The sequence below is a fragment of the Hemicordylus capensis genome, chromosome 2 (assembly GCF_027244095.1).
Source record: "Hemicordylus capensis ecotype Gifberg chromosome 2, rHemCap1.1.pri, whole genome shotgun sequence".
Lineage (NCBI taxonomy): Eukaryota > Metazoa > Chordata > Lepidosauria > Squamata > Cordylidae > Hemicordylus > Hemicordylus capensis.
In genome coordinates this window covers 132,202,335-132,434,835 of record NC_069658.1, presented here as the reverse complement: position 1 = coordinate 132,434,835, position 232,501 = coordinate 132,202,335, and the positions used below count along the sequence as shown (strand labels likewise).

The 232,501-nt window shown below is 44.0% G+C and overlaps 3 protein-coding genes and 2 long non-coding RNA genes across 18 annotated transcripts; 1 reads left to right on the top strand and 4 right to left on the bottom strand.

Moving 5' to 3' along the window:
- Window positions 1-65,516: 65,516 nt before the first annotated feature.
- LOC128347034 (uncharacterized) lies at window positions 65,517-91,017 on the bottom strand. The gene is made up of 3 exons (XR_008317347.1): window positions 90,968-91,017; window positions 73,900-74,004; window positions 65,517-65,821 (listed from the first exon to the last, which is right to left on the bottom strand). It is a non-coding gene; the product is annotated as an uncharacterized LOC128347034 (long non-coding RNA).
- LOC128347035 (uncharacterized) lies at window positions 79,895-80,466 on the bottom strand. The gene is made up of 2 exons (XR_008317348.1): window positions 80,391-80,466; window positions 79,895-80,148 (listed from the first exon to the last, which is right to left on the bottom strand). It is a non-coding gene; the product is annotated as an uncharacterized LOC128347035 (long non-coding RNA).
- SHOC1 (shortage in chiasmata 1) lies at window positions 91,015-182,867 on the top strand. Of its 13 annotated transcripts, none has more exons than XM_053301035.1 (29): window positions 91,116-91,218; window positions 91,335-91,405; window positions 95,861-95,946; window positions 98,474-98,603; window positions 103,583-103,670; window positions 108,356-108,549; window positions 109,774-109,939; window positions 113,328-113,421; window positions 119,834-119,987; window positions 120,176-120,280; window positions 121,013-121,142; window positions 124,472-124,566; window positions 126,221-126,463; window positions 127,527-127,976; window positions 139,821-139,946; window positions 142,236-142,412; window positions 145,545-145,652; window positions 150,347-150,531; window positions 151,707-151,779; window positions 154,634-154,706; window positions 154,835-155,019; window positions 157,334-157,451; window positions 159,064-159,175; window positions 160,534-160,655; window positions 160,997-161,090; window positions 171,356-171,487; window positions 175,444-175,593; window positions 179,562-180,516; window positions 182,535-182,867. In XM_053301035.1, exons 3-29 carry the CDS (start codon window positions 95,902-95,904, stop codon window positions 182,636-182,638), a joined length of 4,608 nt encoding a protein of 1,535 aa, XP_053157010.1. In that variant the 5' UTR covers window positions 91,116-91,218; window positions 91,335-91,405; window positions 95,861-95,901; the 3' UTR covers window positions 182,639-182,867. The 13 variants fall into 13 exon arrangements, with proteins under 13 accessions (XP_053157011.1, XP_053157010.1, XP_053157009.1 ...); XM_053301034.1 differs by having other exon boundaries at window positions 91,335-91,434; XM_053301036.1 differs by lacking the exon at window positions 91,335-91,405 and having other exon boundaries at window positions 91,015-91,143.
- Window positions 182,868-186,957: 4,090 nt separating this feature from the next.
- On the bottom strand, window positions 186,958-203,773 carry GNG10 (G protein subunit gamma 10). The gene is made up of 3 exons (XM_053301050.1): window positions 203,546-203,773; window positions 189,417-189,548; window positions 186,958-188,124 (listed from the first exon to the last, which is right to left on the bottom strand). Exons 1-2 carry the CDS (start codon window positions 203,624-203,626, stop codon window positions 189,423-189,425), a joined length of 207 nt encoding a protein of 68 aa, XP_053157025.1. The 5' UTR covers window positions 203,627-203,773; the 3' UTR covers window positions 186,958-188,124; window positions 189,417-189,422.
- Window positions 203,774-211,229: 7,456 nt separating this feature from the next.
- DNAJC25 (DnaJ heat shock protein family (Hsp40) member C25) lies at window positions 211,230-226,701 on the bottom strand. Of its 2 annotated transcripts, XR_008317346.1 has the most exons (5): window positions 225,969-226,701; window positions 221,289-221,441; window positions 220,389-220,859; window positions 212,907-213,123; window positions 212,213-212,344 (listed from the first exon to the last, which is right to left on the bottom strand). XR_008317346.1 is itself a non-coding variant. In XM_053301049.1 (4 exons), the coding sequence occupies exons 1-4, from the start codon at window positions 226,287-226,289 to the stop codon at window positions 212,222-212,224; spliced, it is 1,068 nt and encodes a 355-aa protein (XP_053157024.1). In that variant the 5' UTR covers window positions 226,290-226,549; the 3' UTR covers window positions 211,230-212,221. The 2 variants fall into 2 exon arrangements, 1 of the variants encoding a protein (XP_053157024.1); XM_053301049.1 differs by lacking the exon at window positions 212,907-213,123 and having other exon boundaries at window positions 211,230-212,344; window positions 225,969-226,549.
- Between the last annotated feature and the right edge of the window lie 5,800 nt (window positions 226,702-232,501).

The following is a 232,501-nucleotide window of genomic DNA, read 5'->3' as shown; positions in this document are numbered from 1 at the left end:
TGCAACCTTTTATTTTAGTAAACCTGTTCTTGTTTTTATACTATTTTTATACTGGTGTCTCTGGCTGTTATTTTAGCCCAACCTCATGCCTACCTGCTCATTTTATTTACCACACTACTGAGTTGTGATATTATTCTTGAAAGACAGAAAGTTCAGTGACTAGGAGTGGAACCAGTCATGCAAGTTAAAGATCTTATTTTGGTGACAGCAGATGGTTAGACTGAGGGCCAACTGCAGCCAAACCCTCAAAGCAAAAAAATAACTCCTCTGTGGTGCCAGTTTCATGACATAATATGTCAAACTAGATATCTAAATCTGCTACCAGTAACACTGACTCAGAACTAAAACAGCTCTTTATGTCGTCCTCAGCTTGATTTTGTTTTGCATTACTAGCTTATTATGAGGAAGCGATTTCACCTAATATATTTTTAATGTTCTGCTTGTGTTTGAGTAACAAATGTATCTCTGTGGCTATATTTGCCTTTCAAACTTCTAGGTTTCCAGACAAGCACATGGCTGTTGAACAAACACAGTACAATGCCTGCTATTTGTGCAGATCACAGATCAAGAACCTGTTCAGCTGCACTGCTTGCTACTGAGATGAAAACATACTTCCTGTTTCTCCTATATTTATATCAACTTGTGTTGCTTTTATTCACATAGTCTTAAATGTGTTCACCCCATGTGCAGAGTGGTGCATTTTCTCTTGATCACTTTGCTGAAATGCATGTGAACCTTGTGTCTTACTGAATGGAACACGTAATGGCATATAGACACTTAAGCACTACAACTTTTAAAACAAATGGGATTCTTTTCACCAATGAAGCAACAACTATTGAAAATAGATTGTTTTCTCTCTCAGTCATTTTCTCACTCCTGATTATTTGTTAGCTATCTGACAGTAACTTTTGACCCATAGACTTTGAAGGATAGGCAAAGTGTTATTCACACAACTATATGTGACACAACCCATTTGGCCACAGTCAACTTACCCAGCTAAAGTTGTCCTTCCCACCTCTATCTAGGCTCTGTTCCTTCGGTGTCTTGCTGGGGTGGGGGTGGGGAGACAGCCAACATTCCATTAGGACTGTTGGAATGGGGTGGGGAGAGAAACCAAGCTCAGCCTGACTTCTACACAGAAGCCAGAAAATCAGTGTAGCAAATTATATCAAACTAGTCGACCCTGCACAGAGCATCTGTGTGCTCTTTGGGGCCGGCGGTTACCTCTCCCCACACACCTTCTGCCGCAGTTTCTGGCCAGCCCGTGCCAGGCCCAGGCTGCCAGGCCGAGTGCCACCCCCTTGCCTCCATGGCTGGGCCAGCTGCCACCCCCTCGCCTCCACGGCCGGGCCCGCTCCCGCTCCCTTACCTCCACGGCCGGGCTCGCCACTGCCTCCTCGCCACTGCGGCCAGGCCCACCGCCCCTGCCTTGCCTCCGCGGCTGGGCCCACCACCCCCGCCTCACCTCCGCGGCTGGGCCCACCACCCCCGCCTCACCTCCGCGGCTGGGCCCACCACCCCCGCCTCGCCTCCGTGGCTGGGCCCACCACCCCCGCCTCGCCTCCGCGGCTGGGCCCACCACCCCCGCCTTGCCTCCGTGGCTGGACCCGCCGCCCCCGCCTCGCCTCCGCGGCTGGGCCCACCACCCCCGCTTCGCCTCCATGGCTGGACCTGCTGCCTTGCCTCCGCGGCTGGGCCCTCCCCCTTGGCACCGCGGCTGGGCCCGCCTCCGACCAACCCTCCTGGGTGCGCCCCAGACAATCAGCTAGATGCCGGGACACACATTCTAAGGCGCACCCAGGAGAATTAAATATATAGAATCTAAGAGAAGTTTGCTCCACAGAAACTAGGAAAGCAGATTTCCCTGAGGTTTCTCTTAGAATCAGAAGATCACAGCAAGCACAGTCCCTCCCAGTTTTCAGATCAGGAACTAAGCAAAGCCCAGGAAAGCAAAATAAAAAGCTGGAGGGAAATGCCAACTTCTATTGAATTTCCCACTTTTAAATACTGGAGCTTCCCTTCTGGGGTAAATTGCCGCTGCTCAGAGAGGGCAGAATCTGAACTAGAACTATAGTGGTGGCAAGAGGCTGATGCCATGCCATGGTCCCAATCTAGATTATCTGTATATTTATTTCTCTAAGATGTACCCATGGCTAATCCCATGCATGGCAGCTCTCGTAAGAGTTTGCGAGCAGCTGCCAGATAGCCATGGATAGGGGTAGGAACTGCCGCCAGGCAGAGAAAGCAGCGGGCAGGTAAGAAAACTATGGTGGCGGGCGGCGGAGAGGGTGTGCAGCCTCTCTCTCCGGTCCACCTGCTAGCCAAAAGGAAAGATGATGGGAAAAGGCCAGCCAGCAGGTGGGTGAAACTGTTGGGCAGCGGAAAGAGCAGCACACTCCCTCTCTGGCCCACCTGCCAGCCAAAAGGAAAGATGGGCCTGGCTGCCAGGAGGAGTGGCGGCGAGGAGAAGCGGTGGCCAATGTTGAACGAAATGGGGCTGGGACGGGAGGACGAGGGGCACAAATGCTCTGTACCAGGTCAGCTAGTATATTATATTCCACCCAGAGACACAAGTTTTGGGCAGAACAGAAATGTAATAAATAAATAAAGATATACATGTGATAATAGTTGTATATGGGCTGCTGTTTGGATTGGAAAGGGCCGATCATGTGCTTGTTGTAACATGTAGTTTGGCCTGGAGCCAGTGAAGAAGCTATGTACAGAGTGAAGTTATTATCGGCTGTGTTTAGATCAGCTGTCATCTCTCACCGATTCTAGTGTTTCAGGGAACAGGGCTCCCTGAAGTCCTTCCAAAGACTGCCTTGAATTCTGAGGTACCTGAGGGTAGGTAATTTCCTTTCCCTCCACCCCATATTTCAGAGGGTGTTGTTTGCATTGTGGTATCTATCTATTTATCTATCTATCACATTTTTATACCGCCCAAAACGCGAGTTCTCTGGGCAGTTTACAAAACAATAAAAATCAATAAAAAGATTAACACATTAAAATTTAAAATGTTAAAACTATTAAAACACAATTAAAACAATGTCTAGTTAAAAGCTTGGGTGAACAGATGCATCTTGACTGCCTTTTTAAAAGTTGTAAGAGATGGGGAGGCTCTTATTTCAGCAGGAAGTGTGTTCCAAAACCTCAGGGCAGCAATGGAGAAGGCCCGGTGGCAATCTCTACCCGATGAAGAACGCCCGATCAGCCGGTGGCAACTGAAGATTAATCTCTCCAGATTATCAATGGACGGTGTGGTTCATAGCAAAGAAGGCATTCTCTTAAATACCCAGGGCCCAAGCTGTTTAGGGCTTTATAGGTTATAACCAAAACCTTGTACTTTGCCCGGAAACTTATTGGCAGCCAGTGTAAATCTTTTAAGATGGGAGTGATATGGTCTCTCTGAGATGACCCAGAGACCAATCTGGCTGCCACATTCTGGACTGACTGCAGTTTCCGGACTACGTACAAAGGCAGCCCCACATAGAGCGCATTGCAGTAGTCAGGTCTGGAGGTGACCAGCAGATGTACTATTGTTCTGAGGTAATTTATCTCAAGAAATGGATGCAGCTGGTATATCAGCCGAAGCTGACAAAAGGCACTTCTAGCCACTGCCTCAACCTGGGACACCAGGGAGAGTTTTGTGTTCAGAAGCACCCCCAGACTGCGTACCTGTTCCTTCTGAGGAAGTGTGACCCTACCCAGAACAGGCAGATCTGTTGGCTAGCAACCAATCAGGGAAGTAAAGTATCAAATCATCTTAGTTAACATACATTAATATGTATGTATTACATATTACACATGTATATCTCTCTATATCAATTGCATGTAGTCCATTGACTAGTTGAGAGATCCTGAGCTCTTTGTTGCTCTTTAGCAACAAAATTGAGGTGTGTGTGTATGTGTGTGTGTAATATGCCTGGACCTCACTGACTGAAACTCCCAGTCAAAAACACAAAAAATATAAACATGTTATTTTCACAGATAGTTCCAGACCTTCCAAACGACAAAGAATTAAAATTAAAATTAATTTAAAAAAAAAAAGGAATGTAAACCACCAGAAAAATTCATTATGTTTCTGGAAAATGCAGGGAAACACTCTCACTGGAAAAGCATGGGTTAGTTTTAGGGTTAGAATCAGGTTTGGATTTAATGTTAGCACTGGGGATCCATGGTTGAGATTAGGGTTGGGTTTCAGATTGGAGTAAGGGTTCAAACAAATGTTGACAGTTTTCTCAGGTGCTTTTACACACAGAAATTTCAGACTTTGTAGTACAGGATGCATGCTTGCAAACTGCAAGCCATTTTACTAGTGTGTGTATGTGTGTGTATTAGGGCTGTGCACATTGGAAAATGGGGTTTCCAACGTTGGAAATCTTTGCCCCACCCCTAGGAGGCAGCAGATCGCAGGGCAAGTACCCCAGGTAGTGCTCTGGTGGTGATGACGGCCCTTTAGCTGCCCACCCAGCACTGGCACGGGGGGGGGGGGCTGGGTGGCACAGAGATTCTCAGGAGTTTTACGGGGGTGGGCAGGGAGTAACTCAGGGCAGTCTGGGAAGCCCTTGTGACTACTGGAAGGATACATGGGCTGCTGGGGATTGTAGTTCTGCTTAGAACTTCTCAAACAGGAGACTTTCTGAGCAAGACTACAATCCTCAAAAGCCCAAGTATCCTCCTAGCAGCCACATGGGGTTCTGAGGCTGCCCTGTGTCACTCCCTGCCTGCCCTTCCTCCAGGCACTGTGCCAGTGCTAGGTGGGCAGTTAAAGGGCCCTCACCACCAGAGCGCTACTCAGGGCACTGATGCCTCTGCGGGGGCGGGGCACGCGCATGGGATTACCGATGTCGGAAATCCCCCTTTTCCTACCTGCACAGCTGTAGTATGTATGTACGTGTATACACACACACACACACACACACACTCCCCGAATTACAAACATGCAAATTACAAACACCCATACTTATAAAGCTCCATAAAATATTACATTAAGGAAGTCCTCAACTTATAAATGCCAACCTCAACTTACAAATGCCAGTCATCACTCTTGGGAACTATATTTATTCCAAATTATGAACATCCAACTTACAAATCTTTTGAACACAACCCATTTGTAAGTTGGGGACTGTGTGTGTGCATGTGTTTGTGCAAGAAGGCAATCTTTCTGACCTTCTGTTTGTGTATAAAATAGGCCAGGATGACTGTTTTCTGTCCCTTTTTCAGCTGAACGTCATGCTCTCTGAGTCTTTCTATGACATCATGCCAGTATTAAGATTAATAAAGCACGAGTTTTGTTTTTAGAATGTGACCACAACTTTCACATTCACAGTATTGTGAAAGTAGCATAAAAGTTAAGGAGATCGTGAATGTTTTCAGACAGTGCAACCCATTATTTCACCATCTTCACTTAGATTTCTATGGCCAATATTGCTGGATGATGTGCAGCCCTTCTTAGAACATAGGAAAATAGGAAGCTGCCATATACTGAGTCAAACCATTGATCTATCTAGCTCAGTATTGTCTTCACAGACTGGCAGCAGGTTCTTCAAGAGTGCAGGCAGGAATCTCACTCTCAGCCCTATCTTGGAGAAGCCAGAGAGGGAACTTGAAACCCTCAGCGCTTCCCAGAACAGCTCCATCCGCTGAGGGGAATATCTTACAGTCCTCACATGTGGTCTCCCATTCAGATGCAACCAGGGTAGACCCTGCTTAGCTAAGGGGACAAGTCATGCTTGCTACCACAAGACCAGCTCTCCTCTGGATGTCTGTGTGTCCACAGTTAGCCATCCAACCATAAGAAAGCTGCACTTTTTCAAGACTAGATTTTGGCTAATAGGAGTTCATAGGGCAAATTATGCACAAGGAGGAAGAGTGTATGGACAGATTGCACAGAAGGTGTGCAAGTGTGGTTATGTGGATAGTGAATGATGCAGCTGCTCCATACACAGACATCCTCTCCCCTGACTCCTGCACTGGTACAATTTATTTTTATAGATGCACAGGCAGCAGGGTTTTTTGTTTTTACACATGAAACATTTAATACCCCCAACCCCCATGTAGGCTTCTTGTTTGTAATTTTTTTTCTTTGTTCCTCGGAGAGTTTGGGAGGTCAAGATAAGACTGGGAAATAGAAACGATCAAAAGTCAAGCCTCAAAACTTTAAAATGTTCTCTCAACAGGAGAATGGATGTTTACTTGGAAGTAAGTCCCACTAAGTTCAATTGAGCTTACTCCCAGGAAAGCATGAATAAGATTGCAACCAATTAATTAAAAGGGACAAGTTCCCTGAGAGGAAATGATGTTGCTTCTTAACAGCTACAGGGCCAAATGATACAGTCAGCAGCATATATTAAGAAGAAGGGCATGTGAGAGTGCGCCCATCGGGACATCCTCCATAGATTCCCTGATGCCCTCCTGGCATATTCCTTAATCGTGTGTAGGGGCTGTTCATCTAAATGGCCCCTATACACACATTCCAAGTACTTTAAGTTCATGTTCTGGGGCCTTTTGAATGAACAACCCCCACATACAATTAAGGAACATGATGGGAGGCATCAGGGACTCCATGGTGCTCAAAAATGAGTACACCTGCTGGGTTTAGACTTGGCACACCCCGTTTCTTTACATATATCCCGGCCCTCTCATTTGAATCAGTACACAGTGAATTGTGTTTACTCATTCAGATCTACACACGATCTTAGCCAAAAGGCTGAGAAGCGATTAATTCTGCAACTAGTTTAGTCATTTGATGGAAATCAATTCTTGTTCTTCTACCTTTCTGGAGTCAACACTAATGATCCCATGTCTGTCTGTGCAAAAGCAGTAGCACAATAGATGCTTGCTTAACTTGGAAAGAAGTCCCACTAACTGAGCAACTATGTATTGATTGGGTGGAGGAGGGTGGTGTCCTCTGGAACTCCAGTGCAGCAGAAGAAAGAATGAAAAAAAATTAGGGGGTTACATATAGGGCAGCATATACGAGTATATGTATGGGAAGAGTACTATTGTGCAATGTGGGGGGGACTGAAAGGTGACAGATAGTGATAGTGGTGGGTGAGGAAATGGGAGAGACCAAAACTCACAGAATTTCCCAATGGAGGGTTATGTGTAGATGGAAAACTGGCTGCCCCAGGCAGGGTTAGGCTGGTCATGAGAAGTGGTGGGATCCTCATGGATCCCTCCGCGCCCTGCCCACCCAACCCCCTTAATGAACCCGGCTTTTAGCCAAGGTAAAGGGTGCTCTTGCACTCTTAACCCGGCTACTGGGTATCATGTGACTCCTCAGACAGATTCCCCTCTCAGACAGGCGCATAGAGCGCCCGTCTGAGGGGGGAATACCCACTGCAACGCGTGTGCCATGCATTGCACTGAGAGATGCCTGGAGGCCAGAACAAGTTCCGGCCACAGATCTCTCCTCCCTGCTCCATTCTTCACGGAGCTGCATGGAGCACGTCTGCCCATGAGGGCACGCAGGAGGCACTTTGAAGAGGACCTGCTTGGTCGTCTGGGGGGAAGGTAAGGCGAAAGCAGCCTTTCCCCCCCACACCCTCCCCTCCCCTCCCCAATTTCATTTTAAAAAAATCTAAAGAGGGCTTCTGTGGGGATTTACATAAACCCACACAATGGGGAAGCTGCTGTGCAGGAAAATGATTAGGTGCCACCTCTCTCTGATGCTTCTCCAGTCCTGTTTCAAACTCAAATTAATGTGGCATGCATCTGTATATGTCTAGTTTGTGTAGCATTGGCACAGTGTGATATTGGCACTGTGGCATGCTCACAGAAGATAGGGCAAGGTAGTAGACAAAAGTGACAAAGATTACAGAGTCCTTCTCCCTTTGAAGCCAATGGCAAGACTCCCATTGATTGTGATGTGTTTGGATTATGCCTAAGGTTGTGTTCTATATAGTAGGGCCTTGCACACAATCATATGGGTATAGTTTTGTGAGGGTGTTCCTACAGATAAACAGACCCTCTGTTTGGGTCTGCAGTCTTCATTTCTGCAAATGGGAGCTGGTGCAGGGAGGTCATATGAGGATCAGCAAAACCTTGCCATCATGCTTTGTGCTGCCAAGAGACTGGCAGCCCTCATTGCATCATCAACCATCCCCTGATTGGCCACAAAGGGGCAGGAGACAGGACTAGCCCTACTGAAGGCATTGCTAGCAAAGGACCATAGAATGTGCGGTGTAGAGCCACACATTCACAGATGTGTGCCCCTGTAGCCACAGTGCTCTTTTACAAATATAGCTGCCTGCTCCTGGGGACTTTTAGAAATGGTGAATTCACCCACATGATCAACACACCGAGGTAGGATGGCTCCTATTTTCATCCTACCTTGGTAAAGAAACAAAATACAGGATCTGGTCTACTCACATTTGAGCAAGTGGGGTTGGAGGGATTTGTGTGGGTTCTCACAAGCCTACAAGCCTGGGCTGCATACCTCCTACTTTCATTGTGATAATCGTGTGAATAGCCCTCATGTCTGGTTTACATTCAAGACCAGTGTATTCTGCTCCGAACAAGTTAGATGGCAGAACATAGTTAATTACATTGTTATTAAGCCAGCTGTGAGCATGGCACTGTACAGATATCACAATCTGTCTTTCCACTGACCTACTATTGCTAATATTTTAGCAGCACACAATATTGTTCTTGCTTCTCTAGCCAAAATTCTTTAATCCAATACGTGAAGCTCCATTTCTAAACTGAACACTGGAGATCAACAAGATCTCTCCTTTTGCAATAGAGACATGGACTTTCAAAATGTATATACTTACAACGGAAACACTCAGTACTTTTTCATGATTTTATCCTATAGGCATGAATGTCTACTGAATGCCTACATGAGTCAATTTTGGTTGATATTTTTCTACCAGTCATTTTTAGTAGATTCTTTTCTTCTGCTGAGTTCACTTTCTGTACTTAAACCTGAAGCACTTCTCAATGGCTTGTCAACACAATGTGGTCCAATAAAAGAAGTAAGCTTGGTTCCTTTGTCTTTCTTGGTCTCCAGAGCCAACACTACAGCACTTGTTCAAACACATGTAAAAGGTCATTCAAGCTTGTTGCTTTTCTTTGCTCTTTTTCAGGAGCATACTGTAATGAATATCTTAATTAAAGTGTCTTGACTGATGACTCCTTAATTAAGTTACTATATTAAGATGTAACTGTATAAACCTACCATTAAAAAAGCCCTTTATGCATGCACTAGTTTTGATGCAACATTAGTGTTACATGGTGTTAAATATTAATTAACATAACAGCATGTTCTGTGCAGAATATTTCACTTTGAACAAACATCATGTAATTCATGCTATATAGTCTATATTTGTGTTCTGCATTTTATTGTACATTTTAAAATGTTGCAAGGTGCTTTGCATGTTTTGTTTTGATTTACAGAAAAATGGGGTACATAATAATGGGGAGTTTATTTTATTTATAGATAGATAGATAGATAGATAGATAGATAGATAGATAGATAGATAGATAGATAGTGGTTCTCAATAACTCAGCACACTGTAGCACAGGGCTGCACAACTTCAGCCCTCCAGCTGTTGGACTACAACTCCTATCTTCCCTAGCCACAGTGGCTGATAGGGATGATGGGAGTTATAGTCTAACAACAGCTGGAGGGCTGAACTTATGCAGCCCTGCTGTAGTGTGACTAAGAAACAGAATCTAGGATTTATTGATTAACATATTTCAGTCCTGCCTTTTGGTCTTGTGGGACTCCTGAGGTGCCTTACAACAATCTAATTTAAAACTGCATCAGAACGAATCACATTAAAAATCCAATATAAGCAAGCAAACAAACATCAACTGCAAAACATAAGACTGACACCTTGAAAATATCAGGTTGGAATAAAAATTAATCTAACCCAAAGGCCCAATTAATTAAAACAGTCTTCACAATTGGAACACTAACAAAGATGGGGCCAAATGGGTCTCTTGGGGTACAGAATTTCAAAATCTGGATTCTGCAACTGAAAAGGCTCTGTCTGGAACCCCACAAACAACACTTCCAGTACCAGTGGTACATGGGGCAGGGCTTCCAATGATTACCTACAGGTGAAACTTGGAAAATTAGAATATCGTGCAAAAGTCCATTAATTTCAGTAATGCAAATTAAAAGGTGAAACTGATATATGAGACAGATGCATTACATGCAAAGCGAGATAAGTCAAGCCTTAATTTGTTATAATTGTGATGATCATGGCGTATAGCTCATGAGAACCCCAAATCCACAATCTCAGAAAATTAGAATATTACATGGAACCAAGAAGACAAGGATTGAAGAATAGAACAATATCGGACCTCTGAAAAGTATAAACATGCATATGTATTCAGTACTTGGTTTGGGCCCCTTTTGCAGCAATTACTGCCTCAATGCGGCGTGGCATGGATGCTATCAGCCTGTGGCACTGATAAGCTATTATGGAAGACCAGGATGCTTCATTAGCGGCCTTCAGCTCTTCTGCATTGTTTGGTCTCATGTCTCTCATCCTTCTCTTGGCAATGCCCCATAGATTCTCTATGGGGTCAGGTCAGGCGAGTTTGCTGGCCAATCAAGCACAGTACACTGTATACTTTTCAGAGGTCCGATATTGTTCTATTCTTCAATCCTTGTCTTCTTGGTTCCATGTAATATTCTAATTTTCTGGGATTGTGGATTTGGGGTTTTCATGAGCTGTACGCCATGATCATCACAATTATAACAAATTAAGGCTTGACTTATCTCGCTTTGCATGTAATGCGTCTGTCTCATATATCAGTTTCACCTTTTAATTTGCATTACTGAAATTAATGGACTTTTGCACGATATTCTAATTTTCCGAGTTTCACCTGTACATAGGTGGGCAGCATTATGCAGGAGAAAGTCTTTTAAATATGGTCTTAAACCATTTATGATGAGGTGGTGCAATTAGGAACATGGATGGTTCTCAGTGGATGGTTTTTGGGGTTTTTTAAATCAACCATCCTGGAGTAGGGAGCATGTTTAGCCCCTACCCAGTGGTATCCCTGAGTGCACCACTCTAATTTCTCCAGTAAAATGAATGATTGCAATTCATTCTGTGTGGCCTATCTGCACTGATAAGGATTCTGCTGGGGCATGCTCAAGTGTCCTGACATAAATACTCAGCTACTTGATGCAAGCCCCTTCACTGTCCACATGCATGTGGCACAGCATAGCTTCTTGAGGATGTAGTCTAGATTAGCTAAACACATTGCTTTTCCGTGAGAATCACTTCCCACTGGAAATTAAATTGCATCTCCAGAGGACATTATCACATTAATATAAATTGGTGCCAGTGTGGTGTAGTGGTTAGAGTGCTGGATTAGGACCGGGGAGACCCGAGTACAAATCCCCATTCAGCCATCATACTAGCTGGGTGACTCTGGGCCAGTCACTTCTCTCTCAGCCTAGCCTACATCACAGGGTTGTTGTGAAAGAGAAACTCAAGTATGTAGTACACCACTCTGGGCTCCTTGGAGGAAGAGCAGGATATAAATGTAAATAAAATAAAATAAAATAAAATAAAATAATAATAATAATAATAATAATAATCACCAAATACAAAGATCTACAAATTGAAATTGAAAGGCTGTGGCAGAAAAAGACCCAAATAATCCCAGTGGTCATTGGCGCCCTGGGTGCAGTTCCAAAAAACCTTGAAGAGCACCTCAACACCATAGGGGCCACAGAAATCACCATCAGCCAATTACAAAAAGCAGCTTTACTGGGAACAGCCTATATTCTGCGACGATATCTATAACAACTGACAATAAAATTCAGCCATCCCAGGTCCTTGAGAAGGACTCAATGTCTGGATAAAACAAACCAGTCAATAACACCTGTCTGACTGTGTAAACAAGAAATAATAATATAAACTAGGGCTGGCATAAGGGGTGAATGAGGAGCAGTGAGTTGCAGAGCAGCAGCAGTGACTCTTCTTCCTCTTCTACAGAGGGTGGGAGAAGAAGGAGCTGCTGTCTTCCCCCTCCAATTCACAGAGGGGAAAGGGGAGATGTTGCCACCGAGTATCTTGATGGTGGCTGCTCTTCACACTTGGCAAATGGGTCTTCCTCCTCCCTAGAGTCTCGTGCACTATCTCTACCACATTTCATTCTCCCCTCTGCTCAGGAACAACTTCCTCCCAGAAGTAAGGTCTATTTGCTGACGGGGAGGGCGAGGAGCCACCCCCAAGAGACTCAGTGACAACTTCTCCCTCTTCCTCTGGGCAAGTCCCCCTCTCTCTCTCCCACCATCCAAGTGTGAGGAGGAGGGAAAGCTATCACAGCTGACCCATACCTCACTACCCTTCATTTGCCAAGTGGGGGAGGAAGCAGCTGCTTGCTGGCCTACTGGGCTGCTGGTCACTGCCACGTCCCCATTCCTGCCTCCTCATCCAGATAAACTGGAGCAGGAGGGAAGCACCAAGGAGGAAAGGACAGCGGGTAGAGCACCATGGAAAATCCACTACAGGGCTTTGTCTTAAGGATCCCAGCAATTTGGTGCAGCCCCTGAAATAAATACTTATTACACCCAAGAAATGAAATCTAATCATTTCTTAAGATTACTACGTCTATGGTCTATTGCAGGCATCCCCAAACTGCGGCCCTCCAGATGTTGCTGAACTACAATTCCCATCATCCCAGCCACAATACATTGTAGCTGGGGGTGATGGGAATTGTAGTTCAGCAACATCTGGAGGGCCACAGTTTGGGGATGCCTGGTCTATTGTATTACTGCTATAGTTTGATCTAGTCCAACCTAAAATTACTAGGCATAATCTGCTTGGAGCATTTCTTGCATAAAGTAAAGAGTGCCATCAAGTCAGTGTGGACTCCTTGCAACTACAGAGCCCTGTGGTTTTATTTGGTAGAATACAGGAGGGGTTTAGCAATGCCATTTCCTTTTAAGTTGCTCAAAAGCACATCTGTGCTCTTGAGCAACTCCCATTCATCTCAACAGGGTTTGTTGTGCAAGAGAGCTTGGGACCTTCATTCTTTACCATAGAAATGTATATTAAGTGGTGCAGCGGGGAAATGCTTGACTAACAAGCAGAAGGTTACCAGTTCAAACGCACGCTGGTATGTTTTCGAGACTATGGGAAACACCTATATTGGGCAGCAGCGATGTAGGATGTAGGAAGAGGCTGAAAGGCATCCTCTCATACTGCATGGGAGGAGGAAATGGTAAACCCCTCCTGTATTCTACCAAAAGAAAACCACAGGGCTCTGTGGGCGCCAGGAGTCGAAATCAACTTGATGGCACACTTTAGCCATTGGTACCAAGGAACTGGTAAGAGAGAATTGGTAAGGTGGTTGTTTCCCCCTTTCCTCTGTCTCTTCGCAAGTGCTTTTTGTATTTGGTAGGCAGAGAGGGGAGATTTTGTACTGCAATTCATTTTGCCACAGAAACGTTTCTCTGCAAAAGAATTCTCTCCCAAAGGCAAAGCTGGCCCCTGCTGAATGAAAGCCAGTATAAAAATATCTGCCCTGTTTTACTAAGCTTTATTTTCATTAAGGGCTAAACTACACATTATATTTCCATTATTAAAACCAGGAGTGTCTCTTTTTACACATAAAGAGCAGCAGAGGGCATGTAGATTGAAATGGTAGCACATGGAAGAAAGAGTAATCACCACTTTTCCCCTGTGCTAGTTTCCTTTGTTAAAAACAATCCCTGAAGCAGCTGTTTACCCCCAAAGTGACTATTTGATGCAAGTGAGCACTTTGGGTTGGGGATTTTCAGTGGGAGGGAAATGCAGGAGAAAAGTATCCCCCCCACACACACACACTATCTACCATAGTGATGCTCTGCACCAGCCCTCTGACCCCTTCCCACCACCACCAAAACTGCTTTTTGTGGGAAATGAAATACTTCTGCTTTTGAGCCCATCTCTTAGTGATTGGCTTAATGTAATATTTATTGTTGAATTTCTATACCGCCTAATACAGAAATCTCTAAGTGGTGTACAGATTAAAACATAATATAAAATATAAACAATTAAAATTCATAAAACACAGAAAAATCACAATAAATAAAAACACTCTAAAATTTAAAAACTAGACTTCAGTTAAAAGCCTGGGAAAACAGGTACATCTTCATGGTCGTCCTAAAAACAAACAGAGAAGGAGATGCTCATATTTCAGCAGGGAGCTCGTTCCAAAGCCCTGAGGCAGCCCCAGAGAAGGCCCAGTCCTGAGTTGCCACCAGATGAGTTGGCGGCAACCGTAACTGGACCTCTTCATATGATCTTAATAGGCGGCAGAGTTCATGACAGAGAAGGTGCTCTCTGAAGTACCCAAACCATTGATGGCTTTATAGGCAATAAACAGCACTTTGTATTTCACCCAGAAACATATTGGCAGCCAGTGCAGTTCTTTTACAATTGGTGTTATGTGGTCCCTTTGTATTGTCCCGGAGACCAATCTGGCTGCTGCATTCTGTACCAATTGTAGTTTCTGAACTACATACAAAGGCCGCCCCACGTAGAGTGCATTACAATAGTCAAGCCTAGAGGTTACCAGCATATGTACCACCATTTTAAGGTCATTTGTCTCCAGTAATGGACGTATCTGGCATATCAGTCGAAGCTCCTGGCCACAGCCTCAATCTGAGAAACCAGGGAGAGTTTGGGATCCAGAAGCACTCCCAGACTACGAACCTAATCTTGTATATGTAAGTTTAATATGTAACTTACACATTAAGCTTAAGGCTGGTCCTTGGAGCCGCTCATGTCCTTCATGATCATGGCAGGAGCACTCTGAGAACGGCTAGTTTAGGTGAGTTTAAACAGCTAGTTTACTGTGGTAGTTTGTGCCACTCATTTGGTGGCAACTCAGGTCGGTTTGTGCCACTTATTTGATGGCAACTCAGGACCAGGCCTTCTCTGTGGCTGCTCCAGGGCTTTGGAACGCGCTCCCTGCTGAAATAAGAGCATCTCCTTCTCTGTTTGTTTTTAGGAAGACCTTGAAGACCCCCAGCTATGATCAATTTTAACTGTCTCTTTCTCTCTCCCTGGGCAGTTTTAGGCTCAATTAATCCTTCCAGTAATGTGGGGGATGTCTTCGGCATGCACCATCATTCAAAAGCATCAGATCTCTTTGTCCCCTCGTGATAACGCCCCCCCCCACACACACACACGGGGGCCCACCCCAGCTCCTCTTGTTAATGGCACCCCTTCTGAGTCCCCAAGCTGCTGCCCTGTTTGTTTGTTTGACTAGGCGTTGTCACACAGACGTGCTGTTGAAAATGGATCTCCTTCATGTAGTGAGAGGTGAAAGAGATGCGTTTTCATCAGTGTCCCTACACAATGACGCCAGCTCAGCTGGAGGGGGCGGGAGGAGGAAAAGAACTGCCCCCTACAGGGGGAGGGACTCCACAGAGTGATCATGGCAGGGATGGGAGGAGCAGTAGCAGAGGAGGAGGAGAAAAGAATGGGAAATGAAAGGGATGCCCCTGGGTAGCGAGAAGAGGTGAAGACAGGAGCAAAGCAGAGACCAGAAGTGGCAGAGAGGCAAGTCTAACGCCTGGGTTGGTTTGCCAGCTGATGAAGGGGGAGACAGAGCCAGGCGATGCTTGCAGGGGAGGGGCAGTGGGAAGAACTTGGATGTTTAGGGGCCTTGAAGCTTGTGGGGCACTGGAAAGCCCAATGGTACAAGAGGAGGAGGGTGGAAAGGGGGTGGAGGATAGAGAATGGGATTGGAGTTGAGAGGCCCTATTGGCCAGACATGGGCAGGAAGGGGAAGCCTGCCAAGTGAACAAACCAAAGTATGCTATGCAAAACATCCTATTTGGGGCATTCTTAACATTTGGTGATCAAGCTCAAACCTCCAAATGTTAGAGGTGCTTTCCAGACTGCGCGGGGGGGGAAGTGGTGTAGAATCATACGGTTCACCCTAACATTTGGAAGCCAGTTAGAGTTAGCCTTGTCGGATTTACACCACTGAGGCTTTGAGGCAGGGGCGTAGCTAGCCCACCGGCGGCCCGTGTGTGGCCACGGCGGGCGCACCGATAGCCCCACCCCCTGCGTCTGACGTCAGACGCAGGGGATAGCCACACACCCCGCATCTGACATCAGACGTGGGGGGCGTGGTCTGGCTCCCGAATGGAGCCTTGAGGCTCCGTTCGGGAGAAGCAGCTTAACTGCTGAAAGGGCCGCACGGCCCCTTCGGCAGTTAGACAAAGGCTGGTGCTGCGTTCGCAGCGCAGCCCACAAGCGGCTCTTCCCTGCTTCCCTGGGCTGTGTTGCGAACGCAGCACCAGTCTTCGCCCCTGAAGGGGTCGCGTGGCCCCTTCAGGAGCTAGTTAGGCTGGCGCTGCATTCGCAGCGCCAGCCAGGAGCTACTCTTGCCTGCTTCTGCAGGGAAGAGCCGCTCCTGGCTGGCACTGCGAACGCAGCACCAGCCTTTGTTTAGCTCTCGAAGGGGCCGCGCGACCCCCACTCGGGAGCTAAACTACCGCCCCCGCATCTGACGTCAGACGCGGGGGGCGTGTCAGGGCCGCGAATGGCAGCTCCTGATTGGGCACAGCTCAGGTTCTTTGAACCTGTTCGCCCAATTATAGCTCTGCCCCTGCTTTGAGGGGAGAAAGCAGAAAGGAGGAGCAGAAGCAGCAACACCGCCCCCCCTCTGCACCCCTGGCACAGGGCACTGAGGTGGCGGGTGGAGGAGGCCAAGGAGGGAGACCAAGGCATTGCTGTGAGAGAGAAAGGAAATTTAAGAATGAAATTTGGGGCGGGGTTATTCCCAGCTGGAAAGTAAAGAGTTAATCTCACCTCTAGAGGTGAAGGGATGAGGGGGGATTCATATGTAAATGGATTCTCTGCATATCTGCTTTTGTGTCAGGCTGGCATAGAGGCAAACTTTTCATGACTGACATACAGTGTTGTAAGCCTGTAATGTCAAGACTACATGCTGTGTAATCTTGCTGTGTGAATAGTACCTTATGTAAGATGGTGTCCAAACCCAGATCATATGAACACACACCAAACCTATATGTGGTGAAACAATTTTAAGAAGCAGTCTGGAAGGGTTAACTGTAGGTTAATCAAACTGCAGTTTGGAAAGCACCCAGGTCTAAATGGCCCCTCCCAGAAACTGCTATTAACCTGCTGGGGAACAAATGTGCATCTTTATTTTTTCCCCAGAGGGGCTAACAGAACCTCGGGGAGATTTTGACCGGGAAAACAGTACAAGGAAAGGATTAAAAGGCTCCTCTACAAGCACTGCTGCTATGATCAAAATCAAAGCTCCTTGAAGTTTTAAAAAACAACATGAAGTCAAGGGATTCAGATTCACAGCATCTCCCATGTTGTGACTGCTTTGGTCCAAGTGTGGACCAGATGTGATGCTACTTTTGACTCTCTCATGTAGTTTAATTCTCTGTTCAGCACAAGCTACAACCCAGCAGGCCTGTTTCCGCTGTGGCTGTTGTGAAGGCAGGTGATTGGCAGCTTTTCAACAAAAGTTTCCAAAGTGGTTTACACAGAAAAATAATAAATAAATAAATAAGATGGCTCCCTGTCCCCAAAGGGCTCACAATCTAAAAAGAAACATAAGATAGACACCAGCAACAATCACTGGAGGTACTGTGCTGGGGGTAGATAGAGCCAATTACTCTCCTCCTGCTAAATAAAGAGAATCACCATGTTAAAAAGGTGCTTCTTTGCCAAGGTAGCAGGGGAGATGAAACAGATGAAACAGTAATGATGGCAACTCATTTGTTTATGATTGCTTAAGGGAGGAGGTTTGTGCAACATCCTTCCCATACTTTGTGTTCACACTCTGATGCATTAGAGCTGTTGCAAGTTTCTGAAGTCACTTTGTATGTCTAATGGTGAGCTGTTGGAACATGTACAAAATACCAAAGATGAGCGTATACTCTCAGGAGATGGGGACATGATTGTCCTGCCTGTCGCAACAACCAAGACATGGCAACAGCTATAAGGTGTTAACACAAAAGACATTGATTCAGGATAGGTCAATGAGGAGAGTCTAATGCAATGCAGTAATTTTCTCACACATCTCTACACAGTGCAATGCAGGGACGCCCCAGCTGCTGCTTCATTCTAAATGCTTCCCTCTCTGCTGAAGCAGTGTTGATTTTAAAACAAAAGCATGAAGGCTCAGTTCCATGCAGGTGGGTGTGTAAGGTGTACTGAGCCTTGGTATGTTAGCACAAGGGGAAGTAAGTTAGCAAGCAGGAAACCAATGTTGCTGGTCCTTGTTCAGTTTGAAACATGGCCTCTGTTAAAGGGAAACAAGAGCAAAGAGGCACCTTTAAAGGTGATAAATCCCTTATGTTTATCACGGGGAGAGCAACTGTCCTTATCCAGCTCCAGCACAGCATCCCTCCACTGGTTGTTGCTGATGCCTACCTTATGTTTCTTTTTAGATTGTGAGCCCTTTGGGGACAGGGAATCATCTTATTTGTTTTTCCATGTAAACTGCTTTGATCACTTTTGTTGAAAAGAGGTACTTAAATATTTTTAGTCGTGGTGGTAATCAATTTGCTCTGATTACGGGAAACACTGTGCTGTGAACAATTTAAACTGTAAGCTTAAAAACTCAGCTCAGCCTCAGGCTAATCACTGAAGACTGGTGTGCCTTTTCTAGGGACATTTCCTACATTCTTGGTTGCATATGACCAAGTCACTTACAAAGCAGAGTAAGCTGCTAGGTGGGTGTGGGCTGTGGGCGTTTACAAGTGCAAAATTCAATTACTTGAGGATTTCAGGAAAAACAGGTTTCTGGCCCCTCTGACTGGATAAAATCTCAAAAGCCAGGGAAGGGCTCCAACACCTAGCATATCTCCTCAGTCCTTCCCATGACAAGCAGAAACAGTAAATTATGCAAAATAAAGATGAATTTAGTAGTTTAGGAATCCAGCTTTTCTTGGTGCAGAGTTTAGGTTACCCTGGTACAAAATTTGGTTTGGATTTTTGTTTTGCTTTGTTTTTTGGTAGTGCAGGGTCCACAAAACCCTGCCTAAGGACAGTTTATAAAATAAGTTGTGGCTTGTGCTTCAGGAGATTGGGATTCCCCTCTGAGTTCTGGAACTCTAATTGTTAATATGTTTTATGGGCATACATGCCTGTAATGCCAGAGGATATAAGAACATAAGAGCATCCCTGCTGGATCAGGCACAAGGCCCATCTAGTCCAGCATCTTGTTTCACACAGTGGCCCACCAGATGCCTCTGGGGAGCTCACAGGCAAGAGGTATGTGCTTGCCCTCTCTCCTGCTGTTGCTCCCCTGCAACTGATCTCTTAGGCTAGAGTGGCCTGGAGCCCTCAGACTAGTACCCATTGATTGACTTGTCCTTTGTGAATTTATCTCAGCCCTTCTTAAAGCCATCCAGGCAATGTTTGGGATTCTTGCACTGGTTGGTGGTTATTGTCATTTCCCTTCCTGAGCGATCATGTACCGGAAAAGCAAATTTCCAAGGTTGTTAGTCTTTCTGCACCTGAGTTGCCCATCATCTTTCATCTAAATATGCAATATTTGTGACAAGACACATGGAAACATCTGGGCCTCTAATGAGTTAGTAGTTAGCAACTAGGGCAGTGCTCTTTACTGCAAGGCCGAGGAGCCAGTGGTGGCTACCATCAGTCCTAACTTTAGGACTAATTATTAGCCTGTGCAAAACTTCAGTTGAAGCCAAATACATAGTTCCTTGTGCATAGTTCCTTGGCACCACACAGAGGTCACCACTCCCAATGTTGATTACTAAGCTTTGCCCAGAGCAGGTGGAGCTCCTTTAAGGGAAATAGAGCCTTCTAGAGAAGGTGCATGTGGAGTGTTGGGAAGTGTAGTCCTGCCTAGTGCTTTCCCCATGGAGCTTCACGGGGAAGGCCTTGGGAAGGACTATACTTCCCAGCACTCTGTGTGCACCCTCCAAGATGGTGCTAGGGCTCTGCAGGGCTCAATTTCCCTTAAAGGACTCCCCAACACAGGGGAAAGTGCAGCACTAGGAATGTGCGAAATGTTTCGGGTACAAAACATTTTTTACTCAAAATGGGCCATTTCGGGTGTTTTGTAGACAAAACAAAACGCCCATTTCCCAAATCCAAAAGTTTTGTACACAAAACAAAACGTCCCTGTTTCAGCTACAAAATGTTTTGTTGTTTCTGACCTCCATTTTGTGGCGATCTGTGAGTCAGTCTCCATTTTGTGTTTAACATCTCTTTGAATTTCCCACCCTTGCAGCCTTCCAATCAGTGATCTAAAGCTTGGGCTGACCTGCTGATGATTCCCTCCTTGTTCCTCATTGGCTCTTTTGCCTCTTGCCACTCTTTACTGACCCCACATTGGCCAGGGGAAGGGTAGAAGAAGGGGCAAGGGTGGGGGTGGAGTTCAAGGATGGATTTTCAGTTCATTCAACAAGGTCGTTATTCATTCGCCATTCTGCCTTTCTGCCTCATTGAAGAGAGAGAGAGAGAACTAGTTTGCATTGCATGGCATGCCTCAAGTTGCCATGATGATGCCATGCCATTGCCTATGCCTGCCTGCCTTGTTGCAAGCCTAAGCCTAGTCTGCGAGCCTGCAATGGCTACTGCATGCCAGCCTGGGAATGGATTTATCTGCTGCATTGCCTTTTTGTTCCAGAAGAATTTTTTTCACCCCCTTGAGAGACGCCATGCCATTGCCTATGCCTGCCTTGTTGCCAGCCTGAGCCCAGCCTGTAGATTCTCTGGTAGCATATGAGATTTTCAATGACAAACCATAAATCCACTCTCATATGCCACCAGAGAATCTACACTCAAAACATCTCAGAAACAACAGAACCCAGTACCCCATGGGCTAGCAAACCATGGGGGTGGTTGGCACCCTATGTACTCTACACCACCACTCACTCTGGGCCACCCCAGTGTCCCCCAAGTGCAGTTATGGGGCTGCTGAAACCTACATCATCTCCTATGGGGAAGAACTTTAAAGACACTTTAAAGACTCCATTAAATCTTTAAAAATCAGCCCTCTGCTCAATTCCTTTGAAATAATTCTGGCAGCTTCCTTGCCCCCACTGGGCACGACTACCCACCCTAGTCTGCTCTGGTCCACCCCCTTTCCCCCCAACGTGAAGCTAGACTTGTGCTGAAACCTCCATTATTCGCTATGGGAAAAATCTTAAACTTCAAAAATTCACTAAATATCAGCCCTTTGCCCAATTCCTCTGAAATTTGGGTGGTAGCTTCCACCCATTGGGCACTACCACCCATACCAACTAGTTTTGCCCCGGGGCCATTTTTTACAATCCAAAATGTTTTGGATTCGGATTTTGCAATTTCAAGCAAAGAACAAAATTAGGGTGTTTCGGATTTGGGCCAAAAACAAAACAGAAAAAAACCAAAACCCTATGCAGCACTGCATGGAGGTCAGTGCAGTGAGAAATGGCTCTTATATTGAAGTTATTTTTGCCAAAGTGGCCTCCCAATTGAAAAGTAGTAAAAATTGCTGGCCTAGGTTCCTCCACTCAAAAATAAAATCCCTATCAGAGGGAAACTAGTATTAGCATTATTTTCATTTTTTGCTGATGAGATAGCTACTTTCTTCCAGCTGAACATAACTGCAGCGTATTCACTCTTGCTCACACATGTGTACACTACTCATGCATTGGCTTATACTCTTAGACTAACTTGGGGGGATTTAGCTCAAAACCGATTTTACAAGTGTGCAATGTGTTCCAGAGATGAGAATTTTGAAGTAAATAAAGAAATAAAAGCAGAGGCACAATGTAAACAGTGGTATATTTCTAAGTAAAGGGCAGGAGGTTGTGTAGGGAGGTAAAGAGGGATAGCAATCACATAGAGATAAAACAGGACTTGTAGAAATATTTAACTTATTAGCATTTGTCAGTATGATTGTGCTCTAAAATGTTGCTTGGTAGTGTCATGTATTCAAATACATCATAGGTTCATCTTTCCCTGTTCATGTGTTCTCTATATGCTTCATTTGCCCTACTACTACTACTACTACTACTACCATCACTACTACAAATATTTATATACAGCTTTTCAACAAAAGCTCTCAAACTGGTTTACATAGAAAAATAAATAATTATAAAATAAGATGGTTCCCAATACCAAAAGGGCTCACAATCTACAAATAATATACCATGTTGTATATGGCATATTGCATTTTGTTTTCTTCACGGCATTGTTTTATTTATTTATATTTATTTATTGTTAAATGTATATACCGCCTTTCATTAAAACAATCCCAAGATGGTTTACAGCAGAATTTAAAAATAAGATTGTAAAAATGACACAATTAAAATATTAAGCTAAAAATATAAAACAAATCTGATTAAAATATTTTAAACACAAACATAAAAACAATACAAAATACAAAGTACAAAGAGCAGCAGCAGAGACAATCATATAAAAGCCTGAGTAAAAAGCCAAGACTGAACATGCTTTCTAAAAGCTGTGATGGAGACTGAGGAGCGAATAACCACTGGGATAGAAGGCCCTGTCCCGCGTGCACGACAACTGAGCCTCCTTCATTGTCGGCACCTGGAGCAGAGCCCCCTCAGATGACCTCGTCAAGCGGGCAGCAACCCTTGGGAGCAGGCAGTCCCTCAGATACCCCGGGCCCAAACCGTTAACAGCTTTAAAGGTCAAAACCAGCACCGAATTGGACCTGGAAACAAACTGATAACCAGTGCAGCTCTTTCAAAATGGGTGTGATGTGCTCCCGTCGGGCAGCTCCAGATAAAACCCTAGCTGCCGCATTTTGCACTAGCTGCAGTTTCCGGATACTCTTCAAGGGCAGCCCCCACGTAGAGAGTGTTACAGTAATCTAGCCGGGACGTGACTATTGGCTTTGCAAGTTCATTCATTTATTGGAGAAATTTGCATTTGGTTTTCGATTACATTGCTATTGCTCCATCACTTATCTATTGTGTCTAGCGCTTCAACAGACCACTATTCATATCAGTTGAACTCATGCACTAGTGCTCCCTGTGCCTGTGTACATTCTTTTTTAAAATCAAACTTCTAATCATAGGCTTTTGACCACTGGAGCAATTGATGACCTGATTTTCATAGTTTGTTCCTATGATATAGTATGAAAATCAGAATCAAGAAGCAGAATCTGACAGTATACTTTCTGGGAAAGTGTGAACATTGTGTGAGATTTAAAGGCTCTCAGCCAGCTAGGTAATTTTGGACCCTGCAACTTATGAGTTTATCGGGGGGTGGGGGCTGCAAAATAAACCTCCTCTGTGTATATATACATTTCACCACAAATTCACAGGTGTGGCCCAGAGTGCATTTGGTCGGGGAGGGAGGACTACACCCCACCCCCATACAACTTAACCCATACATCTTAATCATGCACCACATACCCACAGTAAAATGGGCCAGAGTGCATATGCAAAAAAAGGGAGAAGGCTGTGCAGGCCCAAATGGATTCACAGAGCTTCTTGACCATTCAAAAACTAACTGGGACACAACACGCGTCCCTTGCTCAACAGTTCAAACACAAAACCAACTTGGACATATAGTGCATGAGGAAAATAAATTAAAACCACAATGCACGCCCCTTGCTTCACAGTTCTCATGCAGACCTTTTGGATCACAAACCAACTTGAGCATAGCGCATTTGGTTTTTTTAAAAAAAGTTGTTTGTTTCTTCAGGCATAACAGTTAGTTCCACTTTCACCAGATGTGAAGTATTCTTTGAATAGAGATAACTTTCTGGAAGCTTTACTGCAATGAGGGGAAATCATAAATAAATAAATAAATAAATAAATCATAGGATTGACTAATTTCCTTGAAATGAAAATACACAGATTCCTGCCATATTGGACTACACATGTGCCCAATTGCAGAACCCTAAGCCCAGCCATTCTGGAAATGTAAAGGGTTGGGCAACCGGGTGGGGTGGGGGTGGGGTGCTGCACTTTGTTATGAAGGCAAAGGGCAGAATCCTTCACAATGGGTGGAATGGTGGTCCAAGGGGTGCTTTAGTTCCAGAAGTTTTTTGTAATATTCTGCCATGACACAAGCCACTTATAGGATTTTGACTTTTTTTGAAGTTTTTTAAATTCAAAAAATCATTAAAAATCAATCGATGAACTGATTATTTTCAAAATAAATACAGAGTCCTGCTAACCTGTTCTACGACTGAGCCCCATATCAGTACTCTAGGCCAAGCCAGTTCATAAATATAAAAGGGACCCTCTTTTCTCTTGGGGAAAATCATGGCGCCCTCTTTGAGAGTGGGCCCGCGGACCTGGGCCCCCAGGTCTGTGCCTAACAGCACCCCTGCAGCCAGCCACTGCAACTGCCAAATAGGTAGGCTGCTGAATTTTGAATCCGCCAATGTTATCTCTCAGCTGAAGTGTGATGTTCAACTAAGCGAACTCCTGGATCATGATAGCCAAGAGTCAATCTGACAAGGTGGTTCAGTGCCTCCCAGCCACCTAAAGCCTGACTGTGATGGGAGTATCCCTCCAACTATTCTTATCTAAGAGTGAGTTAAAAACGTAAGAAATTGCCTTGCTAGATCCAGCAAGGACTAAGCATCTAGCAAGCATCCATCTTCACCTTTTCCTCCTTGCACAAGTTTTCTACCTTGCATGATCAAGTCAGAATAAATGTAGTAATGAAAAGACACTGCTGCTTCACAGACTGGCAGGCACATCATTCAGAAATGTTACAGGATGCGCGAAACATCATCTGGATCACCTGAAAGGAAAACAAGTGGCCATGTTGAAAGAGAAACCATTGTTGGAAAGATTCTAGCAGTGGCTTTCTACGGTTTCAGACAAGGATCTTCCCCAGCCCTCCTGGAAGGTACCAGGGACTGATCCTGGAACCTACCACAAATAAGCCACATCTTCTGCCACTGAACTGCAGCCCCTCTCAACTCTGCTTTCAGCTTTGGTCTACAACAATGGTAATCAAGATCAGCCATAACTGGTTTTAAAAGACGCCTGCAATCAGTTCTATACAAAAGTCAGTGGCAAAAGGAGTGCAGCTGGCATTTCAGTCAAAGCTGAATATATGTGCTTCTGGCCAAGTCCATCACCTGAGCATTTAAAAGCAAAGCCAGCACTTCCAAGTTTCAGGTCTGCTCTCTAAGGGGGGGTGGAGTGCATTCCCACTGAGACCTGGCATATCCTTCCACCAGACCTGTAGGTTCATTCACTATCAACAGCTTCACTTTGAATCAGCTGCAGTTTATTCTCTCTCCTATGATCCATTAATGATCTCAGAAGTGAGATCATTCATGATCTCCAAAGATAGACATTTATATACCGCTCTATAGCCGGAGCTCTCTAAGCGGTTTACAATGATTTAGCATATTGCCCCCAACATTCTGGGTACTCATTTTACCAACCTCGGAAGGATGGAAGGCTGAGTCAACCTTGAGCTGTAACTGATTATAACTTTTAAAGATATAACTGATGGTATCAAATACTGCTAAGAAATCCAGGAGAAATAACAGATCACTCTTTCTCATCTCTCCTAGTGAAAACCTCCAACCATAGTCCAACCAGGGTAACCAGGGTAGTCTCAGTCCTGAACCCTGATTGGAATCCTGATTGGGTTTGTTTAATCCAGAAGCACCTGGGGCTGCTTGGCCATGTGCCTCTCAACAACTTTGGCTAGAAAAGGAAGTTTTAGTATCAGCCATCAATTCTCAAAGTACTGATATGAGAATCCAGAAAGGTGTGTGTTTTTTTTTTTAATTCAATAACGGTCTTACTATAACTTTTTTTAAAGCCAGCTGGAACACAGTCCTCATTTAATAAAGTATTTAATATATTCAGCAGCATACTTACTGGCCTCCATTTTTCAACACCAGCCAAGATGGACAAGGGTCCAATGGATATGTTATGAAGCAACAAACAGAAAAGAACATGCCAGCAACAAGAAGGGGTGTGGTGTGGTGGGGTGGGGGAAAACCTAAAATTGCCCTTCAAATAAAGGGGGGAAAGGAATGAAAATTAGGAAGACAGAATTATATAAGCAGAATGCAATTTATTTATAAAGTTCCAATGATCAATGACAATTACTGAATATTCAAAAAAATCTCTGTATAAAATGCAAAATAAACATATTGCATAAAAATGTGGTATTGAAAAAATTAATAATCAAACATCAATGCAGTGCCAATATACTAGAAGTCTATACATTGAACATGTCCTCAAAATCAGTCCCCAATAGTCCTCAAAATCCTGATGGCAGACCAGTCTGTTGGTCCATTTTGGATTTCCCTTTAAATCACAGCAGAAATTAATTGGGGAAATAAATATCCATATGATGCAATCTACAGGAAATAATACAGGTAGACAATGTCCTCTGAAACTCTGCCAGGTAGTACTAGCAGCCACAAATTGGCAAAGTTCTGCAGCTGGCAAGCTAACATCGCAAACTTCTCTATACTCACTGAAACAATCCTTTCATAAAAAATGAAATATTCCTCTCAATGCAAGGGATTCATCTTATCCTTGCAAGTGGCTGATGCTGCATTTTTGCAGATGTGGCACAAACAGAACTAAATATCCTGGTCGCATCCTCAATTGTCAACAACTGAGATTCATCAAATAAAATATGACCAGAGAGGGTCTTGAACAATCTCTGCTACTAATCATGTTCCATTGATAGTATCACAAGCAGTTCTGTCCTTAAGGAACGCAGCAGAACTCAACATTATTGACTCAGTTTGGTTTGTTCTTTTTTTAAATTGCACTATCCATCCACAGTTGGAATGTTTAATAATGTTTGACTTGGCATCCTTCTATGAAGCCAGGATGGGAAGTTTATTCTTTCTCCTAAGAATCTTGACAAGGCAGGATGTGAAACATGAGTCAACTACACCTCTAGATTAATGGTGTGAAAAATCCCATAAAGAAGACATAGGATTTCCCAGGCATTGTGTAAAGAATATCCTGTTCTTGCAGGAAACACATCAAAAAGATATGCAAGAAAGATTGCTTAAATTTGGTATGGCAGGAACACTTCTCCACCCTAAGGATCATGCAAACTCAGAGAGGTTGCCATAAATATATTAGGGGAAAACCAAACTTTTCAAGTGGAAAAAGCTGAAGTTGACCCCAGAGGAATATATTCTGAAAGGGATATAACTGGAGACAATAAGATACTCCATGGAGCCATCAACAGTCCTCATTCATGACAACTCAGTTTTTAGAATGGACTCCTGATGGGCAACAGCTCATGGATTTTTTTCTTGACTGCCCTGGAGTTTTACTGATTTGTCAAGTTTATGATTGGCAATACAACACAAATCTCTTCAAAGCAGAATGTTACCAGTGGCAGCCCAATAGATTTGGACGCCTCAAGCAAGGCACAATGTACAGCCTCATTAGTCCTGCCTCCGCCTCGCCAGCCCCACCCCTGGGATGGTGAAGGGGTAATCTAAGCAACACTTTTGACATGCTGTTGATGTTCATTGGTGGGATGTGCAACACAGTCTTATGCACTCCCTGCTTCCCTGAGCTGTGAAAAGGTCTGGGGGTGGGAGGGAGAGTGGAACTTGGGTTACTTCCTCTGGAGGAGAGATCGTGGGTACTTTTGCAATTCTTGGTTTGTTACAAATATACAAGCTGAGCAGCAGTAGGAGACAAGCACCGAGTTGCATTCTCCTTCCTGCCCCCAGACCTTTTTAGCCTGGGTTAACGGCAGCAACAGGCTCTGGATTTGCGTGTCTCCTCCGGCTTCATTTAGCCCATGGAGACATAGAGATGGGTGCTTAGAACACCTGTCTCCTGAGAGAATCTTCCAATGCACCACATTCAGCGTGCGGTATATTGTGGAATACCCGGAGGCCAGGATGCATCGTCCCGGCCTCTGGAGCTCCACACTGCCTAACACAGCAGAGGATTATCTGGGAGCGTGGCTTGTGCCCCCAGCAATGATACACGGATTGTCTGTAGGGAAGGTAAGCTTCGTGCAGCCATCGCCCCGCCCACCCCATGCCCCCTGTCATGTGAATGGCCCCAAAGAATAGTATGGATGATATATGTATATACTTAAAGTACTTTGTGGTTCATTCCCCATAAACCACATGTAATTTTTTTAATTCTGTGTATTTCAAGTAACCATCTTGTGATTTTATTTTGTGAGTTTGTGTTTGTTCTTTTGAAATGTATCTGAAACACTGATCAAGGAGAAAAGACATAGCTCAGTGGCGAGTGCATGCTCTGCAGGCAGAAAGTCCCCCAGGTTCAATCCCTGGCATCTCTAGGTACAGCTGGGAAAGAACTTTGTCTGCGGGTCAAACTAGATGAGACGGTTTCTGTGAGCTTAGCAGCACTTGTATGTCTTGTCTCTCCTCCCCTGCCTCACCTAAATAATAGCCAAATCAGTACTGTGGTACAGGGCAGCACATTTACCCTTTTGCCCCAGTCTGATCCCAATCTGTATCCCTCACCCCATGACTACTATTTGCCTCAGAAAGGTTATGCAAATCTCTCACGCCAGCAGCGCTGAGTTCAAGGCTTATCAAAGCCTAAAGGATCATGGTTGGGAATTGGCCTCAGAGGATGTGTATCCTTAGGCATGAATTCCTCAGATCTCATTCTCACCCTCCTCCCCATCACTGGCCAGAGAATTAGATAAGCAGAATGCACATCTAAGTGTTCCAGGTCTATCCAAATGGCATGGCTTTCAATGGAGTCAGCACTTGGATTCACACCTAAGGGCACATTCCATTTAAAGCACTGTAAGGCCGATAGAATATCTGCAATCTGATGTGCAAGTGGGCATGCATTAGGGTGTGGGTACTATCTAGGGTTGTCAACCCTCCAGAATCAGCCCAGCATCTCAAGGAACCTTCATCAATCTCCAGGTGAAGCAACTGAAAGCAATCTTGGATATGATGATACTTTAGAAAATATTGGGGGTGGGTGGGTGGCTGGGAATCCCCAGGTATAGCTTCATTCAGAGTTGGCAACCTTACTTCTGTCTGTACTGCATGTACATTGGGATGCAGATCCAAATGGGCATGCCACTGGAAGTAAGGATGTTCCAACAGACACCTGCACCCAGATGTGCAGTTGAATGTTCACACCTACCTAACCCATGTAATTTTTTCACAGGTCCACACATCACAGCTATTTATTGATTTGATTTGACTTCCACTCTATTCTACAAACTCACAGTAGCATTAATATCAATACCCCTCCCCAAGGGGTGTTAAATCTTAAAAACAAGCTAGTGGTCTGGGGAATAAAGGTGGCCAAATGAAATCAATGACCCTTGTAAGCCTAACATCCATGAAGGAGGAGAGGGAGCAGCTCAATTCCAAGAGTGGTATGGTGTTTCTAAAGCTGTGCTCAGGAGAGAGGTAGATGTTAGCTCACTGATCCTGGAACATTCCTTCTTTTTAAGCGGCATCCCCAACTGCCCATGGCAACTACTGGAAAAGGTGCTGCAGAGTGGGTTAGAGTGGGCTGGAGGGGGGAGAATTCAGTCTCAGGTGTAATGGAGACTCTGTCTCTCTGAGAGAGAGAGAGAGATGTTCACTCATAGATCTTAGGATGCTCTTTCTCCTCCATCAGCAGTACAATCAGCTACTCTACAGTTATGAGGCAATGGCATCAGAAGCATCACATTGGTAGGGCTCAGCCAATCAACAGCTAAGCTGTTACATGGATATGGCTTTATGCCCATACTCAGGGGTCAAGAAATCTTGGCTCAGTTAGGAGCCAGACAAAATATTTTACTTGTCAGATGGTTCCCCAAACTATATTGGTACATTACTTGTCAGGATTTTTTCACTCACGAGGCATGATTTTTCATTCGTCACGGACTAGTGGATTTCCTGAGCCCTGCCCATACTATTTAAATTTTATGTGTGTGTTTCAGTTAATACATACCCTATTGTAGAACTCAGGACTCGAACATAAATCAACCTTGTACAACATGTGACCCTCTGGTTGTGTATGGAGACCCATCAATGGCTTGGTAAATCTGTTAGTTTTACTGGCTGCTTGCCTGCCTGGAACAGCAAAACCAGGAGTGTTGTGAACCATCTGGCAAACCACAAGACATGGCGGGCAACATTTGTTCAGTGGATCATAGGCTGTGGAAGTCTGGTGTAATTTTTTGTTGTTAGTATGATGTAGTGGTTAGCATATCAGTCTAGGACTGGAGAGGCCTGGGTTCGAATTCCCATTCAGCCATGAAGTTTACTGGGTGACCCAAGGACAATCACCATCTCTCAGCCTAACATGCTCCATGCAGTTCTTAGAATAAATGGGTGGTGTGGGTGGGGGAACTTGTATGCCTGTGCTCCTTGGAGGAAAGGTGATTTAGAATTTGTAATACAATAATCCAGTGTGTACATTTAAAATAAAACCACATGCAGATCCTTTGCTGCATTAGCGAAAGCTATCAAGGAAGGAGGCAGAGGTTGTCTTACAATGCCAAAATGTAAAATGTGCCAGTAGTCTTGTGCAAAAATAGTCATTTCCCACCAAGTCCATCTGGTCTAACATATTGTGTGGTGGTCTATTTGGCCACAAGGATTTAATGTCACTTCACCTGCACATGTTCACTGTTCTACAATGCATTTTAATTATCATAAACTGCTCACAAAAGTTTACCACACTAGCATAATCCTCTTCCATTAAGCCCCTGATACTGTTAAATTCTTATGCAACTTCAATTTGAACATCTACAAAAAGCTCCAAAAGTTCAGTCAAGATTTGCACTGCCATTTTAAAATGCGCTTCCATTTTAAATAAAATGTACTTAAACTGTTATAAAGCCTAAAATATAGAGTTTAAATATTTAAACCCTAAAGAATACTGTTTTAACAGTCTGGTATCTGAAGACTTTGTTTAAAATATTTTTACTGCAACGTTCAACGTACATTATATATGGAGGTGGAACAGACAGCCATTGATGGATATTATCATTCATGATTGAAGATTGCTATCATCAAATCAACCAAGAGGATTAAGTCAATAAATACACGCTCCCTTTCATTGCAAAAGCTTTCCTTTCTTTGCTGATAGAGCTTCCTTCAGATATGCAAATAGTTGCCACACCAAAGTGTCTCACACTGGGTAGGTTTTTCAGCTTTAGGCCAAACGCTATATTCAGGCCTCTGAGATTTCCCCTGGGAGTTTTTCCCTGGGAGTTTTCTAATCACAGGCTTTACCACAAGTTTACTGCAAGGCTTTACTATAAGTTCGAAGTTGCCCCCCAAAACCAATGCAAAAAGTGGGTTTTAAAACCCTGGATATAAATCAGGCTACACTCTTAACGTGCAATGAAAAACCAGATTGTGCATGAAGTGCTCTCAGATAGCTCACAGGGACTTCCAGGTAAATCTGGCTGATATGTGAATCTCTGGAGGAGATGAGAGATAAAAGCCCTGTGTGAAAAAACCCCTGGAAAAGGAACACTGAATCCCATAAGCTGAGCTAGCTCCAGAGAGTGATGAATGTTGGGCAGTTCCCAAGCCTGGAAAAGGACCCACTACCCCAAAAGTGCCACCATTCTCAACAAGGAACACCCAAGAAGGTAACAGGCACCGAGGCAGAATTCTCCATTTGCACATTCTACCTTCTCTAGGCAAAGAGGGCCCACTGAGGAGATGTTGCCTGAAGACCTCCACATCCTAGAGCCACTGAGAACAACACTACACACAGCTTTAAGCATGTTCTATGCAGCTGTATGTGCTTGATTTTCCTTTGTTGAATCACGTGTCCTTTATTTGTTCCTTTGTAAAGTCACATGTTAAATCCAGTCTGGACCCTTTCTTCTTGCCATGGTCCAATACGGATCGAGTCCCCTGTGACTGCTATTTGACCAGCAAGAAAAGCTCCCATTGGTTTTAGGTTATTTTCCATAAGTGAGTAGTTTCAACATGAACTTTGAGTTGCACCAACATTTGCTTGAATTAAAACCAAGCAAAACCATTTGCCTTTCATTAAACTTCAGGCCTTTTATGTCAAAGTGGAAGGAGTTTCCCCATCTGTAGCAACTCAGGAGCATCTCTACCAATTTCATGCAACTGAGGCAGTGGGCTTTTGCTCATAGAAGCTTATGCCACAATACATGTGTTAGTCTTTAAGATGCCACAAAGCTCTTTGTTCTTTTAGCAAAGGTAGCACTGTTTTACATTGGTTAGGTTGAAATACCAGCATTACCAAAACTTGACTGAAAAGAGAGGGCCTGTGCTTTTAATAGCTGAACATCAGCGAGAAGATCAGCAAGTATGGTTTTTAGAGCTGTGGCAGTTAGAAGCCAATCCACTGAATTATTTTCAGTGCTAGTCGAAAGGACCTAAAGGAGATAATAGTTTTGGGTGTGGTAGGTTTTTGGAGAGTTGAAGGTGCTATGAACAAAGGAAATTGCCTTATACTGAATCAGGCCATTGGTTCATTCAACTCACTGCTGCCTATTGCTTTCCAGGGGGATATCTCATAATATTCTTAGCACCATCTGCTGGCAATCTGTGTCAATCCATGAATAAATTGTGCTTTCTTTCCCATTAGAATAAGAGAACACACAGATTGCCATGTGTTACCAGCAGATGGCGCTCAGAATATTACACAATGTTCTTTTAGTTGTGTGGATTCCTCATTTTATTTATTGTTGGAATTTGCACTGAAATTGGAATATATAACCATTTGTAAGAGCCTTGTCTCCTGCTCAAATTTCAGTTCTGCTATTCCTATAGAGTAACTGGAAATGATATCTTCTGCAGGCAAAGCATACGTTATGGCCCCTCTTCAAAGATGGTAAAGATATCCTTGCCCATGTTATGTATATTCAGCCTAACCTACTTCACATAATTATTGTGACAATACAAAAGAACATAGGGAGCTGCCCAATACCAAGTTGCAGCACTGATCTTTAGCTCAGTATTATCTACATTGATTGGTAGTAGCTGTCCAGGATTTCAGACAGGGATTTTTCAGGCCTTTCCAGACTCTCACTGGATGTTTTTAATTATTTTATGTGTGCATGCTCTTTCTCTTTCTGATTTGTTAGTCTGTAATGATGGTTTTAATGAAATCTTTTTGAAATTTGAATCTTTTTGAAATTAGGGCAGAGGGAAATCTTTTAAATAAGTAAAATACAGTGGTCCCTCTACTTACGAAATTAATCCGTTCCGAATGCACATTTGTAAGTCGAAAAATTCGTAAGTTGAAAAGCGGTTTCCCATAGGAATGCATTGGGAACGGATTAATGCATTCGGAGCCTAGAAAAAAGACCCAGACCCCCAGTAAGGCTTGCAAACTGCACAGGAACATTTCTTTTCAAGAATAAACAGGCAGTAAACAGGCAGGCAAGTCAAGGAAACCGCATGTAAAATTTGTAAGTCGAGGAAACCCCATCTAAAAATGTGTAAGTCGAGGAAACCCCATCTAAAAATTTGTAAGTCGAAAAAACCGCATCTAAAAGCGGATCTAAAACTGCCGTTTGTAACTCGAAAAATACTTATGTCGAGTAGTTTGTAAGTCGAGGGACCACTGTAAATAAAACAAATTAGACAAGATTCATACTACATCACAAATTAGCTGCCCCCCATCACAAAACAGATGTCAATATTTATCCTTGTCCTGTGAATGACTGATAGTCATTCAAAATTGTCTTGTGAATCAACAAGCATTCCAAATGCAAACCAGCTCATGTCCTGAGGTCCTCAAAACTTTTGCAACCACAGGTTGATTCACTTGCAAAACCAGATACACCTGGATATCCATCATGAGGTTTTTAAAGGTTACTACATGGAAAATGGGCAGAGTTCTCTTGCTCAACACTTGCTATGTCACTGGCATTAGTCAATGGGTACCCATAACACTTGCACAACTGTGTATGCAGAGTACGTGGAATCACAACAAATGAATTACAGTATCTAGGAGAAAAGCATCTTCCTAGGACAAAATATTGCAGTCTTGAGTACCATTAAAATAAAAGAACTATCTAACAGGATGCCTCACTACAAATGAGAAATATTTTGCAGTTCCTGGAATGTCCCTGAGGATTGACTAAAGGCCTCTTTACACACTGCATTTTTAAAGTGCAAACCTAAGAAGTGTCATGTACATCAAAAAATGTAAAATGTGACTGTAAAAAACATGCGTATCAGACAGATATGCTTGCCAAAGATGGAGGCAGCTTCTTCTTTTGTGAATATTCCAGGGTTTGTTGCTATATAATGTGCAAAACAGTCCTTAGGGAATCCTGAAAGCAGTAATAAATGGGGATTAGAATAATAGTCAATGCTTATGATGTTGGGTTAAAAAAAAATAAAAATCCTAGGTTGTGTGCAAGGATAAGCAAAATTTGACCTAAGTGGTTGCTGGCCACACTCTTTACTTCCAACACATCAAACATTTTTGAGAAGGTTTCCCCCCACTATTTTATATACCTTCACTGCAGGGTACTAGATATACTTTACAGTCCCTTTAAATAATATAATGTCATTTAAAAATCTAAATACCCTACAGAGCATAACAAATATGCCTTCTTTCAAGGCACACTGACGGATATCCTGACTAATAAAGAACAAGTGCAATGGAAGCAAGCACTGGAGTAGCACCAGTGTTTCTGAAGAGTTCTAGATTAACACTGCATTGATGCTAGTGTGTGCGTGTTTGTGGGAGGGGGCGGGATTTCAACTACTTTCTCTTCCCTGTGCCACCCAAAATATATCCCTGAAGGCTGCAGAACCCTCCGCGACACCTTTCTGGGAGGCACAGAGCACTTACTGGGGATGGGGAGATCATCTACATTTGTGCCCACCCCTGAACCAGCAGTGTAGCTGAGTTAGTTGAACTTTTCAAAAGCATTGGTGCCTGTCCCATTGCACGAGTGTTTTGCTGGTCAGGATGTCAGCCATTGTATCTAGTCACTGTAGTTTCAATATTTTAACCTGAAAGCCTTCATCATCATCATCATCATCATCTATATATTTAATTCTCTTAAACATACCCGTCGCTAATCCCATGTGTGGCAGCTCTCGTGAGAGTTTGGAGAGCTGCCGGATAGCGACGGGTATGGACAGGGGGAAGAAAATGGTGGCAGCCAGCCGGTGGGCCCAGGAGTTAATGGCAGTGGCTGGCCGATGGCTGGAGAAACAACAACAGCACAGGTGGTCTGGCGGAGAAGGCAGGGGCTGGAAAGCAGAAAACCCAGCTGGCTGGAGGAAGAAGTGGGCTGGCCGGCCTGCCAGCCAGAAAGCGGCGGCAGGGGGGGGGGAATGCGGTGGAGAGAAGAAGTGGGCCGGCCAATTGGCTGGCCAGAAAGCCACAGGGGGCATGGAAGAAAAAGGCAGTGTCGGGTGGGTGGGCCGGCTGGAGGTGCAGATGCTCTGTGCCCGGCCCAGCTAGATATTATTTATTATTATTTTATTAATTAGATTTTTATACCACCTCAACCAGATGGCTCTAGACAGTTCACAAATATAAAAACATATTTAGAAACAAACAACTAATTAGAACAAAATTAAAACCAATTTTGCATCACTAAAGGTTTCTTTTGAGATCAGAATTGCCTCTAGACTGCACCCAGTGACTGTAGCAATAAACCAGAAATAAGCTGGAAAGTAGAGAGGTTCCAAGTATGGCAGGCGGTTGTGTGCTGCTGCTGATTGTGCTCCTCATGCTGATCCTGCTGGTCCATTAATCTTCAACCTTTTCAGCACTCTCAACCAGCAACATGAGACCCACTTGTCCTCTGTACAGTCATCTTCCTACGCCTTTCTCTCAGCTTCTCTTCATCTCTCCTCTTCTGTTCTTAAATTCAGAGGCAGGATGCCTCTGAATACCAGTTGCATGGAGCAACAGCAAAAGTGAAGGCATGCCTTCATCACCTGCTTGTGGACTTCCCAGAGGCATCTGGGCCTCTGTGAAAGATAGGATGCTGGACCAGATAGGCCTCGGGCCTGATCCAGCAAGGTTCTTCTTATGTTCTTTTGTATCCTCTTCCCCACCCTTTTCTCTCTATCTTTCTATTTTCTGCCTTACTTTTTTTTTTTTTTAAGCTACAAGAAACAGGTGGTGGTGCAGCAAATCTGATGCCCCTTATGTCAGGGTGTGATCCAGTTGTGCATCATGACCCACCAGCTGAAAAACCACATGCTGTTCCATTTAGTTTGTGGGTGTCAGGTGTACTGTTCCCTCTAACAGTACTTAGAGGGGACAGCTTGCACGGGTGCTCCGGGGTTGGGTGCAGGGAAGTGCTGCCATGCAGTGCCCCCCCCGGGAGGACCAGTAATGCACCTCAGGAGGCGCATTTCTGGGATCCCCCCTCCCCGAGTGTGTCCGCCGCGGCTGCAAGCATCTGTAGCAGACACACGACTATGAAGCCCAGTTTTAGGGTGCACTTGCGTCCAAAACCTAGGTTAAGTGGTAGGGTACTTAAGAGGGCCAGCCGCTGCACTGCTACTGGGATCTGCCCAGCTCCCAGCAGTTCATACGTGCGGCAGAAACTGGCCTGGGCTCTGATTCCTGCTACACGTGTAAATAGCTTCTAAGTCTAATTAAAAGCCTCGGTGAACAAAAGTGTCTTAACCGCCTTCTTAAAAGTTATCAGAGATGGGGAGACTCTTATTTCAGCAGGGAGCACATTCCAAAGCTTCAGAGCAGCAACAGAGAATGCCCATCCCTGAGTAGCCACCAGACAAGCTGGTGGTAACTGTAGACAAATCTCTCCAAAAGATCTCAACGGGGGGGTGGGACTCATGGTGAAGAAGATGTTCTTTTAAATACCCAGGGCCTAAGCTGCTTAGGTTATAACCAGAACCTTATATTTTGCCCGGAAACGTATCAGCAGCCAGTGTCACTCTTTCAGTTACAGAAGTAATACAGTCTCTCCAAGATGACCCAGAGACCAACCTGGCTGCCGCATTCTGTACCAAATACAGTTTCCGGACTACCTACAAAGGCAGTCCTACATAGAGTGCATTGCAGTAGGAGGAGGTGCAGTCTGGAGGTTACCAGCAGATATACCATTGTTCTGAGGTTGTTTATCTCAAGAAATGGATGCAGCTTGCGTATCAGCCAAAGCTGATAGAAAGCACCTCTGGCCATCACCTCCACCTGGGACACCAGAGAGAGTTGTGGATCCAAAAGCACTCCCAGACTGCATACCTGTTCCAGATAAGACAGAGGTATTGTGTGGAGCAAGAACTTGACAGATGATTTTGATCTGCCTGTTCTGGATGGCATCACACTTCCCCAAAAGGAACGGGTATGTAATGCACAAGCTGGACTGACTCTGCATCAGTGTGTTGTGTAGCCATCCCCCAGTTCTCCTTGAGAAGAGCATTTGTCTGCAGGGGCAAACACTGTACACAAGGAGAGTTTATCCCCATGACTTGGAATGGGCTACTATCAATCCAGATCACATTAAAAAAAACTCTCCCTGGATACAGTATTTGCTTCTGCAGACAAATGCTGTAATCAGGAAGAGCGCATGCCAATACAAGGGGTGAGGTTAGCCAGTGTACTTCTAGGTACAATAATGACCAAGCAGAACTCATTTCTTCATCCATTATCTGATCAAGGAAGAAATAACCAAATGAAACACAAACAACTCTATTTTGCTGGAGGGGCGGGGCGTGGATCAGAATAAAAAACATAGTGTAAACCAGGAAGGACATTTTTGAATGGGGAAAATTAGAAATTAAGTAGCTGATTTTCAGTGACATGATGGCTGTTGTTATACTCCTCTTGCAGGGTATATGGAATCTTATATTCAGAAGATATAATGTTTCTCTTTTCGGAGGACATCAAAGTACACAAAGGACATGGACTTCTCTAATGCTGTCAGACCAAAATTTCAAAACTAACGTGACCTGTTCTATGAAATGCTATGAAGCTGAGGCATTCCAGTGGGAAGGAGCTTTATTTTCTAGGTGTGCATTTTTTTTAGAGTCACAGACAATGTGACCAGGTGTCATGACTCCTACCAGAGCCGGGGGGGGGAGGGGCAGTTCCACTGGGGTTGAATCTTTGTCTGTAAGGGATTCACAGTAGGCTGCCACCATCCACTTTATTTTGATGTGGGGAAACCCACTCTCCATATAAGGTTCTAGGAGCTTTCCCAGACAGCAGGTATTACCGTGGATTTTCTGCGAGGCTTTACTGTGAGTTCAAAGTTACCCCAAAAAACCAACGCCAAAAGAAGATTTTTTTTTTACTCCAAGTATAAATCGGGCTAACACAGGATGAAAAACGCGAATTGTGTATGAAGTGCACAGGGACTTCGGGGTTAATTTGGCCAATATGTGATACACCTCCATTCTAGAGGAGATGCGAACTAAAAGCTTCTGAAAATGTCCCGGTGGGGTAAAGTGGCAAAACCCTCCCAAAAAGGGCTGAGCAGTCCTAGGCCTCCAAAGGTGTGTGACTAAGGCAGACCCATAATGAAGAGTAGCACACTTCAGCAACAAGGATTTATTTTCAGATTAAAAGAAAAAGGTATGGAATAAGAACAATGGTCTTTTCATAAAACAGTTTGTAAGAGAGAGTTTTGATTAACCTGGCAATGAAGATTCCAAGAATCAGTAAAGAAAAATAGTTTCCCTGATGCGTCTAACTAACTTGGCCCTAACTTATTACTTACAGGCTGTAGACTTCCCATATCCCCAGGAGTTCTCATCCTGCTGCTTCCTCAGGGCCCTGCTGGTACAGACTAACTAACAGACCAAAGCTTCTGCTGTTGGTTGAGCCAGAAATCCCCACCCAGTCCTCTGGATTGATCCCTTTGATTTGAACTTCCCGGGCTTTTTTCCTTTTTAGAAAAGGCCCACCCTCCTAGCAGTTGCTCTAAGGGCCCTAGTCCTCCCTCAAAGCCTTCCCATCACTACACCAAGAAACCTGTTTTTAAAGGGTCTCTGAAAATCTTCCCTGCCCTCAATTGGCATGTTAAAGTAAAGTTGTGCTGTCAAGTCAGTGTCGACTCCGGGCAACCACAGAGCCATGTGGTTTTCTTTGGGAGAATACAGGAAGGGTTTACCATTGTCTCCTCCTGCACAGTACGAGATGATGCCTTTCAGCATCTTCCTGTATTGCTGTTGCCCCATATAGGTGTTTCGCATAGTCTGGGAAACATACCAGTGGGGATTCAAACCAGCAATCTCTTGCTCACTAGGCTAGTTCCCCACTGCGCCATTAGGCATATAAGGCACAAATAAATTCCTAAGTGTACTGCAGCTCAGAGCGTCTTACAATAAAAACACAAAGGCCCTTGTGGCTGGGTATGATGAGAGTTGTAGTCCAACAACATCTGGTAAGCCAGGTTTGTGAAGCCCTGCCTTAAAGGCAAACACTGTTAAGTACCTTTATGGTATCTGTGAGTTTTCTCCCATGGGGTAAATAAAGGGAAGATTTTAAATGAACAAACAGCAGTAGAGGAAATTGGGGGAGAATTAATCCCCCTCCTCTGATTGCTGTAGTTCTGAACTGATCCCCCAATATAATTTTTGGTGGTGGTGGTTGGGGGTTTTTTAATCCCAACCTACAGGAAATTTTTCCAAATGATGGATCTCCTACAGTTGTGCCTGGAGTTTCCAGAAAATTAAGTACTGCAATGGAATGTGGTGTCCTTTGTCTTGGGAAGCTCTTCAAGACTGAAAGGTTTGAGAACAATTGCCTCATCTGAGGCTTTGCCCATAGAAATCAAGCTCTGCATACTGTGATCCAGTTTCTGTGGTAGAAGACTTTCTACCTCTCTGTCAAATATGTAGAGCAGAAGGTATAAATGATATAAGAGTCGTTAAGTGTGAAATAAGGAGAAGAGCACAAATATGTGTTGGGGATGAATGTGAGAGAGCAATTAGAAATGCTACAGCACCTACTGAAAGAAAGGACGAAACTGGTTGCTGTCTCTACAGATGAAGTTAATGTTTAGTTCACACACACCTGGTTACACATTGGATTCTTTATTAGCACACAGTTACAGAAGCCTAACCCATTTGGTTAAATATTGATAACAATTTCCTAACCCTGGGAAAACAGGAGGCGGTACTCAAGTTCATCCAGAAGATGATTCTGGTCTTGAAAATAAATCTTATCAGCTGCATTCACGAATACTAACCAAGCTAGCACTTACAAATATTTAGAAGAAGTGCAAAGTAATGTAAGGATTTGGTTTATTAATCCAAGACTAGCCAGTGCTAATTCCAGTCATGTACAAATATATGTATTAAGCAAATCCATTTCCATGATGTATTCACGCTATAGTCTTGCACTAAGAAAACCTTAATATGGGGCATCTTCCCATTGCTTTAGTGGCAAATCAGATATTGAAGCATTTCCTCCTCCCTCCAAAATTTAAAAAGCACAGCATTATACAGGATTGCCTCACACTGAAATCATGCTTGGCTTATGGAAACTACCACTTCCCTTTCAAGTTATAGTAGCCTTCTACTAGGCTTATGGGTAGGACACCCACCAGTGTAGGTGGGTAGGACACATTATGGGTAGGACACATTCCAGGCTCAGCCTGGAAATTTTTATTTATTTGAAATATTTCTATTCTGCCTTTCCAAGCATCAAGGCAGCTTACAAGAAATAAAAATCAAAACAAGGATAGAAGTTGAACAAGATAGAACTTGAGTCCAACAGAAATAAGACAACTTCCCTATGAAGAATCTAAAAAGACTACCTGGAAAGGCCAAGGAGCAGATGAATGTGCCTAATTCCGGCGCTGCCCCACCAGGTAGCCTGAGTTTTTTACTCTGACTTTTACTAAGGTAAAAGGGTGTGAATCCTCAGAAACCAAATCCTTCCCCATATTAATGTTTTGTTTTGTTTTTAAGTAAAAGCAAGAACAGTAGTTCACACTATCCATCCTCCCCAAAGCAATGCTCACACAATGTTGTGGACCATTTTTTAAAAACATCTTTCTAACAATTTAGTTTTTTGGAGTCTGTGCCCTCCAAAAAACCAGCAGTGGAGTGCGCATCTCTCGCAAATGCTATTTCTTAAAAACTGCAAGTAGATTGTCTCTTCACAGCAAGGCTGTCCTCTTTCCTTTGGTGCTTAGCAAGGGCTAGTGGAGGTATAGTAAAAAGGGGGAAGTCCAGTTTATCTTGGTATGTGAAAAGTCCCACAGTCTTTTGTCAACTGATTTCTATAGTTCTTTCAGAGGCAGAAGAGCGTTTAGTACACAAACTCAGTGGAGTTCCCCTTTTCACTTAAATATCACAAAGATGGGAATTAATGCATGGCCAATCCCCTTAGTATGCATATGATAAATGTCTTTCGAGTTTCAGCTGAAAGTAGTTATTCTCCTCTTTGCACGGGTAGCACTGAGTGCATTTCTGGCACCTAACAGGCAACTTCCCTCACCCTTCTACATTACTGCATAGGGAGCCTCCCTGCAATAGCACACATTGCTGCCTGGAACTGGGGCGGGGCACTGGTTGCAGAGGATCACTGAAGCTAATGTTTGATAAGGTGTCTGATCAGATTTTATTTTATTTTATTTTATTGCATCAGTGTGGAACACAATGTGCTAGCACTGAACCAGAGTTAAAAGGTGTCGCAGCCGCAGCAGAAGAAAACAAACCAAAACTATTTATTGCTGCTTGCTCCTTCCTCAGTCTTGGCAGAGGCTTACTGGGATGTTTCCTCCCTTTTCTTTGCAAAGTCAGGCTTGGAAAGTTTAGCAGAGGGAGATGAGGATTCTTCAACAAATAAATATTGATTATCAACAGAGAGGGCAGTATTACATGACAATATTTTCCAAGAGAAATACAAAGTGTATTTTCAAGGGAAATACAAATGCCTCCTCCTTGGGTACACTCTTCTGTCTTTAGCTGCAGAGAATCATGCCCTGACGCTCTGGGAAAAGGGGGAAAGGACATTTGCAACTATACCCAGATAGGGTATATTTTGGTCACGATACTACAGCAAAATCGACAATTCACAGCACCACAAGTTGCTGCACCTACCCTTTCCATTCCCTGCCTTGATCTGACAATGCTCTGAGCTTTGTGAGGTGGATTTTCTGGTTTGAAATGAAAAGAGAAGGAAAGAGATTCCATCAGCAAGCATCTGGTGACAGGGTAGCCTAGATGTAGTCACACCTGGGGTATTTTGGCTAGTTGCTCATGTGCTGGGGACACAGCACTAGCCTTGCTTAGAACATTTTCATGTCTCATGGGAGAAGAATGAAAAACTCCCTCTCTGCTGATGCCGCCGCTACCTTCTCCCACAGACTCATAGTTGAAAAGCCCTGGTGCCTTTCCTCCTGGGCAATGGGGAGATGGGGCAAAGTTGCAAAGTGATCGAAAACAGAGAATAAAATTGAAAGAATCACCCTCTGACCCCCCAGAAATGACCCCGACCCCTGGAAATGACCCCGAACCCCCCAAAATCACCCTGGACCCCCAGAAAAGACCCTCTGACCCCCCAAATTACCCCCCCAAAACACCCCCAAAATTTTAATCACCAAACCACGGATACTCAGCTTGCAGTTGGCGGGGGCAGTCACAATTTCCCAGTTGTGGATACTCAAATCCGTGATTGGAAAGTTGCGATATAACAGGAACAACTGCATAGCAGATCCCACCTCCCCTGCTTTTTTTGAGAGAGAACTGTACTCAACATTTTAGTAGAACTTTTGGGAGCATTCCGAAAGCCTAAATCAGGGATCTTAAATTCCAAAAAAAAAGTGGTTTCATCATGAATCCAGAATAAAAAAAATAAAGCCTCCCAGATAATATTTTCCAAACCTTGTTGGAAGAGAACTCAGGCCACAAAAGAACTGCCTTTAACATACTGCAGGACTCCAGCTTTTTGAAAAACCTGTCTGTCATTCTTCACTTTTGTAATAACATTTCTTGATACGGAATTAAAATAAGCATTCTACTGTCCAAAATCCATACTTTCTGCACATCTTGGGTTTTACACAATTAAAAAATGTATGATGATTGAGTTCATTTATATATAAAGATTTTTGTAGGGGATAAAAACCAATCTTAAAAACCAGAAAGGAAAACCAGTCAAACACCATGAAATCACAGATTTGAAGTAAACAAAATAATGTGTTCAGTGTTCATTAACCTCCTAGATAAATCCTGAGTCAATAGATAACTTTATTCAGTTTGATGAAACTGTTGTCTGACTTAAAGCTGGATTTAATGTTCCTGCAGTATCATGCCAGGATTAAATTTCACAGCTGTGGACCCCTGGGAAGGTGTTGAAAGTAAGCTTGCAGGGCAGATAGTGTGTATGTTTTGGGAGCTGTTGAGAGTGTGGGAGGTTGAGAGTGTGTTTCGGGGCTGGTATATGTGTATTTGGAGAGTGTTGGGAAGCAGATGAATACTTTGCTAGTAAGCCAAGCTGATATGTATGGACCTTTGTGTTTAACCCTTTCCTCCCAAACTTCCCCCCAATTTAATGCCCTCTCAAAGCTGTTATTAGCTCCACAAGGGAAACAGGCCGGTACATCAATGGAAGACCACCTTATTTGTCTCACTCTGCTGAATTCTATGTAGTGCATCTCCTATATCCAATTTATTTTTCAAAACAGTGCCAGCAAATGAACATTTCAAGGGGATATCTCAAAGTACCACACTTTCTTAACCATTATATTTGGTTAAGGAAGCTTAACCTTCACTTCATCATTTTTTTTATTTTATTGATTGATTGTTAAATTGATATACCGCCTTTCATTAAAATAATCACAAGGCGGTTCACATAGAAAAAGTTAAAACAAGACTATAATCATGTAATTCCTATAAAACAGTTTCATTATTTATTTTATTTTATTTTTATGTTTATATCCCACTCTTCCTCCAAGAAGCCCAGAGCAGAGTATGTGGTCATGTTTATCCTCACAAATAACTGCTGGCAGAACCACATGACCATCTTCTCCCACATCTCCCTCCCTTTGTTGTGTTCTAGGTTGACATATTTCACAATGTTCTCTCTGCCTTGTAATGGAATGTACATGCAGTTGCAAGAGAACACTTTTGAACAAATGTGGAACTTGTGCAAATGCACGATTGATGGTCATTGGAAATAATGTTGATCACACAACTGCATTCATACAGACTGCCACATCTGCACAAGAGTGCTCTTGTGCAACTGTGCATATGTTCCATTACAAGGCAGACAGAATGTTGTGCAGCTTGTTAGCCACTGTTATGAAGGAGGGAAATGCCCATACATTTAAACTGACAATACTCCCAGCCACAATGATATTATTTTCTCTAATGCATAATGCATGTTCAGGTAAGCACTGGTGGGCAGTTCAGCGAAGCTGCCCCTTCACAAGAGATTTAAATGTCACTTTAAGGCAGTATTTATACTGTGCACAGAGGGGCAATGTGGATAAAATCAGATGCACATGATTAGGTAATGGTAACCCCGGAGCAGGCAGGACATGTAGTTTCAATGTGCAAGGGAGCAGGGCCACTGGGACACCAAACTGGCCCATAGAAAAGGTGTGAATTCCACACTTCACCTTATGAAGACAAACCTCATAAAAATAAATTCACCAAAATTCCCCCCTCTGCCCAATCACTCTTAAATTTGGGATGGTTGGTAGCCTCCAGCCATTAGGCACTATCTAGCAGCCCACCCCACTCCTTTGGGGCAGATCCACTTTCTGCCCCCAATCTGCCCCAAAGACACCCAAACTTCAAAAATTCTCAAAAAATCAGCCCTCTGCCCAATCCCCCTGAAATTGGTGTGGTAGCCTCCACCCATTAGGCCCTACCACCCCACCCCACTATTTTGGGGCAGATCCACTTTCTGCCCCCAAACTGCCCCAAAGTCACTAAAACTTCAAAAATTCTCAAAAAATCAGCCCTTTGTCCAAACCCCCTGAAATTGGGGTGGTAGCCTCCACCCATTAGGCACTACCACCCCACCCCACTATTCTGCCCCAGGCCCCACTTTCTGCCCCAATATGCCCCAATCTGCCCCAATGACATGAAATTTTCAGAAATTTACCAAAAATCAGCCCTTTGCCCAATCCCCCTGAAATTGGGGTGGTAGCCTGCACCCATTAGGCACTACCACCCCACCCCACTACTTTTTCCCAGATCCCATGCTATGCCCCCGAACTGCCCCAAAGTCACTAAAACTTTAAAAATTCACCAAAAATCAGGATTTTGCCCAATCCCCCTGAAATTGGGGTGGTAGACTCTACCCATTGGTCACTACCACCCCACCCCAAAATTTTGCCCCTGGGCCCCTTTTTACCCCCCCGAATCGATTCGGATTCGGATTAAATCCAAATCCAAACCGAATCAAGGGTGATTCGGGTGACCCAGATTCGGGCACAAAACAGAACAGGGGTGATTCGGTTCGGGTCCGAGCCGAATCACCCAAAATCCCGAATTGCACACCCCTAGGCAGCAGTTTCCAGAGTCCAGGTATCCTTTCTCAGATGTCAGGGTCATTATGCAAGTGCTCTACTATAGTGCAATATGGTGCTTATGTAACCCCTGCTAAGCCTATATTTATTACTTGCAGACTTTCAAGAAGAGGGGACAACAACAGACTGTATCTCAACGCCACAGCCAAGAAGAACTCTCAAGCGAGCCCACACCACCACCAGAAAGAAAAACCTCCTTCTGGACACAGGACAAAGTCTCTGTAACCCCTTTTATTTTGCAAATTCTGTTGTTTGTGTTAAGAGAGAAACTTTAAAGTGCAGATTTAACATGTAATGGTTATGATTGTGTTCATTTATATGGAAAGAGAAGAAATCCCACAAGGCAGGATTACACTACCAATTGTAAAATAACCCATACATGCTGTAAATAAAGTGTTATACATACAGTAGTTATTTCCCAGATACCTGAGGGGCAAAACTATGGTCAATCTCTACATCAGACACAAATGAAGATAAAAGATAGCATACTTCCGAAGTCTGACTCCTGTCTGGGAGGCAATGCCAGGAAAGTGGTGGGTTCTGCCACTGGGCAGGGGCATAGCTAGGGGAGAGGGGGCCCATATTCACCCCTCTCCCCGGCAGCCCCTTGGAGTGAGGGAGATAATGAAGAAAATAGGGAGGGTTGGAGCTAGGAGGCCCTCAGGAGCTAGGGGGGCTGGGTTCTTTGAACCCATCTGCTCAATTGTAGCTACACCCCTGCCACTGGGCCACTGCCATTATTTTCCCAGGCCAATTGGCTTAGACCAAGATAGGCCTGGAAGTGAATCAGAGGGAGAACTTCTGGTCAGTGCCCAGTCTGTGCCTGGGTCCAGCACAGGCACTGGCTTAAGGGGCTTGGGGGACAATGGCCAGACGCTGTGGTTGGAGGAACAACCTAAGCTGTTGGTTGCCCTAGGCTGGCCTTCCTGCCCAGATACCTCCGCAGCAGACAGGCTGTCAGTGATATCAAGGGCCCTACTCATACTACACCAAAATAATTATGAAAGCTGTACTCAGTACAGTTGTACCCTGATTTAACCCTGTCACATGTCTATTCCTTTATTTCCTCTCCCACCCCGCTATGTTCCCACTGCAGGCACAAATCCAATTTTTGAAGTATACATTACATAAAATAGAAAAACAACAGCCATATAATTTTGCCTTTATTATTACATTCACTCAAAAAGCTTGCAAACATTAACTATCAACACAGCTGGGTTGAATTAATACCAGACAAAAAGCACACTTGACCGACCTACTATGCTGACGCCCTGATAGACTTTAGAAAAAAGGAGCACCAGCGGGGGAACAGCAGAGGGAGGGGGAAGTGCACCCTCCCCGATCTTAAAGCAGCACCCCCCTGCCATCCTGTCTGCTCAGGATGGCAGCCTGTCATTTGGGAGGCCGGCGGGGGGGTTGGAGGAGCTGCCGCCTCAGTCTTTTAAAAGGTAACAACTACCTTCTGGAAAGCCTTTTACTTAGAAATGGGAATCTTTGCCGGATTCCCCTTTAATTAATTTATTTTTTAACATTTTATAACCCGCTCTTCCTCCAAGGAGCCCAGAGCGGTGTACTACATACTTGAGTTTCTCCTCACAACAACCCTGTGAAGTAGGTTAGGCTGAGAGAGAAGTGACTGGCCAAGAGTCACCCAGCTAGTATCATGGCTGAATGGGGATTTGAACTCGGGTCTCCCTGGTCCTAGTCCAGCACTCTAGCCAATACACCATGCTGGCTCTTTACAAGTATACCCCTCAAGCAAGATTCCTCGAGCTGGATTCCTCTTTACAAGTAAACCCCTCAAGCTCGGCATGATTGAGCCCAAGACCAAGCTGCCCTGGGTGGCTGAAATTCAGTCTGATTCGGTTCCAGGCACACCCCTAACCCTTGCAAGCTTTGAAAGTGGCACTGGAGGCAGGAAGGAAAATTGCCAGTAGCCTCCTCTCCTCATGCTTCTTGCAAGCTTTGCAAGGAGTGTGAAGAGCGGTGCTCCTTGCAAGCGTCAGATCAGTCTGAAAGAGCTGCCCTGGTTGCACTAGCAGGGGCATCTTACTGCACTGCTGGTACCCTGATAATCTGCCCGAGGCAACTGCTTCACCTCATAAAAGGACTGCTCTGGAAGGGAGGGTGGGCAAAGGGATCATGGAAGGAATCATTTGGGAGGAGCTGAATGCCATTCAGAGTTGCAGAGCTGATACACACATTGAGTCTCACGGTCTCAGAGACCAGCCTGTGGAGAGTGAGCAGGGAGAGCGGGCACGGGCATGCTAGAGAGACCCTTGCAGCCCGGAGGCAGCTTTTTGCCTCCCCTCCGGAGGCCTACTCATGAGTAGCCATGCTGCGGAGCTGCAACTCACGATTGCTAAAACCGGGTTTGCGGAGCGCTCGCTTAAGCACCGGGCTACAGAAGCAGGTGACCCGCTTAGGAACCACCAGGCTCGGAGCCAAGCCCGGTGGTTCTCATGGTCTGCAAAAATCAGGCTAGGCTCCCTTAGCCCGATTTTTGCAGACCGTGTGAATAGCAGGAGGTTTCAGGATCTGTCAAAGGTGCTGGAGCCTCAGACCCTTGTGATAGCTTTGATGAGGAAGGGCTCCCGTAGGAATCCATAATGATGACCAGCAAACATTGTGCCAGGGGCTTTTACGCACAGCAGGTAAAGCTCCGGGGTAAATGTTGAGAGAAGCCACTTCGAATTACACTTGCGGCATGAGGGAAGCAGCCTCTCCCCTCTGCTCTCCCTGGGGAGCTCCCCGGCTGCTGCGGCCACCCACACAACTGCAGGCTCCGTGACTTAGAGGGCTTGGGAGTTCGGGGGCCACGCGGCCCCCAGTAGTTCGAGTGCGCAGAGCATGCTGGAGAGACCCTCAAGCTGGGAGGCTTCTTTTTAGCCTCCCGGTCAGGGGTCTACTTGTGAGTTGCTGTGGCGCGGAGCCGCACCGCGGCAACACATGATCCAAAAGCCGCGGTTAGCGGAGCACTCACTCCGCTAACCTCGGCTAAGGTGGGGGGGAATTAGTAGAGTTTGCTGCCGGGAGCTGCGCAGCTCCCATGACATGATTCACTCCCGTGACATGATTTCCGTGACATAGACTCCCTTAGCCCGCTTTTAGTGGATTGTGAGAATCTCCTCTGATATTGTTCAAAAAAGTCAACTTGAGCAAATACAGAAGTTTTACTTTTGTAACTAGAACTTAAAGAGTTTGCTTCCTGCAGCTAGGCAATCCTGCTTGATTTGCATTTCTAAAGAGCTATATCTGCATTCCTAAAGAGTGTTTCCCTCTTTTCATGTTAATGATTCAGTGCCTCTCCCTATCTGCTCTGGTCAGAAAAAGTCACTTAAAACCAGCATTTTTAAAAACCCAGAAATACATCAAGATAAGCTAGAATTCAGAAGATAAAGCCTGATTTGTGTGTGGAGTGCTTCCAAGGATCTTGAATGGACTTCGGGGTAAGTTTGACCGGTGTGTGAACACACACACTCTCTTCTGAAGGAGATTCGCGGTAATAGCCCTGTGTGGAAATGCTCTAGGCACAATTTAATTTCAGGTTAATCAGTCAATGTGTTGATATCTAATGATTTTTTAAAAATTAAACTGGAATCGCACTAACATCTGAGAATGGCAGCAAAAAATAAATTCATGTTTGGGAATAAATGAATTCTTAAATCAATTTTTCAGAAATCACTGAATTCTCCCGCCATTTTATCTTCCAATTTTCCAATAATTTTAACAATATTTCCAGATTATATCCAGTCTAGTATAGACTTCTGGGTACAGCACAGTACGTGAAAGCTGCTATGGATTTTGAATTTGTGCAGTGTCCCTGTCCATTGTTCTAGTACATTGCTGGCAGTGTGCGGCAGCACCAGAGAAATGTGTTTTAAAACAATATTGACTGGAAGTTGAGTGCAGGGCACAGGAAGTCTGTCCAGTTAGGAACTGAGAGGGGTAGCAGGTGGAGACGACACTACCCGAAGTCACTCTTAGGGAGGTAGCCACAACTCCACCTCTTACTTTATTCACGGGCTTTCTCCACACAGCGCAGCAAACATGCCAGAGTATCCCACACTGCCATTTTCAACGCTTTCCCAAAAGGACCAATTGTCATGAATCGTCATGAAAAAAGCCATTGGCTGTATGAACAACACTTTGCTGTTACCATATTGAAGTTGCTGTAAATCTCTCCTTTGTATGAACTCCCCCCACCTTATGCGTAGTGAAGCAGGAAATTTTGAAAACCTCCTGGGGAAAATTGGGCAGCCAGTGGACCGGATCTCACGATCAGTGAGACCCGGTTTCTTTGAGTGTGCGGAGAGAGCGAGCTAAGACCGCTCTCCCTGCACACGAGCAGGGAGGGAGCCCTGGGCAGCCGGATCAGCCGCCCACACGATTGCTGGCTCCATGACGGAGCTGGTGGGGGCTGGGGAGCTCGGGGGCCACGCAGGGAATACTGGGGAGACCCCTGGAGCCAGGAGGTGGCTTTTTGCCTCCCCTCCGGGGTCTACCCGTGAGTAGCTGCAGCGCAGAGTCGCACTGTGGCTACTCACAATCAGATAGCCCGAGTTTGCGGAGTGCTCACTCTGCAAACCTGGGCTAAGGGGAGGGGTACTTGAGGGGGTTACCCACTCGAGAACCACTGAGATCGCAGTTGAGCCCGGTGGTTCTCACGATCGGCAAAAATTGGGCAAGGCTTTCCTAGCCCGATTTTTGCCGATCGTGAGAATAGCCCCAGTATGTGGGTGCCTGCAGCACCAAAGACCCTCCATGTTTATTTCCAGCAGGGCAGGTCAGAGCATGGAGTTGTGAACCTTCTGAAAGTACTACTCTCCAATAAATGTGCAGAGCAGCTAAACCCTCAAGTGGAGTACTTTTTAACTTAGTAAGTCATTTTTTGCAAAACCTGTCTTGCCTCTATTAATAGCCAATAGCATTTTTTAACATCCTCCAACTGTTTCTATTTTATAGGTACAGCACAATACTACAGTAGCTGTTTAATAGGTACAGACAGAATCTAATTTCTTACCATGCATCTAATAATGAAAAATATCTTCCAAAATCATCTATCATTATATCTCTCTTAAGGAGACCAGTTTTCATGCTTTGCCACTAGAACTGCACAACCTAGATTGTATATTCTGCATCCTGAAATTATTTATATATTTTTTATTATTAGCAAGTGCATAGTGGCAATGGAGTGGGGGGGTAGACAAATGTCCCTGGGCCATAGGACCAAAGTGCCCCCTTGCGCCCCTTCAGGGTACACCCTGCTCTATTACCCCTACCCCCGCCACACTTCCTATCTCCTTGCTGCTGAGGTCAGGGGGCACCAGCCCACACCAGCCGTTCCACTTCCCCCTGCATCAGCATGCCGACACAGGGGGCATGTGTGGCAACCCCTTCCCTCTCCAGTTGGCAAAGTGCTTTCTTCACCAGCTAGAGTGCTTTCTTCACCAGCAAGGGGCCACCATGCATTCGTTCCTAGCGCTGGCTACGTTGTTGTTGTTGTTGTTGTTATTATTATTATTATTATTACTACTACTACTACTACTACTACATTTATATCCCGCTCTTCCTCCAAGGAGCCCAGAGCGGTGTACTACATACTTGAGTTTCTCTTTCACAACAACCCTGTGAAGTAGGTTAGGCTGAGAGAGAAGTGACTGGCCCAGAGTCACCCAGCTAGTTTCATGGCTGAATGGGAATTTGAACTCGGGTCTCCCCGGTCCTAATCCAGCACTCTAACTACTACACCACGCTGGCTCTCCTGCGTTGCATGCTGACACAGTGGAAACGGGCAGGGCCAAAGTGGGGTAGCATGCTTGGAAGCCTTGCTTGGTTGTCTCGGGGCCACCAACAACCTTACTACTGCTCTGATTATTAGGTTTTGATTATGCTGGGAAATGTAAGAATAGTGATATTTAAGTATAACATTATATGCTTTTATGGCTTATGGGGAAAGTACAGTTCAAGTTACGCTTTCTAAAATTATTTAAGGAGCAATGTGCCAACTGGGACTGTGCTTTGGAGCATCTAAAGCCAAATAATATCCCTTCAGACCTGTACCAATTAATATGTACCATCCTAGAGCTGGCTGCACTGGGAGCTGCCACAGAGATCCCAATGCAGCCCGCTCCATGCAACACAGTACTGCATGCTTCTAGTATAGGTGGAGGGTCCTTCAAGGGAGGCAGAGCCCTGTACTGCCTGTTGCCAGTATGCCATATTCAGGGATAGCACTGAGAGCACCCCTCTACTCAATGTTTCAGCAGCACTGGATCATGGGCTCATGATCTTAGCACCCACTTCGCCCTGCCTAGCCAAAAGACTTGGCTCCAAACAGGTTGATAAGCATAGGCTGCACAGGCACCATGCCTGCAGGTCTAGCAGATAACAAGACTGAAACAGGACGCTCCCACCCCCTTTGTTAGCAAGATATGCCTGACTACCTTACTTTGAAAAGGTAAGCCTTTCAGGGAAGAAACCCTCCCTTTTTGCAATGGCAACAGTTTGAAGCACTCTTCAGGAGTAGCATAGATAACGGCACATTTCCACATTGTTGGACTGGCAAGGACCTAATGGAGAGGAGCTCATAAAAACTATAGACGTAATATTTTTGCACCTGGAAGACATCCTGGTCATAAGAGAGTAAACCAAGCACAGCTCTATTCACCACATATAACATATTCACATAGCTTACTCTTGCCTTTGTTGGTAGCAATGAACTTCTTTTACATGGAATCTGCCACCCTCTGGGTAGGCAGAAGGGCTTGGAAATGGCCTCAGAGCACATTTCAAGGTATATCTACACCTGGCCAAAGCACTATATCCAACAGGCTCTCAGACATGCAAGTTGTAGCCCTTAGCTCCTCGCTCTCCCCCCGCCCCCACTTACCCACTTCTTAACTTTTTACTCGTAAAGAGGTCTCACTGTCCAACCAGTGTGCAACTGACACAGCCAACATCTTGGGGAGGAGAAGTATAACTAACATCTTGACCTTCTCGCCACTTTTCTCCCTTCTGTTTCTGCTTTCCTCCCCCACTCTCCAGGCACTTTGCAATACAAGTCTCTAAGCAGGCTCTAATAACTTGGAACTCTATCCAAATTACTACAAGCCTTACAAGGCTCTCCATTAGAATTTACTAAAGTTTACTAATGGATTTAGTAGATCCATTAGGATTTACTAAAGTTGCCTAACCAAACCTCTTCTTCCTTCTGTATCCCTGATTTTACCCTTAATAAAGCTTTTAAACTATTCCTGTTTCCTCATTCTTTTCAATATGCCAAAACTTGCTTAAACTGATGCTGGAACCGAAACTGCTCCCCAAGCCAATTTCCCCAATTCAAGCCAAAAGCATAGTTGAGGTATCCTGCCAGCACCTCGGGGTAGTTCTGGTAACATGCCACAATGATGGCTGAGGAGATATGTGGGGGCACTGGGAGGTGTAGTTCTTTCCCCATAGAGCTCTATGGGTTATCTTCCTAATACTGCCTTCAACTTTCTCTTCTTAGGGCAAACATGTATAGCAATAGCAGAGCCTCAACAGACTTTCCCCCTTCTTTTTATAGAAAATCAGCTTTGAGACAGAGCAACCGGGAGCAGAAAAGGAGTGTCAGAGGAAAGGAGTGATTAATTTTCTTTACCCACTGCTTCTCCCTCCAAATTGGCCTTCCCAAGCCGCACTTCTCTCTAAAGTTTCCAAATATTTGCAATAAATCACTACTACAAAAATAAATAAAATAAATAAATAACAACAACAATAATAATGTGAACTTGAACCTTGCAGTTTCATCCTGGCCCCAGAACCTTTTGTGATTTTTAAAACTATGGCAGGATTGTGAACCACCAAGCTGAACACCCAACCCACCAGCTGCTCTAGAAAGCTACTGTTTGTGCTGCTTGCCTAAAACTGAAGGGGGGGGGGAACATTGCCTCTGCAATGCTATTAATGCAATTGCAAAAGGTGGATATGATAACCCAGCCCTTAGCAGCACTTTCCCTCAGACATTGCTACTCCTGTTCTAAGTAGAAGTACTGTGCACGATGAGGTAAGACTGTATTTCATAGATTTCCAGGAGCGTTTTCAGACAGCAGGCTATACCGTGGGTTTTCTGTGAGGAGGTGTGTGTGTGTGTGTGTGTGTGTGTGTGTGTGTGTGTGAATTTTTATTAAGAAATAGACCAAAAAGGACAAAGACAAATCACCATAAAAACAATTTAAAACCAATAATTCTTCATGATGAAAAACCATTTTTCTAATTAATTACATCAGGAGAGAAAAAGTATCTAGAACAAGATAAAGTAAAAGAAATTCAGACTCTTAGAATTGTAAAATCTAATCTGATCAACTTCTTGTAAATTACATATCAAAAACACTATAAGTCAAATCCAGAAAATGGGAACAAAGTTTGACCATAACAGATATTGTAATTTATAAAAGGTTCCCAGACAGACATGAATGATTCAGTAGACATGCCATGTACATAAGCCGAGACTTTCGAAATTGAAGCATAATCCCACACTTTCAAAAACCAATCGTTTAAGGAAGGGATTTCCAAAATATGCCAATTAGATGCATATATAATCCTGGCCGCTGCAATCATATATAAACACAATTCGTTTGATTTAGCAGGAATATAAGGTTTTATCATACTTAAAAGAAAAATTTCTGGAAGAAAGGGAATCTTAACTTCTAAGATTTGTTCAATTTTCTTATGAATTTCTTTCCAAAACTGTTGAGCTTTATTGCAACTTCACCACATATGGTAGAATTGTGAATTACATTTCCAACATTTCTTGGAGAAAGAATCATCTATTTTGTTAATAGTCAAAGGAGTTATATACCATCTAAAGAACATCTTATACCAATTTTCCCTTAGATTGGTACACAAAGTAAATTTCACATTCTTTTTCCATTGGTATTCCCAATCCGAAAGATCGATCTATCTATTAAAGTTCTGCATCCATTTTATCATACATTCTTTTATCTGCTCAGTCTCAGTTTCATACTTCAGTAATAGCTTATAAATTCTGCCTAATAAATGATCAGTGTTTGGGGTGATTAATTCTTCAAATTCAGTCAAATCTCTAAGTTTCCCACCCTGTAACTGTAACTCTTTCCGAACTATTGAGCTTGTTGAAGCCAGGATGCTTGTTGAGTTGTTTGCCCGGAAGGAACTGACTTGTCCCGAGCCAAATATTGGGCCAAACTTTGTAAGGAATATAGACTGCCTCACCAAAAGTTATACTTAGAAGAAAATTCTTCTTCATGGAAATAAACATTCAGTATTGAGGCCAAAGGTGATAATCTAGGACTTATTCTTTTCTGGTATTTATCCCAGACATTAAAAAGACTATGTCAAATAGTATGTTGTTGTATCTCCAGATCTCTCCTCGAACCAAAAATCCAGAATTAGGTAATACATTCATTTTTACTGCAGAGATTCTCCCAAGCCAAGATAGGGTCAGCTTCTTCCATCTATCTAGATCAGCCATAATTGATTTCCAAATTGGAACATAGTTATTCTTAAACAGATCTTTATTGCTCCTCGTAAGATTAATCCCCAAATATTTTATTGGCTTCTTCATTACTTGTAATCTTAAAACTTTAGAAAAGTATTCTACCTCTTCTTCTGAAAGATTCCATGTCATAATCTGAGTTTTATCTCTGTTAATTTTATAGCCAGAAACTGAGCCATACTTATGTATCTGTGTCATTAATGTATCCAAAGAGTCTTTGACTTGCGTGACAGAAAGCAATACGTCATCAGCATATAGTTTTATTTTATGTTCACAGTCCCCCATTTTAATACCTTGAATCCGCTGTTCTTGTCTAATTTTCGCTGCCAGAGGTTCAAGAGCATGTATAAAGAGCAGACAACCTTGTCTAGTACCTTTATTGATGATGCATTTTGAAGACAAGGATTCATTAACAATAATTTTTGATGATTGCTGTTGATATATGCTACGAATCCAGGATAAAAAATGAGGGCCACAGTTCAGTTTCTCCAACACTGAAAACAGGAAAGGCCATTCCAAATTGTCAAAGGCTTTTTCGGCATCTAGGAAAATCATAGCTGCTTTTGTACAAGTCATGGTTACTTTATCAATTGCATTCAAAACATATATATTATCTTTCATAAGTCAGTATGGACTATTTCAGACAAGAAATTTCTTAATCTCGCTGCCAAGATTGAAGTAAAAATTTTGTAATCCACATTTAAAAGGGATATAGGTCTGTATGATTCTGGTCATGTTGGGTCTTTCCCTTCTTCATGAATTAATGAAATGAATGCTTCTTGCCAAGAAACCAGTAAAGTGTAATGAGATAATACTGCATTCATTACTTCTGTTAAAGGTCCAACTAATTTGTCCTGAAACGTTTTGTAGTACAATGAAAATAAACCATCCGAACCCGGCGAGTTATTTTTAAGATTTTTTATTGCCGCCCTGGTTTCATCCCTAAAAATAGGTTTATTTAAACAGCTCCTCTGTTCTTCTGAGAATGACTTCAAATGTATTTCCTCTAAAAATTGTTTAATTTTCTCAGGATCTTTCTCGTCTTCTTTATATAGTTTGGAATAATACTGTACAAATTGTTCAGACATTTCTTGATTTGACATAACAAATTCCTTGCCATTCCAGACCGATGTTATAATTCTCTTTTCCTGTTCTTTTCTTAACTGATATGCTAACAACTTATCTGGCTTATTACCTTTCTCAAAATATCTCTGTTTCACATAAGTCATCTTCCTAAATGTCTCTTTGGATTCTATAAGATGCATTTGCTTACGAAGTTCTCTAATATTTTGCCAAATATTTTGGGAATGATTGATCTTGTGAAGAGCTTCTAAATGGGACAATTCAGTAACTATCAGATCTTTTTGCATTTGTAATTCTTCCTTCCTTTTGGAAGATTCAGCGATAAAGATTCCTCTCATAAAAGCCTTGCTGGAGTCCCAAACGGAAAAAATAGAAACATCAAGTGTCTTATTTATTATTATTTATTATTATTAATTCAATTTCTATACCACCCTTCCAAGAATGGCTCAGGGCAGTTTACAAAGAGAGATAGCAAACAAATAAGATGGCTCCCTGTCCCCAAAGGGCTCACATTCTAAAAAGAAACATAACACACACACCAGCAACAGTCACTGGAAGTACTGTGCTGGGGGTGGATAGGGCCAGTTACTCTCCCCCTGCTAAATAAAGAGAATCACCATGGTAAAAGGTGCCTCTTTGCCCAGTTAGCATTTCTGAGCATTTCTTTGGAAGAAATGTAACAGTTCACCATTGCATTTCAAAAGAATTTTCTCTTGTTGTAAAAGAAAATTATTCAGTCTCCATCTCTTCTGTCCAGTGTCCAAGTATTGGAATTTTACTATCAGTGGGTTATGGTCAGCATATGTTGAAGGCGCGATTTCAACATCATATATTCTAGATAGCAATGACTCTGAGACCATACACATGTCCATTCTAGAGTGTATTTGATGAGGTTGAGGGGGGGAAAGTAAAATCTCTCTCCAAGGGGTGTTTAGTTCTCCATGCATCTTCAATCTATAAAATTCTCATATAGTCCAATACATTCTTAGGCAACTTTCCAGAATTCTTCTTATGTTGACACAATTTGTTCATTAATGGGGAAAGAACAGCATTCTAATCACCTGAAATTAACAGTTCTGTGAGGCTTTAATGCAAGTTCAAAGTTGCCCCCCAAAACGGATGCAAAAAGTGGGGTTTTTTTTACCCCGGACATAAATCAGGCTATGTTCTAAAGTGCAATGAAAAACCCAAATCGTGTGTGAAGTGCTGCCCAATAGCTCTCAGGGACTTCGGGGTAAATCTGGCCGATATGTGAACACACACCCTCCATTCCAGAGGAGATGCGAACTAAAAGCCCTGTATTTCACTACATTTCCTCTAATCACAATGCCTCTGAGCAAGAGCAGGGTGCAGCCAATTCACCTGAAATTAGGAAACTGGCTTTAATAGAAAACTCAAACACCACTAACATTTCACATGGTAAGCCTTATTGCCATCTCTGGACAGTTGGATGAAAAAAGGTTTGACATTGCAGGGTCAGGGAGACTGGATAAGGTACAGAGAAAGGGCAGAAGGTATGTGTAGCTCTGCTCCAGCATAAGAAAATCAGGTCACAGAAAGACCTACAGGTAAGAATGCTTTTAGCTCCTGTTTGTGGCAGCAAACAGAGGCCATTAAAAGCAAACACTTGTGAAACTAGTTACTTCTCTTACCAATGTTCTCTTTGAGACAATGCCAGGGAGTCGTTTCTTAATCCATGCCTATGGCATATATTACATTGCCCTGTAATAGTCTTCTTCTGAAGCAATATCTGGTTTTGCTTAGTATGACAAGAATGTTGGAATGCTATTTCGCAGAAAGCGAGACAACTCCCTCTAGGCAATAAGCTACTGGCAATTACATGATCTCACTGCTGAAGAAATTTAGGTGATCAAAGTTCTCAGATACTATGAGTCACCAGAGAGCATTCCCTCAGACCTATCCCAGTAACTGAAACTCTTGTTGTGGCCACATGTGAGCATTTGGCTCAGTCCTACGGTTGTTTAAGAACACATTAGCAGTGGAGTTTCCATGTGTGGCAGCACCTTTCCTCTGACAAAATGGGCTTTTCTTCCTTTAACGTCTTGTTGTTTCTTGTTACCAAGAGAGCCTGTTTGGGTGCTCCCCGGAGCACCCCACAGGCTTGTAGTTCCCACATTTGAAGATCTATATGCTCTGGTAATATCTGCAGCAAAGAAGCTATTCTTTTCTGCCCATATTGCATCTTTGAGTCCAGTGTAATTGTCAATGGTGATCAGGGAATTTATACAGGTCCGTTCTGTTCTGGCTTTGAAGCTGCTGTGAAGCTTTTAATGAATTTTCTGTGGACAAAATAGCTCATAGTCGAGCCGACCTGGATTCCACAATTGGTGCAGAGTCTTTAGCGGGAGTATCCAGTACCTCCTCTTGGGTGGTTAAATGGATCCGTTTCAGTTTGTGACTCCTGAGGATGAGAACAAGCTGCTTGGAACTGTGCGTCTCACCACTTGTTCTCTTGACCGTTGTCTAACATGGCTTATATTATCAAGCAGGGAGATTGTTGGAGAGGGCTTGGTTGAGATAATAAATGCTTCTCTGAGGGAAAGCAGGATGCCTCCTTGTTTAAAGGAGGCAATGATTAGACCTCTCTTGAAGAATCCTACACTTGATCCCTCAGAGTTAAGCAATTACAGGCCTGTTTCCAATCTCCCATGGTTGGCCAAGATGATTGAGAAGGTGGTGGCTTCTCGATGCAGATCTGGATGAAACAGATTCTCTATTTCAAACTGGTTTTCGGGCAGCTTACGAGGTGCAGACTGCCTTGGTTAGCCTGATGGATAATCTCCAAAGGGGAATTGACAGAGGGAGTGTGACTCTGTTAGTCCTTTTGGATCTCTCGGAGTCTTTCGATACCATTGACCATGGTATCCTTTTGAATCACCAATGCTTTTTAACATCTACATAAAACTGCTCGGAGAGATCATCAGGGGATTTGGTGCAGGTTGTTATTAGTACACTAATAACTATTTAGCAAATCTATTTCTCCATGTCAGCTTCATCAGGCGATGGCATAATTTCCCTAAATGCTTGCCTCGAGGCAGTAATGGGCTGGATGAGGGATAACAAACTGAGACTGAATCCAAACAAGATGGAGGTGCTCATTGTAGGAAGCCACCGATTGGGAAATAGGATAGATCTGCCAGTTATACTCCCACAGAAGGAACAGGTCCGCAGTTTGGGAGTACTTCTGGACCCAATCCTCTCTCTGATACCTCAGGTGAAGACGGTTGCCAGGAGTGCTTTCTATCAGATTCAGATGGTTCGCCAACTGCACCCGTTCACTGTCCTTAAGACAGTGGTGCACATGCTGGTAACCTCCAGGCTTGACTACTGCAATGTACTCTACATGGGGTTGCATTTGAATGTAGTCCGGAAACTACAATTGGTGCAGGATGCTGCTGTCAAATTGGTCTCTAGGTCATTCTGAAGAGACCATATTATTCTGGTTTTAAAAGAACTACACTGGTTACCAATTGGTTTCCGAGCAAAATACAAAGTGCTGTTTATTACCTATAAAGCCCTTAATGGCTTGGGCCCAGGGTATTAAAGAGAATGTCTTCTTTGTTATGAACCCCCTTCTTTATTATGAACCCCACCGTCTATTAAGATCTTTGGGGAGGTTCATCTGAGGGCACCACCAGCTCTTCTGGTGACGACTCAGAGGCGACCCTGTAGTTGAAAGCTCGCCTCTGAGTTGTCACCAGCTCTGTAGTTGCCCCAGAGCTGTGGAACCCACTTCCTACTGAAATTAGAGCTGCTCCATCCCTGTTGACATTTAGGAAACAACTGAAGACCCATCTCTTCAGCCAAGCTTTTGAACTATTAGTGGTTTTTAGCTATTTTAATTTGAACTTTTATGTTTTAAATTGTTTTAAAATTTCTTGGTTTGTTTTAATGTTGTAAACCACCTAGAGACTTCGGTAGTGGGTGGTATACAAATATGCTAAATAGATAAATAAATAATAAAAATTGTGGTTCAGATCCCACAGGACCATGAGACCTCTAATACAGTTGCATGAGCTAAATCATAGGGTATGACACTTGGCATGTAGCCTGGGAAATGGTGGCTCTCAGGTCAAGTTTAATTTCAGGACTGCAGGATGACCCCTTGATTGCTTTCAGGTGGGGAAGCCAGAGTAGATGTGAATTAATCATGCACTATTCTTTTTGAGCATTAGTCAAGTATTCTGCCATAGTGGCACATCAGATCAGGTAAAGTTATAATCTCCTCAGGAAGGAGCGATAAGAGGTAACAGGTCATCTCCTTTGCTAATGAACATGTTAATAGCTGGCTCAGGGCATGGGAAGCTAGCTTGTTAACATTCCTAGTCGCTCCCAAGGGATTCTAAAAAGACACAAGATAAGCCTTAATGTGCCCATTACATCTCATCCTGCACAGGTCTCAGCTTTATTCACCCTTTGTACTGAAAGGAAGTATACTCAGCAAATTGGAATAGGACAAAGATGTGTCCTGTACTTTCTCCCTTTTGCCCACCTTTTCAGAAAGGTGTTATCAGCATAATGCCCCTGGGCAAGATTTTGGCTATTAGTAGTCAAGACACAATCAAGCTGTGTTTGTCTCCCTCGGATTCACCAGGTGTCTCTTCCTCAGATTCACTGGCTGCCTGTCGTCATATCTTGGCATTGGCACCTCCATCTCACCTTGCCTTGTCTCTCGCTCCTGTCTTGCTTGTTGCCTCCAGACCAGCCCTTTCTCCTGGCTGCGAGATCCTGGTGTCCCGAGATCAGATCCCCTTTTGTATTTTTCCTGATTCCTGGACCCCTGCCTGGTCCCTGGGTTCCTGCTCCTTTTGCCTTCCTGCCTACCCCAGAGAAAGGTCCCTTGGTATTGAACAAGCTACAAGGGTCCAAATACTCCACTGGACAGATCTAGGTAGTAGCTAACCTCTGCTCTCAAAGTCTCTCACTCCCCTCCTTTCTTGCTTTTTCTAAAATTCAAAGTTGTTCTCTCCAAAGACCATTTCTCTCTAGTCAGCCTTGAGAGAACTTAACTGAGAAACTGAAGCCAAATGTATGTATGTATTTATTTATCGCTTGACAAATTTATTAACCGCCTGACTTCCTTAGACTTAAGGCAGTTTACATAAATTAAAACAACAATGAAGACAAGAGAAGGGGGGGAGGAAAGAAAAGGAAAGAAGAATAAGAAAAAGAAACCATCCCCACCTCCACATTAAAAACTAAAAGCCTGGCAAAATAGATAGATTTTCAGGAGTTTCTCAAAGGACATAAGGTAGGGAGCATTATGAATCCCAGGAGGCAGAGTGTTCCATAAGGAGGTGGATGCAACAGAGAAGGCCCTCTCATGAGCCCGGGCACCACATACTTCCCCTGGGCTGGGAACTCTGAGAAGGGCCACCTGAGATGACCTCACAGGGTGGGTTGAAGTTGGACGGGAGCGGTGGACCTGAAGGTACACAGTTGCCAAACCCTGAAGGGTTTTATAGGTGATAACCAGACCTTGAATTGGACTCAGAAGTGAACTGTCAGCCAATGCAGCAACCTCAGCAAAGGTGAAATATGATCTTTTTTTTTTTTTTTTGCTGCCCATAAGCAGCTGGGGACATAATTGTCTTCTTGTGAGCTGTAAGTTAGTCCTTTTAACTTATTAAACTTGCTAGTTTTGTTAGTTAAATATTGTTGCCTATTAATTGTTATTTCTCTTCCTGTACCCCAAACCCTGCAGTAACCCTGATTCTATTTTCGAACTTTAACCTCTCTGTTCAGTTCTTCCCATGACTGAAGCATTGAACAAATTTATTCTGAGGTGGTCTGCTCCATTCAAGCTCACTAGTTCCCCATACAAGCCTAAAAACATAGCCAGGGGTATTTGCCAATTCCCCTGAGAGCAGCACCATTAACAGTGTTGTGGTAATTCCAGACAAGGTGAAATTATTTTGAATTTCAGTCAAAACTGAGAGCACCATCTGCATCTGGCTACTCCTCTAAGAAAAGCATGGCCAACCAGCTTTCCACCATGGCTAGATCCAGATCCCCAATTTCAGTTCTTTTCTGTCTTGCTTTTCATTGCAAATATATCACTATCTTCCCCTATGAAAGAGGAAGGGGAGGGGAGGATAAAAACCCAACAGATAAAGAGTAATACAAATTAACATGCAATGTAAACTTCTGTGATTCTTTTACAGAATCTTGTATTACATTTACTGGGCCAGGTTCGCTCCCTAGGTGGTATTGTCACTGCAAAACTGTTCCCTTGTGGTTGGTAAGATAAGGTAACATTTGAATAACCTCCTCCTCACATTGGCTGGCATCCTGAGCAAGCCCTAAATAATGTTATTTTGGCCCAAATCTTTATTCCAATAGCATACTGAAAATCAGCTTCAGGAAGTGCACTCATATTATTCAAGACAGTTAACAGAGCCCTAATTAAAAGTCTGGGACAAACCTGTCTGACGCAGAGCGCAGTAGCCTGTCACACTGAAAGAGCCCTGCCCTGTGAAGTGGATATTGCTCCTCTTCAGGGTATATCGAAAGTTCACTCATTAGTGCATTGCTAAACATATCATGTCACAGCTATTGTAAAAGTTGCTGGAGTTCTGAATTGCAGATCCTAGCGAAGGCTACCAAGATGTTGTCATTTTGGAAGCAGCACTGCATATGATCAGGTTCACAGAAACCAAATATTTATGTGCCAAGAACATAGCACTTAAATTCTTTAAGACATTTCCTGCTACACTACCTGTTTGAATAAGAGCTTAAGAGCTGGCAATTCAAGACAGTAGTTCTTGATTTACAGTTCTACATAGGCCCCTTACAATCATCTCATGCATAGAAGCCACTGGCCCTCTTCATGCACACAGCAGCCTCTCACTGTGGTGCAATCCCACATCACTGGGGCTGCATGTAAATGACTGCCACATGGTGGGGGGCAAATGCAAATTGCAATTCCCATGCCACTCTGCCTTCTAGAAAGCTGCCAATCAAGTGCCGGGGGGGGGGGGGCGGGGGGAGGACATGCACCAGGAAGCAGCTGCAACAGTGCGAATGCTGATGGCACATGTCAAACTCAGGGCAGATTGGCTGTTTTCCATTCTGCTATGGAAGTATCTTTTTGAGCATTCCTTGAGAGCTACTTGACTTGGATGAGCCCTTTCAGACAATGGCTTTATTTCATAACGAGCACCAATTGTTATAGGAGATTTTACAAAGCATCCAGATGTCATTCTTCACATTCAGTGTGAGATTAGCCTTATTCCTGTGAAAAACCTGTTATTCTGACCTGATAACATTAGTGGGACAACTTGTGCAACGCGGAAAGGTGTAGACTGACCACAGTGCAACTTTTCTGTATCTAAAAGGAGGAGTGGGTTTTTGTGTAAGTGGTGATGTATCAGAGGGCTGGCACCCAACAGCACACAGCCCCTCTTCCACACCCAAACTCACTTTTGCCTTTGTGCCACTTCACTTCCAGGCATTGCCCTTTGCAGTTCTTTTTTTTAAAAAAACAGGCAATTATTATTGCTATTATGTTCTCCTACCCCCTATTTTTATTGTTTAAAAATAAAAAGCCCACTCCTATTCATGTTTACTCAGAGGTAATCTCCACAACTTAACAACTCTTTCTCTGCTATGGACTAACCTCAGGAACATAGCACTACACTAACTACACCATGACAGAGCTAATGCTTACACCGTCTCACACACACACCCCTTAATTATTGTATGTACTCAGCCTAAAGGAAAGCTCTTAAACGTTCTCATTAAAACTCAGGTGTGCTAATTGCCAATTAGCAAATTCATAGATGCCATTTTCAGCCATGCTCATCATGTTTATGTATGCATGTACGGAAAACTTTACAGTATTTCATACACAATGGGAGGGGTTTTTTTTAATATTGCCATGCCTGCCTGTTCCCCACCACACCCCAGTGCAACCCCAGATTGAATCTTGGCTACATCACTGTTTTCTAATAATGAAGAAGCCTCTGCCTGAGTGCATTTCTCCAATCAAGGAAATTGGTCATTCCTCAGGTCTTTAGTGCTATCTTAAGGGACTAAGAAATGCCACTCTGATAGCCACTGCCCTGCTGGGCATGCACATAAGGTGCCAGAACAGACCCAGCATCAAAATACTGATATCGGAATGTAATCTCTCTTTCTTAACAAGGCTACCAGCTACCTTGGCACTAACCACTGCCTTTACTGTGAATCTCTGCTCTTCAATAAAATCTAACCTTGCTTTCAAGAAACATGTCTCTATATGGTGCCCTTCTGAGTGCTCTAACACGGGTATATCCTATCCACGATCACCGTTCCTGGTACCTCTATGTATAATTTGGCTGTATGCAGGTTTGCACTAAACTGAGTTATATTCCCCACATTAAGTCAAAGCATAGACACAAAGGGTGAACTACCACACTTTAGAGCAAACCTAATAACAGATTAACTGGTGGAGAAGGTGCGTGCAGTCATAAAACTGGTAACAGTTATGGGTGGGCAGTCCTAAATTTGTTAACAATAAGCCCAATGAGGTAGGGATATGGGTCCAGTGGGAGGGACAAACATAGATAACCAACTTGCAATGTTCTACTCCCTAATGCAGACGGAAAATAGTTACACAAATACAAAAAAGAAGCCGGCAAGTAATGCTGCAAGAAACTCCGTTTCTCTTCTGCATGTGGTTCAGTGCAGAAACACACAGCAGTAAGTGTGTTTTGTTTTGTTTTTAAACTCCATCTGGAAAGGCCCAAGGAATAGGAATATGGGACTCTCAGGATCAAACTAGATGTTACTTTAGTGTATACTATTTGATATTATGCAGCTATATGCTTGGTGGGTATGTGTTTTGTTGTTGTTGTTGTTTTAAACTATAGCAAGCACAGCCCTGCCCCAATGTGGATCAGGTGGGCTTAAACCATTTGACCCTACTATGGTCCCAATTTGGCTGGAATTTGGCCAGGGAGGAAAGCTCCCATTGCTGCTGTACAGTATAAGTTTATTATTGAAATGCATGTGGCCTTTATGTCCCATGATGACACAATAAGTCTTGTTTCCCATTTGGCCTAGAAAAGCTCTCTCCTAAGCTTTCCAATGCTGCAGAAATAGAAATCTGGATGAAAACCAGTTGGCTTAAACTCTGCTCAGAGAAGATTCAGAGAAAGGTTGGCTGGAACAAGGACGCACTCCAAAGAACTGGCAAAGTATCTGACAGTCCAATCAACAGATGTGGCTGCCCTTTTTTCATTACTGCTGGCTGCTTTTTTGGTAACATACTGGCTACAGCCTGACTGCTAGTTAATATCCACAATAAGAAACAATTTTCACTACATTTAACTAGACAAAGAGACTTCCAGAAAAGGTTTCTGCCTCTCTTCCATGTTTGATAGAGCCCAAAACAGATGATGGTAAAATGTTTTAAAATAAAGGCATCTAGATAGCATATACCACCACGTAGGGTATTTTCATAAATATGCCCTGTGGGCTCTACAGATTTTTGCATGCTGAGAGGGGAGATGAGGGGAATAAAGTCAATGCAGGGTACAACATAATTTTAACACAAGAGCAGGTGGTTTTAAATCCCCATTTATGTACTTAAGTAATTATTACTTACTTAAGAATTATTACAAGGAGAACATTGTTAGGTTATAAACAGAAAAGTCCCTTTTTTGTTTAGCAAATTATAAATCAAAACAAAATGTAATTCCAAGTATGGTCAGTCCTTTAATCTTCTGCTGAAGAAGTTAAAATACTGCAGAGGCTTCCAAGTGTGAGTAATGCACAAGTGCGGGCAATAGTGTTACTTGTACCTCTAGCCAGCATTCTCTGCATGAGCATTAAAAGGTAGGGAGAAGCAGCTTGATCTTTGATGGACAAAAATCTATGAGAGACAAAAGAAAAAACAAGTGGCTTCTGCATCAAAGTTGACACCACCAAAAGATGTTGAGGAACAACAGCAGCAGTGCCTCCCACCCACTACCGCCTCAGACACTCCAAGGACACTATGGTCGATAGTATATCGAAAGCCGCCAAGAGATCCAAAAGGAACAACAGAGATCATCCATCAGGCTGAACAAGGCAGTCTCCATCCCATATCCCACCCGAAAGCCATTCTAAAATGGGTCTAGATAATCAGTTTCCTCCAAGACTGCCTGGAGCTGGGAGGCCACCATCCTCTCAATTACCTCAATTTACAGGTAACTAAGAGTGAGGGCCACTTAACACCGCTGCTATGTAACATCTATTCTCTTCACTAGGATGAGAATTCGCCACTAGGGATGTGCACAAACCATCTGTCGTATGGTTCAGTGGTGGGGGGGGTTACCTTTAAGGAGCAAGGAGGGTGCCCTTATCCCATCCCCACCACTGGCACGGGGCTGCTGCATACCTCCTTGCAGCCTTGCTCAGCGTTAAACCGGAAGTGCCCGACGCATGTGGTTTTGGCAGCAGCACCGGTGGGGGGTGGGGTAAGGGCACCCTCCCTGCTCCTTAAAGATAACCCCTCTGCCGTTGAGCTGGTCATAACGCCGGACCTCTGAACTAGTTTGGCAGTCCAGAAAAAGACCACCGAACCGGTTCATGCACATCCCTATCGGCCACCTGGAATGTGGCTCTGCTCTATACGTGACGAGAGCCAACTGAACTATTCCCTTTCTCTGATCTTGCTCAGGCTAATACCCCTTAAATACTGAACCTTCAGGGAACCTATATGCCTTGGCATTCCCATGAATATATCATTTGTATCTCCTCCTGAGCTGTCAGGAAAGTTGCATATTTGTAGGCATGGGAATTATGTGAAGGAGTAAAGAAGGATGTTTTGACAAATTGTTTTGGGTCTAGGGTAAGATGACAGTTATGAGGAAATGTCTCCAGTTCCACATGACCTATACATACTGGTTGGAATTGCCTGCATGTTGTTTGCAACAAATAGTTTTTCTCCACCATACTTATATGTTCGCAACACTTTACTGTTGTTATTGCAAGTATGGAATAACATACTTGCAATATGTATGTATGTACATTGTATGTACATTGATTTGCTAAGAAATATATTTACTATCTGAGGCTTACACACACAAACACATCATTACATTTCCATAATGAGGAATTCCTAACCCTGACTCTTGGTTTTAAAAAGGGTATATAGTAACAAGAGACTTTGGTCAGAACTATATGGCTGTTTCATGACTACTACATCCTTTTATTGTCAGCTGACATGGCTGCAGTGCAGTTCTTTCTAGTCAGGTGAAATATGTGATGTGTCATCATAAGATTGCAAACTCCCCTTCCCTCCCAGCCAAAGAAGGGGAAGGCAGAAACTCACAAGACAATAATGTCATGTCATAGGTTTTGCCTGACTAAATGTTGCAGGACAGAAAAAAGGAGGAGTTTTGTGGTGGCTGCTTTTGACAGCAGTCACATTGAGGTCATAATAGGCAGTTTCAGCCCTAAACCCTGCAGATTAGACTTTCTCCTCATTCCAGATATTGTTATCTTATTTACTCATTCATTTATTTAAAATATTTATACCCCGCCCCTCCAGTACACTACCGCTCAGGTTAGCTCACAACATTTATAAAATATTTACAATGTAAAAAATCAGACTAATAAAATTAAGATAAACAAGTTAAAAATGCAAGCTAAAACCACAATCAGATTTACAGAATTTAAAATTTAAAGTTATTTTGAAAAACTAAAAACTAAGAATTGCAAAAACTAAGGAACCTATCAGATGGGTGAATACAGTCGGACAGATACCCTGGCCCCAAGCCGTGTAGAGCTTTAAAGATCAAGACCAGCACCTTGAATCTAGCTTGGAAGCAGACCGGTAACCAATGAAGCTGCCACAAGATGGGTGTGACACTCGTGAAGCGACTTGTACCCACAAGCATCCTTGTAGCAGCATTCTGCACCAGCTGAAGCTTCTAAACAGTCTTCAAGGGCAGCCCCATATAGAGCGCACTGCATTAGTTCAATCTGGATGTTACCAAAGCATGAGTGACTGAGGTCAGGTCTGACTTCTCCAAGTAGAGTCACAGCTGGCATACCAGCTGTAGCTGGTGAAAGGCACTTCTGCACACTGCTGCCACTTGAGTCTCCAAGGACAGTGTCGGGTCCAGAAATACTCCCAAGCTGCAGACTTTGTCTTTTAGAGGGAATGTGACCTTGTCCAAGTCCAGATTTACCTTACTACTCAGATGATCAGTTTTACCAACCCAGTGCACTTACTGGGATTAAGTTTCAGCTTGTTTGCCCCCATCCAGTCCAGAACAGCCTCCAAACCCTGGTTCAGAGCATCCACAACCTCCCTGGTGTCTGCTGACTTAAAAGATAAGTAGAGCTGGGTATATCGATGGCACCGCAGCATACTGATGGCACCACAGCCCACACCTACAGATTACCTCTCCCAGAGGTTTCATGTAGATATTAAACAGCATAGGGGACAGAATTTATCCCTGTGGCACCCCATAGGCCAAAGACCAGAGGGTGGAGCAGGCACCCCCAGCACCACCTTCTAAGTACAAACCTCAAGGTAGGGATGGAGCCACTGTATAATCGTGCCCCCAAGACCCAATTCGGAGAGATGTTCCTGGAGGATACCATGGCCAACGGTATCGAAAGCTGCTGAGAGGTCCAGGAGAATCAACAGAGTCACACTCCCTCTATCTCCTGGCATAGGTCATCCACTAGGATGACCAAGTCAGTTTCCATCCCATATCCAAGTCGGAAGCCAGACTGGAAAGGATCTAAGTAATCAGATTCATCCAGGGCAGCCAGGAGCTGAGTCGCCACCACTCTCTCCAACACCTTGCCCAAGAAGGGGAGGTTAGAACCTAGACAAAAGTTATTCAGGTCATCTGGGTCCAATGATGGCTTTTTTAGGAGGGGCCTAATGACTGCCTCCTTCAGCTGAGGGGGCACCACCTTTGCCTTGGTGAGGCATTCACCACCCCTGCCTCACCACCCATGGACCGAGTCCCTCCCTAGAAGCCTTCACCAACCATGAAGGGCAAGGGTCAAACACGTACATGGTAGGCCTCAGCCCTCCAAACAGCCTGTCTACCTCCTCAGGCAACACAGTCTGAAAACCATCCAATATAACAAGACCAGATGGTGCATTGGCAACATCCAGTTCTGGTACCTCAGAAATTTTAGCATCCAAGTCAGAACGGATGCGAGCAATTTTATCTGCAAAATGTAATGCAAATTAGTCACAGTGGGCTGCCGAGGGTTCTGTTTGATGGTCTTTGGGATCTTCACATAGGAGGCCCTGAACCACTTGAAAAAGCTCCATTGGATGATATTGAGCAGACGCGATGGTGGCGGAAAAGTAAGATTTCGCCGCCGCCATCACCACCATAGAGTAGGCCCTAATATGGACTCTAGCTTGTGTTCGGTCACATTCATTCTGAGTTTTCCGTCAACGACGCTCAAGCCGTCTACCAGCCTGCTTCATGGTTACAAAGAAATCTTGCAGTTACCTAAAAAGTGTTAAACCAAGCTATTTTGTCATGCCAGTGCAGATGTGTCTCTTCTTTTGGCACTCCCCTCCCAACCAAAACAAACAAACACCACAAGCACTACAACTAAAAATGAAAAAAGCGATCGTTTGACAATGCACAGAAATCCTTGCTGCATCAAGTGTGCTATACTGTACACATTACAAATGTTCAACACACAGACCACTTTCATAAAACCTGTATAAAAAGAATAATTTATGACTCTCAAACAGATGTCTATTTCCTGGCACATTCATGTACTGTAGCTTTCCAGCGTATGGGCATATACCAAAAATAATTACAATATTTATAAATACAATAGTCATTGCATATCTAGACACAGTTTTCACACTTTTCCTAAATGTTTTCTTGCTAAAACATTCAAAGTGAACATGGGAGCACGGGACAAGTCACACTCACGGGTTTTCTGTCAACCACCACACATCCACTGTGCCATTTGTACAGAGCCTACACATAGACATGAAAAGATATAGGGTCTCAAATTTTTAACTAGTACCCTGGAAAAATGAAGAGCATGGATCACACTTATGGGAGTTTACATATGCTCAGGAATACATGTTTAAGGCTCTGTGCAAATTGGACTATTGAAGGTGTGGAAGTCAAGGATAGGGACAGTGGGCTTGAACCCAGTGGGCTTGAACCCTGGCTCCAAATACTCATTTCTACATGAATAAATGTCTGTCTGAACAAGGCTGTAGTGTGTCTGTGCAAACATTTCTGTGAAAAACTTTCAATGCCTTCCATGTAGAAAATGTGTAAAATTGAAAGCTTGAGAGCTCTATTGTCATGTGCTGGGACAGAATTTTTGGGCCCCTTCTAGTATGATCTTTAGCAGTCTGGGACCTGCTGCAATGTGGCTCTTTCTCATGTTGCTGAGGTCACACAGAAGAAGTCCACCCATGACAATGTGACAATCCTTATTTCCTGGGCAAGGTGACACTGGCATGGGAAGGAACCACAGCCATGGACCCCTCATGTGTAACCTCAGACTTTCAATGTTACTGAGCAACAGGGGAAGAAGCCATGCTGCACTAGCCTTACACACTTAAAGGTAGCTTTGAAGGGAATTTTGACATTTGGGATCATTTTATGAATGTCTTATGCTGAGATCTTTCAGAGTGGAAATCTCATGGGAGATCAGAAAGGAAATTCTGCGCTAAGTTAATATACAGGCAGACCTGGAAAAATGTAGGCAACATTTTGCACCCTTCTTACAGATGGTGACATGCACTACAGCAGTGTCCTTCATTGTAAGGCCAGGGAGCCAGTGGTGGATGACCTTTGCTGGTCTCCTTGACTAACTGTTTATGGTCTGTGTGAAGCTTTGGTTGAAGTCAAATACTCTGTACAGTCCCCCTGGCACCACAAGAAGATGACTGCTCCCACTGTGCAGTGCTGTGCTGTGCCCAACACCAGGAGGCTCATTTAAGGGAAACAGAGCCCTAGAGTACCTGCATCATCTTGGAAGGCATGAAGAGAGTGTTGAGAAGTGTAAGCCTTCCCAGTGCTCCAGACTTCTTAATTTCTGTCTTGCTTAATAAAGGGCCATCCCCGGACTGAGAAAAGCACAGTATATAGACTAGAGGTCAACACTGTGGGAAATGGCTCTCACATTCAAGGTTTTTTGCCAAAGTAGCTCCCACTTCAAAAATAATGAAGATCACTGCCTTACAGTGTGGGGTACATGCATTAGATTGCCTATGTAATGGCCAGATGAGGTCTGCCATTGTCAGTTTTTGTGATCTTTACTCCTTTACCCCGATCTTGTATTTTTAACTATTCAGAGTAGGACCCACTAATGAATGGGAGCCATTCATGATGCTGAACAGGCATTTCACCGCAGCAAAGAGCCTCAAACTTGGTTAGCTGATCAACAAAATCCTGAATGTTAAATTTCCCTAGAATCGATATTCAATTATGAATATTATTATCACAAAGATTTATATATAGCTTTTCAACAAAAAAAGTTCTCAGAGGGATTTACATAGAAAAAAGAATAAGATGATTCCCTGTCCCCAAAGGGCTCACAATATAAAAAGAAACATAACACGGACACCAGCAACAGCCACTGGAGGGATGCTGTGCTGGGACTGGGAAGGGACAGTTGCTCTCTCTCTGCTAAATATAAGAGAATCACCACTCTGAATGCTGCTTCTTTGCTCAGTTAGGAGGAAGCAACTGACCCTGCTATTACACTTATCTCAATTTGGAATCACACTAGGTGATTCACCCATTTTAGAATATAGGCTTCCCTGCACTATATGTGTATCCAGACAGTCAGCGTGCTGTAGTGGTTAGAGTGCTGGAGTAGGACTGGGGAGACCCGAGTTCAAATCCCCATTCAATCATGATACTTGCTGGGTGACTCTGGGCCAGTCACTTGTCTCTCAGCCTAACCTACTTCACAGGGTTGTTGTGAGGAGAAAAGTATGTAGTACACTGCTCTGGGCTACTTGGAGGAAGAGCGGGATATAAAATGTATAAATAAATAAATAAATAAATGACGCTTAGCAGTGGTAATCTGATGCAATTGTGACATACATCTCTTCTCAAAGGCAAGACACATCTGACCTATATCTTCCCATCTGTAGCAGACATTAGGCTTGTTCTGATGGTAATTAACTGAGTAGGACAGTTTCAGGGGCTGTGCATGCTCCTGATTTCCAGTTGTGTGCAAGTTAAAAAATGTTGGAGACAGAGTTCCAGTGCATTGATCTTTTGCACCAACTATCCTAATGGCCACTAGGGCATTGAGAGTAGAGTTACATTAGTTACTGAAGGTCTCCTTACCTGTCCCTGCTTGCCTCTACTCTATGACCCCTGCTTTGACTCCTCAAAACTGACTTCCTGTAGTGAGTCAGTCCTCTTCCTTTTCTCCTAGAGAGAATATGGAAACATCTCTCTCTCTCCCTACCTAATCATTATATAGCTGACAGATAGGCTAGGTCTCTCCTATCTGAAATGTACTTCACCAATAAATCAATTTAGACTCTTCAGTTATCCCCATGTGTGTTCCTTAAATAGCTGCAAAAACTAAATTCTGCACTCTGTAACTGGAGTGGTAGTTCCTTGGCACTTTGCTAAATAATTACAAACTCCAACAAAAAAACTAGGTCAGAGGAGAGGAAAGTGATTGTGTGGGAGGCGGGAGCAAACTTCAACAGCGTTTCCTCCTACCTTGGTAATATGCTGGATAAAAGAGCAGAGTAGGATGGTGCTGTCAGAGTCTGCGCCCACCTCCCACATGATCACTTTACCCTCCTACAACTTAGCTTTAAACTCACACATGACCAAAAATCAGGAGTGCACACAGCTCCTGAAACTGGGTAGGATACTTTGCCAACACAATTAATGATAGTGTTGGGAATTTTCTCTGGTAAGAGAAACTGTTTTTCATTATAGCAGAGTGCACAGAGGCACAACACAGCGGAATTTAGTTAGGCATGTGTGTATGCTGAGAGTAAAGTAACCTGGAGCCAGTTCATAGTTTCAAATCAATATAAATGGTATTTATTAGAGAACTCCATTCTAGATATGAAAGTGAGGAGTTAGGATCCCTAATCTGACTGGCTAGCTGGATGCAGATGGATTCTGCATCTCTGCACATATGGTGCAGAGAGAGGAGCTTGCATGTTGCAAGGTAGAAGGAAGGGAAGAGAAGGGAGAGAGGAAGTGACAAGGCAGGAAGGAAGGAAGGAAGTATCCCTGAGAGTAGCAATCTACATTCCAAAGGGATAGTGTGAGAGCAGTAGAGAAGGGATGACCAGTGTCTTGACCCCTCTAGCCCTCTGACTCACTAGTCTGTCCTCCACTGTCACTGAGACAAGAGACAGCACATAGTCCTTCACTTCCAACAGATAGAACAAGCCTATTGCATTGTACACATTTACTGAAATCAATGTAGTCAGAGCATTCTCGGGGTTGTCAATTGAAACTGGTTGAAGTAGTGCCACATTTCTCCACTTTCAGGCAGCTGCAGTGGTATTTTAGATAGGAATACCACAAACCAATTATTTATCCTTCTATATTTCCCTGTGTTAAAAGGCAAGATTTGCATGGTTTCCTCCCTGTAAACTATTGTAACCTATTTCCTCTCCCCCTGCTGCTCACTACTTGGTAGAGCTAGTAGTTACAAGGCTAAGAATAAGGTATAAGTAGATTCCTCCTGCTGAGATTTCAGGCTATCTCAGAGCCACTCCATCTGCTTTAAGAACAGCAACACATGCTAAGCTGTTTTCCACCACTGGAATAAGATACAGAAAAGTAGAAGGAATGCATAAAGGTCGGGGATGACTGGGATGGTGAGCAACCTCTTTGGTTTGAGACCACAAGACAAAGTCAAGTCAACCTTCATAGCAGCTGTAGGTATGGAAAAGCCCTTGCAGCAGCAGCAGCAACAAAATTAAAATGGCATATATTGCATTTGAGAGAGAGTTACCTGTTCTCCAAGGGCTCCCAGTCTAAAAAGAAACACTAGACACCAGTAACAGCCAGTGAAGGAATGCTGTGCAGGGGTTCAATAGGACCAGTTGCTCTCCCCATGCTAAACATAAGAGAATCATTATTTTTAATTAGAGCCACTAATTGAAAATATATAGGTTCATAAGGTGGGGAGATCAGATACTTTTTATATGGGTGTATACAAATGTATATTGAAACAGCAATAACTACAATTTCCCCCTCCTCCCTGCACTTTGTAAAAGACAGTTATACTTACCACTGATTCAGAGGAGGCTCTCCCATAAGGCCAGGTTAGGCAAGGGCCTCAGGTGGCAGGTATACCATGAGTGTGGTTACCCCACAACGAGTCAGCAAGTGTGGACACCCCACCCTGTCCCACTCACCAACCTGCTGCATCATCTCACCAACGCATCATCTCACCAACCTGCTGCTGCCACTCATCTCAACTCTGCCGTTTGCAGTCTTTTTAATTCCTTGGCACCCCATCCCTCTGGGGTGGCCCCAGCCCCACCTCCAGTCCAGGTGCTGCCCACCCCTCTTCCTCCTCACTGCCAGCCTCAGCTACTGGGTGAGCTCCTGCTGCCAGCTGTTTGCACAGCACAAGGCAGCATAGAACAAGTCTCTGGCAGTACTGACTGGCCTCTCTTCTGCGCCAAGACCAGCTCTCTCCCTTTCCCGTTGTCTCTTCTCTCCAGCACCAAACTTGCCCAGAGGCAAATCAGAAAAATTTGGTGCTAGAGGTAAGAGACAGTGGAGGGAGTGAATGGTGGCACTAGCTTAGCAATAAGGATATGCATGAATTTATTTTTTTATTCGATTTGTGCCCAAATCAAATCACCCCTGATTTGTTTTGTGTCCGAATCTGTCCCCCCGAATCACTCTAGATTCGATTTGGATTTGATTCGATTCAGTATCAGATTGATTTGGACTACTTATAAAGGACCAAGGGGCACCAAATTTGGGTGGTGGGTAGGTCCCCATGGGTGACACCTACCACCCATATTTCAAGGCAGTGGGGCACTTTGTTGATATTTAATGGCTTTTTCTAGTTTTTACTGATTTTGTATATTTCTGCCATAGGAAATAATGGAGATTCGAAGTTGCTCTATCCTAACCCTAACATGGACCACCAGCTTTCATTTTTAAAAAAAGCTAAGCTCTAGCCCTTGTAGAAGTGGAGTTATGAAGCAAAATGTGGTCACTATTTTTCAAGTGTTTGGATTCTTTGGTGTATAATAACCTTTCCTCATAATGAATCCCTGAGGAGTCATTGCACACCTTCATTTCTTCTGTTCATTTTGACTGTCATTGGACAGTGCAAGGCAGTGGGGTATTCCGTTTATTTTTTAGGAAGATTGAAGTGTTTAGATTATTTGGTGTCTTCATTACACACGTTCATTTCTTCTGTTCATTTTGACCCCACTACTTTGCAGGTGGGGTGAGGAATTAGTGGCATCCCATTGCCAACTACCCCCCAACCCGCAAGCCACTGGGCAGTCAATTTATATTTTAGGAATTTTTGAGGTGTTTAGACTCTTTGGTGTATAATGAATCTTCATAGGTATTCATTATGAAGAAAAGTTATTAGACACCAAAAACTCTAAACACTTGTGGGGGGGGGAATCCTAGAACATAAACTGAGTAATACCCCATTGCCTTGCAGGTGGGAAGGGGTTGTGGTTGGCACGTGGCAGTTGGCACTGTCCAAAGACAGTCAAAATGAATAGAAGAAATGAAGGTGTGTAATGGATCCTCATAGGGATTCATAGAGGAAAAGTTATTATACACCAAAGAATCCAAATATTCGAAAAATAGTGACCACACATTTTCTTCCATAACTCTACTTCTACAAGGGTTAGAGCTTAGCTTTTTAAAAAAATGAAAGCTGAGAATCTGGGGAAATTAATAGGAGGGCTCCAAATACTGAATTGATTCATATCGAATCAGGCATGATTCGATCTAGACCTGAATCTTGCCAATGGACCACAGGGGCTATTTGTTCTGTCTCCAAATCACCCTAATCAGCTAGATTTGGGTACAAATTGATTTGTACCCAAATCGAATTGCACATTTCTACTTAGCAATGCAACAGCAGAGAGGAGAAGCTAGTCTCTGTGCTTTCTCTCTCTCCACTGCCTCCCCCCTCGAAACATTAAAATTTGTCTACTTTGTCCCTGAAAAGATTTTGGTGCTGGAGGGAACAGACAGCCAGTGGGGGTGGCGGGTGAGCTGATGTTGGTACAGCAGCACAGATAAGTTTAATACTGGAGGGAAGTGAGAGAGCTGGTTTAGTGCAGCAGCACAGAGAAGAAGCTAGTGGGCACTGCCAGAGGCACACTTCGTGCTGAGCGCCAGCAGCAAGGGGGGAGAACAGTGCTTGGGCCAGTGAAGGAGGCAGGGGTGGACCTGGTGAGGGTCAGGGTCAGAGAAGGGGTGAGATTGCATAAGCACTGGCTTCCACATGGAGCACTGGCATTAGCACTGATCAGCATCAGCACTGGCTCCCAGCAAAGTAGGCCAGGGTGGCTCATTGCTGTTCACCTCGAGTGGAAAAGGGCAATGATCCAATGCTACACTGATTGCAGGGCTGAGTTAGTCCTGCACTGACAAAGGGTTTAAAACTGTGACAAGGAACACCCCCTGCAATTTAAAGGCATCTTTGAAGAGAATAAACTAGGCTCAGAGAACATGCACAGCAGAGTGCACAGTTTAATTATTCTTTGAGCTTTGTGAGGGCACATACCTGAGGGCACACATCCTCTGAACACAATTCTCCAAGCATACTTCTCCTTGCTTTCAGCCCCAGGATGAAGGAAAGCAAGTGGCAAGCTACTTGATTTCCTTAACTATGATAAGTGACAGCTCACAGATCCCCAGCTATGATGAGTGACAGCTCACAGCTGACCTCTGCTCTCAATATTCACTGGCAGATTCAGGGCGATACCCTTGATTTGTGTGTGTGGGGGGGGTTCTTTTTGAAGAGAAGAAGGCTTATGAGATCACTATGTCAATGTGTGTTTGTGCCCCTCAATAACTTTTGTGTTTATTGTCCAATACAGACCACATATAGTATACAGGAGAGAGTTCTAGAGGAGCCAGGCAGAGGTATTTTTTATTGTGATCTACCATCTTGAAACAAAGGAATGGTCTCTCAAAGTATAAGCAACACCACCCCATTAGAAACCATATAATTACAGTACCATACAAACCAAACTTATATTACCGGGGGTGGGGGGAGGCGCTAAGGGGATCCTAACAGTGATATAAAAATCCATCATATTGGTTATGGCCACTCAGATATAAGCAGCAACCATTTAGAACTCATGTGTTTACAGTTCAATACAAACAAAGCTTACAGGAGATGGGAGGGGATCCTGGGGGTCCTGACTGGGGCATTTTTATTGCAATTTGCCTTCTTGGAAACAGAAATAATAAGGGTCATAACACTTGAATGTTGAAGTAAGTAGAAAATAGGCTGTATTAGTTCTATTTAGAACTTCTTGCTTTAAAAACAGGATGTACCAGAATACCCAGGGGTCATTTTTGTCTGCAGGGACCTCTTCAGCTCTGTCCTTTCCTTTGGTGCCATGAACCTCCATGAGTGGGACAAACAATTTACAAACAGGGAGAGTTTTGAGGCAACAAGGATGCAACAGTAAAAGCTGACATAAACTATGCAGATGAAAAATAAATAGGAACTCCATTTATAGATATCAATATACTGCCATGTGATAGTGATTATATCAAGAAACTTCAACTAAAGGTGGAAGAAACCTGCCGAAAGGATCAGACCAGTAAGTCTTTCAATAAATAAGAATAAGACAAACCTCATAGGAATTCAGTTATCTACAGCGGGGAAATGACTTGATTAGCAAGCCAAAGGTTGCCGGTTCGAATCCCAGCTGGTATGTTTCCCAGGCTATGGGCAACACCTATATTGGGCAGCAGCGATCTAGGAAGATGTTGAAAGGCATCATCTCATACTGCATGGGAGATGACAATGGTAAACCCCTCCTGTATTCTACCAAAGATAACCACGGGGCTCCGTGGTCACCAGGAGGCGACAGCAACTCAACAGCACACTTTACCTTTACACAAGACATCTTATTACTGTGTGGAAGAAGGAAAAGATGCTAAGGCATCTCATCATGTCTGCTAATACTGATTTAATTTAAAAGGGGTTTTAATAGGCTTACTAAAGCACAAACAGCATTAAAGAAGCTGAGTATTATTCAGCAATTGAAGTGTATCAACAAAGCTTGGCATTTTTATCTTAGAACTCAAATGACATCTGAATGTTTACTTATAGCTTAAAAACCCTGCTTATATACTGTAGTTGTAATAGAATAAGTCATAATATAAGTGCAGGCTCTATGTATCATAAAAACATAACCTTCGAACTCCAATGTGTGAACACTATTAGGAACCAAAAGTTCAGCTGCTGGAGATAGTAGAAGGAACTTCTTGAAATTGGTAGCTTATCAGCAGTACCTCAAACATGTAGTGGTGTGCACCGGACCGCGGAGCTGTGGTTCGGAGCTGGGGTGGGGGGTTCCATTAAGGGCGGGGGGGGCTTTACTTACCCCTCCCGCCCTTTGCTGCTTTGGCGCCGTAAATATTGCAAGAAATCCGGGCGGCAGGATCCCTCGCCGCCCGCTTCTATTACTAATTATGGCTCTGCTCCTCCTCATTTTAAAAATCGGGGGGCGGCAGGGTGCTTCCCTGCCGCCCCCTCGAAGCCCCCTGCTGCCGCTGAAGCCCACTTAAATCTCGCCCGGACCGGAGGAGAAACCGCGCTCGGTCTGGCGGCAGCGAGACGTCCGCCCGCCCGCCCGCTCCCTGCCTTGCCGAGTGCGAAGTGCAGGGAGCCTTCTGCGCATTTTTTAGCCTATTTTCCAGTAAGCTTATGAGATCATTAAGCTGGGGGGGGGTGCGGACACACGGCATTCTGTGTGTGTGTGTCTGTGTGTGTCCCCCCCCCCCCCAATCAAGTTTGCAATGCCTGGGCCAATATGAACCAGATCGGGTACAATTGTAGGGACACATAGAGATACCTCAACGATGTAGTTTTTGTCTCTATGTGTCTCAATCCAGGATGGCGGACATATAAACTTTGGAGGCACAAGTGGGCTAACTTGTGAACCGCTTAACTGATTTGAACCAAATTTGCTACAGCTGTAGGGACACATAGGGACACCTCAATGGCGTAGATTGTGACAATGTCATCCAACCCAATTCAAGATGGCGGATATGTACATTTTGAGGCACAAGTGTCACGCCCTCGATCTCAGATAGTGAGGAGGAAGGGGAGGCTGACAGCCTTTCAGCCTGAGGGGCAGAACCCAGCTGTCAGTTCCCAAGAGACAGCTGAGGAAGGTCCGGCTGATGTTTCGGAGCAGGCACAGCAGTCTGGGGCAGCGGAGACAGTGACAGACAGACTGGAGGATGAGCTGTGCAGGCAACTCCCACTGACTCCACAGCAATGGCATGTCACAAGGCGGAGAGCACAGCTGGAAACTATCAGGAGGAGTAAATGCCTCTTGCAGAGGGCTGATAAGCCTTGAAACCCTGCCAGCTGAGAGTTATCAGCTTGGACTATAAAGCATGTCAACAGCTTTCTTAGCCGCTGGAAGACAACATTTGTTAACCCTCGTGTTGACAGCTTTCAGCCCGAGCCTGATATAAAGAACTATTCTGAGCTGTGTTACGTTTCTGCAGTTCAGTTTGTATTGTGGACTATCTTCCTGGACTTCCCTTCTGGGTGGCCAGATTGCTGACAGTAAGTGCACTAAATTGTGGACAGTTTAACTGATTTGAACCAAATTTGCTACAGCTGTATGGACACATAGAGATGTCCCAATGGTGTCGTTTGTGATGATGTTACTAAAACAGGAGTCACGCAATACTTACAAAGATAACCAAACAACCCACCGTGACTAGAACAATAAAAAAGGAGTACTCAGACCATCAACTTAACTCCCACAATTAATTTATCTGATAGACGTATCAGAGCCAAAGTGGCTTACACACTAGATATGACAAAGCGCATAAAAATATATAACAAGAAGTATTCCCCCAGATGTATAGTACAACTTCACATATTGGGATAAACAGTTCTTATCCTGTAGAGCTATTAGTCCACAGTAGATACAAATCCCGTGGAATCCAGTGGGGAGGGTGTTCCTCTTCATAATGCAGTAATGTGGTGATACATCTCCTTCTCCATCTATTCCAAGCGGAGACAATATGCATAATTTAATCATACACTTTCAAAGCCAAGTCCAGGTGCAATACACCAAATGGTATACAATATTACAGATTTTCCAGATATTAATCATAACTGATTGTTACTTCTTCAGATATACCTAGACGAGAAAACAACGCAACACATCATAGAACTTTCATCTCTATTCAGTCCCCTGCCAAATGCTATTTCTCCCAAATACAGATCCCATTCAAAACACTCACCATTCTAAGTATAAGCAATGTATGCTTTCATTCTGATACTGGCCTTATCTTACCACAGTGTTTAGACTAATACGCCTGTGGAGACATGCTTACACTCCCTACGTACTCCCTTCCTTTTTAAACTGATCCCCAATTAAGCACGCGAAGCTCTAATAACCCACAGCTGTGTCCTTTTACCAAATAAATCAAGTAGCTTCTTCTTTCTCTCCTGATTCTGTAAAACTCATGATAGCAGCATCCATAGATATTCCAAAATAACTGTATACATACATCTTATTCCTACTGTTTTCCCAAAAAACACAAAAGATCTTGATTAGTATTAAGACCTCCAACATGAGTCTTAAACAGGTGTATGAAGAACGCCTCTTTCCTTAATAATGTTGTATTCATATCTTCATAGCTGAATCTTCGTGGTGTGTATTTAAAAAGGACACACAAAAAAAGAATTCATCACATGTATGTCCCTTTTCGAAAAAATGGGCTACTATGGGTGACTCACAATGACCTGTCCTCACTCTGGATTTATGTTCCAAGACTCTAGATCTAACTTTGCGTACACTCTTACCTATGTAAAGTTTGGGGCATGCACATTTAAGTGCATATACTTGGTATCGCACGTAGCAAAAAAGTCAAGTCCCTTTTACTCCCTGTGTTAGGGTCTATCACACTAATCGTGCGTTCCGCTTGCGCACAAACTGAACATCTCCCACACACCACAAGATTCAGCTATGAAGATATGAATACAACAATATCAAGGAAAGAGGCGTTCTTCATACACCTGTTTAAGACTCATATGTGAGTCTTCACTCATATGTGAAGTTGTACTATACATCTGGGGGAAGACTTCTTGTTATGTATTTTTATGCGCTTTGTCATACCTAGTGTGTAAGCCACTTTGTCTCTGATACGTCTATCAGATAAATTAATTGTGGGAGTTAAGTTGATGGTCTGAGTACTCCTTTTTCGATTGTTCTAGTCACGGTGGGTTGTTTGGTTATCTTTGCAGTTTGTGATGATGTCATCCACCTTGATCCAAGATGGTGGACGTGTTAACTTTTGAGGTGCACTAACCTGAGGACTGTCTAACCCATTTGAACCAAACTTGATACAGTTGTAGTGAATCACACAAGGATACCTCAAAGGTATAGTTTGTAATAATGTCATCCACCCTGATCCGAAATGGTGGATGCATGAACATTTTAGGTGCAAGAGATCTAACTTGTGAACCTTGATTTGAACCAAATTTAGTCCAGTTGTAGAAACAGTGTAAGGAAAGTAGGCTGATTAGTTCTTACTAGAACAAATTGTTTAACCATCTGCTAGCCCTGGTGCTTGCAGCTGGGGCTCAGAGGCTATAGGACTCCTGGCTGGTGTCAGGGGGATCCCCATAATGCACTGTGCACTCTGGGAGTTCCAGGGGCTGGGACAAAGTGTCCCAGACCCAACCCTCCCCGCTGCCGGCACCTGCCAGCAATCATGTGGATGGGCAATCTGTATGTACAGGTAGCCAAGAGGGATTGTCTTCAGGGAGGTAAGTGCAAGCAGCCTTCCTCCCCACTCTTCTTTGAGCCCTTTCTCACCGATCGTGAGAAAGGGCTCAGTGTCTTCCATTCCAAGCAAATATTGCTATGCCAATTCATCAACATTAAATAACACTGACAGATTAAACCAAACACTGCAGTGCTTTAGCAGAAAAGAGCTGTGAATCATGGCTTCCTCATCTATCTATCTATCTATCGATCGATCTATCAGTCAATCAATCAATCATCTTTATTACGGTCCAAGACCAGTATAAGATAGAACACTAGAGCATGATTCAAAATAATAAAATAATAAAAACAAATTATGGAGCCATAAAACTATATTACTTTAAAATTACTACTCTAATGGTATAAAGCTATATTATAATACTATAAAGCTGCTTATCCTTAGAAAAGAGGGTAGCTATGAGATTATTAAACAGCTGTATTTTAAAAATTATGAAGATATAAAATGTAAAATATATAGGCTGCATAAATGTTGCAAAAAGTGGTGGCTAAAACAAGATATATAAAATAAGGCATCTAAATAGGAACACTAAAAAAGATAACATAGTCAGCGGTTTAAAACTATGCAGAGGTGATGCAAGGGAATGGCTTGAAGTCACTACCCGACGGATCTTGCTCGCTGACACACAGAACCTGGCAGTGAAGCCCAGGTCTTCATCTGAAAGCAGCAACAGGGTATAGACATGGTTTGGGCAGTACTTGCAAAGTAGCTGAAATATAAGCTTGGCACAAATGTCTCTTTAAAAGGGGCAAAAGAGAAGTACAGTACATGTTCTGGGGTTTCTTTCTACCTCCCCAGTGTCACAGGGACAAAGCCTCTCTGCAATTGCGATCCTACAGTATTTGCCTTCCAATACAGCGGAGGGAAGGGCATGACAACGGGCGAGGGTATAAGCCCTTCTGAAGCTTGGGATTTCTAGCGGTGACAGGTATGCGGCGGGGGAGGGAGAGTATCTGAGCCTTTCCGAGGACAGGAAGGATGGAACCCTGACTAGGTCAGCCTGGCACTCAGTGTCCATTATCCTCTGTTTGATGACTGTTTTCACCTGGTCACGGCCCATAGCAAGTAGGAGCGGGGTGGGGGAGTCCAGGAGTGACAATTTAGTCCACACAACCCTTTATTCATTCATTCATTCATTCGTTCGTTCATTCATTTGATTTATATACCACCCTTCCTAAACTGGCTCAGGGAGGTTTACATTAAAATAAAAAACACATAATAAAACAATTAATTTTTTAAAAAAAACCATTTAAACCAGATTAAAATTAAAACTAGATAGCATTAAAAGCCAGGTTAAAAAGATGGGTTTTTAAGGCTCTCTTAAAGGCCTACAAGGAAGATAATCCTCTCATGTAAATGGGGAGAACATTCCACAACTAAGGGCGACATCTCAGAAGGCAAGATTCCATGTCACCACAAGATGAACCGGTGGCACCCGAAGACGGACCACTCCTGATGATTTTAATAAGGAGTGGTGATCTTGTATTATTATTATTATTATTAATTCAATTTCTATACCACCCTTGTAGAGAAATACACTCTCTCAGATAACCCGGACATATGCTATTTCGCCCTCATCCACCATATTTACAGTCTGCCAGCACGGCAAGTTGAAAATAAACTGAACATTGACTGTACTAATTAATTTAATTTACACATATTATTTTATCAGTACAGGTGGCCCTCATTATCCACGGTCCCAGCAGCTGTGATTTCATGTATCTGGGGTTGGGCTATACAGATCCAACCTTGTGATCCACGATTCAAAGAATAGATAAAATCCACCTATCCTGGGTGGCTGGAAATGACTTCCACTGCCATTTCTGATGTCACTGGAGCAGGGAGCCATTTTGTGGCTCTTTTTTCACCAACCTCCACCACCCCCCCATGACTTCCCACAGAAAATCAGAGGAAATGTGGGTTTGGGGGTTACTGGACAGCTGGGGACCTGGAGAGCATGTCATGGTACTGCATTGCTCTTATTTTTGCTTCCTCCCTGCTTTTTAGCCCTTTTTTAACCTCAAGGAACCTGACCCCCCAATTCCCATTGACTCAAGGTCTCATTATCCGCGGTTGTAGGCCAGAGCTGAACCCCCACAGCTAATGAGGGCAATTTGTAAAATCAGTCTTGTTGTCGGGGGGGGGGGAACCATGTAGCCTTTTAAAGCATTGCATAAGGCTAAACAAAACTGAAATTATACCATAAATCTATACGTAGAGATTTTCTGTTTGTAAAGGATGACTAATCAGACCTAAAATAAGACAGTCTAGAAAGAGATAACATATGCATTTGGGTTTTTATCTCCATTTGCATGACTGTAATTCTCAGCACTAAATTGCAAGCCAGTTTTACTTTTTGAGCATAATAACCAAACATGACACTTTAGCAATTAGAACTGGAGTTGAAAAGTAGGGATAAAATCCATAGAGATCTTAGCACGTGCAGTGTTAAAAATTGCACCCAAACGTGCATTGTTATTTTTTGACAATTTAAATTAATAAACTTGAATTGCTGGTTTAGGGATAATAGTACAATCCTGTTTTTCAAAGGACTTGAAGCTATCCTGCAGAGAGGAGAGAAAGGGCTAAACTGGGAGAAAGTTACAGCTGCAACACTTCAAGACCTTTCTGCAAATATGTTTTTAAAAAACAGAGTGCCAAGGACCCAAGTGAAGAAAATTCACACTGAGAAATGAAAGTGAGGGATAAAAAGATCAAGCACTGTTGGATATAAGTAGTAAGTAATATTTGAAGTTCAAGCCTGGGGCGCCCAAACCTGTAAGGGTTTATGGGCCGGCTACTTCAATATATATATAGCAGAGTATTTCAGGAGCTAACTCACTCCCATTACAGCAGAAGTTAATAAGGTATCAGGGGTAAATGATAAGAATGGAGATCCATTCAAGGTTAAACTAATCTATTTTATTTAGAAGGACACAATGGTAGGAAAGACCTATACCCTAGCGATACCCTGACTACATGGTGGTCAGAGAGTGACCTATGGAAGCATTTTGGGAAGAAGAAGGAAGTCACTGTTCCAGGAGGTTCCTGAGTACATTCTATTCAATGAGGGGTCATAGGGGCAGAGATAAACAGGAAACAGAAGGAGACCCTAACTGACTATTTCTACTCCCAATGCCCCTAGTGGTCACTAGGGTTATTGGTGCAAAAGGTCCATGCAATCTGGAGCTGGATCTCCAACAAGCACTCCTTTTCACGCCTCAATACGCACTAATGAAGCTGGGTGAGGCAGCCACTTCAGGTGGCGGATTGCTTGCTGGCTGCCTCTACCCCATCTAGCCAACTTGGCCATTTTGCTGCTTCCCCCAAACTTAACCTGGTGGTGGCACAGCAGCCACAGCCACTATCCTTCCCCTCTGTTCCCACCTCTGGTTTCTCAAAAGCCAAAGAAAGGGTGCAGAAGAGGAAGGGTGGAGGAGGAGAGCAGAGTGCCACTGTAGCCCAACAGTCTACTCTCCTTCTCCACACTTCCTCTTCCACTCCCTTCCCTTGACTTCTGAAAAGCCAGAGGTGGTGGAGGAGGAGGGCAGTAGCGGATGAAGCAAAGGGAAGGGGCATGGCCAGAGTAGGGTGTCTGGGAGCCCGGCTGGAGTGGAAGAGAAAGATGAGACAGAACAGGGTGGGGTAAGGAAATGCTGGGAAGATGGAGGAAAGAGCCGAAGAAGGGTAGGCGAGGGTGGAGTGAGGAAAAGAATGTATTTATTTAAAACACTTATGATCTGTCCCTCCAGTACACCACTGCTCGGGGTGGGAAGAGCCAGAATGGGGTGGGGAGAAGACTGGGGGAGCAGAAGGCTGTGGGGGAGCAGCAAATCATGCTACCCCAGGCTCTGATGAGGGAAGGACAGTCTTTGGCTGTCATGTCTTCTGCTGTTATATATATATATATATATATATATATATATATATATATATATATATATATACACACACACACACACACACACACACACACACACACACAGTATACACAAAACAGAAATAAACAGATTAATAGAGTATATCTAAAATCATAAATCCCTGATTCAACTAATATTACTTTAAATCCATAGTTTTATAACATTGTGAGAAGGGACTGGATAAAGGGAAATCAGAAAGGAAACCAAGTGTCCATGAATTAGGCTATGTGTTGCTGCCACTAAAGGATGTTGTATAGATCCAATTTGTTCTACGTGCCTTATTTTTCTACATGGTTTGAGTCAGCTTTTCTGCAGCACTGCCCTAAAAGGCTAATCTTCTTTATATTCGATTTATTAAGTCTAGTTTGTGCATGTGCATGATGGATTACTCATAAAATATTTACATGGATTCATGCTTCAAGGGATATTCTTCTGATTAACTTGCAGTGAGACAACATAAAAATAAAGGGAGCAAATCAGGCATAACTCCACTGGATGCTGTCACCTCCAAGAAGAGCCTTATGCAAATATTCACAGTGTTCAGTTCAGTTCAGTTCATTCACAGTGTACTTTGTGGGACAAGATAAAGATCAAGAAAGCTTACCAATCCCCGTTGTGCACCCATACCACCCTCATCTGACATATACACTTCATGTTTGCATTCAGTCATACATATATTGAATGACCTCTGAGTACCAGGATGCCTTTGAGTACCAGTTGCAGGGGAGTAATGGCAGGAGAGAGGGCACGCCCTCAACTCCTGCCTATGGCTCCCGGCAGCATCTGGTGGGCCACTGTGCGAAACAGGATGCTGGACTAGATGGGCCTTGGGCCTGATCCAGCAGGGCTGTTCTTATGTTCTTATGACCCCAGTGTGCATAGGCCTGGTCACTGCAATCTATACACTACAAAATAAAAGTGTACAGATCACTTAAATGAGTCCTACGTGTGTTGGGTTCTAGGCATCCAAGTCCTCATACAAACATGACATCTAATGTGCAGTCAGGTGAGAGCAGAGGAAAGGCAAGATCCTGCTCCTCCGCTGTGCGCAGGCTCTCTGCATCAAATATATTTACACAGAGAAAAGAAAAATCTTGCATGGGTAGGGTAGCCTTGCTCTTCACTCCAAAATTAGTTGAGAAAAGATCATCCCTAAGTTACAAATAAAGGACATGATCCAGTCAAAGGTAAACCACCTGCGGGACTTAGGTAGCGATCCTATAAACACTTACTTGGAAGAAAGCTCTATTGCATTCCATGGACTTGAATAAAAATGCATAGGATGAGGCTGCAAGTGAGATTCTATACAAAAAAGAATAATTCCACACGTAGATGTGCACTGAAAGAATGGGGGGAATTGTGATCATTCTGTGAGTACAAAAAGGCCATTAAAACATATAAAGAGGTTATTAATATGAACAATGAGATCTTGAGGAAACAGCACTTCAGTTAGATTAGTCAGTAAAAAAAACTGTTCTGAGTGGTAGATGTTGGCTTTTTTCTACCCTCTCTTCCTGTTTCCATGGAAAGAAATAATTCACAAAACAATATGTATAATTACTTAATTTTAATTTTCTCTCTTAGATTTTTTCAGTACAGGTCATGTGACAGACATTTATAATAAGGTTCCCTGCCTGCTTTTAGACATATTCAATATCTATGCAAAAAACCAGAACATCTTAAGAATATGTCTATATATAATTCTCTAAGACGTACTCATGGAAAATACCTTACGTGGCAACTTTCACAAGAGTTCATGAGCGAGCTGCCAGCAGGGGGAAAGGGTGAACAGGTGGGCAGGCAGGGAGTGGGGTGGGGTGGGGGGAGAGGAAGCAGCAGTGGCAGTGGCTGGCCAGCTGGAGAGAGAAAATGGTGGGCAGGCAGTCCAACCACGGCCGTCCTCCTTGTGAGGAGACCGGTTGAGCAGGTGGCAGAGAGGGTGGTGCAGCCTTTTTCTCTGGGCAGCCTCCTTCTCCAGGCCTGCCTGCTGACCAAATGGCAGGTTGAATGGGCCCCAGTGTGACCCCAGACCTGCAGCTGCCAGGCAAGCGAGGCGGTGGAGGGGATGAACAGCCGAGCAGCAAGCGGGTGGAGGGGCTGAACAGCTGAGTGGCAAAGAGCAATGGGCAAGGGGGAAGGAACGGGTGAGCAGGGGCTGAGTGTACTAGCGCACAGATACTCTGTGCGGGATCAGCTAGTTTTATATGGTTGCACTGTGAAATTGTCAGAAATGTAGGTGCTCCTGAAGAATAATCATGTAGTCTGAATGCAGGAGTGCGTAACTGAATCCTAGCTTCCTTGAACTGAATGCAATATGAGGAGAATAATACTGTTAAGAAGTACAAGAAGATAACACAAGTGAAGTGCTTTGTACGCTGAAAGCATTGTATATAAATTATTAGTACTGAAGTTATGTATGTGCTTAAAACTTAAACCACAAGATTTGAGTTTTGAAAACACGTTGAGGTATCTTCTCATGTGCGACACAGAGAAACAATTTTTCAGATTAACAAGTAATTCTGAACCTATGTTCACAAAATATGCAGAAAGAGAACCAAATTTATGCAGTTTCACATTTAAGAGGTATCTTATCAGTTTTTAACTTCGATAATAGAACTCTCAAATTCTTCACTACTTTGCTCAAATATCATTCAGTTCTCATATATATATAAATGCCTCAAATGAGAAATATATAGCAAACAAACAGAAGTACAATGTTAGGTTAGTTTTCACACAAACACACACACAAAACGACTGTCAGTCACAGCAACTAGTTAAAATACTAGTTTTTTGAATACTTATTTGAATATTAGTTCAAATAAGCTTTTACAACCTGATCCTTTGACCACAGATGACCATCAGGATTATGTTGAGAAAAGGATGCTCACAAATTCCTCACGGATGAAACTCCAAGCAGTGACTCAATGAAACAGGATCCTCCCCACACCCCAGCAAAAAAAAAAAAAAAGCAAAAAAAAAAAAAAAAATAAAGCATAGAGCTATGGACCTATGCTGTGAAGGCTACTGCCGTTCTTTATCTTGCTGCAAAAAAATGAATAAGAACATGGTGCTCAGTTTTAGGGACAGGTTCAGTGCTGCGGAGAAGGGGAGGGTGAGTGGGATCTTTTTAAAAAAGAGAGCAGGTCCTTACCTGTTCTCTGCCACTGCATGCAGCTTCCTGCTGCGGTGGCGTTTGTCCCAAGTACCCCATGCAGCACCAGCACTCACATGGCGTTCACACATGCACGGGTTCCATTTGCATGGTCAGCAACACCATGCTGACCACACAAATGGCGCACAGCAATGCACAGACACCATGTGCGTGCTAGTGCCACGCAGGATTGCTTGGGACAAGCACCACCGCAGCAGGCAGCTGAACATGGCAGCGGAGAGCAGGTCTCCTTTTTCTTACAGATCCCGCTTGCCCTTTCCCTCTCCATAGTGCTGAACAGATTCGGACCTAGTCTGAACCAGTTTGGTGCCGAATCAGTCCATGAACCTTGGTTCGTGCACATCCCTACTCAGTTTGTGGGGATTATCAAGATTTTCCTTTCCTAAGAATTTTCCTTTCTGGAACAAGTTATGTTATCAGACTTATGTTATTAGAACAGGTTTTATAAACTGAAAAAGCAAAATAGGCACACACAAAATAACCAGTCCTGCATCTAAACACATTTGTTCGTCCTTAGCATGAACTACATTGGTCCCTATTTAGAACAGACAGTCCTTTCCAAACACCTGTCCCTAATAAATCTCTGCTCCGATTTCAACCCTATTTTGTCAGTACACATACATGTGCATTAGAGTCGGCATTCTTTCTTCAGGCCTTTAGAAGTTAATTATTTTAAGTGTAGTATAGATGCATCTTCACTCTAGTGCATGTGCCCACAAATGTGCACACATGAATGCTAAAGCACTATGCAATATACACAATGTGTCATTTTTATGCTACAGCAGGTGAGATCCATTTTGTACCCTGGACAGGATACATTTGACTCATTGTCCTGCAGGAAGTTTGAATATTTCACTTCAGGAATCTACAGTACTATTTCCATACATGAAGCACTGAAAATTACAATACTATGGCATATGAAGACATATATATCTTGTGTATTTTTCTTGGTAAAAGATCCGGCTGCTCATTTTATGGGTACATGCACATAAATATACACACATGAATACTAAGGCACCATGAAGAATACAACCTGCCATTTTACACATTGCAGCTGGTCAGGTTTGTTTGGCACACTCGATAGGGTATTTTAGAGCAATTGTGTTCTCTCTAAATAGCTTTCACAAAAAACACACAAACAAAAAACCCTCTTTCAGTGCAGAACAGACTAAAGACCTATGTTTTTAGCTTGGCTAATGGTTTTCAGTGGGTTTGAGTTTTATGTTAAAACTTTATTTTTTGTGAACCACCCTGAGTCATTTTTGGATGGGCGGTATAGAAATGGCATTAAATAAATAAACACCACAGAGCAAATGAATACAGGAGGTGCAAAAGGCCTTCAAAAAACTGGAACAGTGAAGAGAGGGAAGCTCTATCAGTGATCCCTGATGTGAGAGGAGGGTTGTTACAAACACACATAAGCACTCCTATTTTAGTTTGTAAATGTTGGAGGATGTGCAGGAAAAGTCTGAGGTAGACCGAGCAAAAGCAAATCTTGCATTGCGACTGGCGAGAAGCCTTCATTCAGACAGACCATCAAGCCCATGTTACTCATAATGTGGCTAGGTTTTGTGAAATAGCAATGAATATACGATGGCATCTAATGAGTAATCTACTATACTACTGTATATTTGTAAAGTTATTGTTGCTATATTATTATATGGACCTGATATCGTGCTCCCCACCACCCACCCCTTCTTGCTTCTGTACTGGTCAAAGATTGTAATAAGGTTCATCTATCTGGCTTTCATTCAGAAAACATTTTGGAGGCACCATAAAGGTACATAGCAGAAAGTATTGAGAAACAGGCAAACCTAGGTAGCACCTGCCTGCCTAATGTTTCCCGAGGACCTTCCTTCTTTTTAAATACAATTCCCTCTTCCCAAGTAGCAAAGGTTCCCAGTGGGGCTGTTCCTTCAGTATGTGAGAACACTCACCTACTCACACTGGAAGCTCTGGCTAATCTCCCTCTTTAACACAGTCAGCCATAAAATGGCTCCTGTGTCCAAGTCCCACCCACCAACAACACCCCATATTGCTCCTGCATCATGTGAGGGAAGTGGAGCAGCCCCCTGTTGGGCTTTCTCTGCCTTAACTTCAGTTCAGACAAAAAGTGAGGTCACCCTTTAATATTGGCCTTTCACTGATTTCCTTGGGAGGAAAAGGCACCCCTTTTATGGGCAGATATGTAATTAATCAATATTAATATCTGTATCTTAATATTAATATCTGTATCTATATCTGTATAATATCTAATAACTTAATCAATATTAATATCTGTTCCAATATTTCCCTCCAATTTAGGCTTTCCCCCCTAAAGCGTTCATTTTCCTTCCACCAAGTTTGCTGAGTAGCGAGACTTTTCTCTTCTTCTGGTAGGGAAAAGGGGCAATTTTGTGGGCAGGTCAGATATAATTTTTGTTTATTAATAATTATTGGTTATCTCAGAAATGATGATGATGATGATGATGATGTATGGATGAAACAAACCAGTCAATAACACCTGTCTGACTGTGTAAACAACAACAACAATAATATTCAAAAATAAAAGAGCACACAGAGTTGTTGTTGTTTTTAATTTTATTTTTATTCACATTTTATATCCCACTCTTCCCCCAAGGAGCCCAGAGCGGTGGGTGTACTACATACTTAGGTTTCTTCTCACAACAACCCTGTGAGGTAGGTTAGGCTGAGAGAGAAGTGACTGGCCCAGAGTCACCCAGCTAGTATCATGGCTGAATTGGGATTTGAACTCGGGTCTCCCTGGTCCTAATCCAGCACTCTAGCCATTACACCACGGTGGCTCTCTTAGTTTAGTTTAGTTCCTTCACTTCACCTTTAATCTTTTCCCACAATCCTCCCCCGCTCTAAAACAAGTAGAAGGGAAAGTGGGGAGGGATTTTGTGACCAGAAAAGGACGCTTAAAGTGCTGCTTCTGTAACTGGAGAAAGAGCTGCTGTTGATTCAGAGTCTCCACCCCAGCCAGTTCCAGTGGCCTGAAGGAATTCTCTGAAGGAGAAAATTGCTTGGGCCCTGTTCAGATTAACATACATGAACAGAGTAATGCCCAAATTCCTTCAGAACTTGTAACTGTGTGAGCTTTTGTGTGGATATTATTGAAGCAGGGCATACTTTGCCCCTGACTTCCCCCCAGTATGCCTCTGTCCACCACATTTAGTGGGACTGCTTGCAGTTGCGCTGCATGAAACAGCCCAAACCAGACTGGGATTTCTCTGTAGAAACTCAGTAATACTACAACAGGGAGGCGGCGACAGTGCTATACATTCCATATAACAGTACAGTTGTGAACCATGCTAAAGTAAGACCTGCCCTTCAGGACAATTCCTTCAGAAGTTGGTAAGAGCCAAACAAGACATGGGAAACCCATGACTGAATCTCGCATTTTCACGTAAAAACAGCTGTGGGGGCAGCACTGAATTTGATCAGAACAGCAGTGTCGGTGAGGGAGGGTTTAATGCTTTCCCCCTGTGCCGTTTACCCTGATCTTAGTTGCCATCCCCTGCTCTGGGCTAATCTCTTCAGAGAGTATGACTTTGATCAGGGACACAGTGTGGGTGGGGGGAGGGTGAAACTATCCCTCACCCCAGTGCTGCTACTCTGATCAGATTTCCTCACCCCACTGCTTTTAGGTAGAAATGAAAATGTTAGGGAGATCTGGCATTGGATCTCTTGTGTCTTATCTGATTTAGCTCTGCCTAACATTATTCTCTTACATGCGGGCCGTGCATTGGAAATCATTAGTATGTGTGATACTGTTTGAATGATGAAAGGAAAGGTGGCGGGGCGGGGGGAGTGCTGGAATGATGGGAGGAAAGTTGGGAGACATGAAATCCCCAAGTTCCATTCCCTGACTCCCCCTAATTTTAAGCAAATCAGGTCCCCTCTGTAGCTTTCTATAAAATAGCTAAGTCAGCCAGCTCAGAGGGAAGGGTGCTGGACCTCCTTTGGTCCCTCTGTAATTTGAGCAGTGGGGTGTGGGGAGACATTAAAGATGGAGGAGTGAAGAAGAGCCAGCATGACCAGGCATGTGAGTTTTCTTGTAGGTATATGATATGCCTATGTACAAGTATTGCAAGGCATAAGACTTTTGTACTCTCATATGCAAATATATGAAAAATCAGGGTTGCTTAGTGCAATACCAAACTGGGCGTCCTGGGGGTTCTAGTCCCATGAAAGAGTGTGAGTGTGGGACAATGTGCAGGATGGTTGAATTTTTTCTGTTTTACTGCTGCTGTTGGTCCAAACAGGGGTGTTTTGTTGTGCAAAAGAGTGTTTCTGTCCTGATCTTAGCTATGGTCTCTTGATATGGTTTATTTATGCTACAGACTTTATTAAGAATATGTTCATTCCTATACAGTACTCTTATAATTTACTGGGCAGATCTCATGCTATTTCATTTTGTCCTATGTAAGCAGTAGCTCTGTGATATTCTGTAGTTCCATCCTTTTCTTATCAAGCATGCATGGTATCTTTGGTGACAGAGCACCCTTCTACTCAGTTCCTTTTTGACTGCCGTTGCATGTGCTTCCCTCAGGATTCGCTCCTGTCATGCTTGGTTCCTGAAAGAAAAGGATTCATGGTTTGGATTCTCAGCTTTTCAACTACAGTTCGCTTTATCTCTACTCTTTGCCTTATGATTTTAATTAGTTTTATTGGTATTTGTACTGATGGACACTAAAAAAAATATTCAAGAGGTGTTCTTTGTGCCATGGGATGCTTCATCTGACAAACATGAACTCTGCCCGCTTTGCCTTGGAGAGGACCATATTGTATGAACCTGCAAGATTTGCTTATCTTTTCCAAAGCAAGCCAGAAAAAGCAGAGAATTGTGTTTAAGGGCTGCTTTGTATGAACAAGCATTACGCCCTGCAACCCCGATGCCACGGTCCTCGTTACCATCAGCATCGACACTGTCCAACCATCAATAGCCAAAGTCTCAGTTGGTATCAACAACTTCCCCAGCTAAGACTTCTCAAAAGACTTTTTAAAAGCCTCACAAAGTCTCCAAGGATGAGCACCATAGACACCACAAGAAGTATAAACACCATGACAGATGATGACTCTCCATCCCATGCTAAACATCAAAAAACTTCAGCGTAGTCTACCCCAACATTGTCAACTTCATTTTGAAGTTCCTCCATAGACCAAAAGAGATGCATCCAATTCTGCCAATGCCATTTCATCCACCACCTCTGGTTTCAACATCGCTGATGTTACACAGTACTCAAACCCCATCACCTTCTATGGTTCAGATTCTGCCTCCAACCCAATCTTGGTCCTCTTCTTCCTCTCCTGAGATCATAGAGACCAGTTCTACTGACCCCCAGGTCTCTTAAGTGTCGCACATTCCAGCATCCTTCCCAACATCAACTCCAGCCACAACTTCAATGTCTACCATATCAGTTGCTCCCTCTATGGAGAAAACCTCGATTCCATAAATTTTGACACCGATGCTGGCCGAGCCTGTGTCTGAATTAGGAAGGCAACTACTCACTTCCTCAGTTGTCTCTGAGTCACTTGTTTTCAGCTCCAACTTTCCTTCCACACTACCTTTGTTGAAGGAATTCTCTGTCCTGGGGCCTCCACATACAACATCTTCTGGGACAAACTTGAAGGGTTTTTCTTTGCATGGGCTTGATGTCGAGGATGAAATTGGTGCACTGCCTATTCTGAAAACATCATCAGCCTCACCAGCGAGAGTGACACCTGGTTTTTCTCTATCGTGTTTTCCAAATCACCCTTGGAAAGAAAGATACCATCTTTCAATTCATACTCCTTATATAGAAGGAGGATGGACTGTTGGCGCTCACCAGTTGCTCTTGATCCAGGCTATATTAGAAGGATGGAAAGATTCAAAGACCCTTTCTATATGCCTTCTCCTTCACTACCTTAAGACTATGAAGAAGTCTTCCATAGTTTAAAATTGTAACTCAGGAAGATGAAATCTGCTTTCAACTCACAATCACAAACCCTGTCTAAGGAGTGTGATTCATCACTCAAGAGACCACTAGACCTTCCTCCTCTTCCACAACCTCCTACAGAGCAGCCGAGAGAGATAACCCACCCTTCCTCTCCATATTTGCAAGTTATCTCTTCCACTACAATTCAGGAAAAATCTGCTGTTCATAAAAAAGAAAAATTGAATGATAAATATACATCCACGTCTGACTCAAATGACAACTCTACTCACATAGAAAACCCATCAGACTCTTTGCCTGATCAAAATGTAGAACAATCCTTCTAATATTCCTACAGAGGAGATGAAATCTTATTGTATCCAGGTGGCTGAAATGGCCAAAGTTCTTGGCCTGGAACTGAAATCTCTAGCACCCGAAGTTAAAAACCCTGTCTATGACTTCATTTCTTCATCTAAAACCTCTCATCCTGTGGCCCTCCCTATGTTACCTGCATTAGTTAATTCTGTGAAGTCAGCATGGGATGCATCATCTACCTGGACTTCAACCTCTAAGGTTGTAGTGCATGTGACTAGTGCATAGTCTGGAAAGCAGCAGTGGCACAAAAATGTTGTGATGCCACTGCCTCCTCCCAGTACTGCCAGTGCCTTGGGTGGGGGCAGGTGGGCCCGGGTGGGCCCTGGGGACAAGGAAGTTAGCTGTGAACCCTTGGCCAGAGCTCAGTTGACTCCTGATGCTGACTGCCTTATCTGGGGTGCAAGTGAGTCAACATGTTGATCCAGCTTTCATACAAAAGAAATTGCTCACATAGAGGTTGGAAGAAGAAGTGAGTAGTAGTAATACTGAGCATTGTGTGTATGGGTATTTTTTTTAATTATTTTACATTTATTTCAGATAACTAAGCTTTTGAATACATCACAAATCAGAAAAAAAAAATGTTTGCAGCCTTGAAATACCATGCAGTAGACTATTTATATGAGGTACGGTTTTGGTGTTTTACATCTCTTGCTCCGCCAAAAGTGTGATGTGAACAGTATAGTTACATATTAAAATGCAGTTTTTAAAAGGCATAGAAATAAGTAACTAGATATCTATTCTGTTTCCATTGATGAAGTTTTATTATTCTGACAGTGCAGTAAAGTCTTTATTTTCTTGATACAGGAGTCCAATATCTGCAGACTCTACAGCCGCGGATTCACATATCCACGGTCGGGTAATTAACACCCAACTTCAGCATATGTGAATAAAAACAGGCAGAAAGGGGGTCAGCTCCACATATCTGCAGGTCGGAGACAGCCAGAAATCACCGCAAGGGTAATTTCTGGCCGCCATTTTGTAGCTTGTTTTCTCTAAAAACCCAGCAGAAAAAGGCTACAAAACAGACTACTTCTCACTTTTGAGGGGCATTGCTGGATCGCTGGAGGCTTGCAAAGCACAGTAGGGCACTTTAATTTGCCCCTTCAACCCTTTTTGTTGCACCCTTTGAGCAATTTTCAGGCCTCCAGGATCCTAACCCCCGTGTTCCCATTGCCCCAATAACCCAATATTCACAGTTTCCTTATCCATAGTAATTTTTCACATAGAATCACAGTTTACCTTGGTCAAAATTGAAAAGCAATAATGTTTCTTGCAGTGGCAACTCATCCTAACGAGCCAGGGGGGTGCCAAACAAGGCATAGCTCCCTCTGGTTCTTGGCAGTCCAGGTTGCACCTCTTTCTCCCATCCTGCCCTGCCTTGATTTTAACAAGAGCCGTGCTGCCCATAGGCCGGCCATTTGTCAGGTAGAGTTTTGCAGGCTGGTTAATCATTGAACACTTGATGCCCCTCTGGCTCTTTAGGATGAGCCACTACTATTGTTCTTGTTTAAGATTTCTGGAACTTCTTATATCGGTTTTTAAAATAGGTTTTTTGTTTTTTTTTTTACAGTTCAGTTTGAGAGTAGGTTCTGACCTAATATATAATTTATTATTATCTCTTTTTGCTGAAGGAATTCCTGTTTTGTGGTTTAATATGCACTGCAGTTTGTTTTATTCTACTCTAACATGCAGGGTGGTGTTGATTAACTTAAAATTACAACCCTCGTTATGATCCATCTAGGCTTAAGGTCTGTAAAATGCCTGTCGAGTTCAGTGAGATAGTTTAGCATGCACTTTAATCTCTTCCCCTTAAATCAGTGGAAATTTGGCACTGACGTGGTCATGTGGCATCGACATGCTCATATTTTACATGGAGAACATCACTGAAATGAAGGGAGGCTGCAGTAGAAACAGTGCTGGTTGAAAGATTGCTCCTTAAATTTGTAGAAAATGAACACATTTCCTAGTATTACAGAACAATAAAATTACAATAAAAATACTAAATTTACTCCCCCGCAAATCCAATATCAATTTAAAATGATTAAATATTGAAAATAATAATAATTAACACTTACTGCTCTTTAATATTTTCTTCCTACTTTAGAATCTCACTGTAGCCAGTGAGCAAGCACTTGATGAATATTTGAATGTTCATTGAATACCAGAACATTGTGTGTAAAAGCCAGAAATTTGGGTTGGCTGAAGAATATTTTGCTGAGAAATTCAGTAGCAGTGTTTTCACTTAAAGAGCATGCTTAAGCTGTATAATCCCCACATGTACACGCTTTGAGCTCATTTATTCGTAGTGTACCATTTCACATCCTGCTGCGTCTCAGACTGCAGGATGCTTGTGTGTGTCCCCTTTGTAGAGGCTCTGGTGAGCCAAAGGAGCCAGAGTAAAGTAAGACCAGAAGAAACACTGAGTAGGACAGTATAGCATGATAATGGCAACTGTGACTAACACCATTTACAAGGATGGACATTGAAATACTTTGCTATTTAATAAATACTTTACTTCATACCCTGACTTGCCCATGGCTCTGGCCTCCACCCAAGCATTAGATTTTGTTTAAATCAAAAGTTGACAACCCTGGCATGGATCCCAAAATGCTCTTCTGCTAGAGGAAATCCTCTTCTACTCACAGAAAGGCTGTTCCTGAGTTAATAGAAGACCATTACATGAGAAAAGTGACCCCAAATTCAGAAGTATTGCTCCATTCTCAGAAGCTTTTGCATGAGAGTTTGTGCAGGTGCTTTAAAAAGTCTTTTTATGGTTTTATGGTCTACCAGAGTTTATATGTTGCAGCCTGCATCTTTATTCTTCAACATGTTTCTTGTACTGTAATGCAACCCCCAATATAGTATGACTCTGGATGACAAGAAGTCTTCTGAACATTAGGAGATGGGTGTGAGTTTGTACATATGTCACTTTAATTATGCACGCTTGCACATACATACAAGATTGTTGTATGTGCTGGGGAAAGGCAGTAGTAAGAAACTGCTGGCAATACTGCTGAACATTTCCAGCTGAAAGGATTGTCCAGGCTAGCACATCACATTTGTGTGACTCTTTGAGAAGCATTGAATTACTAATATGATAAATTTTAAACTGTATTACACATAATCATGTGGTACATTTTTCTTGGGCAGAAAGTTTCCCAACAGAGATTTTTCTTTGAACGGTTATCAATTCACATCCCTTCCTGTTTATACAAAGATAAAAATTATTATCATGATGGAGACTTTGCGGATGATAAATACAGGAGACCATGGACAAGAGGTAAGTTACATTTCTCTTTCACATATCATTTTTTTTTAATATTAAACAATGAGCTATGGGTGAAAGATAAGGACAATGAGAATTTGGCCACGTTGTAAAATGTTTGTGGCCAATCTTGCATAAGAAATACATTATCCGCTTTAAGAATTCTCTCAGGAGAATGCAGTAGGTTAGTTCAGACAACTGCAACTCAACCGGTGGCTCATCTCATGGTGAGGCCTCCGACTGGTGCACCTCCCCACCACCACTTAATCATGTGGTGATTAATTCCCAAACCACCCTTCATTGAATTATTTAAATACTACCTTAAAGTTCAAACATTCTCCCCCACCTGCCCCCTTATGCAGTGACTGGCCCTATTGTCCAAACTGGCCCAACAACGTTTAAAAACTGTTAAGCAGAATACGTGTTCATGTTCCATGCATCTATAATGGGCAGGTTTAGACATCCTGTAGAAGTATAGTTTATTTTAATTAAGCAATCCAAGTTCGAATTTAACGAACTTGAATTAGTGTCACGGATCATCATCAAATCTTGGTTTGTTTCACCATTTTGTGGTTTGTTCAGGTCCTGTCCTTTCTCCTTACCTCCCATGATCTAGGCTTGCCTCTCCCTATGCTGAGCCTTGCAAGGGCAGTGCTACTGAAACAAACCAAGATTAAATCATAATTGTGGATTTGCATCATGCAAAACCTTGATAAGGACAAAAAAAATAATCTTCAAACCTTGAATTCAGATCAAGATTTGACTGCCTGAAATGATGATTGTAGACTGGCATGGGTTCAAAGATACACACTAACTTCAGTTAAATGAAATAAACCATGTTTCCACATGATGTCAGAACCTGCTCAGGAACTATCCTATGAAGCTCTATGTACAATTGGTGTGTAGAGCCTGCAGGGCTTCTGCAGGGAGAGCCGACCCGCTCTCCCCGCAGATGAGCATCCAGCCGTCCCTGGGCAGCTGGATTGGCTGCCCACACGACTACCGGCTCTGTCACGGAGCTGATGGGGCGGTGGGGATCGGGGTCCACTCAGCCCCTGGAAGTCCCAAGATGCCCTGCGCAAATATGTGGGGCTTTCTAGGGAGACCCCGAGGCCAGGAGGCTTGTTGGAGCCACCAGTCGGGGGTTTCCTTGTGAGCTGCACCGTGGTGAATCACGATCGCCAAAACGTGGTTAGCAGAGCACTCGCTCCGCTAACCTCGTTTTTTTGGCGGGGGACTTAAGCGTGCTAACCGCCAGGAGCCACATAGCTCCTGGCAGTTCTCATGGCCGCTCGAAAGTGCTTTCGAGCGGTCATGTGAATAGCCCCTATATGTATATTAAGGTTGTTCCCATGACCAAAACTGTTGGCAAGGCAGAGGGCTGGTGGGGAGGCAAGCACCTGCCTGCTTCCCCGCACATGATTGATTTCTGTGTTCATGCTCAGCCGTTCGCATGGCACATGAGCCGTGCCCCAGCGAATGGCAGAGCAGGAGCCAGAGACGGAAGTCCAGGGGTGCAGTGCACCAAGGGATCCTCCCTCAGCTGGGTGCTCTTGCTTTCCTGGCTCTCTGTGTGCATGGGCAGCCTGCAGCCCATGCACACACACAAGACCCCAAACCATATGTGCCCTTAAACCCAGGTTAAAACCTGGGGTAAATTGCCATGCTTGGGATCGAGGCCGTGCCAGGATTGGGCTCGAACTCGGCACTTTGCATGGGCAGCTAAGCCTAGGCTGAATGGCCCAAGCTAGGACTTGGCTGCTCATGTGATCAGCCTCATTGTATTGAGCTTGTGGCTGTGAATCCTCTAAAACCTATTGAATGAGTTTGATACGATGGCACAGAATGCTATTTATGAATATTCTGCCTGTTTGAAGAATGCTTGCATTCAAGCTCTTGTGAGTGAAGGAAAAGTGGTCAGTTTGCCTGGGATTCACACAGTTACTAGAGAGAGGAGTAACTCTGGAAGGCAAACTGAAGACAGAAAAGCGGTCCCTGCACATAGAGAAGTTAAGAAAGAAGGTACCTGAAGAATGGGTCTAGAGTAGGACATGAACTGAGAAACATGGTTCTAAGGAAAGTATAAGTGTGCAAGGAAAAGGGCAGAGGAGTCAGGACATTGAGGTGAGGGGTTCCTGAAGAAAGCTCACTGCTTAAGGGAGTGAGCCCAGCATACTCTATATGCTGGGGTAGGGGAGAGAGGAGTGCTAGGAAAGCTGGCTTCAGATTTCTCATCTACACTGTCATGCACTAAGTCAGTGCTGTAAGGCCTGGGAGCCACTGGCAGCCCCTATCTGCCCTAAGTGTGGCTCCCTGGTTAATTGTTTATGGGGCCGAAATAAAATTGTTTATTTGACCAAAGCTGAATACTCTGCATAGTTGACCTGGCACCTTGCAGAGACAATCATTTTCACCCTGCAGTGCTGCACTTTGCTCAGAGCTGGGGGACTTCTTTAAGGGAAGCAGAGCTGTCCAGAGCCCCTGCATAATCTTGGAAGACATGCACAAAGTGCTGGGATGTGTAGTCCTTCCCAGCACTTTCCCCATAGAGCTCTTAAGAGATGGCCTCCTTGTCTCTTAAAGGGCCCTACCAGCACTGAGAAAAGAGCAGTGGTTAGCACAGTAGGAAATGGCTCTCACACTGAAGGGTTTTGTTTTTTTGTCAAGGTGGTCCCCACAGGAACAATAGCGAAGACCACTGCACTAAGTGATTTGTGGTAGTGGCAACAGTAGTGAAGTCTCTGATAATGAGCCCCTGGTGGCGCAGTGGTAAAACTGCCGCCCTGTAACCAGAAGGTTGCAAGTTCGATCCTGACCAGGGGCTCAAGGTTGACTCAGCCTTCCATCCTTCCGAGGGGGGCAATATGCTAAATCATTGTAAACCGCTTAGAGAGCTCCGGCTATAGAGCGGTATATAAATGTAAGTGCTATTGCTATTGCTATTGCTAATTGGCTCAGTTAACCTAACTTCACAGAAAGGTAGGCCAAGCAGAAGAGTTTCTGGCTGCCATTGACTAAGCTGCTTCCTCTTCCCTGTTTCCCAAGACCCTTGTGCCTCTCTGCTCCACCATAGGATCTGAGCAGTCTAGTCAATGGTAGACAGAGACCCTTAAGATCAGAGACTCTATTTATTTATCAAATTTGTACACTGCCCCAAACTTTCACCTGGTTAACAATAGCATAAAACAAGTTAAAACATATACAAAAACTTAAAACAATTTAACAATTTAAAAATCAACCACAGATTAAAACCTAAATATTTAAAAAGCTGAAAAAGCTTGGGTGAAGAGGTGGGTTTTCAAATGCTTTTTAAAAATTGTCAGAGATGGGGAGGATCATATCTCACTAGGGGAGCATGGTCCACAGTCTTGAGGCAGCAACCGTGAAGGCCTGCCCCCGTGTGGCCACCAGCTGAGCTGGTGGCAACTGGAGATGGACCTCTCCTGACGACCTCAGTGGGCAGTGGGGCTCATAATGAAGAAGACATTCTCTTAAATACCCAGGGCCTAAAACATTTAGGGCTTTATAGGTTATAACCAGCACTTTATATTTTGCCCAGAAACCTATTGGCAGCCAGCGTAGCTCTATCAGCAAGAGTGTTGTGGTCTCTCTGAGATGACCCAGAGACCAACCTGGCCACCGCAGTTTCGGGACTATGTACAAAGGCAGCCACACATAGAGCTCATTGCAGAAGTCAAGTCCGGAGGTTACCAACATATGTACCACTATTTTGAGGTCGTTCATCTCAAGAAATGGACGCAGTTGGTGTATCAGCCAAAGCTGATAAAAAGCCCCTCTGGCCACCACCTCAACCTGAGATACCAGGGAGAGGTGTGGATCCAGAAGTACTCCCAGACTGCGCACCTGTTCCTTTTGGGGAAGTGTGACCCCTCTAGAACAGGGAGATCAAAATCGTCTCTGGAGTTCTGACTCCGTACAATAAGTACCTCCATCTTATCTGGATTCCGTCTCAGTTTATTCTCCCTCATCCAGCCCATTACTGCTTCCAGGCAGGCATTTAGGGAGGTTATGCCATCTCCTGATAATGTTGACATGGAGAATTAGATCTGGGTGTCATCAGCATACTGATAATACCGTGCACCAAATCCCCTGATGATCTCTCCCAGCAGTTTCATGTAGATGTTAAAGAGCATTGGAAAGAGTATGGAGCCCTGGGGGATGCCATTTATAAGCTCAGATTTCGAAGAGCAACAGTCTCCAATCAACACCTTCTGGAATCTGTCTGAGAAGTAGGAGCGGAACCACTGTAAAACAGTGCCTGCCACCCCCAACAGTCTCAGACGTTCCAGAAAGATACTATGGTCAATAGTACTGAAAGCCGCCAAGAGGTCCAAAATGGCCAACAGAGTCACACTTCCTCTGTCAATTCCCTATTGAGGTTCATCCTGGTCTCAGCATGCATCAGGCTACAAGAACCCGGGAAGCTGGCTGTTGCCCCTATCAGTGGTCGAATTCTGAGGCAGCAAACAAAGAGTAGAGGGACTGGAGACAGGTGTATGATCAAAGTCAGGCAGAGGTCAATCAGGAAAAAGGAGCAGGAACTAGCCAGATTCTTCACATTGGAAAACAATTGCCTGGACTGAGGAGCAACCTCTGAGTCCAGGACTTTGTAGGGCTTGGTGTACTAGGATTGGCCCTTGGGTCAGCTAAATGAAAGCTCAAGCAACCTAGGGGGCACCCTTGAGCCACAGAGGTCAGGTTTACAGTGGCACCAAAGCACTCGTGGTACAAGAGGGAAGGTGTTGGAGCTGACTGCCAGGGTCTGTGGTTTAAGAAACAAGCAGAAACATGGCACTTTATGGGTCCTAAGGCAGAGTCCCTGAAAGCAATTTTAAGTATTATGCTTTGAGCTGAACCATTTGTATCTCTGGGGATTCATGTGACCATCCTGGACTCCGTTTTTGCTGTGATTTTTCCTTCCAGCTCGGTGCTTTTCATACTACTTCTTCTTAGCTATGTTTTTTCTGCTTTAGTTTCAGTTGATTCCATTCAAATTGTGATGAATTTTTCTGTGCTTGATCTTTGGAAGGAATATTTCTACATAGAAGATTTCTTGGAGAAGTGAGTGCCATTAATTTATTCTTAGGTTGTTATGCATATCTAAAGCTGGAGACCAACATTCATTTACTTGGAAAAAGAAATAATATGGAAACCATCAGGGCTTCCATCCAAACGTGTGTTCAGGATAGGATACATGGTATAGCCTTGGGACGTAGTGGAAATTCTTATATAGCCAGTATGTATCAGCAAATGAACAAGGTGATAGACCTTTACTATGAGACTTGTGTTATAAAATATTTTGCACTTTAAAAGTCCTCCATAAATAATCATACTAGAGAAAGATGCACAATGGAGAAATCAAAATATGCATAGGTCAAAACAATGCATATCAATATTCCACATATGATGACTATACAATTTGAGCCTATGTGTGTTGAATTTATGCATGGAAGATCTATGCAAATGGTTCATTGTTGTGGATATCCAGTGGCCCAAAGGAGACTGGTGCACCTTGGTGAGGGGAAGACGCAGTCTTGCTCCCTCCTGTGCATAGCCTCTGGGAGCAAAGAAGCGAATCCAAACTGGTCCTATGCATTTAAGATCATACAGGAAACATTTTATTTATTTTTCAAATTGATAGACAGCCCCAAATTTCCATCTCTGGTTTACAACTTCTGTCTCTGGTTTACAACTACATAAAACAGATTAAAAATAAAGACCTTAAAACAATTGAAAACCACAGTCCAGTTTAAAAGCTTGGGTGGGAGGGGGAAGTCTTTAGAGACTTTTAAAACGTTGTCAGAGATGGGGAGTTCCATGCAGTTAATCAGTTTCCTCTCCAATTTTGTACAAGGCAAGAAAAGCAGAGCCAGTATACATCCTATGATCTATTTATACAATTCTCTAAGGTGTACCCATGGCTAATCCTGTGCGTGGCAGCTCTTGGGGGAGTTCAAGAGCAGAAGCACCTGACTGGGCAGTGGGGATTCCATATGCAGATAGGGAGGACGATCCTGTGAGAGCAGAAGCACCATGGTGATTGGGCAGTGGGGATTCCATATGCAGATAGAGAGGAGGAGCCTGTGATGGTTACGATCAGTTGGAATGCAACTGTTACTGGTTGGAAGATATTCTTGATTGTAGAGGAGAGGAATCTATATCTATAAAAGGATAGCGGGCAGGAGTCTGCAAAGAGAGGGGTTGTGAGGGAGTGAGGAGCCCCTTCAGGAGAAGGAGGCTGCCGTTGTGTGAATTAGATGAGGAAACAAGATCTAACTCAGGAAGGGAGAGAGAAAGAAAGAAAAAAGGGAGGGGAAGAAAGACAGAGGGGAAGAGCGAATGTATGAGAGAGAAAGAGAGAAAAAGAAGGGAGGGGAAGAGAGAAAGAAGGAGGGGTGAGGGACGGGTCTGAGCCTGTCATCAGCCTGAGGGGAATGAGCGGCCATGGCAGCACCTATTGGCATCAAGTAAGGATCCAGTCAACCACTGCTGCTGTTTGGGGCTACCGATGCCATTGGTGGAGGGAGGCAAGCAGGCAAGGGACAGGCCCGGGCCTGTCAGCAGCCTGAGGGGAACGAGGAGCCTGAGGGGAACAAGCAGCCATGGCAGTGGCGTCAGTGAGGAAGGGCCCAGTCAACCACTGCTGCAGCTGCTCTTGTGGGGAGGAGCAGAAGCGGGGCTTGGTTGGGGGTGGGGAGGTCTCTGGGGATAGAGGGCTGCAGCTTGGCCAATAGGCACCAGTAACGCTACAGCCGCGACCAAGAGGGGTGAGGGGGATGGAGTAAAGGGATTGGGAAGTGACCAAGAGTGGTGAGGGGGATGGAAGCAACTGGATGGATGGAGGAGGAGGAGCAGGAGTGCGGCTCAGGTTAAGGTGGAGAGATCTCTGAGGTGAGGCAGGGGGTGAGGGGAGCAATCAAGTACTAGCACACAGATGCTCTGTGTGGGTTAAGCTAGTATTAGAATATTCTTTCACAAAAACATAAATTATAGGGTGACTTTAAATATATTTTAAAGAATTAAAAAGATCACTTATGAGTGAAAAAAAGAAATTCTAACCAGTATTTTAAAATACAATCCTAGACAGGAGGATTAAGGATTATCCAATTTCATCATTTGTCATGAATGAAAAAAAGCCTTTTAATGTTCTCCAGGTTGATACATTTTAGCTTGATATATGAGGGCATGTTATTTTTAAACATGCACATAGAATCAATTAATGCTTTTCATAGGATGACCTTGTTCCTTTTGTCTCCTGCATTTAGTTAATTCTAGAGATTGTATTGACTTTCTGCTGACACTACCATTATTAAGCCAAGAGTTTACTTAGAGATCCATGTAAATTAAATTTCAGACATGCAGTAATAGAAACAAAGTCAGTCAAAGAGGATAGCTAAAAGGCAAGAGGCCTGGGCTTCAGATTAGAGTCTTAATTTAGAGAGTTCAAAGGCAGAAAGGTGTTCAAAGCCATAGCTCCTGTGATCCCATTTTGTGCTGGGAATTTGAAATATTACTGTTTTCATATTTGACATTGAACTAATACACAAAATAATTAGGAAGACATTCATTTATTCTATCCTTTAATATGGGCAGTCCATAGTCTCTGCTAGCTCAAGCTTCAGCAAAGTATATAGAGGTCTTTAGAAGCTACAGGGAAACTCATTCCTCAATCCAGCATTACCATAAGGCAATATTTTTCAGATGGTGTTCTTCGGTACAGTGGGATTATTCAGCAGCTTGTTAGAGGTTCTTTAATGAAATTATTGCTAATTGTGCTCAAATTACTAGAAAGATTGCTTGTCCTCCACTACTGAGCCATAGCTACAGTGTGCAGCCATAGAGTGTTAGGTACGTTCTAGTGATACTTTCCATTTGTGTGAGAAAACAGGCCTTGTTGGTGTTTCTTATGAGCTAAGAATGCACCCAAGAACATATGTTGGAATCCTCTGCAATGTGCAAGAGCTCCATGGCTGGTGCATTGGGATTCTTCATTTGGCAAGTGTCGTGAGGAAAGTGTTTCCAGATGGGAAGAATGAAGAACACTGACTTGTGGCACCTGATAGGAACCTTGCATGTGTGGTGCAGCTGCTGTGAATGTATGATCCTGCAAAGAACCAGCTACAACTTAGGAAAACTGGTGGATCTATTCTGGAGATCTGCCTTCTGCACTTGCACATTAATACTGTGTGCTGCTGCAAGCACACCTGTCCTTCAAATACACATTTGGACCCATGTGTCTTATGCATGTGTGCATCTAGTTTGTGTCCCAAGCAGGGATACCAAATCAATCCGGGTGGGGGGTTACTCTTTGAATCTGGGGAAATTACTTAGATTGTAGGGGAACATTTCCCTTCTGCAGCTGACTCCGGCCAGCTGGGGAAGCAGGCAGCTGTCTGGTAGAGTGGGCCCAGATAAACAAACACCAAATCACCAAGCATTCATAACTTCAGATCAGGCTCAGGGGAGGGAGGCTCCGGGAGGGGACCGCTGCCTGGATGGCCCTGGCCCCTGTCGGGCGCATTTCCACCACGGCGGTGCGCCGCAACTGGCTCCGGGTCGGCTGGGAAGGCCTCGGCCAGGCGAGTGTTACAGCCCCCAGGCAGCAGCTCTCGCTGCATCCCGGGGTCGAGGGAGACAGGGCGTGAAACCGTTAAGAGGCTTTCACACCACAGTAATAGGCTGGGTTGCCTTCCAAACTTGCCTTGGTGGCACCTGGTCCAAGAAGGCCCAGCAGCAACTGTGTGCTTGGCAGGCACCTGGTTCCAAGATTTCAAAGAGGGCTTGGGCACAGTATGTGCCATAGACTGGATTCAGGGTATAGGCAAGAGTATAATAACAGGTACATGGCTGGGAGTTCCAGAGCAGACCTGGGCAGAATGTCTGCCAGCAAGCCTACTTCTGAAAGCACCCAACATTCAGAGGGTTCAGATCAGTTAAAACAGGAGTCAAAACAAAAGACACAAATCCAGGAGAGGAGCTCTGATTGCATTAGAGTGGGGTTGGGTTGGTCCATTCAGATCTTCTTTATCCTAGGACCTTTCCTGTTCTGATTGACAATTTTGTATTGGGATATCAATTCCAATTGGACAATTCTATATTGGAATGTTTCCAAGCTAGGCGCTTTCCAAATTAGCTGCTCAACAGCAGCAACATGCTTCCATTCCAGCAAATTGCATTTGAAACGTAAACAGTAGGGGGAGCAGTCTTGCGGAAACTAACACACACACCCCCAAAAAAGCATTTTACACTGGATCTACGATGTCATAGCACTATATCGCAGTGATTAAATTCGAAACAAGGCATTGGAAATATGAACGGTGCCCTGCTGTCCGCCTAGGGACTGCGGGGTCACAACACAAGAAGTGTGGAAGCACACTTCAGAGATCCATCATGACCCCGTTGCAGGGTCTAATCTGGAAAGTGCCCTAGTCCCTTCAAGGCACAATGTTTGTGTCTTCTCAAAAATTGATGCTTAAATCCGAAATGGGGCTGCTCTAGTAACAACATGACAGTACATATCCTCACATCGTAGCTGGAGCTGCTTTACATGGTTTTTCCCTGTACCTATTTCTGAATCAAGACCATAATTGCTAACTGCTGATCCCAGATAATAAGGCTTTATTTACATAGAATTTACCCAAAGTTCTGATTTCAGTAGTGCCCATAGCTTTTGAATTACAGGGGTTTCAGAGTGGACCTGCCCCCCTTTTTACACATATTGAAATAATTTGTTTTCCACTGCTTAGGAAACCTATTTCAAGCATTCCCATCAATATTCATAATGAAGATATTGAAGTTGTTCCGAGTTCAAATCCTTGTTCTCAGTGTGAGCCAGAAGATGCTTATTTGCTTATAAAGGATGACAGCAAGCAAGAATTTAGTGATGCCAGTCATTTACAGCTAAATTATGTCCCAGTAATACTTAAAGAACAAGAAGAAGGTAAACAAGCATTTGGAACCTCACTTCTTTAAGGAGATTAACCTAGTCTGGCATGTAGAAATTATACATGCAGCTATCCTACCTTTAGACACAGACGTTCCTACCTTTAGGCACAGATGCTCTTAGCTGGGTGGCCAGATCGGCCACGAACACGACTGCCTGCTCCATCATGGAGCCGGCAGGGGCAGTGGGGATTGGGGGCCGCACGGCCCCTGGAAGTTCCAGGATGCCCCACGCGTGTGCACAGGGCATTCTGGAGAGACGCCCGAGCCCGGGAGGCTGCTCCCGGAGAGACCCCCTCACAGAGAGACCCCCCTCCGGCATTCTGGAGAGACCCCCTCCTGATCGGAGGTCTACTTGTGTGTCGCCACGCACCGCAGCAACACACAAGCAAAAAGATGAGGTTAACAGAGCGCTCACTCTGTTAACCTCATCTAAAGGGAGGGTGTTTTAGGCGGGCTAGCCGCCTTGGGAGCACCGGGCTCGCCTGCGATCCTGCTGGTTCCCACGATCCCTGGAAAGCGGGTTAAGCTCTCTTGGCCCTCTTTCCAGTGATCGTGAGAATAGCTTCATAGTCTAAAATGCTGGGAGAGAAGCTGCTTGCCCAGATAGAGGCAAGTGGCTAAATACAAGGCTGTACATACACATATATATGTTTTATTCTTTAAAGAGCCCAATCATATGCTTTGCTGCACAACTAGACAGCTCTAGCAGTGGAGCCCCCCTCCCCCCGCCGCCTCCACCTTTGAACAGCAGACCCCCTTGCCACATTTCAAACTGCTTTTGAGACTTCCCACAGTTACAGAAGCAGTTTGTTATGCAGTATGAGGCTTGGCCATACCTGTCAACATGTCCCTATTTTCCCATTCACCTGAATGGGAAAATAGGGACATGTTTGGCAGGTATGCACTGCTCTTCAAGGAAAACAAGTCTAAAGCCCCCTAAGGCTTACGTAATTAGTGTCATGATTCTTTGGATCCTAGACATTGTTGGGAATAGGAACAAGAATATCTATAAATATTTTGTTCATTAACTAGACTAGAAGGCAAATTGGTTTTCTTCCCTCTTATGTAGTCTCTGAAAATTTAGTAACATTGATAGCTAAATCATTCTTAGAAGTCATCCAAAGGAAGCATTCCATAATATACTTTTAGCATTTTTCAGTTTAGAAAGTGATCTGCAAAACTATCTCTTGGTACTGTAATTTGATTTTCCATTTCTTAGAAGATTTGTATATTGAAGATGAACTTGTTTTTACTGACCATTTGACCCAATATGCTAAATTGCTACCTAATCTGCGTACCCTCTTGAGCCGGCTCAGCATTTTCCGAGTGCAGGATCCCCTTTTAAGTTCCAGCGGAAACAGTATCACAGAGGAGGACATCTTCAGGTACTATGTAACTGAATAGTGTGCAGTATGTGAGATTCAGGATTAATATCTGAAATTGAGTGCACATTTTTTTTAATTAGTTGTTGCTTTATACTTATAAGACTTGACACAATGAAACGTAAGCATCTTTTAATTAACATTGCATTGATTTTAATATATGCATACTTAAATTTGCTCCTGTTGCCGGGGCGGGGGGGGCCCTTAAAGATACATGCCTTTGTCTGAATCTTGCCCAGTGATTTAAAAGGTTTATGCTGCAATCCTTGGCTAAACTCTGGGTGACATGAGCAGATTCAAAATTAAAACCTTAATTGGTTCTCAAAGCATTTATTGTTTACACTGAACACATGAATAGAATGAATGGAGTGCAAAACGAAAAAAGAGCAAGGAAAGTATTGTGACTTTTCAGTACTAATCATGTTATAAAATTATTCTGTGTGCTGAAACAGGAAATGTTTGCTCTTATCCAGTCAGAAGTTAAACAGGGCAAGATTAGAAAGTACATTGCTGGGCCTTAGATTTGTATAATGGATTCAAACAGTTTCCCAGATTACTGGAATGAAAGCACCCTTTCAAACATACTAACGTGCCAGGTGCATAACAATATACACCTTTCAACCTGAGAGTACCTCTGTATACTTGAAGTCATAATCATTTGATAACAGTATTTTCATAGGCGTAACGATAGGGGGGGCAGGGGGGGCACGTGCCCCAGGCGCCATCTTCGTTGGTCACGTGGGGGGCGCCGCCATGACCCCCACCGATCCCCGAATTTTTTTTTTAATTTTTAATACAAATTTCGCCGGGAAGGGAGCACGTCGGCGCCCCCTCCCACGAGCAGTCCCTTCCGCACCCGCGGCCCCCCCCCACTTCTTTCCTGGCTGGCCTGCCGGCGGGCGCCGCAACAAAACGGGCGCCTTTTGCTCACTGGCTGCTCTCAGCTCGCTGGCTGCAGTGTCGCTCTCAGGCTGATCAGCAGCAGGCGCCGCGCCAGCCAGAATTTAAGAAGAGTCCCTTAAGAGGCCCTCTAGTGGCTTGTTGCAACAACAAGTTGCCAGCGCCGCCGGGTCTCTAGTGTACAGAATCACTTCTGCTTCCAGGCTGCTCTGTCTGTGGAGCTTCTCTCTCCGTTTCCTTGATGCGCTGCTGGGCTGCTGCTTAAATGCAATCATCGCTGCTTGTTTTCTGATGCTTCCCTTCTGGCGGGGGGGGGGGCGTGTGTGCTTTCCAGAAGGCGTGCTTGCCTTGGGACCCGGCTTTCGAGCCTGGGGAGAGGGGGCAATACGGAAGAGAAGTGTGTGTGTTGGTTCCCCCCCGCCCCTTCCTCCACGCTGCTTCCCCTCTCGCCTTCCTTCTTCATTTTACTCTTATTTACTTTTGGATGGATGGACTGCGCTCCTTCCTAAGCCCTGTGTGTGTGTTGTGTGTGTGTGTGTGTGTTGGTTCCCCCCGCCCCTTCCTCCACGCTGCTTCCCCTCTCGCCTTCCTTCTTCATTTTACTCTTATTTACTTTTGGATGGATGGACTGCGCTCCTTCCTAAGCCCTGTGTGTGTGTGTGTGTGTGTGTGTGTTGGTTCCCCCCCGCCCCTTCCTCCACGCTGCTTCCCCTCTCGCCTTCCTTCTTCATTTTACTCTTATTTACTTTTGGATGGATGAGGGCTGCTCTCCTTCCTAAGCCCTGTGTGTGTGTGTGTGTGTGTGTTTGTTTGTGTCCCCCCACCCCCACTCCCCCCACGTTGCTTTCCCCAGGCGCTTTCTTTAGGGTTGCGCTCCTTCCTTAGCCCTGTATGTGTTTTTTTCCCGTCCCCTCTGCCCTGCCACTTCCCCCACGTTGCTTCAAGTCTGATGTTTGAAAAAAATTGCTTAGTTGGTTTTAAGTGCTTCTAGAGAATTCTAGGAGACTGGTATCAGTGTTCATAGGCAGCATGCAGCATGAGTGCAACACACATGCACAGTTCTTGGACCTTCCCAGCTTTTGGTGAGCTAAAGTCTCTTTCTCCCTTTTTAAAAGGTTTGTTTGTACTATTCAATTTCTTAACACACGTTTGCCCTTTTGAAGAAAGATTGTTTCATGAGGGACATGCAGTGACCATTTCTGTGATTATGACTCCACTTTTTGCAGCAAATACCATCATGGATGTAGTTGGCATGAATCTCCAGGATACTATTGAAAACTATCTTAGAGATGTAAATGGCTTGATATTGTGAAATATTGGAGGGGGGCCCCCACATATCGCTTCAGTCAGAGTTGGCAGTCCTATATAGGTGTTTCCATTCGAACCCACAACCTTTTGCTCCCTAGGCAAGTTACTTCCCTGCTGTGCCATTAGGTGTGGCTTGTATTCCTTGTAAATCTAGGAGTAGGCAGTTGTGGGGTGTGTGTGTGTGTGTGTGTGTGTGTGTGTGTGTGTGTGTGTAGGATCTTGATTATGGAAGTTGGCTGAGTGTCAGGATGGGACAGGTGTCTTGTGTGTGTGCTGCAGTAGTATTTAGGAACATAGGAAGCTGCCATATACTGAGTCAGACCATTGGTCTATCTAGCTCAGTATTGTCTACCCAGTCTGGCAGCGGCTTCTCCAAGGTTGCAGGCAGGAGTCTCTTGCAGCCCTATCTTGGAGATGCTGCCATGGAGGGAACTTGGGACCTAGTTGCTCTTCCTAGAGTGGCTCCATCTCCTGAGGGGAATATCTTCCAGTGCTCACACTTCTAGTCTCCCATTCAAATGCAAACCAGGGTGGACCCTGCTTAGCTAAGGGGCGGCGGTGGGGCACGCACGGCAGGGGGGGCGCAATTTCAGTGCTTGCCCCGGGCGCCGTTTTCCCTAGTTACGCCTCTGAGTATTTTATTTAGATTAAATTCAGTTTCTGTCTTGATCTAATCCTAGTGCTTAGTCCAAGAGCTGTCTCAAGTATTTTTGATGGATGATGTTGATTTGTGTTATACAAATATTATTTGTGTTGCCTCACAATAGATGTGTAAGGTTTTAAGTTGGCAAATCACAAAGAAACAGCTGTGGGAAAATTTGCTTTTGCACTTTTGAAATAGAAGCTTCTGTTTTTGATTTATTGTTTATGATATTTACTTATGGTAGTCCATCCAACAAGTACCAATCTTGAATTATTTATAATTTTGGACCATATTCCCCTAAATTTGTTTATACTTAAGCTTGATTGTATCAAATTGATCTCTACAGCCTGTCAAATTTTGTAAAACAGCCAAGAACTGTGTTTAGAACATTTCTAAACACTAGAACCTCATGTTTAACTGGTTTCCCAATGTTATTGTTAAAATGTTATTGAAAAATATTAGTGTTAAAATTCTCAGACCTGCATAAACTGGCAAACATAAAGAGCAATAACTTATGCTGTTTTGATTTCCTTTTGAAAGAGAGTGCTTTACATTCAAAAGGAGTGTGGCATCTCAAGTGAAGAGGACAGCATTGTATGAAGATGTTTGCAAAGTGACTTTAAGTGAAGAGGAGGTATGTGAGTGACTTCAGTGAATACTACCTACTTGCCACATTTTTAGAATGTACATTCAGACTGTGTAAACAAAAAAAATCTGCTTCAAAAGAAATATTTATGGATTTATCTTGCCTGTATGTTATCATCCTGAATTAGTAAAGGTTGCATATGGAGATGCAGCACTGAGATCAGCATGTTACATCCTCAGGCAAATTGCCAAGGCCTCCTCCCATCCCCAAAGGCCTGTTTCCACGAATCCTGGGCCTTTCCTTCCCATAGGGCTGGATTGGATGCACCTTTTTAATTTCCTCAATGCTCACTCCAAGGCAGCATTGCTCCATATTAGTGCTCTGTTGAAGTGGCAGGAATTGTGGGTTAACTGCAGACACTTTATCCACTTACAAATGTGTAGAACATTAGGGGTGTACACGGAACTGCCAAACTGCGGACCAGCACTGGGGTTGGGGGTTGCTTTAAGAGTGGGGGGAGGTTTTACTTACCCCTCCCGCCGCTTTCCTGCTCTGGCGCCCGTAATTTTAGCAGTAATTGGGGCGGCAGGATACCTCCCTGCCGCCCCTTCCCCCCTTTCCCTATGAAACGGTCCCAGGAATCCTCTGTGCACGCACGCACGTCACAGAGACGTGAAGCGCGCACACAACGTGCGCGCATGCACAGAGGACTCCTGGGAGAGTTTCATAGCGAAAGGGGGGAAGGGGCAGCAGTGAGGTATCCTGCCGCTCCAATTACTACTAAAATTACGGGCACCAGAGCGGGAAAGCGGCGGGATGGGTAAGTAAACCCTCCCCCCACTCTTAAAGCAACCCCCCACCCAAACTGAACCGCCCAGGTCCGTACCGGTCCGGGCACATCCCTATAGAACATTTTACCTAGTTACAAATCCTTACCTAGTTATAAATGTGCTCACTTTTCCCCTTAGAAATTGTGTATGAACCCTGATGTGATGTTTTGTTAATAAGCCCACACATGCAAAAACACATTTAGACCCCACCCCACCCCCCCAGATTAGGGATGTGCACAAACCTCTTCAGAGGCCCTTTTCTAGGCCTCCGAACAAGTTGGAACACTGGAAGGTTTGTGGGGGGAGGGGTGTCGGACTTTAAGGGTGGGTGGGGAGGCACTTACCCCTCCCTCCACTTTCCCCCTGCCGGCGCTCCGTTATGCAAGGCTCCTTCAGGTCGGCAGCATGCCTCCCTGCCACCCCGTCCCCTCTTTGGCCGGAAGTGGCCGGAGGCAGCATGCACGTGATGGGCGCAGGTGCACGTGCGCCAGGTACTTCCAGCCAAAGAGGGGTTGGGGTGGCAGGGAGGTATGCTGCTGCCCCGAAGGAGCCTTGCATAACGGAGCACTGGCAGGGGGAAAGTGGAGGGAGGGGTAAGTGCACCCTCCCCTCCCCTTAGTCTGACACACACACCCGCCTTTGAACCACCCCTGCCAGGTTCCGTGCACATCCCTACCCAAGATTGGACCACCAGTCTGCGCATAAATCCTAAATGGGCCAATTCAGGTAATATAATCTGACCAGCTGCCCAGTTGTCTGGGTAGAAGCAGCTGCACACACATCTCTCTCCCACCTAGGGTGCTATTCTGTCCCTGCAAGGGGCTAAACATTCACACTGCCCTAATTGTGTCATCAGTTGTGTTTAAGTCACACAATATGGGGTGGTTCAGACAGTCTGTTCCTCACATAACTATGTAGTGACTGCACACCAGCTTGAACCGGGGGTGGGGGGGCAGGCGGGGGTGGGGGGGGGGAAAGCTGTTCATGCAGCTAGTCAGATGATATAATTCAAAGTGACCCATTGAGGTTGGTATAAGTAAATGTTTCTTTAAAATCAGGCTCATTGGGTTGTATCCAAATGCCACCCTGTGTAAGTAAGGGTGCTTCAACCCTCAGGGCAGGGGTTGGCAAGCTTGCCTCTCTAGCTGTTGTTGAACTACAACTCCCATCATCCCCAGCCACAGTTTTGAGGCTCTCCCAGCTAGAGAGCCAAGCTTGCCAACCTCTGCCTTAGAATCAGGTTTTCAGAGGGAAAAGAGAACTGGTGGAAATTGCAAGCTCACACACATACCCTGTCATAGGTGTACCATACGTTAGACAAGAGTTGTCTCCCGGCATGGCTGCCTCAAAGGGCACCCCAAGGACAGTCTCGTCTCCCATGGAGAAGGCAGGGCACACACCTACCCCACAGCGCCTGCCCGCCCTGATGATTGCAGCTACCCATGGGCCACGCAATGGCTTGTGCCGCCTTGGCGCAGCACAGACAGTGATGGGGGGCGGGGCTCCCTTGCCTTCAAAAGGCAAGACCAGCTGTGCCTGTGCACCCTCTCTCTTCTGTCCGGGTGAGGGCGGGGCAGGTCAGCAGCAGCCTCCTTGCCTCGTGCGCTGTGAGCAGCAGGAGGACAGAAGGCAGGCGGGAAGGAAGATAGGCAGTGGGGACAGACAGTGCAGGGGGGTGGAAGGAACTTGCATGAAGGAGACAAGGAGTAGTGGGATCACTCAGAAAGAGCTCCAGAGACAGACAGTAGGAACAGCCTGCCCTTGGCTGCTCTCTGACTGCTGGGACTGCAGCCATCACACCGCTCTGGAGCTGCTCTCTCCTCTTCCCCTCCTCCTATTGTTGCTGCGTTGCATTCCCTTCTTTCCCTGTTTCTCTCCTTCCTTTTCAGTCTCAGACTCTGTGTGTGTTCTAAATCAGGGAACTTGAACAAAGGAGACAAGGAGTAGTGGGATCATTAATTGAAAAGTCGCTCAAGTCCAGAGAATAGCAAGCAACAGCCTGCCCTCAGTTCGCTGGAGTAGCATCCACCACTTTGGAGCTACTCTTGCCTCTTGCCCTCCTCCTGTTCTTGCTGCATTGCATTCCCTTTCTGTTCCCTTCTTTCCACGTTTCTCTCCTTCCATTTTGATGTCAGACTTTGAAGCTATTCAGACAAGCAGAAAATAGGGTTACATTCTGAAAGCAGATAGAAGCCTATTTTTACCTCATAGCAAACAGACGGGTACATGATGCAAACCCGGCAGGGAGTGTGAATGACAGACGATTAACTTTTTAAGGTTCTCTCCAGCCATTGCTAGCATTGTTGGTCCTCCAGCCCCGCCCATGGCAACAGCAGTCCGTGAGTGGACAGAGCAAGCACATGACCCAAGGAGACCACTCAGAGGACTCCAAGCTGCAGTCCCTCTTTGCTGCTCCCTAATTGGTAGCCTCAGTTAACCCCTTCCTAGCAATTGCAGCACTGTCAAAGGAACTGAACTCCATCCTGATGCCCAAAAGGAGAGAGAAGACTAGAGCAGCTGCAGCTGCCAACCAGCCCCAAAGGAAGAGTCACACACACCCCCAACGCACTCCTCAGATCCAGGAGGGACACAGCAGATGCCCCCTGGAGCAATTGCCAGATGCCGATGAGAGCAATTGCAAGATGCCCCCATAAGTAGCCCAGGCATAAGGCACACACCGTACACCGCAGCATGGTTTGGGAAGGCAGAAGGGGGAACCTTCCCTTCGCCCGCTCACCCTCCCCGCAGCTGTGGCTGTGGCCTCCGTGGCACACCCCGCCACCCCACTGTATAGTGTGTGTAGAAGGTAAAAGGGAGAACCTCACCCCACCCCCACTGCCGCCATAGCCAAGTGGTGACTCTGCCTCCCCATCAATCCGCCACTGCCACCCCATGGGCGTAGGAGGGTGGGCATGTGGGAGAGGGTGTCCCCATCACCCACCTGCCCTGATGCTGCCACTTGCCACTCTTGCAGTGCCAGCAGGGTGGGAGAGTGAGTGGCAAAGTGTCGCCAACACCTGCACACCCTCATTGGCACTGCTACCCTCTGCATCTTGATGATGGTACAGAGGGTGGGTGGGTGCAGTGTCACACTTAGGCAAATTGGGCACCTGGACTGCACCTGCCGTGAGGCCCTCCGCAGCTGCTGTGAGCCCCCTGCTGCCACTGCGAGCCTCCCCCCACTGCCATTGCCGCCATGAGACCTAACCAGTGACCCTTGCATGGACAGTCATTCCAGCGGTCACTCCCACTCCACCAGCAGATGGAAGGAGGATCCGGTGGAGCCCAGAGCGGTGTAGTACATACTCAAGTTCCTCCTCACAACAACCCTGTGAAGTAGGCTAGGCTGAGAGAGAAGTGACTGGCCCAGAGTCACCCAGCAAGTCTCATGGCTGAATGGGGATTTGAACTCGGGTCTCCCCAGTCCTAGTCCAGCACTTTAACCACTGCACCATGCTGCAGGCAAGGGCAGGGACACTCCTGCTCTTGTCCAGTGACTTGCAGGGGACAGGAAGGAGCACAAAAATCCCCATTGAGCCATGATACTTGCTGGGTGACTCTGGGCCAGTCACTTCACTCTCAGCCTGACCTACTTCACAGGGTTGTTGTGAGGAGGAACTTGAGTATGTAGTACACTGCTCTGGGCTCCTTGGAGGAAGAGTGGGATATTCTATATTATTAATTCTTCTAGACGGGCCATGCGCCCTGTGGGGTGGCTGGAAAGCAGTTTGACAGTTGGATCGGGGGCACTGTGAAGCAGCAGGGAGCTCGGAGGCTGGGGGCAGTTTCGGGAGCTGCACAGTTGGCTCTGAGGGCTGCGGGCGGCAGACGGTTGGCTGAGCTGCACCGTGAAGCGGCAGGGAGCTCGGAGGCTGTCAGGCGAGCAGGCGATAGTTCCTGGCAGTGGCAGGGGGAAGCAAGCATCTCTGCTGAAGCGATTCTGTAGAGAAGATGAGTGGCCATTGTTTTACCATTATAAAGCCTGAACATTCTGTTCTGTTGCGGTTTGTAATGTTTACCCCCAGATTAATTAGCAGAGCACTAAAGAAGCTACCCACTCCATTTACAGAGTAGAATGCAGAGTTTAGTTGCAGCTATTTAGAGAAAACACATGGAGATTCTTGTAGAACTAAATACTAAGTATTTATTGATGAAGTACACTTTGGATAGGAAAGACCTAATCCTAATCTATAGGACTAAATACTGAATAGGTAGGGGGAGAAAGAGATGTTTCCATCTGCTCTCTAAGGGGAAAGGAAGGGAAATCTGACTCTCACAGGAAATAACCGAGGAGTCCAAGCAGGGGCCATAGAGTAGAGACAGGTAGAACAGCTAGGGAGACCCTTACTCACTATCTCTACTACCAGTGCCCCTACTGGTCATTAGGATAGATGGTGCAAAAGGTCGATGCACTGAAGGAACTCCATTTCCACATATTCATTGTTACATGTAAAAGGATGTATGTTAAAAGTGTGACATCATAACACAAAACCCAGCTTCACTGTTTCCCTCAACCTGCAGAGGAAGAGGATTGAGGCTGAAAGGAAAGTATAATTGTATGGAGGCTCAGGGACGGGCCTTCTCCATTGCTGCCCTGAGGCTTTGGAACACACTTCCTGCTGAAATAAGAGCCTCCCCATCTCTTACAACTTTTTAAAAGGCAGTCAAGACACATTTGTTCACTCAGGCTTTTAATTAGATATTGCTTTAATTGTGTTTTTAATAGTTTTAATGATTTAAATTTTAATTGTTGTAATGTTTTAATCTTTTCTTCTGTTGTTTTTATTGGTTTTTTGTAAACCACCCAGAGACTTGCATTTTGGGCGGTATACAAATGTGTTAATAAATAAATAAGTGAGCACAACATGTGAGACAGTAGAATTTGTTCACTGCTTATAAGATGGGCAGCTTATGACCTTGCCATTAGGTGCATGAGTGAATTAATATGTGTGATGTTAAAAGCCTCATCAGCTTTCTAGGCTTATTTTACTACTTCTTTTTAATAAGAGGTCTGGCTGAGGGATCCAAATACTCTTTGCTCCCATGCTGCAAGAGAAAAGCTGCTATTTTTATTTATTTATTCATCATATTTATATACCACCTGATATAAATATATTTAGGTGGTATACATAATCCAAGTTACAATATAAAGTAAAAGAAACAATTAAAACACTTTCACAGAATAAAAACAATTCACAGAATAAAACAATTAAAACTTGTACCCGTGGCTGCTGCTTGAGTCAAACAATAAATTGAGCGGGGGGGGGTGTAGCCCTGTCCACTGAAACTATGATGTACTAGAAGGGGCTAAAGCTCTTCCACACACATGATGATCCTAATCCAGATTGGGTGGCCCTGCAGCTGCTATTTTAAAAATAAAATAAAAACAACAACAATGAGAAAGACTGACATACTTAATATCACAGTTTGACCCTTAGACTGACTTTGCTTTTGCACCAAAGCTTCTAAAATATACTCATTTATACTGTGATTATGGTATAATATTATTTCATATCCTTTAATCTGTAACACGTTGCGCAGTTTTGTTGCTGAAAAGTCCTTAGATTGCTCAAATGTCAAATTCTTTAAGTTGCTTTGAGAATGACTGCGCCAATTATTTTGCTTTCTAGACACTTGTACTTCCTCTTGAGTTACAATCCTACAAAACATCAGACCTCAGACTGAACCCAGAGATTCCAACATGTTTAGCACTGAAATCTTTATTACAAGTAGCTCCGGAAGTTATAGCAGATGAAAGTGGAAGTTATAAAATAACCAGTGAAGGTAACAATTCGTTTAATGATACTTAAGCAGCAATTCTTAGGTTTTACAGTGTCCAATTCCATTATTTTATTTCTGATCCTTTATTTGTAGATAACAAATGGTCAAATTAATTCTGCTTGTTTTGCATTGGGTATTTTAAAGCAACACAAAAGGCCATCCTTTACCTTTCATCTTAATGTATTTTTCAGATCTTGCAGTGAAAATTACACCTGAGATAGAAATTTCAGCATATTGCTCCACACAAGAAGTTTGTTCCAGTCAAAATGAAAGTGAACTGGAATTCAGCGAATTACGTAGGATTTTCTACAAAAAACAAATCAGAGGCAACACTTAGAGAGACACATCATAAAGAATGTCAGATAGCCCTGTTGACCTTTTAGTTCCTAGTCCACTCTGGAAGGAGATGGGCAGAGAGGTTTAGGAATTGCTGGTGTTCTGCATATGAAACACTGAGGAGGCATACAGAAGTACTGCAAACGGGGGTCTCTCCACCACCACCCCCGCACCCACCACCCCGGCTCAACTTGCTTCTGACTGGCTCCTCAAATGACACATATGCACTTCCCCAGAATCCTGTGCTGTTCTCTCCCTCTGTGCCCATCCCTGTATGCTTCAGGCAACTGCCTGCCTTTTGAAAACATGTTAATTCCTTACATGTTTAGCTGATTGAACATTTGTTCAGCACTTTGTTTTTTAAAAGCACCTGTTCTTTATCTTTGGGGAAATGGCTGTAGGGGTAGGAACTAACCCATCAGCACTCTGCACAGGCCCTGCAGTCTGGAGGGGTGGGGGAGAAGGTTGTACTTCTGCTGAAAATGCTGTGTTTGTGCTTCCACAGTAGGCTCACTGTTCACATTGTGTACATCTTAATGCACTCACACTCCTGAAATTGGACTGACCTTTGCCTTGAAGCTGCTATGGTGCAAGGTGCAATGTAATCTTGGGAAGTCTTTCAGATTAGTTTATATTCTTAAATATGCAATGTTTCACGCTTCCTTTCATTTTGTATTTTTTGCAACCATCAGCAAGTTACACTTCATTCCATGCTAGGGAATTGGAGGTCCCACTGACTCCTCCATGCAGCTCAGGGAAGGTGCATGTGAATTCACTGTATGCAACACTACAATCAGAACCTGTTTCCCCCTTAAGTAAAAGGTAAAGGAACGCTTATATATTATCTTCTTTGTGTGAGACTGTTGAGATCAAGACATTTGATTTATTGAATGAACGAAGATGAAGGCACATTCTGTGAACCATTCATTCTTGTGGTATACACCCCTGCATTTGAGCAGTATGCAGTATGCCCTTTCAGGGATAGCCCCTATTTCACAAACAACCTAAGCAATTGCTTGGGACAAAAACACTGAGGAGCACCCATGGAATTGTGTACCCATCATGATGAAATTATTATATGAATTGCAGAGGATGCTACCAAGCCACAGCATCCTGGACAATAAAGCAAGGGGTAGGCAATGTGTGGCTCTGTAGATGTTGCTGAACTACAGCTCCCATCATCCCCAGCTATAATAAACTATGGTTTGAATGATGGGAGTTGTAGTCAGCAACATCTGGAAAGCTGCATGTTGTATACCCTTGCACTAATCCCTTGACAAGTATTTTTTTTTAAGTTTCTGCTACTTTGTGTGTATTTCCAAACTGGTTTTAATTGCATTTTCATTCCTTTTCTATGATTTTGTATGAAATGTTATAACTGTTAGCGAGCACCTTATGGATCCAAAACTGGGAGGAAAGTGAGAACGCAAATGTTGTAATAAACAAGGAATCTGTTGGAACATGCGTTTCAGATTTGGCAGTGCAGGACAGCACAATATTTTGGGTGAAATCTTATGAGTTTAGATTGTTTATCTGCTTATTTATCTTGAGCAGAAATGCACAAGTTAAAAAAAGCACTTCTAGTTAATATGTTCTGGAGACATAAAGCCCTTTCTCACAATCGTGTGAGAGGGCTTCAGAGCGGATGGTGGGGAAGGCAGCAGAAGCTCACTTTTCCCGCAGACGATCTGACTGCCGGGATTGGGAGGGTCAGGGTGCATGATCCTGCACGCCCAGCAGCGCAGGGGGCGAGACGCATCTTCCTGGCCCCTAGAACACCCACAATGCACCACATGAGTGTGCAGAGCATTGTGGGGATACTCCCAGCAACAGGCAGGTACCGTCAGTATTGCAACATCAGCTGAAAGCTGCCGGGGCAGCACACAATCAAGAAAACAGGGCAAAGGGAGCACTCACTCCCTTAAGCTCATTTAAGAGGCAAGCTCCCTGCCAAAGCACCGTCGGGATTGGGCATGAACCCAGCAGTTCTCTTGCACAGAGATGACCAGGATCAACCTGGCCTTGGCTGCACGTGAGAACAGCCTCATAGAGTTAAAGTTCTAAGTAAAGTAGTTTATTTAGGAAATACATCAGATAGATAGAAAACCTAGCTGCTCAGTGTTCACTACACCAAGAGAGGGGGAGGAAAAAGAGAAAAGTCTTTCTCTCAGGTGAGAGAATCAAACCTGACAAACCTAACAAAGGGGAATCAGGACAGGGATAGCATGGTCAAAGGGGAATCCTACTAAGGGTATTCACATGCACAGCCTAACCCAGGCTAGGACAGCCCAGCCTGGGTTAGGCTGCACACGTGAAGTGCTGGGAGCGAGGTCACTCCTGGCGCTGCCCCCATGCCAAGCCCCACTTTGGAACTTGGGATTTAGCCAAGTTTAAGCAAACCTGTGGTTCACTTAACTTCGGCTGGCACTCGTCTGGGCAGTCAGCACCAGGTTCAACAGCTTCCCCCTGTCCTGCCGCCATTTATGGGACAGCCACGCTCGTGCCCTGGGGCATCCTGGATGTGGGAGGGGCAAGTCCTCCCACTCCCAGCATTTCCCTTTGCCATGCTGCCACTTGTGTGGGTGCATGGCTTGAGGGGAAGATGGAGGACACTCGTCTGCCAGGGAAGGCAGGAAAGCTCTTGCCTTCCTTGCAGCCCACCCACCCTCTCTGGCAAGGTTGTGTGAAGGACCTCAGTATCTCTGTTCTCGAATGCCCCTAGTGGTCAGTAGGGTTGTTGGTGAGGCTATTCATACGAGCAGCCCAACCCAGGCTAGGAGTGCCGGGATCGCTCCACACGCCTTTGAACCCGGAATCTTAATGGGTTATAGGACGCAAAGTGCTCCCTCAACCCCAGGTCCAGGGTCATGTGAGTGCTCAGGCTGTATGCAGCCCGAGCAGTCACAGAGCTGGGCACCTAGAGCACCTTGGCTACAGGGAGAATCCCCCAATGCCCCGCTCTGCTCGCATGGTGCATTATGGGATATCATTTTCCTTGCCTCCAGTGATCAGCTATGCTCAGAACAGCACAGATTGTGTGGGCATGTAACGGCACGCTGAAAAAGAGTTCGTCTGCGGGGGAGGTAGGTTCATCCCTGCCTTTCCCCCAACACCTGCCCTCCCTGCCCCTCTCATGGTCTTGTGTACAACCTTACTGCCTTCAGGAGCTGCATATCCAACAAAATCTTCTGCATACCTTAGTGCAGGACTATACAACTTACGATGCAAAACGCAGCTCACCAGCCATGCCCTGGTGCAGAGCTGCACAACATCTGACCCACCAAACCAAATGCAGCCTGCTTGATAACCCAGTTTCTGCAGTGCAGTCAGGCTGCAAAAGCAGGAAGTTAACTGAGTCTCTGGTGGACTACCATAATGGGCTATTTTCAGTGAGGTGGGATTGAGGTTGTGCAGGCCTGCCTTGTGGTGTTTTTTCCCTACCCCACAGATAGTTTTATAGCTTTAACATTTTAAGGGAAATCCCCAAATCTCAACACCAATCCCACCAAAACTAATCCATTCTGTGCCATCATGGAATTCCTTGGCTGATGGGGAAACAAAAATTTTTCTAGATATGGTATAAAACCTAATTCTTGCTCTGTTCATGCTAGAAGAGTCAGCAGTTAGCACAGAAAAGAGGCTACTGTTGTCTGGGCATGAAGCCTAATGCTTATTGCCTAACAGATGTTAACACTAAGTTAGGCTATTTCCATATCTCTCAAACAAAAAGGAAAGAAAATCGTGGCTTTTCTGAACATTAGCATGATGGAGCCAACCATTTGCGTGTGTGTGTGTGTGTGTGTGTGTGTTTCACTTTCTGAGCAGTGGGCAAACAGCTGGTCAGGACCCAATAAACCCATAGCTAAAACCTGGCTACCAAGGAAAATTAGGAATGACAAATTCCAACAAGCAAAGCTAATATTATAATATAAGCCAATACTGGTTAATCTTTCCCCTAGAAATATTAATATGAACAATTGAAAGTGAAAATGAAGGGAGCAGTCAGAATATTGCAACTATTTCTTATGTTGATGTAATATAATTAACACAACCATTTTACATGGTCACAATTTACATAAATAAAGAAAATATGGAAATGGGACACAGAGCGCTTCCACCCATGATACTTTTTCTTCCTCTTTTCTCCCTAGTTTTTTTATTACAGAATCCACTAAAGTGCACTTAGAAGGTCTGTTATGGCAGTCAGAAAAATACCAAAATACCATGAGTTCCCTTTTACTTGCAGGTAAATAAGTGCAGATGTTGATCTGAGATCTGTCTTAATTTCACACAGTTTATAATATTAATAACAGATCTATGAAATGCAAAGCATGTGAAGTTACATTTTAAAGTGAAATAAGTGCAGTGACTTTGTCAAAAGCTGAAAATCTATTCCATGTCACCTGTTAAAATGTCCCCCCCCCCACTGGTCATGAGAAAGGGCTCATAGTATGCATACAATTCCTGGTGTGGAATGTGCAGTTCCTAACAATCACATTGGGAACTAATGGGAACATTTGTTCAGCATTGAATAAATGGTTGATGTTGTCAGCATTTATCACCTATTTTGTGGACTGGCTGAAGGGATGAGGGACTTAATACAGTTCATCTCTCTGTTTCTTCCCTGTCTGGGAGAATGCGGGGGCTCAGATTCAGGACCCTCTCTCTCACAGTCAGGATGCAGCATTTAGCCATCTGGCAACTAGCTAGGCACAGATACATGTGTACAGTACTTAGGAAGCTCATCAGCTGTACGCATATTTCCCTAGGTGGCTTTTAGAATTCCACATGTCTGAGTTTGCTTATGACACTTTTGTCATAAATATTTATGAAAAAATACTAAACTATGATGCCCTAAATTACTTTGAAGCTACAAAACTGAGGGCCCAAACTAAATGTGACATGGGAGATCCATTATAAACTCATGCAGTTAAAAAATTTTTTTGTTCCGTTTTGTTTTACTAATTCAAAACCACGCAGATGCCTTGAATATTAGAGAAGTGGCATTCTGGGAAAGGGCGGCTAATCCTTTTCTCGCTTGCTTATATTTTATTTATCTATCTATCAAATTTGTACACCACCCCAAACTTTCATCTCTGGGCGGTTAACAATAACTGCTTGCCCTTTTCCAAGTCTAAATTGTCCCTTTCTCCGAAGCAGCTATTTGCTCCATATGATGAAGGGGTGGGTAGGAAAGAGAGGTAAAGCATCTAAGAACTTACTTCTCCCTGGGTCTGAGTGCAGCCTCTGCACAGGTAAGAACATTTTCTTGTTCATGGCCTCCATGTACCAAATATGAACAGCGAGGGCATGATGAAAGGAGTCCTAGATAGTCACCAGATCTGGAACTCTGTTCCTCAGGAGGCACACTAACACTTAACCCTAGTTTCCCAAGGTATTCTTATTTGTGTAGTGATGGAGTGAATAGGATTTCCCCTTAAATAAAAGAATTAATTTATAGGAGAATTTTCAGTGGGGTTGGCATCAGCAGCAGACCAGGGATTTATTTCTATATCATGTCAATTTTTAAGCCTATCTTCAATGCTGGACTTCCAGGGTGGCATAACAGGTACAATTTTTTTCCAAGTATGTCTGGAGTATGGTGAGGATTATTGTTATTAAATATGTTTGTAATAGGGTGCTTTTGTGCACAACAGGGTTGGTAAGAAACAGACTGTTCAATTTGTATTTAGAACAAACAATGTAATGCAAATTGGGAAAAGTGAAGAGCTTCTCTTTTATAAAACTGATGTAGCCAGTTATGCTAATGAAAATAGATTCCAGTGTTGTATGTAATCCAAGTAATATTTATGCCTATGACTTTGTTTTTTAAGGCTATATTATTTCCAAAAATACTCACATTAATAGATTGTATTGTATTTTTTACACCTTTTTCATAGAGCTTCAGACTTCTGTGCCTACATGTCAACAGCTTCTGGTTACAGAACTGAAAAAACTCTTTTCTATACATGAAGACAAGTCAGAATTCAGCACAGTGGAAGAAGATGGGTGGATTAATTTAAGAGAAAATATGGCTTTTCCTTGTATTTTAGAAACACTGAGCACAGATTTGGGAGATGGGGACAGCTTTATTTCCACGAATGTAGAGCAATTCTCAAAAATTGCCACCTTTCATTTACAGAGTAAGTGCTTTTGGTTTATTCAGAAATCTTCACAGAGAAGAGTGGCAAGGAGAATGTGTTCAGTATTCAGTTCAGTGACTAGTAGTAGCAGCAGATTACCAGTTGGCACCCCAATCATGAATTCATTTGCTTGAAAGTAAGGCACAGTTCAGACCTAACTCTCTCCTGTGAATTTGCCTGTCTTCTTCTACCCGGATTTGGTGTTTGATGTGACAAACTTAAAATTAAACTGGATACGCTCCAAAGCTCCGGAAAGAGCCAGTGGTCATGCCTTCCCAATGCATGTACATGGAGAAAATTGTGTGTGTGTGTGTGTGTGAGAGAGAGAGAGAGAGAGAGAACTATATATATCTCAGATGCATGTTTCTATGAAGGAAAATAACAAACAGAGGTCATTCATTCACACAAGTGCAAACTGTATGTTACCCAGGTTTGGGAGCTGTGTGTGCTCCCAATTCTCTCTTGTGTGGGTGCTGTGCAAACACCTAAGTAGCAGGACAGAGCAGTGATTGTGTGTGAAAGCCATGTAGGAGGAAAAGCTATTCATCTTTTCTTTCTAGCTTGCTTACAAACAATCATTTCTCCCTCTTCCTACCTAGTTGTTTGCACCCACACAACCAAAAATTGGGAGCTCAAACAGTTCCCAGACCTGGGTAGAACACAGTTTTCCCTTGTGTGAATGACCTCACTGTATCTGAATCTATCCATACAAATGCTGTTTATAGCCATTGCAACAATTTTCAATAAGTATATGTTTCCTTTGTGCAAGCCCCCAGTATATGTACTAAAATATAGTACAGCATCTGAAGATTACACAATATGCTAAGTGATCTGGAAAATAAGGATGGATTTGTAGCCAATACCTAGGGAGCTTGTTTCATTGCAGGATTTCCCCCCCCCCATATATTGACCTAAGAGGATATGGGGAATTAGTGTTTTGGCCATCGTTTGACATCCTTTCATTTATTCATTAATTGCTTCTGATGAGTGAGTTGTAGTCTGGAGAGAAGTAGAGGAACTTTAATACTGAAAACAAAACAAATGGTTGTTGTTTTTCCCCCAGGATGGCTCGAAGAGAAGAATTCCATTGCTAAAAATAAAGTGGTGTCTGTTGGTGCCCTTGACTGTGGTGGAACAAAGGATCCTTGTTGGTCTCCTCAGAAGAAAGAAACATTCCTTCCACTACCCTTGGGGCATTCATCAGGTGTACATCTACATGATGAAAATATTGAAAAACAAGTTACAAAAGACAAACTACTACACAGTGAAACAGAAACACCATTGCATTTTGGAAAACACAAAGATCAAGAAAATTATCAATTGAAACCATCCATCTGCAAAAAGGTGTCTGTTGAACCAAACAGCACATTAGGAGACAAAAAGATGATATCTTTTGAACAACCTAGAAAATGTGGAGATGATTTTGATCTTCTGAGCAATTTCATCATGTTGAGATCTAAACATATGATCACCCAAAGTGAGGAAACAAACAGTGTGGATATTCAAGAAGAAGGTAGTTTAAGAGCTCTATGGCAGAAGCTACACAAGTATCACAACTGTAGATTTTAAATCTATTCTGTAGGCTGAGAAGCAGGTACAGTGCCACAGAAGAAGATAGAATTATATGGCATACACTGTCCCTTTTTATTTAGTTTCTCTTCTCTCACAAAATCTTGTCCCTACATGGTTGCCTTCTTAAAAGTTTCTTTAAAGCTAGTGACAAATTCCAGAGGGGTAGCTTCATTAGTCTGTTGCAGCAAAAACAAGAAAGCATTTTCTGGCTCTTTAAAGACTAGCATATCTATTGAAACATTTATTTCATGGACTATGGTCTACTTCAGTGTGTGTGTGTGTGTGTGTGTGTGTGTGTGTGTGTAGAGAAAAAGTTCTGAAAACAGCAGCGTCTCATAGAAAGCTTAAAAGCAGTTGAAATAAACATGGTAAATTCACAATTGGTGATCCCAGTCTGCTAGCAATGCTAAGTTAATTAACTCAGTAATGTGATAAACATTTGTCTCAGCTGAGGCCTGTGATGATGGTGTCAAGCCTAGTTATAAATTGTTATTTAGCTGATTCATGCCTTAACTTCGCTTTGAGCCTTTTCTGTTGAAGAATTGTCTCTTAAGGTCGACAGCAGAGAGTCTCAGAAGATTAAAATGTTCTCATATTGGCTTAAGTCATTTTTAATGTCAGATTTGTGTCCGTTTGTTCTTTTGATTAGGGATTGACCTGATCTCTGTAAGGATCCATGGTCGCTCACAACTGGGTCTTCTGCGCCTGCTCAGTAGGCCTGCAGAAGAATCTTTAGCTCTGCTTAGGCGCTCTGGCCCTTTAAGGCGTAGTGATGTTGGAGCCTTCAAAGGGTGCCTATAGAACAGGCTGTAGAGTGCCTCCCCCCTTCAGTTCCTTCTCATCCACTGCTTGCACTGCCTCGGGAAGGATCTGCTCCTGTTTCCCTCATTCCTTTAAGAGACAGATATTTATTTTTTTACTTTCTGGACTTTACTTGGACTGTTTTTTGACTGTTCTCTTTGCTTACTGCTTTGGACTGTGTTTCAACTATAATTCTAACTCACTTCAACTCAGCTATTCTCACCTCGGACTGTTTCTGGACTTTGCTTGTACTTCCCTTTGGCTTAGGCATTCTGTTTCTGATTTTTTGGCTGCCTGTATTTGGACTTGACTCTGTATGCCCCAAAGAGCTTTAAGCGCTGTGCAACTTGTAAGGGACCTATGCCCTCCTCAGATGGGCACTCTGATTGCCTGATTTGATTGGGAGACTCCCGCAACACCAGTACCTGTAAGGTATGTTTGTCTTTTAAAAAGAAGACACGACTGAGCCAAAAGATACATCAATATGAAAATATCCTTCACCCGGGAACACCGAGACTGAGCCTGCCATCGCTGCCAAAGACCATGGCGCTTAGGGACAACATGAAAGATGAGGTGAATGCTCTACCTGAGCCCTTCACAGGCAGGTTCCTATCCACCCTCTCGAAATCAGTGAATCTCACGAGACAACAACTAAGCATGACCAAACACCTGAACAAGTCGAATGTGCTGGCGGAATCCATTGTACTTGGTCGCCACCCTGGTTCTGATCTACACCTCTTGAACCAAGAATGAAGGAAAAGATCGAGAATCTCCCATTTGATGGAGAGGGGTTATTCTTGAAGGACACTTGATGACACAATGGAGAAACTTAAGAAATCATGCTATACTGCTAAGCCCTTCACACAGTCCTAGTTGTCTACTGATCATAAATGGTATCATCCTAATTTCAAATAGAGGTACCAACCTATCTATCTATCTATCCACTCATTCATTCATTCATTCATTCATTTAAAATATTTAAAACCCAATATTAAAAATATTAAACTATAAATCTAATTAAAAGCCTGGGTGAATAAATGTGCCTTTTTAAAAGTTGTCAGAGATGAGGAAGCTCTTCAATATGGAGTGCATTCCAAAGTCCAGGGGCAGGAACAGAGAAGGCCCGTTCCCGAGTAGCCACCGAACGAGTTGGCGGCAACCACAGATGAACCTCTCCAAATGATCTTAACGGGCAGTGGGGCTCATGGTGAAGAAGACATTCTCTTAAATACTATGGGCCTAAGCTGTTCAGGGCTTTATAGGTAATAACCAGCACCTTGTATTTTGCCCAGAAACGTATCGGCAGCCAGTATAGTTACTTCAACAAAGGAGTATTATGGTCTCTCCTAAATGACCCAGAGACCAACCTGGCTGCCGCATTCTGAACCAACTGCAGTTTCTGGACTATGTACAAAGGCAGCCCCACATAGAGCGCATTGCAGTAATCTAGCCTAGAGGTTACCAGCATATGTACCACCATTCTGAGGTCGTTCATCTCAAGAAACGGACGCAGCTGGCGTATCAGCCGAATCTGATAAAAAGCACTTCCGGCCACCGCCTCAACCTGGGACACCAAGGAGAGGTTCAGATCCAGAAGTACCCCCAAACTGCGTACCTGTGCCTTCCAGGGGAGCATGACCCCATCCAGAACCATCAGATCAAAATCATCTCCCAAATTCCAACCCCGTACAATAAGTACCTCCACCTTACCTGGATCCAGCCTCAGTTTGTTATCCCTAATCCAGCCCATTACTGCCTCCAGACAGGCATTTAGGGAGGTTATGCGTTCTCCTGATGATGTTGACATGGAGAAATAGATTTGGGTGTCATCAGCATACTGAAAACACCCTGCACCAAATCTCCTGATGATCTTTCCGAGTGGTTTCATGTAAATGTTAAACAACATCAGAGACAATATGGAGGCCTGAAGGACACCATAGAAAAGTTCAGATTTTGAAGAACAACAGTCTCCAAGAGACACCATCTGGAATCTGCCCGTGAGGTAGGTGCGGAACCACTGCAAAGCAGTGCTTCCTACCCTCAATCCCTTCAGATGTTCCAGAAGGATACTATGATCAATAGTATCGAAAGCTGCCAAGAGATCCAAAAGGACCAACAGAGTCACACGTCATCTCTCAATTCCCAATTGGAGATCATTCATTAGGCCAGCCAAGGTAGTCTCCACCCCATAGCCTGCCCGAAAGCCAGTTTGAAATAGGTCTAGATTATCTAGTGCTAGATGACCTAGACCTTCCCAGAATAGTGGAGGTTACCATGGAGGTTCTAAACCGTATTCAAGATGCCCCTTCCATCAGCATCAGAAGGGCCAACAAAAATCCAAATCTCAGGAACAATCCAAGCAATGGTTTTAATGTCTCAGACCTGGAGGTTTTCCTCAACTGGCATCTGTCTCGGCCCCTTCCTTCCTTCCTGGCATCACAGACGCCTGAGTGTTATGCATAGTGGCCACCGGCCAGTGGCTGTGCTGTCGAATTTGACTCTTTCCACCCACTCAACTCCTATCTTTGAAGAAGATGTTTCTTTGCTGCTCCAAAAGGATACCATAGAACTAGTTCCACATTCTTCAATGAACACTGGGTTCTATTCCAGATACTTCCAGGTCCCTAAGCACGATGGTGGGACCCGGCCCATCCTAGACTTGTGAGAGCTGAACAAGTTTGTCTGGACCTCCAAGTTTTGCATGATTTCCTTACAGTCAATACTGCCACTGCTGTGGGAGGAGGAGTGGTTTGCGTCCTTAGACCTAAAGGACACTTACTTCCACATCTCTGTATGACCTCACCACCGCCAGTTGTTGTGCTTTTGCCTGGGCACTCAGGCCTACCAGTACAAAGTGCTCCCGTTCAGCCTCTGTACCTAACTCCTAGAGTGGTAAGAGCGTGGCGGCTGTCATTGCCTATCTATGCATTCAAGGTGTCTCGTTTTTCCCTCTCTGGATGACTCTCTTTTTACAGCAAAGGAGAGGTCGACTCTGCTGTTCAGCCTTCAGCTTATTTTCTCTCTCCTGGCAGATCTAGGGCTCAGTAGCAATCTGAAGAAATCGGTCCTGACCCTGCAGGCAAGCCATCCCATGTATCGGTGTGATCCTGGATGCAGGCCAGAAGTGTGCGTACTTACCTGCAGCACACATTCAGGCCATTTGCTCCACGGTGGCCATCTTCCATTCTGCTCCCAGGCAACAGGCTCGTTCAATCCAGCACCTGTTGGATCTGATGGCCTCGTGCGTGATGACTGTGGTGAAAACACGCCTGTGGGTGAGGAGGCTCCAGCTCTGGCTGCTGTCTGTCTTCCAGCCGAATCTGGACAGTCAAAACAAATGGTTAGTTGTCCCAGATTGTGTCTTGCAAGACCTGCTTTGGTGGTCCCTGCCTGACACAAGGGGTCCCTTTTCAAATGCTGAGCCCTACTGTGTCGGTCACTACTGATGCATCCATGCAGGGTTGGGCTGCTCACTGTGGTTCTCTGAGGACATGAGGCCTGTGGAACTCACAGCAATGGGAGCTCCATATTAACTTTTTAGAGCTCTTGAATATCTACCCACCCATGTGGGCACAAAATATACCCAACCAACACCTATCTTTGAAGAAGAGGTTTCTTCACTGCTCCAAAAGGATGCCATAGAATGAGTTCCACCTTCCTCAATGCACACTAGGTTCTATTACAGATACTTTCAGGTCGTTAAGCATGATAGTGGACTCCATTTCAGCTCACTACCAGGGCTGGGATGGCAAGTCGGTCTTTGTCCATCCTGACTCAAAACGCTTTCTGAAGGGGGTTAACAACTTATACCCTCCAGTGTGGGCATCCATTGAGCTTTGGAGCCTCTCGCTTGTGCTGTCCACACTTACAGAGGTCCCCTTTGAACCACTGCTGTCGTCTTCCATAAGACTGCTATGCCTGAAAACCGCCTTGCTCGTTGCTATCACATCGGCAAGGTGGGTCAGTGAACTCGCTGCACTAAGGGCAGACTCCCCTTATACTAAATTTTACCCGAACAAGGTGGTCCTATATCTGGATTCTAACCCCCATCCTAAAATCGTATCAGACTTTCATATCAACCAGGACTTTGTTCTGCCTACATTTTTCTGTGACCCCTCTACATCCCCTGAACATTCTGTGCATTTCCTGGATGTTCAAGGCATCTTCTTTACTTCCTAGACTGCACAAAGGTATTCAGGTGGTCAAATAAACTGTTCATCTCGTATGCAGGAGCTAGTAAAGGTTTTGTCATTTCTAGACAAAGATTGTCCAACTGGCTGATACAACTAATATTTTACTGTTATAAGAAGCAAGGCGTTCAGCCTTGATCCAAGATCAGGGCACATTCCACTAGATCCATGGCTACCTCAGCTGCCCACATGTCAGGCATCAGTATGTAGGACATATGCAGGGCTGCTACCTGGTCCTCGGACCTGCCCTTTGTCTGATACTATGCTGTGGACTTGGGCTTTGCTTCAGAGGCCAATTTTGTTCGGGCGGTCTTAAAGAAAGTGCTATAACTACTAGCGCCCACTTCCTTATATGGGAGCTAGTCATTCACCCAGTTGTGAGGGACCATGGATCTCTACAGAGATAAACAGGTTGCTTACCTGTAACTTATACCTGTGGGGATCCATGGTCACTCACAACACCCACCCAGCCATCCCCTCTGTTAGCTTATTCTTTGACAAGAACTGTTTACATCCCTGTGCTGCTGTGATTTTTGATTGTCTTCTTCTACCTCTGGATGTTGTCAGCCTCTTCAAAGCAGCTGATTCAGGAATCGAAGAGGGAGGCGCTCTACAGTCTGTTCTATCGGCACCCTTTGAAGATTCTGATATCACTATGCCTTAAAGGGCCGGAGCGCCTAAACAGAGCTAACAGTTCTTCCATGGGCCTACTGCACAGGCGCAGAAGACCCAGTTGTGAGTGACCATGGATCCCCACAGAGATCAGAAGTTAGAGGTAAACAACCTGTTTTCCCCCTATGTAGACAGCAGAATGGCACTGTTGGCAGATAATAGCATATACCAGACTGAAGACTGAACAAGTGAATGAGCCCCATAATGTCGCTTTATAATTGTGTCTTGTAATGATAGTCTTTGAGTAGATGTGGGGACAGAGCTGGTCTCAGGGTTTGCAACATGGTCAGTTTCCTGTATTTGTTGCTTATGAACAGCCTTTTAAGTTTCAGGGATTGTCTGTAGGTAAAGATAGGCCTACCACCCAAGGCCCATGAAAGAGAAGTATTGTTGTCCAGGATGGGCTATAAGTCATTGTTGATATGTTGGAATAGGTTTAGCTGGGAGTTGTAGGCAGCAGCCAGTGGTCTTCTGCCATTTTCCTTTTTAGGTCTGTCCTACATGTCTGTTGGCATGTAGTAGGTTGTCCCTGGGTACCAGTCTATCTTTCAATCTGTTCCTTTACTTTGTTAGGTGCCGACTGAAAATCCCTCAGGTGTGAGTCCCTGTCAGATAAGCTGGAACAAATGCTATTGAAGGGCCAGGCAATAGACAATGAATAATGTAGTGAGTTCTGGGTGAAAGCTGGAAGCATATAGTTATGTGTAGGTTTCCAGTATAAGGTGGTGCTTATACTGCAGTTGTGCCAAGAAAGAGGGTACTTTCTTATCCACAATATTACATTCAAAATTGTAATTTTTATGACAAAGCTTTTAGAATACTTTTTATTTATAAAACCTAGAACAACTGGGGATCAGAATGGTTTTTCTTCAATTAATAAAAACAGTTAAAGCTACATATGGACCAGTGGGGGGAGATGACAAATGTCCCTGGGGCACCAGTGTTCTAGGACGGACACACACACACACACACCAAAAGCAGCCAGCCAGCCAATGAATAGCTGGGAAGGCGAAAGGCTTTCAAAAGGTTTGACACTGGTCACGCCCCTTGCACTGGTGTCAACACATTGATGCAGGGGGTGTGGCTGGGATCAGAACATGGCCACACTGCCCATCTCCCCCTCCTCTTCGAGTTGACATGTGGTTCCAACCAGCTTAAACTGGCTGGACGCTTTGCTGACATAAGCACCCAATCAGTTAAGGAACCACTCTCCAACTGGGAGAGGGGCAGGCAATGTGTTCTAATGCCAGCCATCCCCCCTCTGTTGATGTGCTGGTGCAAGGGACATGACCAGTGCCAAAACCTGGAAGTGCAGCCGGTTGCCCTCCCCAACAAGCAAGTGGTGCAGGGACAAAAGTGCCAGCGGGAGGTGGGGGGTGCAAAGGCGATGACGTCAGGGGACGGATCACCACCAACCATCCAATGCCTCTGAAAACCCGTGAGACAAGAAAGAGGCACAGTTAGAGGCAGATATAATTTAGAGCACATCTACACCATGGAGATAAGCTGGTTTAACAATCATTCCCCCTCCATAGGGGGAATCCTTAGAACTGTAGTTCAGTGAAGAGGGCAGGAGTCTAGAGTCTAGAATGGCTAAGGATCTCTAATGGAAGATTTCTAATGGAGACGTAAGTTTTGGACGGTATAGAAATACGTTAAATAGATAGATAGATAGATAGATAGATAGATAGATAAAATTTTAGTACCTTAATCAAACCACAGTTCTAGGATCCTTTGGGGAAAGCAATGACAGTTAAATTAGCATGTATCCATTATCTTTTGTGACATATGTATGCACACAGGCATTTTGCTCTGTGTCCCTGTGTTGGGACGTCAGTGCCAATCTTGGCTTCCAATGGCACACAGAATGAAAAGACTATGAAGTGTGATTGTCACACTTGAAAATGGGTGTAGGTTGCACATTAATTTAGTATGAAAGTACCTTACAATAGTAATAGTGATTGTTAATTCAAGCCACACCCCAGTCTGTTCCCCAGTGTGTGCTGCTGGACACTTGGAGCTGTTCACAGGCAGGAGGATGCCAGGGGAGGGGAAAAAGAGGATTCAGCAAGGCCCTGAATTGTGCCCTAAGAGCCTGAAGCAATTAGTAGACTGTGTACAACCAAGGGCCTCCATATCAGAACTGAACATTCATTCATTCATTCATTCATCAAATTTATATACCACCCAAACTTTCGTCTCTGGGTGCAAAATGATCTAATAATCGGAATGGAAGACTAATAATCGGAATGGAAATTCCATCTACAGAGTACTCCTGCTTTTCTGAGCCTGGATGTGAATAGGCGAGAAGTGTTCAGTCTTTGCAGTGTTCCTTTGCATAGATCTGGTAGCATCATGACAGGCTGGCCTTCATGCAATGGCGGTTTCAGATTGTGAAGCTTGCTGATTAGGACCTCCTTAACAGGAAAGAATGCAAGTTACATAGCAATCGGCTCTCAGTGGGTTTTGAAATAATTTTTCAAATTGTATTCTAGGCAGGCTGCTGTGACCGCCATTTAAAATAAAATTCACATCAGTTTCAGGTGCTATTGTGGCAGTGAGAAGTGGCACTTATTTATTTATTTATTTATTTATCTATCTATTTATTTATTTATCTATTTATTTATTTATTTATTTGATTTCTATGCCGCCCTTCCAAAAATGGCTCAGGACAGTTTACACAGAGAAATAATAAGATAAATAAGATGGCTCCCTGTCCCCAAAGGGCTCACGATCTAAAAAGAAAAAATAAGATAGACACTAGCAACAGTCACTGGAGATGCTGTGCTGGGGCTGGATAGAGCCAGTTACTGTCACCCTGCTAAATAAAAGAGAATCAGTGACCACGTTAAAAGGTGCCTCTTTACCCAGTTAGCAGGGGTTTAGGATCAAATTACCTTATTAACTGAATGACATCACAGCCCGGCTCTGTTTAAAACCAGTGTAAAGTCCTTTTTATTTCAAGGGAACTGAGGCATGCCTGATATTCTGTGAATTGAACAGTCTGTCCCCAATGCAAGAAAGTCTTGATACAATTAGTAATGTGAAGATAATAACCATTCATGGATACCCTAGATCCAGAATGATCCAAACTGTTGATGCCCGAGATGGAAAATCCAAATGGCATCTTCTTTCTTGCCCCATCAGTAAAATTATAGAGAACAATTCTGTATTGTCCTTTCTAGCAAGAGATCCATGCTGATTTTATTACCCCTATTTTACAAAATATGCCAGGTTTTGATGGGTTTTTGTTTCTTGTTTTTGCTTTCTTCTCTCTACCAGAATTCTTGTATCGCAGATAGAGCCCTTTCTCACAATCAGTGAGAAGGGCCTGGAGGTGGGGAAGGCTGCTCGAACCGACCTTCCCCGCAGACTATTCCTCCGTCCTTCCTGGGTGGGCGGATTGTCCACCCAGACAATTGCTGGCAGCCCCTGGCAGCCCGGAAGGTCGGGGGCCAAGGCTTGCCATCCCAGCCCCTGGAAATCCCACCAAGTGTGTAGAGCATTGTGGGGCAAAGAACAAGAACAGCCAAGAACCCTGCAGTCTCTCAGCACCGGCTACAAGCAGCCGGCGCTGACAGACAGTCACAAAAACGGGGCTAAGGGAGCGTTCACTCCCTTAACCCTGTTTAAGAGGCAGGCTCCGCAGGCGGATTTGCCACAAGCAGCCACTTACCTCCTGCTGCTTCTCACGCACAGCCAAGACCAGGCTTGGCTGCCTTAGCCCAGTCTTGGCTGTGCGTGAGAACAGCCTCATAGAGTCGCCGATGCTAAGTTCTCTGCGGCTGCTTCTGCCTGTTGCAGTGAATTGATTAAGTAGTGTCAACCCTCCTTATCTTTTTATGATGGATTTGTGTGTACGCTGTATGATGTATCGTAAACTTTTGCTTGTGGGTTCTGTATTTTACTTACATTCTGCTGGTCTGTGATAGTTAAAAAAAGAGGACAATTCAGTCCCTTGCCACATCCTTTCTCCTTCCCTGCCTCCCACTTTTGAGAGTCCCCTACTTTTGACATTTCTTTTCATGTGCAGACCGCTATTTTCGTGGAGGGACCATGCATGCCTATTGTGGTATGCATAGGGGAAGGACTGGAACAGGCCTATTATCTTTAATTAAATGACATACAAATCCCTGCCCTGTAATGGCACTCAAAATCTGTTGCCTGGAGCAGCCTGCCTCATTTTGCCTAATGATAGGACTAGCCCTGCTCTAGATAGCAGGTGGGGATACATTCCCAGAGACATCATTATGATGAGTGCAAGGCTGAAAGCTCTGCATGAATTTCTCACTTGTCCTCTAGATTTTTGACAAAGTGGTTTTTGCATTTGGGTGCAAGTTAATTACTCGGCTAACTGCCATATCAGAACACATTTAACTGAAACCAATTAACTGAACCTTCCTTTTTTAACCTAGGTAACAGCCTGCTTCTGTGACTTGACCATTTTATCAGTACTTTGGATGGGGTGTAGCAATTGTTGTGACAGCACATGCTTTAAGGGCTTTGCAGCAATTTGTGACAGTCTATGCCACAGAGTTATGAGTGGGAAATTGTGCTGGAGAATATATTACAAAATATGTTTTTCTGTGTTATTCAAAACCAGAAAGAGTAGGCAAGAAATTACTACAACACCGAGTTGTAGTACTTCTGTTCTTCTTTCTTTTATATCAAAATGATTTGTCCCAAAAATCATAGGTTCTGGTGCAATACAAGATCTACCCTAGTTTGCCGGTTCCCTGAAGTCTCTGTAATACCGTAACAGACAGTGTTGGTGTAAGATCCCCAAAATGTAATGTTCTGGTACAGTGTCTTCACACATGACAAAACTAATGCATGTCTGTAAGAGTGAGGGATGCGGCTACTCATAAATTATGAAGTACCTCTTTGTCTACACATAAATGTTTTCTAGGAACTTCCGTTCATAGCTAAGGAGGTTTTTCACACTACCAGGCAGGTGGGACGCCAGGCGAGTGGGTGGAGAGGCTGGTTTAACTCACCTCCCCACCCCCTGACGAGAGCTTGCCTGTGGCTGCGAGCATGAACCACACTCCCAGACAATCTACACTGTGTGGTGCAGCAGGGAGTCTGGAAGCCAGGACAACACGTCCCAGCCTCCAAATATCCCACAGTGCACCATACTACATGTGCGATGCATTGGGGCCCAGGAGATGAACACTCTAGGCGCTTACCTCTGAGTCCCCTGGGGCTGAACGTAGCCCCAGTGAACACACAATCCCAGAGCCCAGGTTAAGCGCTTGCTCAAGCCCTTTTAAAACCTGGCTAAGAGCCGGGTTTCAAAACCAGGGCTAGGGGGACTGCCTGGCCAAATCCTGGTGGTTCTCACGCACAGCCTAACCTAGCCTGGGCTTCCCTAGCCTGGGTTAGGGTGTGCATGAGAACAGCCTCAAGCTTTCTTAACTGAGGGTTAAACTATCCTGGGGAGTGAGGGAAGACAATAATAACTCTGATCTGAGAGGTGCATTTCACTGTGGTTTTAATTCAAACCTATTAATATTCAGAATTAATTACTATATTACACTATCACTTTTAAGGAGGAAAATGTGCTTTTAAGGAAAGATGTGTTTTACTATTTAAAAAAAAAAAAATTGGCCAGTGCAGCATTATAGCAATCTCTGTTGTAAATACACCATAGTAAAACATCTGTGCTGCAAAAACATCTCTTATGTTACCATTTAGTCAACTCAGGCTAAAACTGCATCTCTATGTTGACATTCTCTATAGACGTTCTCAGGCTTTCCAGGTGATCAAACATTATCCAAGGCAGGCTTCCTACCATATACATGAAGTGAGCAAGAAAAGAGGTGACAAATCATGGCAGGTTTCTGCAACAGTCACTTCTTGAGACTGTGCCATCCATGCAGTCTGCCACGTGAACGAGCAAAGGTCATTTGGGGGATCGTCACAGGCCCCATGTTGCTTGTCATGCATGGAACATAACCAGTTAGCTCACCTAACACCTGAAAAGGCATCAGTCTTCAAATCTTTCCCAAAATAGACTGCTCAGAGTTTACAAATGATTAAATAAGGTGTGTGCAAATTGTTGCATTGGAAAAAGTAAAGTGTTAGAACTGTGCAGTATAGTTTTGTTTGCCTTTCTTCAGTTCCAGTTGCTAAGGAAGAGAGCCCAGCATTTGAAACCCATGACAATCCTGTTGTCCCTCATCCTGCAGTCCCTATGGAAACAAAGGAAAATGAAGAAATCGTCTCCATACAGATTAAAGCATCAGGTACGAGATACTTTAAGGCAGGGGTTCCCAGGCTTTTTTAACAAGTGTCACAAACCGTGTCCTTCTGTCACAAACCTCCAGCTCAGCTATCCCATGGAGATGTGTTAGTGTGTGTATGCAAATTTAAATATTACATTTATGAGAAAGGCTACTCCAGTCACTGGCTTATATCCAGACTAAGTTACTCATGAGTACTGAAATAAGTACTGAAATAATATACTGAAATACTCATGAGTCCTGAAATTCTGAAATGAGTACTGACAAGTAAACTTGTCCCATTAATTTCAATAAGGCTGCTTAGTGTGGCTATGAGCCAGTGTCTCCCTAACTAAAATACTGGGGTGTGGGCGCGCACATTCAAATGTTACAGTTATGAAGCAGGCTGCTCCAATAGGGGGTAGAGTGGCTGCATCATGGAGAGGTAGGAGGGCTCTGAATCAACCCTGGGAGCATTTCAAGTATCCCTAGAGGTACTTGTGCCCCCTGTTGGGAACCCCTGTTTTAAAGCACCTGATAGTTAAAAGTTTCTTTTTATACTTCATTTTTCAAATTGCATTCTGGAGAACCTGGGGGTTCTCAGTTAGACGATCAGCAATTTGCAGATCAAAACAAACTTCCCTGAAAGATAACTTGCCCATCATTACCCACCTTCTCTTGTAATAGAGGAGTGTTGGATATATACTAGAGCAGTGTCCTCTTTTCTCACAGAATAACAAGAAGGCTGAATTAGTCAGGTCAGTGCTTCATGAGAACTGACTGTGCAGCCTAGAATATGCCCAAGAGTCCCATGCAAAATACATGGGTTCTATGGCAGATACAGCAGGAGTTCCTTGGTAGAAAAGTTAATGTGGAAAGTCTAAAAACACTGGCGTGATATATCATGTTCCAATTTATGACACTGCTTATGCTAACTAATGGTAGACAGTGAGTATGTTTACTGAACAAAAGAGGCACCTTTTTAAAGTGGTGATTCTCTTTATTTAGCAGGGAGAGAACAACTGGCCCTATCCATCCCCAGCATAGCATACCTCCAGTGGTGTCTATCTTACTGGTGTCTATCTTATGTTTCTTTTCTAGATTGCAAGCCCTTTGAGGACAGGGTGCCATTTTACTTATTTGTATCTATGTAAACTACTTTAGGAACTTCTGTTGAAAAGCGGTACCATATTTTATGGACTATAAGACTCACTTTTTTCCTCGAAAAATATCCGCCAAAATTCAGGAGCGTCTTATATGTTTTAACAGTTTAATATGTTAAAACTCTGAAAAACTGGATTAAAATTAAGGTGCGTCTTATAGTCCGTAGCGTCTTATAGTCCGTAAAATACGGTATATAAATATTCATCATTTTCATATTCATTTTATATATGATTGTTTGAAATTGTGGTGAAATTTAAAGAGACAAGTTTGTCCAAGTAATAAACTTATCAGTATATCTTGGTAGGACCAACACGTTTTTGTTGTTGTTGTTATTGTTTTGCATGCTTTCCTCCCAAAGGTGGGCATATGGACAAATGAGTGCTTATAGTGGGACCCTGATGCTGCATCATACCAGCATGTGGTCAAGGGATCAGAACCTTGCTTACTGTTCCATTGCTAACATCCACACATTGGATCATCATGTTTGCATAGAGGTCTGTGTGAATAGAATCCCAGTATAACCCCCAGCTGCAGAAACTGTATACCAAAAAATGTTTGGCCTTCTCCATGCAAAAGTGATAGACCAATATGCAAAAGTGATGGACTAATATGTTATGTTTCGTTTTGTTATATATCCCACTCTTGTTCCAAAGGGCTCAGGGTGGCTTACATAGTTGTTTCCCCCAACAGAATCTTCAAAACTAGTGTGGGGTGTGTGTGTGTGTGTGTGTGTCCGTCCCAAAGTCACCCAGTGAGCTTCTTGACTAAGTGGGGATTTAAACTTAGGACTTCCCAGTATGTCTGTAGCTGAAGGTGTAAAATAACACTTAGCAGCTAATTTGACTTTGGCATGAAGACAAAACTGAAGTGCAATATTTTTCTTTGTAGAGTTTTCTACTACAATAGGGTCTGAATAGATCTCTTTTTCAAAAACAAATGTAACTATGGTGCCACCTAGTGTTTATGTAGTATTATATCAAATAGCTGATTTGGAAAAAACCATTCACTAACCTTAGAATAAAAGAAGTGTGTTGTTTCAGTTTTGTGTTGCATAGCATGAAAACAGTTTGCATTCCCAATCTGACTGTGTGTTATTTAAGCCCATGTTGTTACCTTGAGGTTTTTTCCTTTGTTGTTCGTTTTCACCAGAGAACCAGTTTGAGGCATATCATATTCTTGAAGCAACAGCGGCTCCTGTTTTGAAAGAACTCCTGAGTCTTGGCATGCATAACTGGAGATTTGCTACCCTTAATTTTGATGACACCAGATTTTTCTTAAAACAGCAAGAGAAAGTGATCAGCGATACTTTTAAACAAGGTGTGACAGGTAACCTCTCCTAGTATAGTTCTTCAAAGGCCTATTATTAAAGGAATTAATAATTCCTTAATATTAAAGGAATTGATATTCCTGAATAACCTTTCAGGCATGCAACCTTATTCCTGTTATAAACAATGCACAGTGATATCTATCCTCACTAGCCACATCTTGTTTGCAATAAATTGTGGCTAGGAATTATGGGAGTTGTAGTCCAACAGCGGCTGGAGAGCCTCGGGTTGGCCACCACTGCCCTACACAGTCTGTGACCAGGTTACCTTAAAGACTGCTGTATATGAACCTGCCCAAGCCCTTAGATCAGTCCCAGAGACCCTGCCTGGAACTGCATCATGCTTGCGGGTACCAGAGGCAAGACCTTTTCAGTAGCGGCACAACATCTGTGGGAGTTCTCAACTCAGAGGTATACATTAGAATATCCAGAAACTGCAACTAGTGCAAAACACGACAGCGAGGGTTTTATCCGGAGCTGCCCATTGGGAACACATCACCCCCATTTTGAAAGAGCTGCACTGGCTGCCGGTTCGTTTCCGGGTCCATTTCAAGGTGCTGGTTTTGACCTTTAAAGCCCTAAACGGTTTGGGCCCGGGGTATTTGAGGGACCGCCTGCTCCCAAGGGTTGCTGCCCGCTTGACAAGGACATCTGAGGGGGCCCTGCTCCGGGTGCCGACAATGAGGGAGGCCCGGCTGTCGTGCACTCGGGACAGGGCCTTCTCTGTTGCTGCTCCTAGACTCTGGAATGCTCTCCCAGTGGCCATTCGTTCCTCGGACTCCATCACGGCTTTTAGAAAGCTTGTAAAGACTTGGCTTTTTACCCAGGCTTTTACATAATCGTTTTTACTGCTGCTTCTGTGTGTTTTTATCTGTTGTATTGTTTTTATGCCTGTTTTTATATGTTTTTATACTTTTTAGCTTGATGTTTTTATTGTCTTTTTATTGTATGTTTTAAGTTTTGTAAACCACCTTGGGGTTTTCTTTTAACGAAAGGCGGTATATAAATGCAAAAATAAATAAATAAATAAATAAAAATTAGGCTCTTGTATCTTTGACCCTATGACCTTGAGACAGCATTTAGTGAGGTCAAGACTGTATGATAAGAATGGAATGGAATGGAATGGAGGATTATCAGATTTGTGAGAATAATGAAGGATGATGTCAAAAAAGAGTGTCAAATATATAAAACGGTTTGCATGGAATGCATGCAGTTTTATAGGGGACAGGTAGATGATAAAAAGATACAAGGAGCATTTGGCAAATATACAGCATAAAGATTGGAAAAAGCAGTGTGCAGTGCATGCTAAAGATAACCATCAAGGTAAAGCGGTAAATACAAAGATATATTTGGTGGTGGAGGCAGATATAAGAAAACAGAAGATAAAGGAAGCAATGTATATAGAACAGCTTCATCCCACTATAAATATAAAAGAGGAAATGAAGGAACTGATGGAATTAATTGGCTATTGAGCAAGGGTGTGTATTTTCACTTTCTCCCTCCGTATTATGAGATATTTAACAGGATTGGCTGGCATTGGTACTGTAATAGGACTGGTTATTTGCTGTCAGCTTGCTGCGTCAGGATGTTTAGCTACTGCATGCTTCAACCACTAGTGTATAGCACTGAAGCTGATGTCTTACATCAAAACATTTGCTAGTTCTGGACATCTGTTTTATGGTTTGGTTTTTTTACACATTAAAAAGAGATCTTTGAGAAAACTTGTGGATTTTTGGAATGTGCATATTTCATCACTGTTGTATTGATGTGTTTAGAAAAACCAAAGCAACTCCATTTTACTTAGAAAACCTCATCTTAACTTAAAGTAACCCCAGCCCAGCTCAGGGACATCACTGCCTCTCATGATTAACGTCATTATCTCTCTCCAGCTAAATTGTATCTATGAAACTTGCTAAGACAGCTAAGCTTCCCACTGTAAGAAAACAGAATTTAACCAAATGAGGAGTAATCACCAGATGAACAACGAATCATTCGCATGCGTACTAGATACTTAGACCACCATTTTATTGCCACATATACTGTGTCTAGGGTGTCAGCACCATTTAGATTGTCTGTATAAATGTAAGATGCAGCTGTAACCAAACTGTAATTGGTTTGAGAGCATGAGCCTATTGATTACCTATTGCTGACTGCAGAGCAATAAACCTCAATTAATAATTCCCAATCCTTGTGTCTGACTGATTGGCTAAGCGGACCCAGGAACGAGCCCCATCAACATCAATATCATAGGAACATAGGAAGCTGCCATAGTCAGACCATAGGTCCATCTGACTCAGTATTGTCTTCACGGACTGGCAGTGGCTTCTCCAAGGTTGCAGGCAGGAAACTCTCTCAACCCTATCTTGGAGAAGCCAGAGAGGGAACTTGAAACCTTCTGCTCTTCCCAGAGCGGCTCCATCCCTTGAGGGGTGTTGGGAATTCTCTCTGGTAAGAGAAACCCTTTTTCATTATAGCAGAGTGCACAGAGGCACAACACAGTGGAATTTAGTTAGGCATGCGTGTATGCTGAGAGTAAAGTAACTTGGAGCCAGTTCATAGTTTCAAATCAATATAAGTCGTATTTATTAGGGAACTCCATTCTAGATAGGAAAGTGAGGAGACAGAATATCTAATCTATCTATCTAGCTGGATGCAGATGGATTCTGCATCTTCTGTGCACACATGGTGCAAGGGAGAGACGCTTGCATGTTGCACGGTAGAAGGAACAGGAAGAGAAGAGAGAGAGGAAGGAGGAAGTGTCCCCGAGATTAGCAATCTACATTCCAAAGGGATAGTGTCAGAGCAGTAGAGAAGGGATGACCAATGTCTTGACCCTCTAACCCTCTGACTCACTAGTCTGTCCTCCTATGTCACTGAGACAAGAGACAGTGCAAAGTCCTTCACTTCCAACAAGGGGAATATCTTACAGTGCTCACACATCAAGTCTCCCATTCATATGCAACCACAGTGGACCCTGCTTAGCTAAGGGGACAAGTCATGCTTGCTACCACAAGACCAGCTCTCTTCCCTACCAGATCTCTTCCCTTATTATCATCTTATTATTATGTTTACTAACTAGAGTTTGTATTATTATTATTTTTAAAAAAACATACTTTGTTGGGTATTTTCAATAGGTACAGAAGATGCAAGAGATATTACAGTATTCAAACATGCTGCTATTCTGCATTTGCTGGTAACGGTTCGAGACCTCTTACTAACATGTAGCTTGAACACTGCATTAGGTTAGTGTTATAAATGAATTTACTCATTTGTTGTTTTAATGAACAAAAACCTAACCAACTGTAGATTATCATTGGAGAGACATGATGATACTGTGAAAATCCTTTAATATTTTGAATAGTTTTTATTGCTGGGTTATGTAAAGGCAGATTTTTATAGCAGTTCAACTGGTCTTTGTTTATCTAACTCCCTACTTTTTCATCTATGAATCTGTGAAAGGGAGAATTGCTATGCAATTCTCACAAGTGGTCACAGCACTTGTGAACATAAATTCTTTGTTCTGTGATCAGCATATACCATAAAATGTATCCAGATAGTTGAAAAATCTAATTTTCTACTCAAATCTTTGCTTCCACCCCCTAACACACACCCTAATACAAGAAGCCAGCGTGGTGTAGTGGTTAGAGTGCTGGATTAGGACCGGGTAGACCCAAGTTCAAATCCCCATTCAGCCATGATACTTGCTGGGTGACTCTGGGCCAGTCTCTTTTCTCTCAGCCTAACCTACTTCACAGGGTTGTTGTGAAGAGAAACTTAAGTATGTCATATTATTATTATTATTTCTTGTTTACACAGTCAGACAGGTGTTATTGACTCATTTGTTTTATCCAGACATCGAGTCCTTCCCAAGGACCAGGGATGGATGAATTTTATTGTCAATGTTGTTGCTGTTATTATAGATATCGTCGCAGAATATAGGCTGTTCCCAGTAAAGCTGCTTTTTGTAATTGGCTGATGGTGATTTCTGTGACCCCTATGGTGTTGAGGTGCTCTTCAAGGTCTTTTGGAACTGTACCCAGGGCACCAATTACCACTGGGATTAGTTGGGTCTTTTTCTGCCACAGCCTTTCAATTTCAATTTGTAGATCTTTGTATTTGGTGATTTTTTCTATTTCTTTTTCTTATATTCTGCTATCCCCTGGTATTGCTATGTTGATTATTTTAACTTGTTTTTCTTTCTTCTCGACTACAGTTATATCTGGTGTATTGTGTGGCAGATGTTTGTCTGTGTGTAGTCGGAAGACCCATAATATTTTTACATCTTCATTTTCTACAACTTTTTCAATGTTATGGTCCCACCAATTTTTGGCTACAGGTAGCTTATATTTTTTGCAGATGTTCCAGTGTATCATCCCTGCTACCTTGTCATGCCTTTGTTTGTAGTCAGTCTGTGCGATCTTTTTACAACAGCTGATTAGGTGGTCCACTGTTTCATCTGCTTCTTTACAAAGGCGGCACTTGCTGTTTGTTGTTGACTTTTCGACTTTTGCTCTTATTGCATTTGTTCTTAGTGCCTGTTCTTGCGCAGCCAGTATTAAACCCTCTGTTTCTTTCTTCAAGTTGCCATTCTTAAGCCATTGCCAGGTCTTGGTGATGTCTGATTTTCCACTTATATTGTGCAAATATTGACCATGCAGGGGCTTATTTCTCCATTTTTCTGCTCGGTTCTAGGAATGTACACAAAACCGGTTCGTCCGGTTCGGTTCGGATCTGAACCGGGTCCAAACCAGGAGGGGGTGGTTCGGTTTTGGTTTTGTCCGAACCACCCCCTGGTTCGGTTTGGATCCGAACCAAAAATCACCCTTTTCCCCAATTCCTTTCAAATAATTCAGGTAGCTTCCTTGTCCACCCTAGGAACTACCGCCCACCATACTCCACTCTACGACACCCCTTTCCCTCCGACGTGAAGCTATACATTTGCTGCAATCCTCATTATTCTCTATGAGGAATTCAAAAATACTTTAACAATTCACTAATAATCAGAGGATTGTCCAATTGCCTTGGGATTTTTTGGGTGGTAGTCACCCCTGCCTGTCTACCACCCACCCTGCTTTTGTGCCCCTAGGTGCTCCACAATAGGGGATATGGACTGGTTCGGGTCCCATTATACTCTATGAGAAAAATAATTAAAAATATTTCAAATATTCATAAAAAATCATAGGGGTGTCTGATTGCTTCAGGGTTTGCATGGTTGTTGGCACCCATGGGTGCTCCACAATAAGGAGTAATGGCCTGGTTCGAGTACCATTATATCCTATGAGGAAAAAATAATAATAATTTTCAAAAATTCATAAAAAATCGTACGAGTGTCCAATTGCTTTGGGGTTTGGGTGACAGGTACCCCTGGGTGTCAGCTACCATTCTAGCTACTTTTTGAGATCCGAACCAGTCCTAACAGGTCCAAACCGGTTCAAACGCACCACCCCCAGGATCCGAACCGGGGGTGGATCCGAATCGGGGGTCAGTTTGGATCCGAACCGGGGGTGGTTCGATTCGGATCCGAACTGCCGAACCAAAACCAGTTCGGATCCAAACCGGTTCAGATCCAAACCGAACCGCACATCCCTACTTGGTTCTTGACTTGTTCTTTCTTGTAGGCCTGCTTTGTTTCATTGGTGTTGAATAGCTTCGCGTTATTGACCATTTGAAGTGCATCTTCTTCACTGTCCTTTATATATTCTTCAAGGCCTCTTTTCTCCTCCTCCTACTGTTTGATGGACTTGCAGCATTCCTCTTCCACCTGAGCTGCGAGGGAGGTATAGCCTATCGACATCACTGCGGGGGTGCAGAGCATGATTGATGGTCATGATTTTCCTGGTCTTACGATCCAGCGTCTCTAGCTCTGCCTGGGTCCAGTCTATTATCCCTGCAGTGTATCTGATAACAGGTATAGCCCAGGTGTTTATGGCTTGTATGGTGTTCCCGCCACTGAGTTTAGACTTGAGGATTTTTCTAACTCTCCTGATGTATTCACTTCCAATTTTTCTTTGAACTTCAGTGTGTGCAATGTTATCAGCCTGGAGAATGCCCAAGTATTTGTAATGTTCTTTCTCTTCCAGGTTCTTGATGTTGCTTCCATTGGGCAGTTCTATTCCTTCTGTTTTTGTTATTTTCCCTCTGTTCATTATTAATGCAGCACACTTGTTTAGTCCAAACTCCATTGCTATATCGCTACTGAATATATGGACAGTGCTTAGCAGTGATTCAATTTCTGACTAGGACTTTCCATACAACTTCAGATCGTCCATGTACAGCAGATGGTTGATTTGACTTGATGTTTTAGATGTTTGGTATCCAAGGCCTGTTTTGTTTAGTATTTATGAAAGTGGGGTCATGGCGATTACAAACAACAGAGGGGATAGTGAGTCCCCTTGGAAAATGCCTCTTCTAATGCTAACCTGTCCAAGTGTCTCGCCATTGATTGTTAACTGTATACTCCACATGCTCATTGCTTTTTAAAATAAATATCTGAATGTTTTTGCTGACACCAGTTGTTTCTAAATATTTTAATATCCATGTGTGAGGCAATGAATTGAAGGCTTTCTTGTAGTCAATCCATGCAATACTTAGATTTGTTTTTCTTCTCTTGCAATTTTCTAAAATCATTTTGTCAATCAGCAGCTGGTCTTTTGTGCCTCTGGTGTTCGGGCAATTTCCTTTCTGTTCAGCTGGAAGCTGTTTGTTAGTTAATAAGTGTTGCATCACTTCATCTGCTATTATTCCAGTTAATAATTTGAACATGGTTGGCAGGCAGGTTATCGGTCTATAATTACTTGGAACTGCACCTTTTGCTGGGTCTTTCATTATGAGATGAGTTTTCCCAGTTGTTAGCCATTGTTCAATATCACCTCCTTGCAAAATGTGATTGAACTGTTTTGATAGTTGTTTATGAAGGCTTGTTAGGTGTTTAAGCCAAAACAATTTAAGCCAAAATACAAATACAAAATATAAATACAGTTTAAGCCAAAATACAAAAATATTATTATTATTATTATTATTATTTACATTTATATCCCACTCTTCCTCCAAGGAGCCCAGAGCAGTGCACTACATACGTAAGTTTCTCCTCACAACAACCCTGTGAAGTAGGTTAGGCTGAGAGAGAAGTGAATGGCCCAGAGTCACCCTGCTAGTTTCATGGCTGAATGGGGATTTGAACTGGGGTCTCCCCAGTCCTAGTCCAGCACTCTAACCACTACACCACGCTGGCTCTCTACACCACCGCTTTGGGCTCCTTGGAGGAAGAGCGGAATATAAAAATGTAAAATAATAAATAATAATAATAGCATACACTTAACAGCTGTTATTGCTCTTACAAAATGTCTTCTATGAGGTTTCAGGATCACAGTCAGTTCAGAACACGCATTACTCAAGGCTGTTTCTGATCTCAGAAATACCACCCCAACCCCAACCCCGGCACTACACAATTCTTCCAAAGATGGAAAGAGGAAACTCTTGGCCTATTTTAAGCCTTGGAGGGGTTGGCTCATCATCATAACAGCATGCAGCATTGGGGAGCATAATTAGAAAACTTCTAACTAAATAGCAGAACTAGCAGGTTCCATAAACACTTGAGAGAGCTGTGGGAGATTTAGATATGTATTGACTTTTACTACTGAGGCCCTGGGGGAAGAGAGAGGAGAGAGAACCAAGCTGCCCCTAGCTGGGCTGACTCTGCAGTTTTGTTTCTGCCTCACCCACTATTACTACTGCAAAATAATAGGAGACTCTTTGGCATTTTGTTTAATCTTTAGCTGCCTTATGGACACTACCTCTAAACAAAAGAAGAATCTATCTGAATACCAAATATCAAATGAAAAATATAATACAATAAAAAATAAATAAAGATGTGCTGTCGCTGCTAGGGAAAAGCTTAAAGCATGTAAACAACATGACCTGTGCTTATTTTTAAAAGGATATTTGTGCAAGGCAAAATATAGGTATAAGGACTTCCTAGGCTCTAGCATGGATAATATTTGGAGACAGCTGAAGATTGTGCAGTTTGCCCAGCAGAAGGAGCATAAAGCCACTCCGAAGATAACCAAGCTGCAGTTCAAAATGCTAAAGTGGGTGCAGAGCAATACAGATGAGCAGAATAAGGTACACACAATATACAAATGTTTGTGTTTGAGGAAAACCAACATTAGATTTTATTGCTAGAATTATATTGAATTACAATGTAAAGTGTCAGACATGGGATGCTTCCCCGTTGGTAGATCTACTGGTGGAGAGAGAGAGCTCCAGCCTTCCCCATTGGTACAGAGAAACTTCAGTTTTCCAAACCCTGATATTCCTGGATTTTGAATTTTCTAGTCAGTGTGTGCAGAACCAGAAGTTTGGCCATTTTGCTTCTTCATTCTGCTCTCGACTGCTGTCCCAGGCATATGCTGCATGATCTTGTGCAGAAAAATTGCTTTCTGTGTCTGAAAGAGTATTTTGTGTAGCAGTGTACAAGCTTTTTGTGTTGCTCATCGCCTTATGTGTCCCAAAAGCTGCACGTTTTGTGTTGTGGAAATTTATTTTAGTATCTTTTGCAACCATGTGCTTTTTGCCTTGATTTTCCACACAATAACCTTATCCAGACACACACATACACCCATTAGTCCGGAAATCGAGAATTCTGTGTAGATCCTCTGTTGAGGACAGCTCCAGTCTGCCAGCTGAAATGGGGCCTTTCCCAGCCAGCAGATCTGTCCCCTTCATTGAAATTCTGTTGCTGCAGCTGCCCACAGGTGCAAGAGCTCTTAGAAACAGAAGTAATGGCTCCCCCACCATCTTCATGGGATGCTTCTGCAACTGCATGGGTATTTCTGTCAGTGAGAAGGACTTTAGCAGGCAGGAGTTCAACTGAACCCTTATCCCACTGCTTGTTGGAAGTTCTCTTGCTACAGTGCCAACAAGCACAAGAACTGCTGATGACAGCAGCCTTGCCCTCCAAAGCTCCTTGCCTACCACATCTCCATTGCCCTGGAGCAGGACACTGGACAGAATGGGGACAGCTCCCAAAAGTAGTAGAAGAAGAAAGGGGCAAGCTAAACAGCAAAGCATATGACTGGGCCTGAAACAAACACTCTGAATACTTTTCCTCATTGCCTTGCTTTTTATTTTTTCCACATTTTGTAATCTACCGTTTCTAAATTACTCGTGTTTCTAATTACTAGTCCTCTGTTCATGGTCATACTCCACTAATGTCTGAAATTGGTGTCCTATCTTTTAAATATCAAATACAAATTAAATTGTTTTTTTCAAGATACTTTTGCTTTGTGATGTGTCAGGTCGTAATCGTGACTAGGATGGATTTTGATGATGAAATGGATGCTCTAATCAAGACAATTAATACAGTGCCAGGTAAATTCCACTTTTCAGATTGCTTTGGAAACCCTACTGACTCCTGTGTCTGCACACTTCTCTGCCTATGCCAGTTTGAATGTTTTGATGCCAGATCTCTATGAAATTGTTACATACATCTCACTTTCTGTAGTGAAAATTTCCAGATTTTAGTTTCCTTTTGGATGTGTGGTCTTTTTGTGATATCTTTTGATTGCACACACCCAGGCCCCAATAATGATAGGACACGAATAAATTGGAAGAACTAGGGCCACTTTGTTGATTGAATTTACAATTAACCTGCAACAAGGAATATACTAAATAGAATGTGGGTACCCTCATAAGAAGGACTGCCCAGAACAGGGCAAAGGACTGGGTGTTGATTCAACCCGGCTCCAGGTCCGGACTGTTAGAGGTTGTTGATTTTTACCCACAATAGGTAAAACAGCAGAGCACTAAGGAATGAGCACACACTCCAGTTACAGAGTAGGGAGCAGAGGATGGTTTGGATATTGCAGCTATTTAGAGAAATCACACGGAGATCCTTGTAGAACTAAACACTAAATATTTATTGGTTAAATACACTTAGACCTATAGACCTATATCTAATCTCAAGAATTACATAGTGGATAGGTAAGGAGAGAGAGAGATGTTTCCATCTGCTCTCTAGGAGGAAAGGAAGGATTGTGACTCAGCACAGGAAGTGCTGCAGAGTCCGTTCAGGGGTCATAGAGTAGGGACAGATAAGGAGACCTTTACTCACTGTCTCTACTCTCAGTGTCCCTAGTGGTCATTAGGACAGTTGGTGCAAAAGGTTGATGCACTGGAAGTTCATCTCCAACACGGACATCACACAACTGCGAGGTTTATCCCTGCTGAGGGGAGGCCAGCCTGCCCCAACCAATCCAGGCCACAAAACACTGAGTGGTGAGCCCAGCCAGATTCCGAGTAGGGGCAGATCCCAGCCCAAGGGCCACAAAACCTGCAAGGGTTGTTCCTCGGCTTCCCACTCACCTTAAATAGCCCTCCAGTCAAACACCAATATGAGACAACCTATCCCAACTTGCACTCTTCAGCAAAGTGACCAAAAACATACTGGACCATGAAACCCTACCAGGAGAATCAGTGAGAAGTAAGTGAAAAAAAGGCCAGCCCCCAAGCCAATCAGGTGTGAATCAAAAAATTCCTGCTTGGCCCCAAAGGGTAACTGGACAACCCTCACTGAAATGGGATGGGCGGGCGGGTGCCTCTCCACAGAGCAACTGGGAACGAGCGAAGGAAGCCAGCCACTTATGCAGCCACTCCTTTGCTCCAATTGGCCAGCCACCATCACATGGCAACCCCTGTGCCTGTTGATGAGGCCAGGCGCACAACTCCGCCGCCTGCCTTATCGCAAAGTGCAACAGCGGGGAGTGGTCTTTACAAATGCACATGATGAATGTGTGGGAGCAGACAAGCAACCAAGGGACAGCACTCGTTTATAAAGCAGAATCAATGCCCGACCCCACCCCCGCTTGCATAAGCAAGTGGCATTGCTAGGAGCCTCACAAAACGACTCCTTTTAGGCCAAAGAAGACATGAGATTAATCAAGTCATTTGGCCCTGCATGTTTTTGCTGTTGTTATTGATACATATCAGCCAGAGGGGTGGCAGATCACAACAAAAACTGTGGCAGGGATGGAGGGAGGTGGTAACTCTTTCCCAGTCCAGATTGCTCCCCCCGCACAGCTGCTATTCCCCCCAGGATGGAAGCTCCAATTGGCCAAATGTCATCTGGCCTGCTGCAGCTTTGAAGGCCATCAGCAATCGCAACCAGAAAGCTGATTACCTGTTTGCTTTTGATTGAATGTAAACTGCTTTGAGAGCCTTTGTCCTGCAAGGTGGCATACAAATAAATAAATAAATAAATATCATGTCTGGTTTAGCGCTCAGCCAGCTGAAAAACCCAGACCTGAGAGTCCCTAACTTGGCTATATTGTATCCTTCCAGACTGTTCCTCTCTAGCACCACCACCCGCAAGCTTGTGGGGTGTTGTAATCAACCGTCAAAGTTCATTTGGAAACATCTCTTAATCAACAAAGGCCACTGAGCAGGCATCATCAGCCAGTTGTAGAAACATCATCTGCCTATTAGGAAGCAATTAGATATTCAAAATATGGTCACTTAGCACAGCTGCTAGAACAGACTCTTTGGTTAGTGAATGATATTATACAATATAAAATACAAGAGGATGAATCATTACTTAACTTCCAAAATTTAAAAGTATAGAGATGGGCTTGGTAACACATTTGTATAGCTATTCAGCTGGAAATTTTAAGATCCTTATGGATGCATAAAGTGAGAAGGAAGTACCAGCAGACTCGAGGTAACTTGCAGATATGTTGGTTTCACAAAAATATGAAAGAAAAATATCCTAAGGGGGCAAATAAAACCTTAAACTGATCCAATGTAACTTAATGGAGCAGAATGTCTGCGGGTGCCGAGGGTACTTAACAGAAAACCAGGTGGGTGGAGCTAATGAAAGGAGGGGGGACGAGCTTGAACAAAAAGAGTGGGAAATTTCTCCACTTGAAGAATACACCCTCAAGGCTGTCACAACCCCTTCTGCTTCTGAGGGGGAAAGGTATCTAAAACTTTCTCCATGCTCGAGCACAGACTCAGGTAAAACATGCACACTATGGATATACTGCAACATTTTGCTCTGGGTCCATACTTGTACCAACATAATTACTATAGACCATTTATATAACCATTTTCACCTTCTCATCTGGTGTAAACTAACAAACCTTTTCTAAGCTAAAAATTCCTGGCCATATGCCAGTTTGCAGAGCTGTAAATTGGGCTGAGTCTTTCACAATATGTCTCTGTCTTTAAGCAGGTTTGAAGGCTGTGTATTTGGATTCAGAAAAAAAAGGAGCTTTGCTAGACAGCAAAAATATCATAAGTAGGTGAGTATAGCTCATTATTATATAGAATGGATTGTGATTTGGAAGTTTTTATTTTAAAAAAGTTTCATAGAATGTAGATGAGGATAGTTATACCAACACTTATCTTTTCCTTGATGATTCACTTTTAGTTTGGAGAAATGTTCCTGCGTGATTGTACATAATCAGCACATTGGACCCGACTTTCCTTGGACTCATTTTTCATTAGTGGTGGAGTATAACTATTCAGAAAATTCCTGCTGGTTTGATATTTGCAAAAGTCTGAATATCTCTTATATAACTTTTGTAACAGCTCTCCCAGAAACTGTTGAGATAGGTAGGTAGATATCTTGAATACAAAATTTATGGAAAAAAATAAAACATAAGGCTTGAGCCTGCTCAGTGGAAAGTGTTCTACCACATATATTTTTAAATGGTTGCGTATAATTGGCTCTAGGGGGGGAAATTAATAAATAATAAAACAGTATCAAACTAGTTCGCTAACAGACTTTTCCCTAGTTAAATAGCGATTCCAAAGTAAAGGCAGAGGTGAACTACTTTTGTACTCTGATTCAGTGGTTTAATAGTATTAGTTAGCACACTTTATATATTACTTTATATATATCATTTCAAGAGTTCTTACAATTACCCTGTACAGCAGGTCAATATTATTATATTCATATTGCAAATGGAAGCACTGAAGTTGAAAGACTGAAGCTTCCCTAAAGCCACCTACATAAATTGATAGCTGAGGTAATATTTGAATGTGGGACTTACTGGCCTACACCTTACTTTCTTAGCTGCTACACTCTACCAGCTTCTCGATACAGAAACTCCAGTGCGCATACCACTCTGTGTTGGAAATTCTCTGTGGTGAGAGAATCCCTTTCTCATTATAGCAGAGTGCACAGAGGCACAACACAGCGGATTTAGTTAGGCATGCGTGTATGCTGAGAGTAAAGTAACTTGGAGCCAATTCATAGTTTCAAATCAATATATAAGGCATTTATTAAGGAACTCCATTCTAGATAGGAAAGTGAGGAGTTAGGATCTCTAATCTATCTATCTAGCTGGATGCAGATGGATTCTGCATCTTCTCTGCACATATGGTGCAGGGAGAGAGGCTTGCCATGTTGCAAGGTAGAAGGGCAGGTAGGGAAGAGAGGAGAGGAAGGAAGTTAGTCCCTAAGAGTAGCAATCTACATTTCAAAGGGATAGTATCAGAGCAGTGGAGAAGGGATGACCAATGTCTTGACCCTCTAGCCCTCTGTCTTACTAGTCTGTCCTCCACTGTCTGAGACAAGAGACAGCGCAAAGTCCTTTACTTCCAACACTCTGTACCCATAAGGGTTGCCTCATAAATTTCAATGAAGGTAGCTGATCTGCCACAGGCCTTTCCATGTACATGCTTATCTACTCCATGGAAATGAATGGGTAGCTGAATATTCCAGAGCTCCATGTTAGAATCAAATTTCCCCATGACAGTCTGTCTTGGAAAAGTTACTTTGCTCTAAACTGGGGATAGCATAACCATTCAGTATTAAGATTGGATTTATAATGCGCTAAAATGACAGCCATTCAGCTTTAAGGGTTGGGATTGCAGTTTTAGCTCTTCTATGATCTGTTGGGCATGTATTCGTTTGTGCCAATCCCTTACTGACAATGGCTGACAAAGACAAGCCATCCGGTTCTAGGCCAGGTTGGGGGCTCCATCAAAGCAGGGATCTGGGAGAGACACACAATGCCAGACAGCTCCAAAGAGAAATGAATCAAGATATCAGCTAGCTTAAAGCAGGAAACTACAAGAAGAATGTTGCTCCAGCAGCTGCTTGGAGCAGACTGTTGGTTTTTATGACTGCTGCCGCAAGGCAGAATGAATTGGCCCCCACCCCTTAAAAGGGCCTTGCCTGGCTTTGTAAGCGCTGGCTCTGGTGCCTCCAAGTCAGAGAATGAAGGAAGAACTGGTTCCTTGGCTCATAGTGGAGTTGCTGGCTTGTGTTCCTCTAGTTCTCCTGGTGTGAGGCATCCCAGCAACACAGGGATACCCAGGGTCTGAGTAACAGAGTCTGGTCTGCCTTGCCTCCAATTAGGGCGGGGAGAGGTGTTTCTGCATCCGAGGTCATGATCCTGGCACAAGACAGTTGTAGACTATGGCTCTGTTCTTGCTATAGTACACAACCAAATGCATATTGAAGCTGCCATCTGCATGTGTCCTTAGTTGCAGCAAAGGTCAGTTAAGAGTTACTTTAAAACTTAGCACTTCCCAAGGATAGTATCACCTCACCTTCTCACAAAACAGGCAATTCAGCTGGCACTCAGAAGGGAAATGAAAACAATCCCACCCCAAAGGAAAATACTTGGAAATACAATGTATGCAATTTGTTTTTTTAAGGGGGGAAAGAGGTAGATTTTTTTAAAGGTAGAAAAAAGAGATTTACATGACTAAAACCATTGTTCTTTAAATTACTGATTGATTGATTGATTGATTGATTAAATGCCGTCAAGTCGGTGTCGACTCTTAGCGGCTACATTTTCCAGGATGATCTGTCATGATTCCTGGACAAATTACTGCACCTCTATTAATACTAAATAGATGTTAGATAGTAGCAGTATTATACTTTTTGTGAAGCATTTACATTCTTTACCTTTAGAAGAGGTTTCTCCGGGTAATTTTGGATGTGTACTTCTTGGGGTTCAGATTCCCTATATTTTCCTGACATCTGAGGGACTTCTCAACATGCCAGAAATTCTTCAGTTACTGGAGTCCAAGTAAGTGAAACTGCCTAGGTTAGTAATGCATGCTTCAGTCAGCCCAGTCCAGGGTCAGGGGCATCTCACATCATCTTCTCATTCCCCCACTCTCATACCTTGTCCATCATCCTTTACATCTAGCACCAATGCTATTTATGTATGAAGATCAAGAAGGCATGAGGTTTTTAATGCTGCATCCAGACCTCTTGTCCTGTTTTATTTTGTTTCATCCTTTCTGTATTTTGGATTTTTTATATGTACCAGCTTCCTCCTCCTAAAGTTATGGGCTTGAGTTTAATCTTTTCCTAGAATAAATGTCCAGTTCATGCATTTAGATTTGGGTGCAAATGCACCTCCCAAGGAATCTGATATAGTCACCTCAATCAACCTTGGGAACAGTGAAGAAGAGGGACTGAGTGTGTCTTTGTATTTGACCTCCCTGCTTGTGGTGGCTGTTCCCCCACCCCACCCCTTATTCCTATAGTGCAGTGTTCTTCATTGTAAGGCGTAGGGGCCAGTGGTGTCTCTCATCAGTCCTAAGTGTAGCTCCTTGACTAATTGTTTGGTGGGCTTGTGCAAAGCTTCAGCCAACGCTGAATACTCTGCACAGGCCCCCTGACACCATGTGGAGACCATTCCCACTGTGCAGTGCTGCACTTTGCCCGGCACTGGTGGGGCCTCTATAAGGTAAACAGCCCTCTTGAGTCCCTGAAGGCATGCTTGCTCGGAGTGCTGGGAAGTGTAGTCCTTCCCAGCACTTTTCTCTTAGAGCTCGTAAGAGAGAGCTCTGTCTCTCTTAAAGGGCCCTTCCAGCACTGAGAAAAATGCAGGACTGTGCAGAGGTCAGGGCAGTGGGAAATGGCTCTCACATTGAAGGTTTTTTGTTTGTTTTTGCCAAAGTGGACCCTGCTTGAAACATAGTGAAGATCACTATCGTGCTATAGTGCCTGCTCCATGATCCCTTCTTATTGACTGAGAACTGCCTCTGTCATTCACCAGGATCTGCTCACAGCAAATGGATCAGACCAGTGGTTCCCAGCCTGGAGGCCTCCAGATGTTGCTGGATTACAACTCCCATCAGCCCCAGCTACAACTTATTGTGGCTGAGAATGATGGGAATTGAATGAATGAATCATTTATTTCGATTGTTGATCAGAAAACAGAAAAACAAAATTATACAAAATCCCAATAAAGAAAAACAAAAGAAAAAGAATCACATTAAATCCATAAGGCAGTTAAGGTTTTTAACTAATAATAACACCACCACTCAAACAATACATTTAAACTGATGAAGCTACCAGCTGATGCGAGTTGTAGTTCAGCAACATGTGGAGATCCCTGGGTTGGGAACCACTGGATCAGACAACTCTCCCCTTATAAGTAGGAAACTGTAGCCACCAGCACAGCACAAAATGGCACTGTGATCAGGGCAGTCGTATGCACCGGCCTTCTTCATGTGGTTCAGTAGGAGGCAATAAACCTGGTGGGGGAATGCAGGAAAGTGAAGAAAGCCTCTTAAAATTTAGTAGCCCAAAGGGCCATCATTCTATAGGGAGTGGGAGAAGCACAACTTTAATAATTTGGTTACAATGCCTGAATGCCTTAGACTAACAGGGACTAATCTGTGCAGGTACAATATTACATTTATTGAGAGAAGCTGCTGTGAGGCATTACAGTTATTTGGAAGCACAGACCGTTACGTTGTGGTGACTGTAGATGAATGCACTGTCATCGTTATGCAGGTAAAAAATCTTACTATGGAAGATTCTGCCCTTGAGCACGCTTAGGCGACAGCACCGTTTCTCATACTGTATCAGTGAGGCTGTACACTGACCTGTACATCAAGAGAGACTGCATGTGTCTAAGACCACTCAGAGCTTGATAATTAATACCTTCACGCTGAAACCCAAATGAGAGGACTAATAAACTTGTCTCTCTGCTTTCATTGAGGGATTATTCTGTTGTATGCCTATTACATACTGTGTATATTTTTGTTGCCAAGACTGGGTACTATCTAAGTGGGTGATTATTATACAAGGTAAAACACAAAACTCTAAATCTGTTAATGAAGATTTTTTAGGTGGACTTTAGAGTCCTTTACACAGGTGAAAGGAGAAAGAAAATGTTAATGTTGAAATAAACCTTTTAAAAGGACACTGGCTGACATCCTGATTAGTGAGACATACACATAAGGAGGCTCTGCAGGGGCACACCTGGAGCTGTGTTCAACACCCCTACTCCTCCTGTGCCCCCACTGTTGGGCACAGGAAGCACTCTGGAAGCACTCTGCAAGATCAGAAACCCATGGCTGATTCTCAGCAATGTGTTTCCAATCTGCAGAGAACTCCTGGAGGGCGAGTCGTGCTTGGAAGTTTTAGTCCTGGGGTGCAACAGCGTGTGCAGGAGGATTGAGGGAGGTGCACGCAGCTCCTGGGACATCCCTCCCTTACATATCAGCTTTGTTAACCAGGTGTCAGACACTCTTTCTGTGGAACTGTCTCCAGAGTTGGTTACAGAGTTTAAGAGATTGATAGGAACAGTTTGAACAGTTGAATCACTTTCACTAGTTCTCCTAAATCTCAACACATCCCTTAACTAAATTATCTCCATCTTACAGAAGAGGAAACTGAGCATTTAGCAGTAAAGAACTGGCACATTGGGAGTCGAATAATATTACTACTAAGTGATACAGTGAGAAAATGCTTGACTAACAAGCAGAAGGTTGCTGGTTCGGATCCCTGCTGGTACTATATCGAGCAGCAGCGATATAGGAAGATGCTGAAAGGCATCATCTCACACTGTGAGGGAGATAGCAGTAGTAAACCCCTCCTGTATTCTACCAAAGACAACCACAGGGCTCTGTGGGCGCCAGGAGTCAACACTGACTTGAGGGCACAATTTACCTTTACTACTACTACTCCAGTAATAGTAATACTACTACTGCATGTATATACTGCTTTTCAATAAAGCTTCTCAAAGGTTTACATAGCAAAAGATAGTAGGAAATTGTTCCCTATCCCACATATTTGGAGAGAGGGATTTAAACTTTGCACATCTTGTATATACATTCAGATACTTGCTTATGCCTGTTTTGTTGCAGAACATAGAAGAACTCAATTATGAAAAGTCCTCTGATAATATTGTGTTAAGATTGATGGTGTTATCACTCCAGTATAGCTGCTGTTGGATTATTTTTTACTCGAGGGAAAGGCTGAATTCTCAGTAAGTTGAAACCTTTTAATTGCAAGAGAAGCCATGGTTGTAAGGATGCAGTTCACCTCAGTCACCTATGAGTTTCAGATTCATTACAGTTGCTATATAGGTGAACAGCTATTATCTTTCAAGGGTGCTTTGGGGAAAATAAGATTTTGGCTTTCATATATGCTTTATTATGTGGTCTGAGAAACGGGAAAGATAATGTGAAAAATATCAAACACATACATTTTCTGGAAATCTATAAACCCAAACACTAGAAGTGCTGCTTGTGAAATATAATCCTTAATGTTCAGTGTCTTAGGAATAATGAGCACATTTCTCAAATACGTGCTGCTTTATTTATTTAGGTATATCTTAGCTGGAAAGACTCTGCATCACCTAGCCTTAATTTATGCTGCCTTGGTTCCATTTGCCCAGAAGTCAGAAGACTTTGAAGTGAAGGTAAGTTGTGGGGGTAAAGACATTTTCTAACATGGTGCTAATGATCTGATAGAGTTTTATCAATAGTTGAATTCTTCACAGAATAAAAGTTGTGGAAATGGTCAGTTTTAGATATCTGTTGTAAAGGAATCCCCAAGGATGTAAGGAAGCTGATACAGTGCTAAGAGGCAATAAAAGGATGCACTCAGTTGGCTTTTAAAAAACTACGTTGGTCTCATTTGGTGTGTGTATGCTTGCGTGAATGCTTACTGAGCATATCTGATCCTTACAACAGAGGGTACTCAAACCTGGGTCCCCAGTTATTGAACTACAACTCCCATAATCCCAGCCACAATGGCCAAAGACTGTTGTGGCTGGGGATGATGGGAATTATCATTCATCAACAACTGGAGATGCAAGTTTGAGAGCCCCTGCATAACACAACCCTTGCTGGATCCCTCACTGGCCTATACAGCTACCTCGGAGCAGTATGGACTTGGCTTTTCTTGGAACATTTTCTGCACTGCTACCCTACAGAAGCATAGGACACTTTTGTAGGGATGCAGCCCCAAAACAGATTTGCCAAAGAAGCTAAAAAAGTGGATAAGGTTGTGGTACACTTACCACAGGCATTTCCTCCTTATTGACAAGTATTGCTTACCTGTAACAAAAAAGGCTGTATACATTATAGCCAACACACAATAAGAGTTTCAAATAATAATTCTGAAAGTGAGTGGCTGTTTACAGTTGTGTAAACAGAAGTAACTCATTTTGTGCTGTCAACTAGAGGCCATAAAGCTCAGATATCACAGTTGACCATCCTACATTTCGGTACATTCTGGAGCTTCATGTTAACTTTTCTTTTGGCCTCTTCTTACTTTTTCTATCTAGATACATTTTTGGTTGGTTTGCTTTCATATTTTGCCCTATGCCCTAGGGTGTAGAGGGAAGCTACACATTAATATTTACAGCTTTATATTTCTCAAAGGTAACAGAGAAAGAAACAGGACTTTCTTTGAAATATTCTGTTTATCTGAAATATTCAATGTATAAGGAATATAATCCCTTTAGCCATTGCCAGCCGCTATAACATCTGGAAGTTGGCACCTTAAGGTGCTTGACTCCCCCCATCAGTAGGACACACTTCTCTGGAGATTTAGATGCTTCTTTCTGCCATCTCCAAAGAATTATTCCCTCGGATTTTTTTCACACAGAGCTCTTAGCTTGCATCTCCTCTGGAATGGAGGATGTACATTTACATATCAGCCAGATTTACCCTCAAAGCCCCTGTGAGCTGTCAAGGAGCACTTTACACACGATTTGGGTTTTTCCTTGCGGGTTAGAGTGCAGCCTGATTTATATCCAGGGTAAAAAAATCCACTTTTTGCATCAGGTTTTTTGGGCAACTTCAAACTCGCAGTAAAGCCTCACAGTAACCTTGCCGTAAAGCCTGCTGTCTGAAAATGCTTCTGGGAGTTATTCACACATGGCTTCATCCTTTGGGGTAAATACTGAGCAAAACCACTTCGCATGGGCATAACGAGGGTGAGGCAGGCAGGGCACGTGCCCTGGGTGCCATTGCAGGGGGTGCAAAGTACCTGCCATGCCCCACCCCCGCCCCCAACTGCTGTCCAGAGAGGCACCCCCCCGCCCCAGCGAGCACTTGCTGCTTATTTCAGGCAGCGTTTGCTGCCTGAAAGCGTCTATTCCCCTTTCTCTTCCTCCAGAGAGGGAGAGAATGGAAGAATAGATGCTTTCAGGCAGGAAGCCCTGCCTGAAATGACCCCCAAGAGCTTGCTCAGGCTCTTCGGAGCTTGAGGCCATGCCCCTTTGCATTGATGTCAAAGGGGGCATGGCCTCAAGATTCGGAGCTCAAGGCCACACCCTCTTTGTATGTGCCTGAAAGCATCTCTTCTTCATTTCTCTCCCAGTGGACTTTGCAAAGTTTTAGATTAAAGGAGGGTGGTGGCTTTCAAATTCAGGAGCCTTTGTTGGTCATCCTTGTAGTTGTAAGGAACTAGACAGAGGACTTGCAGAGAGAAAGATCTTAGCAAGTGTGCATTGGATGCTGACACGTGTTGAGCCTATTTAACTTCTTAAGGCTGTTTCACATGTTGCTACTTTTAGTTGTAGTCACAGACCACTAAAATCTCCAGGATTGTTCTGGAGATGGATGCTGCTTTCTCTCCAGTCTCCAGGGCTATCCTGGAGTGCTGTCAACCTAACTGTTAAATCCAAGAAAGCTGAAGCTGCCGTGTTTAGTCTTGAAGGCACCGCAATATCCTCTTTGCCTCCTTGCTGCAACAGACGTAACGCTGCCCTTCTGGAAATTTGGGAATAGGTAATTAGGGCTGAACTTCTGATTATAACTTGGAAATAAATTCCATTGAGTTTAGTGGGGCTTGAGTTGAGCAAGGCATGTATATTTATTAATAGATCTCTATACTGCCGTCCTACTTTTAAGTGTCATTCAAGGCAGGGTATAACCAGAAATTAGGACTGGGCTACAAACCTACTTGCAAAGAAAGGGAAATCCATGGGACTGATATCTGATTTAAAAGAGCTCTATTTATTAGATTGATAGAAATACTGCCCTTCCAAAAATGGCTTTAACATATTTATATACCGCCCGCTACCAAAGTGTCTAGGTGGTTTACAATAACAAACAAAACCAAAAGATTAACACATTTAAAACACATTATATACAATTTAAAGTTAGAACAATTAATAAAATGCAACTAAAGCTTGAATTGTAGCCATGGGAAACCTCTTGCATCTTTAAGGAGGTCTTGCCTTTTTCCCTGCCAGAGAGAATTGTTGTTTACATATGCTATTTGCCTTGCTGAGTGAGTGAGTGTGTGTATGTGTGAAAAGGAAGGAAAGGTTACTGTTTTGTTGTTTTGTTTTTTTAATTAAAGGGAGCCTTGCAAACTTGTATCAAGTCTGCTACTCCACAATATTGTACTTAGATCATGGACCTGGAGCATTTTGTGTACTTCAGATGAGCAATATAATAAGTGCTAGTATCCATAACTAGTAATTGAGTAGAGGCCAGGGGTAAGGCCATCATAATTAGTAAGTGCAAAACCACAACACACTTACTTGTCTTTATTGCCTCCCTGGCTGTGCACTGCTAATGACACCTCTCTCTCTTCCTTTGATTGTATTATATCTCTATGTGAATCACTTTGGGAACTTTTGTTGAAAAGCGGTATATAAATAGTAGTAGTACTAGTAATTGCCCATCCAAATGCAAACCAAGATGGGCCCTGCTTAACAAAGGGTCACTGAACCGGTCTGAACCGCTTTGAAGCAGTCTGAATTGGTCGGAGCCATTTTTAATCGGTCGGAACCGGTTTTAACTGGTTGGAGCCAGTATTAACTGGTCGGAACCGCTTGGAACTGGTCAGAACCTCTTTGAACTGGTCGGAACCGGTATTAACCACTTTGAACCAGTTGGAACTGGTATTAGCCGCTTTGAACCAGTCAGAACCGGTCGGAACCACTTTGAACCGGTCAGAACCACTTTGAACTGCTCGGTTAATACTGACTGGTTCTGAATGGTTTAAAGTGGTTAAAACTGGTTCTGAATGGTTAATACCAGTTCTGACCGGATAATACCGGCTCCTACCGGTTGCGACCAGTTCAAAACAGTTCAGACCGCTTCAAAGCGGTTCCAATTGTAGATCTGCTCAATGCTTACATGGGGGATCACCTGAGAACGCCATGTAAGATGCCATGAGTTTCAGGACAGAAAAAACATGAGCTATAAATGTAGTAAATAAAACATTTAAGAAGGCAACTCCATCAGCAATTGGTGGAGAACCTTTCAGAAGCCAAGTAGTTTACCATCAGGGAATCAGACCTTGAGTCAGGAAAGATGAAAATTAAATAGTCTGTCTCTGTTAAAAGAGCAATACTGACTAAGGCACTGCTGTGGTATAACAAGATCTCATGCTCTACTGGGAATACTCTCTGGAAGTGTACAAGTAATGATATCAGTATAAATGACTGACAGTCCATCAGCAGGTTGTATCAAAAGAAAGTTAGTTACTATGAAGTTAGACAAATCAGTTGTGGAACTCAAGTCCCATTACTTGGGCTGGTTCAGATGAAACTTCCCCAGTCCATGTGCTTAAAAGAGGGATGTGATGAGAGTGCATCCATCATGACCAGTGATGGGTGCTCTAATAGGGGTTCCCAGATGTTGTTGACTACAACTCCCATGATTCTCAAGCAAAAGACAATGGAGCTGGGGATTCTGGGAGTTGTAGTCAACAACATCTGGGAATCTGTGTTAGAGGTAACACTGATCATGAAATATTTTGAAGAATATTTCCAAATGTTTTCTGGAGCAAAACCTGCTTAGCTTTCTGCTCCTCCAAAAAAAATTATGTGGTAAAACCTGCTTAGCTCTTTAAAAAGGGCTGATTATAAAGTGATTTTTGAACTGCTTTTAACTGGTTGGAACAGGTCTTAACTGGTCTTAACTGCTTGCAACTGGTCTGAACTGGTTGGAACTGGTCAAAACCTCTTTGAACTGGTCAGAACCAGTCGGAAATGCTTTGAACCAGTCGGAACCATTCGGAACCGCTTTGAACCGGTCGGAACTGCTTAGAACCAGTTGGAACCACTTTGAACCAGTCAGAACAGCTTTGAACCAGTCTGAGCCTGTGGGAACCGGTCAAAACCAATTTGAACTGGTCAGAACCACTTGGAATTGGTTGAGCCGGTCGGAACCGCTTTGAACCGGTCAGAATCGCTTTGAACCGGTTGTAACTGGTCTGAACAGGTCTGAAAGGGTCAAAACTGGTCTGAAAAGCTTTGAACTGGTTGGAACCGCTTTGAACCAGTCGGAACCATTTGGAACTGCTTTGAATCGGTTGGAACCGCTTTGGTCGGAACCAGTTGGAACCATTTTGACCTGGTCTGAACAGGTCAGAACCGGTCTGAACTGCTTTGAACCACTCTGAACCAGTTGGAAACTGTCTGAACTGCTTTGAACCGGTCGGAACCACTTTGAAATGCTTTGAACCAGTTGGAACTGCTTTAAAACGGTTGGAACCGGTCGGAACTGCTTTGAACTGGTCAGAACCGCTTTGAACTGCTTGGAAAAGGTTGGAACCAATCAGAACCGGTTTGAACCAGTCAGAACTGGTCTGAACCACTTTGAACCGGTCGGAACCGCTTTGAACCAGTCTGAACCGCTTTGAGCAGTCGGAACCACTTTGAACCAGTCGGAACTGGTCAGAACTGCTTTGAACCAGTCGGAACTGCTTTGACTCTGTCTGAACTGGTCGGAACTGCTTTGAACCGGTTGGAACCGGTCGGAACCAGTACGAACTGCTTTGAACCAGTCTGAACCAGTCAGAACCGCTCTGAACTGGTGGGAACCTATTTGAACTGCTTTGAACCGGTCAGAACCGCTCTGAACTGGTCGGAACCTATTTGAACAGCTTTGAACTGGTCAGAACCGCTTTGAACCAGTTGGAACCAGACTGAACCGCTTTGAACCATTTGGAAATGGTCAGAACCGCTTTGAACAGGTCTGAACCGCTTTGAATGGTCCGAACCAGTCTGAAACGCTTTGAACCGGTTGGAACCAGTCGGAACCACTTTGAACCAGTTGGAACCGGTCAGAACCGCTTTGAACTGGTCGGTACCGGTCAGAACCACTTTGAACCGGCCAGAACTGGTTGGTACCAGTCTGAACCGCTTTGAACTGGCCAGAACTGCTTTGAACCAGTCGGAACCACTTTGAAAATGCTCTGAACCGGTCGGAACCAGTTCGAACCAGACAGAACCACCTTGAACCAGTTGGAACCAGTCTGAACTGCTTTGAACCAGTTGGAACTGGTCTTAACTGCTTTGAACCGGTCTGAACCTCTTTGAACTGGTCAGAACTGGTCGGAACCGGTTTGAACCGGTCTGAACCAGTTGTAACTGCTTTGAACCGGTTGGAAATGCTTTGAACCGGTTGGAACCAGTCCGAACAGCTTTGAGCCGGTCAGAATCACTTTGAACTGGTCGGAACCAGTCTGAACCGCTTTGAACCAATCGGAACCAGCCTGAACAACCTTGAACCAGTCTGAACCGGTCGGAACCGCTGTGAACCGGTCGGAACCGCTGTGAACCGGTCGGAACCGCTGTGAACCGGTCGGAACCGCTGTGAACCGGTCGGAACCGCTGTGAACCGGTCGGAACCGCTGTGAACCGGTCGGAACCACTTTAAACTGGTCGAAACCGTTTGGAACTGATCTGAAATGCTTTGAACCCATTTGAACCAGTCTGAACCGCTTTGAACCAGTCGGAACCGGTCGGAACCAGTTGGAATGAGTCTGAACTGCTTTGAACCAGTTGGAACCAGTCAGAACTGCTTTGAACCGGTCGGAACTGGTCTTAACCGCTTTGAACCAATCAGAACTGGACTTAACCGCTTTGAACCACTTTGGTAAACTCTTTGGTTAACATTTGTACAATTCATACTTTAAGAATATCTTCAGATGCAATGATAGAGTGCAACTCTTGAGACTTAAATTCAGGAAAACTGTAGTAACAGAACAGTTATTTGTGGGGAGGCTGTCTGTTTAATTGTTGCCTAATTGGTTTATTACAATTAATTAGGCTAATACTATTGACCTATTTTGGTCTTTCTAAGGTAAGTTAACTCTCAAATCACTGAGATTTTTAGAAACAGAGAGAGAGAAAATAATGGTGTATGCATAATATTTCACAAAGCAGGGGAAGCAGTTTTGGACTCAAAGACATGGTCAATTCCATAATAATTAACATTTATGTAGCACTTTCCAGTGTGTGCTACACTCAGACATCATCATCACCATCATCACCACCATATCTTCGATGGCCTTTGCTTAAGGTCTATTAGCAATTTTATGAGAGAGGCAAAATTCAAACTAGGGACTTTCAATTCATAGCTCAGTCTTTCAACTTCTGTGCTACAACCAGCTCCATGCACACTCTGTGAACATGCCATATAATGGCAGGCAAGGACAAGCCATCACTCCAGACTTCTGAGTGGCTGCCCACTATAGCCTTCCCACATATTATAGAAGTTGACATTATGGGCTCCAAAGAAGTCTCCACAGCCGGAGGCTTTACATACAGGGCTTCTGCCCCGAATCTCCTTCAGAAGACAGTGTGTGCATTCACACACGAGCCAAACATACCTCAAAGTCCTTTCGAGATTTTTGGTCCCATCCCACACACTAACCGGGCTTTGTGATGCGAATTCTAGCTTATCTCGACCTATGTCCGGGTTTTTAAAATGCTGATTTTAAGCTACTTTTTCTGAAAACACCGGAGCAAATGGGAGAGGCACTGATGTAGAATCATTAGTATGATAAGAGGCATGCTCTCTTCAAATCACTTAAAAATCAGCTCTCACATCCAACATGTGAATGGGAAAAATGTAATTGCGAAATTTCAATCCCAATTATCTCAGTTTCTTAACAAACTGTAGAAGAGGTGGATGAGATTGTTCCCATATTACAGATCAGGGAGTTGAAAGAGAGCAGCTTGCCTAAGGCCTTCTGTGAGTGTATGGCTGGGATAAGAATGGAACCTTGCGGAACCCCGCAGCATAACTGCCAAGGGGTTGAGCAGTAATCTTCTAGCACCACCATTTGGTAACAGGCCTTGTGGTAGAAGCAGAACCACTTACAGACAGTGCTTCCCACAACCAACTTGGTCAGCCTGTCAAAATATATAACATGGTCAATGGTGTCTAAAGCCACCATTGAGATCCAAGAGAATTAACAGGGTTGTACTCTCTCTGTGCCTCTCTCTGCACAGGTCATTCAACAAGGTGACCAAAGCACTTTCTGTTCCAAAGCCTGAAGCCTGATTGAAAATGATCCAGATAGTCCATTTCCTCCAAGAGTGTCTGGAGCTGGTCAGCCATGGCACACTCAAGCACCTTGCCCAGGAAGAGAATATTGGCCACACAGGACTATAGTTGTTTGCATCTAGGGATGTGCACAAAACTGGTTTGCCCGGTTTGGTTTGAATTCAAACCAGGTTCAAACCAGGAAGGGGTGGATCGGGTTTGGTTTTGCTCTAACCCCACCCGGTTTGAATTCGAACTGGTTCCGACTGATTCAAAGTGGTTCAGACCAGTTCAAATTGGTTCCAAGAGGTTCCGACCGGTTCAAAGCAGTTCAGAACTGTTCAAAGCGGTTCTGACTGGTTCAGACTGGTTCCGACCAGTTCAAAGTGGTTCTGACCAGTTCAAAGCGATTCAGACCGGTTCAAAGCAGTTCCGAACGGTTCAAAGTGGTTTAAAATGGTTCCAAATGGTTCAGACCAGTTCCAAATGGTTCAGACCAGTTCAGACTGGTTCAAACTGGTTCCGACCGGTTCTGGTTCCGACTGATTCAAAGTGGTTCTGATCATTTCTGACAGGTTCTGACTGGTTCCGATCGGTTCAAAGCGGTTCCGACCGGTTCAAAGCGGTTCCAACCGGTTCAGACTGGCTCAAACCAGTTCCAACCGGTTCCGACCGGCTTAGACTGGCTCAAACCAGTTCTGACTGGTTCAAACTGGTTCCAACCGGTTCAAACCAGTTCTGACCGGCTCAGACCGGGTCAAACTGGTTCCGACCACCTCTAACCGGTTCCGACCGGCTCAAACCGGTTCCGACTTTTTCCGACCGGTTCAAACCAGTTTAGACCAGTTCAGACAAGTTCAAAGCGGTTCTGACTGGCTAATACCGGTTCAGACCGGTTCCAACCAGTTCAGACTGGTTCCAACTGGGTCAGACCGGTTCCGACCGGCTCCGACCGGTTCCAACCGGTTCAGACCAGCTCAAACCGATTCAGACTGGTTCCAACCAGTTCCGACCGGCTCAAATCAGTTCTGACTGGTTCCAACCGGCTCCAACCGATTCCGACCGGCTCCGACCAATTCCAACTGTCTCAGACTGGTTCAAACCGGTTCCTACCAGTTCAGACCAGTTCCAACCGGTTCTGACCTGTTCTGACTGGCTCAAACCAATTCCGACCGGATCAAACCAGTTCCAACCGGTTCAGACCAGTTCCAACCGGTTCCAGACTCAAACCAGTTCAGACCGGCTCAAACTTGTTCCAACTGGCTCCAACTGGTTCAAAGTGGTTCCAACCGGTTCCAACCAGCTCCGACTGGATCCGACTGGTTCTGACCGGTTCAACGCGGTTCAGAACGGTTCAAAGCGGTTACGACCGTTTCATAGTGGTTCAAAGCGGTTTCAACCGGTACAAAGCAGTTCTGACCAGTTCAAAGCAGTTCTGACTGGTTCTGACTGGTTCAAAGCGGGTCAGACCAGTTCCAAACAGTTCAGACGGGTTTAAAGTGGTTCAAAGCGGATCAGACCAGTTCAAAGCAGTTCAGACCGGTTCAAAGCTCCAAAAGGAGGTGGCACCCATGGGTACCTGCCACCCAAACCCCAATGCAATCGGACACTCATACGATTTTTTAATGAATTTTTGAAATATTGTTAATTATTTTTCTCATAGGGTATAATGGGACCTGAACCAACCAACTTCAAAAATCACTTAAAAATAAGCCTTTTGCCCAATTCCTTTCAAATAATGCTGATAGCTTCCTTGCCACCCTTGGGAACTACCACCCACCACACTCCACTCTAGGACACCTCTTTCCCCCCAACGTGAAGCTATACATTTGCTGCAATCCTCACAAGTTCACATGGTATGCTCCATGTTTTCCTTCTAGCCAATGGAGTGGGGGGAGAGCTTCCTAAAGAGTGATATCTGCATTTCTAAGGAGAACATCCCTCTTATCATGCTAATGATTCTACATCAGTGCCTCTCCCTATTTGCTCTGGTGTTTTCAGAAAAAGTAGCTTAAAACCAGCATTTTAAAAATCCAGAAATACATCAAGATAAGCTAGAATTCACATCACAAAGCCCGATTTGTGTGTGGAGTGGGTCTAAGAATCTCGAACGGACTTTGCAGTGAGTTTGGCTGGTATGTGAACACACACACTCTCTTCTGAAGTAGATTCAGGTTAGAAACCCTGTGTGCAGCCTGGTGGCTGCAGTTTCAGACAGGACTTCTACCAAGAATAATGTTGTACCCAGGCTGACTGAGACTGTGAACATGCAGCATTATGTAGATATCTATTGAAGAAGACTTCAAAAACTTGTGCTAATAAATACATTTTATTATAAAATTTAATAATAATAAAACATAAATTTTAGTCTTGAGGGTGCCATAGGACTTTTACTCCTTTTGTAGAAATTGTTCCAAATGTAATGGTAACAATATTTTAGGTGGCTCTTACACCAGGAGTTGAAGAGACAGCACTCTTCATTCGTCAGGTTGCTGACTACAGTCTGATGACTTCTAAAAGAGATCCTCAGGAGTGGCTGGACAAATCCTGGCTGGCTGTCTTGCCATCAGAGGTCTGTTACTCTTAAATATGTGGGTTCCTTTTATTTACAAGGTCCCATCTTTATTACATAAAGATCCAATCTGTGTATCTTATGCTCTCATGTAAGGATTATATGTTGCTCTCATGTAAAGATCTCTATTGTGTGAACACCCACTGCTATGATCTCTGTAGGGATCCATAATACCTCACTACTGGGTCTTCTGCGCCTGCATAGTAGACCCATGGAAGAATCTTTAGCTCCATGTAGGTGCTCTGGCCCTTTAAGGCGTACTGATATTGGAGCCTTCAAAGGGTGCCTATAGAACTGGCTGTAGAGCACCTTCCTCTTCAGTTCCTTCTTGTCCACTGCTCATGCTGCCTCTCGGGAAGGATCTGCTCCTCTTTTCTCTCATTCCTGTAAGATATTGAAATCCTTATTTTGACTTTTCTGGTTTTGATTACGGACTGTTCTTTGACTACTGTTTCTGTGTTATTGATTTGGACTGTTTTTTGACTGTTCTCTGACTGACTTCTACTCGGCTTCTGACCTCAGACTGTTTCTGGACTTTGATTAGTATCTCCGCTTGGCTTAGGCATTCTTCTGATTTTTGGCTGACCTTGGACCATTTTTTTGGACTTGGCTATGTTTGCTTCTAAGAGTTTTAAACAATGTGCAGCTTGTAAGGGCACTCTGCCATCATTGGATGGGCATTCAGAGTGCCTCATCTGTTTGGGGGACTTGCACAACACCAGTGCTTGTTAGGTCCTTCCATCCTTTAAAAAGAAGACCTGCCTAAGTTGAAAATTTCACCTTTATAGCATCTCAAGAACTTCGCCTTTAAAGCATCATTACCTTAGGATGCAAACGTCATGCTCTTGTGTGTGCGCGTGCGGCTCATGCAGTTGCAGCTACTACTTCTGGTTATTTCCAGATAATGTCGGAGTGGGGTGGCAGGGAGCTATCTCCCCCCCCCCCGGGGCGGGCTTTTAGGGAAATGTGCACTGGCAGGGGAAACGCGGCTGGAGGGGGAGATAAGTGCATCCTCTCCCACCCTTAAAGCCACCACCCCGCTGTTGAACTGGCCCCCGCTGGTTCCATGCACATCCCTACTCTGCTGTTCAACCTTCAGCTTATTTTCTCTCTCCTGGCAGATCTGGGGCTCAGTGGCAATCTGAAGAAATGGGTCCTAACCCTGCAGGCAAGCCATCCCATTATCTGTGCAATCCTAGATGCCAGCGAGAAGCATGCGTACTTACCTGCAGAACAGATTCAGGCCATTTGCTCCATGGTGGCCTTCCAGTCTCAAGGCTCCATTCAGCCAGACCACGCCCCCACGTCTGATCTCAGATGCGGGGCTGTGGCTAGTCCCCCGCATCTGACCTCAGACGCGGGGGTGGGATCAGCGGGGCTGCGGCGGTGGCCGCAGGCAGGCCGCTGGCAGTCCCGCTCCACCACTGCCCCCGGCAACCCTGGTTCCCGGTACCTCTTCAGCTCTGCAAGGGGTTTTACGTTTGCCTCCCACAATGTCAAGATCTCCTCACGAGAGGTGGAGGCCAGGTCCTTCCCCCATGCTCTTTGGACGCTCTTGCTGACAGTTTGGAGGCTGAACTTCTAGACAAAACCCTGCTGAATGACAGAAAGGCCTCTACAAGGAGAGACTACATGTGCAAATGGAAGCAATCCACATCCTACGGTTCCTCGAAAGGCTTCAGCCCTCTCAAGGCCTTAATATGGCAGATACTCCTCTACCTTGCCTATCTCAAAGGATTGGAACAGTTACTGTCGTCTTCCATGAGACTGCTATGCTTGAAAATCACCTTCCTAGTTACCATCACATCAGCAAGACGGGTCAGTGAACTTGTGGCACTAAGGACCGATTCCCCTTATACCAAATTCTATCTGGACAAGGTTATCCTCCGTCCAGATCCTAACTTCCATCGAAAATATTTGTATCAGACTTTCATATCAACCAGGAAATTGTTACCTACTTTTTTCAGTGACTATTGTACACCCCTTGAATGTTCTATGCATTCCCTGGACAGCTGAAGGTGTCTCCTTTACTTCCAAGGTGTTCAGACGATCAAACAAACTATTCATCTCCTATGCAGGGACTAGTAAAGGCTTAGCCATTTCAAGACAAAGATTGTCCAACTGGCTAGTTCAGCTGATCATCTTTTGTTACAAGAAGCATTCAGCTGCCCTCCAAGATCAGGGCACATTCCACTAGGTCCATGGCTACCTCAGCTGCCCACATGTCAGGCATCAGTATGAAGGACATTTGCAGGGCTGCTACCTGGTTCTCAGACCTGCCCTTTGACACTATGCCGTGGACTTGAGATTTGCTTCAGAAGCCAATTTTGGTCGTACAGTCTTAAAGAAAGTACTGTAACCGCTAGAAAGTACTGTAATCCACCTCCTTTTTACAGGAGCTAGTCACTCACTATGTAATTGTGCATGGTCAAGACTCAGAGCCCAAAGCCTCAGGTACAAAGCTGTGTTGGAGATGCATCCAAGACCATATTCAGTAGTTGTGAGGGACCATGGATCCCTACAGAGATAAACAAGTTGCTCACCTGTAACTTACGATCTCTGTGGGGATCCATGGTCACTCACAACACCCGCCCGGCCGTCCCCTCTGCTAGCTTATTTTTGGCATGAACTGTTTATGTACCTGTGCAGCTGTGATTGTTTGCGGTCTTCTTCTTCTTCTGGATGTCGTTAGTCAGTCTCTTCACAGTGGCCGGTCAGGAATTGAAGAGGGAGGCACTCTACAGCCGGTTCTATAGGCACCCTTTGAAGGCTCCAATATCACTACACCTTAAAGGGCCGGAGCGTCTAAACACAGCTAACAATTCTTCCATGGGCCTACTGTGCAGGTGCGGAAGACCCAGTTGTGAGTGACCATGGATCCCCATAGAGATCATAAGTTACAGGTGAGCAACCTGTTTGTCTTTGGATAAAGGCAAACTTACATTTTCTTGTTTGTCCTTCTTTGCCCTGGCAAGTTTCTTTGCTATTTTCATGTGTGCCGTCTAAAGCAGCACGGGAATTATTTACTTGGCCCACTCATGAGCAGATGCCCTGTAGGACTCCAGCCCACCATTTCAGATGGCAGGCTGCAGTCCTTCCTTGCAAGCAAATCTGCTTCGGAAGGACTGAAGTCTGCCCCTCCCTCTCTTCCCATTTGCAAGGAAGGGCCATGTGAAATGGCAAACTGGAATCTATTTATACCAGTGTAACTACATGAGGCGGTAGGTTCTAGGCCATAGATTATCAGGATGAAGTGTGGACAACCCCAGTTGTCCCCAGGGCTTACCTCAGGAAAAAGAGGTGACATTATGCAGGACAAATAGTCAGAAGAGGAATGCTTTTAGGTTCATCCTCTTCTGTTACTGGTGCTTTCAACATGAGGAGGGGAGGGGATCAAGCTGCTTGGACAAAGGCAAACTTCCATTTTCTCTGTGGAAAAATGTCTGTGCTACATGTGCATACAATTGATATCTGGATCCTGAAAATTAGTTCAACTATGAATACAGTGGCTGATATCCAGACGAATGCTACACAAGTGCAAACGCTGTGCTAGTGCAAAGCTGTTTCAAGATCTGGTTCTGCTGATTCAGGCGCATGGGTTCTAGACTAGTGCTGTGCTAGCGCAACAGGATGTGCAACCTATGGCACACCTCCTGCTGGGAAATGCCCACATCCTGTTCTGCGGTCCTCATTATGCAAACACAACACTTGCACGAGTGGACCAAGAGCACATAGAATTGCACAACGATGAGAATCCATGCAGCTATGCAGCCTTCTTGCATGTGCATAACTTTATTCATTGGGCTAACACAGCATTAGTCTGGACATCAGCCCCTGTCTTCAGGAATTATCCAAAAGTCCTTGCCTTTGAAGTTGGAACAAAATTAGACATTACCATCAACAGATCATCTTGAAAACATAACAAATCTAATACCGTACTACTTTTTTTTCCCCAGGCAGAGAAATGCTTGCTTACATTTCCATGCATAAACCCTCTTGTGGCTCAAGTCATGTTAAAGAAAAGTTCTTCATTGGAGTGGCTGCTGTCAACAACTTTTGACAAACTTCAGGAACTTTTGCCTGAAGTGCCAGAAAGGATTTTAAAGGTCAGAGATATAAAAGCATGCCTCATATATGTGTGTGTGTTTTCTCCTTGCACGTGTGCAAAGAACAATTTAAATAATGTTTAAACAGAAGCATGAACAAAATCATTGCTGAGGGAGGGTAGGATGCTTCCTTGTTTGAAGGAGGCAATGATTAGACCACTACTTAAGAAGCCTTCTCTAGATCCCTCAGTGATGGATAGTTATAGGCCGGTCTCCAATCTCCCATGGTTGGGCAAGGTGATTGAGAGAGTGATAGCTAACCACTTCCAGGCAGTTTTGGAGGAAACCGATTATCTAGATCAATTTCAAACTGGCTTTAGAGTGGGCTATGGGGCTGAGTCTGCCTTGGTTGGCCTGATGGATGACCTTTACCAGGGAATCGACAGAGAGAGTGTGATTCTGCTGGCTCTTTTGGATCTCTCAGCAGCGTTCTATACCATGATAGACCATGGTATCCTTCTGGACCATGGTATCCTTCTGGATTGCTTGAGGGAATTGGGGATAGGAGGCACTGCTTTGCAGTGGTTCCGCTCTTGCCTCTCAGGCAGATTCCAGATGGTGGAGCTTGGTGATGGTTCCTCTTCAAAACAAGAGCTATTATATAGAGTCCCTCAGGGCTCCATTCTGTCACTAATGCTTTTTTAACATTTACATGAAACTGCTGGATGAGGTCATCAGGAGATTTGGTGCAGGGTGTTATCAGTATACTGATAACACCCAAATCTATTTCTCCTTATCATCAGTCATCATCATCATCATCATCAGGAAATGGCATTCACTCCCTAAATGCCTGCCTATGGGCGGTAATGGGCTGGATGAGGGATAATAAATTTTGAGGGATGAGTTAGATCTTCCTGTGCTTGGGAGTATTCTTGGATCCAGGCCTCACCATGGTATCTCAGGTGGAAGCTATGGCCAGGAGTGCTTTCTATCAATTGCAGCTGATTCGACAGCTGTGTCCATTCCTTGAAAAGAACGGCCTCAAAACAGTTGTGCTTCAGCTGGTAAGGCTGAAGGCTCCAGGCTCGACTACTGCAATGCACTCTACGTCGGGCTGCCTTTGTACGTAGTTTGGAAACTTTAGTTAGTTCAAAATGCAGCAGCCAGACTGGTTTCTGGGGTAACCCAGAGAGACCATATTATACCTGTTTTAAAACAGTTGCACTGGCTGCCAATATGTTTCCAGGCAAAATACAAAGTGCTGGTTATTACCTTTAAAGCCCTAAATGGCTTGGGTCCGTGCTGCCTTAGAGAGCGCCTTTTTCTGTATGTTCCCCATCGCATGTTGAGGTCATCTGGATAGGTCTGGCTCCAGTTACCACCAGTACATCTGGTGGCGACTCGGAACTGGGCCTTTTTTGTAGCTGCTTCTGGCCTATGGAATACACTCCCGGCAGATATCCATGGTTTAGTCTCGCTGTCAGCCTTTAAGAAAGACCTAAAAACTTACTTGTTTGGTCTGGCCTTCCAAAGTTTTTAAATTGTGTTTTAAAGTATTTTAAATGGTTTTATATTGTTTTGAGCATTGTGTTTTAAATTATGTTTGGTTTTGTGTCTTTTTAAACTTCTTGTACACTGCCCAGAGACTTCGGATGGGGTGATTTATAAATTTAATAAATAAATTTTAAAAATTGCGTGTAGTGTTCTTGGACATTGACTCTAATCATGTGTATATATAATTGGAGGGTGCCTAGCACTAATGTAGTTGCAAATGCCTCCACTGCAAAGCAAACAAGTTATGTCTATTCTATTATGCTATGTATCCTTTGCAATCCCATTGTAAAAAGTTGTTTAGTACTGTAGTTCTACATATCGGGGGCACAGGCTTGTACTGATATAGACCCAGTTCTCACATTGTTACCATGACAGATTCCATCTCCACAATTACTTCAGTGTCTGATGTGGAGGTATCCAGCGACTCCTCTTATGTGGTTAGGTTGGATCAGTTCCAGTTTGTGACTCCTGAGGATGTGGACAAGCTGATTGGAGCTGTGCGGCCCACCACCTGTCCTCTTGACCCTTGCCCAACATGGCTTATACTGTCTGGCAGGGGGGTTGTATTAGAAGGCCTGGTAGAGATTATAAATGCCTCTCTGAGGGAAGGTAGAATGCCTCCTAGTTTTAAGGAGGCAATTATTAGACCGCTTCTGAAGAAGCCTACCTTGGATCCCTCAGAGCTGAGTAACTACAAGCCCGTCTCCAACCGTCCGTAGCTGGGCAAAGTAATTGAGAGGGTGGTGGCCTCCCAGCTCCAGACAGTCTTGGAGGAAACTGATTATCTAGACCCATTTCAAACTGGCTTTCAGGCTGGCTATGGGGTGGAGACTGCCTTGGTCGGCCTGATGGATGATCTCCAACTGGGAATTGACTGAGGAAGTTTGACTTTGTTGGTCCTTTTGGACCTCTCAGCGGCTTTTGATACTATTGACCATAGTATCCTTCTGGAGTGTCTTGAGGGGGTTGGGAGTGAGAGGCACTGCTTTGCCGTGGATCCGCGCCTACCTCTCGGGCAGGTTCCAGATGGTGTCCCTTGGAGACTGCTGTTCTTCAAAATCTGTACTTTTGTATGGTGTCCCTCAGGGCTCCGTATTGTCTCCAATGTTGTTTAACATCTACATGAAACCGCTGGGAGAGATCATCAGGAGATTTAGTGCAGGGTGCTATGAGTATGCTGATGACACCCAAATCTATTTCTCCATGTCAGCACCATCAGGAGAGGGCATAACCTCCCTAAATGCCTGCCTGGAGGTGGTAATGGGCTGGATGAGGGATAACAAACTGAGACTGAATCCAGATAAGACGGAGTTACTCATTGTGTGGGGTCAAAACCCGAGAGACTATTTTGATCTGCCTGCCTTATCTTGTTGTAAAGCACCCAGAGATGTAAGTTTTGGGTGATATAAAAATATGTTAAATAAATAAAAATAATAAATAAACTTAGTTGCAACTGAAAAGCTGCTTGAACATGGTGTGGGCCCCACACCATATTAGTGATGTCCGAAATGTCTCCTTAAATATTATGGTGTGAAATATCTCATATCTCCTCTAAATACCAGTTGCAGGGGAGCAACATCAAGAGAGAGGGCATGCCCTCACCTCTTCCTTGTGGGCTTCTCAGGGGCATCTGGTGGGCCACTTTGTGAAATAGGATGCTGGACTGGATGGGCCCTGGGCAGCAGGGCTGTTCTTAAGTTCTTATGATTTGCCTTAAGGACATTGAGTAGCATCCAGAGTGAGACACACATGAGTGAAATGCTTCAGCTCATGCATGAGGAGTGGGATGGAGTAATTTTCACTAATCCCCATTTCCATCTACAGCGTCCTGTGCCCACCAAAAATATGACCCTGAGTGTCCCGCAACCCTTGGAAATATTTTTGGCAAGCATAAAGGGCTGCAGAGGGAAGGGAGGGGTTAGTAAAAATTGTTCCTCTCCCCATGTGCAAACGAAAGCTTTCCATTTGTGCATGTCTTACTCTGGATGCTCCCCATTGTTATACTGAGTTGCAGACATTTCCCCTGTAGTGTGGCTTTTCAATAGCAACCACACCACAGGGATAACGTGATACTTACGCCATAGTTTCCCCAAATACTTTGAAGAGTCCTACCATCATCCAGCCCCTTTTTCTCCTATGCAATGCTATACAGCATTTGCCACTGATAGCTGCAGCCAGTACAGTGCCCTTCATAAAATCCTGTTAATCAATCTTAACGTAATTAGTTGGCCAGCACAGTGTCCAGTATACTATTACAAGCATTTATTTGACAGCCTGTAATATTTTAGGGTCTATAGCTTTAACTATTACTATATTTCCCCCTTGTTATAGCAATCACTCTTTGGGTGCTTTATGCACATCCAAGTTTACTTATTCACTACTACTTAACAGATATATTGGAGCACTATAGAATTGCCTGTCATTCTACATTTGGATGAACTTGTGTCTGTTTTTCTTTTCTCTTTACATTTCAGCACTTTAGCAATATCACATCAATGTACACCTTAAATCCTTCAACTGAATCAAAACCTTCAGAAGAAACAGTGCCACTTCATACTAACATGAACACTGCCACCAGCTTCTGCTCTCAAGTTCCTTTTTCTGAGGTTTTGCTCTCCAGTTCTCAAGAACACAGTCCACATGATCAATATTCAAGATGTTTTAATAAAGAAGAGTACAGCATGCCTTGTTCCCCGAGTTACTACCAGCATGAGTCTCATGCTCCTCTGAAACCAAATGCAAGGCGCATATTAATGGCATCTCCAGTATCTTATCAAGCAGATGCCTGTTCCTTTCAAGAAAGAGATCATAATACAGAGATAGAGGGCCAACATTGTCTCCCATTTCTGAAACATTTGGAAACAGAGAGAAGAGCATCTTCATCCCTCCCAACACTGAACAATTTGGGGGAATCTACCCTTAGTAATTTTGTAACCAAAATGCCACCTCTGGGATACAATGAAGGTGACACTAACTTTTATCTTGAAAATTGCCCACAAAATGGAACATGCCTTTCAAAAGTAACAAGAGGACCAAAGCTGGATGTCCCAGTCCTGATGATGAACCCAACCTATATCGATAAACAAATTTTACATGGGGTGGAAAAGCACCCTCCTGTGAAACAGTGTAACTCTAGCCAAGATTCCACATATTCTTGGTACCTTGTGTCTAACAGAGAAGACTTTCCATTCCTAGATAGTTTTCTAGGAGAATTTGGCAGGACAGCATATGGCAGGACAGCATATAGCAGTCCAGAATTTCAGTTTGAGGAGAGGTTCTGGGATGACAAACCATGCACACAGAAAATGGCTTTATCTCCAAGTTTCTACAAAGAAGGGTCCAATCCAGATAGATTATTTAGGATAGCTGGAGAATATAAAAGACCAAATTTCTTATCGTCTAATCAAAGAGAACAAAATGTTTCAGCAGGTATAGTAAAAGCACAAAGCAAACTGCTGAAGTTTGTTTTCTGACAAAGTGAAAAATACTGAAGATGACATGCTAGTGCTTATTTACTTTGTTCTAATCAGGAGAGTGGCTGTCATAATGAGGAAAATTGCCTAACTTGTCCTTTAATGGGACTAATTTGAGTAATCTTCCTCATGTCAGCCAACAATTCTACCTCAGTCTACTAATTGGATTGACTGGGGAATATTTTTGTATTTTGAAATTTGGAATAAATTATAACTTTTTAAGATGTAAGAAAAAACCATTCAGCTCTTAGATTTCATAGTAACATGTTAACCTAGACCTTGTCCTTCTGCACTCAGAATTTTAACTCTCTGAAGCATTGGCCTTATTTGTCATCATGCGTGACTGTATAAGATATAAACAACAAGGAGAGTTGGGTTCATTTCTCACTAATGCCATAGGGCACCGTATTTTATCTTTCAAAGTAATGCCTGTTATTGTCCAGTAGCATTCAGATGTTTTCAGGCCAATGGGCAGTCCATTTGGTAAATAGGGGATTTGGTCATGATCCTGCTTTGGCGCCAGTTTCCAGTTTGCTGCTTCAGGTACTGCCAGGCTATAAAAGGAAAACCAGAACGGAACAGGAGGAAAATTAATTGTTGCTCATATTGTCAAACCGAAGGGAATTGAGGTAATTATAAGTGAGCTGTAAACAATTCTGCCACTATTCCTCATGGGTTAAAGTCGGGATCTGAAAAATAGCCAGATATTAATTAGTTCTTAAATAATTAAAGATAGCCCAATTCTAAAGACAGGGCCTTAAGAGTGGCATTCTTGTTGCCTCTTCATTTGTTCCTTACTGCCCTGGGCATGTAAATCTTATCATGTTCCTTATATATACACACCTGCCTCTTCCTTACAGAACTGCAAGTTCCTTCTTAAATGGTTTCCCCCGGAAACAGCACTAAGGTTATGCTACTGTATATGTAGGAAAGAACTTGGTAGAAACCTTTTATTGATGTGAGCAGCAACAGGCTAATTAATGGTCTGGAAACACCTGATGTTGTACAACGGATGAAACTAAATAGGTGTGGGTACAATCATGCTTGGATTAGAGACCACTGATGTGGCCAGTGCACCCACATAATCTGCCTTGAGTTTTGTAAGGAAGTGTGGGATACAAGAAAGAAGCAGTACAGTGTTAAAGCCCTTAAGTACATGGGCACAGGATTAAATTAGACCGCCAAACTAGACAATGGAGATGTGTGAATACCTCTCCATAGTTTGAACATTTTTGAATAACAATGTGCACATATGATTTTCCAACAGGGACACACAGCTTAGGAGGCATTTTCAGTGGGGAAATGACACAGGGGGGAAGTATTAGCCTTGTCATTGTCATCCCCAATGCTACGGTCCTGATCAGTGTTCCTTCTAAGGCTGCACTTACGTGTGTGCTCACATGTATTTTGATGTCCACTCCGTTCATTTTTTATCCCACTCAGGTTTAATCAGGAAGATCCCATTTTGAATGCAGTGCATGCACACTGCCTTGATACTGCCTACCAGAACAAAACTTATTCGGCACACAGATTAAAAAGATTACAGAGAACCCTGGTCTTATCTGGGTCAAGGCCTCCATGGCTGCAACCATTTCAAGATGACAGATACATTCACACCTCATTATTATATCTGTTTTGGCCCTAAGATGCATGCTGTAACTTTTGTCTCCATTTTACACTCACAAGATACATTCAAATAATCTTGGCTTTAACAAGCAGTTCATTTTTTTAAGGTGGCAGTTTAGGGCACAATCTAGCCAGCACCAAGCACTTTAATGTATTCAGTGGGAGAATTAAGTAGGTGCTCAATTATCTTAAATTGAAATTAGTGGGACTCAAAACGTGTTTGATACCTAAGATTTTAATAAAGCCTGCACATTGTTCTAATTATTGCATAGGATTCGTAAGCTAATTGGCACAATTGTGGAGTGCTTACTAGATAATCACTCATTTTTACATTTTATTTTCCTTCAGCAGGTTTAGAATTCACACAAATACCACAGCTTAAAAAAAGACGTCTAACATTTGAAAAAGATCCTGGGAGAAGTGATGGGCAAACACGTCTTAAATTCTTTTAAAGGAAATGGCAAGTGAACCCTTCTGTTCCAATATGACAGTTTCAAAAAGAGCAATTTTAAAATGATTGATTTTGTACTCACTCATTTTTAACACCGTTAGGCTTTTCTTATCTGTTAGCAAAAGTGTTTGTGCATGCTTAGTTTGTTGTCAAGATTTTAGGAAATAGATTGATCTGAAAAAATACATGTTGATGCAACTATCAAAATAAATCAAAGCCCTGCTGTTTAATTATGTAGCATCTCAATAATTTGTTCATGTCATCAATATCAAAGGACCTGTATTTTCAGGTCCTTTGAGGCATGTGGAATTTGGAAGGTCCATTTAGACACAAGTCACTAAAATCAGTTAAGGTATCATTTGATGGTCTAGTTTTCAGTGCAAGACTAACAAGGCTAGAACTTGCTGCTTCAGCAAATCAATGGTCAGAACGCAGCCTCCTACTGCAACTGCTCAGTCTTGCAGGCAGTTACACCAATATGGAGTCTAGCTGTCAGAACCCTGTTTCAGTTTCTTACACTTAAACAGTTACACACATACTTATCCCCTTAAAAGGATATAAGGCATTCTTAAGTACCTAGAATGTGGCACTTTGAGTGATATAGTACACAAAGGGAGCAGATAAAGCATCTCCAAGGATGGGAGGTGTTTATAGTTTATTAATGGGAAGTGATCTGTAGGTAATACAGAGCCTGCACTGGAACCAAAAAGTGATGGTTACTGGTAGGAAACAACTTCAAGTACCCCATAGTTGGACCACAGAAATTGAAAGAAATTGAAAATACACAATTTGCAAGTGCCTTAGGATGGTCTTACGCTACCAGTAATTGATCCCAAATTAGATGAGTCACTTGTGAGAGTCTGCTGCCCCTGTCTTTCTAATTGCACGGAACAGACTCCTAGGGATGGAGGGAATCCAGGACTGTTGAACTTTTAAACAAGGCAAAGAGAAAATGGGTGTGGTTACTAGATTTAATTATAACATCAGATACATCCCTAAAATACTGTGGACTTCAAAAGAGCACATATAGAACATTCACTGTTTGGGGCCCATTTTTGTGGTCTGTGACCTAACAATTTTCCACTTCCACAGATTGGGCGATGTTCATAATAGAAACTTGCAAAACTGCTGATCTCAGAAATCTGCTATTTTGAACCGAGAGATATAGCTCTGCAAAAATCTAATTATAACCAGCCACAGTGTGGGAGGACGTTTAGCTTGCATTGTTTCTGATCCTTTTCATTTGTTTCACCCTCACTATATATGTATCAAAACTATAGCCCAAACCTGTGAAGAGGTGTATTAAGGCAAAATGTCTGAAAATATAGAAGATAAAGAGCTTATGTCAGAGAGATTTTCAAAACCTATAATGGCTAACTTTGGCATGTCTCCATGCCAAAGCGTACTGCTTCTAAAATTTACTTGCTGTCAAAACATATACTGTAACTTGCTCTTAAAAGCAGTCACAAAAACAAAACAATTTGGCTTTTCTTTCTGTCGTCTCCTATGCCAAATGCAATGATGCTCTTATTCAACAGTCTTGTTTTCCATTCCTGCAAAATTATGAGACAGCAAAAACATTATCTTTTTGAGAGATGTGAATACGTTAAGTTGTCCCCAAGAAGGGTTTTTACCCCAAACACATAAAGCTACAGCATTACTTCATAACTGTTTCCTAGCGGCTATTGCGGTGCTCTCTTCTCATTTCACTTGTGGGTGCTGCCCTCCATTTTTCTTCTCTGAACATACAGCTAAGCAGGACTAGAGAAAGCTAAGGATATTACAAAGTAGGGCAGCAACTAAAACTGGGCCCAATTTGTCCAAGAATAGCTGTGTGAGAGGAGAATGAACAAAGCCATTTTTATTAGCATGTGGCAATATTTTTATTTGATTTATATCAAATAATATAATAATAATAAAATAATCCTTGCTCAATAGAGCAAGGATCATGCTCCAAGTTTCATAGCTGTACTAGAAGCTGAAAAGAGGTACCGTATTTTATGGACTATAAGACGCTACGGACTATAAGATGCACCTTAATTTTAATCCAGTTTTTCAGAGTTTTCGAGCTTGTCACACATTTCTTGCCGAGGAAGCCAAAGAGGCTTTCGGTCTCTTGAGGGGTGAGCAGCAGCGAGCCCACGTTGGTGACCCGCGGCGGCGGGGGCTGCTGCTGGTTGTTGCTCATCGCAGCCGCCAGCAGGGCCCGCCCGGGACCTCCTTCTCCACCTCCTCTTGTGCCTCCGGTGGCTCCTGTGGGCTGGTGCTCGCCTGCGCGGGCTTGTCTCTGGGTCGGGCCCCACGTCCCCTCAGAGGGCGGCGGCGCAGCAGCCTCCCTCACTGCAGCAGCATCGGAGCAGCAACCGGAGGGAGCCCGGGGAGGGGGGCAGCAGGCGGGCTGACTAGGCTGCTCCTGGCAGGCCCCGGCAGGCCCCGGCGAGAGACAAAGGGAGGTGGAAAGTGAATCCTCCCTGCTTGCCCTTCCTCTTCCTCTTCCTTCTCCTCCCCCTCTCTTTCCCGACAAGCCCTAAACTCTACCGCATCCTCAGAAGGACCCCCAAGCATGCCCAGGACCACCGCGTCCCCCCCAGGTGAAGGGCCATCCACTGCGACACTCCCCACTGCGGGAGCGGGCGCCTCGAAGGGCCGTGGCGGCGCGTGCGGGCATGCACAGCGACGGCCGCCATTTTGAATCAGAGTATAAGACGCACCTGAATTTGGGCAGATATTTTTTGAGGAAAAAAGTGCGTCTTATACGCCGTAAAATACGGTAACAAGGGATATTTTGGGCAATAAAAGAGTTAGGTAAAGGGGACGTTTGTTGCAGGTGGAGACTGGAGACTTTTCCCACTAGACTCTGAACCAGGGATACACAAACTTTGACACTCCCAACTGTTGAACAACTTTCATCATTCCCTAGTCACAAATAATTTGTCTGACATCATTGGGAGTGCCGAAAATTGCATGTCCCGCTCTAAACTCTGTTGATGTGTAAAGGCAGGACTGTATTAACCATCCTGCAATATACCAAGGGTTTCTGATGTCGAGGAATGCAAATATTGTTGGAGTGCAACTCCCATTATTGCCAGCCACAATTGCCTTTGGATAACGGGAATGGTAGTCCAACAGCATCTGGGGATCCAGATTTGGGAACCTCTGCAAGATACAACACAGCCACAAAGCAACATGAGGCAGTTGCCATTAAGAGCTATAGAGAGAGATAGAAAGCTCTAACTCACAGGACCAAAGATGTGAAGGCCTGGAAATCTATTTCTCCTTGTCATCAACATCAAGAAATGGTGTTAGCCCCTTAAATGCCTGCTTACAGGCAGTAATGGGCTGGAATAAACTGGAATTCAATAATAAACTGAAGCTGAATCCAAGCAGATGCTCATTGTTGGGGGTCGTAATCTGCAAGATGGGATGAGGTTACACTCTCTCAGAAAGAACAGGTTCGTAGCTTGGGAATGCTCTTGGACCCGAGTCTCACCCTGGTACCTCAGGTTGAGGCTATGGCCAGGAGCACTTTTTACCAGCTGCAATTGATTCAATAACTCTGCCCAGTCCTTGAGAATGACCTGAAAACAGTGGATACCAGCTGGTAACATCCAGGTTGGACTACAACAATGCACTCTATATGTAGGGCTGCCTTTGTACGTAGGTCGGAAACTTTAGTTAGTTCAAAATGCAGCAGCCAGGTTGGTCTCTGGGGTATCGTGGAGAGCCCACATTATGCCTGTTCTTAAACAGTTGCACTGGATGCCGATATGTTTCCGAGCAAAGTACAAAGTGCTGGTTATTACCTTTAAAGCCCTGAATGGCTTAGGTCTGGGTTACCTGAGAGAGCACCTTTCTCTACAAGATCCCCACCACTCATTGAGATCATCAGGAGGGGTCTATCTTCGGGTGCCACTAGTACATCTGGTCACCCCTAGGTTGTGGAACACGCTTCTCATGGGTATGAGGATTACCTTCCTTAGGGGCCTTCAGGAGAGTCTTGAAGACCCATCTTTTCAGCCCGGCTTTTGATATCTATTTTTTTTTTAAACTGATACTGAATATAAACAAATCACCTTGGGTATTTTTATGATTCAACAGAGCAACCTTCCTTGTTTCTACTATGCAAGCATATTAGCAAATCAAATTGCTTATCTGACCTTCTAAAAATAGCACTTAGGGGGTGTAATTAACAATGATGTAATCTTATACATCAGAAGAAAGCCGATTCCTTTGTTTTGCATATTCCTCCATCAAACCTATTTCTTTTAGTGCCAAAAGCACTTATCTTTTTTCACACAATAAGCAAAACAGTCCAAGTAATCAGGGAAAGATTTTTAAAAGCTTCTAATATATTAATACAAACAATGGTTTAAACAGAATATTTTTTTAAAAAAAGTAAACAGTGTTTGTGTAAAAGTGCTCGGTTAAAAAAAAAAAAAAGCCCCAAAGAACAAAGGCACCCAAAAATGGATTTGTAGAGGTTCCAATAATATTTCAAGGCATGAAAAGGTTTGGCCTATGGGACTGTTTGCATTCATATTATGTAGTGTATGTTCAATGTGATTATTTGCCGAGTACAACTTAAACTTCAGAGAAACAGTTTTCTGTAGAAGAACAATCAAACATAAAAACAGACTAGACCTTCTGTGGAGAACATGTGGTAAGAATTCAATTTGCATTACAGATGACATCAGCTATTTCAGTAAATTGTCACCCACTGATTTCAAAAATAGAAGAACCAACATTTTATAAAGAAAATGTTGGCACCTTCCAGCCTAGCACGATGTTGGCGGAAGGAAGCACTTTCTAGGAAGAACCCGTTGCACTCATGCAGTTCCTCTGTGTGAATGCAACCTTCCTTCCACTCGTGGAAAGGCGCTTCTGTTGCCAGTACTGTGCTGCTTGAAGGTCCTAGATGCCACTCGTCTTTCCATATGGGATAGATGGCCACTGTTCTCTTACTAAAATGTAGCACAATCCAGCCAAAGTTAAGTATGTGCTCAGGTTTCACAGTGAAATCAATGGGAAATGCAGCCTATGTATATTTACTCAGAAGTAAGTCCTACTGAGTTCAAAGGGCATTGAATTGCAGCCTTAAATGGGCCTAACTGTGGTTGGATTGTGCTCACTGTAAGCATCTTTGTTCAGAAAAGTCAAAAGCTGTTAGTAAGGTACCTAGTGAGTGCCTCATTCAGGCACAAAATTAACTAAGGAATAAGTCTTTGGGTAATTTTCTTTTCTAAAATGTAAACATCTCAGAGGAATAAGTGTAGAAAATAGGCTGACTTAATTATGAAAGGAAAGCATTTTCCTTAATACATATACCAGCAAAACGTCTAATCAGTTACTAAGACAGTCAAGCAGACTAATTAATATCTAAACAAACTGTTTTGGCCACACAAAAGTAAGGACATAGAAAGTGTTTGTTGAAAAAAGGAAGGCTGTTGGGATTCCTCATGCTTGAAGAGAATTTCCTGAGAACCTTCCCTGCAACAAGAAAAAAACGCGTTTCATAAATGGTGATCTTCCTGGGTCCCTTCAACAGTCAACAAGTGCAGCATATTAGATTACAGTAGTCAAATGCCTGACATGACGACAGGAAGATTTGGATAGTGCAAGTACCCTCCCAGTGGCGCAATGCTTCTCTGCACACAGACAGACAGCACCCCCTGTAGGATACCTGGCAATTGGGGTCAGGACAGCCAGTGTCTGGCACAGGCTTTGCTTTAAATCACAACCCTGTCCCCAAGTGCAGCACTTTACTTTTCTCCATAGATGTGGATTGCAACTACTCATGTATTTCAGAGCAATTAAATGGGTGCACTCGGGGAACATCACAGGGGTGAAAACAAACCTGCTCTTTTCCCCTAGACCAGCCATTAAGGATCAAGCCCCATCCCCATAATTAAACATAGCTCCATAAAAAAAATTCTGCAGTCAGGGAATCCATAGCCTGTGCCAAAATAGCTGAATTGTGCAATCTATATAAATTATAGATTTGTAAACTAGATACAATTTGCATAAATTCTCTTATTCTGCATTACTGAAGATTCAAAGTGTAATATTTTGCATTATTTATTTTGGTGTTGCTGGTCTTCAAGGCAAGCAAGCAGCTATGCAACCACACCAACAACAACTTGTAATCCTGTTCAGACATCTCTCTGGCTTCTAAGATTCCAGCTGGCATTACTTTCAAGCTCAGTTTTGCAGCCATTAAGAACCAGAATCTGATTTAAATTCCAGGTCCAGTGCAACATTTGATGGGGTTCTTCCCCTTATGCTCCAGCAGAACCACAACACACAGTCCTAGATCTTATACTATTAGCACTGATGCTACATAGCAATAAGGGGAAATGTTTTGGAAAGATCCCTGAACAGATCAGTAAGCAGGATCTTGAATGCCTGGCCAGGGCTGTTCATAGATTTGACTGCTGAAAAGTTGCATGCCTAAGAAACAATCACACATAGGCACATAATGCACTACTTTAAAAAGCAAATCCATAAATGTACACAGCATTGGTCCATACAGGGACAGATTTTCCAATAGGCCTCATAGGCCCAGGCCGAGGGACTCTCAGGACTTTGAAAGTGCCTGATTGGTGAACTCGGGGGTGGGGGGTAGTTCCTGAGGAGTAAATCCATCCCTGTCCATATTGACTTGCCCAAAGGCTTCCCAGTGAAATCTGAATCCAGTTTCCCCAAATTCAAATCCAATATTCTTAACACTAACCCAAATACCTATTGCGCAAGAGAGGGGCACGCTTCAGCAAAGGGAATACCTGTCTTTAGAGCAATGCGCAGGACCTGGGCTCCCGAAATGGGTTGCTTCCAGCAGGAAGTCCAACAAGCAAGGCATCTTTGCAGGCATTCTGCATACAGTACTGCTGAAGCTCTGCAGCTGCCTGTGAGACCTAGACAAATGAAGAGACATAAGAGAAAGGACATTGGTTATGAAGCCATCATGAAATTCTAAGTGAACACCTTCCTGAAACTTCCAAAGCTGAAACCTCTGCTACCTGAGATTCACAAAGCTCTGGCGCACATTTGTTTTCACATTTCCAAATACTCAACAGAAAACAAATACAGAATGCAGGTCATGCATGGAAAGTGACATGGAATGGGTTTAAGGCATTAGTTCTTTATACAAAGCCTCATTAGGCCAGGGGTTTAATTGCCAAAGAATATTGTGATCACCACTTGCATAAATGGCAAGGGCTAGCTAAACACTTGGTGGATAAGTCTAGCAGTATCTGAGGAAATTTGTCCTTTGGGGAAGGAGGCAGGACGGAGCCCTGTGCTTTTAACACCTGTGAGGCAATCTGTCACACAAACACAAAAAGATTAAGGGTGTTGGTTCAAGGGTCCCTCTGGTTCCGGGTTTCCCAACCTGTGGTACTCCAGATGTTGCTGAACTACCCACTCCCATCACTCCAACTACAATATAGTATGGCTGGAGATGATGTGAGTTGTGGTTCAGCCAGATCTGGAGCATCACAGGTTGGGAACCTCTGCTCTAGTCCAGCATCTTGTTCTCAGCCATGATCAACCCAATGCCTCCAGGAAGCAAGCAGGCCATGAAGGCAACAACCCCACCCTTTACTTTCCTCTCTTTCCCTAGCATCTGGTATTCAGATGTGTAATGCCTCTACATATGGAGCTTCTGTTTATTTATCATAGCTCATAGCAATTTCTAGATTGATTCATGGTGAGTAGTTCCAATCAGCCACTATTAGAAATGACAGCAAAATGGAAATTCCAGGTTCAAAGGCAGATGCTGGGAAATCTGTTCACTTCACATCTGGGATGTTTTCAAGGCCACTGGGAGAAAACGTACTAGAATTTTATTTACTTTTTTCCAGTTAAAAGAATCATGATTTATCCTGCTCCGTGGTACTGGGCTATAGATTTGCTTTTTAAGTTGTCTCAGTGCTTTCTCATGAATTTTGAAGCAAGAACCACAGCCACCAATAAACTGCAGCAATGCAATAGCCTTAGAATGTCAGCCTTAAATCTGGGTTTTCAGGCATTGTGAGGAACTGTTTTTAGAATGTGGAAAACTGCTTTTGGAATGAAAAGACAGACTTAGAGATCCACAAAGAGACAATTCCAGACGTTACAGAAAACACTGTGTATCTGAAGTGAAGTCTGGAAGACTTCACAGTGATCACAAGATAGGACAATACACACACACTGAAAATTATAACAGCAGCTTCTGGCTGAGAATCAAGATTTATCTTACGTCATATAGTTTTTGCAGTGTGTTTTTTTTTTTAAACTGATGTTCTTTCATATTTTTAAAAATGGACTTGGCAGGATGTTGTGTGAAGGATCAAAGTGCCACACTGTTTTCATTAGTTATCTGGTAGACAGCCAGATCTGGGGTAAGGTGGGAGAGATAAATCTTTGGTGCCATTAAGATTATTAATTTATATTTGGTTCACAACAAATTGAAACAGAACAATTCCATAAGATGAAAGGCTCAAGCCCATCTGTCTACATAAATGCCTTTCTTCAGGATAAAGGGCAATTTCCTTGTAGAGACACAGCCACTACAGTACATTTGCTCACTTACACCTGAGGCATGATCCACCAGCAAATTCTCCTGCACAAGCTCCACTGAAATGAATGGAGTTGCACAAGGATACTCTAGCATTTTCGTGCCACTCTCATTCATTTCAATGGGTCTTGCACATAACTTGTTTGTGGATTGCGCCCCTGGCCTGCTATCTCCCTCTCTATCAAAATGGGCAAGAAACTGCCTTTCCCTTCCTTGGTTTATGTTACTCTAACTAGTTACCTGATAACTAGGCAAAGAGACACCTTTCAAAGGGGTGATCTTCTTATATTTAGCAGGGGCAAGCAAATGAATCTGTTCAGTCCCAGCACAGTGTCACTGCCCTTCCACTGGCTATTGCTGGTGTCTATACTTATGCTTCCTTTTAGAGTGCAAGCCCTCTGGGACAAAGAACCATCTTCTTCTTTCTATGTAAATCATGTTTAGAACTATTAAGAAGTGGTAAGTATAATATAATATAATATTTAATATGGGAAATGTCCTTCTGCATCCTCAATCTCATTAGCTACCAATAAATGAATGAATGTGGCATCTGCTCAATCCAGCGTTCAAAGATTACCAATACCCATGTAAACTTTCTCTGGTCTGGAAGCTTAATGTAATGAGAGCCAGCGTGGTGTAGTGGTTAGAGTGCTGGATTAGGACCGGGGAGACCCGAGTTCAAATCCCCATTCAGCCATGAAACTAGCTGGGTGACTCTGGGCCAGTCACTTCTCACTCAGCCTAACCTACTGCACAGGGTTGTTGTGAAAGAGAAACTCAAGCATGTAGTACACCGCTCTGGGCTCCATGGAGGAAGAGCAGGATATAAATGTAATAATAATAATAATAATAATAAAATTTGATCTTGCTGATCTTGAAGGAAGAGGAGACAACAAACTTGTATTTCTCTCCTAAAGCAAGGAAATCACAGCAATAAATATATAGATAAACAAACAAACAAACAGAAAAACAAAAGGCAAAGGAGAAGGTAAGTTTGTTAGGGCTGGTAATTTTCTAGGGCTTGATTTCTGGCTGGTGTGTTTGTCAGAGGAGTCAGCCTGAGTGGGGGATTCATTCCAGGTGAGGAGCCAGTCAAACCAGTTATGAAGGTAGAATGCCAGCAGGGGAGGGGGTGCTTCCCAGTGTACCGCACAGAGTGTTGCATGTATGACTATCTGCCTGAGGGGCAAAAGTCCTGAGTGTCCGCTCAGTGCAAAGAACTCCTGTCTCTCAGGGAACAGGTTCGTTCCCTCGACGACAAGGTGGCTGACCTGGAGAACTTCAGGGAGGCAGAGAGGTGTGTGGATGAGATCCTCAGGGATGTGATAGAGGCATCTCACTCTCCGGCTGACAGCGCTTCTGCTGTCATGGAGAGTTAAGGTCTCAGGGAAGGAGGACATTGGTCTGAGGAAGAGGGAAACACGCCCTTATCAGGGACCCATTCCATGGATAATGCACCCATATCCTCTTGCACAGAGGATACTCCTCTAGGAGGTGGGGGCCTCCTAGTAGCGGGTAATCCGATCATTAGGGTCATAGATAGATGGGTCTGTGACCCACATGTAGATGCACGGTGACCTGCCTGCCTGGTGCGAAGGTTGTGGACATCACACTGCATCTAGGTAGGCAGTTAGACAGTGCCAGGGAGGAGTCAGCTGTCGTGGTGCACGTTGGCACCAACAATGTTGGAAATGCAGTCAGGAGGTCCTGGAAGCCAAAATTAGGCTGCTAGGTAGCATATTGAAGTCCAGGACCCCCAGGAGAGTGTTCTCTTAAGTGCTTCCTGTTCCACGCACAGGGACAGCGAGACAGGCAGAGCTGAGGTGTCTCAATGTGTGGATGAGACGGTGGTGCCAGGAGGAGGGGTTTAGATTTGTTAGGCGGGATACATTTTGGGAAAAGCAAAACCTGTACAAAAGGGACGGGCTGCACTTGAACCAAGATGGAACCAGACTGCTGGAACTTAAAATAAAAAAGGTCGCAGAATAGCTTTTAAAATGACACCTAAGAAATTGTTGAAAGAAACTGGGAGGTATCTGCTTTGGCCAGCAAAATCCTCTAAGGTGAGAGGGTTCACATTTTTTGGATAAACCAGAAGGGGAGTTGCCCAAATGAAGTCCTGCCCAAATGAAGAGAACAAAAAGGAACATAAACTCTTGCAAAGGAAATGCAAGGAGACACTAAGGGATACAAAAAGAGAGTTTGAGGAGCATATAGCTAGAAGTGTCAAGGGGAATAACAAAAACTTCTTTAAATATACCAGAAGGAGCAAACTGCCAGGGAGGTGGTTGACCCCTTAGATGATGAGGGTGTGAAAGGGATTATTAAGAAGGATAAGGTGATTGCAGATAAGCTGAATGAGTTCTTTGCATCTGTTTTCACTGTGGAGGATACTGACCATATACCCTCTCTAGAATTGAGCTATTCAGGTTTAGCAGCTGAAGAACTGGCCCAATTTGAGGTGACAAGGGAAGATGTTCTAAACAGTCTTGAAAAACTAAAAATCAACAAATCGCAAGGGCCAGATGACATCCACTGAAGAGTTCTGAAGGAACTCAAATGTGAAATCACTGATCTCCTAGCAAAAATATGTAACTTTCCCCTGCAATCAGGTTCTGTACCAGAGATCTGGAAAGTAGCCAATGTAACTCTGATTTTCAAAAAGGAATCCGGGGGGTGGGTGGGTGGGATCTGGGAAATTACAGGCTTAACTTCGGTGCTAGGTAAATTGATGGAAAGCGTACTTAAGGACAAAACTGTTAAGCATCTAGAAGAAAAGGCCTTGCTGAAAGAGAACCAGCATGGCTTCTGCAAGGGAAAGTCTTGCCTCACTAACTTTTTGGAGTTCTTTGAGAGTGTCAACAGGCATGTGGATAAAGGTGATCCAGTTGACATAGTATACTTGGACTTCCAAAAGGTTTTTGACAAAGTTTCCTACCCAAGGCTCTTAAGTAAACTTAGCAGTCATGGGGTAAGGGGACAGGTTCATGTGTGGATCGGTAACTGATTGAAGGACAGGAAACAGCATAGGAATAAATGGACAGTTTTCACTATGGAGGGAAGTAAGAAGTAAGGTCCCCCAGGGATTGGTACTGGGACTAGTGCTCTTTAGCGTGTTCATAAATGATCTAGAAGTTGAGGTAAAGCAGCAAATTGGTCAAATTTACAGATGACACTAAATTATTTAGGCTAGTGAAATCCAAAACAGATTGTGAGGAGCTGCAAAAAGATCTCTCCAAACTGGGGGAGTGGGTGACAAAATGGCAAATGTGGTTCAATGTAAGCAAATGTAAAGTGATGCATATTGGGGCAAAAAACTCCCAACTTCACATATACGTTGATGGGATCTGAGTTGTCGATGACTGACCAGGAGAGAGATCTTGGGGTCGTGGTAGAGAGCTCACTGAAAGTGTTGACTCAGTGCACAGCAGCTGTGAAAAAGGCTAATTCCATGCTAGGATTCATTGGGAAGGGGATTGAAAATAAAAATGCTAATATTATAATGCCCTTATACAAATATATGGTGTGGCCACATCTGGAGTACTGCATACAGCTTTGGTCACCAAATCTTAAGAAGGATATTGTAGAACTGGAAAAGGTGCAGAAGAGGGCAACCAAAATAATCAGGGGCCTGGAGAACCTTCCTTATGAGGCTAGGCTACAGCATCGGGGGCTCTTTACCTTGGAAAAGAGGTGACTAAGGGGAGATATGATTGAGGTGTATAATTATGCATGGAGTGGAGAGGATAGACAGAGAGAAATTTTTCTCCCTCACACACAGCACTAGAACCAGGGGTCATCCCATGAAACTGAAGGTCAGGAAATTTAGGACTGACAAGAGAAAGTACTTTTTCACACAGTGCATAATTAATCTATGGAATTCTTTGCCATGGGATATGGTGATGGACCCCAGCTTGGACAGCTTTAAAAGGGGCTTAGACAAATCATGGAGGACAAGTCTATCAATGGCTACTAGTCTGATGGCCACCTCCAGCGTCAGAGGCATGATTCCTCTCAATACCAGTCGCAGGGGAGCAACAGCAGGAGAGAGGGCAAGCACATACCTCTTGCCAGTGAGCTCCCCAGAGGCATCTGGTAGGGCACTGTGTGAAACAGGATGCTGGACAAGATAGGCCTTGGGTCTGATCCAGCAGGGCTGTTCTTATGCTCTTCTCATTGACTGGGAAGAATCTACGGAATCAAATTGTCTATGTGCTTGCCCTCCAGGGTGTGGGATGGAAGGGGGTGCTTCCTGCTCCCCTCCACAACTCCCAGATGCAGAACTGGACTGCAGAATTGCAGGCACTTCCAGATGACTAGCCATAACCACAGCATGTACACAAGTGAAGCACGACAGCATCTCCCCACATTCAAGCCCCCTATGCTTGATAAGATGGGCAAGTTGTGCACTGCTGAGAGCAGGAGTCTCATGCAGAGGAAGTGGGTATAGTCTTCACCTCATGGTATTTCAGACCTCACATGATGATTTCTTAGGATGACTGGGTTATCACAAGGCCTAGAATAGTAGCAACCACAAATGCTCTTAAAATACACACGTGCTTTTATTTTATTTTAGTGAGGGTGGCGTTGGAATCTAATCTTGAATATGCCCCAGAGCCTGCCTTTGAGTCACTTTATATACTTTGCCTCCAACACACCGAAGCCTGAAATGGTGGCCCTGGCTGAGGGCCAAATGAGACAAGATCCTGGCAGATGCATGGCGATCAGATATCTTGCTGTTTGTGTTTGTTTCCAGTTCAAAGCAGCTGCTGCAGGGGGGCGTGCTAGAACTGGAGGAGCACTGTTGGCAGAGGGGGTGTTTTGCCCTTTTCCCGGTGCCATTTCATAATCTAAATTGTCCCAAAGAGGCTGGTATTCACCCCACAAGACAAAAACACATGGGAATGACATAGGTACTGGTATGTTTTCCCTGCAGGAAAAATGGCAGCTTTGGGATGGGAGGTTAGGTTGAGGTTTTCCCAGTCTAACCCCATTACTGACCAGGAAAAAGAGGAGGGAAGGGCTAAAAGCTCACCACCACCACCACCACCAGGTGCTCCTCTGATCTGGTTCAGATCCCTGTGGCTGCTTTGAACAAAAAGAAAAGCGAAAGTGAAAAACACAAACAGCAGGAGATCTCTCAGCATCTCTCCTATTTGGGCCCAAAGGGACCCCCACAGTGAAGGAAACCAGCAGGGAGTGGAGATGAAGCAGGGCCTTTTTCTATGATAGCCCCAAGTCTAAACAATCTCCCCAAAGAAGCACAACAGCAGGGCCCACTTGGAACCTTTTGCAGGAATTTAAAACCTGTGACCTGGGAAGTAAAGCCTGCGCTCAAATCTCCAATGGACTCCTCAGCTGAATTTGGACAAGTCAGCCGCTCTCAGACTCACCTATACAATGGAATTAATATAAACCTAACTCACAGAGCTGTGGTGAGAACAAATACAATACAAGTTATTAATGGGGATTAAAGGACTTTGCACTTTCTATTTGCATTATTCATACAACAGATTCAGTGTACCTGGATCTAGGCAGAGAAGCAGGAACTAGGGGTGTGCATGAACCGCGGTTCGAACAACCACCTGCTTGGCCGGTTTGAAGGTGGTGGGATTGGACTTTAAGGGCGGGGGAGGGTGCACTTACCCCCCCCCCCCGCTGGCTCTCCGGCGGTGGCATACCTCCCTGCTGCCCATTCTCCTCTCTGCCCAGAAGTACCTCGTGCGCGTGCACGTCACACTCGCCCAACCATCATGCACGTGCACCTGGTGTGCGCACACACACTGGGTACTTCCAAACAAAGAGGATATGGAGCAGCAGGGGGGTATGCTGCTGCCCCAATGAGCTTTGACAAAAATGGACGCCGGTGGGGGGAAAGCAGAGGGAGGGGTAAGTGCATCCTCCCCTGCACTTAAAGTCAGACCCCCACCCCTGCCTTTCAACATCCCTTGCCCAGTTCCCTGCACATCTCTCGCAGGAACCCAGACAGGTCCCTGCCTCATGGAGTTCACAATCTAAAGTCTTACAGTGGGAAGAAACAACAGAGATGAAGAAAGAATAGGAGCAGCAAGGGTTAAGAAGAGATGCATGTGAGCAAATGGAACATAGGAATCTGCCTTATACCGAGTCAGAGCATTGGTCCATCTAGGTCTGTATTTTCTACACAGATTGGCAGTGGCTTCTCCAAGGTTACAGGCAGGAGTCTCTCTCAGCCCTACCTTGGAGATGCCCGGATGTCTGGAAGGGAACTTGGAATCTTCTGCATGCAAACATACAGATCCTCTTCCCACAGCACCCCCATCCCCTAAGGGGAATATCTCACAGTACTCACATGTAGTCTCCCATTCAAATGCAAACCAGGGCAGATCCTGCTTAGCAAAGGGGTCAATTCATGCATGTTACCACCAGACCAGCTCTCCGCCCATGATTATGAATGAATAATTCATAATAATGAATATATAAATGATTCATAATTCAATATATAAATAATTCATGACAAGGAGACCGGTTCATCTGTCTCCCAGCTCCAGTCATTTGCCAGCAGGGAAAGCTTCATAAACAGCAACTAACTGCCCTTTCCCAGGGGTCAATTTTAACACAAAAATGCCATCTTATATCTTATGTTTGACTGTCAGGTCAATCCATGACTGGGTTTGGGATATCTCAATGTCACCAAGGCACAACGAAATTCACCAACAAGTCACGAAACACCCCCCTCCCCCACAAAAGCACTAAACACACACACAGCACTTGCACACCAACTTCTGCCTGGAATGACATAGGCAGGCACCAGTAATAGCATGGGCAGAGAAGCTCACTTTTGGATTTGCCATACCAGACTACCAATAAATGGTGGTTCTGATGTTGCTTCACTTTACATCTGGCCCGCTTGTAAAAGCAACACATTTGAATGTCTTAGTCGTTGAGGTGGGAAGGCAGTTGTGGGTTGTAAAGCGCTGCAGCAGCAGCTAGGCCACACGGCTCAAATGCCTGAGTATCAATTGACATAAGAAAGACATCACAGGACTCGATGACTAAAGAGAGAGCCTGTGTGATGGAGTGCTTTAAAGACTTGGCCTGGGACTAGGCAGACCTGGGTTCAAATCCCAACACTCACCCCTAAAGGTCAAGGGGGGGCCTCAGCCTAATGTATCTCACAGGGTTGTTGTGAGAATAATGGAGTAACCCATGCATGCTGCACTAAGGTATTTGAAGGAAGGGCAGGATATGGACATGCTGCCGTTCACTTGCCAGCTCACCAGTGGCAAGTGCCCTCAGCCCTCTGGCAAGCAGGGCACCCAGCAGCAGTCAGATCTGCTCACCAGAGGGCTGGTTTCCACTGCCATGTTTGAGAAAGAAAGAAACCGCAGGAATGATTTCAGAGTAGCAGGAGAGGGCTCTCACTATTTCTTACCATCTTTATCGCTCCCTACAAACAACCAAATACCCCCTTCTCTCCTAGGACCTCTGTATGGGCCAGAAAAGGATCTGAGGGAAGAGAAGGCATTGGTAGCAACCACAAATAATGGCTGCTTAGCGAACTAAGCCTAAATGTGTAGCTCCCTGGCAGAATACATATGTGAGTAATAATAAGGCTCAAAGCATAATAGCACCATAGGATGAGAGGTTTTGTTAAAAGAGAAAAGACTGGAGCTATAGAAGCATGAATTAGCCCAATCCACAACCACCAGTCTGCAGGCAAAGCCAAGGCAGTATAAGCCTTTGGGGTAACCACATAGACAAATCTATTTAAAAGTTACTACCCCACAAAACAATCACTAGACCATCTGTCCATATTTATTTAAGAGACTTTTACAACCAACTGGATTCTTAGCAGCTTACAAAATTAACACACACACAAAACAAGAGAAATACAACCAAGCAAGGGAAAAAAACCCCACAGTAAAACATTAAAATATAGGAATCAGAAAAGAACAGCAACCAATCCAAATGTAGCCTTCATTCGTAGTGATGAAGTGAACAGCTATTCATGTCTCCTGTGGTAATAGGATCACAGGAAGCGGCCGTATACCAAGTCAGACCATTATCCATCTAGCTCTGGGTTGTCTACACTGACTGGCAGTGGCTCTCCTAGGCTTCAGGCAGGAGTCTCTCCCAGCCCTACCTGGAGATGCTGCCAGGGACTGAAGCAGTCTTCCCTCTATTGTTTCCCCCCCATCTCTATGTGGAATGAGTTTTGTTCTGGTGGCCATATCAAGGCAGTGTGCACGCATATGCATTCAGAGTGGTACCTTCTTGATTCAAGCGGGATTTAAAATTAACGGAGCAGATATCCAAAAACTTGTGAGCGCATGCACATGTGCACGCCTTAGAGGGAACACTGGGCTGAACCTGGAACCTTCTGCATGCAAAGCAGATGCTTGACCACTGAGGCCATCCCATATTGTAGGTAAAGTGGATCCTCTTCCAAGAGGAACTCATTTGTACAACACACTCTCATACAGAAACCAACCACAGATTGTCTAGAGCCCGAAACGTGGGTGCTGCACTCACATACAGTGTCCCCAAGAGCAGGGTCTGGAGCCCTGCCTCCATTCTCACAGCTCTGCAGCCTCTGCTGTCCACAGTTATGGGTTGTCCTGCAGAGACAAATGCTGTACTTATGGACAGATTATTCCGGTGATCAGAACTCCAGTGGTTCAGAAACTCCCAAGATGTCAGCCTCAAACCACTGCCATAGGCTATGTCAGAGCAGCATACTTTGCTTGCTTGAAAACCAGGATTTGTGCCAATGAATTGAGATAGCCCAAGAATGCCACATTATCCATTCACCTGCAATCTTTATGTTTAGTTTGCCTCATAAGGTCAGAAAGCGATGCATAAATGGGTCTGATTTAGAAACTCTCAGTACTCTGACCAATGCAGATCTGGTATTGGTGACAATAGAGGAATATCTAGTAATTTAAATGTATCTCATAAATTTTGAGCCTCAATTAAGAGACCAAATTGTTGTGACTCCATGTATGTTCAGAGAGGAACCTCGTCCAAGATCAAGCCTGATCTCCAAAATCACAATTAGGAAAGCACAGCGATAATGTCTCATTTGGCAAATTAAATCTCCCTCTTAATTGGGAGCTGTGCCTTTTTATAAGATATTCTTGGTCTTTTTATCTCTCCTCCCATAGAAACATGCAAAACAACAGATCTATTCTATTGAAGAAAGTATGCAGACTATTGAGAGGCAATCCCTGAAGCAAATGTTACATGTGGAATTACTGTAGATATGAACATATGCATAAGGCTTCAGTTAATTTTATATCCAGAAACATTGCCATTAGATCCATTAGCTGAGGTACAGACTTATTTGGATTTGTTATGAACAGCAGGGCATCATCAGCATAAAGAATAATTTTAAGTTCATTCTGACCAACAGGGATATGTCTGATCAAGTGCAGTATTCTAGACTGCAACTGCCAATGGTTCAAGGGCCAGCTTAAACAGAAGGGGAGATAATAGGCATTCCTATCTTGATTGTGAGAGAAAATTGGCCATGCCCTGTTTACTGCTTGGCAGAGACCAAGCACTGTCTGTTCTTCTACCTCCACATAAACTTACAAAATGTCTAAAGAAGTTCAGAACCAGAATGTGTTTCAATTCTCTTCCCCGCCCCCCCCCCCCACTTTTCTTTGTTCAACAATTGAGAGCAGGGGCAGGGGGAAGAAATGCAGATTTTCAATGCCTGTCCAGGACACAGAAATGGCTGGATATAATATTGCTGTGAAACACTATGTGACTTGGTCAGGTTCAGATCCAACAGGAGATCAGTTCTCCATGACAAGAATGGACCTTGGGCTCATGTACTCCCCCACTCCACAGGCAAAAGTGAAAGCTTCCGCTTTTGACGTGACTGAAACCGCAGTTCTGTTTTATACAAATTTTGGAAGCTGGTTTATTGAATCCACAGTTCCACAAATTTGTGTGTAATGCAGAACTATGGTGTAGTTCAAAGCAAAAGCTTTCCCTCTTCCCTTCTCATATGCAGAAGAGGAGGGAGAGGGAGAAGCACAGATGCTCATGGCTCTCCAAAGCTGCTTCTGCTAGCAGGAAACTGTTCTGGAGTTAGAGCTCATGCAGAAAGTCCCAGGTTCAATCCCTGGCCTCTCCAGGAGGCCTGGGAAAGACTCCTGTCTGAAACCTTGGAGAACTGCTGCCAGTCAGTAGACAATATTGAGCTACTGCCAGTCAGTAGACACAAAGGGACCACACAACACCAGTTCTAAAAGAACTGCACTGGCTGCCAATATGTTTCCGGGTGAAATACAAAGTGCTGGTTATTACCTATAAAGCCCTTAATGGCTTGGGTCCAGGATGTTTGAGAGAGCGCCTCCTTTGTCATAACCCCAGGCGCCTGTTATGATCTTCTGGAGAGGTCCAGTTACGGTTGCCACCGGCTCGTCTGGTGGCGACCCAGGACCAGGCTTTCTCTGTGGCTGCCCCAGGGCTTTGGAATAAGCTTCCTGCTGAAATAGGAGCATCTCCTTCTCTGTTTGTTTTCAGGAAGAACCTCAACACCCTCCTGTTCTCTCAGGCTTTTAATTAGAATTTTAATAATTTTTAAAACATTTAAAAATAATTTTATTATATTGTTTTTATTGTCATGTATTTTAATTTGTGATTTATAAATATTTTAAACTGTATACACCACCTAGAGATATGCATATCAGGCGGCATAAAAATATGATAAATAAAATAAATAAATAAATAATAAACAAACATGGAGCTAGATGGACCAATGATCTGACTCTGTATAATACTACTGCTTCCTACGTTTCCTATTCTACAACCAAACAGAGCTGCACAATAGTGATCTGAATTAATTCCTGTACTGCCTAACTCTAAACCCTGGTCCAGAATATGGAAGTATCCATGATATGACATGCTCTAGCCATTGTAAAGGCCAAATTTGCATCATGGGATGCAGTTTACTGTAACTGGTCCTCATGGCCTAAGGAATGTGCCACTAGGCATAACGGCACATAAGGATAGTTATGTCTATAGGTCATTCTTATCTAAAATAAGCCAAGGGACTTCCACTCCAGTATTAATCCACCACATATACGGTATGTACAATGATTAATTTCCAAGCATATGTGCACAGGAGTGCAATCGAACAGTGCAATCCTATGCATATTTACTCAAAAGTAAGTCCCACTGAGTACAATTGGGATTGCACTGCAAATTGTTTTTCTCTTTTTATTTGCTGCTAAAAAGAGAGCACGTGGGAAAGCTAAAATCTGACTAGGGCTGCTGCAGAGAGTGAAATGTCTAATCTAATTGGATGCCATTCCCTAGCACACCGCAAGCCCGGGTATTGTTCCTAATTACCACGCTCTTCTCCTTGAATGAACTGTGTATTTATTGACGGCGCTCAGCCACCCATCCAATTGGGCATCGCCTGTTTTTCCTCCCAGTCAGTTGGGATAATTTTAGCCTGCAGATCCACACAAAGGCTGAAAGTCTACTTTACTTTTTTGCAATTCCACGACAGACTCGGTCTAAAAAAAGAAGGCTCGGCCGAGAGCAGCTGTACACAAAGGCCATTCCTGTTACAAAACAATGAGGGCCTCTTCCACAGTCACAAATTAGGGGGCGCCACAGCTCATTCCTGCTGTCCAAAGAGCTCATCTTTGAGAACAAAGGCGTATTTCAAAGCAGATCTAGGAAAAGCAACCAAAGAACCACCACGGAGCAAGACCCCTAAGCTTCCTGCTGCATGAAAAGAAAAGAAAACCACCCCACCAATATCAACTTTAAAAAAAAAAAGTCCTCGCCGTGTCCGACTCCAAAGCCTGTTTCCAGTCTAGAATGGACAGCAGCAGCCACGCAGTCTGTCTCATACACACGATCACGCGGGTGAGCCTAGGCTACAAGAAGTTTTCCTCGCCAGGATTCTCTTATCGTCACCAAGGACCCAAAAAGCAAACTGCGATGTGTGTATTTAGATACAGTTCAGGAGCTCTCTCTGTAGTCTGCACTCAGACGCCTGGACAAAGAGACGCCTGGATCCTGTTTTGTCTCCAATGTTAACCTCTTCTTCCCAGCTACTCTCACAGGTTCGCTCTGCGAAAAGGGACCAACATGCCTTCCCATGTCTGTTCAGTTCCATGGAGAGTCGATCCACGTCTTTGATCTATCCGACGAGGACAAAGGAAGCCTAGAAAACCAAGCCCTTTTGCGTCAGGAAAAAGCAGCCGATCCCTGCTTCTTCCCTACCTAGCGGGAGCAAGGGGACCACAGCAGCCCCCCCTCTCTCTCTCGCTTTCGAACAGAGTGGGGCTTGTTCTCCGCGGTGCAACAATCCTCCTCCTGTAAGCGCTGCCTCAGACTTACCCTAATCCTTTCCACGCCGGCCTCTAGTTTCAGCTGCTCCACCAGGCGCTGCATGGTGTTGAGGCTGGAGTTGGAAGACATGCTGGCACTGCTCGCTGGTGGCACTCGGCTGCTGCCTGTGGTGTGACTCCGGACCTCCTCGAGCCCCAGACGAAGCTCTTCTGATGCAGGAAGAACGGAGCTCGAAGTGGGAGGAGGCAGCGCCCAAGCTCCCCCCACCCCCAGTCGGCCTCCTTTGCCGAGGGAGACGCAAGCGGCGCGGCCAGCTGGCACTGGCAGTGGCGGGCGAGGCGCGCAGAGGGCCCGACCCGCCAACTCGTCGTTCGAAACGTGCAGACCGATAGCCAGGTCGGCTACGGCTTCAGAAGCATGTTCTAGCCTAAAACCGAAACAGGGCTCTCTGGGGGAGAATGGCTCCTTTTAAGTTTGGGCAAATCGGTAGTAGCCTACCTAGAGCTGCCTCAGAGATATGGGGCATGGTTGCGTGGGGTTGAAGGGAGAGGTTGATTCAGGGGTGTAGTAGCTAGGGGAAGGGGTGTAGCTATAATTGAGCAGATGGGTTCAAAGAACCCCAGCTCCACCCTTCCCTTTTTTCTTCATTATCTCCCTCACTCAGAGGGGCGGCTGGGGAGAGGGGTGAACACAGGCCCCTTCTCCGCTAGCTACGCCCCTGGCTAGGGGGGAGGGGGCCCGTGTTCACCCCCTCCCCATGGCCCCTCAGAGTGAGGGAAATAATGAAAAAAATAGGAGGGGTGGAGCTGGGGGGGGGCCTCAGGAGCTGGGCGCCCTGGGTTCTTTGAACCCATCAGCTCAATTATAGCTACCCCTGGGGTGATTCCTAGTGCACACTGATGCATTCTACATGTCTCACCCAGCAATCGATGGGAAAACTCAAACTTTGTCTCATTAATTATTTTTTATTATTTAAAATATTTATATCCCACCCCTCCAGTACACTACTGCTCAGGGCAGCTCACAACAATAAAATAGATACAATAATCCCCTGAGGGTTCGTAAAGTGACTAAGTAGAATCAAAGGGAAAAGTCATCATGAGCGAAGAATTTCTCAGTCCAAACTCATACAAATGTGAACTGTTTTAAAAACCTGACAGTTTCCTGCTCTGAAACATTGAAGCAGCAGGATCATGGTAGGTTCTCATGCAGGCCTGCCCCAATTGCTGGACAGTGTAAAATAAACATACCTGGCTTTCAGTGGAAAGCCCCGGCCTCCAGTAATTTAAAGATTGCTAAATTATGTCAAAGGAATCTCTCTCACACACCTATCTATTCTGGGCACATGTAGAATGTTTCTGTTTAGCACTGGAAATCCCACCCACAAAATAGTTGATAGGAAGGAATTCCCTACATCTCCTCAAGATGTGGCTTGGTTTGCTATCTGATAGATTAATGCCTGCTATGAATTCAAGTTCATCCCATCAGGCATGAGCTTCAGATGAGAAGCCTACGAATATTCCATTTTTCAGACAATGGCAAGAGTATATGCCTATCAAATCTCAGTTAGATGTTTTAAAATTGAGAACCTATCAGTGAGTATCTAAGGGTCACATAAAGATGCAACATTACTTTGCATGTGATCAGAGGTGCTCTTACCACTGGACTTCTGGGCCAAAGTCCAGGGCCTCCACACCCCCTGGGAGCCCCCAAATCCTCTTTAGTCTGTCCCAGGTGTGGTCGCTGTGCTGCTTGCCTGTGCAGCATTGGGCAGCCAAGTGTGACTGTTACCTGTGCTGGGTGGCTGAATGTGACCTCTGCTTTAGGGACAGAGGGGGGAATGGGGAACTCAATATGTTATGGGATGGGAATATGTTAAGTAGCGTGTTGAAATATTTCTGCTAATGCTTATTTGCATACATATTTTATTGATTGATTGAGCGCTGTCAAGTCGGTGTTGACTCTTAGTGACCACATAAATAGATTCGCTCCAGGATGATGTATACATATACCTGTTTTATATTCTTACATTCTTGTGAGTTCAGTTGCTGTTTGTGCCCTTAAGAACCTGTGTGTTAAAAATACTGTGCGTATCACGGGGTGTGTGTGTGTGTGTGTAGGATGATGATTAACTTGCAGCATGGGGGTGGGGCGGGGCTCCAAGAGCCTTTAGGTGATGATGCTTAACTTGCTGGGGAGTGGCTCCAGTTGGGGGGCCTCCAAAGGCCTTTAGGTCCAGGTTCCAAAATCACCTAGGTGCACCCCTGGGGGGATTACAGGGGGAGAGGCTGAGTGTGAGACTGTCACCACACCAACAGTATGTTTGCCTTCTGTATGGCTCTGAGAGAGATCCCAACAAACACAAAGCGGGAAGGGGGAGGTTACCCGAGAGGGAACAAGAATTGGTGCTTCAGACAGCTACACGTGATGGTAACATGACCCTCTCCAGGTCCCAGTCTAACATGTGATACACACCAATACAAGCCCCAGAGTGGGACCTTTGCAATGACAGCGCTCCTATAAGCACCCTTGTCTTCCTTGCTGGCCAAGGAGAGAACCCACCCCTGTGAGCAGGGGCATAGCCAGGGGTGATGCGGCCATGTTTGCCCCCCTCCCTGGTGGCTCCTCAGAGTGAGGGAAATAATAATGAAGAAAATAGGGAGGGGTGGAGCTGGGGGGCCCCTCAGGAGCTGCAGGGCCCGGGTTCCTTGAACCCATCCGCTCAACCCCTCCTTGCAAGACAATCAACAAGGGAGGGAAAGAGAGATAGGGAAGAGAGGTAGAAATGAGAGAGAGAGAAAGAGAAAATATGAAAGAAAGAAGGATAGAATGAGAAATAAAAAAGAAGGGAAGGAACATGAAATAAAGAAGGGAAAGGAAGAAAGGGGGAAAGAAAGAGTATAAAGAAAGGAATAAACAAGGGAGGAGAAGAAAGATGGAAGGAGAAAGAAAGTCAAAGAAGGGTGAGTGAGTGGAGAGAGAGAGAGAAAAGGGAGGAAAAGAAAGAAAGAAGGGACATAGGCAAGGAGAGCAAGAAAGTACTAATGGCGGGGTTAGCTTGTTTCTGAATAAACCTTTTGTTAAATCTACATACGATTTCTTTGTGTCCATGAGGGAAGCAGCTATAAAACTAGGGGTTTTATTGTTTTGAAGCTATTTTTATTGGTTTTCTGTAAGCCATTCTAGGTGCCTTGTTGGCTGAACAAAGGAGTAAACATGCTTAAAATAAATACATACTGAATTAAAACCAAACACGCTAGCCCCAATCCCCTATGCTTCCTAAAATAGGCTCCCCAGTTCTTTTATTCAATTGGACCAGTTCAGATGATACCATCCCTAATCACATCCATGCAATTAGGAAGGGTGTGTGCCAACAGTGCACCCAGTGGGACATCCTCTGTGGACATCACCACCCCCCTGGCATGTCCTTTTATCACATAGGAGTGTTCATCCAAATGGGCCCTCTATGCAATATTTTAAACAAGTATTCAGAGTGCATGTAGAGGGGCCATTTGGATGAACAGCCCCCCATGTAATAAAGGGATGTGCTGAAAGGGGGTCAGGACATCCTCTGTTGACCATTGCAATGGATGCTGTATTGGCATGTCTCCTCCTAGTTGTGGGAGTGGAATATTGTCTGAACAGACCCAAGAATAGCTACTTTAACCCCCAACCCCTCCATCTTTAGATATAGAATTCCACACAAAATTTTATTGTGGTATAGACTGCCAACGATACCTGTTAACAGGTGTAGGGTTGCCAAGCTTCCAGGACTGGTCTGGAATCTTCAGGGGTCAAGCAGTGCTGGAGATTTTAATGGCTTTGTATCGTGAAAAATACTGGGGGTGGGGGAAATCTCCAGGAACAGTTTGGCAGAGCTAGCAACTCTGAAAAGGTGAGAAAACACACACTCTGAATACTGGACTACGAAACATAAAATGAATACCTACAGAATAAAACCTGACTTCAGAATTATAGGCCAACAAATGGGACCTGCACCAAAATGTGTCCCAAGTCCCAGGGTTCATGGTTCAGGGCTCCAACCATCCTGTACAGAAACCTTGTATTATTGTTGAAGCCTCAGGAGGGAAGAGTATCAGGAGGGCACCTTTAAAAAAAAAGTTTCCCCACACTTTGCAGCCTATTGTGCTAAATAGCACGGGGGGGGGGCAGGTTTAAGGATGGCTACCATCCCCAACCTATTTTATTACAATATAGTGGGAGTAGGGCATGAAGAGTGGGGAAAGAAAAAAATTCTTTCCTAGGCACATCAAACAGGCGTCGTGATAATCAGTCGAAGGCAACTTTGCTCGACACTTTTCACACCGTTTGAAGGTCTTCTTAGCTTCCATTGTCCAAATGCCGTTCCGAGTCAAATTCAGTAAACAATCTTAGGAACAAACAAAGCAGAGTCCGTAATCAAGTCCGTTCGCCGTTCCGAGTCAAAACCGTCCTGTACAAACTTCGTAGTTAGAATCAGAGTCCCAAAATCAAGTCCGTTGTTCGTTCTGAAGTCAAACCAATTAATCCGCTCAGTAGAGAATAGTCAAACAGTCCGAAGTCAAATTTTTGATAACAATTGAGGAGCAACAGCCAAGAGGTGTAAGCGCTTTGGCGGTCAAGAGAAAACTGAAGGAGAGGCGCCCCAACCGTCGATTCCAACGGAATCTGCAAGGCACGTGCAGACGGGCGGGGCGCGAAGAGGAGCTAGCTAGTCAGCCCGGGAGGTCCCTGCGCAGGCGCAGAAACCCAGTTCTTATGGATACAATGGATCACAATCCAGATTTTCCTTTTTCCTGAAATGGGTTGTTCCCCCCCCCACACACAAATTCTTTGTATGTTTCTCTCCACACCTAGTACCCACCTCTAGGATATTACAATAAGCTGTTAGAGGCTTCAGCAGGCTAATTTCCTCTCCCCATTGGCCCTCCATTTTCCTGAGTTTTCTCTCCTTCCAAGACCTGAAATTTTTCCTTCTTTCAATGCTCCATGCTTTCAGTATAACTGTTAAAGAAGAAGCTGGCTTAGAAAGGACTATATTTTGTTTTGCTTGTTGTGAAACAAATCCTTTTTATCTTGAAACTATATGGGCTTTCTCTATTGTCGTAACACCCTATGCCCATAGCATTCCCCTGCTATTGAGGGCAGTACATATTATGGGAGAAGGCTGTGGTAGATCAGCCTCTGCTGAGGGGCCCCTGGTAACTGAGCAAAGAGACACCTTTGAAAGTGGTAATTCTCTTATATGGGGAGAGCAACTGGCCCTATCCAACCTCAGCACAGCATCCCTCCAGTGGCTGTTACTGATATCCGCCTTATGTTTATTTTTAGACTGTGAGCTCTTTGGGGATGGGATCATCTTATTGATGTATTTTTCTATGTAAACTGCATGGAGAACTTTGGTTGAAGAGCGGTATATAAATATCCATTGTCATCGATAAATGGTGGCAGCAGATACAGGAACCACCAGAGGACTTATAAAAACACCAAACAGAACTCTTCACATTTACAGATTTATAATTCTGCGTACTAAGGAGTCCCCCAAGTACATCTTTTTGGGTGGCTTTGCTTTGTTTCCAGACAGGCACTTGAGCATCTGGATTCACTATCATTTGAAGATGCTTTCCTCAGCACTCACTATCCATAGAGCAAATAGAACGTACTATTCCCTTAATATGGCAATCTTTATAGGAAAACATGCATGTATCATGTTATGGCATGTATTCACTCATGGCTGAGGAAAATGTGCATGTTAGTTTCCTAACCCACATACTGATGGTAGGAACATACATAATACACTTCAAGCTATGCACATCGCATATATTGCTTAGATAGGAAAAAGCAATACTTAAAGCAGTTCTCCATGTGTAGGTGTCTCAGACAGCAAGAAGGTGAGCACAGTATTAGCTAGAGTTTGACATTTTTATGTGGCTCCAAAACAGAGATTAGCAGTAACTCAACAGGAAAAATGTCCATCAAATTATTTCTGGAGCTGCAGCAGCCTAGTTCTGCCCTATACTGCAGCTTTTTCTTCCCAAGAAGATTCTGTTGTTGTGTAAGACAGTAGCTGGTTTTCTCCACCAATCTCTGGCTGGTACTATTGACCATACACAGAACTTTCGAAGCCATTTCTAGATATTTCTTGACCAAAATAATGGCAACTTTTTCACCTGCCTACATTGCAGAAAATATCTCCATGGGGGGCAGCAGTGGCCCCATCAATCCTAAGTGCAGCTCCCTGTTGATTGGGCCTGTTTGAAGCTACGGCTAAAGCTGAACACTACACATGGTACCATGTGGGGACTACCATTCTTACTGTACAGTGCTGCACTTTGTCCAGCACCAGGCGGGAAACAGAGCCCTCAAGCTCCTGCACCATCTTGGAGGACATGCACAGAGACTTGAGAAGTGTAGCTCTTCCCAGTGCTTTCTTCCTACAGCTCCCAGAGAGAGAGCCCTCTGTTTAAAAAGGCCTTCCCAGCATTGAGAAACGCACAGCACTGTGCGAAAATCAGTGAAAAACTTCACTGAAGGTTTTTGGGGTTTGTTTGTTTTTGCCAAAGTGGTCACTGCTTGAATAATAGTGAAGATCACTGTCCTAGAACACATAATTTCCAATATCGAGTCTTCAACAAATTTGGCACCTGCCAACCCTTCTGAGTTTAATTACAGGTCCAAAACTATATTTTACTCTATTCATATCTCTGGAGTTTTGAAGTTTGATAATGGGTCTATAAAGCTTCAGGTTTTCAAATGTGGTGAATTCAAGTACAGTATTTACCAAGACACCACAAATTTTATCCTTTTCGTTTCCCTCATACCATCTCTGAGAACAGACCACTGTTTTTTCTTAAGAATTACAACTATCACATGATAAAGCAGGCCATTTGAAAGGCTCGTTATGCATTCGCTCTCAAGGACAGACCATTTTCAATACATGAAGTCAGGACTCACATAAAGGGGAGAAGGACACTCTTACACGAAAAGCAAAATTAAGTTTACACGAAGCCACCCATACTCCTCAGTCCATGCCATACAGCACTAGATCCTCCAAAGCACTGTGAGGAACATTCCCCTTAACTGAGGCTTTGGGGAGGGCTGCCTAACCTGTGAAGCCCATCACAACTCTCTGGGCTAGGACACACTCCGTGGTGGTTTAAACTTGTTCCCCTTTAGGTGGCAACATATGTATTTTGTTACTTTTGAAAACACAGTTAACTAACTGAACCAGGTGCAGAGCATCTGCACCTCCAGTTCTCTTCTCAGCTTTCCTCTCGCCCTCCCTGCCCGATGGCCACCACTCGGCCATTCTCCAGGCCAGCAGTTTCTTTTTCCAGAAAATGTAAAAAATAAAATAAAATCTCAACCCCATTTACTGCTATTAAGTGTGTTTATAGAATTTAATTAGAAGTTATGATTACTATTAATGATGATATATTTTATCTTGGTTCTTTTTTACCAATCGTTTAAGACAAATTTAAAATCCAATTTAAATAAATCTGTTTTTAAAAAAGATAACTGATTTTAAATCAACCCTGGTATAAACCAGTATAACACTTCATGTATCTGATGGACTGTAGTCTGCAAATGTTTCTGCTACAATAAATGTGTTAGTTTTTAACATGCTGAGATTCATTGTTGTTTTAGCCTGCTTAACACGTTGAGAGAAAAATGTTAAGTTACATTGCTTTATTTCATTCAAAATATTTATATTCTATCCCTCCAGTACTATACGGCCTGGGGCAGCTCATAAAAACAATGTTCCAGTCTGCTACCTTTAGATGCCCAGCAAGTTTCAATTTCAGAAGCTGTAGGCCTGCAGAAGAGTCAAAGTATGCCTGAGGATTTTCCCATGATCCTAGAGCAAGCGATTAGACGAGTCACCCACATGGCATCCAGAAGCACTTTTGACTATTACACTGGTGTTAACTATGTTCACCACCTGTTGGTTAGTTTTTTTACTGCTAAAAACCATACAAATTCCCACTAACTGGGTAAAGAGGCACCTTGCTAAAGTGACAGCTCTCATATTTAGCAGGGTGAAACAATTTCAAGAGAACATAGTGTTCCAGTTAGTGGCTACTGCTGGTGTCTTTCTTCTGGTTTTCTTTAGATTATGATTCCTTTGGGGACATGGAACCAACTTTTTTGTTAAAAAGCAGTGTAACTATTCTAAATAACAAATAACAGCATTGCTGTAGCAAAGTCATCATATGAAATTCAACTTCGTTACCTCAAGTCAATATATAAAGGATCCTATCACAAGGCTTTGATCCTTTATGTAAGCTGTAGGAAGCTCTCTAAACCAAGCAGCAAATTTTCAACTTTGTGTTTGTAAAAGGGGTAAGGGAAACCAATGGTGTAGTAAATCTTCCAAGATTTGATTATTCTTGCCTAATTTAAGCCCCCAGATTTCAATATTTGTATGTCCTATGTGTTTATTACCCTAATATGAAGGCTATTAAGATAGCCATGTCAGACATTCTTAATTCAACAGTAAGTCCACAGTGGAACAAAACAGTTAAGTCTAATTAACAGAGTTGCTTTTATTTTATATATATACATTTAAAAAATCAGAAAATGTTACTAGTTTTCTGCCTGATTGAATAATTCCTGAGTTTTAGCACACTGCTGAGACACAGCAGTTAAACTCTGAACGTTTTAGGTATGGGTTTGTTTTTGTGTCAATCTTCTGGAACAAGACTGTATATGTTACAGCAACTGTCAATCATCAATAAATGTTAGTCTTCCAGGGCCTTCATTCCTCATCCACCGCCTGTATCTTTTCCATCGAGGATCCATTGCCATCTTTTTCTTCAGTTCTTCCTCTTGTTCTTGTTTGTAAAGCTAAAAAGAACAGATAAATGAAAGAAAGCAATGTCAGACTTCTGTAGGTAAAGTGTACTGTCGAGTCGTGGTGACTCCTGGCGGGTAGCAGCACATACGGTATTCTATTTAATATAACCCTCATCTGAAAAAAGTGTATGTTACTAATCCAGTCTATGCATGTGGAGGGGAGGTCAAGTGAGTAATAGGAAAACCAGATTTGGGGCTTGCCTTGAGCATAATAGCTGCAAAGGGGGGGAAAGCAACCCTTTAAATATTTCCTGTTGCTGCTATTCTATTCCTGTACGACCCAAGACAATAGTGTCTTAACACTGATATGTTTGTACAAACAAAAATGACACTGAACACCAGGTGCTGGTAATTTTCAGTTTCCCAGGCAATGCCATTTAGAGTAAAAATGGCTCCAGTACAGAATATACATTGTAATTTACAAAAAATAAATAATTAAGAAATTAAAAATTGTGAGGTGTAGACATTAATGTCTATGTCAAGTTATGTAGGGAGTTATAAAACTCAATCAATAAAACTTTATCTATACACACACACACACACACACACACACCAGTCATTAAGATGGTCTCTGTATCAAATTTAAAAGTCCACTAGTCCAAAAGTTCATCAGTAAGATGGAAGAAGTCCAAGAAAATCTTCCCAATGTCTTGTTTTAGCTGAGGAATAACAGTTTTGCCAGCATCTGTTCATGGATATACTGTTGCCAGACGTGTTTCACTCTAATTGAGTCTTCTTCAGCGGCAAATGTAGTATTTTACAAAATATCACTATAAGACAAAACATGCAGGATAAGCTATCTCAGAGTCTGGTAACCAATATAGAAATGAAAGATTGTGCCGTTGAGTCGGCGTCGACTCCTGGCAACCACAGAGCCATGTGGTTTTCTTGGTAGAATACAGGAGTGGTTTACATTACCTTTCTCCTGTGCAGCATGAGAGGATGCCTTTGCCGTTGTCACTGAAGTGAGCATCCGCCTTCAGCACCTTCTTATATCGCTGCTGCCCGATATAGGTGACTACAAATATGTTTACTAGGCACAGTCTGGGAAGCATATCGGCAGGGATTCAAACAGCCTCTTGCTCCCTAGGCAAGCTGCTTCCCCGCTGCGACATTACAGCTGATGGTAGCCAATATACTACAATACCAATTGCCACAGATGGACTATTGGATTCTTTAAATTGATACAGAAACCATCTTAGACTATGTTGTGTGTATATAGATTTGATTGAGAAATATGTATATATTTGGATTCTTTTTTGACACCTTGACATATTGCTGAATCCATATAGCGTTTTGTTTTTGTGTGTAGGTATTTTAAAGAAACAGATGAATGTAATAACAGTGGAAGAGAGTCAAGTGTCAGGTAAAAGGGCACCTGAAGGAAGAGAAATCTTAGAATGAACAAGAAGAATGGTACTTGCAAAAGTGAAGAGTCAAGAGGAGCAGCATAAGGAGATAGTAGCAAGACCATGGAGAAATGCAAGAGCTAGAAGCTTAAAGTGAAGACAAGAAGCCAGTGAAAAAAGGTGTAACCTGTAGTTTCCCCCTTGTCTTGGATGGATCACTTCCTGGTTAAGATTGGTTTCACATCTGACCCCTGCAAGGGTGGTGGACCTATTAGAATGGTCTGCCCAAGAAGGCTGCTGGATCCAGTAGGATTCCAAAGAGCCTTGGAGTTGATTCTGCTGGTGATTCTGTCAATGCCCTGGTGGATACCTGGAACTTTCCAGGGCAGCAGACATGTTCGCCTCTAAGCGTACTCTCCAACCAGCTTCAAAATTAGCTCCATGGTATACAGAAGAGCTACAGGAGTGCTGGTTATTACCCTTAAAGCTCTGAATGACTTAGGCCCGGGTTACCTGAGGGAACGCCTTACTCTACAAGATCCCCACCGGTCATTGAGATCCTCAGGAGGGGTCCATCTTTGGGTGCCACCGGTCCATGTGGCTGCAACCTTGGATAGGGTTTCTCTGTTGTCGCCCCTAGGTTGTGGAATGCGTTCCCCGTGGATTTGAGGATTGTCTTTGATGGAGCTCTTCAGGAGAGCCATAAAAACCTTAGACTGCCTAAAAATTCTTTTTAGATTGGCTTTTAATGATATTTAGTTGTAATGTTATCTAGTTTAAATTGTAATTTTAATCTGCTTTTAATTGCTTTTTGATTTTAATTGTTGATTTTATTTTTTTAAAAAAATATTTTATATTATGTAAACTGCCCTGAAACTCCTTTGGAAGGGCGGTATATAAATGAAATAAATAAATTTGGTCAAATGATGATTAGAGAACATCAAATGAAAAAAAGATATTTAGTAGGATAGACTAGAGAGGCTTAAGAGTAGTGTCTCCTGGTACTGTTTTCTGGCCAACAATAAGAATACAGGTGGCCCTTGTTATTTGCACAGGTTCTATTCTTGCCTATAGGCACAAATACAGAAACCACTAATAATGAAAGCTTGAGTCAATGGGAATTAGGGAAGTGCACAAATCGATGTGGCGCAGCCCACCAAACTGTTTCGGAGGGCCAGAAAACAGTACCTTTAAGCATGAATAAAGCAGGTCCTTGCCTACTTCTCCACTGCCCTGCTGCTTTTCTGGTGTGGCACAGCGCCACTAAGGATTCCGGGTCCTCGTGTGGCCACGAGGCTGCACCCAGCAGTACAACGCACATGGCAACCACACATGTGCGGCAGCCATGTGAGTCTTGCCAACTTTTGAGCAGTGCAATGCCATGCCCAGAAAAACAGTGGGGGAGCAGGTGGAGTGCTTAAAGGTACCACTCCCCACCCTGCCAAAACATTCAGGCTCATCCCTAATGGCAATTGGGCAGTTAGGTTGAATATAAAAAAAGAGGGCCAAAAGAACAAGACAGGCAGAAATAAGGACAGTACCTTATTCTCCAGGTCTCCAGCAATGCCCCTCCCAAACAGTCAAATATTTGCCTTTTAAAAAAGAGTGTGCGCGCCACAAAATGGCTCTCTGCTGAAAAATGGTGGTCAGTAATGACATCAGAGGCCATTTCCAGTCACTCAAAACCACGTATAGGTAAATTCTGAGTTTTGTTCTCAACGGTAGTATCAAAGCAGTGTGCACACGTGCACTATTACGTGCCACCATAGATGCAGCACACACACACAATAAATATGGAAACATGTGTATTTTACAATTCTATTTATAAAATCGGTTTACTCTCTTTCACTTCACATTTAAGTATAATAAAAACATTTAGCTGGCATAGAACCCCACTTGAAAGTTAAGCTGCATTAAACTGTATACTGCATTAAACTGTAACTCATAGGTATTCTATGAGTATTCTATAATATTTATATCCAGTGATCTTGCTGGTTATCTTTCCAAAGCAATATTCATTACTGAAAGAAAATCCAAGTCATAAAAAGAGAAGTCACCTTGCCTTTTTAAGCAAGGTGATAAAGCATGTGGTGTCTATGCAGCTGCAAAGTGTCTTGGATGATACAGATTATCTTGACCCTTTTCAATCTGGCTTTCATCCTGGGTTTGGGACTGAAACTGCCTTTGTCACCCTTGGTGGATAACCTATGCCAGGAACTAGACATGGGGAGTGCGTCCCTGTTGGTTCTGCTGAACCTCTCAGCAACATTCAATACCATCAACCATGGAATCTTTCTGGGCCGCCTCTCAGGGTAGTGCATTGGAGTGGTTCCAGTCCTTTCTGGAGGGGAGGTTCCAGAAGGTGGTGCTGGGGGACTTCTGCTTGACTCCTTGGCCTCTGAGGTCCCACAAGGTTCAGTATTGTCCCCATGCTGTTTAATGTCTACATGAAACTGCTGGGATCAGGAGGTTTGGGATGATGTGTCATCAATACGCAGTTGATACTCAGCTCTACCTTTCCCTGACATCGGATTCCAGGGAAACAGTGGATGTCCTCAACTGGGGGCTGGAGGCAGTGATGGGCTGGATGTGGGCTAGCAAACTGAGGTTGAATCCAGACAAGACAGAGGTGCTGTTAGTCAGTAGGAAAGCCAATTGGGATAGGACGATTCAACCAGCTCTGGATGGGGTTGTACTCCCCTTAAAAGAATAAGTGCACAGCTTGGGAGTGTTGCTGGAACCGGCACTGCTGCTGGATGCTCAAATGGAGGCAGTGGCCAAGAGTGCCTTTGCACAGTGCTAGTGTGCCAGCTGCAGCTCTTTCTTGAAAAGGCAGATCTGGCTATGGTTAGCCATGCCTTAGTCACGTCGCAGCTGGATTACTGCAGTGCACTCTATGTGGGGCTGCCCTTGAAAAATATCCAGAAGCTGCAGTTGGTGCAGAATGAAGCTGCCAGGGTTCTCTCTGGAACTGCTCGCCCAGAGCTTATTACTTGTATTCTGAAAGAGCTGCACTGGTTGCCAATTTGTTTCTGAATCCAATTCAAGGTGCTGGTTATTACCTTTAAAGCCCTTAATGGCTTGGGCCCTGGATACATGAAGGACGGCCTGCTTCCAAGGATTTCTGCCCACCCAACAAGATCGTCAGGCGGGCCTTTGCTCTGTGTGCCGATGTTGAGAAAGGCTAGATTGTCGTGCACACTGGACAGGGCCTTATCTGTTGTTGCCCCTAGACTGGAATGCTCTCCCAGTAAGTATTTGCTCTGCAACAACGGGGGCTGCTTTAAAAAAAACCCTAAAGACTTTTTTATTTACTCAGGATTTTACTTCCTAGAGGCTCCAGGTTTCTCAGCTTTCTTGCATTCATTTATTCTTGTTTCTTGGCATTTTATGGTTGATTATAAGGTCTTAAATATAACTTTTACAGAATTTTATTCTTTTAACTGTTGTAAACTGCCTTGAGATGCATTATGAAAGGTGGCATAAAAATTGAATAAAATAAAATAAATTTACACACATTTCATAAGCACTGGAGCTCTGTTGTAATATCATATTGTGATGAAATAATATGAAAAAGTATTTCATAGCGCATACCTCTTCTGACAGTCCAGAAATTTCTTTCCATCCTATTAATGAATGGTATTTGGTCAATAAGGTTAAATGAGTGAATATTTCTGATTCAGAGATCAAGATTAACTCATTTTAAAATGTTGCAATATCAGGACCATTTAATAATGTTCATAATTTGATTTATTATATTATTTAGAAATATTTTTAAAGGATATGCAGCTGTAGACCTGGTCAGTTATTTATATGGGCGACCACTGCAACTGCCGTGTAAGAACAGGATATATATTTTATACATACATACACAAAAAAATAACATGTACTGATTTCACAAAGTCAATTGTCAGTAAATACTGCTTCATTCTTCCACCACAAAAAAAGATCTTTGGTAGGAGGTCAATTGCTTACAACAATGTATACTTCTTGAACTGATGAGAATTAAGCACCAAATGTGTGATTTTTCAACTTTTTTCAGTGTGTGAATTTGAAAGGTATGGAATAGATTTTTTTAAAGACAATTTTCTACTCTGATCTTTTGAATATTGAATGGTTACACTCCCCACTCCACCCCTAAGATAATGTCATCCAAGTTCAAAGGATGAAGAACCCTGCAAAATAATGTCATGTTTCAGCTGAGGAAATTAAACTAGTTCTTATCTCTTCTACAACTTTTTTTAATTTAAGAAGAAGCTCCAAAAGCCTCTGAAAATCAACACTTTATATATTCTTTAGCACATATATACTTTATACGGATGTGCAAAGTTAAAACCTTTTTTATTATTACTATTACTATTTTTTACATTTCTATCCCGCTCTTCCTCCAAGGAGCCCAGAGAAGTTTCTCTTCACAACAACCCTGTGAAGTAGGTTAGGCTGAGAGAGAAGTGACTGGCCCAGAGTCACCCAGCAAGTCTCATGGCTGAATGGGGATTTGAACTCGGGTCTCCCCGGTCCTAGTCCAGCACTCTAACCACTACACCACGTTGGCTCCTTCTATATTTACGAGGTGGTGTGTGTGTGTGTGTGTGTTCTGGTTTTTAAATTCTGCGTATAACTTTGTAAAATCAAAGGTTATACAAGTTATTCATGTTAATGAAGGAATTAATTTTGATTTAGAGATGAACGAACTTCAAACAGACCTAAAATTTGATCAAGAATCCAACTGCATTTCCTTTCGACTTTTAAAAATAAATCCACAGCCCACAGTTATTCACTGTACTTTTAAGATATTGTATTTGTATTGTATTAACATGCAAACATGGGACCATGATATAGATTGGACCTTTATTTTTTCCTCCCCAAAGCATGTCTTATGACATGCCAGAGTAATGTGTGAAATCCACTTAGTAATATAGCAAGGGGTTCTCATTTACCATGGAATTTGCTGCCATTCTCCCCACCACAGCTGCATTAGCCTATTGGAAATGGTGGCAGGCACACATGCGCCCTGACGCCATTATCAAGGTGCACACGTGCCTGTTATTTCCAGTGGTGTCTTGCACAATCGGCTTGCCAAAGAGTGCCGATTTTCCCGCTTTGGTCACACAGCAAGAACAAACATGGCAGTGGGGGGAAAGGTGGCAGTAAGGGCAGGAAAGGGTGGCAAGAGTGAGACTGCGTGACCGCTACGAACAGTTGCATGCAGGGCCGCAGTTTTGTGCACAGGTGAGCAGCCACGCACTTTAGAGGGAACAGAGATTTTGATAGTCTATGTAGAAAGACTGTATTCTAGATGTATCAATAAACTGAAAGTGACAAGACTTAGCAAAAAGCCTAGTAATAGGGAGAAAAAAGAGACACACAAAACTCCAGGATTCTAAACTTGAGAAGAACAAGAGGCAGTAATGTTGAAAGGCAAGAGTAAGAACTAGAAGTTCAACTTTAAAAGAGTTATGCTTGAGAACCCTGGTTATTCATCCAGCGAGACAGAGAATGCAGGAGAGATTCAGGCAAAGGAGGAAGGGGGTCCAGTAGAGAACAGAAGAGTTGAAGGTCACTGACAGAAAGGTGATTATGCTAATAATCCTCTATCACATTTTAAACAGAAATCAAAGATTTTGTTTCTGCAGGCCTTCTTAGAGGTCTTATAACTTTTGCTACCTTATCATACTTGAATAACGGACTTTTATGGCAACATGTACTGCAATTGATTTTACTGCTGCATTTTTGTTTTATTGTGATTTTAGTTTATTACTGAAGGCCACCATGAGTAATTGTTAGGGTATAATTTTTAATCAATACATTTTGAAACTAAGTGAATAATGGAACCAAGAACATAAAAGAGGGACCCAAACTGGTCCCTACTTTATTGCAAATTATCTTGAAAATATTTTGAGAAAATGGGAAATAAATAAATGAAACCATGCTAAATTTGTCAGTGTTAGACCATATGAAAATATGGATGTATTGATACTTCATAGGGATGTGCAGATCATTCTGAGCTCAGAATGGGCTGCTTTGAGTATTCTGAATTCAGAACAGAACACCCTTCATATGAAAGGTTTGTTCTGAGCTTGAAACGGAATGATCCCATTCCAAGCTGGAACATTTCAAGTATTCTGAACGACATTTTGGACTCTAAAATGGCACCACTGTGGTGTGTGTGTGGGGGGGGGGGTGTCAGCACATGGGCTGCCACGTGTGCAAAGGTCAGAATATCACCATTTGGGAGTCTAAAATGGTGCTTGGAACATTTCTAGTGTTCCGAGCTCATTCCATCGGAATACCTGGCATGACCAATCGTTCCGAGTGAACGTTCTGGGCATTTGCATTCTGTTCTGAGCTTGGAACGGACAACAAATATCATTCCGTGCACATCCCTAGATATGGATATATCTATACTCATATGGTATTCCAAGCAGAGGTTAGACATAAAGACTAATAAAGACTGTTTGTGGGTGAATTTTGGACAACTTTAATATTAAACATTTGATGTACGTGGGGTTTAGGGGCACTAGTCAGAACTTGAGACCTCAAGCAACCCATTTGTATTGTGTGAAACAATACTATAGACCTGCATGAGCAAGCTTCTTAGCTTGATTATTAGCACTAACCTTGCAAACATGATATAAGAAGTCAAGACATATTTAGCTCTTTTTCCATCTGCTAGCACCACTCACCTCATAGTTCTCTCTTATCCAGAGCTGTCGTTCAAGAAAAGTCTCTTTCTGGTGATCTTCCAAACTGTCAAACTGAGACGGTGACATTTTCATGTATTTGCGTATGATATACAACTTCTCTTCTTCACCATACTCTTGTCCTTTGATATTGAAACAATAAATCCACCAACAATACCATGCTATGTACTTGCACAGATAAAAAGGTGCTAAGAGGATTTGAAATAAGAGAATGTCATATATCTGGGGTTTCTGATAACCACCCTTGATATCTATTTTGTTTTTGATAACATCTTTGATTACTTCCTCTTCTTCCTTGCGGATTTCTTCCTTGGAGCGCCTGTTTTTGCCCTTTTCTTTGGCTCTGTTCAGCAGCCCTTGTTGCTTGGCAATCTCAGTGGCTTGTATGCGATATTTTGGCACTGTTGCTAGATAGTTGATAGCTTCATTGTAGCTATTCCACCAGCTGAAAAACTAAAATATAAATGGTAAGTTCAACATTAACCTTAAAGAATACTACATACACAAACCTACTCTGCCAATGCTACATGTGGGATGCACCACATAAAGTTGACCTGGTCTATCTTCTGCATTCTCACAGCTTTCCATTCATGATTTCCCCTCTTCTGGTTTTCTAGTCCTTTCCCCTATTTCTGTGTGTCTTATCCTGGGAGTGCCAGATGTTTTATTTTCATGTTACCTTCAGCTGTTACCAAACTACTACAAAAGTAGACAACCTAATCAGATTTAATGCCTGTAATATCCTCAGATGGCATTTGATCCAAGCACAAATACTATTTACATAAAGGGGGAGGGGATCTTTAAGAAAAACTGCAATATTTTATCATTTAATACTTTCCAGATCAGAAGATATTTGAACAGGTAGGAGACAAATATATTTACCTGAAAAACAGAGATGGCACATACAGTGACGAGAATCACTATTCTGACATCTACCTTGGGTGCCAATCTTCTACTATAATAGTGATAGTAATGGCTGTAATACTCCTCAGGATGATCCAACATATAATCATAATCCTTACGAGTCTCTTCATCCTGCGAACAGTCACAGGCAGTTTTTTTATACTTAGAAATATCTTATTTGACAATGAAAAAACATATTAAGTAACTGCATTTGAACGCACAAATATAATAGAAAACAATACTATTTATGCAACAGGACAAGATATACCAAAGAAAAAAATGTGGTGCCTAGTTCTGGCACCACAAGTTACCTTCAAAGACCTTTGTGGATTGTGACTATTCACATCTCTTGGGGGGGGGGACAAACAGGCTGACCTGACCCCTTTGAAAGACTGCAGGGACATGCTGGGAGCCCTTGCACAATTCCCCCGGTCCCCCTGCTATGTGCAATGGCATGCAAGAACCCTTATGGTTTGGAGCACTGCCCACGCTCTAAAATCGGAAACACATTTCTGAGGGTCAGCAATTCTAAGAGTCTGCTCCACTGTTCCCTCTAACAGGGATTCCCAGATGTTGTTCACTACAACTCCCAGCATCCCCAACTGTAGTTGTCTTTGGCTGGGGATTCTGGGAGTTGTAGTCAACAACATCTGGAAACCCCTGTTAGAGGGAACACTGGTTTGCTCTTACCATCTGAGGCACAAGCAGAGCTCCAAACTCTATCGGAGTGGAGAGCTCCCTGTGCATCTCCACGGTACCTTGAAACATATGCATGCACTTTGTGAGTCAGGATGTCAGCCACTATGCTGCATATTTTTGAAAGAATTTTCTCAGGATTACGTCACTTCTGTGCTACTGACTGAAGCTATTCTTTAGATAAATAATACCTTTTCTTTAGAGGATGGGCCTGTTTTCTCTTTCACACATACAGAATTTGGAATGTGCTCCCTGTTATAGATGCAGCAAGTTACAGGAACATATGTATATATGGATGCTCTGATTTATGCTGAACATCATGCTATGTGTTTGTGTGCATGCATGCAGTCAGAGGCTTGCTCTTATGCCACTCTTCATGAAACAGACATAAGTTCTTTGTTTTAAACTCTGCTTACTGCATTGCAGAGAAAGACTGATAACAGGAGGCAGCTTGTCCATCCACTATGTAAACAGGAGAGAGAGATGTACAGCATAACACAGATAACACAGAGAGATATACAGCATACAGGCCAAGGGTCTCTGCAATGTACAAGTCCGCGCTCCACACACTCCTAGACCACCATGATGATTGGCATGTTTCTCTCTCTCTCTCTCTGTTCCTAAGGGCATAGGAGCTAGGACTGGGCACTTCAGTAAAGCTGGATTTCAGACATCGGAAATCCCTCCAGACTTGACTACTACAACGCACTCTATGGGAGGCTGCCTTTGTATGTAGTCCGGAAACTGAACAGAATGCAGCAGCCAGGTTGGTCTCCAAGTCATCTTGAAGAGACCATATTACTCATTAAAACAACTACACTAGCTACGAATACGCTTCCAGGCAAAATACAAGGTGCTGGTTATAACCCACAAACCCATAAAGTCTTCTTCATTATGAACCCCATCGCCTGCAGTTTCCACCAATTTGTTTGGTGTCTACTCAGGGATGGGCCTTCTCTGTTGCCACCCAAAGGATCTGGAATGTGCTCCCTGTTGAAATAAGAGCCTCCCCATCTCTGACAACTTTTAAAAAGTCTATAAAGACACATGTGTTCACTCAAGCTTTTTAACTAGAATTGTGGTTTTAAACTGTTTTAATTTGTTTTATGTTGTTGTAAACCATCACAAGAATGTTTGGGGTGGTGTACAAATATAATTAAAAAAGAAACATATACGCACCATGCAACTGGATGGCATGCTTGAGAAACACCAGTTCAGTTTACATAATATTCCTGTAATCCAGTGGCACAATACAGAGTTTACACAGCTGGCAGTGGCATGGGTGCAACCTGCCAGAGGCCCCAGGTGCCATGGCCACGCCCACTGCATCTAACATCAGACACAGGAGGCGGGGTCATATGTAGAGATGGGGCCACATGGCCCCATTCACAAGGTGCTTCAGCCAGTGCCAGGTTTCTAGCCCTGCCAAGAGCACCTTTCCATGCCTCGAAAGGCAGCGAGATGCATTGGCAGCCACGTGGCCCCATTTGAGAGACACTTCAGCCAGAACTGGGTTCTCAGACTGACTGTTTCTCTGCCTTCCAAGGCAGGGAAAGGCACTCCCAGTCAGGCTGGAAACCCAGTGCTGGCTGAAGCACCTTGTGAATGAGCCTGTGTGGCCCCATTTCAGCATATGGCCACACCCCGCGTCAGATGTTGGGAGTGTGGCTAGGTTGGATGGGGCAACTCTACAGGGAGTGGCAGCCAGGTTCTTTGGACCCGTCTGCACAATGGTGGCTCTGCCCCTGAGCTTACAATAGAAGTATCAACTAGGGATGTGTACGGAACCAGGCAGAGGTGGTTCGATAGCGACGGGGGGTGCTGCTTTAAGAGCGGGGGAGGGCGCAGGCGTGTTGGATGACAGTTGTATCCAGTCAACAGGGCAGCAGGGAGGTATGCTGCTGCCCTGATTAACTTTGGGAAAAAGGAGCGTCAGCAGGGGAAGAGCAGAGAGAGGGGTAAGTGCACCCCTCCTGCTCTTAAAGCAGCACCCCCACCGTCATCAAACCAGTGGAACCGGAGGTCTTTCGAACCAGTTCCGTGAACTTCCCTAGTATCAACTCATACACTTAATGTACAAGCCAAGGACTCCATCTATGGTACCTCTACTTTTCACATTGTTTCCATTACCAGAAAACCTCTACTTCAAATCTCTCCTCTGCTACAGTGGCCTTTGACAAGCCTAAGACTTAGTCTCCCATTTGCAATATAGAGGTGATAATATTGACCATCTTTACAAAGGTGCTTGAAAGGGTGCCAAAAAATTTAAATATGAAACCTCTGAGCACTTTAAGGGCACTATAAAAATACAAGGTCTTCGTCATCAGGAGTCCCTAGCTGCCAGGACTCTCAGATCCATACTCTGCTATGCCAGGCATTCAAGGCAGAGAAAACCAGGTCGAGGTCAAGAAGTCTTTGACATTTGGCAAGCCTTTCCCCTCCAAGAACATTAAAAGGGCCCTGCTGCTGGATCAAACTATGAGTCCATCAACCTGTTCCCTACAATATCCAGAAAGATGTCTCTGGGAAGCTCATAAGCAGCAGTCCTGCTATTCCTAGCATGGGGAATTCCAGTGAAAGATTGGGAGGGAAAATCAGCCCTGGCATGAGGTGTGGGGTTTTTTTTCTCTCTTTTTGTACTTTTGTCTTGAAAAATACACACACACACACACATCTCTTTGATCCAGGGACAGCAAGCAGCTCCCATAGCCACACTCTCCCAGCCAGCCATGCCCATGCCAACAGCCTCATTCCCACAGTCACACCCTCCACTTAAATAGATGCAGTAAGTCAAGGATAATTTCTGCCTGTCATTCTGTGACCAGCTGCTGGATAACAGGCAGAAATTCAGTAGAACCTCACCAACTGAAGTCCTGACTGTCATGCCAGCATGGTGTAGTGGTTAGAGTGCTGGACTAGGACCGGGGAGACCCGAGTTCAAATCCCCATTCAGCCATGAGACTTGCTGGGTGACTCTGGGCCAGTCACTTCTCTCTCAGCCTAACCTACTTCACAGGGTTGTTGTGAAGAGAAACTTAAGTATGTAAGTACATCACTCTGGGCTCCTTGGAAGAAGAGCGGGATATAAATGGAAGAATAATAACAGTAATGCTGCAGCTGAAGCACAAGCAGAATATCAACAGGTACTGCTTCCATCCATGTGCTAGTTCAAGTCGCTCCTTATGAGGAACTAGGCTGGAAGGTAGTAAAACCAATAAGGCCTAGCAGTTCTGAGATAAAATGAAGGAAATAAAAACATCATCCCCAGTCCCATGCTTTGGCTACGGCTGCTCCCTTCCCTTCTAGCAGGTGTGCTGGTGATTCCACCCCCAGTCTCCATTCCCTCCCATCCCAACCCCAGATGAACTTGCTCTCTGCTTTCACCCTTCCAAGTCTTCCTCTTCTTGGTGATGGATGTGCTGCCAGCGCAGAGAGCTGCTTTTTGCTGCTCCCGCCCTGCCAGCTCCTTTTGCTCCAGGCTGAAGCAGCAGAGAGGGGGTAGGGGAGCGACCAGGTTCCCAGTCATTACGCGCACAGGCAGGCTGGGGAGGCAGCACAAGAAGCCCTTCTGGTTTGTGCCAGAACCGCCGGATTGTCAGTCCGTGCCTGGGTATTCAAAGGTCTTAACGACATAGAGTTTTACATGATCAGCCCACCCATGGCTCTATCGATACAATTTGTAGCCATGAGTCTGCTGCGCCCCAAAGGATCCCACCATCCCCCCGCCCACCCCCGATCGGCGTGGAAGGGGAAAGGCTCCTATTCCGAGCCTTCCCGGCGCCAGGCAATCCTACCACACGCCTGCACCACGCAACAGTTGCGCCATCCTCTCAAGGAGGGAGACGAGTCTGAAGGGGAAGGGGAAGAAAGGCGGCGGGGGGGGGGGCAAGGATGCGTGTCTTACCGGAGGGATCCGGCCGGGGCGGGAGGAGGGAGGGGGCGGTCCCAGCCCCGCTCTCTCACCTTGAGGGTCTCGTAGGCGGTGGCGATGAGAAGGAATTTCTCCTCGGCGCTCTCGGCCCCTCTGCCGTCCGGGTCGCGCTGGCGGTCCGGGTGGTAGCGCAGGGCCAGCTGCCGGTAGGCGCGGGCGATTTCAGCCTTGCTGGCCTCGCGGCTCACGCCGAGCACGTCGTAGCACACCAGCTTCCCGCAGTACAAGCCCTCCACTAGGGCCTCGGCCGCCCGCGGGCCAAGGCACAGGGCGCCCCACAGCACCAGCCAGCGCCCCGCCCGCCACGGCGGACCCGCGGGGCCCTCCGGCACTCGCCGCCGCGCCAGCGCCATGCCCGTGGCCGGGGGAGACCGCTCAGGCGAGCGAGGGGGCCAGCGGTGGGCCTCGCGCGCACGCCGCCGCGCCGCGAGCTCGACCCTCGAGCTCAGGACGGGGCGGAGCTTGAACACGTGGACGTGGACAAAGCAGAAGGGCTGGCGGGGGGCGGGCCGAATTTCCCGGCGCGCCCCTCGCCCGTGCGCCCTGCCACCACCTGACCGCGAGCGCGAGCCCCCTCCCTCCACCCCGGAAGCGGGCGCCTGCCCCAGCTTCCCTCGCGAGTGCCGCCGAAGACTGCCGGGGGGGGGGAGGAGTCAGGGGCAGCGCCGCTCCGCTCTGCTCTCCTCTGCAAGGCAGAGAGCTGACGACTCCAAGATGGGCCCTGGGAGGTTTCCCTTCCCTCCTGCTGCTGCTGCTGCCGCCGCCGCCGCCGCCCCAGATCGACCGCAATCCGCTCTCCTCAATCACACCCAAGAGAGACTTTATGTGTCACACTCTTAGGTGAATGCTTGGGGAACGGAGCGGACCCACGTTGATCAGCAACAGGCGCCAAAGACACAGGCAGCGCCTTCCTGGCTCTAGGCTCAGCAGGAAGGGAACGGGGAGAGAAGACGCAGCGGGCGGGCGGAGGCAGGAGGACAGGTGAACAGCGCCTGGGCCAGCGCAGAGGGATGGATCCCACTGCAGGGGCTGCCTGGCCGGCTGGTCGAAAAAACGCTCCACCCCTCTCACTTTTACGCCTAAATTTCCAAGTGTTTTTCTGAAGTGTGTGTAGGTGCAGGGAGTTTTTTTCCCTAGTGCTGTCTGGTGCCCTCTGCCCACCACCGGTTCCCTCCCGTGCCTTTCTGCACAGGCATCCCAGAACACCTCATTGTTCTCATGAGAAACCAATACACAGGACAGGAAGCCACAGTCCAGACAGAACATGGTGAAACAGACTGGTTCCAGATCGGCAAAGGAGTAAGACAAGGCTGTCTACTTCCTGCTTATTTATTCAACTTATGTGCTGAACATATACTGAGAGAAGCTGGATTGGAAGAAGATGAGCATGGTTTTAAAGCTGGAGGAAGAACATCAATAACCTGCGCTATGCTGATGACACCACTCTGATAGCTAAGAATGTGGATGATCTGCAAGCTCTAGTAATGAAAGTCAAGGAGCACAGTGAAAAAATGGGACTATGACTAAATGTCAAGAAGACTACACTGATGACAATGGGTACAGCAACCAGCCTCAGAATTGACAATGAAGACACTGAAGTAGTGGGTAGCTTCTGCCTTTTAGGATCAACCATCAACAGTAAAGGATCCAGCATTCAAGAAATACACCACAGACTAGCACTTGGTAGGGTTGCAATGAAGGCCTTGGAAAAGATATTTAGATGCCGTGACGTGTCTATACCTACAAAGATTAGAATTGTTTGGACAATGGTTTTCTCTGTGACATTCTATGGATACGAAAGCTTGACTTTGAAGAAGCAAGATAGAAAAAGTATTGATGCTTTTGAACTTTGGTGCTGGAGAAGACTTTTGAGGATACCATGGACAGCTAGAAAATCAAACAAATGTATCATAGAACAAATCAATCCAGAATTTTCACTCGAGGCACAGATGACCAGGCTATCATACTTCAGACACATAATGCAAAAACCCAGCTCCCTTGCTGGGAAAAGTTGAAGGAAAGAGAAGAAGAGGACGACAGCCAGCTGCAAGGTGGATGGACTAGATTATGACAGCTATGAATGCACCACTCAGAGACCTTAAAGGCCAAGTTGGAGACAGGTCATCCTGGAGAGAATCTATCTATGTGATTGCTAAGAGTCGAAACTAACTTGACAACACTTAATCAATCAATTAAAAAAAATTAAGATTGCATTTACTTTGCTTCCTGGCCTTTCAAAGGGAGATGATTCCCTCCTTCACAAGAGCCCTAGCAACGGGGAGAGGTGGAGGGATCCTGCCCAGAGCTTGCTACCACGGCTCTCTGTTGTGAGGATAAAAATGGCGGTGATCCCATAAGTCATTCTGAGTTCACAGTTGCACATATTTCTACATCCTTCATCCCTTGACACTTGCTGGAAACCTTTGATCCTTTCAGACATTCTGATGAACCCAGTGAGAGGAGTTGGATCACATGCCACCGTTCTCCATGCATACATTTGAGTGTCCTCAAATTAAGCGTCCTTGTGTGTACATTCATTGGGCTCTCTCCACATGATTGGGAATGCTGCTTTTTCAAGTTTCCTGATTGTTCAAGGAGAGCCCGCTGTGTGTACAGTTATGCATACAATCAGTAGCCCACGCACTGTTATGCACATGGTCACTTGATGTTCCAGTCATTATGTGTTGACTGCATTTGTGAAGCAGGCTGATAATGCTTCTTGGGTGGTGAGCGGAATCTCAGTATGCTAATAAAAGAGCACAAAGAGCTTTGCAAGGTAGGCCCCTTGTCACACACATTTGGTGGATGCAGAGCTGAGGCCAGATCAGCATTCTCTATTTTTTTTCCTGTGTGCGGTATGATTTTTGTTCTAGGCAGCAGTGTGATCATAGTATTTCCACCATACTAATTTGAATATTGAAGTATTATCACTTCCAGTAACTCTCTGTTGAAGTATCCAGCGGGAGGGGGGGGAGATAAGTGGCTAGAAAGGGCAGGGGCAGAGACATGTCAACGGAAATACCCCATGAGGAAGATTTTAATGGAGGTCTCTCCCAAGATTTTAATGGCGTTTCCCCCAAGTAAAAGCAGAACAGGGATAGAGCACCAAGGGTCTTTAGCCAATGGCAAGGAGAGAAGGTGGATCTCTAAGAGGTTTTAAGGGAGGCGGAGTCACGTGAAAGAATCAAGGGCGTTTGTATAAAATGACGCAGTTGTGGGTTTATTATGTGTAGATGGATGTCAGTTGGAAATGATACAGAAAGGCAGATGTTAACTGCCCCACATGAATTAATTCATAGTAAAAGGCTGTGTAGTGACCTGAAATAGGATTTCTGGCACCTAGGGCTAGGCTTGCCACCTGAAGTGCTCCAAAGTAACAGGCGGGGCAGCCGGTTTAGTAGCGCTGTCTCATATTCAACAACTCCTCCTTTCCTGTAGGGTTTTCTAATATGCTAGCTTGTCATTTCTCCCTGCCTTATCAGATTTAGGCTGCTTTAACTCACCTTCCCCCAGATGAGCACCTTCATGTTCCTGGGAACGCGAACCACATTCCCAGACAATCAGTGCTGTGTGGTGCAGCATGAAGCTCTGGAGACTGGGACGATGCGATCGGATCTCCATATCTGTATCCCACAATGCGATCCGGTTTCCAGGTATCCCCCAGTGCATCAGAGATGGACGCTCTAGGAGCCCGTCTCTGTGTGCAGCCAGGCTGGAAGCAGACCATGCTTGCACACGAGCAGGTAGCCAGGGTTAAGGGAGCGTTTGCTCTCTTAACTTCGGCTAACAGCTGGGCTTAAAAGCCAGGCTACGTGGCGCTGCTCCACTGGGATAGGGCCCAATCGCGGTGGTTCTCACATGCAGTCCAATGGATGGACCAAGGGTTTGACTCGGTTTAAGGCAGCTTCCTATGTTCTAGCTTGCTAGAAAGGCGGGGCACAGAAGTTATAATGAATAAATAAAACAAGGAAGTTTGATGCAACTATCCAGGCTCAGCAACATACACATATTAGCAGCATAGAAGAAATACTAGTTTTTATTAACATTTTTTATATAAAGTGAGAATAGCTTTGTCACCAGAGAGAACCCCTCAAATTGATTTCACTTTTATTCATTCATTCATTCATTCATTGTTAAATTTATATACCACCTTTCATTAAAACAATCGCAAGGCAGTTTACAGCAAAATTTAAAAACAAGATGGTAAAAAGACACAATTAAAATATTAAGTGAAAAATATTAAACAAATCTGATTAAAAATTTAAAATAAAATCATAAAAGCTATACAGAGTACAAAGAGCAGCAGCAGAGAATCAAATAAATGCCTAGGCAAAAAGCCAAGATTTTACACTCCTTCTAAAAGCTGTGATAGAGACCGAGGAGCAAACAGCCACCAGGAGAGCATTCCAGAGTCTGGGGACAGCAACAGATAAGGCCCTGTCCTGAGTGCACAACAACCAAGCCTCCCTCATTGTCGGCACCCGGAGCAGAGCCCCCTCAGATGACTTCGTCAAGTGGGAGTCACCCTTGGGAGCAGGCGGTCCCTCAGGTATCCCGGGCCCAAGCCATTAAGGGCTTTAAAGGTCAAAACCAGCACCTTGAATTGGACCCGGAAACAAACTGGTAGCCAGTGCAGCTCTTTCAAAATGAGTGTGATGTGCTCCCACTGGGCAGCTCCAGCTAAAACCATAGCTGCCGCATTTTGCACTAGCTGCAGTTTCTGGATATTCTTCAAGGGCAGCCCAACGTAGAGCGCGTTACACTAATCCAGCCATGACGTGACTAAGACATGGGTAACTGTAGATCTGCCTTCTCGAGAAAGGGACGCAGCTGGCGCACTAGCCGAAGCCATGCATAGGCACCCCTGGCCACCGCCTCCACCTGAGCTGGTAAAACAACAAGAGATGACACAAATAAATGCCTTATTGGCTTCTGATGAACTTTCATTAATTAGAAACTTGAGCATGGCTTGATTTTGACCCCTCATTCGAATGTTGCGAACGTGACCTTCTCCAGCTGCATGCGGTTTCACCTCACACACTCCACAGTGAAAAACTAAAGAGTCTATTTTGAACACACTGCAATGCATTATATGTAAAATAGCATTATCAAAGGGTTATCATACACTTTAGACAACTAACAGAACTCCTTTCTCCATTCTCTACAACATTTTTGCATTCTCCTGCCTTTTTTGCTGGAGGTTGGGTGGAAGAAGATGACAGACCGGCTGTTCAACTCTAGGGACAGACTTTTGCAGAATAGGCCACACCTTCACAGGCCTGGCTGCTTTCTGCTCCATAAGGCTCAGCCTCCTCCTAGTGCCTGCAGGGGCAAAGGTGAACTTTTGGCTCCAAAAACAAGCTGCATCATGGGAGTTGTAGTACCAGAGTGCAATCTGCTATCCAGCCTGCAGGGCTGAAGAAGACTGCTTGCTAGAGGCCTGCAACATGAAGCCAGCCTCTTCATTGTCTGTTCACTACAGTCAGTGACTGGCCTGCCTCAGAGTGCTTGAAATACAGAATAAACTGCATTCGTTATTACGTTGATAAAGAACAGCTACATCTTAATAGGGATGTGCACGGAACCGGTGGTTCCGCCGGTTCGAAGGCAGCAGGAGTCTCCCTTTAAAAGTGGGGGGAGGGTGCACTTACCCCTCCTACTGCTCCCCACCCCCCGCTGGTGTCGTTATTTTTGGCAGCCCATCAGAGCAGCAGTGTACCTCCCTGCCTCCCCGTTGCCCTACTCTTCCAGATATGAACGGAAGCTGCTGACGCACCTGCGCAGGCCAGCACAGGCACAGGCGCGTCAGAAATGTCCGGTCATATCCAGAAGAGGAGGGCAACGGGGAGGCAGGGAGGTACGCTGCCGCCCCGATGGGCTGCCAAAAATACCGACACCGGTGGGGGTGGGGGGAAGCAGCGGGAGGGGTAAGTGCACCCTCCACCCACTCTTAAAGGGAGACCCCCGTTGCCTTTGAACCGCCCTGCCACGGTTCTGTGCACATCCCTACATCGTAATGCCAAATAAAGAACTGTTATTTGAAATAAAGAATGGGTGGCAAACCTACCTAGGGCTGAGTGCTTTGAGCGTATGCAGAGTTTCCCCCCCAAACATAATGGCAAAGTACTCTTGAGTGTATCCAGACTGTATTCAATATTCAGACCATTCCCCCCACCCCCACCTAAAGGGAACCTTTCCAGAATCTGCCTAAGTGTGCTCTGCAGTCTCACCTTCAGATTGTCTGCCAAGGATGGCAGCAGTAGCCCCACAAATATTGCATTTCCTGAGGTGAGACTTGTGTGCTGGTCTGGCCCGACTGACTTGTCTTTGCAGCAGCTGGGAGGTTTAACTCTGTCTCTTCAAATGCACCTCCAGAATAGACACTTCCATTGCCCTCTTATGTCCTCTATGTGGTGGCAGAGCATTGCATGTGTTTGCATTCACAACCCACAGTTTCAGAGCACGACATTACAAATATAGCCACCTCCTCCCACTGGGTCCCCTACCATGATGCTTTAGTGTACAAGTGTGGGACAAACAGAATACAATTTATTGCCAAGGATTT

Coding starts and splice junctions, on each gene's coding strand:
- SHOC1 (XM_053301036.1), top strand. CDS start 95,902: ATGTTTGCAGCCTTGAAATACCATGCAGTAGACTATTTATATGAG. Junction 120,281..121,012: donor ACTGGAATTCAGCGAATTAC/GTAGGATTTTCT, acceptor TGCAACCATCAG/CAAGTTACACTTCATTCCAT. Junction 124,567..126,220: donor GAGTTCCCTTTTACTTGCAG/GTAAATAAGTGC, acceptor CCTTTTTCATAG/AGCTTCAGACTTCTGTGCCT.
- GNG10 (XM_053301050.1), bottom strand. CDS start 203,626: ATGTCTTCCAACTCCAGCCTCAACACCATGCAGCGCCTGGTGGAGCAG. Junction 189,549..203,545: donor CCGGCGTGGAAAGGATTAGG/GTAAGTCTGAGG, acceptor TCATTTGTCTAG/GTCTCACAGGCAGCTGCAGA.
- DNAJC25 (XM_053301049.1), bottom strand. CDS start 226,289: ATGGCGCTGGCGCGGCGGCGAGTGCCGGAGGGCCCCGCGGGTCCGCCG. Junction 220,860..221,288: donor GTGCCATCTCTGTTTTTCAG/GTAAATATATTT, acceptor TTTATATTTTAG/TTTTTCAGCTGGTGGAATAG. Junction 212,345..220,388: donor GGATAAGAGAGAACTATGAG/GTGAGTGGTGCT, acceptor TGTTCTTTTTAG/CTTTACAAACAAGAACAAGA.